The sequence below is a fragment of the Molossus molossus genome, unplaced genomic scaffold (assembly GCF_014108415.1).
Source record: "Molossus molossus isolate mMolMol1 unplaced genomic scaffold, mMolMol1.p scaffold_m16_p_14, whole genome shotgun sequence".
Classification (NCBI taxonomy): Eukaryota; Metazoa; Chordata; class Mammalia; order Chiroptera; family Molossidae; genus Molossus; species Molossus molossus.
The window spans coordinates 51,238,749-51,484,231 of NW_023425349.1; the positions used below are offsets into that span (position 1 = coordinate 51,238,749).

Consider the following 245,483-nt stretch of genomic DNA (forward strand, 5'->3'; position numbering starts at 1 on the left):
TTTTTTTTTTTTGTATGTTTACTTCATGAGTAAAGCAGGCATCTGGCTTTATAGCCTTAAAAATATTCAGACGGCCTCAGCCGAGTGTCTCGGTTGGTTGGAGCATCATCCTATACACCAAAAAGTGACAGGTTCGATTTCCAGTCAGGGCACAAACTGAGGTTGCAGGTTCCATCCCTGGTCTAAAATCAATAATAAAAAAAATAACTAAAAATATTCAAACTAAAAATATGGTAGCCATGAGATACATAACAAAACCTGGGACTGAAGGTCACCTTTTTATCACTGTGTTAAAGAAATCCAAAGGTCATTGTAAAGAAAAATTTGACTCTACCTCCAGGACCTTCCCTTGCTCGTTTATATCAGAGAGAACATTTTATTTAGGGTGCCTGACTTCTGCAGCTCCTTCATCTCTGTAAGAGATTATATGTCCTCATTTGAATGGTCTGTTAAGGCAGATGTGTTTCTGTTTAGCTGGCCACTTATGATAACCACAGTATGGGTACTCATTACAAAATGCAAAACCATTGATGCCCAACTTTAATAAAATCTTGGTTGAGAAACAGAACTGATGAAGAATTTCAGAAGGATGCCAAGATCCATGTTATTTTTTTCAAATAAAACTCTATCCCAGGATCAAGCTAGAAAAGTAGCAGAAAGCCAAGTACTCCCAGAGCAAGTGTAGTGGTCAAGGGCATGAGCTCTAAGTTTGAAATTGGCTTTATCACTTACTACCTGTGTGAACTTGGGCAAGTCCCTTAACTTCTCTCTGGCCTTCAAATCATTTCCTATTTGAAGTCGGCTATTCTATTATACAGGGTGTAGCAAAAGTTGGCTCACAGTTGTTCATATGAAACATAATATAATAATTAATAAAAAATAATACAAGAATAAACTCTGTTTTGCATACTCACAACTGGAAACCTAGTTTTGCCTCACCCTGTATTTTATCTATTCTTATAAGCAGGCTTCAACCCACTGAGATAAAGTGGGGAAATTATTTCTATAGATAAGTAAATAAATAGATAATTTAACTATAAATAAATAGATGATTTAATTGATACTATATGATAATGTAGAAGGGAAGGTTAGTGTATCTTAGAGGCGTATAGATGGTTTACTATTTTTAATTATATTAACATATCACATCAGTAGGCTAAGTAAGCAAAAACCCTAGGTCATTTAAGTTTATACTAAAAAAATAAAGTCTAAATTATCCATGGTTTTTTTAAAAAGCTCTTAATAACCTAGGACTAAAAGGCTATTATCTTATTTTAAAATCTATCTGAAACCAATAGCCATATCATTCTTCATAGAGACATATTCATTAAAATTAGAAACAAAATCAGTATATAACTTTTACCATTATTATTTAACATTGAATTACAGTTCTGGCCAATGCAGACAATACATGGCACAGAAATGAGATCTAAGTTTTGGAAAAGAAGAAACAGTTATCGTTACCTGTGAGTGATACTATGTATGAGAAAAACCACGATAATAAAATGAAATTCCTGAAATTACTTAAAGCTCAGTAAGGTACTAGACATAGAATAAATAAAATAAATATGCAATTGGTTCTCTGCTATTAGACAAGAGTTTTGCTTGTTCTTAATATAACAGCAGTAACTTAATACAGCAGTTACAAAACAATAAAATACAGTGGGAAAAGATTCTATTTGCAATATACTCTAATATCCTAAGAAATATAAAGAACTATATAAAGAAAACCACAAAATTTCAGAAAGATATATTCTTCTATGGAGTGATCAAATTTTGTAAATATGTTAGTCTATCATATTTTATATGTATAACTCAATGCCAATTAAAGTCACAATTTTCTGTACAAAATAATTATAAATTTTGGAAAAATAAATGACTATATTAGTGGGGAAGAGACTTATCTAAAGCTGTAGTAATATAAGACATCTAGTACAGGCAGAGGAGTGGGCAGACATGCCAATGCAGACTTTATGTATATAAACATTTAATGTGATCAATGGGACATTGCAAACCAATGGCAAAAGGAAAGCTTATTCAATAAATTGTTTGGAAAACACTCATTAACTATTTGGGGAAAAATCAATTCAGATGTTTATCTCACACTTTTGGATGGACTAAAAGATAAGAGTAAAATAGGTCAAGCCATTTAAAAATGTCTCGACAAAAATAGAAGTAAATACTGAATTTCTTGAGCAGGGAAAACTATCCACCTTAGAAAGGCTTAAATAATTCAGATAAAAATTCCCAGTAAATTCAAACTTTAAGTCTCAAATTTAAACTAAATCCTAATGAAAAGATAAATTATGAATTGGAGGCAACCTTTGCAGGAATGTCACAGGTTGAAAAAGAAATGAATACTGTTCTTTATACTGTGCTTGCAAATATTCTGTAAGTTTATGATTATTTTAGAATTTAAAAATATTTATACATACTCTTGATATATGAAGAATATGGCAACTTGGTAAGAAAAAGACTAAGACCCAGGCGACGAATGTGTAAAGGACATAACAGAAAGTACGTGCACACACACACGTACAAAAGGACAAAAGGTGGTTAACAGACCTAGCAGAAAAATATTCAGCCTTGGAAATTAAAATGAAACTAAGACTTCCATTATGCCTATCAAAGTAGCAAAGGTTTTTGGTTTTGTTTGTTTTCAATAATAATATCAAACGTTTGCAAGAGCATAACCAAACAGGCACCTTTTCTTATTTCTGGTGGGAGATTAAATAAGAGTAAGCAATTTAGTTGTTTGTATAAAAGGTCTTGACAGGTGACGTCCTTGGCGCGGCTGCAGGGAGGCCGCGGCGGGGAAATAGCAGACGGGCGGGCTGGAGAGGGGAAGGCGGAGAAGCCGCAGCGAGCTGGAGCCGCCGGAGGACCTGAAGAAGAAGCAGAAAAACCTGTGAAAACTGAGACTGTTTCTTCCAGTAATGGAGGGGAAAGTTCCAGTCGCAGCGCTGAGAAGCGATCAGCTGAAGAAGAAGCTGCAGAAGTCCCATCAAAGCCTAAAAGGTCTCAGTTTGGATTTGCCATAGCAGTCAGACGACAAAGGAAGCCTCAGCCAGATCCATCAAACTTGGAGCAAGGAAACCCGAAGGAACTGTTCCCACTCTTGCTCCAAAAGCCCTTTCAGTAGCAGCAGCTTTTAATGAAGATGAAGATAGCGAGCTAGAGGAAATGCCACCAGAAGCAAAGATGAGGATGAAGACTGCTGGAAGGGATACACCAACATCAGCAGGACCAACCTCCTTTAATAAAGGAAAGCATGGGTTTTCTGATAACCAGAAGCTACGGGAGCAAAATATCAAATCTCATCTTGGGAACGTCCATGACCAAGACAATTAAATGATAGGTTTTGAAATTGGGGTCTAGGGTGGGTGTAAAGTTAAAAGGAACAGTTTCCTTTTTAAGAATGATAGAAGACTATCTTTGGAGCCCCCCCCCCCTTTTTAAGATTGAGTGGTACACTAATAAATGACAGTTTGAAATTAGACGTAATTTATGTTTTATATACAGATTTCAAGACATTTGCTAATTTTGTAGTTTCATGTGATTAGTTTCCAAAGGTTACAGGTAATTTAAAGAAAATCAGAAATGGTACCTTTCTAAGAATTGCATATTTTTTTAGACACACTATTAGCACATTAAGAGGGAAGCAAAAAGTTATTGTCTGTTTAAACTGCAAGCAATTACTCTCTAACTTAACTCCCTTATTAACCTAAACTTTCTGGCTCCCAGGAACAGCCTTATAGAGAGGGAGTAGTATTGTATTGGGAGGAAAATGTTACTGGAGTATTGACTAAAAGTAAATTAGATAAAATTAAAATATTGCTTTTTTTCCAAAAAAAAAAAAAAGAAGTCTTGACATCCTTAAATATAGTAATCCACTTCTAGGAGTCACATTAATAGGAAAATCCTGGGGGCAGGGGGGAGGAAGAAAAGACTTTATGCATAAAGATGTTCACTGAGCATTATTTATATTGATGAAAATTTGGAAGCAACTTAAATGTCAAGCTATACAGAAAATTGTTGCATAAATAATGAAATATATAGCCATTGAAAATAGTGCCTACAAAAGAAGTTTTAAAGTAATGTGATAAAATTTACTAAATGAGGAAAGCCCAGGGCAAAATTGTTTATCAAATATGATCGCATATTTATAAAAACAAAGAAGTAGGGGAAAAAATAATTTTTTTTTTTTATCCTCACCTGAGGACATTTTTCCATTTTTTGTTCAGATAGAGCGGGAGGGAGAGAGAGGAAGAGAGAGAGAGAGAAACATCGACGTGAAGGGGGGCCGGGGAAACTGCAACCGAGGTACGTGCCCTTAGCGGGAACCGAACCCGGGTCTCTCAGTACCGCAGGCCGACGCTCCAACTGCTGCGCCAAACCGACCAGGGCGGAAAAAATAATTTTTAAAAGTACAGCCCTGGTCTGTTTGGCTCAATGGTTAGAGCATCAGCCTGCAGTCCCAAGAGACCCGGGTTCAGTTCCCACTACAGGCATCTACCTCGGTTGCAGTTTGTCCCTGGCCCTGGTTGGTTGTGCGGATGGCAGCTACTCGATGTGTTCCTTTCACGTCGATGTTTCTCTCTCTATCTCTGTTCCTCTATCTCCCTCCCACTCTACCTGAACAAAAAATGGAAAAATGTCCTCAGGTGAGGATAAAAAACAAAAAGTACATGCTAACAGTAGTTTCTTTGCGTGGAGGAGCTGGGAATAACTCTGTTCTTTCAACTCTTTTATATTTACCCAACTTTCTATAGTGACAATATATTAGTTTATATTTTTATAATATATGACATGACTCATAAATAATTTCTGCTGTGTTTGGATCAGCAGGGAAATCTGGTATGTGCTCATCATAGATTCTAGATTTCTGACTTTAATTTTACAAATTCTATATGAACTTTTAAGCAGGTGGTGATAGTTTTTCAATGCCATCTGGCACTGGCAGTCATACAGAGGCTGGGTATATGGAAAAAGATTGGCCACAAATTCTCCTGCTGGGCACTTCAATGCTACAAGATATCTAATGATCAATGGGGCCTGAGGAAACAAAAAAATATTTTAGAAAAAAAAAGCGGTTCTCCTAAAATTTCTTAAAGGAACTGTTTTGTTGGCTCTCTCGCTCTCTTTTTTATAACTACTTTTTCTGAGTACAAGGGTAATAAATGCTTGATATAAAAAGTTCAGGTGTGCCTGGCTGGTGTGGCTCAGTGGTTGAGTGCCGACTCATGCACCTAGATGTCGCCAATTCGATTCCTGGTCAGGGCACATGCCCAGGTTGTGGGCCCGATCCCCAATGCGGGACATGCAGGAGGCAACCAATCGATGTTCTCTCTCATCGATGTTTCTATCTCTCTCTCCCTCTCCCTTCCTCTCTCTCTAAAATCAATAAAAATTAAAAAAAAAAAAAGTTCAGGTATGTCCTGGCCAGGTGTGGCTCAGTTGATTGAGCATGTTCCTATACACCAAAAGGCCACCTGTTTGATTCCTGGTTTGGGCACATACCCAGGTTGTGAGAGCAACGATCTATATTTCTTTCTCCTCCCTTCCTTTCTCTGTAAAATCAATAAAAATATATGTATTTCTTTTAAAGTTCAAGTGTTATAGGTATTTATGATGGAGGAGTGACTAGCACGATTAGAGTTTGGTATATATTACTCCAAAATTTTTGGTTGAATATCTAACATTTCAAAAATAAAATTGGGACCATTCTAACCATACTGTTTTGTAACTTGAACGTTCAGTTAATAGTTTCCTATATTGCAGAAAATTTCCCTTGTAAGTCACATGGGACCCCCTCATTTGTTTTAATGATTTGTCATATTCCTTTTTGGTATACTATCATTTATTTAACAGGTTCCCTAGTGATAGTCATCTTGGTTACCAACTCCTTAATATGAACAATGCTACATTAAATATATATGTACGTGTCTTCGTGTATCTGCATGATGTAAGAATGTCTGAAATGTTTGACTATTTCACAATAGACCACCAATTATCCTTGAATATTTCTGTATGATAAGTTCCTAGAAATGGAATTTCTGGGAGAAAGCTTATTGCTAAACAGACCTTTACAAATTTTTTTTATACTCACAACTATAATGAAAATGCTTGTTTTCTTACATCTTCATCAATGTAGTATAATACTTAGTTTTGTGTAGTTTGGGCCAATCTGATAGGTATAAAATATTGTCATTGTTATCTTTTGTATTTCTTTAATTATTAGAGAAGTTGAACATTTTTTCTTCTAGGAATTGGCCATCATTGTCATATTTCTGTTTGCTTATGCTTCTTGTTGATTGTCAAAGCTCTTTCATATCAGGGAATGTAGCCCTTTATTACATGATAGGCATGGTCTTCTCTTGACCTTTTGTTTTCAATTATTTGGTGTAGAATTTCTCTAAATTTAATATAGTTATATTAGTCAGTTTGTGTCATGCTTAGAAAGGCCTTCTTCACTCCAAAATTATAAATAATATCCAGTTATGTTTTCTTCAAGTATGGTTATGATTTTATTATTTTACATTTTTATTTTGGAAGCATCTGGAATTTATTTGGATAAAAGGGGTGAGACAGACATCCAGTTTGTCACAAATGGCTGGTCAAGTTGGCCTGATATCACTTACAAAATAGTCCATCTTTTCCGCACTAATTTTAAATGCCACCTTTATGATGTACAGTCTTGTGTATTTCTAGGACCCATTTACCATAAAGTGGCAATTTATTTTTGAGTGAAGATACTCCTCATAGAAAAACAAAACATCACTGTTCTGCAGCTGAACATCTCTAGGCTATATGAAAAATTCCCTTTTCCTAATTTATCTTTCAAGATGAATCATTAGTCTTTGGTGAAATGGTTAATGTGGCTAATAAAGTCAAATTTGGTGTCATGCCCAAGTCACTGTGAGACTTACCCACAGCTTCTTACCCCTACTTTACTTATTAAGAAAGGATTCACACTGTTCATCTCTCATTATCTCTGGCCAGTGAGTTCACCATTACAAAATAATAAAACCACAAATTGGAGGTCTTATATATAACAAAGGTTGGGGACATCAAGCTAAACTATGGAACTTTTCCTCTCAAAGATACCCTGAGTGTGAATGAGTGTTTAGATTCATATGTAGAAGTGAGTAACTAAGAATCTAATTTTCCAGCTAATTTATCTAATTCTGTATAGATTTATACTGAACATGTAAAAATAGATACAGTATTTTAGTTTAAGGGAACATTTCTGAATGGAATAAAGTTCACAAAGAATCAATGACATGGAGGTTTGCCACAGCCTGTTCTCATGCCATAGTGTGTGTGTGTGTGTGTGTGTGTGTGTGTGTGTGTGTGTGTAAAACTCCCCTTTTGTCTCCTCAGTTACCATAGCGTGGAGGAAAGGAATAACCCTGCTACCACCCATTTCAGTACTGTGACTGAATGCCATGTTGAGTCTCTTGATCCCATTGTGTATGTTTTGTGCAGAGACTCACTCCTCCTATGTAACACCTGTCCCCAGGTCTAACTGACCTATTTTTTTTTTATTGTTAAAAGTATTATAGATGTCTCCCTTTTTTTCCCTCTTGATCCCCTTCTTCCCACTCCCAACCCCCTCCTGCCTTCCCCAGCCTATTTAACTGACCGATTAAACAGTGTAGGTATAATAGCTAGCATCCACAATGCTTTTAGGAGCTCACAAAAATATTATAATTTATTCTTTTAAAATTTTTTTTGCTTTATTGATTTTAGAAAGAGAAGAAGGGAGAAGGAGAGAGAGATAGAAACATCAATGAGAGAGAACATCGACTGGCAGCCTCCTGCATGCCCCCCACTGGGGATCAGGCCCACAACCTGGGCATGTGCCCTGACCAGGAATCGAACCAGCGACCTCTTGGTGCATGGGTCAATGCTCAACCACGGAGCCACACCAACCAAGCATGTTATAATTTTTTTTTAAAGTTAGAAGCAAAAAAATTTTTAGGTCAAATAAAATGTTTTGTTATATAGTATTAATATATTCAGCTTTATACGAGTACAATTATAATACATAATCCTTATTATGTGTTGATGAAGAAAGGGGTCCCTGAAAGTCATAACACAGCCCTGCCTGTCCCTAAAGATGTCTTGCAAAGGGAACACTAAACATTATAGATCTTCCATCTCTCTCCTCCTCCTGGAAATTCACAATTAAAGACTCATAGCCCTGCCTGGTTTGGCTCAGCAGTTAGAGCGTCGGCCTGCAGACCAGAGTCCCGGGTTCGCTTCCCGCTAAGGGCACGTGCCTCGGTTGCACTTTGTCCCCGGCCCTGGTTGGGGTCATGGTGGTGATAACCACTCGATGTGTCTCTCTCACATCAATGTTTCTCTCTCTCTTTTTCTCCCTCTCTCCCTCCTACTTTATCTGAAGATAAATGCAAAAAAAAAAAAAAAATGTCCTTGGGTGGGGATAAAAAAAAAAAATTCAACATTGATCAAGAGAATCTAAGCTGAAATCTCTCAATCACCTTTTCTTTCTTTCTTATTCTCACACGAGGACATTTCTCCATTTTTTTTGTTCAACCAGGGCTGGGGATGAATCACAACCAAGGTGTGTGCCCTTGACTGGAATCGAACCCGTGACCCTTTTTCTTTCTTTTTTAGAAGACTATACAGAAACCTAAAGTATTATTCTTTGTTTTATGCAAATGGAATGAAAATGCATCCTTGGTGCTAGCAACAGAGTCCTACCAATCCACTTGGCGAGAGAGTTTTATTGATGCACGAGATTCAGATTTGTGCTGCACAGCTCACAGCCCCACTCAATTCCGTGTTCCTGATAGGCTTGCAGCAGCGTGAGGATGAAGATAATTCCCCAGTGGTAAGGACGGGTGAAAAGCTGCTTTCCTGAATCCTAGAACATGTTATTCCTTAACCTATCAGACCTTATTAAGAGTGACTTAAAATCTGTCAGCTCTCAAAAGGTTTCTCTAGTAACAGATTTCTTGGTTCCATCTCAGTTCCCGCAGTTCCCATAACCACAGCCTATTCAATCTAGCAGTGCTCAGCTGCATGAATGCTGAAATTAAAATGTGCTTTCAAAAGTCAATCCATAGCAAAACTGACCTAACGCAGAAGCATCTCCAGGGTCATATCTAATAAAAAAGACATGAGTTTGAGGTAGAAGGCTGAAGGAGGATAAATTTCTCTGAGGAATAAAATAAAAGTAGAAAAGAATTTTTTTTTTAAGTTTATGCTTTCTAAAAGTCAGGGTTTTCTGTTTAACAGAAAAATCCAAAGACCCAATGTCCTTTCTTTTCAGCTTTCAGAAGGTTTGTCAATTAAGGGGATGGTCTCTTATTTTTCTGGAAGAAGATACATTTGTCTGTCCATAGTGCTTAAAAATACACATATTTCTCATCTAGGAGAAATTCACAAGCATTTTGGTTAAAAGGAAATCATCGAATCTAGGTGATCATAATTTTTTTTTTTTTTTTACAATCAGGAAACAAAAGTTAAGAAAAATGTCTGCTCATTTGCTTATTTAACTATAGACTTGACTTTAAGAAGGTAAAGAATTGATTTCACTGAGCACATTGAACTTAGCGAAACAATAACAACAAAAACAGCATTTGTACGTCTTTTATCACACTAGTGCACTTTACTGAAAATACTTGTTTATAGGTCTGTCTGCCTTTCTTAAAGGAGAAAAGACCTTGAAGACAGAAACTTGTGATATTTGGCTTGGTCTCTCAAATGCCTACCACAGCGGCTAGCATATATTAGGAGTTGAATGCAGCTTGTGGAATGAAGATCTAAATATTTAGTGGCTTTTTGACAGTATAATCTATCGGGAATTTTCAACATGGCCATGACTTAGTTATACAGTTATTGCTCATCCTGAATAATGATGTTGGGAAAGCATATGGGGAAGTCTTCCATGAAGCACTGCTTACACAAAATTGAATTTTACAGGACCTTGGCTCTGGGTGTGTGTGTGTGTGTGTGTGTGTGTGTGTGTGTGAAAGAGAGAGAGAGAGAGAGAGAGAGAGAGAGAGAGAGAGAGATCCCTTTAGCTGGCAGAGGGGATGAAAGTCTGATAAAAATGCTTACACTAGTTTGATTTACTATAAAAGCCTTACCTGGGATTCTTAATTTTGAGTCAATAAAGATAGCTATAACTTTTCCCCAAGGGTTATTTAATGCTAATAAAACAGTAACAACAAAAAAATTATTTTAAAGGCGAATCTCTTTGATAATCTTCTTGAACAACTCAACTGGAGTAATTGGAAGGATGGTTAACTTATATCTCAACTAGCCAACAAATATGAGTACTTCTAGGTGCTCTGCTCTTTGCTAGGTGTTCGGTGGAGGGAAAACAAATGGAATAGAGTTGACACTGGTCACTAATCTTCAAGGGCTCATAAACTAGTTGGGGAGCTGATACCAACATCCCTGAAACAAAATAACTACCAGAAAAGAGGAATAGAGTTGTGATTTTAAACCATGCTGCCATATGTCAGCACTATTCTAGAAGCAGCAGTGAGGTGTCTCCTGACAGAAATGAACAATGGGAGCCTATTTCCTGGTTTGTGAACTGGTAAAGAAAAATATTGGTTATTAGAATTTTCTCCATTTTAGATTTTTATCCCATACATCTTCCTTAAGCCATTGGTGTTTACTAGCCTTTATCTATTAAATAAGATGGCAAAAATATCGAAATCTGTATCAAGCACATATTGAGGGAAATTTATCTGAAGTTGCTGAGCACTTAATTTCATAATTTCTTATTTTCAAGAACATATACTCCTGGTTGTAATGCTATATTTTCTATAGAAGCAGTGATTGTTTCTTCTGGTAAAATTGTTTCTAGTTCGTAAGGTACATTAAATATATCAGTATTTATGTTGTTCTTACCAGATGACCATAATTTTCATTTCTTTTACTACTGAAATAAATTAGGAAACAACCAAGTATATAAACAGATGTTAAGCAGAATGAGCAAACAACTTTATCAATTCTGTCTATTTATAGCCTGACACCGCTGCTAATGCTACAGACAAATGCTCAGACAGGAAGGTACATCAACGGGCGCAACAGAGTCTGAAATCATTTTCTTGAAGTATATGGTATCTGAAACCAGCCTGGAAGGATAAATCAAATCTGGAAAGAGTACTCTGAAAATGCAGTGGTGGTAACATTAATTTTATACCATATTTTAAATCATCTATTTTTCAAGTTGTTAAGGTCAGATGTACACTGTAAGAATAAACAAACAAACAAGACATAGAAAGAGGAAAATAACCATACTACTTAAGTGGAATACTACTAACATTTTGATGTACTTTTTTTTTCTGGGCACTTTGTAACTGCCTATACATAATTTTGTATCCAGTTTTTTGTTTGTTTGTTTGTTTGTTTGTTTTCAGTTAAGATGAGAATTTCAATTTTTTCATGTTAATAAAATCTGTGGCTCTGATATCTTTAATGGACATATAATATACCACTGTAAAGATATTGCAATCTACGTACCAACTTCCTTATCACTGTACATTTAGGTACACATTTCTCATTTGTCATGCTTGCTTGTGAGCCTGAGACGAACAGGGGAGTTGAACCACTCTTTGTGGTTCCCAGATTCTGATCTATCCTTGATCAGACTTGTGGTTTGGGGAGCCTGACCCAGTGCCAAAAGTGGGGGCCGTGCCACAGTCCATGGAGATTGCTTCAGGGCTGGGCATAGAACCATTTAAAAAGACAGTATGTTCCCATGACAAGCTTCACTCAGAAATTCTATGTTCGGAGGTAGAATTACTATATTTGGCACCAGAATGCCTTCCAGTGTATCAGATAAACACAGCCACGATATAGAATTCTGGCTGGAATAATTAAAGGGCACAAGGAAGACGATTCAACATAAAGAGAGAGAGGGAGCCTGTTTGGAGATTGGAAAGAAAAAGAAGGGAAATTGTGAAGCCAGGACAGAATTTGTGTCCAGAGAAAAAGCTGGTAAAATAAGAATCAGCATAGAAAAGTAAATGTTTTGACGTGTAGGATACATACATTTCATAATTGTTTATTTTGTTGATACATTTAGATCCTGTGACAAAAATGTCTATACTATCGATTAGAAAGGTTGCTGAATTACCAAATGTTAGCAGAACTGAAATTCTTAAGAAAACCTTCATTGCCTGAAGGTTGTTGAGTGTTCAGCCTACATTCAACCTCAGCTCATAAGTTTAAATGCAAGGACCAAGAGAGAAAGAAGGTAATCTCTAAGGAACTTGAAATCAAGGAAAATAATCTACTGCTATCAGAAGAGACAAGTCCAGTTTGGCTGTCCAGAATCATGGAAAAGGCTGGAAGACATACTCTCGTGAAGTCTGAATGAATTTAGTGAATCCTGGAATCTTTGCTTCTTTTTTTTTAAATCCTCACCCAAGGACATTTTTCCATTTTTTGTTCAGACAGAGCAGGAGGGAGAGAGAGGAAGAGAGAGAGAGAAACATCAACGTGAAAGGGACACATCGAGTGGCTGCCACCCACATGACCAACCAGGGCCAGGGACAAACTGCAACTGAGGTACGTGCCCTTAGCAGGAACCAAACCCAGGTCTCTCTGGACCGCAGGCCAATGCTCTAACCACTGAGCCAAACCCGCCAGGCTGAATCTTTGATTCTTTACTGACAAAAATAAACCTAAATGAATAAAAGTTCATGGATCCCTCCTGCCTTATCAAGTGACAAATAGTGCTTGTACCAGTGAGATAAACCTGGAAGGACAGGGCAGGCTGAAGGAATTTGGAACCTCAGAGATCACACTAAAGGAAATTATCTGTGAGTCAGTGGAAGACAAACTCGAGTTTGCCTGTCACGAGGCTCTAAACTGGAATGCAGAGACTTCTGACCCACACACAGTGCTGGACATGGCTTTAATTTAAAGCCAAGTCACTTGGCACAACATCTATAGTATTGTTATCGGCTACAATGTTTGGCAGGTGGCCAGTATTTTATATACTGCTTCTGAAGCACCAAAAAGTAGCTATGACCTTTGTTAAAAGAAGTAGGTAGATACAAATATTTGAAGTGGGCATAAGAATACCTATAATAAAGTAGAAAAATACCAATAGTGCAGGCATAGGATAATTATAGACTAGAAGAACAAAGCCAAAGGAAGAGCTAGGATATAAAAATGAATGACATATGAATCCACCCATTTCCTACAGTGATCTGCAAATTTGGCTTTGAGTTTCCTGCCAGCCAAGGCACTAAGAGCAACATGAGCTCTTACGACAATGATTCACACCGTCCGTGAGGAACAGGCATATCTGGGTGTTGGTGTTTTGTGTGTGTGTGGGGGGGGGGGGGGCAAGGGAAGGAGGAAGGAGGGAGTTTTCCAAATATGAGTATTTAGTAATTAATTAGTTTTGGAGGTCTCCAAGCTGCCATTATAACAATGTTACTTTTCTTTATATAGCACTTAATACTTTGCAGAGTAATTTCACATACTTTCATTAATCAGCACAAAAATCCTGTGCTGCAGGATTGGAGGGGAAGGTATTATTAAAGCAATAATGTAACTTTCCTTCCTGCATCAAGGAACTTTGCCTCACTGGAAACACAATGCAAAAGTATAAAATAAGCAGGATGATTTCTGACATAAATCAAATAACACCAAGTGCATGCACAGAAAAGAGCCTCTCACTAGAACCTATATTCCCTTACGTAATCTGAAATTCTAATAAGGTTAGTTAATGTCCTTCCTAAAACCACAGCAGATTAAAAGTAACAGAATAGGGACTATTACAGAGAAGAACTCTGAAAGCCCCTCAAATTGGTATGTATGAAAGCAGAAGAAAGAACTAAAAAAACAAAAGAGCAGTTAGTGTAGAAACTGAAAACCCTAAATGCTCGCCAAGTAGCACAGGCAGGATGTGTCACAGGCTCAAGTCTCTCTAGTCTAGACCCTACCCTTCCTGAATTGATTTTTACACAGCTATCTCACCGATCTTTCAGGAACTGAAATATGACCAAGACCACCAGTTCCCAACTCTATGGCCTTTCAGTAACCTTCCGAGGCTTATAAGAATAAAAAACCCCTATTTAAAATGGCCCACAAAGCCCTGCGGTCGGAGCTACTGCTGCCTGCCTCTCCAGCCCGCTGCACGCTCCCTCTGACTTCAGCCCCACCTGGTGGGCTTCTGAGCATTTTCCCTCTACCTGGCAGTGTCTCAGTGCTGCCTCTGCTGGGCAACCTGAAAGGTCATTCCCTTGGAAAACCTTACCTTATCCTGGAGTCTAGGTTAGGTTTCCCTGTGAACCCTTAGCACCTTTGCAGCTGAGAATTTATCATAGCTGCACTTAATCATGAGTCTAATTGTTGAATTCCTGTTTCCTCCAGGTTACTGTGGGCTCTGGAAGAACAAAGACTGTATCTGGAATACATGCCAAACAAATATTTGCTGGGGGGAAAAAGAATATGTAATGTCACAGGACAAGCATGATACATCTTCCTAATATATAATAGTTTAACTTTACTAAAAGATCTTTTGGGAGAAGGGGAGCTAGTTTTTCTTTATTAAAGGAAAAAAGATTTATTGTGGAGTAGAATGCACAATTCATACAAATTTTAAAGCTAAAACACAACACTTTGATATGCTTCAGGCCAGGCCCCAGATTTGTCTGGATGGAAACGCGATCTGGTAAAAAAGATCCATTTCCAAAGGGATAGCCCAGGCTTACCTTCATTTTACTAAATGAGAATATGTGCATGAAAAGGGCTTTGCAAAGTATAAGGCTTTGTGTAAATATAAGTTATTATTACAGAGCAACCTGTGTCCCGACGAAGGAATGATTTGGCTCATATTACACTGCCAATTACAGGTGAGGCTGGCGCCAGAACCCAGGTCGCCCGTGGCCTGTCCAGCGCACTGCCTTTCATCAAGGCACCTGCCGCCTGGTCCCTGCTGCAAAGGTCCCCTCCCCCCTTTCAGCGATATCTAGGGCTGATGCCCTAAACCAGATTCAAATACACTTTGAGTTCTGATCAACAAGAACTGAGAAGTGAGCAGAAAAATCAAGACGAGCATTTCCCGGCATCAGAATCCAGAGGCTTTCTGCTTTTCCCGCAACACTCAGTTCCCCTCGAAGGCTGCTAACGCGGCCAGCGTTGCTTCGGCACAAGCCCAAGAGGCTCGCCCCCTAGTGGCGGAAACGTTGGACGGCAGCGCGTTCCAGAGAACGTCAATCCCCAATTTTGAGGGTACTCTCCGGCCGCCAGACCGGGAGGTGCAGGCACTATTTAAGGAGCCTGGAAGCGGGAAAGCTCGGAAGTAACTAAGGGCAGAGAACACACCGCAGGAGCCGACGCGGCTGCCCAGCTTCGTGGTCCTGCAGCGCGTCTGTTCCTGCGCTCAGAGGTTAGCCACAGCTGCTGCTTCAGAAACCGGGGACCCCCTTAGGCTTCCTCCGAGGAGGATGGAGGTCCCATTCAATCCCCTCCGGGATGCAACCGCATCTCCCGCTCCGTGCCCCCGGCCTGGAGCTGGACAGGGGTCCGGGAGCTCAGGCGAGAGCCAGGGTGCGAGGGGCGGCGAGAGGTACCAGCGCACCGCACGCCCACCGGAGCCGGGACTGGGGCGCCGCTGCCGGCTCTCAGCGGAGGACCCCGCCCCGCTGCCTCGGGCTCGCGCCGCGCGCGCACGCGGGTGGGCGTGGGAGGCAGGGGCGCTACTAACACGCGGCGTGTGTGCGCGCGCGCTCCCCCCGCGCGCCTCCCGAGAAGGCGGGCCCGGCTCGGCCCGGCGCGCGTCACGAGGGGCGGGAGGGCGGGGAGAAGGGGGTGGGGCCGCGGGACCGGAGGGGCCCGAGCGGCGGCTGCGGAGCCCTAGCCGGAGCTGGGCGAGGGCGGCTGCAGTCCCGGCGGCGGCGGCGGCGGCGGCGGCGGCGGCGGCGGCGGCGGGAGAAGATGGTGGCGCTGGAGGTAGGAGCGCCTGGAGCGGAGCTTTATTCCCAGGCTTGGCACCGGCGCTGTCATTAGCGCCTCCTGCTCCCGCGGGCCCGCGGACCCAGCTGTCAGGCAAGGTACCACCGCCAGGGAAGGGTGGGTGAATGGGGGTGTCTGGCGGTGATGCCGCCCCCGACGGAGCCGGGGTCCTCGCCGAAGAGCGCCCCCGGGTGCAAGAGGGGCTTCGTGGAACAATAGTGCCGATGAGCGGGGACAGCCGGCGACATGCAGGGGGCAGTTCCATTAGCCATCGAGTCAGCGGGGCGAGGGAAAGGGGAGTTGAAGGTAGGGAGCCGTGGTGTCCGGTGCGCACTGAGATGCGGGGCTTTGGGGGCAGCGGGCAGGCCTGATGACAGATATGGTAGGAGTGTGTGTGTGTGTGTGTGTGTGTGTGTGTGTGTGTGTAAAAGGTACAGCCAACGGGATTGGGGGTGGTGGACCGAATGTGTTGGGGAATGACATTTCAGGAATCCCGGCTAGGATCTCATCTCTCTACTGACTCTGGGAGAAAGAGTGGTGATGGCAGCGGTGAAGTGGGCAGGATGCACTTGGTGTGTGAGTGTGGAGGGAGTCCTAGGGTAGGGGCGGATTTGTAAAATCCCATGTGTGAGTGTGTGTAGTCGTGTGGCCGCATCCACGCTCCTCAAACTGCGCTCCAAACCTAGAGATCAGCTGGTGCCCTGACTCGCTGTCACCGCTGGCTGTGGGACAATGTTTGTTATTTTGACCCTGCAACTCTGAGTACAGTCTCTGTTCTGCTTCTGCGTGTGGATGGCCGGGTGCGGGGATTCTCGCTTCTCCTTTCTCTGGTCTCTTGACGTGGGGATGTGGAAGTGTGCATGAGGCTTTGGGAGCATGGCAGGGAAATAGGATGATGGTTACTCCTTCTGGGCTGGCTGGTGTCCCTGGTTTTGAAAGGAACCTCTATCCTGTGACACTTCTCTCCTCAGCCGGTTCTGTAAGGGTCTTAGCCGCCCTGACTCTGCAGTTTCTATTGTTTATCTCTTGTCTGACCTGGTGGAGAAGGGTCTTTAATGGCCACAGTCCTCTCTCAGACCCCATAACTTGGCATGTCAACTAGACCTTCCCATTCCACATTTAAACACTGGAAACCTAATGGCTGCAGAATGGGTGGTCTTCATGTTGCTTCCTGTAGGATGAACTCTAGAGGTTTGTATAAAGAATTTGGTGGTGGTGGTGGGCTTGTTTAGAAAGAAGAAAAAGATTGTCCTGAGAAATGTCACACAGGTAGGGCATTTTCGTTAGGAAAACGGACACTTTATTTTTGTTGCTAGAGCCATCCAGTCTCCCAGATTTCACAATGGCTAGGTGGTGCCATGTATCATTCCGGAACTGAAATCTCCCAAGACCCAAGGTGATGGGGTCCCAGGTTGGTGAACCTGCTTTCTCAGCCAATGTAGCCGCTAATAGGGAATTTGGCAAATGTCAGGCTGGCAATAAGTCACCCAGTGGGAACCAGGACAGAGAATTGAATCTAGATTTGATAGCTGTTTAATTGTTTCTGCGTAATAAAGATAGGCTTGTGTGGATTTGGTTGAGAAGACAGGAAGGGAACTAGCATAATCATATGAGTGTCCACTGCAGTTTGACTTCCCAGTGGCTGTACTGTGGTATTTGTAGGCATGAATGTACCTTTAACTTAATATATTGATACTTCTTTACTAAAATGTTGTGTAACTAGATTAACCTGCTTAGAACATATACGAACTGTAACACCTTCGAGTCCACTGCATTGCTGTCAGAATCCAAACTGGCTGCCCCAGTCCTCTTTGTAGCAGTCACAGTGCACAAGCAAATATACAACACATTGGTGCCAGAGGTTTCCTTCTTTTTCTTTTTAAAACATTTTGTTTGGTCTTAGCAACGGTTACATGATGTCATTGTTACACTGAAAATAATAAAACTAAGGCTATCCGCATATGTTTTTTTCTTCCTATTTATCTTCTCTTAATAAATGATGATATATAGACCAGGTACTCCTGAAGCTGTGAACACGAAACTTCATGTCCTTCAAGTCAAACCTTCTAAAATTTTAATGTGAGATTGTTGGAGCTCATCCAAGATTTAAGGATAGATTTATAAAAATGAATTTTGAATCTTACTTCTTTACTCTCTTACTAGTTCTGCCAATTTCTTTCTGAGAAAAGTACTTAAGGAATTTAAAAGGCATTATAAGAGGTATTTTTAAAAAGAGTTATTGTCTTTATATTTGCATGTAAAATCCAGAGATGTAAATGTCTTACAAGAAAGTTTAAGAATAATAGGAATTGCCAAAGTAAATACACTGTAGAGAAAAAGAAGAATTCTACAACAGCACAATTGATGACTCAGGAATTAGTGATTTGCTTTCTAATGCAATTGTGATCATTGTAAAACGCAACGCCTGGCTTTTTTAAAGATTGGCCTGGTAAGGTTATTGCAGCAGTTTGAATCCTGTGCTTCAGTCTGGCACACAGTTGTACCTTTTGCTGTAGCCATTTGTTTTAGATGGGGGCATTTTCTTCACTCAAAGTAGCATGGATGCTTTTCTTTTTCATCATTGCATCTCTTAAAGAAGTTTGTTTTTCAGAAGACTTGGAAATAAAAGACATTTGAAACTTGACCTGTGGGGGCGAAAGGAATAAACTTCGGTGGAAATGGGACTTGTAGTCTATGAAGAACAAGTAATTGTTGCTAAACTTGTGATAATTTCAAACCTGAAATCCATCATTAACCCTTTACAAATATTTGTTCATTGCCTACTACATCTCAGGCACTATATACCTTTGGAAAGGGTTTGGGAAATGTTGGCAGAGCTGGAGATTGGAGGAATAAAGAAACTTAGATCCTACCCAGAGGAACTTCATGGACTGGAAGGGGAGACAGGGTATGGTGCATGTAACTAACTATAAAAATGCTGGAAAATGGTTAAATGCTGAAAAAGCCATATTTCTGCAGTGCTGTGGGAGTTCACAACATACACCGATGACTTCACATGGAAGAATCAGGGAAGGTTACATGGAAGGGATAGAAGATGAGCTAGATCCATACAGGTGGCATTTGGGCTGGCAGGGAAGGAAGGACACACTTGGGGAGGGACATGTAGCAAAGGCTTAGTGGTGGAAAGGTGTGTGCCTGTGCAGAGAACAAAGAATAGTGTGCTTTGGCTAGAGCACAGGGAATACCAAGAGATGTAATGAGAGAGGTAATGAGGTGAAAAAGAGATTCTTTCAAGATTATGGAACAACCTGTATGCAGATTTTATTCAGTAAATACCAGGGAGCCATGGAAGGTTTCTGAGGAGGAGGGTTATCAGGATCCATCTGTACTGTAGAGTGATGATCTTATAGCATTGTGTTGGACATAGTGAAATGAAAAAAGACTGGCAGTAGTGAGACCACATAGACTCTAGTCAATTATGGGTAAGAGGATATGAGACAGTAGAAGTAAAGAGGAAGAGACAGACAGACTCAAGAGACAGGGTACAGGAATAATCTGAGCACTTAGCAGGGAAGTCAAAGGTCATTGTCAGGCTCAGCTGAGAGCATGATTGGGTCATTGTCAGAAGGTTCCAAGGAGGATGAGGAAGAGAAGAAAAAAGGTTTCATTTTGGGCATGGCAAGTTAATCCAAATGAAGGAACTATAACACAGGCATTGGTCTTCAGAGAGAGGTTAGAACTACAAAGGGAGATTAGTAAGTCATCATTTAGGAGCAATTTTGACATCTCAGGAATGGCCAATAAAGAAAATGGAGTGAGGCCCTGGCCGGTTTGGCTCAGCGGTTGGAGTGTCGGCTTGTGGACCAGAGAGTCCCGGGTTCGGTTCCTGCTAGAGGCATGTACCAAAAATAAATAAATAAATAAATAAATAAATAAATAAATAAATAAATAAAATAGAGTGAGAAGAAGCAAAGGGTAAAGGTACAGTCCTTGGGTTGGCTAAATATTGGAGGGGAAGAGAGAAAGAAGAAAACTGTATTAAACACGTGGCAGCTAGAGAAAATTGGTGGAAGTAGTATGGTGTCATGGAAGCTAGGAAAGGTGGGGGGAGCTACTGATATCATTGTAATTAGCTAGTTGTTAATAATAGAAAAGGAGGCCGGACATTATAGGGATGTCATTTGGGCAGCTTTACCACAAAGCTGCAACTTTACACTCCCCAGGGAATCACCAGCCCATTCTCTGTAAAACAGTGGGGGAAGGGGTCCAACAAAGGGGAGATAGATGCATGCGCAATGAAGTTGGGGTGACAAGGGAAGGTGCCTATCAGTCAAATATGGGAACAGAGCTCATTGGCTAGAGTAAGTGGAGCCCCTGCAAGTGTGTGAAAATTTGGGAATACATAATCCCCTAAACAAAAGAGTTCTCTTTCTTGTTGCGCTTGACTCTTGGCTCATGGAGCTCTTTTGCTCCTGCTTCCTTGCATTTGCCTGTGTTTCCTCCATTGCCATGTGGTCCCCACATGCAATAGACTGATGGACTGCATCGAGGAATACAAGCTATGCCAGCCTCATGTTGAATTGGACACTGCTCCAATAGGGAGTGGAAACTCTGAACACTGGCTTTTATTCCAGCCCTACTGAAGCCCCAGGTACCCTTCTTTCTTGGCGGGACAAGTGGAAATGGGACCTTGGAAACTCAGGGACATAATTGCACAGAAATAAAGCCTTGCACCTCATCCTCCTGGGGGGGCCTCCAGAAATTCTTATTCCAGCAGTACCGAAGAACCCCACTCCTACCGGTAACACTTCCATCATCCATCACTCATATAGCCCACCCCATGGTGGTATGGTTGCAATAAAGAAAAAACCATTGGCTTTGAGCCGGGCATTCCCTGATTATCTCTGTGGCAGGAGGAATTGGTAGCCAGGCTACGAGGGGTTGGATAGTGGGGGGTGATGCACATGGACAGCAGTGAAGACAGACTTCTGTTTTAAAGAGTCAGATGGTAAAGGAGAAGGAGAGTTTGATGTGTCAAAGCAATGGCATAGTAGAGGGGAAGTAAGGTTTTCAGTATAGGAAGACTTGAGCCTACATTAAAAGTGGAGAAGAATGTATCGAAGGGAAGAGGTTCAGCTGATGAAGTGGAATGTTCAAGAAGATGGAAGCGAACAAACTAGATAAAAGCAAAGGGAAGACTCTGGAAACAGACGCACGGGAATTTTGAGGTGGAACAAAAGGAATTTGGCCACAGTCTTCTAAGCACAAAGTCAAAAGGAAGGTGGGCAGATGAGTAGCATAACAGACTCGGAGTCTGTGGAAATGTAGCAGTGAGTCATTTAAGGGTGAATAAAAGATCATCACCCAGCCATGAGGGTCTCCCGCACTTGGAGAGCATGCATTTGCAGTGGAACCAATTAGCCATTTGTAATTAGTTTGACCACTACTTAGGTAATTTTTGTGATAGTGAGCATTAAATGTTGTTAAATACATTTGTGGTGCCTCCTTCCCTTGAATTTAGTGAAAAGAGAGTGATATTTACCTTTAAAATTAGCTGAATAAAAGTCTCTACTTGTGGAGAATTTCCTGTGACTATTCTCTCTCAGGAGTTGCTGACCTAAATAAAAGTAAAGTATATGATAAAATAATGGAAAAAGCATAAGTGTGTTTAAAAAGATGAGCTTTCCCTATCTATAACAGCAAGATATGGCTTTGCAGTGAAATATAAAGTTGATTTCTCAAAAGAAAACTCAAATATGATACCTACCCAACTCCGTACCCATCACAAGCACTCAATAAATGCTTGTCACATGAATACATGAATAAATTAATTGTTTTAGTATGGTAGATATAGTATCTAAGATCTGAAGTTTCAGAATTTCTTATTTACCCTGTGAACATTGAATTTCATTCCATGGCCCATAAAAGTCTATGATAGGATTAAATGATTTTATGGATTCATACCCACTACGTATGTTGTAGCTTTACCAAAACTCCCCCCCCACCCCCCACCCCCCCCACACAAAATAATTGTGTGAACTTTAGGCCCTTGAGTTAGGGGCTGTCATGATTCCAGACAAGTGTATGAAACTTCAGCTGTGGTGAGTGATGATTTTGAGGTTCTGATGTTGAAATCATTTATTCATTCTCCCAATAAATGTTCCTTGAGGACCTTCTCTAAGCCAGGCACTCTTTTAGGTGCAAGCAAGGTGCAGAGGCCATGCGAGGGAGGAGCGTAAGTCCCTACTATCACGGACCTTTCAGTGGGAGGAGATTTAAAATAAATAATCAAATATAGAATATATCAGGTGGTGGTAGTGCTGAAGAATAAAGCCAGGAAGGCAACAGAATGTGACAATGTAGCAGATGATGCCACTTTACACGGGTGGTCAGGGAAGGCCTTTACAGAGAGAACTTAAAGATATGAAGGAATGAGCTGTGCAGAACCTGGGGAAGGGACTTCCAGACTGAATATCAAGATCCAAGGACCTGAGGTGAGAGTGTGCTTGGCTTGCTTCACCTGGGCATGTTCTGTGGCACCTGGTAGACAGAGCGGTCACTTCGGGAACCTGCAAGGTGATGCTTTGCCTTTTGGTTTTGAATCAGTGGCCCATAAGGCTACACCACCACGTAGCAATTTTGAGCTGACCTGTGTGTGCTGTGTGAGAGTCAGTGCTGCGTTTATGAAAAGAGGCTACCCTCAAATATTTAGATTAGCAAACTTGAAGAGTGACTGTGTGGGTAGTGATGAAATACAGTCAGCTGGACGGAGTCCCTCTCCTGGAAGTGCCACGTCACTCTTCTGCTGCCTGAGTCTGCTCAGTTATAGGGCTTCTTTTCTTCCTCCGTGTTTCATGCCTCATCCTCAAGTGTGAGGTCCTTGAGATGAGAACTGTGATCTGTCCAACTGGTATCCCTTACATCAGAAGCACTTTTTGCATTAGAACAGGTTCATCAAACACTTTTTATTGAAAGGAATGCATGAGACATTTCCAAAGATCTGAGTAATCCAGGTGTAAAGAATGAGGGCAAAGCTCTTTCACCTTGATTTCTGCAGGCAGTTGTGTTCAGAGAGGACACAAAATAGCCACAGGATGCCGAAGTAATTTATGCATGCAGGGCCTGAGACGTAGTTTATTTAGGAACTGATCCCAAGAAGCATAAGTGAGAGGGTGGGATAAATGAGACAGAGAAAGAAAGAAAGCCAATAAGAGGTGGGCTAATGAGCAGATTACCATTGTGGGCAATGGAGGCTCAGTTCTGCTGGTCTCATGTAGAATGAATTTTTGATTGTGCACCAAGCAGTGGGCACACTGGGATGTTTATCCACCATTTAACACTGGGGGCTAAAATTCCCAGCATTTTAGGGCTGCTGTTGGCTGGAGCAAGCTCCAGAGGCATCAGAGAAAGCCCCTGAGTAGATTAGCAGATAGACAGAGTGGGCTGGGGGTGGGGAGCTGTCCTTGGGAGGGGATCTGTCCATGTGAGGGGAAGTGTCCATCACAGCTATAGGTGAACTAAGACATGGGCTGAGGGGACATGAGGCGAGGCAGCAACAGCCTCTGTTTCATTTGTCACAGAAATAATTTTTTTAAGATGAGAATTGGCTTGATAGCAGTTATTGGTATTTTAATTTAGGAATTTTAATGTAGTGCAATAGCTACCTACCATTCAGTTTACTCACAAGCCAACTATTGACAACCCTCAGTCGTCTGGGATACAGATTACCATATATGCTCATGTATAAAGTACCCTCGATAATGAAGTGGTCCCCAATTTCCCACGAGACGGTTTTTAATAAGGTTTTATATCAACTAGAATATGTACATTTTCAGAATATAAAGAGTAAAATGTCTACTTACATTTAACTGATTAACTTACTTGCATATATTTAAAATCACATTATATTAAATTAATTTAGAAATACGACATCTTTCTACTTTCACATTTTATGAAATCATTTATTCAAAAGTTTCACATATTTCTTTGACTTAGGAGTCTTTTCATTGTTAGCCTACTTTTGGCATGTTTGCTTCTATCTAACTTGTTTGAAATCTTCTTCTTGAATTGCTGTATGATGCTGCTACTACAAACTTTATTCCAAGCACTGTGTGCCCATTCACATGACCTGTATAAGAACACACAATACAAGCAATTGGCAAGGAATATGTACTTGGACTGGTGTTGAAACCTTGGCCTTCTTTATTCATTAATTCATCTTTCCTATTTCAATCCGTGACCTCCACCAGCATCCCCATCTAGTATTGCCTGAGTTTGTTTCAGGCTGTCTTCTCCAAATAGTTCTCAAGTAACCTTTGAAACAGAAATCCCCTTTTCATGAAATCTTCAGCCTTATCGGGTCATATGTTTTGGCATGGTTTCTCTCTTTATTTTTATTTATTAATTTTTTTTATCCTCACCCGAGGACACTTTTTCATTTTTTGTTCAGATAGAGCGGGAGGGAGAGAGAGGAAGAGAGAGAGAGAGAGAGAAACATCGATGTGAAGGGACGCATCGAGTGGTTGCCACCCGCACAACTAACCAGGGCCGGGGACAAACTGCAACCGAGGTACATGCCCTTAGCGGGAACCGAACCCGGGTCTCTCTGGACCGCAGGCCAATGCTCCAACCACTGAGCCAAACCGGCCAGGGCTGGTTTCTCTCTTTAAAATTAGTTGCTATCACATCTACATTAATGAATGGCTTGATTTTAATTCCTGTTATCTTGGAGATAATATGCTTTTTTGCTTTCTGGCATTCAGAAAACGGTAATTGAGAGAATGCCTCATAATATGGGAGGTTTTATATAGATACACATATAAGACAACTTATTTATGAGATAACTTTTGGGGGGAATAAAAATCTCTTCTTTCCGTATGAGCAAAGCGACATGGGAGCTTGTTGAAGTTCGGTGGTGGGAAAACCATCCCGGTCTCCTCCGCAGCCTCCCGCTCTGCTCCTCCCTGTGCACTAACTAGCGTGAAAAATGCAGCAGTGGTTCATTGCATGAAGGAAATGATTCGCCATCATTCTGAACACTATATCATTTATGTTTATGGATTTTGATAAATATTTTAACTTGAGATCAATTCTGTATTACAGGTGTACCTCATTATTATTTTTTTTTAGTCCTTACTAGAGGATATTTTTCCATTGATTTTTCAGATAGAGTGGAAAGGAGGGAGGGAGGGAGGAAGGAAGGGAGAGAGGGAGGGAGGAAGGGAGGGGAAGGGAGAGAGAGGAGAGAGAGAGAGAAACATCAATGCTAGAGGGACACCTCAATTGGCTGTCTCCTGCACGACCCCAACCAGGGCTGGGGATCGAACCACAACTGAGGTATGTGCCCTTTACTGGAATTGAACCCACCACTCTGGGCTACACCTTATTTTAAAGAAGTAGTATACTTGACAGAGCACGCATAAATTCTTGTTTTTCCTGTAAATTCTAGCATATATTCAGTGCAGGGGTAAACCTTGTCATCTGTTTTGGAGGCTTTTAAACTTCATGATCTCTAGTGAGAACACAGTTTACACCATACCCTAGTAATATAGGTAAGTGTGTATAAACAAACACACATTCACATACACACACAAAATATCACTGAAACAAAAGTTTCAAAAATACACTCTGTAAGTTATATGTAATACACTCTGATATTTTCTGTTCTACATGGTTGCCAGTCCAACTGACTTCACCACTAATGAATGAGTCCTCACATGTGACTTAAAAACACTGTTCTATTGTATTACATCCATCAGAAGAACACTTATTTCCTTACAGTGTAAAATAATTTCATGTCGAAGGTTTTCTTTTTTCCCTTTTGTTTCAAATCATTAGCATGTTTGGATATTTGGTGGTGTGGGTATACAATGTCACAATAATCCTAAAGGGAAACTTTATTTTTGATTAAATATTTTATTTTCAAAAGAAGAAATTATTAGTGTGGACCATGGAAAGTAGAGTAAAATGAATGGATCAGTTCTTAAATCGGGTGGCTTTGTTATCAGAACTCCAGTGTTCTTCCTTGAGTCTGCCTCTCTGTGCACGTGGCCCAAGGAAATGCAGGAGTTCGTAGCAGAGAAAAAAAAATTAGTTTAATATTGAATTGGCTGATGTGGAGACTGGGAGCTTCACTCTAAACACACTGATTCCCCAGTGGCGGGTAGGTTACAGATTATATAGGGCAAAAACACAAGACACCGTGGTCAGGGGTGCTGGGTGGTGCTGGAAGCTGATTGGTTAGAGGCGAGTTAAGGGTAATAAATCATTTCTTCAGATCTTGAGGACAGCTCTGTTGGGTCTCATGGGAAAGTAGTCAGGGGGTCCTTCTGTGACAGGGCTCAGGAGATGAAACATAATTTAGGTCAAGATGTAATCTTTAGCCTGCCAGAGGTCCAGACTGTGTGACCATTAGTCAGGTCTGGGCTATTGTCTTCTGCTGCCTCAGGGGTTGCTTATCTGGGGGCAAGGCTAGGTTTCTAAGGAATTTATATATATGTATATATGAGAACTAGGATTTAAAACTAAATTTAATTAAAGTCATAAGGACTCTTGGTTTTAATTCTTTCCTTTCTTTTGATCATTCCTCAGTCTCTCTAGGGAGAAGGGGCGACGCCCACTCTAGTTACTTCCTGCTGAGAAGGGACACAGTTTGCGGGTTGGAGTAACGAAACTGTTTTACCTGCCATTGAAAATATTTCTGGGTCCAGGCTGAGGGTCTGAGGTTTGATTGACCATCAGGCTGTTAGTTTTTGCTGCCCTCAGGCAGCCCTTCAAGGCAGCAACACCTGATTAGTATCCCAGTGCCACAAAGAAGCAAAAATAGGGACCTTCCCCCATGGCTGGGAAGAGAAATGAGTGAGTGAATGCATCCCCATAGGAAACATTAGAAACTGGTCCCTGGCTGTAGACGTGGGGTTAACAGATCTGTGATATTGGCCTCAAAAGCAGGGATATATGTACAATAGTCTTTTCAGATTGGGGCACGTGTTCGTTGAATGTGGAGTGGGGAAGAGGAACCCCCAGCTTATCTTTGGTGACTTGCTCCATCTATCATTCCCAGTCTGAGATGGTGAATGTGTGTGTGACCCAGGGTATCCCTTCCGCACCAGGTGGAGGCAGTAGTCCACAGAGCCAGCAGCAGACTGGTTAAGTATTTCTGCATAGCTGGCAGCCCACAACAGGAAGGATTGCCTGTAATAGGTAGCCATTGAAACAAAAAGATTAGAGATTAGAAAACAAGCAACTATCTTGGATCTCGGGTTTTCTTCATTTTGGTGAAGTCTAGTTCTGGTTTTTAGATGTTTTCCTTCTAAAGAGTGTCCTATGTTCCGAGATGAGTTCATAGGAATGCTCAGGTGGTTGAGCGGCAGTTGCTGATGATGTGGTCACTTGGGTGGTAGGTCATAAGTCTGGAGCCGGCTTAATTTGAGAGTGATGGATCCCGGGCTTGACTCCTTCTAGCTTAAAAGAAGAACAAGTGGTTAGTAAAATCTAATGAGGTCCTACCCACTTAGGTTCAAGTTGGTCATTAGAATGTTTATTTTCCCAGGGTTTTAAAGGTACTCAATCTCTGGGGTTGAAATGTTGTTAAAAGGACATCTGTGGGGTATTTCATCTTGTTAGAAGAAAACTTATGAATAGCAGTTAAGTTTAATCCCAAGGATTACCTTATAGCATCTAATTCTTTAATCTTTTGGTCATGAAACATTTCTAAGAATTTCTCTAAGACACAGAAAGAGCATTCTTTTTAATATTTCATAAGGACTCGTTTTAATCCTGCTTCTGGAGGCTACTTTCATCCTAAGCAAGGCAGTAGCCAGTACCTTGCCCATTTTAGGTTAGACTTTTTCAAAGTTTAGCAAAGGTTTTCTTTAAAGGGAAGTTCATCTCTGTTTTTCCAGTAATTGTGGCCTCCAGGAAGCGTGAAGTTTCCTTCGTAGTCCCAAAAGTTGAGAAACTTCCTGGGTCACCTTGGTAATAAAGGCACTTCCATTGTCACCTTGAATAGAGGAGGGTAGTCCAAACCTAGGAATGATTTCTTTTAATAAGGCTTTTTTTTTTTTTACTTCTGAGGTCTTCTCTGATCTGCAGGGGAATGCTTCGACCCATCTGTGAAAGCATCTGTGAAGACTAGCAGATATCGATAATCTCCACTTGTTTTGGGTATCACAGTGAAGTCAGCTTGCCAACCTTCTTTCTCCAGGGCCTAATCTTCAGCTCTGGACCCCCTTGGCTCCTGTGTTAGAGTTATTTCTGACACACGATGAATTTCTAAATTATCTTTTGAACAGTCTTGGCATATCTGGCCCAGTAATATATTTCTGCATCCATTGGAGGGTACCCCGTCCATAATGAGTGTTCTGGAGGACGGAGCTGACTGTTTCCTCCATCAGGTGTTTTGGGATCAGAACGATCCCCTGTTCATTGCGAATCCATCCATCTTTCCGGTGAGTAAAATAGCCCCATTCTTTCGCTCTTCCTAAATCTTCTGAGGAATATTTAGGCTGGGTTAGCTTTAAGTCAGTGTCAGGAATAAGGGCTGCTACCAAAGGTATGGGGAGTTTAGTTTGATCCGCCAGTTTGGTAGCAGCTTGATCTGCTTCATTATTTCCCTGGGAGATGAAGCTGTCTGTCTCCCGACGACCTGGGCAGTGTATGATGGCAACCTCACTAGGTTCCAGAACTGCCTTTAGGAGACCGAATAGCCCTGACTTCTGGTCTCCCGTGTCCATGAAGCTGCTTCCATCCATGCTGATCTCGAGATCAGGATCCTTTAGCCGTTAGTCAGCCAGGGCTGGTCAGCTAGAATAGACTCGTCCAGTTATTTGAATAGAATCATATTTTGGTCCCTTTGGCTCAGAGGGAAGTAGGGTGGCTGGGTTTAGAGTAGAGATAGTCTTGATCATTACATCAGAATTGTCTAAAATGGTATGTTCCCAGCTGACCGGAGGTCAGCCAGTATTTTCCTTTTGTTCTAGAAAAGGGCAACACAGTATGAGAAGGGACTGTGGTGGGTGGTCCCAGGCTGAACTCAGCTTCTTGTGGAAGGTCATAGGTAGCAGCTGTGGCCCTTAGACACACCGGCCAACCCTGAGTCACTGTGTCCAGCTGTTTTGAGAAGTAGGTCATTAGCCTGTTAATTTTTCCTAGATTCTGGATCAAGACCGCCATGTTTCTTGTCCTTCATGTACAAACAAGTCAAATGGCTGTTTTTAAGTCTGGCAGGCCTAGGGCAGGGGCTGTCAATAACTTTTTCTTAATAGTCTGGAAGGCCCTTTGGCATTCCCTGGTCCAAATCAAAGGCTCTTGATCTGTTCCTTAGTGCCTCATAAAATGGTTTTGCAACCAACCTGAAGTTTGGAACCCAGATCTTACCAAAGCCAGCCATTCCTAGGAGCCTTTTTAGCTGTTGGCAGGTGGTGGCATTGCGCTCTAGGGCTTCCCTCCTGCTGGGAGCAAGAGATAATTCAAGTCCAAAATGATCACAGAGGGCTTGGATAGTTGGGTTTTCTTTCGGGAAACTTTATCCCCATTCGGTCAGAGAGTATAAGGTTAGAATGGTATTTTTGTCCGAAGCTTCTTTGCTGAGACTGGCGATGAGGTAATCAACATACTGGAGTAACACATCATTACCCGCTGAAGTTCTCTTGAATCTTTGGCTGGAGCCTCTCCAAAGGGGGTAGGGGAGTTTTTGAGAAGTGTCCAGCAGTACTGTCCTTAACTTAAGAGTCTGCAGAAGTCCTCCCATTCAAATGCATACAGCCCTTGAAACTCATGGCTCAGAGGCATGCGAAAGACGGTATCTTTTAAATCCAGCACAGCAAACCAACAGAATTCCCCAGGCGGTCAGCAAGTGTAGGGGTTAGGGACCACTGGGGAAATGACTTCCACTTTGGTTAATGGCCCACAAGCCCTGAACAAACCGCTATTTGTTGCCTGGTATCTGCAGTAAGGTGGGAGCTAGAATTTAAAACTAAATTGAATTAGTCATAAGGACCCTCAGTTTCAGCTTTTCCGGGGCTGTGTAAATTGTGCCCAGTTGCCGGGCCCTGACCTCATCGCTGTACTGATTAGTCACTGGCTTGGCTAATCTCACCTCACAATTCTTTCCTGTTCTTTTCCCTTCCTGCCTCTTTCCCAAGACACCACACACCCTAAAACCCTGGGAGTTCTAGATGTTCAGTTCAATTACTTAATTCTCCATTGTAACCTAATATACTTCTCCCGAAATGTGAAAATGGTTTTTACACCCAATTAACAATTTCCATTCCAAATAGCTTGAACGTACAAGAATCTTTTTTCCTGCACCAGTACCTAGGGGAATTTTGTGCTAAAGGAGCTAGAATCCGTTCCACACCTGGAATGTGTCCACAGCATCAGTGTGGAAGTCGAAGCTAATCTCATGTTCAGGCCTGAGTGCATCCCTTCCGGCCTGCCAGTTGCCAGTTGTCTAAGGTGAGTATGTACCAATTCCTGTGTTAAAGCCTCGGCAGGTCCCCTACCCAGCGAATGCAAACAAGTTACCATCAAAATGACAAAGCGCCGGGCATTGTGCTAAGTGCCACACAGAGTTAACTCATTTACTTCTCATAATGATCCCATTTCCTCTTCAAAATCCAATCAGGAAGAGACATTGCAGACAGGACTGAGGCTCTCAGAGGTGCTTTCAGTGACCAAAGGACAGCACAAGGGTGACTTGCCTCCGGTCCAGAGATAGGGACAGGCCCCGACTGCTCCTGGTCCTCAAGTCTCCTTTGTCCTGGGGCCCAGCAGCAGCCCCCGCCCCACCTGCCCAGCTGGACTCACTGATCTTTGGTGGCCTCGTTCCATAGGCGATGTCTGTCTGTGTGTGTTACTGTTGCACTGACATCTTTCCAGTCTCGACACCGTGAGGTGCAGGCCGGGACGGTTGTAACAGGGTGCTGCCGTTGCGTAGCTGCCAACATGGAACAAGTCTCTGGATTGGGCCAAGCCTCGGTTTCCCCAGTTGTAAAAGGGGGAATGATGAAACCTGCTCTTTCTATCTCTTCCCACATAGAGCTGCTGGGAGGGTCAACTGAGACATAAAGGGCCATAGAAACGATGTGTCTCTTCTTCATGAGGAGCTTGAGCGGAAGTGACGTCTCCCTCCTCTAAACCAGGGGTGTGCACACGAGCTTCAGCGGGCCATGCCGAGTCTGTATCACAGCCCTGAGCTCTGCTGTACTGCAGAAGCAGCCACTGACATTCGTAAATCAGTGAGCGTGGCTGTCAACAAAACTTTATTTATGGACACTAAAATTTGAATTTCATAGGACTTACCTATGTCACAAATTTTGATTCCTCTCTTGATCTTTTCCCCCAAGCATCTATTTATAAATGTAAAAGCCACTCCCAACTCCCAGGCAGTACAAAGCCGGGTGGTGGGCCAGATTTGTCCCACAGACCTTCGTTTGCTGCCTCCTGGTGTGAACGCTCACAGCGCTTTGTACCACTTGTTAGCAAGCGACACCGGCCACTTGGGGCCACAGCAGTGCTGCTCACTGTGTTCCATCTCTCTTCCAAAGCATACACCCCACCCACAGTTTTCTAATCTCCTTTAGCACGGGGAAGGCCAATAGCATATAGCTGGTATACACACACACACAAATACACACACACACACACAGTCTATTCTGAATACATATTTGTTAAATTAATGGAGACAAGAAAACCTGTTGGAGTTCTATGTATCTTATTTCTCCATCTTTAATAGAAATTCTACTTATCCTCTTGTAAACTTTGGGGGATAATTGAGTTAACATTTTGTCATTAAATGTGAGGGCCTTCAGATTCATGCCTTAAAGTCTCCCCCACCTTGTCAACCCCTACCCCAACCCCAACTGTCCATTAGCCATCAAAGGAAAAGAATTGCATGGAAGAAAGAAGGGAGAACAAAACCCAGCATTTCAGCACAGGAGGGTTATTAGAGTCACTGAAGTGGCCACACATTTAGCTTTGGTCGCCGGGGTTCTCGGTCACTGTAGGAGCTCTGGAGGCGGAGGCCAGCAGCCCTGCTTTTTGCTGTGCGTTCCCAAAAATTGAACTCGGGGGCCAGAACTCTGTGCATTTGGCTATAAACAAAGAGGACCTGGGATACTGTACGTCTTTGCGCCACACCTTTATCTGTGATACATACATTCTCCCAACATGTGCCAAGCCTCGCCTTTGCGCTGAGGAGCAAAACCGCAATCACAGCTCCTGTTTTACTTCTTAATAACTATGAGCCCAGGAATAGAATGATAGGGAGATATATAAATTTCAAACGTTCTTCTCACATTGAGGTGGACAGAAGCCGGATGGCAGTTGCAGCCGTGTGTGTATGTGTGTTATCTTCCCAAATCCTCTGTGATGAAAATGTTTCTGTGTTCTATCATGAGGAGATTAAATATGTGCATGTGTCTTCTTTGTGTGTATTTAAGGGGTGGGAGGAAAGGGATAGGCAGGACAATTAGAACCAGGATCATTAGTAGAATATAATCCTTATTAAAATTTGTTAAGGAAGGGAACAATTAAGTCTGCTTTCAAATAAGCACTTGACTTTTTTTAGCCCGCCAAAATATATTCATTTGCTGTAACATGGAAAAAGATCCACAGCTGGTATAAACTAAATTCATAAAGTGTGCTTTCGACTTGGCATCAATTGTTACCACTCTGGTAGATGCTGCCTAGCCTGGAAGACGGAATGTTAAGCCCGTTTAGAAGTGCATATTACATTGAAGTCCTGTGAGGTATTTGGAGCCTGCTTGGGGAAGGACAAAGGCAGAGGGGCTCCGGATTTTGTGCCTTATTATATCTGCACATCTCCAGTTGGGACAAAACATCCTAACTGGCGATGCAAAGACTGTTTGCAAAATTACCCTTCGTGGATGGAGGCAGAGGGATGGGGGGTGGGGGCTGGTTTACCCAAGAACTGCAAGGTGGTGGGGCAGGTAATTAACCATCTGTCTGCAGTTTCTCATGTGGCGTGAGGCTCCCCTTGAAGTCCAGAGACTGTGCTCAGGAAGGCAGAGGATTAAGGTTTCGTTCATTATGTTATCTGCAGATCGAATCTTACCTTTCCTTCTTCCTGATCTAAGTTTCTCTTCTTACACCTCCTCCTTTTTCTGTCTTCCACGGGGGGCGTGACAGTGGGCTTGTTCCCAGGGCGTGGCTTACGTGGACGGCTCGCTTCCATGCTGGAGGTTTTCAGCAAATGTCTGGTTGTCCATTCACAGGGAGGGCGGCGACGCTGAAGCTGCCCCGGGTCTGTACTAGTTGGCGCAGGTCCTAGAGGTCTTAGGTGGGGCTAGCCAGCGCAGACGCTGAGAACAGGGTTGGTGCGTGGACTCTGGTTGATTGGGAAGGTGCTGCCAAGGCACCTGGGAAGCAGTGACACGTGGTGTGATCTCAGATCCCGAGGGGAGCTCTGCAGTGTAACCCGGCCTCAGGGTTATTCCCGCCTGAGTCCGTGGGGTTTCATGCTCCACACCTGTCGGTTATTGGGTAAGGGTCTGGGGGCGAACAGGGATTGTGGGGGTGGGGTGAGGGGAATAAATGTTCAGGTATCTGGCTCTTCCCATGAAAGGGCAAAACGAGTGCAGCCCTCAGAAAACGAGCCTGAAGCGCTGGCTGTTGGCCGGGGAGGGTCTGGGCAGGGCCCTGACATTGCCCACCAGCTGACCAGTGGCTTCTCTTTGGGGTGGCCAGGCAGAGAGCCATTCATTTGCTTCACTGGGAATCCCCAAATGCCAGTCTTTTCCCTGAGGAGCAGCCACTGGCTCCTAGTAATATGTGTGTGTTGCACAGAGCCGAGGGCTGGGATCCGATTGTCTGGTTACAGTGAATCTCTTGTTTCCAGAGCCCTCGCTACCCCATCTTTTGTTAGAGAGGCATCCCTGCGGTTCTACGGTCCAGTCAGTTCCAAAGGCATGTGCTGAAATCTTTTCTTTCTGGGTCTTCTCTGTGTGGGTTTATACTTTATCTGTACCTTTATTATGCATTTAAGTGGGGTATTTAAAGGAAAAGGATAAACATATATGTGGTCATTTTGCCACCTTTAAACCCAAAACAAAAGCTAAAGTAGAATCTTGGAAGAAATTCACACACACACACGCAAATATATGCTTAAACAATTGTATTCCTGCAACCTCATGGAAATAGGCCAATAGTTGAGAATTAGCTAATCTAACCATTATCTAGGCAAGTGGTATATTAGACAAAAGAAATAGTTACAATCTGTTATAACCATTATCTGGATAACTGAGCCAGTAGCTATTGTGGATAGCTCTGGGCTAAGTAAGGGATTTCTTGTTTCCAAACATTTTTTTTTTTTTAATCCTCACCCGAGGACATTTTTGCATTTATCTTCAGATAGAGCAGGAGGGAGAGAGGGAGGAGAAAAGAGAGAGAGAGAAACATCGATGTGAGAGAGACACATCGACTGGTTGCTACCCACATGACCCCAACCGGGGTCAGGGACAAACTGCAACTGAGGTACGTACCCTTAGCGGGAACCGAACCTGGGTCTCTCTGGACCTCAGACCAACGCTCTAACCACTGAGCCAAATGGCCAGGGCCCAAACATTTTTTAATAGTAATACGAGACACAGGTGAATAAATTGCAGATTGCAGCATGAACCACGGTTCCCATGTTATCACATCAGAGATAATCTTGGCAATTGTTTAGTAAATAGAAACCTAAGTAATAACTTTAGAAAACTCCGAACACACTGTCATGTTCAAGAATCTCAAATCAAAGAAACTGCCCCCTATGGGGCAGTTTTATTGTCGGGTGAGGCTCAGGGTGCACATAGCACCCACCCCTGCTTCTTCTCACGTGGAGTCTTCCTACCCGCTTAACAATCTTGTCTTGTCTTCCCCATTGGAATAAAAAAATTCCTGGGCAGGTCCCTCAGATTTTCTATGTTCTCTTAAATGGTGAAATATTCAACCCAGTCTGTTAATCACATAATACAGTCCAGAGTAATAATAAAAATTCTATATTTCACCTATTTTTATTTTTTATTTTTCAACATTACAATACAACTTGAGCACAGTGAAGAGCAGAAATCTCAAGTGTACAGTTGTTGAATTTTCACACATCTGAAAATCCATATAGCTAGCACTGGGATCAGGATATAGACTATTTCCTGCCCCTCTCTGTCCTCCACCCCACACTTCCTCATGCCCTTCTAGTCACTATAAACCAGCACCCTGAGAGGGGACCACTACTGTGACCTCTTGCACCATTCAGCAGTTTTGCCTGTTTTTTAACTTTCTGTGGATGGAATTATAGAGTATGTACCCTTTGTGTTGGACTTCTTTGTTCAGTACTGTTTTAGAGAATCATCCATGCTATGTTTATCAGTAGCTCATTCCTTTCCACTGCTGCTTAGAATCCATTGTGTTACTCTCCTGAGTTTATTTATCCATCCTTCTGTTGAAGGACATCTGGGTTGTTTCACTGTGAACATTCTTGTGCATTTGTGTTGGTGGCCACGCGCGCCCGTTTCTGTAGGCGTGGAATTGCTGAGTCAGAGCACAGGTGTATGTTTAGGATTAGCAATGTTGCCCAAGAGTTTTTCAAAATGGTTTTACCAGGTTGCACCCCCTATAGCAGGTTACAAGAATTGCGGTGCTTCTACATCCTTGTCAGCCCCGGTATTCAGTGAGCTCAAGCCACTTTGCTACGTGTGCAGTGCTGTTAAACACATCTCATTTTAAACCTCACCTCCTTCCACTCAAGCAGGCTGCTGCTGTGGAGCCCACTTGATGACCACAGGGAACACCCCGCCCTCCACTGCACTGGCAGTAGAAGTGTCTTTTGCTGCAAACACAGCCCCCTCTCTCTTTGCCCTGTTAGCTCTGACTAGCTTTTGGATTTCTCGCAGCAAGAGCCGGACAACAACATCCTGGTCCCATGAACTTCTGAGGACCCGTGTCAAGCTCCTGGAGTTTTTGATGAATATTTCTTTATTTGGTGTCTTAGTTTGCTAGGGCTGCCGTACCGAATACCACCGATCAAGTGGCATGTCCAACAGGAATTCATTTTTTCACAGTTCTGGAGGCCGGAAGGCCAAGATCGCGGTGTCAGCATGTTTGGTTTCTCCTGGGTCCTCTCTTGGCTTGCAGATGGCTACCTCGTTGCTGTGTCCTCCTGCGGTCTTTTCTCGTGGGTGCGTGTTCTTGATGCCTGTTCCTCTTCTTATGAGGACATCGATTGTGTTGGATTAGGGTTCCATCTTTCTGATCTCATTTAGCCTTAATTACTTCATTAAAGGCCCTGTCTCCAAATACAGTCATGTTAGGGGTTAGAGCTTCAATATATGAATTTGCGGGACACACTCTTCAGTCTGTGACACTGGTTTGGTGTGTGGGGGGCGAGCACTCTGCCAACTCTCCAACAACACAGGAAGTGCTCCAAGGCAGTCCGTTTTCTGACATTGAAATACCGTCAGTCATGGTTACAACTACGACTTGGGAAGATTTTTTTTATAACAGTGGTAAAACACATACAATGAAGTGTATAAAGTACACACGTCATTGGTGTACAGTTTGAACATTTTACATATGTATAAACCTGTGAGGCCACCACTCAAATCAGGATATTGAACATCGCCAGCACCCCATAGATATACCTCCTGGTCTAAACTTATACCCCTTCATGGAAGGTACCACTATTGTGACTTGTAGCATCACTTACCAGGTTTGACTGTTCTTTTGTTTGTTTATAATTCTTTATTTTTTAATTACAGTTGACATAAAATATTATATTGGTTTCAGGTGTACAACATAGTGATTAGGCATTTATGTAACTTATAAAATGATCACCCCAATAAGTTTAGTACCCATCTGACACATGTACTTATTACAATATTATTGACTATATTCCCTGTTGTACTTATATCTCTGTGACTGTTTTCATAACGGACAATTTGCACATCTTTATCCCTACCCTGTTTTCACCTCCCCAAACCCCCCTCCCATCTGGCAACTAGCCATCAAAATATTCTCTGTATCTGTGAGTTTATTTCTGTTTTGTTTGTTCATTTACTTTGTATTTTAGCTTCCACATATAAAGGAGATTATATGGTATTTGTCTTTGTCTGACTTATTTCACTTAGCATAATACCTCTAGTTCCATCCTTGTTGTTGCAAATGACAAGATTTCACTCTTTTTATGGCTGAGTAATATTTCATTATATATATGTATGTAGATGTATAGATATAGATGTAGATGTAGAGATATAGATATAGATATATAGATATCACTTCTTTAGCCCTTCATCTATTAATGGACACTTAGGTTGCTTCCATGTCTTGTAAAGAATGCTGCAATTAACATAGGGAACATATATCTTTTTGAACTAGTGTTTTGGGTTTCTTTAGATAAATACTCAGAAGTGAAATCGCTGGGTCCTTCTTCATCTCTTGTTATAACCTTTGTTTTAAAGTCTATTTTGTCTGATATAAGTATTGCTACTCAGCATTTTAAAAAAATTTTCATTTGCATGAAATATCTCTTTCTGTCCCTTTACTTTCAGTCTCTGTGTGTCTTTCGATTTGAAGTGGGTCTCTTGTAGGCAGAGTATGTATGGGTCTTGTATTCTTATCTGTTCAACCACCCTATATCTTTTGATTGGCATACTTAATCCATTTACATTTAAAGTAATTATTGATAGGTATGTAGTTATTGACATTTTAATACTCATATTTTTTATCTTGTATTTCTTCTTTTTCTTCAAGACATCCCTTTAACATTTCTTGTAATATTAAATGGTGGTGATGAACTCCTTTAGCTTTTTCTTGTCCGGGACAGGTTTGATGATTCTTGAACTTAATATCAAGAGGATTACATATGTACTTTTTTCTCGATTCTTTTACTGGGCGTAATGTGTATGAGATATATCCACATTACTGCACGCATCAGTAGTTCTTCTCAATGCTGTGTAGTGTTCAGTTGTGTAAGCACATGATGACTTATTTACCCAGTCTTCTGTTGACGGACATCTGAGTCATTTTTAGTTTTGGCTATATGAACAAAGCTGCTATGAACATATTTGTACGTGTCTTTCTGTCTTTATTCATATTTCTTGGGTATATATTTAGGAGTGGAATTCCTTGGTCATCGGATACTGTGTGTCTAGTTAAAAACATTTTAATTGCTTTTACAAGTACCTTTCTGTTTGATGTAATCTTAACATATACTCTTGACAACTCAAGGATGGATGTAGGTATGTACATGTTCTACTGGAACACAGAGATGTGTTTTGTTTATTTTTTCTGATTAATTTCATTGTCTAGGTCAGTTAATGGAATGTAATTTTGTTACTTTATAAATCAAAGGTAAATGAGGCATATGCTTGTGAAGTCACTGGATACAGGACAGGTTATTCATGCATATTTGAGGACTGTTTTTGTCACACTCTGTTAAGAAGCCAACAACCATCCACTAACAGGCATTTTGTTTTATCTGAATCAACAAGGTTATGCACTCAGAATATTTTCATTAAAAAAAATTGGTTGTACAACAAAGTAAGTCAGTGCACATTTTAACTTCTAAGGTCGTAGTTTTAAACATTAATTTAGCCCCATTTTAACCAAAATATATCAATTAACAGGTTAGCTAGAATACTGTAAAGCAGCTCTATTTTATTTTATTTTATTTTTTAGTTAATTTATTTTTGTTACAGATGTTCCCCCCATGACACCCTCTTCCCGATCCCCCCAGTAAAGCAGCTTTATTTATTTATTTAAAATTTGTTTTAAATTTATTAATTTGTTTTTGTTACAGATGTTTCTCATTTTCCCCCATTGACACCCTCCCCGCCACCCCCTCCCCAGCTTTGTTGTCTATATTCATTAGTCATACATACATGCATGTAAGTTCTGTGGTTTATCTCTTCCCCCCCAAGTCCCCCCTCCTCTGAGGCTTGTCAGTCTGTACCCCACCTCTATGTCTCTGGGTTAATTTTGTTCAGCAGTTTGTTTAGTTCATTATATTCCACAAATAAGTGAGATCATGTGATATTTGTCTTTCTCTGCTTGGCTTGTTTCACTTAGCATAGTACTCTCCAGGTCTGGTCCTTCCATGCCATCTCAAAGGATAAGAGATCTTTCTTTCTTGCAGCTGCACAGGATTCCATTGTGTACATGGACCACAGCTTTTTAATCCACTCATCTACTGATGGATACTTGGGCTGTTTCCAGATCTTAGCTGTTGTAAATAGTGCTGCTATGAACATAGGGGTACATATATTCTTTCTGATCGGTGTTTCAGGCTTCTTAGGGTATATTCCTAGAAGTGGGATCACTGGGTCAAATGGAAGTTCAATTTTTAACTTTTTGAGGTAACACCACAGTGTTTTCCATAGTGGCTGCACCAGTCTGCATTCCCACCAGCAGTGTACTAGAGTCCCCTTTTCTCCACACCCTCGCCAACCCTTGTTGTTTGATGATTTGTTGATGGCAGCCATTCTGACAGGTATGAGGTGATACCTCATTGTTGTTTTAATTTGCATCTCTCTGATGAGGTAAAGCAGCTTTCAAATAAACACCTACTAACAATAAAATGGCATATACTCATGTACTATTCACTATAAGTAACAATATATGGCTCAAAGCACTTTACATACATTAATTCATTTAATCCTCACAACAACACTATAATGTATACTAATATTAGCTTCATTTCACAGATGAGTACAGTTGAGGCGCACAGAGAGGTCAAGTGACTTACCTAAGATCACAAGGTCAGCAGGTAGCCAGGCCCCAGAGTCTGTGCCCATAACCACTATATCACACTGCCCTTTAACTGCCTCTCATCTTTCTGTTTATTCACAGAGGGGAGGAGCCGTAGGAAGGAGCTTTGCTGCTTTCTCAATTCCTAGACATTTTCTCAGTTTTGATTGAAGCTGCAGCAATTAAAATCCTTATTATTAATTTAACAAATCCCATTAATCAGATGCCTAAAGGACGCTAACCTGCTGTGACTGTTTTAAAAAGATCACATTAAAAGAAAACCTCCCTCCCCCCCGTTTAAGCTCTGAGGTCGCACTGGAGAGATCTCTTGGGGATGGGGAGAAACTGTTTGTTCCTCCGCATCTTCTGAGGCCCTGAAAAACCGACCATTGTACGACCAGAGAATGGTCCGGAGTGAGACAGGCCTTAACCACTTGATCTGAGCACCAAGTCCTTTCTCAGTGTTCACCCTCGGTTGTGTTCATTCTATACACACTTGCTCGGCATGGACAGTGTGCCAACCCTGTGCAAGCCCTGGGGGCTGATGGGGTGGAGCCCGAGAGCCCCTTTCCTCCGGGAGCTGTAGAGCACAGGGTACGGGCACACACACCACACTGATGCCATTGCCGTCATCACAGCCGGCGAGTGCTGTGAAGGAAGTGTGAGGGTGCACGCGTGTGACAGGGACACTCAGGAGGGGCTCTCTGTGCGAGGGAGTAGTTGAGGTGGGAGAGGCTGGACCAAGGCCCTGGGAAGGGGAGGGCATGCCTGGAGGGGACAGTGGGGGTCAGCTGGCTGAACACGGAGCCAGAGGCAGGTCAGGCAGAAGCTGCAGGCCACTCTTTATGCTGAGGACAATAGGAAGCCATTTTAGCGTTTCAAATATAGCAAAGACATGATCAGATTTGTGATTTTCTATGGCAGCAGATTGGAAAGAGAGCAAAAGGAAAGCACATTTGTCATCATCTTGCAAATTGGAAGGTGATTCGCCTTCAAGGCCATTCCAGAGCTCCTCGGGGGAGGTGGTGATTGGGAATACAGCCGGCAGAGAGCTGGGGGCGAGGGGTGGACCTGCCGCTGCTCAGCAGGGAAAGCGATCAGGAGTTGGGGTGGACTGCATGTGGGAGGTGGGGAAGTGCCAGGCATCGTGGCTGACTCTCGGGGTTCATTCTGTGCTGCTGGAGGGGTGGGGTTTGCAGCCACTGAAATAAGGGATGGAGAATGGGGGTGACTCAGTGGAAGGGGTGGGCAAGGAGTGGGGGAGACGCTGACGTTAAGGGGTCTGTGAGGCTGTGTGTAAGGTGGGCACTTGGATAGAGGAGTCTAGACCTCTAAGAAGAGCTCTGGACTAGAGATTATGCTAACCAAGCATCACAGCTTTAGAAAGGAGATTCACTAATCTATAGGGATGCCTGGAGCCTTAGTCAATCAAGAGCTTTAAAAAAGGAAGCATGGATGAGGAATAGGGCAGGGGACCAGGAGTTAGACCAGTCGAATTACCTTCCTCAAAGCTTCAGACCTCTCTAAATTGCCTCTGGAGGGCCTCTGCTGGGGCCCTAAAACCACAGGGCTCATACTAGCTGGGTGGTCCATGCTCTTAAATGGGAAACTTCTCTATGGCTTTAAAAAGAGTTTTTAGCCACTGGAAAATGGAAAAATAGGTTGAAAGGGAAATGCCTGAGCAGACATGGCTTACAAATTCCAAAGTACTGGATCTATTTCTGTCTTTAATATTGATGCATAGATTGTGGGGGAAATGTTTATAAAGGTGTTTACATGTAAACTTGGCTAATCGGTAAAGTTTACAGTATCACCTGCTGATTAATTGGAAAAGTTACTTCTAGCTCCCGAGCTTTCGGTGTATCAGGGCCGATTATTTACATGCTTCTTGTTAACTTCATTGTGAAGTGAAAGCCATGTATCCATTCGGAGCTGGTCTCTGGTCTAGTTTTGTCCCTGTCCTTGTTCCCATCTCCCTTTAGATTTGCTCTTGGTGAGACGAGAGACGGTCAGGGACCTAGTGGCCAGACGGGGAGGAACCTGCATACAGAGGACGTGTCACCCTGCTGTTCACCTGCTGGCAGGCGAGAGCTCTTCACCGGCAGATGCCATGAACAAGGACATCTGAGGTGACGCCCAGCTCTGACTCAGTGCGTAGCGCTGTGCCGCGGCACGGGGCCTACACTGCAGCCGCGCTGTGGCCTGGCCCGAGCAGTAGCCAAAACTCACTGGCCACCAGCCCTGCCCTTCAGGCCTTGTCCCCACTCCCGGAGAGGCCAGCCACCAACACCCCACTCAGCAGTCTGCCCGTTTTATTAAAAAGGACTCATCACAAGCTTCATTGGTCAGTTAAGCACCTTTTGTTTGATTTCCTAGAAAACAATGCTGTCAGAAGCATTTAATCTGAGGATTTTTGGACACCCCGTGATACTATTCTATGTTTGTGTATTTGTGTGTACGCAGATCTTTACATTTTGATAATGTACCTTCTGGTGCATTAAGGAAGCAGCTTTTAAGCCTTGCTTAAGTGAGGGTTGCTTTTCTGTTTAATGACATGCACATCTTACACTGTTGCTTTCATGACCTTGAGTTATAACTTAAGCATAGATTGGAGGGAAATCTTGTCAGGAAACCTGAGAAAGAAGCAATTGACTTTGGTTATTGTTTACCCTGAGAGCTGTCAGAATGAGATTGCATGTAATATTTGGAAGTTGGCTGGCCACTTTCCTGGGCATTTTAATGCAGTTGCCATATCCAGCTACTTTGTAAAATGCCGATAAACTTGGGGAGATGGGTGTGTTTTTATGACTTGATTTTAAGAGCAATGACTTATGAAACTTAGATATTTTATCTGAGGGAGGCAAGGAATAATAAAATAGCTGAGGTAGAACTGCAGACTTGTGATTCCATGGTTTGCTTCCTCTCTACATACTTTGGGAAGGAAACAGTTAAGATCAGTAGATAAATTTCCAACAGTGCCCGCTTTCTGAACAAAAGGAGCCATAATCCCATTAAATGTCTGGCTGCTAATGAAACCTCAGGGCCCAGCTTCAGATGTTTCATTTGATGACACGGGTTTTATACTCCTGTTACTAAGGCACCGAATCCTATTGTGGGATTCTGAGTATTAAGTAATGATGCATTTCCGGACAAAGCAGCGGAGAGGGAGGCGGCAGGCTGAACTGGGAACGCATCAGGGGTGGCGTGTGTTCTCCCCAGTTACAGGTGGCTGAGCCAGGCTGGCCACCACCCGGTGTTGCATTGTGTCCCAGGATTTGGGCATGGAGGGCACTGAGAAGCCTAGAGAAATAGTGGTAATCACAGGTCCATGGGTGCCTGGATGTGCCGGGAACCACTAAATCACAACCCTCCGTTCTCCCCCAACTTTGGGACTGGATGAGAAGCAAACGGCAGGAGACAAACGGAGCTCTGTTACTGATAAGACCAGTTGGAAACTGTGCCCTAGGTGTGCAGCTAGGAACCGTCTGGACGTTGTCTCTCTCACGCTCTGCTTTGCCACGGTAGGGGCAGCGGGTGCCTGGTAAGCTCACCTGTGGGCAGAGAGCAGACCGGAATGCACCCTCTGTGGGCAAGCAGAGGGGAAGGGAGGAAGGCTGGAAGCTGGGCACGCTCAGGACTTCCTCCTGACTCCTTACTGCACTGGACACACCCCCTCCCAGGAGGAGGGGTCAGTCTTGAGGAGTGCTGTGGGGCCAGAGAGGCCAGGAGAGCTACCTGTAAATCTGGAATCCTCAAGAGAATGTCAGACCAAGGGAAGGAAGTTGTTTCTAGAACATTTCATTCCAATAGACGTAAAAGGTAGAGGTCAGCATTCCTGTGAAAAGTGATGGGACATGTTTGCATTTGTTTTTAAATATTTTTTCATTATGCACGTGTTACTCATGCATGGTGAAAAACTTATGAACTGTATATAAGCAAAATGAAGGAAATTGACATCGTCTATCCCACTAGCCCAAGGTAATGATGGGTAGTATTTTGGTGTACTCTTCTCCCGTGTGTGCAACAAAGTACAGCATCTACATTATTTTATATTCTGCCTCTTTTCAATTAACAATGTCATAAAGAAGTTTTAATACATCTAGAAAAGGATACCTAGGAGCAGATTAAAATGAAGGTTTTTTTTTTTTCTGTTTTCAGCTTGATTATATGCTAGAGGACTCGCTTTCAACTGGTTGTATGACTGGTGAATGGACAGTAAAGTAAAATAAACTTTTATAGTATTAATGTGTACAATTGATTTTTAGATGCAAGCAACAGAAAATGACTCTGGGTGACCAAGCAGAAATGTTACTGGGTAGATCATAGAATTGTTGGGAGAACTGGGGATGAAGGTTGAGCTTCCTGGAATAGCACCCAACACCACGCTTCAGAACTGGCTTGGCGAGAAAGTGCCACCTTTTCTGGGCTCTGGATGACCCTTGACTTCTAGGCCAGGATCCTTTTTTTTTTTGTTGTTTAATTTTACTTTTTAATTACAGTATAGATTTAATATTATCTTGTATTAGTTTCATAATGGTTAGAAAATTATATATTTTACAAAAGTATTCCCCAATATTTCCAATACCCACATGGCACCATATATAGTTATTATTGTTGGCTGTATTCCCTGGTCTTTACCGCCCCATGACTGGTTTGTGACTACCAATTTGTACTTCTTAATCCTGTCACTTTTTCCATCCAGTTCCCTAAACCCCTGCCCCTCTAGCAAACATCAATCTGTTTCTGTTTTGTTTGTTTATTTTGTTCTTTAGATTCCACATGTAAGTGAAATAATATGGTATTTGTATTTGTCTTTCTCTGTCTGACTTATTTCACTTAGCATAATACCCTCTAGGTCCATCCATGCTGTTACTAATGGTAAGATTTCATTCCTTTTTATGTCTAAGTAATATTCCAGTGTGTGTGTGTGTGTGTGTATCACTGCTATTTTTATCCACTCATCTTTTTTTTTTTTTTTTTTTTTATTGGATGGGCACTTAGGTTACTTCCATATGAACACAGGGGTGCATATAATTTTTAAAATTAGTGTTTTGGGTTTCTTTGGATATATACCCAGAAGTCAGAAGTGGAATCACTGGGTCATAAGGCAGTTCCATTTTTAAGTTTTTGAGGAATCTCTATACTATTTTCCATAGTGGCTGCACCAGTCTACAGTCCCAAGAACAGTGCACAAGGATTCCCTTTTTGGACCAGAATCTTAACTTTAAAGCAACTGCTGGACCTGCCATCACTGAAGCTCTCTCTCTGTGTCATGAGCTCAGCTACCACCTCTCCTGCCACCACTGAAGAGAGAGTGAGCCGTCCTCCCACTTCTGCATGAGGAGTGCCTGAGTCTGCCTCCTGTGCAAGTTTGCTTGTTGGCAAAGCCCAGGTCAGACGCCTTTTCTTGAGATACAAGGGAAACTGGCCAAGCAGGTATCTAGTTTTTTCTCTTGTATTAGGGGAGGCAATCTTGCCTTGTCCAACATGGACTCATAAATGGTGAGCTCATCAAACACAGTGTGAACTTCAGGCAGTGGGTAACCAAATGAAAGAAAAATATTCTGCATGTGTCATGTTACTATGAGACCTTGCCGTAACTGGTGTTTTCAAATAATTAACCAACTTCCCAACCCAATCATGTTAGAGAACTTGCCTTCAATTCTGTCGGCTTATGTAGCTTGGACAAGTTACAGTTTTCTCATCTGCCTATTCCACAGGTCAATAGGGATCAAATATGATGAAAGATGCTTTGAAAATAATAAAAGACATATAAACTATAGTTATTGCACCCCTTAACCAAATCTTTATATTGTCTTTGCAGTCCAGTCGCCATCTGAAACTGTTGTCTTGAGCATTGTCATGCATCTTCTAATGAATAACCTAGTAATAACTCCTATCTTTATTTTTTGGCAGCATCTGACACCTCTCCCACCTCCTTGCCCAGTCCCATCCCCACACATCTAGTCACTTGCCAATCTGCATAGATTCTCCCCGCCCCCCCCCCCCCCCCGTCATGTTATTTTCTAGGGATCCATTTCCAGAGCATTACTTAGGCCCTCTCATCTTCCACCCTCAGCAATCACAGATACTGATTCTACTTATTGCTACCAGGTGTCTTCTTGAAGCACAGATCTCATTACCTACTCCTGCTCCCTACTACTCACAGAATACATTTGACTTCCAAGGGACTCCACCATTAGGACCCTGGCTCACATTCAGCATTATTTCACAGTTCCCCACAGACATCCCTACTTCCTCAACTCAAACCAATTACTTGTGGTCTCCCAAACATGCTCTTTACCAGGCTTTATTCACAGTGTGTTCTACTTCTGGAGTGCCTTCCCCCATCTCCATCTGTCAAAACGTTCTCTAGTCTTTGATTTCTAAACCTCTGTTGTATCCGTAGTACTTTCTCTCTTTTTCATTTTGTTTTATTTGAATCTTTTCTTATTGTCTTGGTCGGTCTTAGCAGATGTCTGTCTTATCAAAACTTTTTAAAGGACCATCATTTGGTTTTGCTCATTTTTTATTTTGTCTTTGTAGTTTTCTAATGTAATGATTTCAACCTTAATTATGTTCTTCTTTTTGTTAATTTAGGTTTGATGTGGGCCTTTTCCCAACTTTTTTGATGTTGTTAATCATCAACCGAGAATATTTTTTTTCCATTGATTTGTAGAGAGAGGGGAAGAGAGGGAGGGAGAGGGAAAGAGAAACATCAAAGTGAGAGAGAAAAATCAATGTGAGAGAGACATCAGTTTGTTGCCTCCTGCACACACCCTGAAGGGCACTCAGGATCAAATCTACAATCCAGGTACATGTCCTTGACTGGAAATGGAACCTGCGATCCTTTGGTGTGCGGGCCAACACTGTAACCAGTGAACCACACTGGCCAGAGCCCACAACGCTTTTATTTGATTGCTTAGTTCATTTATTTTTAAACTTTGTTTTCTGATAGATGTATTTAAACCTATAAAATTTCCTCTAAATACTGGTTTAGCCTCCTCTTCATATTTTTTGCATATAATGTTTACATTCTAATCCAGTTCTAAATATTCCTCTCCATTCTTCAGGCCATTTTACATGCTACCTCCCCCACCACACATCTAGAATCTGTTTTACTCTATTTTCCTTGATTTGGAAGGTATTTTCCCCTCCTAGTACCCTTCACATAATTTGCCTTATTAGTTATCTGTGTGGATGTTTTAATCTCGACAATGAACAGTCTGCCCTTTGGCTGTGTTTAAGGATTGCGTATTGTTAATCTCTTTTGGCTTCAGCACCAGTGCAGTGCAGCAATAGTATGTGCTTATTTTTATTAAATTGTCTGGAACAAACGTTCTTTTTTTTTTAGCTCCTATGTACTGAATGATCATTCAGTAATCTCAATCCACAAGACACTGTGCAAAGTCTATGGTGAGTTTAAACAAGGTTAAACTCTTAAGGTTCCATCTAAGCCATATCTTAGTTGGAAAGAGAAGAACAGGATTTTTAGGCCTCTAGAAATAGAACTCTGTAGTGACAGCAATATGATTAAATCACTAAAGAGGAATTGAGTTGAGTCTCTGATTTGAGAACTAACTGCAGAATTTGGGGCGGGGGAGAATAATTAGTGTCAATGTTGAAAGAGTACAAAATACTGGCACAGGCATGACAGAAAATACCCCCCTACATAGATATTTTCAATGAGGATAAACGAACTGTGATGGTGGTCAGTGGATTAAAACAGGTATGTACAAATTAATTACTACTTTATTCAACAAACATTTATGGAGCATTTACTAAGTGTCCTGGTGACACAGTTGGAAACATAACGGTGGAATGAACCTTCCATTCTGGCGGAGAAAAATAGATTAAAAAAACAAGTACATATACATCATCATCGTCAGGTTGTTTTCAGTGCTCTGAGGGCAAGTCAAGCAGAGCGAAGGCAAAGAGCGTGGCGAGGGGCTGCTCTTTGAGATGGCGGTCAGGGAAGGCCTTTCGAGCAGAGGCACAATGAAGTCAGGGAGCCAGCCATGTGAATATCTGTGGGAAGAGCCTTCTAGGCTAAGGGAACAGCAAATGTAAAGACTGAGGCAGGAGCATGGCTGGAGTCCTTGGGAATAACAAGAAGCTAAAGGACAACAGTATGAAAAATGATAGGATCGGTTCAGGTAGGACCTCTTGGTCAGTTTGTAACCTGCTTCCCAGAGAGTTGTCCTCTTCATACCCCCTCCCAGAGAGTTGTCTCCTAAGCCAGCCCCTGCGCACTGGGGATGTGAGTTGTATATCCACAGCCTGACAGACCTCAAGATGAATCGATCCAGTTCTTCCCCTGAGAAGTTGGATGGGAGACTTTATAAAAGTGTCAGGCAGCCAGGCAAGGCTGGGGTGGCCATGTTAGCTCATGTTTCTGGAGTAAGAGAGAGAAGCACCACGAGGCAGATATGATAGGAAAGGGAAAAAAAATATGAGAGACCACTGGGTCTGGAGGAGGAGAGGAGGTTTGGTAATTCCTGATTCCAAACTTTCCTGAGGCCACCCAAACTTCCTGCTTTCAAATTCCATAATCTCTCCCTGTCCTTGTTAGTTCATTAATGTGTAATTAAGCCAGCTTGAGTGAACTCCTATTTCTTTCAACCCAATGCTTGCTGATTTAGACACCATTTTATGCCGGTGAGAGAGATGGAAAAAGGGGGCTGTTGACGTTGAGGAGGGCAAGGTCCTCGGAACTGGGCAGGTGAAGAAGCACCTCATAGAGAGCTCACGGGCCTCCGAAAATGGCAGCAGCTGTTGGCACCTAGGGAAGTAGTTCCCGTTTTCATAATTCTTACTTAAAAACCATTACCCCCTTTTAAAGAAATTGAGGTGTGACGTACATACATTAAACTTTATTTTTGAAAAGTATACAGTTTGTTGAGTTTTGATGTATGCATTTTTATAACCTCCCACAATCAAGATATAGAACACTGCACTGGCTGGTTTGGCTCAGTGCTTAGAGCATCAGCCCTCAGATCAAAGGGTTGCAGGTTCGACCCCCGGGTTTGTTTGGGAGGCAACCAGTCAATGTTTCTCTCTTACATCAATATTTCTCTCTCTCTCTCCCTCTCTTGCTCTTCCTTCCCTCCCTCCCTCTCTCCCTTCCAAACTATCTAAAAAAATCAATGGAAAAATATCCTTGGGTGAGGACTAAAAATAAAAAAGATACAGAACACTTAAGTCACCCGAAAAAGTTCCCTTGTACCCCTTTGTAGTCAATCCCCTCCCCATATTCTTAGTCCCTAGCAGCCACCAATCTGTGTTCTGTCCCTATAGTTATGAATGTCCTGTAAATGGAATTATATAATTTATAATCTTTTATGTCTTTCTTCTTTCTCTTAGCATAATATTTTGAGATAATTTCATGTTGTTGCATGGATCAACAATTGTTCTTTTTTTGTTGTTGCTTTTTTATTTTTAGTCTATTATATAGACAAACTACATTTATTATATTTTCATATTTTAATTCTTTAAAATTGTTTTATTTTGCAATTACAGTTGACATTCAATATTATATTAGTTTCAGGTGTAGGGCATAGTGGTTAGACATTTATATAACTTAACAAGTGATCTTCCAATAAGTCTAGTGACCACCTGGCACCATACACAGTTATTACAATATTATTGACTATATTCCCTATGCTGTACTTTGTATCCCCATGACTATCATGTAACTGCCAATTTGTACTTCTTAAGTTCTTAACTTTTTTCACCCAACCATCTGCCCCTTTCCCGTCTGGCAACCATCACTTTCTTTATATATTCGCTACTTAAGGTGCATTTTTGGCTTTTCACCATTTTTTACTATTATGAATAAAACTACTAAGAATATTCACATAAAGTTTAGACATTTTTGTGTAGACATTTGTTTTCATTTTTAAGGGGTAAATTCTTAGGAGTGGGGTTGCTGAATCATGTGTGTGTGTGTGTGTGTGTGTGTGTGTGTGTGTGTGTTTTAATAAGAAATTGCTTGTATTAGTCAGAGTTTTCCCAAGAAATAGAAACAACCGGATATGTATATAGAGAGACAGAGGTTTATTTTAAGGATTTAGCTCATAAGATTGTAGAGTCTTGGTAAGTTCAAAATCTGCAGGGTAGGCTAACAGGCTGGAGACTCAGGGAAGACTTTCAGTTTGAGTTGAAAGGTTTAGTCTGCTGGCAGAATTCCTTTTTGCTCGGTGGAGGTAAGATTTTGCTTTGTTAAGACCTTCAACTGGTTGGATGAAGCTCACCCACATTATGGAGGGTAATCTGCCTTACTCCAAATCCACTGATTCAAGTGTTAATCTCATCCAAAAAACACCTTCATAGAAACATCCACAATATTTGACAAAATATCTGGATACCTTGGCCCAGCAGTGTGACACATAAAATTAGCTATCACACTGCCAAAATGTTTTCCAAAGTGGCTGTACCATTTTGATTGTTCCATTAGCAATATATGGGAGTTTCAGTGGCTCTGCATCCTGGCCAACATTTGGAATTTCCAATCTTTTTAATTTGTCATCCTCGTTGAGTTGTAGAGCTAATTCATTGCATTTCCCTAATGCCTGATTAATGAGGTTGAATATCTTTTTATGTGCTTATTGGCCAACTCTATGTCATCTTTAGAAAGTATCTATTCAAATCTTTGGCTTATATTTCTAGTGGATTGCATGTCTTATTATTGAGTTGTAAGAGTTGTTTATAAATTCTAAGTACAGGTCCTCTAGCACATGTGTGTTTTGCAAATATTATCTCCTAGCCCGTGACTTATCTTGTTGTCTCAATAATGTCTTTCAAAAGAGAGAAGTTTCAAATTTTGATGAAGCCCAAATTATCAAATTTTTCTTTTATCCTTTGTGCTTTGTGCATGTCCTATATAAGACATTTTTTTTCTTAGCCCAAGATTACAAATATTTTCTCCTAGGAGTTTATAGCTCTAGCTCTTACATTTAGGTCTTCAACCCATTTCAAGTTAATTTTTGTATATATTGAGAGGTAAGGGTCAAGATTCTTTTATATATATGAATATCCAGTTGTTGCACTACCATTTTCTGAAAAGACTGGTATTCCCCTTTGAATTATGTTATCACTTTTGTCAAAAATCAACTTACAATAAATGATGGGTCTATTTCTGGACTCTGTTTTTTTTTTTTTTTTTTTTCTATTTCTTTATATCTATCCTTATATCAATACCACATTGTCTTGATTACTGTAGCTTTATACTAAATCTTGAAATCAGGTTGTGTGAATCCTTCAACTTTACATTTCCATATATATTTTAGAATCAGGTCCTTAGCATTTACATACAACTTTTAAGATCCACTTGTCAGTTTCTAGAGAAAAGTCTGCTGGAATTTTGATTGAGATTACATTTAAGATATAGATTATTTGGGGGATAATTTTGACATCTCATCTCAATATTCATATATTGACTCTTCCAACCATGAATATCATATATCTCTCCATTTATTTAGTTTTTCCTTAATTTCTCTCAGCAGAGTTTTATAATTTCCAATGGATAGACTTCGTTAAATTTATCCCCGTGTTATGTTTTTGATATTTTATTTTCAATTAATTTCAACTTCCACTTGTTCATTGCTGGCATGTAAAAATGCAATTGATTTTTGTATATTGACCTTGTGTCTTGTGACCTTGCCAAACTCAGTTATTTGTTTTATAATTTGGGTATGTTCCTTGGGATTTTCTATATAGATAATTCTTTCAACTGTGCATAAAGAAATTTTACTTCTTCCATCATTTTTTTTCCTTGCTTTATTGCACTGACTAGGACTATCAATATTGAACAAAAGTGGGGAGAGAAGTAGCGTTCATCATTAACTATAATGTTAGTTGTCCTTTATCAAGTTTCCTTCTATTCCTAGTTTGCTGAGAATTTTAAAAATATAAATGGGAGTTTGATTTTGTGAACAGCTTTTTCTGCATATATTAAGATGAGTATATAGCTTTGATTTGTTAGTCTTTTGGTATGGTAAATTACATTGATTGATTTGTGAATGTTGAAACAACCTTGCATTCTTGGGATAAACTCTACTTGGTCATGAAGTATCCTTCTTTTGTATTGCTAGGTTTGATTTTATAATATTTTGTTAAGGATTTTTTTATATATGTTGATGAGGAATATTGGTTAGTAGTTTTGTAGGTTTTCCTTTTTTTGGTATAATGTCTTTGTCTTGTTAAATATCAGGATAATGCTAGCCACTTACGAGTTCTCTCCTCTTCTATTTTTTGAAGAAGTTTGTATAGAATCAGTATTGCCTCTTCCTTTAAATGTTCAGTAAAATTTACCAGTGAAGCTACTTGGGTCTAGCGTTTTCTTTATAGGAAAGTTTATGACTCTGACTTCAATTTCTTTAATAGAAAGAGGGATGCTCAGGCTATCTATTTCTTCTTGAGTAAGGTTTGACAGATTGTATGTCTTCCAAGTAATTGGCCTATTCTGTTTATTATCATATTTATTGGCATAGAGTTGTTAACAATATTTTCTTATTATCTTTGTAATGTCTAAGATTTGTGGTGATGTCGCATGTCATTTCTGATATTGGTAATTTGTGTTTTCTCTTTCTCTTTTTTGGTCTGTTTAGCTAGAGGTTAGTGAATTCTAGTCATCTTTTTTAAAAAACAACAAATTTTTGTTTAATTCATTTTTCTCTAGTTTCTTCTGTTAGGCTTTAAGGCACTGCTTCCTCATCTCTTAAACTCTTTGCCCTAATATGAACAACATAAAATCTAATTTTTAACAGGAGATTCCCAGAATGCTCCTAAAGGATTTTTTTCACCTCCCCTCCCCAAAAACACTTTACACCAAATCCTGGTTAAATACCATATATACACCTTACATGCATAATCAGAATCCAATATGAGTCGATTCAGCTTTTCTTGAGGCAAAGTGGTGAGGTAGCTAAAAAAATCACAATTTTTAGAATCATGTACTGGATCCACCACTCATTAGCTATATAGCCATAGGCCAGTTACTGCCTCTCGTCTGAGAAATCAGGGTAATGATACTTGTTCCTATGGTTGGTTATTATGTAATATATACAAAGTGTTCATTCAGTGGGGAACCTGGGATTTGTTAAGAAATCAACAAATAGTGGCTCTTTATAATGTTATTTATATGAAGTATTTCCAATTTTCCACATATAAAACTTACATTATTAATATAATTTCCAAGCACCCCAGGGGTGCTTGTGCCTCAGATGAGGATTACCGTCCTAAGTTTTCCAAATTTGCTTCATTTCCCAAGTGTGAGGGTTCACACTAAGTTTTATGGTTACCCAATCAAAAATACTATATTCTACAGTTTCCTAGCAATTTTTAAAGCAACTTTTTGCTTATGCGTGCATATAGTATGTGTGTGTGTGATGGTTTTAGAAGTTGTACAAATATATACTGTGCAAAATAGAGTGGCATCAAATCTAAATATTTTGCTATTATTGCTATCATTAATATTTTCTGTTCTGTCTCTCTTCTCTTTCTTATTTATTTGTTGAAACAACAATCAGGTGGATTTTCCTGTAGGTTGTCCAGAGTCTGGAGTCTGTTAACTGCCTCCTGTGGTATCATTTAATATGCTCTTCAGTCAGAACTAGAGACTTCATTAGGTTCAATTTCGATTATTTTTTGCAAAACTATTTCATAAATAATTTTCCTAAATGTATTTGTCTATTGAGCATTGCAAAATGGTGCCACTCTAATTTTACCATTCTCTCATTTATTAGGTGGATGTTCTCTATAAAGAGAAATTTCCCATCAACTCCATGATTACTTTGGATGTTTATACTGACAACGCAGGATAATTGCTTGATTCTTTTTTTGTTGTTGTTTACCAGTTTTCAAAATAAGGAGTTGGTTTGTTCACACTCTCCAGGGGTAACCAGTGAAGAGAAGTTTTTATTGTTACTGTTGACTTTATTGCAATGAATTTAAACACGTTTGATGTGTTTTAATTCATTACAGTTTGGCCAGTAGGAACCCATTAAAGTTGACTGCTGAATTCTTTTCATATAATCCTAGCTGTCTTTGATAGCTTCCTTGCTTCTGGTTTAATGGGATGTTCCAGGTTCATCTTTCATATTTTCAGCTGCAGACCTGAAATCAATCATTTCTCCTAAGAACCCTGGCTTTGTTGAGTGAGAAATGGTAAAAACCAACATCCACTGGGGCTACTTATTGCTACTGGGTGGCCCAATTTTTTAGGCCAATTTAATGAACTGAATTGGGAACTATGTGTTTTGTAAATGACAGAAGGCATCATAAATTCATGCTGATGTCTCCCATTCAAATTCAACACCACAGGTTTACAACTGCCTTTTAAAAGAGAAACAGTTGCATAGAATCACACAACTTCGGTGAGCTCCAAACCTCATTTAAAAAATAGGCAGATGAAAATACTATTACAAATGCCTTTTAATTGCAAACTGTCTGTGCAAAATAGAGGGTTTTTGCATTTATAAATCATAACTCAGTGCAAGTGGTGGGACAAAAGATTAGATCATCCTAGAAATTAAAACCTCTATAAATTTTCCTATAGCTCTAGGGACTCAGAAAACAGGGTCTTGAGAATGCCTATTCCATGCTTAATGTGGGTAATGTCTCTACGATATTTGCTGTGACTTCATTAAAGGTTCCACCTTTTGTCTTTTTCCCCATTAATCTGAAAGAGCAATGAGGCATCTGAAGTAAAAGATTTTTCATATTTTTGCTTAGACTGATTCCAAGATTATTTTTCTTAGTAAACATTTGATGGGAATTTTAATCTCTTCAGAGTCTTTTGCTGACTTGAAACCTGAGGTTTATTTTAACTATCTAAACACACACACACACACACACACACACACCAACTTTTAACCTCACACACATAAGTGAAGAGTTGGCAAGAAGCAAGGGCTTTACAAAGTATTCACGTGAGTGTTTTATTTGTAAAGTTAGATAGATCTTCTAGCTCATTTGAAATAGGATTCTCTGTGCAAAAATCTGATTTGTATGCAGCTCCTTGAGTACCTAAAACTGCAGTTCATCAGCTGTGCTGTGTTTTGGAAGAAACAGCACTGTCTTCAGAGGCCGCTAATGCTGCTCGGTTGTGGATTTTGCAGAAAAACATTCATGGTAATGTCATGATTCGTGAAATCTGTGCCCCGCTCGAACAGCACAGGAAGCCTGCTTTTCCCGAATGTTCTTCCTTTCTCTGTCTCAGGTGTCCTGTCTCCCTTTCTCCTGTGTGGGATACTTCTTCTCTGCCTCTATTTTTAGAACCACTATTTATTTTTCCTAATAAAGCATAATTTCGGCATTATTTACTATTTATAATTATGATTTTTTAATATCATGACCATATTGACGATCTTAATGTTTTATATGACTTTTGCTCATATGTATTTCGGGTTTGCATTAAATTGACGGTAGGGGTCCCACAAGACAAACACAGAGTCTCCGCATTAGAACTTCTTCGTATTAGAACTGCCTCTCAGCCCGGATCTGCTGCTCCAGGGTATCGAAACATACTTTGTCCATTTTATTTACTTGGGCCAACGGCTTATCACTAAAGCAGCCTATAACATTTATTGAGTAATTTTCTCACATAGTGTATGCCCTTAAGTGGAATTACTGGTCCATTCATATTGTGAAGCAGAAAACTGCTGCTGGGGTCACCTTCTAAGCTTAAGCTTCTGGTTATAATGAAGAGCTGCCGCCCTGGGGTAGTCCGTGTTCCTGCTGGCTGGCTGGTCGACAGAGAGAGCTCCGGGATGTATGTTTTAACTCCTGTTCCACTGGGTCATCATGGAAAAGGTGCGGTAGTGATAGAAAAACTTGTATTTGAGCTTGTTCCCGGCATGGCAGCAGATGCGTCAGTGGATTGCACGTGGGTGAAGAGGAACCTGATCATTTAAGAGATGGAGAACCAGCAAGTCCTCTTATCCTGCAGGTTGCCAGGGGAAATAACATTTGCCTGAACAGAAGTGAGGACAGTAAATGCTAAGAGGGTTGGGGCCCCTCCCTTGGCCCTCCCAGCTCAAATGTCAGAAGAGTTTGAGGTGAGGTGCTTTGGGTGAGAGTCTCCGCCTTCTGTGCTATTTTTTTTCACAGGTATAAAGTGTTCAAGGTGCTACCTTTTCTTCATGCTTTGCATGACCATCTGTCCCAAAGCTTGACTTATGTGTCAGTCTAGATCCCAGTAGGAAACAAGCAGGTAATTTAGGGGAGTTTAATGAAGGACTATTTAAGACCATATGTTCAAGGTTATAGGAAATGAGAGATGGTAATACATCCTGGGGTTTGCAAGTGGGGAGCCTTTACCCCCCCCCCACCCCCCAGGCCTGAAGGGGCTGAGAGAAGGAAGACGATCAAACTCTGGAGAGAGTTGCTGTAGCTTTAAGAGGGCCACCTGGCAGGAGCTGTGGCCTTTGGGAGAAGGCAGCCCTGGTGACCCAGCAGAGAGGGAACTCGAGGAGCAGACACCCAGACCTCACTTTCCTTCATCTCTCCTACCTCCTGCCAATGCCCTTTCCCTGAATCCAGTCAGCAGCCAGAGAGTAGGAAGCCCCACGGAGGCAGAAGCTCAGCCTTACTCAGAACAGAGGAAGAACAGATCCAGAGAGGCAAATGGAAAATATCTAACCACAGAGCTATTTCCGGTCATGTATAAAATGTGGATTGTTTTATATAGGAAAACCGACCGTTGTGGGCACGTAATACAGATACCTGACTTCAAATCACTTTGTGGGTTTACAGTGAGGACTCCAATGATAGTTGGACTAAAAACGGTAGTAGTTATCATCATTGCACTTGTCTTAAAATTATTTGGAGCTTACTTTGTGCCGGGTACTGTTCTAAATACTTCCTCTATATTAACTCATTGAATTTTCAGAGCAATCCCATAACGTACAGACTGCAGTTAGTCCCGTACTGCAGGGGAGGAGCCTGAAGCTCAGGGAGCCCGGGTGTCTGCCCACGGTCTCGGGCCAGGAAGTGGCAGGGGCGGTGCCATCCAGGCTCTCGATGCCCCCTGCCCCATGCTCCTCTCCCTCAGTAGTCCAGGTGCCCAGGATACACTGGGGACGGGGCTTGCAGTGTTCAGTAATGATCAATATTTGCTTCTAGTTGATCCTCGGGAAGAGATTTTATGTGTTAAAAATCTCTTCTCACACTTGAGAATTTTAGTTTTACACGACAAAGTTCATTTGTTTGTGGGTCATTCACAGTGACTCCACCTGGAACAATTTGGTGTTGGCTTTTCTCTCTTCCCCCGCTTAATGTTCTTTTTCTTTCCTCTGTTATTCCCACAGAAGGTACCCTTTTTGAGCCTCAGAAAGACAGTAACAGTAGAATAGCATCTCCGGCACAGGCCAGACAACTTGGTCTTCATAACAGCCCTGGAAGGCAATTGTTAAAATCCCTCTTTTCAGGGGAGAAGGCTGAGTCCTGGAGATAGGGTTTTTGGCCCAAGGTCACACAGTTAGAAAGAGCTGGCCCAGGTCTCGCTTGATCTGGCTCTACCTTCTCCACTATAGCGTTTCTTGGAGACTGAGGGACTGTCCTGGGCCAAGGCCATCAAGGCTGATAAGCGAGCTTAGGGAAGCCTTTTTTCCCCTCACATTTGTGAGTAATCTCCAAGAAGACAAGCCGAGGAGAGGCCAGAGATTTAGGAGAAAATGCGTGTCATGGAGAGCAGAAAGTGTTTCTAGAAAGAGAACATGGTCACCTACGCCACAGGCAGCAGGAAGTCGGATAGTTAAAGACAAGTGTGCCTTAGATTTGGACAAGTAGAGATTATTGGTGACTTTAGCAGGGTCCCTGTTAGGAGAGGGGTCTAATTAGAGGGAACTGAAGAGTCAATGGACGGGTCAGGAGGCAGCGGCAGCACATCTGGACTCCTCCACGGAGAAGGTTGGCTGGGAGAGATGGAGAAATTGAGAGGAGCCAGAAGCATGGTGGTTCTACCGGTGAACAGGAGCCACAGACAGGGAAAGGATAACAGTGTGGCAGAGGCAGGACACAGGTGAGGCTCAAAGTTGACTTTTGCACTTAATTCTGGCCCCTGCCTGTGGGCTCGTGTCTTTGATCGTTATGCCCAGTCACTCTCATCTTCTTTCTGTTCCTCTGTGTTAAACTCAGGCCTGTGTCAGGGCCTTTGCACACGCGGTTCTCACTCCCTGGCATGCTGTCCTCCGAGATCTTTGTATATCTGGCTCCTCATTAATGTGATCTCAGATAAAATGTCACCTCCTCAGGGAGGACTTCCCTGGCCATTTCCTCCACAGCAGTCCGTGACCGTCCCTCCAGTCGCTCCACTGTGCCTGTTACCTCCTTTGTAGCACATTTCCGCCTTCACGTTGGCTCAGAAGCCACTTTCTTGTTGGCGCCTTCCCTGACTGCCCCCTTTAACAGAGCACAGATCACCTTCCTTAACATAGCGCCTGGCACCTTTTCACACAGTATATGAATCACCGCCTACTTTTTATGACTTGAGTTATTCTGTCTCCCCCGGGGTGGGATGTGATCCCTGTGAGAGTGGGAGTCTCTGTTTTGTTCACTGTTGAATCTCTAGTGTCAGAACACTGCCTGGCAAGAGTAGGATCTTACTAATATGTTCACTTGTCACTATCTGAAATTACCTTGATCAATTGTTGGCTTGCTTGTTAATTATTTGTCATCCAAGTAGAATGCAAGCAAGGACTTCATCAGTCTTATTTAATATTGTAAACCCAGCACAGGAACTGTGCCAACACATAGTAGGTGCTCAATAAATATTTGTTGAGTGATCGATGGTTACATTCCCTAACTTGCCTGAACTCCCAGACTTGAGACTTTTGATTTGGCCTTAAGCACAGCTGATCCATGACTCCAACCTGGACTGTCAATTTCCAGATCTTTGTCTGGACTGTCATGCTTTGTCCCTCTGAAAATTTCTGAAACTTCAACAACTGCATTAACACAAAATACAGATTCTGGCTCCTTCTTATGCAGCTTATCATCATCATTATATGGGTGACATTATGCCTGTTTTTACTTCTTAAAACCTAAAAATGATTAATAAATATTACTAAAAAGTAAAATTAATCATGAATTATTAGCACTGGAAGGAACTGTAGAGGCTATCTAAATCTGTAGTATGTATCATGATTAATATCAAGAACAGGCTAATATTAACATCAGCTATCTAATCATAAGTAGAGAAACTTCAGCTAAGAACTAAATATTCCAAATATTAGCTAAATAACCTTATTATTTACCAAACACTTGACATTGACATTAAATAAGTGAAGGAAAGGAATCCTGATGGAAGTATGGACATATACTGGATATATTTAAGAGTGATGGGCACACAATGTAATATAGAGATCATGTGTCACAGCCCTGGCCGGTTTGGCTCAGCGGTTAGAGCGTCGGCCTGTGGTCTGAAGAGACCCGGGTTTGGTTCCCGCTAAGGGCATGTGCCTCGGTTGCAGTTTGTCCTCGGCCCTGGTTGGGTCATGTGGGTGGCAACCACTCGATGTGTCCCTTTCACATCGATGTTTCTCTCTCTCTCTCTCTCCCTCCCACTCTATCTGAACAAAATATCAAAAAATGTCCTCGGGTGAGGATAAAAAAAATAAAAAAAATAAAGATCATGTGTCACATACATGTACACTTGAAACATGTATGATCTTATTAACCAATGTCACCCCAATACATTTAATTAAAATTAAAATTAAATAAATTAAAAGAGTTATATGTAATTGGTTTCCATTCAGACTTTAGCGGTCCTTTAATTTTGTTGTTGTTAATCCTTACCCAAGAATATTTTTCCATTGATTTTTAGATAGAGTGGGAGGGAGGGAGGGAGGGAGAGAGAGAAAGAGAGAGAGAGAGAAACATCAATGTGAGAGAGACACATTGACTGGCTGCCTCCCACACAACCCCCCAAAAAATATGGACGCTTCATGAATTTTGCATTTATGCTCCATATTCTGAAATTATGTTTTGTATGGTTTTATATAAGCAGCCTTATGTGGTTTTTGACATTTTAATCCTATTAAAAAAGCTATGAAGAAACTATTAAATGTCTAAGAAATGTAATAAAGAATTAATATGGGTAGAGATTAACACATGAAGTTTTATAGCCCTGTGAACACAAAGTAGAAGGCCGCATTAGGCACTCTCTTTTCAATTCACTTTCATTCCAGAACTATGATGTGAACTCATAGGTATAGGGATCTAATGGAAACTTATTTGCAAAAACATGAGCTATGGGCAGATGGAGACAAATGGACTGTGTCTCCTGTTCTGCATTTCCAGGAATTTTAAGTAAAGCTACTTAGATGTTCTCTATATAGTATAATAAGATTTTAGAACATGTCACTATGCTCGTTATTTTTTATTGTCTGCTTAAGAAGCTTCTCTGGTTAATAAGCTTTCCGCTGTAGACCTAGAACATCTAAGAAGCTTTAAAAAGCACCCTTCAAAGTGGTTGCTACACTCTCAGCTGGCTCTCTATGGCACTTATCTTTAAAAAACAATGTGTGTGTGTGTGTACTAATTTTTTAGAGAGAGAAACATCAATCAGCTGCCTCCTTCATGCCCCCTACTGGGGATCGAACCCACAACCTGGGCATGTGCCCTGACCGGGAATTGAACCAGGACCTCTCAGTCTATGGGACAACACTCAATCCACTGAGCCACACCCGCTGGGCTCTATGGCACTATCTTAATGTTTCTTCCTGTTATTGTCTGCAGAGGAGGGGGTTGCAAAAAGCTCTGGAGCCAGACTTAGAATGACCCTTATTCCTTTTCAGGGTGGGCAGAAGAGGACTTGTGAGCCTCGTTTCTTAGTGAACTACTGTTCTATTTCTGCCTAACAGATTACCATATACTTAGCAGCTTAAAACAACACACATTTCTTTTTTTTTTTTTTTAATTCTCACCCGAGGACATTTTTTCCATTTTTTGTTCAGATAGAGTGGGAGGGGGAGAGAGAGAGAGAAACATCGATGTGAAAGGGACACATCGAGTGGCTGCCACCTGCACGACCCAACCAGGGCGGGGGACAAACTGAAACTGAGGTACGTGCCCTTAGTGGGAACCAAACCCGGGTCTCTCTGGACCACAGGCCCACACTCTAACCGCTGAGCCAAACCGGCCAGGGCAACACACATTTCTTATCTCATGGTTTCCACAGGTCAGGAGTCCAGGAACAGCTTTGCATGGTCCTCTGTTCATGGCCTGTCAAGAGAGCAGTCAAGGTGTCCACCAAGCAGTGTTCTCACCTGGAGGCCTGGCCGGGGAAGAATCTGTTCCCCTGCCCCTTCAAGTCGTTGATAGAATGTATTTCCTTAGTGCCGTGTGACTGAGGGCCCAGCTGAGCTGCAGACTGGAAATCTCCCCACTGCTCCTTGCCCTGTGGGTTTCTCCACGTGGATGCTTACTTCATCAAGCCAGCAAGGAGAGCCATGTGTCATAGCCATGGAGGGACTGTGCTGTGCTCTGTTGGTTAGGAGCCAGTCACCATCATGTCTGTGCTCAAAGGGAGGGGGATTACACAAAGGCACGAGCAAGAGGAGCTGGGGTCACTGGGTCTTCTTTGGGTCTGTCCACCATGCTCAGGAATCTCATTCCCACAGTGGTACTTCTGCCTTTTAGCCATCATGTCATGCCTTTTGCTAAAGTGGGTGGTGACATAAAATGAAGGAATTTAGGCTTCATTTTCTCCTAGTTGTGAGACTAATTTGTGTTCCTTTCTCAAGCTCCTTTCTGTGTTGTGGGATTTCTCTTGGTTACTCTGGGAGAAGGGGAGAGTCCCTGAGGATAATGGAAGGAAAACAGAGAATTTGCTCCTAAGGAAGGGGAAGGTTGGTTCCAGAGGAGTTTTTTGGTGATCGTCATCTGTGTTTCATGTGGCATTAAGACAATTTCCACTTGGTGTTTCATTGTTACCCCGGAAACATTTGGGGGCTGTAACAGCAAATTCATACCCTGATGGCACATGTACTGTTGAAGGGTTTCTAGTCAGGCTGGGAGCTGGTCCACAGAGACTCCCTGAGCGTGTCCCACCCACAGAGACTCTGTATTTGCTATAAAATTAGAAAATCTGCCCTTCCCATGCAGGCCAGTTAAGGAAGAACATATTCCCCAGAGATCTAGTTAACAGAAAAAATGTTTTTCAAAATCTGACTGAGAGAGAAAGGAACAATTAAAAACCCTAGGGTGAGTCTAACTGCACTGACCTGTAATGAACCTAAAGACGGTGTAATCTGATAACAGCAGCAACACAATGAAACTGGCCTTTCATAAAGAAATTTTGAGACATCTAAAAAAGCCTCTCTCACCTTTAAAGTGCCCGTATTTTTGGTAATTATACTGCAGTGTTTCTGTTTGCAGTTTGACTCAGAACTTGCTTTCGAAGGACTTTCGGAAAGACCCACAGAGTGCGTTGGCTTTGCGCCGCAGGACGAGGTCAGCGGGTGCGGCGCTGTGCGCAGGGTTTGGGGCAGGGACTGGAAGGCCCTTTTAAGTACTGACGGCCAGAGTCACTGAGGCTGAAATCTGCAAAAGCAAAGGCATTATTGAAAAGAATAATTCTGAATTCATCCAAGTTTTTTTCCCTCCCCCTATAAGTGCTGCTTTTCTCCCACGCTGGCCTCAGGATTATAAACTTCAGGGACTTACTGGCTGACATTAGAAGGTAAATAAATAAGAGAAGAGAAGTCATTGGCTTTTATGGATATCGGTATGCCCTGGGGTATGAACAGGAAATCATAATATTTCTTTCTCTTTTTTTAGGCTTTGAGAGCTTATGTTCCTGTTCCATTCTCTCAAAGAGGTTTGGCCAGGTCTTAAGGAGTAAATTCATGTAAATTGCCTGCAGTGCCAGGTGCCTCCGAGAAATCGGGTGACAGATGAGGAGGGCAGCACGCGTCATCTTTCCTGGTCCGTACTGAGGTGCTTGTTTCTGCAGCCGAGCTTACAGCACTTCACCACTCTCTCGTGTATCACAAGCAAATGTGTGGCTCTTAGTCCTTAATGGGGAGGGCGACAACATATTAGAATGGAGAAATATTGATTTGAGTTTTATTTACTGGGTTCCCACTGTTGCCTTTTATATCATGCTTTGAAAGTACTAACAGCTCCTAACGTACATGGGTCAAAAAAAACCCCAGTTTATTCCTATGCAATAGAAAGACCTCTGTGGCCCAAATCTGACCCAAGACGGCTGCTCTTCACTCTGGTAGACAGTATGGCTGGAGCTCAGTCTGTCACCAACACAGCCACACACATCCCCAGTATGCTGTTGCCCTTCACTGACCTTCAGAAGCTTGTGAACTATATTCAGAATCTACCAATTGGTTCTAGGAAAATAGTAACTTTATTGAAAGGCTGGAACAAAAATTTGCCATAACCTGTGCTCAACAAATTGCTTTTTCCTAGACCCAGAATCACATTAAAATGGTAGTTAATGTTTGAGTCTCCCCCGGTATCCAAGTTAATCCCCTTACCTAATAACTCAGATAAAACCTTTTCTGATGATCAGGGTGGCACTGGATATACTTCCCCCAATGATGTTTTTAAGAATTAATCTGCTGAATTTATTTCCAGTGAGTAATTTAGGCTCTGATAAACTCAAAGCTAGTGACATATGTTGTGCTCATATTTTCAAGTTCATGGCTGTACATTGTGTCAAAATCTCCTATAGTTGTTTTGGGATATGTTTCAGACTTTTGAAACATGTCTCAGATAATAATTGTGGTTAATATTAAATCTTACATACAGCAAATGAAAAGTCTGAATTATGTTTTAACTCCAGTAGCTCCAGCAGAGGACAGCAATGCAAATTATTTGGGTCTATGAGTGACACATCTCTAAGCCTCACTGTTTCCCATATTCACTTATCCAAGAAATATTTGTGGGCCTACTCTGTGCCAGGAATAGTTCTACGTGCTGGGGATGCCGCAGTGGTCAACACAGATGAGATCCCTGTTCTTATGGAGCTTCTATTCCATCTGAGGAAGAAGACAATAAGCAAAAATATAAATGTCCCAGAGAAACATCAGCTGGAGAAAAGCTCTATGCAGAGAATGAAATAATGCATTGTGATAAAGAGTGATTAGACAGCTACCTTATATTTGGGTGTTCATGGCAGGCCCCACTGAAAAATACAGACTTTAAAAAGTGATCTCAGTGTCATCAAGGAGCAGTCCTGGGACAGTCAAGGGAAGAAGGCATTGAGGCAGAAGGAACCGCTGGTGCCAGCCTGGTGTGCTTCAGGCTGGGCATGGGCCTTTGTGGCAATAGTACAACGTGGTCCAGTGCCTGAGGACCAGATTGTACCGAGCCTGGTAAGGCAGAGAAAGGAATTGGAATTTATTTTAAGCACAGACAGAACCCACAGGTCCCTGGAATGTGGCCTCCATGAAGGTTATACGATGGCAAGAGACCCGCGAGGAGACCAGCACTGTGGTTTGGTTGTTAGCAATTGCTTATCTGTAACAAAAGCTGGCCACGACCTATTTTGTTTTAATGAAAAATGGGGAAACAATCTGGAAAAATAGGCCCCAGTTTGACAATCAAGAATTTGAAGCATTTAAAATATATTGTTGATGTCTATTCAAAAGCAACTTCATATCTGTATTTCTCTACATTTCTGAAAACTTAAACTGCGTCAATTATATTTTGTTTTAAAACCCTTGCCCAAGTTCTTTGGTTCATCTCTTCCCATTCATGTAAGTATATGCGTAACCGATGGACACAGACAGTAGTGTAGTGAAGGGGGGGTGAGGTAGGAGCAGGAAGGAGGGTCAGTGGGGGAAAAAAGGAAGGATATCTATATGATACTTTCAACAATAAAGATACATTTAAAAAAATACAAAAGTGTAAAGTAAACCTTAAGGAGGAAAAAAGTAAAATAAAACTCTTGCTCAAGAACCAAGTTTTGGTCACACCCTTTTAATATTTTTGGTAAGACTGATCTAATTTCTTGGAAATCTGTCTTCAGGCGGTTGCTCTCTAGACTTCAGGACACATTTATCCTTCCACTGAGGCAGGTCTAATTCAAGTTCGAAGTGAGACCAAGCCTTTCGACCTGCTGGGACCTGCCCTGGGTTTTGAGGGGTGGGGTGGTCCAGAGAGAACAGCAGCAGGACCGAAGAGGGACTACCAGACCTCAGAGAAAAATGCTGTTTTGTGGGTATTTTCCTTAATAATTAATAAGAGGAGAGAATTAAAGAAATTATTGGAACTATAAAAATTGTTTCAAGATTGAATGTGTTTTTTATTTGGGATCTTGACTTGGTCTGGGAAAATTGTTTGGCTCAGTAGGAATAAGATTATTTGCTCAGTCAGTGTATGGGATGTCCCTCCCCATTCATCCTGATGCAGAGTGGATGCCATTTAAAATTCACTGTGTGGTAAATCCATGTTGCTCTTTATTACATTTAGAGACCATTTGATTTTCACTGAAAACTGGCTCAGATTACACAGTATCCTAATTTGGGCCTCCAGGAACTGTCTGTTTCATATCCGGAATCCCTTCAAAGCAGTCTGCCAGTGTGTTCTAAAATGGGTTATAAATGAGTGAGAATGAAAGAAATGGATTCTGATGATTTATGGTCTACATTTTATGTTGCTTTACATTTCTAAAAATACCTTTATACCTACCTATGTCATTCTCAAGACATCACACGGGAGAGTATTATAACACGTGAATGGAGAACCAGAAATATAAAGGCGACCTATTCAAGGTCACAAAGCTGGGACAACAGCACTGGCCACCAGTTTTGCTTCTCACATTGTGAAGGGGGTCAGGCTGTGTTCCCCAGTGTTGGGGCCAACCACATGCATCTGAACAGCCAAGGAGCCTTTCAGTATGCAGGTTCCGGGTCCCCACCCCAAATCTGAATCAGACTCTCTCGGTTTGGAGTCTAGGAATGTGCATTTTTAAAGCACCCCACCCCAGTTTAATTTTACATGCAGTCAAATTGAGAACAATGAGCAGATCTAGCCAGGCTCAGCCCTTGGCAAAATTATAAGTTTGGGGAAGATTGTCTTTGACCCATCTACCACCTGCTCTAAATCTTGGTCTTCCCATCAATACTTCAGACTTACTCCCTGTTTTCTTTGATCACATCCCCTCTGAGAGGAAGATGTGCTAGAGCTAAAAGTACCACTCCTTCAAAGGATTTCTGCCTTTCAGCCGATACCAAGTCTTAAGAGAAAGAAAAAAGAAGAAGAAAGAAAGAAAAAAATAAACAAAATCTACTGAAGAAGTGGAGGAAGCATGTGGGAATAAAGCAAAGTCAGGCCCTCCTTGAGCCCATAGAATCACCCCTCGGTCATCTCCCTCATTGCCGCCTCAGGATACTTCTGGGCACAGCACACACCTACAAGATGCACGTCTCAAAACAACCAGAGATTGATGCCCGGCTGGTGTGGCTCAGTGGTTGAGCATCAACCCTTGCACTAAGAGGACACCAGTTCGATTCCTGGTCAGGGCACATGCCCGGGTTGTGGGCCTGATTCCTAGTGAGGGGCATGTGGGAGGCAGCCAACCGATGTTCTCTCTCATCGGTGTTTCTATCTCTCTCTCCCTCTCCCTCCCTCTCTGATATCAATAAAGAAAAAAAATTTAAAAAAAACAATTGGAGATTCAAAATGTAGGTTATTGGGTGGGGTGCCTATGAGCCTCTCTTGAACTTGCTGTTTTCTAGACTTCTCAAGTACAACTTGGCTCTTTGAGTCAAAGATCATGTCAGACATTGACCCTTTAGAGATAAAGCTGGGGCCTTCTCTTTCTTCTGGGAACCCCCCTTCCACCCCCTAGAGAGACCCCTGGCTCTGCCAAGGGTGTAGACACTTGCATCATGAGGTCATTGTTGCAGATTCTGTTGCTACGCATTGCAATTGCCAAAATCACAGCTGACCATGAGCTACTTTCCAAACCTTAGAGGGGGCTGTCATGAGCAGTTAGGAAATCATATCTTTAACCCTACTGAAACTTACAGGGAGAAGTCTTTAGCTTGGCAGGCATTTAGTTCCTAGGCTCTGGATAGTTTGTTCCCAGACATACAGAAGAACATGCCTCAAGAAGATTCTGAAAGGCTGCTTGGTCTAAAAAGATCTGAAAACAGGCTTTGGTTTCATTTGTACTAGCCTTAGATGCTACTGTTACTGAATAACTTCACACTGTCACTTGCATTGCTCTCTGCAAATGGAAGAACTCGTGAAACCTAGCCATACCCACCTATCCTTATAATGGGCTAGACACAGACAAGCTTGATCACGTTTGGAGAGTAAGCCCTCGGCATAGGATTCATCTTGTTTCACTCTCTAGAGATGGTTTGCAGGAGGAGACATCTGTGACATCTGTAAGCCTCGCGGTGCCTCTTATTCTGAGAGGTGGGAGAAGTGGGCTAATTCTGCCAGGTCTTATTTTCACTCTTGACAAGAAGGGAATTGACTGAATCCGTGGATCCCAAAGTGGATGGCATCCCCAGATCCCTGCGGCAGTCTCAGACTTAATGAAGCAGAGTCTCAGTCTGGGCCATGGGAATGTGTGTTTTCTGAAAAACTCCCCAGGTGGTTCAGTGCTCCTCGGGATGGGAGGTCACTGTACTAGTTGATATTTAAGAATCTTCTGGCTCTGATGGAGTAGTAGGCAACATCTGTCCTATTTATGAGGTTGCCATCTGGGACAGTAGAATACAGTGTGTTGCTAATCATAGCCAACATTGGTTCCAATTAATTGCTTTGCTCCTGCCAAACACCATAGTTTATTCACTAGTAGAAAGCAGATTAAAGATCACAAATCACTTGCCTGTTGAGCCTACCTCACTCACATTTTCCTATTCTATTCAGGAAGACGAGCTGTTAATGAGGGCCAATACTCAGTGCTGTGTGCCAGGGACGCTTCTAAGGACTTGAGATACATAAACTCATTTGCTCCTCACAACCACTCGACATCGTGGAACTATTTTTATACCTCTCTGTAGATGTGGAAACTGATGCAGAGAGAATAAATGACTTCCCATGGTCCTACAGCTGATAAGTAGAGGGGCCAGGACGTGAGCCTGAACAGTCTGACTCAAGAGGGAGACACTGGGCCACGTGCTCGACAGCCTCTCCACGGAGGAGTGACTGCCGCCGGCTCATCCGCTTTCACTCGGGGTCTCTAGGCTGGTTGACTGGAAGGGGGGCAGGGCGTTACTCCAGGTAGGGCAGTGGGGGGCACTGGTTGCTGGAGAAAGATCCATTTGGCAAATTGAGTTAGAGGAATATCATGGACGTTGGGAAACTGGGGTCTCATGCTCAGAAGAGGAGACATGGCCCAAAGGGCCGAGTGGGGAAGAAGAGGCATGGATGCCCTAGGCAAGGAGCACAGCGTAGAGTTCCAGGTGGACAAGGAGACAGCTAAGGGCAGAGAAGCGATCAGAGTAGTAACAGGAGAACCAGGAGGCTGCGGTTCCAGAAACCCAAGAGAACAGATTTTTCTCAAATTAAAGAAAGATCAAGTGTCAAGGAATGTTGTGTCAAATAAATGGAAAACTAGAGGGAGAGAGAGTAGATTGGGCAACTAGGACCTCATTGGTAACCTTTCAGGAAAAAAAATATAGTGGTGTTGAAGACCAGACAAGGTCAGGCTACAGGAAGCAGTGCTAATATGCTATATTTAATTGAATGAATTTGTGTAATCCTACATGAAGCTTTCAATATCTGTAATTAAGTTCACCTTGCTTGTGATGATGGTAACTACCTTTTGGTGAATGCTTACTCTGTGCCAAACACTGATCATTACCAAAAGTCCTACCATCCCCGTTCACAGATCAGCAGACTGAAGCGTGAGGGGTCATATAACTTGCTCCACACCTCACAGTTAGTGCTGGGCAGAGCTCAGATCCGCGGTCAACCCCGGCCGCACTGCCTCGTTCTGCCGCCTGCGCCCCGCTGCTAGCTCAGCCTGCCCCTTCCTCTCTGGAACCTCACTGTGGCTGGCCTGTGCCGCTCCTGGGTGTGGCCAGACTGTGGCCTGCACGCTTTAGCCCCTCCCCGGGCCTCCCATGTGAAGATGGGGTGGGTACAAAGAACCAGGACAGGGCCCTGCAGCCACTTTCTGACCTGCGGGGTGTCTCCTGGCCAGCCAGAGAAGGAAGAGGTGGTACGCTGTCTTGATCACAGTCTCTAGGGACAGTCTCTCCATCTCACCCATTTTCTCTGCTTAGCATGTGCCTTACAACCTCTCATTTTCTTCCCAAGGTCTGGTAATACCAATTTACAGGGAGAAAGGGAACTAGAATGTATGCCAGGCTTTTCCCTGGCTTACAGAATAATTTTTTTAAAACCCAGAAGACAGACAGGGCTTTGAGACCAAGATGTCAAAGGAAGACTGTTTTCAGTTCAGTTTTTAATTGCTTGTTTTTGAGTGTTTGGAATCTTTTTATTTTTCCCAATATTCTAGACATTTCATATAACTACAGAAATCCAAAATAAGGATTTTTATTTTTGTCAGAGAATTCTGTGGGCTGTACAAACAAGGAGTAGAAAAATTGCTCTTTATGTCATTAAGCAGAACAGTTTGTGTGTGTGTGTGTGTGTGTGTGTGTGTGTGACACATTTCAGGGGCAGCCCCAGTACTGCTGTCAGTGTGAATAATCAGGTCAGAACATATCCATAAAAACCCAGAATTTAAGAGAGGAGTGTGTGTCGGGCTCAAACTTTTTCTTAAAGCAGGTTTTATTTGTAAGCAGGTAATATTTTATCTTGGCGTTTCTGTTTGTCCTAATCTAAGCGGCTAAACACAGGGAGATGGGAGGGGCCTGTCTTACCAGCTAAGAGATTTAGTTGCGCTCTCTGAGATGATGGTGATGAACACACCGTGCCTCCCTCCATGCGGCTCTTGATGGTCGGCAGGGCTTGCCCACGTGCATTACTTTGGTTGCGTCTCATGACACTCAAGTGAGATAGGTAAGAGAGAAATTAATCTGCCCTTCATGGTTGAGTGCATAGAGATTCAGAGAGGTTAAGCGATTTGTGTAAGGTCACACAGCTAGTAAAGAGTAGAGCTGAAGTAGCAAATGTGTTTGTCGTATTTATGAGCCTCAGATTTTCTTCCGTCATTGATGAAGCACTCTCGGGTACCTTCGCTGGTCCTCCCAGCCTTCATGAACAACTACTGTGCAATCACTCAGAGGGTGTGTTTCTAAAGTAATGTTCATGCTATGGGTTCCTTTTCATGAACGTGATTTCTTTCCTTATGGCTCTTTAAGATAGACATTTCCTTTCTTCACCGCTAGAGTGGGAACTTCCAAGACTTAAATTTCTGTTGAATTGCCTCAAAGCAACAAATCCCAGAGTTGTGTCAATAAATGTTGACTGATACAGTTTTGTAGTCCAGAATGCTACTCAGAACCCCTTTAAATAAAGGGGAACCAATGTATCAAATACCTGCCATATTCTGAATACTTTGCTAGCTGCTCTACAAATTGCATCACAGTTAACTTCCACACAGCCCACCAACACAGACATTATTATCCCTACTTTGTAGATATGATGTTCCGAGAAGTCGAGAGACTTACCTAAGGTCCCCTAGCAAATGGGTGGAGGGTTAGGATTTGAACCCAGAGCTCTCTGGCTCCAATGTGTTTGTATCTTTTCCTCTATATAATATATCCTTTCAAACAAAGGCTGAAAATGTTTGCTAGAAACTCCTTATGACAAATCTTGAGCCTTAGCCTCTCTGCATCAGTGGCTCTGCCCTCAGTTCAGGTCCTTTTCTGCCCTGAGCCACAGACCTGAATCTGTCTTGTCTCTCACTCTGCCTGATTCTACCTGCCCCAACCCTGTGACCTTTTTTAATCCAGATCAGCCTCAATCAGGTATAACTGGTGATCTTGACTTCCTTCATACCTCCATTTTTGTTTGTCTCTTTCCATGGAATGGATCATATCCTTCTTCTCCTAATAGTTATTCAAGTCCCTGCCTTAACCTCCTTCTACATTGTAAACCTTTAGGGGTTTGGAACTCATCCCACGTGTCCCTCATTATTACAGCATCTGGAACAGTGTCTTGTGCACGCAGCGAGAACCCACTCTATCTTGAGTGGATTAAATGGAATCAAGAGAAACTCAGTGGTTCCTAGAAAAGTAGCTGGTTCCAGGCCAGCTGCTTATGTCAGCAGCTATTGAAGAGTCTGGGAAGTGCTGGGGATGCTACACAGAGCTTTATCTAGGGCTGTGTGCTTGTCAGAGAGCCAGAGCTCTGTGCCATTCTTCTGAACCTGGACTAAAATGACCAGTCCAGGGAGGATCAATATGTAGCACGCAGGCTGCCGTTCCCACCGTCCACGCATTCCAGCAGATGCACCGAGCAGTTAAAGGTAGCATTTCAGAAAATATTTTTGCTGCTCCTGTGTTGCTCTGTCTAGCGGGGTGTGTGTGTGTGTGTGTGTGTGTGTGTGTGTGTGTGTGTGTGTGTTTAAGCCTGAGAGAAAAACATCTGGATGTTAGAGCTGAAGCATCGCCTGTTTTGAGCATCTCAGTACACACCCAGATACAATCTTCTCATTGGCAAGAAAGCAGGATTTTAAAGGAAGGAGAGTTGCACAATTGTGTAAATGTACTTAGTATCACTGACTCACCCCAAAAATGGTTGCAGTGGTAAATTTTATATTATATATACCATACAATGGTTAAAAGAGTATAAGTCTCACATACGTGGTGTGGACAGTTGCGTGGCTGAGTGATAGGTGTGGGGAGAGTTGTGGGGAGAGTGGAGGAATAATCCCATTTCTTCTCCATTATGCTCTCATAGTCTCAACAATTCCCCAAGCCTGCAGCAAATATGTAGCAGGATCTGGGTTGTGTTCATTATGAAACCATATTGCTGGCTCTTAGAGTGGGGCTGAGTGTATAGGGAATAGTCAATAAGTATTTGTTGATAATAAATATTTGAATTCAGGAGTGATATACACATACTCACTAGATTAGATTCCATTATTGGTTCCCCAGTATAAATATAGTTCTCAGACCGTTTCCACACCGTGGCATCTTGTGGTGTGTAAGTCTCCTCCTCCATGAGCTTTAGGTTTTCTACAGTCAGGATATGAGTCAGCCACAACAATCAGAACCCTATGAGGCATGAATTGTCATTACATTTATTCAGTATCATTTCTTTTCCCGCTCCCCAGTGCAGTGCCCAGCAAGAAATAAGTGTAAACATTGTTTTTTCAAATTGTTGAATGAAGAAATGGAATTGGCATCTGAGTCGTTTTTGTCTTCATTGCAGTGCCCAGCCTAGTCGGTCACACATACAGTACATGTTTATAGGTTCAACTGATACTTAGATTAAAAAGCAGATTGCATACCAGAGTCGGTATCACCTATTTGCCCATTAAAAGAGCTACGTAAACATTAGTTATTAGATTATGTTGAGAACATATTAACACTAACAGAGTGGCGCACGGTGCAAACAAGTCACATCCGGGGCGGAGGGACAGAGAAGATGGAACCACAGATGGCTGGGGCTCTAGGTGAGAAACGTATACTCAATGGGAACGTGACTAAAACCCGTGTTCTCAGTATGAGTGCTCTTTCATTCAGTTTGCTTTAGGTAACTGCAGGCAATCATCCTCTAGGTCTGTATTACTACTTCTAAGAAGACCCAAAGGGGGCTTCTCGAAGGTAATGGTGTTTAAATGTTCCTCTGTGCCCTTTTTGCCTGTATATGCTGAAGTAGCATGTTGGAAATACTGTCTTAACAGAACCCATTGCCTTAAATAAGACTTGTCCAAGCAGTAGTCCCTTCTCAATCTGTCATCATTCTTCATCTCTGAATTGTTCCCTTAGCCCCTCTTTTTTTCCCTTTGGTATGTGCCCCCAGCGGGAATAGTCTCTCTGGTCCGCAAGCCGACGCTCCAACTGCTGAGCCAAACCGTGTGGGGCATCTTTGCCCTTTTGATATTTTGAAGTTAGCTGTGATTATTGGTTATAGTTCTTCTCTCTGATCTACCCCCCCCCTTTCTTTTTGAGTAACTTGATGATGGTGTGGATTCAAAATCTCTTTCCATTAAAAAATAAAAGAGAGAAACAGATGGAGGAAGATGTACCTGATCTTGTGTGGGTGTATTAATTCATCACTGTAGCCGTCTCTACCTAATAAACATTTTTTTTTTTTAACTACTGAGTTTGTAGCCAACCGTGCAATTATTGTAACTGAAAAGAGTTTGTATTTTCTTTTCCAAATATTGTACTAAGTGTTCTTGGGGAAACACCAATGAATTGTAGGGTAGTTTGTGGCATGACATACTTCTGAATAAGTGATAATCTACTGTGGTTAGAGTAATAGAAAAATGGTAGATGTGGCCCCCACCAGGTGGCTCAGTTGGTTGGAATGTCTTTCTGTGCACAAAATAAAGGTTGCAGGTTCAGGCCCCAGTCAGGGAACATAGGGGAGGGAACCAATCCATGTTCCTCTCTCACATCAATGTTTCTCTCTCTCTCTCTCTCTCTCTCTCTCTCTCTCTCTCTCTCTCTCTCTCCCCCTCCCTCTCTCCCTCCCTTCCTCCCTCCCTCCTTTCTTCTCTAAAATCAATAAACATATCCTCTGGTGAGAATTAAAAATATATAAAAATAACTGCAAAAGTAGATGTGGCTTATTTCTACCCTATACTACCTTGTTAGCACTAATGTTTTCTAGGCCTAATCTCATAATAACTAATATTAATTGCTCTTATTATGTGACAAGTACAGGGCTACATGATGTATGCGCATGACTTCACAATGGCCCTTAGAGGAAGCCACTGGTAATATTCCCATTTTACAGATAAAAAAAATTGAGGCTTATCAATTCATGACATTTATCCAAGGTCAAACAGTCAATAAGAGATAATCCTGGGATTCTAACCCAAGCAGTCTGACTCTGGAGGCCCAGCTCTAACCACTAGTAAGCACTGCCTCTCATGAGCCATTGGTTGGCACAAGGACACCAAGTTTTGTCCCATTAATGCTTTCTTTCCTTTAGTACATCAAAAATTAACACAAACTACTTGGGGGGAAATATAAGAAAGTATGTGGTTTGACTTAGGGACAAGTGCTAGAGTGTATTATTCAAAGTCCATAGGGTAAAGCTTAGCTTTGGAAGGTGGAGGAAGCATGGATTAAAAACTACAAGTGTGCCCATTCACTGGCTGCTGCATCTGTCTTTCCAGTCCAACGAGATAATCACAGAATAAACCGAAGGCTGAACTCAGTTTTGAAGCAAATAACATTCTGGAGGGATTATCAGGGCTTCTCTTAAAGAGCTTCTACTGTGTTTCTTAGAAATAAATGGGAGAATGTCATTTTATGTTTTAATTTGTCCATTTGCCTCGAGGACAGAAAATACTCTCTTCATCTGCCTTTTTACCACTTGCTTTTTTGCCCCTCATCACCAGGTGTCACTTCTCTTGGAGGCAGCATGGCCCAAGAACAGAATAAGGACTTGAACTGGACAGACTTTGATTCAAAAACTAACGCCCCACTCCCTCGCTGTGTGAATGTTGTTTAACATCCCTGAGCACCAGTGTCTTTATGTGTAAAAATGTGCTACAATAAAGCCTATCTCATAGAGTTCTTGAGCTTAAACTAGGTAATAGATGTCAAGTTCCTACCACCGTGTCTACTGGCCTGCAGTCAGTGCTAATGTAATATGTTCTAGGTCTCTTCTGCCCCCCCCTTCCTCTGTCCTGCGTCATTGCACCGCCATGGGCTGTGTTGGATTTTGTAATCCAAAGCAATTATTTGCCAGTTGACAGTGCGGGGAGGACTCTTTCCTGCACTGATATCCTTGGGGAAGACCAGTCCATTTGCCTGCATGCCGATGTTTTTCTTCAGAGTGTTGGATATAAACTCTAGTGAGGATGTGTGGATTCTTCTTGTGTATATTTGCGGTTGGTAAGCCAACTGGCAGGACTCTGACTATTCTTCCTTCAGGTTCCAGGGGACTGAGGAACACAGGTATATTCCTTATGGTTACACGAGTTCCCTTTGAAAATGTTCCACTCATTCACTCCTTGAGTAGCTATAGAATGAGTGCTTACCACGTACTCTGCTAAGTGCTGGAACGCCACAGTCATCAAAGCAGCCCAAGTCCCTGACCACACGGAGCTTACAGTTCTAGTGAAATCCATTCTGGTGATAACTTGAAAACAAGTGTATTGTAAGCATGTTCTGCACTCTGTGGGTGACCGCCTTGAAACTAAATGTTGCTGTGCCCACAAAGGCATGTGTGGCATTAGTGCCCTGGCATCAAGGGGTTTTTCTTTCAAAGCAGCTCACAGGATAGAGGTGAATAGAGCGGCAAACGGTGCCCCGCAGGCCCGGCATGACCACAGGACAGTGTGGGGCAGTGTCCGTGACAGTGAGCGCTGCCTGGGGAGGAGAAGGTGGCTGGGGCATTGTCATCACACAACAGACAATAAAATGGGAAGAGCCAGACCACAGTGTAGAAATCCAATTTCAATAACATGCGTCAGGTTAATTAATGTGATTCATTTGGATTTTATGAGCTTTGTGCGTTTGTTTGTATTATCAGTTATAAATTTGTTCTGATTTTATAGCTATGTAAAAGCTTAAAACATAAGGAATTTATAGCCTTATTATATTATATATATATATATATATATATATATATATATATATATATTTTTTTTTTTTAACTTAGCCTGAGGAAGGCCTGAGATAATGCTTTTATTATAAAGGAGGTCAGTACCATTATTCAAGTGCAGAAACATTGTTACAGAGAAAGCTTCTCCACAGGTAAAAAGCTTCAGGAATATGAACAGTTTAGAAAAACTAGTTATGTCCTTGATTTATCAGAAGAGATAAGAAAAGGGCTGTGAGGAAAGACTGTAGTTATTGTTTTCAGCCAGAAACCCTTCTGTGTCCTGTTTTGCAGTTGTGAGCAATTGTTTTTATGTTAGTCATGACTGAGTTGTCATGCTTTTGAGGATTTCTCTTTAATTATTTTAAAAGAAAAAAATTCCACCAATTTTTTTCTTCCTGGCTGTGCTCCTCCAGTTACCTGTGAGCCCCCAAACCCACTCGCGTGCGCACACACACACACACATGCACACGCACATGCACACACACGCACATGCACACACAGGTGTTGACCTATAATGCCTTCTGACTAACTTATATTCATCCTTGTTTATTTCAGACCTGTTCTCATTATAAACTCCTTTGTATGGTGTTGCAAGATTTGTTTTAAAAGTTTTTAGTATTCAAGGTAACTTGAGCCTGTCTAAGGAGCATTACAGAACAATCCTAAGAGATTATCGCTTTATAGTCATTAGCATTTTCTGACAAGTAATATAGAGTATGTGATCTTCCCTTCCAGATCCTAGGCTTGGGGACAGGGCTGGGGAGGTGATTCTCCATTAGGACCTGGCACGATGCCCATGCATAGAGTGACCGCGTGTCTGTCCCCATTTGCCTGGTACTGCCTGCTGTCTCAGCTTGTTAAGTTTACTCCTCTCACTCTCAAAAGTATTTCATTTGGATGATAGATTATAAAGTCACTCCAATTACGCAAAAACACTTTGGCCTTGTGGCCTTATAGGATCCAAACAAAAAGCTGTTCCACAGACTCAGTTTAATCGCTGGTTCTCTTTCTCCACTCTCTCTTAGCTGTGTTTGAGTTTGCACAGTTGGGAAATGTTTCTGTTCAAAGATAAGGCAATATGTGTGTGCCTGTGGGTAATGTCTCTTTTAGGAATCACAGCAAGTTGATCATAGAAATGGCAGCTTCAAAACAACTTTTGAAATGCGAGCTGGTCAGGACATTTCATACACAGGAGTTTGAATCCTGAAAATCCTGTCACAATGCCCTTCTAGTACCTAACCCCCTCTGCCTTCAAAAATTAAAAGTGAGCCCTGGCCGGTGTGGCTTAGTAGATTGAGTGATGTCTCATGTACCAAAAGGTTACTAGTTCGATTCCCTGTCAGGGCACATACCCGGATGGTGGGCTCCATCCCCATAGGGGGGTGCAGGAGGCAGCAAATTGATGTTTCTCGCTTTCTTCCTTTCTCTCTAAAATCAACAAAAACATGTCTTTAAAAATTAAAAGTGGAATTGCTTCATTGTGTCCTGACCAGCTCGCACAGAGGTCTCATAGTCTAGGTGGGTTTAGAAGTTTTGGCGGGAAACTGCTCTGGACGACGATTTGCCTTTGTCAGAAGCTTACCGTGCTGGGGTTAAAGCCGTGACTGGGCTCAGCTGGCGGTTTGCGGCACAAGGCATGTGAACACGAGCCGAGGAAAACCTCCAGTTGTCCTGAAGCTCACTGTCCAGCTTGACCAGGGCCCAGCGGTGCTTCACGTCCTGCGGCAGCTCTTTGGGTTGATTCTTGCAACCCTCCCAGAGAACCAGGAGGAGCAAAGAAGGGGACATTCTCACACATCAGTTTTCTAGACAAAATAATTTGATAAGAAACGTGGTCGAGTCTGTTTTGCTTATTCCAAGGTGTGTGTGTGTGTGTTTGGGTTTCTTATTTGTCAGACTGAGCATATTGTATTTCCTTCTTACTAAATATATGAGGTGGGCCAGATGTAGGTTTACAGATGTGAGTATGCAAAACAGTGTATTTTTGTTTATTAATTATTGTATTAATTTCTATATGAAGAACTGTAGAACCTACTTTTGCCACACCCTGTATATTATTTTTTTAATTCAGTGCAATGCCCAAAAATGCCACAGAGACGGAAAGTAGGTTAGTTTGTGCCAGGGCGGGGGAGAGAATGGGAGTGACTGCTAACAAGTACGTGGTTTCTCTGGGGGCAATGAACATGTACTGACATTAGATCCTGGGGTAGTTGTACAACTTTGTGAGGATACTAAAAACCACAGCCCTGGCTGGTGTGGCTCAGTTGGTGGGGCATTGTCCCATGCACCCGAAAGGTTCGATTCCTGGTCAGGGCATCCTGGTCAGGGCACATGCCCTGGTTGCAGGCCCAATCCCTGGTAGGAGGTGTGCAGGAGGCAACCGATCAATGTTTCACTCTCACATGATCTCTCTCTCTCTCTGTCTTAAAAAATAAATTTCAAAAAGCGCACAGAATTGTTCATGTAAAAAAAGATTAAATTTGCCCCACTGGTGTGGCTCAGTGGTTGAGCATTGACCTATGCACCAAGAGATTGCCGGTTTGATTCCCAGTCACGGCACATGCCCAGGTTGTGGGCCAGATCCCCAGTGGGGGACATGCAGGAGGTGGGGTGGCCAATCGATGTTCTCTCTCATTGATGTTTCCATCTCTCTCTCCCTCTCCCTTCCTCTCTCCCTAAAATCAATAAAGAAAACAAAATTTAAAAATAAAAGATTAATTTTATGGAATATTAACCCTGTTTCATTTTGTCATTGCAGAAGAAAAAAAAAGAATGAATAAACTATGCGCCTTAAACATAGTCATAGTTGGTGCTTAATAAATATACCTTTTGGATGAATAAAATAATTGTTTTTAATACCAAAACAGTCTAAGTGTTTCTCTCCCAGCGTGGTGTGTGTCACTTGTCTCCTGGCTTGGTGGTTGCCAGCGAGAAGCATTTGAGTTCAGGAAGCTGGAGCTCGCAGTGGCACCGGAGTGTCATTAGGGACTAGAGGGGACTGGAACCAAGTTTGGAAAATGCAGTGGAGTCTCTCTGGACACGGGGTTTGGTTCGTGCGTCAGCGATGAGAGTGACTGCCTTCCTGTCGAGGTTGTTTTGCCCGAGCACTGCCGAGGAAGACCGCCGAGGGATGATGTCTAAATGTTTTGTAACATTGAAGGAGGGAGACCTCTGTCAGAGGCACTTTCAGTTCAGATCTTTCCAACTCTTTCATTCTTTGCTCTTGTTACGTCTGTTTAAAGTCCTGTGAACCCGTTACTCTTCAGAAAGCGAAATCAGTCAAAACAGATTAATGCCCTCACCCCACATGTGTGGCTGTAGGGTGACAACTAATCTGGAAGGATTTACCAGAATTCGTGCAGTTTTGCCCCTTACTGGTGGCTGGCGGAAGGTTATCTAGTCACTGAAGCAGCAAATGCAGGTCGTGGAGGTGGGTGGTTGCAGACCCTCCTTCGCACCAGGTCATGTAGAATCCACAGAACACACCGCCCTGCATCTCAGGAGGTTTTCTTGCTTTATCTTTTCTCTGAAGTAATAGAAATAAAGTTAGTCTAAAGAGTGTTAAGTTATATGAATATTAAATAATATCTGAAGAACTGTGTTCAGAGACTCTGACCTGGTCAAAAAAGAGTTTAAATGCTTTGGGTTTGGGAATATGTTAGCATTTTTGTGCTTGACACTTTTTCTGAAAGGCGGATACTCTCTCCTGTTCACGTGAAACCAATGAGCTCAGTCGTCTGCGTCCTTTTGTTGTTAGAATATGTGACTTTGCTGCACATAGTTATCAATGTCTCTTCCCTTTTTCTTTGTGTGCTCTAAAACTATGCTAAGGGTACCTGATGTAGCTATTGGCTTTACTATTTTTTAAAAATATTTTTTCTTGCCCTGGCCGGTTTGGCTCAGCGGTTAGAGAGTCAGCCTGCGGTCCAGAGGGACCCGGGTTCGGTTCCCGCTAAGGGCATATGCCTCGGTTGCAGTTTGTCCCCGGCCCTGGTTGGTCGAGCGGGTGGCAGCCACTCGATGTGTCCCTTTCACGTCGATGTTTCTATCTCTCTCTCTCTCTTCCTCTCTCTCCCTCCCACTCTATCTGAACAAAAAAAAGGAAAAATGTCCTCGAGTGAGGATAAAAAATAAATAAATAAATAAAAATATTTTTCTTTATTGATTTTTAGAGAGAGAGGAAGAGAGAGAAAGAGAGAGAGAAACATCAGTGAGAGAGAACATCGATTGGCCGCCTCCTGCATACCCCCCACTGGGGATGGGGCCCACAACCTGAGCATGTGTCCTGACCGGGAATCGAACTGGCGACCTCTTGGTGCAGGGGTCGATGCTCAACCACTGCGCCACACCGGCCGGGATCTTTACTATTATTACCCCTAGCGAACATTAATGATTTAAAAAATCATTTTTAGGAACTGTGCCATGCCCTTCATTTATGTTATCTCATTTAATCCTTCCAACAACCCTCTGAGATGGGAGAGGGGTTGACATCCCTATTTTCCGGTCACATGTAGCTGAGGAGTGGGAGAGCTGGGTTTGGGCTGTTTTCTCAGCAAGGCTTTCACTTCCCTCTTCTTGGACTCCAGCTGGAGCCCTGCTGTCCTCGTGCCACAAAGGGAGCTAAGGCTCTGGCTCACACAGCTGCAAGAGGCAGACCCAACCCGAGGCCTCCCACCCCTGACACCTGGTGCTGGCTCTGCAGAATCACCTCAACCACGGTCAGCGGCAATCGTAGGTGGCCGCGGCGGCAGGCTGCCTGGCCTGTTTGAGCTTCCAAAAAGAAGGCGGAGAAAGCAGTTGATGGCCGTTCTGATTTTCCCTTTCTCTGGTCAGGGGTGAAATATTCCCTTTCTCTGGTCCTTACCAGGAGTCAGCTCCCCTGAGACAAACCTGCCGGTCAGTGTGGAGCTATGGTCCTGTTTTCTGGGGGACACGGAGGCTGTAATCAGATGAGATGCTTGCAGAAACATTACAGGCAGAGCAAACCTTTTACTGTGAAGCCCAGTAAAGTGCACACTGGCCCTCTGACTGCTCACCTTTCTGGAGAACATACTGGTGCTCAGTGTTTCGGAGGTCACAGGCCCCTTTGAGGAGAGGTTCTCCGATGTCAGAATCCCCTGGACGACTTGAGAATACACAGACCACTGGGCCTCATGCCCAGCGTCTGGTTCAAGAGATCCGGGCAGGGCCTGAGAATTTGCGTTTATACCACAGTCGCAGGGGATGCTCTTGCCGCTGCTCCGGGACCTCACTCAGAGAACGGGGTGAAAGTTCTGCACCCTCTCCTCGGGTGGGTCCCAAGGTCACAGGGGGAGTGTACGTGTTATCAAACTCTGGCAAGCTGGTTTAAGAGCGCTGATGCGCGGTTTAGTATTCGGAGGAAATACATGAGGACGTACGTTACTGAATGACTGAAGCTGATTTGGTGAGTCGTTTAGAAAGTGCACTGACGACATTGTGGGAGGAGTTTGGGGACCTGGAGGGGACACTGCCTGTTGTGGGTGAGTTGCAAGAAATGCCGAAAAACATTTATAGTATTTGCAAAGTTGCTGTAGGCTATGGTTAAAACACTTTAAAAAATATTGGCGGTTGGCCGGGCTGGTGTGGCTCAGTGGTTGAGCATTGACCCATGCACCCAGAGGTCCCTGTTCGATTCCCGGTGGTCAGGGCACGTGCCCGGGTTTCAGCTCGGTCCCCAGAAGGAGGTGTGCAGGAGGTAGATTCATGTTAATGTTCCTCCCTCTCCCTTCCTCTCTCTCTAAAATCCATAAAAAACATTTAAAAATATCGACAGTTGGAATGAAGTGTAGCTCTCTAATACATGTGACTAAATTTAGACTAATTTTTTTTTTCCATTTTTTTATTAAGACAGAGCGGGAGGAAGAGAGAGAAACATCGATGTGAAAAGGACACATCGAGTGGCTGCCACCCACACAACCCAACCAGGGCCGGGGACAGACTGCAACCGAGGTACGTGCCCTTAGCGGGAACCGAACCCGGGTCTCTCCGGACCGCAGGCGGACGCTCTAACCGCTGAGCCAAACTGGCCAGGGCTAGACTAATTTTTTAATTGTAAAATATATGTAACATAAAATGTACCATTTTAACCATTTGAAGTGCACAGCTCAGTGGCATTGAGTACATTCACTGTCCTGCAACTGTCACCAGCATCCATCTCAGAACTTCTTCCTCGACTGAAACTGTCCCCATCGAACAGCTTCCCTTCTCCTCCCACCCGGCGCTGGGCAGCCTCCCTCCTTTCTGCCTCTCGGAACCTGATTGTTCCAGGTCCCTCAGATGAGTGGAATCGTATAACACATGTCCTTTTGTGACTGGTTTAGACTAATTTTTGAAGAAATTTTGAAACAGCTACAAAATGCAGTAACAACCCTAACAACGCATGGAATATAAACTAAAACAACACTTGGTGGAAGAAATCGTGGTAGAAACCTCGAGCTTTGCACTTCTAAGAGTCCTCCTTAGCTGTCCGCGCTGACTTGAAACCGATTTTCCAGTGCACGAGGGGCCCAGAGCTCCTTCTTTCTTCCTGCTGCCAGGCGAATCCTGCTCTTTGTTCTTCCAAAAACCTGTCAGCTTTGAAGGCCCCGTGGCAGGACTGAGGCTAAGGCCACCAGGCTGGTCCATTCATTCACCCAGCGCACACTAGGTACCAGGCCCTCTTCAAGGTGCAGGGGCCTAGAGCAGACCCAGAGTCCCTGTGTTTCCCTGTGCCTGCCCCGCACCCCAAAGCTTCCATCGGAGGCCTGGAGTACTCAGAGACTGGGATATGCCACAGAAGGTAGAGTTCCCAGGTGACCAAGCTCATGACTTTAAATGTCATTTAAAACTTCTAACCATGTTAAAGACAGGAATCTTTCCAGAGTGTGTCAGTCCTTCCAAGCCTTAAGCAGAATATGCCAAACATAATTTAACCTTCTCGCATAACCGAGGCCTGTGTTAGACTGTAAATATTGATTTGCTCCCCCAGTAAATGGCTCTGAGCTGCTGCATGTAATTCAGCAGCCACTGCTGTTTCAGCGGTCACTTTTCAAGCTGTCTTTAGATGCCTTTCTAATCCACTAGCTCTAGGAGGATCTACAGAGAAAATCCGATATTCCAAGCTTTGAAGCCGGGCTAACTCGGCTGAAGGTGGAATGTGACAGAAAAGAAGTTTTTGTCCTTCAATCTCTCTCTACTTATAGATGTTTAGAATTCCCAGCATCTAGTCGGGCACGTGGCCACCAGAAAGGGGAAGCCCCCATTCCGCAGCCTCACTTGCAGTTATGAGTAGTCAGCGTGACTAGGTATTAGCCAACGAGATATAATCTGAACACGGCTTCTGGGGAGGGTGTTCTTGAGGGATGGTGTGCGCCCTTCTGTCCAACATGCTTGGGCATGGATGGCATGGCTGTAGCTCCAGCTTGAACCCTGAGGGAAAGGAAACACATGTGGGAAGGTGGAGCAGAAAGCTTGAAGCTGTCTAGTCTCACGTAACAGGTGCAATTATGGGAGCCATAATCTGGATTTTCTCTGAAAGGGAAATAAACTTGTATCTTGTTCATTCGCTCTTACTTTGTGTCTCTGTTTCTGGTTGCTAAACCCCATTGTAACTAATAAACAGATACATTTAGTGAAAGGATTTAGATGCCTGGAAAATGAAAAAAGTTTTACATTAATGGTTTTAAAAAATTGTCAGCAGAACCCCAACATATAAATAGATCAAAAGGAAGTGGTTCTGCTTGGGTGGAGGTATCCAGAGTCTCACTGGCTTAGCTTTGCTTCCTCTCTACCAGGGCTCTGAGGCAATTCTGATCATGAGCTGCTGCAGAGCATAGTTTGAAAACTGGTGTGCATGACCTTAAAGTCTCTTCTCAAGCTTAGATTCCAGGAGGTAAACAGAGCCATTCCCAGACCGTTGTGGTTGTTGAGCTCAACTTGGGATGTCCCCTTAGGTGTCCTATTATCATCCTTCACCATCAGCCCCGTGGATCCTGAGGAGCTCAACTCGGTGTAGCGATGGCTAGATTTAGCCGTAGGCTGGTGAACCTTCAGCAATTTCAACCATCTGGAAGTAATCTGTGAACCTATGAATAAACAAAACGTACCCTTGAACATGAAGGAAAACAGTTACCATCCAGCCTTACCCTCTATTGCGAAAGAGACATGGCACTACCCCCAGACTGCTGGCAGTGGACACAAAGTGGCGTTTGAATTCGAGAGCCACTAAAATATTTACTGAAAGAGTGACATAGCCCCAAGCCCTGGAGAACAGGTTGGACTAGACGACCTCAGAGGTCTTTGCCATTTTAACAAACTATGATTCTGTTAATAAGCAGGAAGGCACAAGTCAGGGACGAGGTGCACTTCCTTCGGTGTGCTTTGAAGTTCCCATGAGGACAGATCCCCATGGAAACGAAGCCAGAAGGGAAAAGAAAGGGGATTTCCAATATTTAATTATGAAAATATTCATGGGAAATATTTATTTAAATATGCACTGAACATATTAAATATTCAATAAGTATTTCTCTGACTCACTGCCTGCTTGGTGTGGAACCTCGGGCCGAAGGTGACATCACAGACCTTCCTGGGCACTCAGTACACAGATTAGCTGAGCTTTGATTTTGCATCTCATTGCCCAGATTATCATCTCAAGAGTGAGCCGTAACAATACATGCGCATAGAACCTATATTTCATTACTGATGATGTTTATAATAGTGGTCATGGATTTTGTTTACTTTATGCCATCCTTTGTAGTCAGTACTTCTCACCACATTTCTCATTTAATTCATACAATTAAATGATAGTTGTTATTATCCTACTTGACAGGTGAGGACATTTCTGCAGAGAGGTTAGGTGACTTGCCTGACTAGTAACAGCAATATGTGATTCGGACCTTCTGTCAGACTCCATGGCAGGGCTCTTACCCACGGTTGCCCTGCCAGGAGTTATCACATGGTTGGCTGGGGTAGCACCTGGTCATCAGAAAAGAGCTGCACGTGTCAGGCGGAAAGCATTTCAGAACTCTGGGCTGTCAGTTTGATGAGCCTGTCCCGTTAATGTTTTGCTCACCAAGAATCCCCAGTCAGGTTATTTTCTAAAATTTTTACACATTGATTGATTTGAGAGAGAGAATTGTTATTCCACTTATTTGTGCATTAATTGGTTGATTCTTGTATGTGCCCTGACAGGGTATTGAAACCTCAACCTTGGCATATCAGGACAACACTCTAACCAACTGAGCTACGGGACCAGAGCCTATTTTTATATATTATTATAATCCCTGTTCATATCATAATCATGTATTATTATGCCCAATCACATTATATTTATTTACTACAACCACCCTGCCTTCATAATCTCATCCAAATAACTTTGTTGTTTTTCTTCCCTTTCCTCACTCCTTAATTCCTCTGACATTCCCTGGTATGTCTTTCATCTGATTACCTCTTTCATGGGAAATAATAATCCAGGTACATAAGGAGGACTGTCCATCCAAGGTCTGGTTTGACATTGGTCCACCAGAGCAGTGGGGGACTTGAGAACTTGACTGGGCACCCAGGTTCCTGTGACTCCAAGTGTGGTTTGTGGACCAGCAGCACCTAGGAGCTTAATAGAAATGCAAACTTGCCCTGACCGGTTTGGCTCAGCAATTAGAGCGTCGGCCTGCAGACCAATGAGTCACAGGTTTGATTCTGGCCGAAGGCACGTGCCTCAGTTGCAATTCGTCCCCGGCCCTGGTTGGGGCCCTGCGGGAGGCAGCCACTCAATGTGTCCCTTTCATGTTGATGTCTCTCTTTCTCTCTCTCTCTCTCTCTCTCTCTCTCTTTCTCTCTCTCTCTCTTTCCCTCCCACTCTATCTGAACAAAAAAAAAAAAAAAAGGAAAAATGTCCTCGGGTAAATATAGAAATAAATAAATAAATGCAAACTCTTGGGCCCCACTCAAACCTACTGCATCAGAATGGGCATTTTAATAACTACCCTCCACCCAGATCATTTTAGGCATGTTAAAGTGTGAGAAGCATTACCTTTGTTCATTGCTGCAGCCATGATAGGACATAGGTAATCCCAGATTCTGTTTACGAGGACAAAGGATGGGCAGAACCAATAGGAAAAAGACCCAGAGCCCATGTCCCAGCTCAGGGCTGTGATATGCCAAGGAGGGGAGGGAGCCAAGGCTTCCTCAGCATGAAAAAGGAGCATCCAAGGATTGTCATACCAGAAGAGCCAGCACCTATATTTTGCACAAATGCACTAAAAACACAATTCAGCCAAACTTGGACACTACTTAGAATTAAATAAGAGTTAGACATTCAAGGTCATGGAAGTCATTTGAGAGAGCTTCACTGAACAAAATTTCTTTTCATGAGTAATGAGTCCTTCAGGGATAAAAAGAGCTGATGAAACAAAAGATTTCCATTTTGGAAAGTAAGCGTGTGCTTTGTTTATTTGCTTCATATTGGTGTTTTCTTTTTTAATCTTTGCCCTCTTATCTACTTTGGCTTTTGTTAGAGCCAAAAGGAGTGTGAAAGAATTGACCTCATTTGAAATTTCCTTTCAGCAAATGGTCAAAGCTTTGTTTTCTAGTCTGCTGTTTTCTAACCTGGTGCATAAAAATAATGCGTGTGCTTCAAGCATGAGCTTGTAACCTCAACCTCCCGTAATTTCCCGAAACATATTCCATCCACTCTCCACTTACACATGAACCTCGGCTCATCGCTGTTTCAGAGTCTCCTCCATGTGGGACTTGTTTATTTGTCTATTGTTGTTGTTTGCTCCCTTGTTGATGATTGTTTAATAGTTATTATGTTTATAATTATGGCAATAATTGGATGAGATCTAAGCAAGTGACCTATCACACACTCCATTTTTTTTTTCTGTCAAAGCAACTGTATACCATATATGCTTGATAGTGTGGTTGCTGGTTTGAAAACCAATTCTAAAAGAAAAAAAAGTCATGTTCCCCACAGATTAAAAATGACTGGACAAAGATACGCACGGGTATATTCATATCAGCCTCCAAACATTGTGAGAAGGACTTTCAGTGGGTAAATTTTTAAATGTAATACAAATGCAGACTCTTGGCTTTGCATTTTCAATACTTTATTTTCAGAAAAGACGATGATAGTATGAAGGATGACATTGCAGTGCCAGAGTTCAGGGTCTTCTAACAGTGACAGTTACTCTGCAATGTTTGAAACCAGTAAGTTTGATACATGGTATTTTATAGCACTTCTTGGCTGCCCGTAAAATAATGTAACATTCCTACGTATACAGAAACCTTCACACCCTACTAATGGACCACAGTCATATTTACAGTTTGGTTTTCAGATTCAGGACAATTTTAGTCTTAACAGTAAAAAGAAAAGCTTATTTAAGAAACCACTTTTTTTTGGCCCAGAAACAGTACACTTTGTGGATTCATATGAATAAACTACCCTAAATGACTGTGACTGTAGGGTATGGGGGAACTTTAGTTTCCTGTTCAGCATTCTAAAAGGGGTCATTTAAGTAAATGGCTTCCTAATTATTGAAAATGTTAAATGTATAAAAATCACTCTTACAAACAAGAACATGTAATCCAGTTAGAATGTATTAATTCTGCGAAATTAATTTCAGCATTGATCAAATAAAGTGAGGACTGGTCACTTACTGAGAACACCTATCCCACCAAAGCCAGTCAGGAAGCATGAGCGCACATTGCACACCAGGCTTCTGGGTGCTGGGCCCGAATCGTTGATGGCAAACACGGCCCTCAGCTCTGAGGAGTGCCCTTAACTGAAGACACTGGACATCTTATATGTTAAGACTTTTAAGAATATTTGCGAGCCATCTATATTTGAAGGTATAAAATGTTATTCCACTGGAATATTTTTGTATTAATTGCGGGTTCAGGAATGCACAGGAGAAGTCTGAAGACAGTACCGAAGAGAAAGAAAAAAGAAACGCACATGGAGAGAGGGGACATGAAGGTAACCACGAGACACCAGGACTTGACATCGGAAGCTCTGTACGTAAAGCATTTAGAAAAATGAAGCCCAGTCTGCTGAGCATTCTGTCCTCTTGGAGGCCTGCCTTGGCCTCGGGACAGAGCATCACATGGAAGTTTTAACCTCCTCTCACAATTTGGGACAGAGGTACAGAGGCCCTCTTAGAGTCATGGCAATGGTGGGGACATATTTTCTGCAAGGGTCTGTTCAGATTGGCTCTTGGCAACACGCTTTTTGCCGAAAGCCCCCAGCATTCTTTGCAACTTTGGCTTTAATGTTGAGTTTGCACCAGACTTGAAGATTACAATGTGCAAAACATTCTCTGTGCTGTTTAGCTGTCTGCAGTGCATGCCAGGGAGCAGGACCCCACTTTCACCAGGTACCCAGGCATGCCCCCTGCCCACCTGCATCTTGAAGAAGTAGGGGGATGGGGGCTGAAGCCAGGGGAATCATGTGTATACACTTGGCTGGGAAAACACTGACAATTAATAGACATCAGAACACAGTTGTCTGTCTGGAGATTGAGGGTGATTATTTCTCCTTCATTGTGTGCAGCATCCTTTTGAGAGCGTTTGGGGAGGGATTTTGTCAAACTGGAGAATTGTGATTAATGGTGACGGCCTTGCCGAGCCAGCTGTGTGAATGCTTTGTCCTCAGTTGCTTTCCCATCTGTGCACACGTCGCTCAGTTCCAGAGCTGCGAGGCCTTCAGAGCTGAGCGGGTTCAGCCCCATTGTTTCAGCCGATGAACAAAGACCCTGAGAGGATACAGAGCTTACTCAGCAGCTCACAGGGAGTCAGCCCAGAGCCAGGACGAGCACCAAGGTTGCCTGTGTCCACAGGTTTCTGTTCCCCTGTCAACACAATGCCAGTCTGTCCACCATTCAGGGCAACAGCTCTCTCTTGAACCTCACTGTATTGAACTGGGCTAATCCCTGGGGTTTCTAAGATGCGTAAAAATTGTTCCTTTCCACGAGGAACTCATCGTCTGTGAGAGAGAGAAAAATATTGGTGGCGTATCTCATCGTTTTTAAAAAGTTACAACAGGAGTGAGCACAGGCACAGAAACACAGGAGGAGCATGTGAGCCATCCATCTGAGCCGAGGCTTTGAAGGGACTGGCAAGGCTAAGTCCGGGGAGGAAAGCAGAGAATCCGCCCAAGGAGCGAGCAGCATGAGCCGGGCTTTCCCGCCAGGCGGCTTCCGCGTGGTCCTCCACCGAGAAGCCCTGTGATCTTCGTCTTGGATTCAGGAACTCCATCTCTCTTAAAATTGCAGGTGGAGAGTACAGGGAGTGTTTTGAATTACTCTTTCCTATTTTGTAAAGTGGAAGATTGACCGAAAGTGTTTGGCAGGAGAGAAACAGAAAAGCCAATCCTCGTTTGAATTGCTCGAATCTGATGCGATCGGGATCTCAGACCTTTCTGCTCACGATTTTCGCTCTTTTTGGCAGCTCTTTGAGCTTGGCGGGGGGTAGGCACAGGACGAACTTGAGTTTTAATGTATTAAAAACGGTCCCAAATAACCTGAAGGCCTGGTTGTAAACGATGGGCTAACTGAGCTATGAAATGAAAGCCGTGTGCTAAGACCACCCCCACCTCCTTCTTCTGATGACTTTGGGCCCCAAATCTTGTCATGACGTCCTATATGCACCCCTCTGCAGAGTGTTCTAAATGCTTGTGCAAGAGGAGGGAGAATCATCGGGACAGAATCCCCCTGTTACACTGAGCCCAGGAACAGGGAGGTGAAGGGCAGGGAAGAGAACCAGAGAGGACGCCTTCTGTGTCTGGGCCGACTGAGCATCGTCGAAGTTCAAAGCTTTGGGCTATGTGCTCTGAGAATGTAAGAACTGAAAAGAGCCCTGGCCGGTTTGGCTCAGCGGTTAGAGCGTCGGCCTGCAGTACAGAGAGACCCAGGTTTGGTTCCCGCTAAGGGCATGTACCTCGGTTGCAATTTGTCCCCGGCCCTGGTTGGTTGTGCGGGTGGCAACCACTCGATGTGTCCCTTTCACGTCGATGTTTCTCTCTCTCTCTCTCTTCCTCTCTCTCCCTCTCACTCTATCTGAACAAAAAATGGAAAAATGTCCTCAGGCGAGGATAAAAAGAAACCAAAAAAACCTGAAAAGATACTGCCCTTCCCTCAGCCATCTTATATTCTAGTTCAGGAGATATGACCCACTGTGTGACAGCGTCTCATGCTATGTACAGTAGAACTCTACTACTTATTTATTTAGTAGTCATGTTACTGTTGACAGGTTGCCTTACCAAATCTGAGCTTCAGCGTCCTCATCCATAAAGATGGATAAAGATGGGAGTGCTAGTTCAGAGGGATGTGGTGAGATTACAGGGGATGATCTCTGTAAAGCACCTCACATAACGCCTGGCATGTAACGCACGCTCAGTGAACAGTAACTTCCACCATCATCATCATCATCTTTGTGGTTCGGAGGAACTAAGCTCTGATGTCTATATGACTTCTCCACATAGATCTTTAACAGACAAATCAAACTTAACAGGTAAAAAACAAAACAAAACAAAATTCCCACAAAAACCTGGTTCTTTTCTCATTTCACCATCTGATTAAATGAATGGCGCCACCATCAAAAACTTAGGAGACATCATTGATTTTCTCCTTTTTGTCTTCCTTCATTTCCAGCCCACAGACAAGTTTTGTTTGTGATGCTTCCAAACATATCATGAATTTGCCCCCTTTTTCTCATCTCCATTGCCACCACTTTGGTCCAAGGCATCATTGTCTCTTGCCTCAACTACTGGCCCCTCCTAGACGACGGGCCCCTTTCATTGTCCGGCTGTCAACAAGCTCCGATGATACCAGCCGCCTTTCCATTCCTCCAGTACACCAAGCCCTGTCTTGCCCCCAGAGCCTTTGCACTAGCTATTTTATCTATGGGAATGTCCTTTCTTCTTCTCCTCTCCACAAGAGCCTCATTGCTTGCTTACTTTTGTAAATCGGGTCTCTGTCCCAATGTCATTCCCACGGAGGTCTTTCCTGACACAGCCCCTAGCTTCACCACCCCCATCCCCGGTGCTTATATCACAGTGCTCTGCTTGTACCATCCGGAACATCCCCAAGGGTGCTAAAGAAGGGGGGAAAGTATTGGATGATCTCTAGGATGTTTTTAGGAAAGGACTTGAAAGTGGCTTATTTCGTGTCTGTGCGTATTTCTTTAGCCTGAGTTTAGTCTCATAGATCCAACCCACCCACGGGGAGGTTGAGAAGTGTCGTTCTCTTGCACGCTCAGGAAGAGGCACAGTGTGGGGACGTATGTCATCGGCTGCCACAGCTGACAGAGCTGAGAGTCCAAGTGTGCAGTTTCGTTTAGCTACTCCACGGCTCCGGGACCCTGTTGTCCTCGCCCGTCTCTGGATTCTCCTTCAGTTCACCCACGCTCTCCAGGAGGCTCTTGCTCACTGAAGTGAGATGGACGCGGAGATGCCGCATGTCGCCCCCGACAGGGCTAAGCAATGGGAGTCTTTCTTGGGAGCCCAGCAGAAGTTCCACTAACTCTGACGGGGTCACCTTCCCATCACACAAGCAATTACTGTGAAGAAGGGAATGTGACCTTAGACCAATGTTGTGATCTCCTTGTCTGGATTTGGGGGATTAGGGAGGCAGTTGAGCCCCAGTGAGTCCAGATTAGAGGAGAGGTGGATATTGAAAGGACTTATGGGACATAGGATGAATAGATACCATTGGCAAACAAACAAACAAATAAACAAATAATAAATAAATAATAGCAAGCAAGCATCCACTACAACAGCTCATGAGATTTATTAACCAACACTTACAATTCTAAATACTCCCCAAATTTGTTAACCTCGGGATCAATGGACCACAGTGTTGGAAAGATTTTTCTTCTTAAATTACCTCTGGCAGCTATGGCTTCTACCAGAAGCATATTATACAGCCACAATTTCTTGTGAAAGGACATGGAAACTCTTGGTTGTTTTTTTTTCCTCACCTGAGGACATTTTTCCATTTTGTTGTTCAGGTAGAGTGGGGGGGTGGGGAGAGGAACAGAGAGAGAGAGAAACATCGACGTGAAGGGACACATTGAGTGGCTGCCACCCACACAACCGACCAGGGTCGGGGACAAACTGCAACCGAGGTACGTGCCCTTAGAGGGAACCGAACCCCAGTCTCTCCAGACCACAGGCCGACGCTCTAACCGCTGAGCCAAACCGGCCAGGGCGGAAACTATTGGTTTTTTTGGTTTCTCTTACTTAACCCTGAATTCTTTGTTGACTAAGGATAAACCTAAGTGGCTTCATTCCAACTAAATAAGCATTTTGAGTTGTTAGGTGTAGTGGGCAGCTGGGACTCCCCTTGGGTCAATCACCCACCTCCGCTGAGTTCCCGGAGAATGCAGCTATAGCTCATGATCAGGTTGAAGGTAATGCAGAGTGGATGAAGTGAGGCGGGAACAAGATCATCAGAGGACAGGAACTGGAGGTCGTGGTGTTAGTAAGATTAGCTACATTTGTACTGAAACCATCCAGGATTATGATGGCAGGAGGGACCCAGAACCCAAGGAATGAAGCTAAGAGACTCAGAGCTGAAACAGTGACTGAAACGGTGAGGTGTGGTGGGTAATATATAGTGTGGTAGGTGAGTGTCAAAGCTGACGGGGGTTTAGGGAGCAAGGAGAGAGTGATTTGGAAGCAGCTTGGAGACGTGAGGATGAGCCCGACTGCTCCTCTTCATCCAGGGAAACAAGGCTGTGGGAAAGAAAGCTAGCTGCACTGGAGGGCCTCACAGGGAAACAGTGCCCTCATCAGCCCCCCAGCTTGTGGCTAGAAAAAGAAAATAAAAAGGAATGTTCGGCAAGAGGTTGGCATTGAGACCCTCCGCCCTGTAGCATGATTTCAGCTCGTGCACGGGCTGAATCAAGGCTGACCCTTGTGTCAGTCAACCTGAGACCACCTTCTGTTGATGATCCAACTCTCCATTAGTTTCAGCAGATACACTGTGAGCAAAGCAGACACATCCCTGCCCTCGTGGAGTTCACAGTCACGTAGAGGAGATAGACACCAGTCAAATAATCATATAACTATCAAAACATACACTTTGGTCATAGAGAGGTGCAAATGTTTGGAGCATGACACCAGGAGATCTGATTCTCAGCTGATTCTATGCGGTAGGGGGCAAGAAGACTCTAGTTGTCAATCTGGATACAGTTACTTAGTGCTTGGTGTTAACTATTGCAATAAAGCCCTCGAAGTAGACTGAACTGTGTTTTGAATGGCTGTAACATGTAGGTGGGGTGTTGAGGGATGGCCCTCACTGCTTGTCCCAGCAGAAATCCTGTTGAGCAGCCACAGTGAGATTCAGGAGCTCCATGGCAACACAGCGCATCACGGGCCGGGCGATCAGTTACTGTGGCAGGGTCCCGTCATGAAGGCAGATATGCACTTCAGTGGACAGTCCAGAAACTGACCCAACTGGAAAAGGCTGGGGAAGATTGTCTGTAGCTAGCACAGCCCAGCCCAGGGCTCCGTGAGAGACTGTATGAGATGAGCAGGAGGAAGGCACATAGTCCCAGTCCAGAGAGTACAGGAATGCTCAGCAGGTGACCAGAATGTGCTTCAATGCAGAGATAAACCAGGAATCTTGTCACTAGAAGTGAGTCCTTGGTTGGGAACCAAGTGTCATGAACAAGGAGGAAGCCTGGTTTTCAGAGCATGAGTACAGGTCAGAAATGGTCAAGGCCCTGAGTATCAGATCAGAGCTCTAGAAATCCTACCCCCAGCAGGTCAGGACTGAGTTGTGGGGATCAGGCTGGGCTGAGCCTGCAGCTGGAGTTCAGATGGCATCATGAGGGCCTGGGAGACCAGTGCTTGTTCAGTCTCCAAAGCACCCCCTCCAGGCTGCTTTGGCTTTGGCCAGCCTCCCGCCCTGGCAGGGATGGAGAAAGTTGGCACCCACTCCTCCACTGTGCCCAAGGCTCTTCTCTTCTTCTGCTTTCATTCAGAGGATCCTGGCAGAGGATTACGGTCAAGTAGCTGAGTGAGCTGACCTAACGGGTTATTATGGTTCTGCAACTGTTTTAGTCTTTAAATATTTCCCCTCTACTTTCAGTATTTTAAGGAGCAGGTAATTTTGCAAATGCAAATTTGCTAATTAGGTACCTGACATGTTATGCGCTTCTGTGTTTGCTGCCTCCCTCACCTACAACAAGGCACACTCCCAAGGCTAGGGGCTTCGGGCTCTGTTTGTTCACCAGTGGGTGCCGAGATCAATGTCTGTCATGGAGCAGATGCTCAACATGTTTGTGGAGTGAACAGATGTGAATAAATTCCCTTCTAATGGGCTTGGCTAGCTCAGTTCTGTCCCTAGACACGTTCTACCCAAGTGAGATCATTCCCAAGTTTGCGCTAGTTATCAAAGCGTTCCCCTGGATATCATAGGAGAACGATGGGTAATTCATTGAGGACAACAAGGGACCATTCCTTTGTTTTCCTGGCTACTCCAAGTAATTCAGGTTTCCATGTCAATTCAAACTTCGACCCTTTTTCTTTCTCACTTTCCTACAGGAAAGTGAGCTTTGCTTGGTTGTATTTATAACCAGTGAGAAGGATTTTTTACTTCATAGAAGGGGTATTATATTATTTTTTAAAATGGACTCATGGTAAAGTTTGCTAAAGTTTACTGAATGCATGCTATGTGCTTGGCACTATTCTAGCTACTTAAATGTATCAGTTAATCTTTATAATAGTTGCATGTGTTGTTGTTGTTATTCCCATTTGTATATGGAGAAGTGAAGTCACTGGCCTAAAGTCACACTCCTACTAAATAAAGGAGCCAAGAGTATTCTTACTAGAATACTAGACTGTACAACCTGTAATAGTACATCAGTAACCATCATATTAGTCTTTATTCACTGAATGAATAGAGGTTAAATAATAACACATATTGACTGGCTTATAGGCTTCTTGTGAAGATAAAATGAGTTAGTACATGCAAAGCACTTAGAACAGTGTCTGCCACATGGTAAGCACTCAACAGATTTTATTCATTTCATCCATCAGAACCCTCCAGAGCAGCGGTTCTCAACCTTCCTAATACCGCGACCCTTTAATTCAGTTCCTCATGTTGTGGTGACCCCCAACCATAAAATTATTTTTGTTGCTACTTCATACCTATAATTTTGCTACTGTTATGAATCGCCATCAGAAATATGTGTTTTCCGATGGTCTTAGGCGACCCCTGTGAAAGGGTTGTTCGACCCCCAAAGGGATCGCGACCCAAAGGTTGAGAACTTCTGCTCTAGAGTCTCACACTATTGTAGAGGTCACAAGCATGGATATGTATGCCAGATAGATAGATAGATAGATAGATAGATAGATAGATAGATAGATATTGTTTTATATATATGAGATATACAGAGGTTGGCAAAAGTCAGTTTACATAATACAAATAAATAATACAGTAATTAATAAATAATAATAAAAGAATAAAGTCTGTTTCACATACAACTGTAACCCTATTTTTGCATATATATATCAGCAGATTTTTGTTTGGGGTTGGTCAATATTTTCTTTCTCTGGCAGAAGCTGGGGGAGGAGAGGCAGTGACATTCAATGAAGTTTATTTAGCAAACACACAAAAAGGGAATGTGACTCGCTGCTGGAGAGGTGACAAATCTTAGCCACTCTTCAACTGACCTGATAGAGAGGCATTGTGCAAGGGAAAGAACGTGGCTAATGTTTATTCCATGCTCGTTGTGTGCTGGACACTGCAAAGTGCTTTACATGGATCATGCCTTTAAGTCCTCACCGCATCCCTTTGAATTAGCTTCTCTCATCCACGCTTGGGAGATGAAGAGAGGGAATCCTGCAGAGGCTAAGTTCTCACCTCGCCCCCCAGCTGACGAGCACAGACTTCAGATCCAGCGCTTTTAATGATTCTGCAGCACCACGCTTTATAACATTGGAGGAGAGGAGGTCAGCTGCTCGGGAAAACTGCTGCTATCTAAGGCTTTTTATGAAACTCAGGGTGTAGTTGGGATGGAAACCCTGGTAATTTTTTTAACCTATGTAATTAGAAATTTCTTTTAAGATAATATTTTTTCTTTGAAATCCCATTCATTTGCTGCATAATTTTCTTGAGCTAGCTCTAATAACACCATTTTAGTATAATTACTTGAGATACAGGCGCTTAAGATAGAATTCTTCAGAACAGTGTCTGATTGATGAAGGGTAATTTTGTAGTGCAGTAATAGGTTTAAAATAAATCCCAGTTGTCAAAACCATTAACACCCAGGATTTCTATACAGGCTGGTTGTGTGTGTCTTCTTTCGTTTGCTTCATTCATTTATTCATTCATCCAGCCAATATATATTGTGAGCCTACATAGGATCTGTTCTAAGTGCACATGACACATTCCATCTTGCATGGATCTTAACTCACTTTTATTGCTAAGAGCCAGGGAAGCAAGCAAAGGAAGGAAACTTGGGAATTGGGGGGGCTAAGCCCCCAGTTAGAAGAAGGAGCCCCCAGAAATGGGGCTAGTAAAGTGAGGTCAAAATGGGAAGCCTGAATTGGGGGTCGGGGGGGAGCCAGTAGGGCAGAAGTAGGGAGGGTTTCAAAGGAGAAAGCAGGATGCATCAGTAGTATTTGCCCATTTTCCCAGCAGGGGACTCTGGGTAGAGGAGTCTGGGGAGGTGGGATGTGAAAGCAACATGATCCAGAGGAAAATAACAGGTGGCTTCCTTGAAATCTGCACACACACAAAAATCCTCAGTTTACATATTTGTCTCAAAATCTGTGGTTTAGTTGATGGGCTGATGCATCACCAACTCATTGTCTGACTATCTGTCGCGGTGGAGAGCCACCAGTCCTGAGAGTGGGGGGCTGTTCAGTTGCACTAGAGGCAGGTTGGAAAGTACAAGGTTTCACTTCTGTATTGTAGATCTCATGTGAAATGTTTTTACCACAATTAACAACGAGAGCATACGATTTGACTTCTTTGTTTGGACCCCAGTGGTACTAAAAGCAGAGCCTCGTCATCAAAGAGCCTCCCCCTGTCGGTTTATCGTACTTTGTATCTGATACATTCAATCAGAAGACAAGGGTGTCTCTCCTGGATCTGTTGGGTGCTAGGCGAGCTGCCCAGGGGCACTTGGGAAGATGCACATATCTGTTGGCTAAAAATGTAGTGTCTCCTTTCCCTCTTGTATAAATAATTTGATAATGGCTAAAGGAAGGGCCTCAACTTTTATGAATCACACAAAGGGACAGGACATTTTATCCACAGTGAAGAGCTCTTGCAGTCTCATAAGGACACCTGACATTGGCCCTCGAGCCAGGACTCCTTTTATCAACCAACTAGACCCTACCTGGTGGATCCCAATTTCACAGATCACCTCCAGCATTTCTGAGAGAGAAGCCAAGCCCTTGTCCTTATGCTCAAATTACCCTCAAGGAAACTAAGTCTCAGTGAATGAGGTGATTTGACCCCAGCTGGGCAGTAGGTGGTGGGGTTTGCATTTAGATCTGCTGCTCCTCAGAGCAACTGTCCTCTCCCTCTACCCCGCTTACCTCCTAGGACATTGTCAGTACGGGATATTCTTGCTGCAGAGGCTAACCTGCATTCATCCAATAGGTACTGAGTGCCTACTGCGCGCTGGGAGCTGTTCTAAGCTGCTCATGCCTCTGCCTTCTTGTGCAGAAACCAGACGTCGAAAGGCAAACTATGAGAGTCTTGAAGCATGGAGCCAGCCCCCGACCCCCACCAAGCACACACTTGAAGGCAGTGTTTTCCTAACAAAATTATTTGTCCCCGTGCCTCATGTGACATCTTTGAAGGAGTCAGGGCGCTTTCACCTTTTTTTTTTCCCTGCCCTCACAGAAGGGTGGCAAGCTAAGCTTTCTGGATACATTAAGGTAAATATCAGGGATGTTTTCTCAGTGAACCTGACTGGCTGATCTTATTTTTACTTGCAACAGAAATAATAGCTGTGGCCAAGCTGACATATAATCCCAAGATGAGGAAATTGCAGGGCAGGGTGAGGGGAAAATGCATTTTGACACTCTTCCTGTGACTGATACCATTTATGTGGCCTATTGTGAGCCTGAATTTGATTTAGGTCAGATGTACCAGGAAATTACAATGCCAGGAACGGGGGCCTGGCGATGACGCCATTCGCAGGGTGGTTTAGTGGTGTCCGTGATTGGGGCCATCTTTGATCTCTGTCACCTGCTGCTCAGGAAATGAGTGGCTATCAATTATGTAAGCTATCGGAGGCTCACAGAGGCACGTCAAAGAAGGATCCAGGTCAGAATACCCATCAGAAGTCTGAAAAAGCAATTCAGCTCTCTAGTGTAGGGGCAACTATTCAGCTCCAAATCCATCTCCATTCTGATTTAACCGTTGGAGAATAAGTCCCGGATGCTGCCAGGGTGGCCCAGGGAGAGGTATGTGGAGTGTGTTTGGTGGGGAGCCGGAGGTGCTCTATCTAGCCCACAGGATTCTGTAGGCTCAATCAGCATGTGCCAGGTGGAACACACTGGGTACAGTGAAAAGCATTTCACGCTCTGGGTTTTCAAAGGAGGCCTGTCAGCAAGTTTCCTGGGGCAAAAAATAACTGCCAGAGTCAAACTTCATTAAGAGTCCTGCCCAATCAGGTAATGTCATGCCACGATCAGGAGGAATTTAGGGCTTTGCTAGAATAATAGGATGCTGATTGCTGCCAGTAGGACTTGTTGACGCAGGGTTGGTCATGACCACTGGCATACTGATTTTTACCCACCCGGCCAGGTCCATCTTCGTTTCTCGGTGCCTGTGGTCTGTCCCCGGGTCATGACGTATTCGGACAGTGCTGGGGAAGGGAAAGGTTGAGCTCTGGTGCTCTGGTCACCGTGAGGGTTGCTCTCAGTGTCGGCACTGTGCTAGAAGCTTTCCCACCATGTGCCCTTGGCTGACATTGCTAACTGACAACACTCACCCATTCAGCCTGGATTCGGGCACAGGATCCACAGCAAAGGGCTCCTGGCAGCCACAGGCAGTCCGTCAGCCATCTGGGCACTAAAATTATTTGCTCAAGGACAGAGACCCCGGCGTCTCATCTCTGTGCTTGTGCTTGGCTCTGTTTGCTGCCCAGTAAAATTCTGTGAAGCAAACACTTGCATGTTGAGGATCGTCCCCACAGGCGGATGTGGGTATGTTTTTTTGTTTTGTTTTGTTTTGGTTTTGGTTTTCTTTTATGGAAGTGGAAAAAAACTCCATTTACGGCTCCAGATAGCCCAGCTCTGGGTCAGAGGCTGGCTGACACGCCGGGTGTGCACAGCCCTGAAAACCACTCTGCGGCCTATTGGTTTTTGAGAAATGGGTTAGAACGAGCAAGAATCAAATTAGATCTGCTCCCAAACTGGCTTTTTTCTGGGTTTTGTTTTTTGTTTTTTCTTTTCTTTCCTTTTTTCCCACCACTCGCTTACCTCTTTCTTTCCATCTTATTTTAGTTACGATGTATTCACAGTATTCAGGTAGCACGCACTGACAGAGACCTACAACTTTGCTGTGAGCACCACAGCAGGTTTGGGGAGCTGCCTAAGAGCATTGGCTCAAAAGTCATGTCTGGGTTCGATTCTCCACCTTCTCCTCTCACTAGCTGCATGACCTCGGCCTAATTCACTTCTCAAGCCTCAAAATCCTCAGTAGTAACACAGGGTTAATACCAGCATCATGTTATTGTGGGGACAAAAGATGATTTTACTGTTATATAGATGAATATAAACTATAGCCCCTGCTTAGGCTCTGTTGAGGAGTTGGACTGGTAAAGAATAACTGCACAGCCCTGGCCAGTCTGGCTCAGCGATTAGAGCATCGGCTTGTGGACCAGAGAGACCCGGGTTCGGTTCCCACTAAGGGCACTTACCTCAGTTGCAGTTTGTCCCTGGCCCCAGTTGGGGTTGTGTGGGTGGCAGCCACTCAGTGTGTCTCTCTCACATCGACGTTTCTTTCTCTCTCTTCCTCTCTCTCTCCCGCTCTATCTGAAGATAGATGCAAAAATGTCCTCGGGTGAGGATAAAAAATAATAAAGATAAATAAAAGAATAACTGCACAGAAATATATAAGTGTTCCTCCTACAGTGGAGTCTCCATAGAGCAACTCAATGCACGAGAGCCCATAATCCGGGGAACGTGGTACCCAGCACATGGTCTCTGTGAGTGATGGCCCAGTCTTCCTCAGAATCAGCACCATTCCTAGAGAAACATGCTGCTCCCGGTGCGCCCAGTGCTGCTTTTCGTGTGCTTCGTCCATCATCACCACAGCGTGCTGGGCTGACCTTGGTCCCCGCACGCTGGGTGGGGGAGGGGGAGACCCTTAATATTGAGCTTCATGTTAACAAAACACTGGATTTTCTTACTAATTACTGAGATTTCTTTTAGCTGGACCCTTTTAGCTACAAAAAGCTCACTGAAATTTTTATTTTTATTTTTATTTATTTTTTTTTTATTTTTTTTTTTATCCTCACCAGAGGACATTTTTCCATTTTTTGTTCAGGTAGAGTGGGAGGGAGAGAGAGGAACAGAGAGAGAGAGAGAGAAACATCGATGTGAAAGGGACACATCGAGTGGCTGCCACCCGCCCAACCGACCAGGGCCGGGGACAAACTGCAACCGAGGTACGCGCCCTTAGCGGGAACCGAACCCGGGTCTCTCAGGACCGCAGGCCGACGCTCTAACCGCTGAGCCAAACCGGCCAGGGCTCACTGAAATTTTTGTAGGAAATAGAACTCAGTTATTGCTGAAACTTGGTTCTCTGATCCTCTTTAACCCATTGAAAGAATGGCTTTTTATAAAGTAGTTGGACGGCCAAAGTTTTTTCTTTCATTCATTCATTCATTCATTCATTCATTCATTGACTCATCCATCCACCCATCTATTCATCCAACAAGTGTTTGGTGCCTACGATGTGCTAACATGTTTCCAGGTGCTGGGTATAGTGCTGTACACAGACAGAGCCCCTGTCCTCATGGAGCTGTTTGCTTTTCCTCAAGTTCTGATAAAACTGCATTTGTTGACATGCAGATATCCCATGGTAGCAGGCATGTTTAAAGCCTGGAAGGAGAAGATCAGAGAAGGTGCCAGTGGCGGCCAGCGGAAGGGGCCCACCAAATCCACTACATCTTCTACACAATAACATGAACAATTGTCAGAGACAGTTGTAGACAACCGATTTCTCAATCTTTGTAAAGTATGAATAAAAGCACTTTTAGAAACTGCATTTAAAAAAATTTATTTGGAGCACATAAACTAAAAAAATAAATAAAAATCAGTGTGCTTACTTTCACCCAGATTGCCACTTCAAAGCCCCTTCTTATCCAGAAATTCAGGGTAAAATTTAGATAATGGAGAAATCAGGAAAGGTGAGAAGACACAGAAAAACTTAGGCAGGGGGTGATCTGTGAACTGAGCCTTCAAAGATGACTAAAATCTTGACCCTAGACACCCTAGGCTTCCCATACTTAATCAGCACATGCTCCCAGAGAAAACCACTGTGTGGCCAGGTGTGCTCTGGCTTGGAGCTGGGCGGGAAGGGGGGGTCTGAGATCCCAGGGAAGTCTTCGTGGTTGGATTCTGGGTTCCCGTGTACAGGGCTGGCTGTCTGCTTCCCGGGCCCTGTTGGGCCTGGCTACAGGCTCCCTTGACACTGCAGCTGGGATATTCTCATTTTGCTTGGTTGATTTCATTTCTCACTCTAGAGAAAGAAAGAGCACTCGGTGTTTTCTAATTTGCCTCTAGACTCCTTTAACAGTTACCTTCAGCACAGCAAAACGGAGGCGTCTTATTTTACATCAGCTAAGAGACACAAAGAGAGTGTTCGCAGAGTCACCTGGGACAAAAGGATTTCTCCGGCTGGGCCAGTTTTGCTGATTGCCTGGGTTGCTGCCACACCAGGCGTCCTAGTGAACCAGTCCAGAGGTGGGGTTCCACTGTGTGACTGTGGGCAAGTCACTTGACCTCTCTACACCCTATTTTTATCATCTAAAGTACAAACAGCTTAAATTCAAGTTTCCTTAACTGTGATCACTTAAGTGGCGAAAGGATGAGCATTGTTTACTACTCAGATATTCACGGTTAACTATTCATGGTCGATCCTATTTATGTTGAGTGGTACTAAGTTTTCATAATAAGGATAATCATGTCTTTAAAATAATTTTATTTGAGTAACGTTTTCCTCGTATTGGTCAAAGGAAAAATTTCCAGTTGTGAGATGAGAAAGTTCTGGGGACCTGGCATGGTAACTCTAGTCAAGTATATTATTTTATAACCTTCAGAAGTGCTGTGAGTAATACTCTAATGTCTCACCCCATGACAAAAGTATAATTATGGGAGGCGTTGGCGTGTTAACTCACCTTATTGTGGTAAACATTTGGTAACATATGTATGTATCAGATCGTCACTTGTACAGCTTAAACTTATTCAATGTTATATGTCAATTATATCTCGGTAAAGCTGGAGGAGAAAACGAACATCCCTGGGAGCTTTTCAAATACTGATCCTTGTGCCCACTCATCAGGTAGGCATGGGCCAGGTGATCCTTCAGCAGGTCCAGGGAATGAATGACATTTTGAAGTTCTCCACTTGAATATAAAAGCTTGCCATTTTAAAAATATTTGGTGAGGGGAGAATTTTGTTTTATCAATAGGACATTTATATCTGTATATATGTATACACACGTATACAGATATTGCTATTTTTGTCAGAAAAACAGTTTAAATCTCACCACTTTTGTATTACCAAATAAAACAAAGTTTGCGAGAAGGTGTCATAATCAGGGCCAGGGGAGAAGAACCATCCCTGAACATGAGCGCAGTGACAGCAAAGTGTTTCTGAGCCTTTGAGCCGAGCTGTAAAAACTCCGGGTTCACAGTTACCTGTCTGGCCACTGTGGGTGGAAAACTGGAGAAGATGGCTTCTCCCTTCCCATCCCTCAGGCCTGGTGGCAGAGGTGGCCTCCAGGTGCCGTGTGTGTGTGTGTGTGTGTGTGTGTGTGTGTGATCAAGGCCAAGCCTGGCGCATTGGAAATGTTGAAAATGCAGAGGGTCTTCAGCAAGAAAGTCATTTTACAGGGCAGGAAGTTGTTATGAGCGATTGAGTGGATCCATTCGGAGGACTGCATGGTGACTTGCAGGACTGATACTGGAAGCCCTAAAGGTGGGAAGCCCTCCACTTTGTTAATGATAATCCAAGTTTTAAGATGTTCAAAGCCAACAATTCTACATCTTAAATTTTATGCTTTTAAAAAATAAGATCTATATACCAGGGTGTTCCCTGTGAATTATATACAGCCCCAGACCAAAGGGGAACCATAATAGAAAGAAGATAGTTAAATAGATTATAGAACCTATAACACAATAAAATATTATGTAACCACGAATGTTACCATGGGTGACATGGGAAAAGGCCATTCAGCCAACCATCACCTTGAGAACATACCGGGTGTCGAACCTCATGCTAAATGCTTGGGGTGGATGTCACGGCTCTGACCTGGAGGCGCTTTCGGTCTAGTGGGAGACAGAGAAAGAAATAGGCAAACACAATGTGCAAGTGTCCAGGTGGCAGCACTGAGTAGGGCCTCCGGGATACCCTCCCTGAAGAGGGGCCGCTCACCCAGACAGGGACGCTGGGACTGGGTGGGCACGAGCGGCCCTGTAGAGGTGAAATGCAGGGGCTTTCTACAATGAGAGCAGCGCCCACAGCCGGGTGGAAGCGGGGGGATTGGCCACTGGAAACAGTTCATTCTAGCTGGAGCTTCGGTGCCCAGGGACGGGGTGAGAGGGGGGCAAGGTAACACAGCATCCTCTTCTGAGTGCCCTCAGTGTGCCAGGAGCTCTAGATCCATCCTTGCGGAGTGTTTTATTCCATGATCATGCTATGAAGGAGGGGCAAGGCAGGAGTCTGCCAGGACACCCAGCTCCAATGCCTGAGCTCTAAGCTCTGCCCTGAGGCTGGAGCGGTCGGCAGGGGTCAGATGGTTGAAGCCTCATTTTCCACGGACAGCAGCTTGGATGTAGAGCCAGGGAGAAATTCAGAACATGAGCGATTACAGCCCAAAATGGGAAATGACCTCCATTTTCCTACAAGAAAGGAATTACGTAAAAAGCTATGTCCAGTCAATGGAATATTGTGCAGGCATTAGAATGATAGTTATCAACACTAGAAACATGGGAAAATTCTAATGTAATATTTATAACTTTTTCCAGGGTAAAATTGATAAATGTTCATCGTAGAAACTAAATAATTCAGAACAGTGATAATAAAAAAAAGTAATCCTAGCCCTGGCCGGTTTGGCTCAGCGGTTAGAGCGTCAGCCTGTGGTCCAGGGAGACCCGGGTTCAGTTCCCACTAAGGGCATGTACCTTGATTGCAGTTTGTCCCACTAAGGGCATGTACCTCGGTTGCAATTTGTCCCCGGCCCTGGTTGGTTGTGTGGGTGGCAGCCACTCAGTGTGTCCCTTTCACGTTGATCTCTCTCTCTCTCTCTCTCTCTCTCTTCCTCTTCCTCTCTCTCCCTCCCACTCTATCTGAACAAAAAATAAAAAAATGTCCTCGGGTGAGGACAAAAAAAAAAGTAATCCTACCATCTAAAAATAACCACTGTTAATATTTTGCTATACATCTGTCCGTGTGTGTGTGTGTGTGTGTATACACACATGAAAATTAGGGTTGTAAGTTGTACAATTTTGTATTTGTATTTATTATTTAACATTATTTTTAAAACATTTTCTCATGCATACCATTAAGTATTCTCAGAAAACATAGATTTTAATGCCTGTGTAATTCATTTTATAAATAAGTAATTATTTAAATGCATAAAAGACAAGAATACAAAATTGTATGGACTTTGTGGTTATAGCTACGTAAAATCAGCATAAGAAACAGATTATTTTTCTTTTATTTTCTCTAACGTGCTTATTTTTATGACTTAGTTTAACATTGTTTTCAACCCTTGGCATTAATTTATTCAATAATGAAATTTTTCAAATCATTTTATAGTTGACAAAATTACCAGTTAATTAAAAAAAAAAAAATCGTGTGTCTGTTTGACATTCAGTCCTGGGTGTGGGTTTGGTAAAAGCAGGAGGGGTGGAGACGGAGAAACCCTCAACAGTGGCCTTTCAGTGTGGCTGCCTTTGAAAGCACAGTGTGGCGGACAGCGTGGCCGCACAACCCGGGAACCGTGTCCTCAGTGTGGTGCTTGAGGCTGCCTTCCGGCGGCGCCCAGGGTCGCCCAGGGTCGCGCTCCCGCCTGGGAGTCAGAGAACTGCTTTCTCACACAAAAATAATAAAAACCCAGAGGACGCTTGTTTTATTAGGCTGATATTGCTCATGTTGATTTATTGTCTCGTGGGCTTTTCCCTTCAGAACAAAGCCACAAACAAACCAAGAAGGAAAGCTGAAATTCTAATCAGAGGCCCTGGCGATCCATGGCTCTGAGAATGAAATGTTATTTGATTTATCACCTGCTCATGGTGGTGTATGGCATCCACCGGATTATGTAGGGAGAGAAACACAGACCCCAGCCTGAAACAGCAGGACATCATTTGGTCACTGGGTGGGAGGGGAAGGAAAAGGTCAAAGGGAGCTGCTTTCTCAAAGCATCTCCAAAACTTCCTTGAGGGAGCTACAAACTGATTAGAGGTAGATTTTTTCCTATAACAAAAGAATTTACTTAGTGCCTTTTTAGAAAACCGTTCTCTCATATATTATATCTGTTTATAAATCTCTAAATGTTGGAAAAACAGATGTTTAAATGGGACCAAAATATCTTTGGGAAGTCACTTTAATTTAAGGATAGATTATAAGATTTTAAACTGTCTCAAAAATCATCCAGAATGACAATGAGAAAACTTTATACCACCAAAATTATATAAATTTTTTAGGTCCCAGCCCATATATAAGCAACATCCCCCAGAGTATCATCTCCCCTCAGACAAATACACTCTTTCAGCTTCAGAACACACACAGCCATTTGATACCTCAGTGCCTTTGCACAACCACTGCCCCATGCTCCCCTCCCCCCATCAAATACATCTGGGAAAATGTTCTTTATCCTTCATAACCTAAGGAAGATATTTACTTTTCCAGAATGCCTTCCTTTAACTATCCCAGATAATAATCTCTTGCATTTTCTCTGAGATTCTTTGAACCTTGAACTCTTGCCCTTGCATGACACTTTTGTTCTTTTGTTGTGTCTCTCCCCATCAGGAGCCACTAGAGGTCAGGGCTTGGGTCTCACTCTCATTTGTGTCCTCACTCCCTGGCGCATAGTAGGCACTCAGTACATTTCACCTTAAATGCTTTCATTTCATAAAGCAAGTGACTCTTACTAAAATGTGCTAAGGAGCCTTTAGGCTCTAAAACCTGGGCAGGTTCCCACTGGTCTGAATGCCTGCCCCACCCCCATCTTGCTAGAAGGAGAGGCAATGAGTTCAGTGCCTTCTCAAGCTTCTCAGAACCCTGATTAATATTCTCTGATCCTCTATCTTATAATACACTTAAACCTCCCCCAGTTCTGACCTACCTGGCAGGGGAACAAGAATGTACGGCGTCGCTCACCACAATGAAGACTGCATGCCTGGCAATCGGATTTCATTCTTTCTGGAGCTTGACTCAGGCTGTTCTTATCTGCCCAGGAAGAAGAAAAGACTGTAGTAAGTTTCTTGGCCACTTTTGAATCAGTGTTATCCCAGAAGAAAGCAGGATAATTTTTTTTCCATTTTAAGCCTGGCATTCACCTTCATTTCACAAGAAGAATGTTAAGTCTTGCGGACAAAGCTTTCTGTTTTTCCATGTTAGCAGACATTTCTAGTGTTGCCTCAATAACCCTCAATAATGATAGAAAGAAATGTAAATATAGGATGTCCCAAAAAATGTGTACGTACTTAACAGCTGATAGCTCAATGGATGTTTCTTTCTTTTCAGATTTAACCCATCAGTATTTATAATTACTCAAAGTGTGTATACTTTTTGGGTGACATCCTGTATTTTTTCAGGGTTTCTTCATCTCAGCACTATTGGGATTCAGGGATGGATAATTCTTTGTATAGAGTCTGTCCTGTGCATTGTAGGATGTTTTATAGCATCTCTGGTCTCTACCCCCTAGATGCCAGTAGCACCCCAACGTATACACTTGTGACGATCAAAAATGCCTCCGTATATTGACAAATGTCACAGGGAGAGGTGGAGGACAAAATTATCCCTAGCTGAGAACCATGGACACACACAGAAATATGCACATATACCACACTTTCTCACACTCTCATATAGCCTTTTCACTTGGCAAATACTGCTTATCTTTCTCATATGAAAATCACTTTTTTTAGAAATACTTCTCTGGTTTGGAGTGTGATGTGGTGTGGTGGTCAGGGCGGTGGTGTGTGAAGCCACACCTGAGTGAAAAACGTTGTCTCCATGGAAAAGTGACCCGGTGAGTTGAGTTCCCTTTTCAGGGGGAAGCACCATGGGAGGTAAACAGAAACGCTACAGGGCGTCCGTTCCATAGCTAAGCAACAGAGGAGGGAACAGGGCAATATTTGCTCTTTCCTGTCTGTTGTCTTTTGTCTGGGAGCATCCTTTTCCATAGCGAGATCTGAGGGACAGGTCAGGTGGTGGAGACTGAGGCTGCCTAGAAGGTGAGTTCTTCTGCACTGGCTCATGAGCACCCCTAAAGTACCTGGCTGGAAGTCATGGAGCTACTGTTATCACCTTGCTGCTGCAGGCCAGGCTGTCTCCTAAACCCTCTACCCATGTCATGTGTCCTTGCAATAATTCTATAATGTAGGTGCAATTACTATCACAGTTTGACCCGTGAGGACACTGGCATAGAACACTGAACAGTCACCGCTGCTAAATGGTCGAGCACACTCGTGACCACTACACTGTGCTACTTCTAAAGGATTCGTGGCTTTGCTTGTCAAGAACCTCCACTGACTACGTCATAACGGATTTAGATAAAGGCCTTTTAGATGTTTTATGTGACCTCTTCTGTTTCTGGTTGAAAACAATAGGGGTGGAGGAAGCGAGATTACTTAAAACTTAGCAGAAGAGACCAGAAACGAGGCTGGGGAGGCTGGTTCTCAGGTGACACGATGCATACATCTGGCTGTATGTGTGTGTTGACTAAGTGGGAGATGTCATTGGTTTCCTTCAGTTTCGAATGACATATGAAAGCCCTAAAATTCAGAACACCCAGCAAGATTGTTTCTCCCCAAATTTAAATGTTCAAAGGAGGGAGTGATTCAGCGGAAGGCTGAGAGAAGTCTCTGGATCTGCCATGAGGTGTCTTCCCCGCTTTGCTGAAGTGTTGTCACAGGCTCACTCTGATTAGGAGCTCTGAGAAGTGAGCACTTCCTCTGGGGGAATGTGCGACCTCCTCGGGGAATCCCAGCGACTTCTGTGGCTCCTCTGTGAGCGGAAACCCTTCCCTGCCATCTCCCACGCAGACAGCTGGGTGCCCGTCCCGCCCTGGAGTGTAGAGCAACCCTGCATGTCTCCTACTGAGTGTGGTAGTTAAGGGCTTTTGGGAAAAGGCATAAAGCTACTATTTGGAGGGGGAGGGGGTTTTCTGAAGGAGACAAGGTCTGGAAAGGAGAGGAAGGCCCAGCCAGGGCAGGCCAGCCCTCCTTGGATTCTCAGCCCAAGGTCTCCATGAAGTCTCCTGCCTCCTCTTGGCCGAGGGATGCAGGCTCCCCCGCACAGGCTCCTGGGGCAGAGAGGCAGGCGGAGAGGTGGACGGCGGTGCTCATTCTGACAAGCCCACCTGTTTGGAATCGCTGCATCAGTCACAGACACCAGCGGGTGGAGTCTAAACCCCAGACTCCAAGTTAATGAGGAATGTTGAAAACTCAAAGATTAATGGTTTGAGTTAAGTGAATGCTCCATGGTGGGGGGTGGGGGGGTGGCGGCAATTTCCTTAGCGTTGGAAGAGGGTTGGCCTCCCCCCTTGGGGTGTGATTTCCTCTGTGGGGAACACCCTTCTCCGTCTGCTCATCCCCCCAGAGCCCACTCCGGCGTTGTCTCTTCTGTGTGGAAATGGTCGATCCCTCCTCTGGGGCCGACTGCCATATGAGAAACCCATAAATACTTGTGGAATCAGTGGGTAATTCCATACAGGAGTTTACACCTTTTTAATATTATAGTAAATGGTCATTGCAAAATAATTCAGAAAGTACTGACGTACATAAGCCATTCACTATGGATCATTTGTCCGTTCGTCACTCATTCAACACATATTTCTTGTGCTCTGACCGAGTGCCAGGCACGGAGCACGCAGCTGGCAGAACCACGGCGGGCCGGCTCAGCCCTCCAACCTGGCACTCCAGTACAGCGAGGCGACGGAGAACAAAGAGCAGGTGTCTGCTGTCAGATGGTACTGTGCCATGAAGACAGAGTGAGGAGGGCAGGAGAGTTGTGATGATGGGCGAGGTGGGCCTGGCGCGTTTGAGCCAGGCTGAGCAGAGGCCTGACTGCAGCAGGGAGCCAGCCGTAGGGTTGGGGGTGGGGGTGGGGGTGGGGAGATGGGTCCAGGTGGAGGGAACGGCAGGTGCAAATGCCCTGATGTGAGGATGAGAGTGCTGTGTTTGAGAAACAGAAAGGACCGTTTTAGGAGATGAGGTCAGATAGGTAGTCAGGGCCAAAACCAGGCAAAGCTTGATTGGCTGTGAAAAGGAATGAGATTTCTTCTAAGTAAGATGTAAAGCTACTGGGCGGAAAGTGACATGACCAGGTTTCTATTTCTAAGAATCACTTTCAGAGCATTTTCATCATCCTTCATTCCTGCAGCATTTATCAGTCACGGATGTGTGCTAGGCACGGCCCTAGATACTGGGGAGTGGCAGATGAAGACACGGCGCATGCCCTGGAGAAGCAGGCCGTCCAGTGAGGACACCACTAGGCAAACAGGCCATGGGGGCACACTGCGTTAACATCGTGATGGCCGACATGACAATGGCTGCATACCCAGGACCGTGAGGCCCCGACCAAGGGCACAGGCAATTTTCCAGATGAGGACATTGTCCATGATGTTCCTAATCTGTGTTACAGAAGCGGAGGTGTGTGTTGTTATGAGGATAGATAACCGGAGGCCTACTTCAGTCTGGGGAAATTAAGGGAAGACTCAGGAAAGGATTTTAGGCTGAGTTCTGAAGGATGAGCAGCAGCAGGTCAGGCCAAGAGGTAGGACAGAGTTCAGAAAGGGGAGCTGGAATGGAGGGGGCGTGATGAGAGATGAAGCTGGGCTGTTGGTGGGGTCAGAGCATGCGACCTTGAGGCCATGGTCAGGGCTTGGTCTTTACTCAGACAGCACTGGGGAAAGAAAAGCACTTTAAAGGAAGGAGGAACATGATTCTAGTTGCATTTTAGAAAGATCAAGCTGGCTGCATGGTGGAGAATGTTTAGAACAAGAGCAAGGACGGGAGCAGGGCTGAGCCACGGCCTGGACGAGAATGGGCGTGGGACTGGATGCTATCACCCAGGGAGAGCGTGCAGAGAGGAATAAGGAGGAGCATCCATACTGAAGACCGCCTGGGAACCCACCAGATGAGCATTTAACTCTCAGTCCCATCACATCTCTTGTGGTAGCACTGGCTGTGGGTGCAGCGGGGGCTCCCTGCTAACAGGAGGGTCCTCCTGCAGGTGGCCTCCCAGGCAACGCAGGAGCTCAGGCCTCTGCCTACAGAGTGTTTCCAGCCACCTTACATTTTGGTTGTTTGGAGGCCTCGGGGAGCAAAGAATCAGTCTTGTATTCTGTTTCTTTCTTCAGGATTAGAAAGTGTTTTAGAATGTTTTCTCCTCTTGGCTTTATGCCCACACTGCATGAGCAACAAAGGATGATGTGCTTTTTTTTTCCCGTGCACTTGAGCTGCAGTCTTCACTAAATTCACATGAGCAATATTATGGGGGTGGGAAGGGTTAGTGGGGACAGAATGGGTGAAAGAGGTCAAAGGGTACAAACTTCGAGTTCTAAGGGGATGTAACATAAAGCATGGTGACCATCGTTAATGACATTGGATGTTTGAAAGTTGCTGGGAGTAAATCTTAAAGGTTCTTACCACACACACACACACACACACACACACACACACACACACATTGTAACTAACCTTTTTGTAGCAATTATGTCTGCAATATATATATATATATATATATATATATATATATACACATGTATCAAATCAGTACATTGTATACCTTAAATTTATACAACATTACATGTCAATTATTTCTCAGTAAAGCTGGAAAAAAGATTTCGTACAGCTAGGAGGAAAGCAGCCATCTAGTGAATCAAATCAGGCCAGAGCTGAATTGATCATTCTGCGTAAGACCTGAGTATGATAATATTATTTATCCTAATTGCTGAGAATGAGCATTGACTTCACTTCGCCTCCCACCCCTGCTGAAGTCTGTGTGCACTCACACTATCCTGGGCAACGCCAGGCACGTTGCTATATAGTAAGTCCTCACGAAATCTTATCCACCGCTGGTTTGTGTCCTGTTATTATTACTGTCCTGCACTTGCATGCCCAGCCGCCACCTCAGACAGGGCTACGGAACCTGATCTTTATATATCCTCGGGACTAGCAGAGTCCTTGGCACGGGGTAGAAATAAAGTGTTTTATATTGTAGTCTAATGTTTGATTATATGAATACTCTTTTCCCAATTTGAGTGTAAGCTCCTTGAAGAGAAGAATAATGTCTCCTGCTTCTTTCTCCCCAGATGCTAGCCCTGTTCTGAGCACATGGTAGTTATTTACTTGTGTTTATTGAAAAACTGACAGGGAAATCATGAGTGTGTCAGTTGAAGAAAACTGTAGAGATTACACAAACACTCTGTGACCTCCCGCCAGCAGCACAAGCAAAGTCAAGCCCACCTTATTGAAAGGCGCATCCATAACCTTTAAAACTGATGAGAACACGGGACTTTTACAATTCAGACATGTTGCTGTCAAAAGTGAAGGCATACCCTTTGTTTTTAAATATTAATCTTTGATCAGGGTATTAATATTCATAAACTTTTTGAAAGGAGGTTGCCATTAGGTGCTAACACCAGTACAGGTGTTACTGGGTTTCAAAGCATTGCAAGGGGGATGACCTTGCTTCCTCCACTCTTCCAAGTAACCACATTCGGACGTGAGTTCCATCGCTCGTTTGCAGGCCGGTGCTCCTGAAACTGAGAGGTAGTTATTAGAAGTACAGAAGTCAGGAGAGAATGCTTGGAAGGGGCCTTCTGGAATTCAGAGCTCGGGGAGTTGCATTTTATGTGCACTTGATGCGGAGAATGTCACGGGGAATAGAACACCTCCACCAGAAAGCGCTCGCTTGCTGACAGATGAATGCCACCACACACACTTGATTGAGAATTGACTTTGAGGTGAGGCTGCACCTTTTGTTTCCAAAGTGGGTAGCTTGTGTTTCTTGACATTTTATCCCAGTGACTTTTACATTAACAAAAGTCAATGGGCGTTGTGGAAATACAGTCCCTGGCAAAGCCAGAGACCTCCAGTTCTCTCAGACCTCTTGGAGGAGGCTGTCCACCTGTAACCACAGGACGCAATGCAGTTCACCTAGAGGGGTTTGGGGGTTTTGGGTTTTTATAGAGCAATCCGAAACTTGATAGATTAATAGATAGGCAAGTCTCCCTAGCAACTTTTTAAAAAATTAAAACCAAGTAATTGCCCAGTCGGTGTGGCTCAGTGGTTGAGTGTCAACCCATGCACCAAGAGGTCACCGGTTCAATTCCTGATCAGAACACATGCCCAGGTTGTGGGCCAGATCCCCATCGGGGGGCATGCAGGAGGCGGCCAATCGATGTTCTCTCTCATCGATGTTTCTATCTCTCTCTCCCTTTCACTTCCTCTCTCTCTAAAATTAATAAAGGGAAAAAATAAATAAAACCAAGTAATCAATGAACTCAAAATGATATGAGCCAAATCCAGCACCCATTTATAATAAAATGATATGAGCTAATATATTTCTACCAATACTCGTCAGGTGAAGTAGAAAAAGTTAATATATGGGTTGTTGGGTGCCTTGTTTGGTAGCCTTGCAACTCAAATATTGACCGAGATATTAACCTTTTCTACTTTTGAATTTAAGAATGCTGTTTGTTTTTTAAAAAGAGAAAGAGGACCTTTAGTTGATCTTGATGGAAACTGCTAAATATGGGGACAGCTTTTCACTTGGAATCATTTTAGAAGAGGACCTTTGATGATATCTTCCTTGCTGGTGAGAATGAAGGAGAAATTTAATAGCAAAATATTTTTAATTTTAAAGTTCATTTTGAGGAGATAGGGAAAACAAGCCATTTTTATTTGAAAAATTACAAGCTAAATAGAGATATACTTTTTCTTAAATGCATTAAGAGTGGTTTGTAACCAAAAGTGCAACAGTATATAATTCGGATTTTAAGAATCTTGTCAAATTTAGGTGACTTCATGTGTACAGGATGAGGCAGACTTGAAATTTGTGTGTAAAGGGCTCAGTTGACAAATAGGCTGGCCCAGACCATGAGCCCTACTGAAGCCCAGAGCAAGGATTAACTAATGGCTTTTAAGTATAGTGAGGTGATTTTACCTTTTTTAACATTTTCATTGATTTTTTAGAGAGAGATAGAAACATCCATGTGAGAGAGGAACATCCATCAGCTGTCTCCTGCATGCCCCCTACTGGGGATGGAGCCTACAACTCCTGGGCATGTGCCCTGACTGGAAATCGAACTGGGAATCGAACCGGGATTCCTCAGTTCATGGGACAATGCTCAATCCACTAGCCACACCAGCTGGGCTACCCACATACTTGTAAAGTAACCTTAAGTTCTGTTCAAGATCTAGAAAACAATCACTTCTGAAGTAGCAAGGTAAACTTTGCAAACCACACCTTTTGGAATTGATAGTGAATTTTAAAATAATCATTTCCTACAGTGTTCAAGTCTACCAAGACTGTTTAATCAGATTAAGTACTTTTAACCTTATCATCTTTAGTTTACCATTTTAAAAGATCACTATATTTTTAAGCCCCAAATTAAAATGTATTATTTGAGCAGATCTAATGTATTCTCTTTGCAATAGGCCAGACATACAAGATGGTTATTTTTTTTCAGTTCTTAAATTAATCTTTAAACATTTTGGCTAAAGCAGAAATTCAAATAGAATCAACAAGACCTAGCCTGTTGAGTGCCAGTAATATTTACAGTATAAGTTTTCATGTTCTTGCTGTACCATCACAAGACGTAAGAAATTGCTTCTGAATTAAATTTAATATTCGATTTGACCTTACAGTAGCAAGCCAATTTCTTTTGAAAATACTATTAGATCTACTTTGGAAGCAAGAAATCAGTCCAATACTGCTTTTGGGGGTGGGGAGGGATAATTTAAAAAAAACTAATTGAGAAAAATTATCACCTCCTGCCCCAAAAAACTGTTAGAGGCCAAATAGCAGAAATGAAAACTGTAGTAATCATGCTCACCTTAACAGATCCCCTAGACCACAAATGATAAATTAGCAAATCCATCTAGATTCCCCAAATCAGCTACTGTGTATAAATAAAGAATCCTACTTCACGGAAATTCATTTATCGCAGTAGAGTCTGCAACTGATTAACTGCAATAAACGAGGGACGACTGTATAGTCAAGACTCCATTGTATCTCTGGACAACACAGCAGATAGTGGTCGGTTCATTACAAGCCAGTAATAACCTCTCTTTCATTAGGTAGCATACTAGTTTTGTTCTCTACCTGAGCTGATTGTTTCATGTAGGCCCCCAGCATCCTTTCCTGAGGAAAGGGCACTTTCCTTCTTATATAACAATAACACTGCTTTTATGATAGTACCAAAGCCATGCTATTCAAAGTGCGATCCAGTCAGTGGGCTGTTTATTGCTGGTCTGCAGTGAGTTCAAGGAACTCAAACCATCCCCACTATGTAAACCAACCCCATCACTAGGCACACTGCTCATCTGTTTATCACCGCAACGTCCCCGCTGGAGGGAGCAAGTGCGGTGATGTGCCTTCTGGGACGAGCACAGTGGCTGTGGTCTCTCTCTCTCTCTCTCTCTCTCTCTCTCTCTCTCTCTCTGTGTGTGTTCTCCCTCTGTCTTTCAAAAATGTTTCTCTGAACTTTGGAAACTTCATCTCAGAATGTAGAAAACATGAGAACATGGCATTTTTGCTGGGCAGTATTTTTAAAAAGCAACGTTATCTATCCCACCTATACAGAGTCCATATTATCATATTTAGTTATTCAGTTTACTTCCTTCTCATGAAAAATCCTTTCCTGCTTCTAGGCAGCATCAACTTGTACATAAATTTGATTCCTGGGAAGGCAAATTAATAAGTTTCATAATATAATTATGCAGCATTTTAAAATATTAATGGTTATTGATGAGTGCCCAGTGCTTTACTTGCATTAGCATACTTTATCCTCCCCATAACCTTTAGCAGAAAGAATTTTTATCCTCTTTTGGAGATGGGGAAACAGAGGCTCAGAGAGGTTAGATAACCTACCCAGCATCAAACAGCAAGACAGTAGTTAAAGCAGTGATTCAAAATCAGGTCCATCCCCGCCAGGCCCCTTCCTCTTAGCCACTCAAAAGCCCAAAATGGCCAACTGGACAAACGATAAATAAGTGAATCAGATTCCGATTCTGACAACACAGTGGACAAAATTCACACAGAGTCACCTTCAACCACAAACAAATAGGAAAGTTGGTTAAAATACAGTTTTTGAAAATATCATAGAAATTGAAATCAAAAGAAAGGGAATCACCAGGTGTGGGAAGGAAGTGGAAGCTCAGAGGGGCCGGATAAGAAAGCTGCGATCGGGGTCCAGGGAGCTGTTGGATTTGGAAACAGACTCCTGAGCTAATCCCCATGCACACAGGAACAGTAGAAATGATCAGACCTGTGCAAGCAGGGAGCTAACACTGAAACCTCCTAGAAAGCTGAGCTCCTCAAGGGTCACCCTTTATTCCAAAAAAGGAATTTGAAAAATTTTATCCATCCAACCCATGTCACGTCATGTTGTAGGGTCCAGATCTACCCCAGTGATGCAGAAGTCTGAGCGATTACCTAGACCCGAAGGGTCATGAGCCCTCAGACACATGAGGCATGTTGACTTCCATCCATTTTCTTAGCATTGCCAAAAGCAAATCCTCATCTCAATAAATCATATGGAAATTTCGGAACACCAAAGAAGAAAAGAGCATTTTAAATATAACCAGAAGAGGAAAAGTAAATAACAGAGAAAAGGTCAAAGTGCCACCAGAGAAAATACTGGCAGCAAACTTTTTTTCTGGCAACAATAAAGATGAAAAGACATTGAAATAACATCTTCAAAGGCTGAGAAAGAATTACCATCAACTTGGAACGCTGTACCATGTAAACCATCATTTAAGGGTGATAATGACGTGGAATACACAATGAGAGGGAAAACCACTGATCAAAACAGTGATCTCACGAACATTCTGTTGAGTGAAGAAAGCTGGACACAAGAGAGGACCTGCTGTATGATTCAACTTATATGACATTTTTAAAAAACGAGCTAATTATCAGGAGTGAAAATGCCTGAATAGTGGGAATGAGTACCAACAGAAGGGGCATGAGAGAACCCTTGGGTGTGATGGAAATATTACAAATCTTGATCTAGCTGATGTTTGCTTGGGTGTATGCAAAAATCCATCAAGCTAAACTCTTTGCATGTATGTACATCGTGTACCTCACTGTCTGTATTTTGATTCCCCAGAAAAGAATATATTTTTTAATGGGAGCAGACCCTTAAAGTTTGCTTTTTAAAAAATTTATCTTTATTGTTGAAGGTATTACAGATGTCCCTCCCCCCCATTGACACCCTCCTTTTGTCCCCCTGCCCCCCCAACTAAAGATTGCTTTTTTTTTTATCCTCACCTGAGGACATTTTTTTCCATTTTTTGTTCAGGTAGAGTGGGAGGGAGAGAGAGGAACAGAGAGAGAGAGAAACATCGATGTGAAGGGACACATCGAGTGGCTGCCACCCGCACAACCAACCAGGGCCGGGGACAAACTGCAACCGAGGTACGTGCCCTTAGCGGGAACCGAACCCGGGTCTCTCTGGACCGCAGGCCGACGCTCTAACCGCTGAACCAAACCAGCCAGGGCCTAAAGATTGCTTTTAATAAATGCTCACTAAAGAATTGAATTAGAACCCAGGATCAGAGTGGGTTGTGATAATGAACAGTGTGAAAAGAAAATGGTAAGAGGTTTCATTTAAACAAACACTGATTAACAATAATAATAATGTTTTTGAGGTGTGGGGGTTAAAAGCAAGATGGAATTAAAACACTAGATAACAACCAGTGAGTGTGGTAGGTGGTAACTGGAGTTAAAACATTCTAAGATCCTTGCTTTTTTCTGCAGGAAGGTAGAAATGTTGATTAAGTTTGAGTGAATGTTAAAAATTTAAGGTTGTCACAAAAATTATAGAAACAGAACATCTAACTTTTATATTAGCTAATTGTAAAATAAGAATAAGTTCAATCTAATAGTAAGCAAGAAAGGAGAAAATCAAGTAAAGACAAGATAAATAGAAAAAATAATGGAAGAAACAGGTCCAATTAAATTAGTAATTATAATATAAATGTAATTTGTTAACAACATACTTTTAACATGTTAGAAGATAAAGATTCTACCATATTGTTTATAAGAGATTCCCAAACAAAACTGCATAAAGTCAAAAGGATATAGAATGATAAATCAGGAAGATATTTTAAAAATGAGAGCTAATATAACTACACTAATATCATGCAAAATAGACTTCAAGGCAAAACTAAATTTTTAGGAATAATTCATCAAGAAGATATAAAAATTCTGAGCCTGAAGGTAAATAAGGCAAAATTTGATTGAGTGGCAAGGAGAAATAGACAAATTACAATGGGAGATTTTAGCACATATCCCTCAGAAAATGATACCTTAAGCAAACAAAAAAGACCAAAAATGTGGAAGAGTTGAACAATACTATTAATGAATTTGATATTTTGAATATATAAAGACCTCTGCTCAATAGTTAGGCAATATATATTCTAAGCACCACACACATCATTGACAAAATTGTAATGTATTAGGCCACAAAAATGGTCAATAAAGGGTAAACCAGACAATGTATAAGGCAACTGGGAGTGTTGAGGGAGAATGTGCCTTCTTAATAATAAAATAGAAGTACTCTGCAGCTTATAGGCTCTGGTTTGAAACTTCTGAGTGACAGCACTGTTCTGAGATGGTTCAAGCACAAACATCTGCAGCCTTTCCATCTGGCTGCCCACTCTCTGATCTGACAGCTCATAGACGTTGTACTCACAGTAGGAAAAGTGTTATCAGTGAATAGCCGTACCCCCATCAGTCATTTTTAGAGTTGTAAACACTTCTGATATGGGATGACAGGGCATGGTGGCCCAGGGGAAAGGGTGGGGGAGGCTATTGTTTTAAAGATTCCATGACAAATGTTGGGTGATCCATTGGCCCTGATCCTCAGAAGTTCACCTCAGAGGCTGAATGAAGTCTTCCTCTGAAAACATTAAACAATGGATCAAATCATTTTCTTCCTGGAAACAGTTAAGACTTGACTTCTCTTTTGAACACATTTAATGTGTCCACGCTTGGTCATGGCTGGAGAACTGTGGGAGCCTGGGAAGACTTGGGCATAGATTATCCTAGTGAGTTAGGTGAGCGCAAAACTTTTCTGGAACACTGAAGACTTCATTTACACAGCTAATTGTCTCACCCCCTTTTTCCATGGTTTCCAAATAGCATTGTTCAACATCATGGTTATAAAATCCTAGATTTGATATGAAAATGTTTCAATAGTGGGAATGAGTACCCACAGAAGGGGTATGTTTTCTCCTAATTTGCTAGCGTTCTTAACACTTCATAATTCCGTAGCATTCTTGACCCTTCATAAATGATTCATGATAGCCTCTCATTTTGTTAGATTTTAGTATCTCCTCTGCATCATTTGCTGACCTAGAAATTCTACAGGCAGCTCCATTTTTAGGCAGTGATCCCTGGAGCGATCTGTGCAGTCTCCCACAGGTAACCTCCTTCAAGCTTGAAATGATTCCCTTTATTACCGTGAATCCCTGCCCTTGAGAACATTGTAGCTGAATGTTTGCTAATTTCCCTCTCTGCTCTGCCTTTGCACACTAGATATCAGTCTAGATATCCAAAAATCTTCTTAACTTTTTAAAGTTAAGGCTTTGATCACCAAATTATATATCCCCTGGGTGTTTTCGGTTGACACAAGAGGACTAAAATAACTTGTCACAGTTGATTTTACAGTATCATTGGAGAACTACAGCAACTATTGAGAGTGAGCATCATCCCTAGCGCTAAGGAATAAATAATGCTCAGGATTGTATTTTTCTAAAAATGCTCAGTGTCAGTCCCTTTGCACAGAGTAATAAACTACAACTGTGCTCGGTCACTGGTACATCAGAACCCTTCCCACAGTGGAAGTTGTTGGTGACTGTGTTTACGTGAAATCTGACAGCCTGTCCATCACTGTCATGCCCACAAACTTTCAGTCTTCGTGTCTGCGTCCAGCATCTCCCTGGTTTCCCATGTTTATTCCTAAGATTTCAGTCTTCAGCATGTGGACTGAACAAAGATGTAAATGCTTTGGCTTGTTCTTGCCGACCAAAGGAAACCTGGTTTGTTTCTGATCTAGACATATTTAAACCAAGGTGATATTTTCCACTTGATACAAAGTCGGAGGAGACATCAGTGTGATAGCAACAGATTTCTGTGAATTGTGTGTGTTCGTGGCTGTGCTTTGAGGGTTCCCATAAAAGACTTCATTCACCTTATTCTCCCTAGTTGGAGAATTATCTAAATGCTTTTCTAATTTAGGTTCAAGTAGCAATTTATGTTGAGCTATAAATATGAGAGTGGTTTGGATTTTCTTTTTTCTCTCTTTTTTCCCCCACTTGACTGCTTCCTTGTTTGGGGTTCCTCCTTTAGGTTTAGATTTAGATTAAAACAGGCACCTGAGTCATGAAGTTTAGGTAGTACCCTCATTATGTAAATAACTTATATCATTTTTTAAAAAAATAACACTAAGGCCACAGTAGATGAGTGAGCAGAGGGCATGAGCAATTCCCTAAAGAGAAAATCCAGATGGCCCATATGCATTTTTAAAACTGTTCAACTCATTAGTAATTCCAGAAACGTCAATCAAAACAACCATGAAGTATCTTTTCTCATCTATGAAATCCTACTTTGGTGGGTTACTTGAGTTATTTCTCAAAATTTTAATTATAAAAAGGCTTTGGAGACTTGGACATTATCTTGTTAAATTTTGATATATATTGCAAAACATTTGCTAAATTGTGGTACTAATTATATTCCCAAGTATGCCAGTGTAGAAGAGATGCCCATCTCTCCGCACTCTTGGTTACACAGACATGATCCCTTTTTCAAATGTTGCCAGCAATTGATCAGATCACTGTACAACTATATGATGTAACACTCTCAGGCACTAAATGTATATTTATGAAGATCTTACATAACACAGAAGAGATGCTTATGAAAAGGACAAATGGCATGGTGAGTCGCCCGCAGCCCCACACTTCACACAGTCCACTGGGGTCTCAGGGAGGATAAGGGTGCGTGGTATCCGGCACCCACTGAGAACCAGGGTGGTCATCCATTCCTTTTATTCCCACGTCATACAGCCTAAGGAATCTTTAAAATTTGGGTGAAACAGTAAGATAGCTTGTTTTCTCCCATACACTGGAACATGGCTGTGCAAATATTAAAACTTGCATCTGGTTAAATCATCCACTACTGTTTGGAAGAAGCCTGGGTTGTCTTCAAGCAAAATGAGTTGCTGATGTTGAAATGTTCCTGTCTTCAGAATATGTACATAAATTATGGGGATGTTGTCTTCTCGGGACACGTGCAAGACGTTGGAATCATCAGTCGTCCTTCAGATCGTCTAGCTATCCTCTATCCGGTCATCTCTTCGTGCCTGCGGCGAATTCTTAAGCAACCGCTTGGTAAAGAGAGATGATTTTTCTGCAGGTGTCCTTACTACTGAATCAAAATGAACAGAGAAAGTGCTCACAGAAAGACTTATCTTTGGAATCTGAGATATTATTGTGTGTGTGTGTGTTTTAACCTAAAAATACCTGCTGTTCTCTGCTATTTTTAAAGGTGTGCCTTATTTGAATGGCAGTAGCAAAATCTCACAGTTTTATTTTTAAGGTAGAAGAAAATGAGAAATAATGAAATGTTTTGACTGCCGTGGCACAGAAGCACCAATGAAAGCTGTTCTTACGAGCACAGCAGATGAGCGTCTGTGTATAATATTTAAGCTCCTGCAAGTGCTGGGTGACGATGGGAGCTTTGGGTCGGTTCCTGCGCCAATAATTTTGCAGCGAGATATTAGAGGTTTAGATTCCTCATCTTCAAGAGCCATGGATGGGTCACAAGTGAGCCAGTTGCATCTATATCTAACTTCTTGAAGTTTGGAATGTAAAGGTGATCGAGTGTAAAGAGAATGAATGGATGGGCTTTCGATGTGACACCCTGGCTCTGCCCGCTCCTGACCACATGAGTGTGTTCCTTCGCCTGAAATGTGGGAATAACAGCACTCACCCGGCAGGGCTGTGGGGATTAAAGGTGACACAGGGGTGGGCAAAAGTAGGTTTGCAGTTGTGGGTACGTGAAACACAGTTTATTCTCAAATTATTTATTAACTGTTGTATTGTTTATGTGTATTACAACTGTAAACCTACTTTTGCCCGTCTCTGTATATGTATCATATAAGAAATCAACATGTGTCAAATACCATGAATGCTCCCAGCATTTTATGAATGTAGGATAGTGGATATTTGAATAAGTTGCTTTTAAAATTTCTTTATAATTCACCTAAATCGACCGTGATGCACCTTGGGTTGCATTTCCAGGTCGGATGAGTTTTCCCAGGGGTGCACACAAGCCCTTTCCACTACCTTGGGCTCCATGCCATGCCCTGGTGAGCAGCCCGGGGGTCCCCGTTGTCCCCTGAGACCTGGGAATGGAGCGCTTTGCACCAGAAAAGCCAACGAGCTCACGTAGTATTCAAACCACACTTTTGTTTCGTTAGCACCATGCCAAACCAAGTGTTTTTAATTGGGTGCTTAATAATTCTGATTCAGACACTTTATGGAGTATGAGAACGAGAGATGCTCTGTTTCTGACAGGAATTGTAACGTAAAATATCCAGAACAATCTTTAAAAACAAAAGTCTGTCTTTATAACTTAGAATTCTCATTTCAAGTCGTATGCCATTCTAGTCCAGTCTCAGGAAGATCTGTCAAAAACAGTGTCCACGCTGAAAACAACCAAAATACTCATCGATTAGAGAACCGATGACCAAATGGTAATATATTCATACAAGGGCGTACTACTGGACAATAAAAAATTCTGAGTCATTGATAGATACAACAATATGGGTGAATTATGTTGAACCAAGGAAGCCAGACACAAAAGAATATATACTGCAGAGTATATTCTCCATGAGAGAAGCAGGAGGGTCGGTTAGGCAGAGTTGAATGTGAGTGTGTGTTTGAACTTAATGTAAATTAATTTTCGTGCAAGACCTTCTTGTGCATAAAGAATGAGACGTGTTGATACTCCGGTTTGCGTACTTAGAAGAGAAAAATGTAGGGAGCCAGGCGGGGGGGGAGGGGAGATATCTAGATGTGGCCTAAATGTAATAAACACCCAACTTATGAAAATCGCTCGGAAGGCAGCCACCGACTCTATCCTTCACTTTTCTCCTTAAAAACCTTCATGACGGTTGAAAAGTTTATTAACCATGTCCTCTGGTGTAGTATTCACGGCCTTTAATGATATTTTTTTTCTTAATCTTTTTAGACATTTTCTCCCACTTTTCTGCAGGAATCCACACGCCGAGCTTTCTGTCTACAATGAGCTCTGTGATGTTTCTTTTTTACATTTTAAAACATGTTTTAAATTGCAGTTTACACTCAGTATTATTTTGTATCAGTTTCAGCTGTGGGTAGTGGCAGTACCAGGGGAAATACTTTAAGCAGCATATGATTGCCCTGGCCGGTTTGGCTCAGAGGTTAGAGCGTCGGCCCACAGGCCAGAGATTCGCAGGTTCACTTCCCTCTAAGGGCATGTACCTCAGTTGCAGTTTGTCCCCGACCCCGGTTGGGGTTGTGTGGGTGGCGACCACTCAATGTGTCTCTCTCACATTAATGTTTCTCTCTCTCTCTTCCTCCCTTTCTCGCGCTCCATCTGAAGATAAATGCAAAATAAAAATATAGGATTGTCTGAACTATGTGATATTTCTTAAACACTCTCTGAACAATTCCATTTTGGCTCTCAGCACAGACTACCTCTCCATCCACCCTCTGCTCCCCCGTCTCCCCACCACGACGCCATGCCCAACACAGAGTAGACATCCGAAGTTGACAGAATTAATGCAAGGAAAGAAAGAGAAAGCCAACATCTGTCTAAACAGCAAAGATTAAAAGCAAAACTGAAATGTTTCGAATTTACCATTTCATGGTACACAGATTTTGCACTAATAAAGATTTCATGGGCTCTTTCAAAAGCCTGGTCTCTCCCTGCCTTCAAAGTTTCATAATAGCAAGTCATTATGATTTTTGTTCCAGAAACAAAAAGGTCACTCAGACTTATTTCTGTAACAAAATAGTTTAACAGTTAAAAACAAACAAACAGGTTGGTTCTGATACTCTACAAACTAAAATTAAAAAGTAAACAGGTTGGCCCTGGCCTGTTTGGCTCAGTGGTTGGAGCGTCGGCCTGCGGTACAGAGAGACCCGGATTCGGTTCCCGCTAAGGGCACGTACCTTGGTTGCAGTTTGTCCCCGGCCCTGGTTGGTCGTGCGGGTGGCAGCCACTCGATGTGTCCCTTCACATCGATGTTTCTCTCTCTCTCTCTTCCTCTCTCTCCCTCCCACTCTATCTGAACAAAAAATGGAAAAATGTCCTCGGGTGAGGATAAAAAAAAAAAAAAAGTAAGCAGGTTGCATTATATTATATGTTAATGTTAAGTCTGAGAGCCTCATAATCTGCTGGGAACCACTGTGTGTGGCAACATTACGAGCAGCTGTGACCTTACCCCCTGAAGTCTGTCACCAAGATCTAATAGCTGATTAGAGATCCAAAAAAGAGTTATTTTCCCAAACATCTTTCTTTTCACAAAGCTGTATGTTTAATGAACATTATCTGAAGGCAGAATATGTCAACACTATTTTTCTCATAGCTGAGGATTTAACAATATTTCTGATAAGGTTTCAAGATAGTCATGCATGTAGCCCTGGCCAGTTTTGCTCAGTAGTTAGCGCATCAGCTCATGGACCAAATGGTCACAGGTTTGCTTCCGGTCAAGGGCATGTATCTGGGTTGCAGGTTCAATCCCTGAGTGCGGGAGGCAACCAATCGATGTGTCTCTCACATCGATGTCTCTCTCTCTCTCTCTCTTCCTCCCTCCCTTCCACTTTCTCTAAAAAAAAAAACAAACAAAAAACAATGGAAAAATATCCTCAGGTGAGGATTAACAACAACAAAAAGATAGTCATATATGTAAGTATTTACATTTATACATATATGCATATATAATATCTATAGAATATATATATGTTCATATATTCATATATTCACATCAATAGGATATACCTACACATGTGTGAGATGTCCAATAAATTATCCCCACCTGGTAGGGGCAGTATAATGTTTCTCCTTCCTCCTACCTCAGAACCTTTGAATTTGCTGTTTACTCTGTCTGGAATGCTTTTTCCCCAGGTAATTTTGTGCTTACTTGCCTATCTCCTGTATCTTCACACTTGTTCCCTTACAGCCCTTCTCAGTATATATTTCATTGCTTGTTTTGTAAACTCCTCAATATAAGATCCACAAGGAAGGGTCGTATCTGTTTTATTCATGTTATTTCCCTAGTGCTTAGCACAATGCCACACATATAAAAGGAGCTCCTTAAATATTTGCAAAATGGATGGATGGATGAAAAATGGATGGATGGATGGATGGATGGATGGATGGATGGATGGATGGATGACTGGCTGAAAGGTCATTTTATCCAACCCTCTACCATACACATGAATTCCCTTTGTATCATTTCCAATAAGAACCTCCATTCAGAGCCCTGGCCAGTTTGGCTCAGTGGTTAGAGCGTCCACCTGCGGTCCAGAGAGACCCGGGTTCTGTTTCTGCTAAGGGCGCGTACCTCGGTTGCAGTTTGTCCCCAGCCCTGGTTGGGTCATGCAGGTGGCAGCCACTCAATGTGTCCCTTTCACGTTGATGTTTCTCTCTCTCTCTCTCTCTCTCTTTTCCTCTCTCTCCCTCCTACTCTATCTGAACAAAAAAAATGGAAAAAAATGTCCTCGGGTGAGGATTAAAAATAATAATAATAAAGAAATAAAAATAAAAAAAAGAACCTTCATTCATGAATTAACTGAAGAGCATTTATAGCACAGTGTAGGGACAAAGTGAGTACAGAAGAGGTAAAAAAAAAAAAATAAGATAAATGAGTGATTCAAGGTGCATGGAGAAAGAGGAGGAGGAAATGTCAGAGAGCATTTAAAAGGAAGGGAAGAAGAAGAACTCAGTCTGACCCGTTTTATGTTGTGGGAAGATGGTGTGTGGTAGACACTGCATTATTTGTCACAGAGCTTTTTATTTTTATTCCTTAATTTCTGAGAAATTAATATCTGTGTAGCACTTCTGGTCACAAGCACAGTGTATGACATTTTGAAATAACTAAATAAATGATTAAATTAATCAAAGTAGGCCATGTGAGGACTCATGAGGAGACTGGACCATGACCCAAAGATCATGTGGTCCAGTATAATAAAAAATAGTTTGTACCTCATAACAACCATGTGAGCGGGACAGGTATAATTATTATGTTCCCATTTTTCAGATGTAGAGACTGAGTCTCAGAGACTTTATTTTTTAATCCTCACTGGAGGACCTTTTTGCATTTATCTTCAGATAGAGCGGGAGAGAGAGAGGGAGAGGAGAGAGAAACATTGATATGAGAGAGACACACCAAGTGGTTGCCACCCACACGACCCCAACCAGAGCCGGGGACAAACTGCAACCGAGGTACGTGCCCTTAGCGAGAACCGAACCCGGGACTCTCTGGTCTGCGGGCTAATGCTCTAACTGCTGAGCCAAACCGGCCAGGGCCGAGTCTCAGAGACTTTAAATAGCATGCCTCAAGTTTATACATCTTATGCATAGCAGATTCCAGATTTGGTGCCAGAGCTTTAGAACCCAAAGCCTATAATACATGATGGAAAAACTCGGTTCCAATTTTTGCAGCAATCCTGGGAAGCAAGCTACACAAAAGAAATGAGAAAATATATCTCCTCTGTCCTAATGTAAGCCCCCTTTCCATGTTGATATCCTCATCAAGGTGTTTCTTTCTTTTTAAAATTACACACTTATTTTTAAAGTCCTCTTGGTTTCTCTTCTTCCCACAGATACTGTGTGTATTGATTGAATTGATGTAAATCTAATCAGATTTAAGGTATTTGGCTCTGCAGTTACCCCCTTTTACCACGAGAGGTCACTTACAGGCCAGCGAGGCCAAGACCACTGAGAGAGTTGAGAAGTTGCAAAGGAATTCGGGAATTAAAATGTATAGACCATGTCATGATGCCTGACACGGTGTGGGGTTGATGACTCACTGGATCAAAGTGGCAGGGAGTGAAATGGTTGTGGGTTTTAGACACCCTTGAACAAGAGAGTGGCAGAATACAAGAAAGAGGACAAAAAGTGCAGAATCCTCAGCTGGCAAGGATGACTTTCAACAGGATAATCTATTTAAGCAAACACTGTGCTGCACACCTGCTGTGTCCCGGGTTCTGCGCTGGGTGTTTGGACAGTCACAGAGAGAGCATAGCCCCTTCTTCCCCCAAGCCTGTCGCCGCCCAGCAGGGTGACTGACAGCCGCCTGCACTAACATTCCCGGTGCTCTGCCTTGAAGACGACATTGCAGGGTCGGCCTACATGCTGCTCTGTAACTGATGTGACTTGCTCTTCGTACTCCTACCTGGGTAACTGTAGACATTGGAGTCCTGTCCCTGTGATTTCCCGTCTGCTCGTTCACCTTGCCCGGTCCACTTCCGCCCCTGCTGAGGTCTGGCTGCCAGCGCCCTGAGCACCGCAGCCTTGCTGCCTCAGCAGCCCCCGTCACTCAGCTGCTCTGCCCCACCTGAGCCCTGACGTCACCTTGTTTGCCTCAGAGAAAAGAAGCAGCGGGCTTTCAGGAAGTTGGGGCCCCGATGAGCAGGATGTTATAACTGGAGCATCTCAGACTTGGGTGGCCCCAGGGGCACTGATGGCCAAATGGTGGTGGTACCCGGCAGCCTCATCAGCACACAACCCTGTCCTTTCTCTTCCAGGACATCATTTCTCCCCCATCCTTTGTCTTTCTTACTTCTTATTTCATCCACTTTCTCCCTCTCCCCATCTTCCCATGTTACCTTCTCACTGCTTTCTGTGCCCTCTGGGGGGGCCTAACAGAAACTGGGGGTGCCGTGGGGACAAAGTCTGGCCCTGAGGTGGATGTGGTTTGGCCGGTACGTGTCTTAACTCAAATTGCATTTGAAGGCCTTTGGACAGGGCGTGCACTGTCCCGTTCACGCCACGACCCCACCTCCAAACAGTGGCTCCTCCAGTGCGTTCCTTTACCTTGCCTGCCTGGCCCCAAGTCTGAGCTACCTTATTATTAAAACGTAGCTCTGCCAATCCCCGGGGGCTCGGGCATCCTGGCCTCCTTTCACTCTCTTTTTTAAAGATAATATCTTTTTTTTTTTTTTTTATTGATTTTTAGAGAGCAAGGGAGAGAGAGAGAGGTAGAAACATTGATGAGAGAGAACATGGATTGGCTGCCCCCTGCATGTCCCCTACCGGAGATTTGGCCCACAACCTGGGCATATGCCCAACCAGGAATCGAACTGGCAACCTCTTGGTGTATGGGTCGATGCTCAACCACTGAGCCGCACCGGTTGGGCCACCTTTCACTCTTTAATGGCTTCTAGCTGTTCACATGTCGAAAGCTGTGCCGCTAAGGAGACATTTCACTGACAAGCTTGCTTAAAACGTGGGAAACAGTACAGAAGAGCTCACAGCCTCTGTCAACCTCCTCACGGTAATTTCCTGTTGCTGCTATAACATCACCACAAATGTAGCAACTTAAAACAAGAGAAATGTATCATCTTATGGTTCGATACATCAGAAGCTGACCAAGGACTCGTGCTGACTTGACAGTGTGGGCAGGGCTCTGTTCATCCCAAGGCCCTGAGGGGAGGGTGGTCTCTCCAGTACCGTAGTTGCTAGACTGAGGTCCCCATGTCCGTGCTGGCTGTCAGTTGAGGGTTGTCCCAGGTTCTGGAGGCCACTTGTATTCCTTGGTTCACTCCACACACACACACCACCACCACCACCACCACCACCACCACCACCTCCACCATCTTCAAAGTCAGCAATGTGAGGTCAAGTCCCTGTCATGCTTCCAATCCCTTGTCCACCTTCAGGCTTATGTCTCTGACACAGCTGGCCAACATTCTCCTCTTTGATGGACTCATGGGGTTCGGTTGGACCACCCAGATAATCCAGGGTAACCTTCAAGTGGCAAGGCCATCCCTTAAGCACATGCAGAGGCCCTTCATCCGTCGTGTCCGGTAAGGCCTGCACAGGCCCCGGGGGTAGGGCACCGACATCTCTGGGAGCCAGTGTTCTGCCGACCGCACCACTGATCCCAGCCCTTGGACGATTGTACCTGAAACCAGACATGGGGTGGCCCACTGAGTAAAGCAACTGACTAAGGACAGAGAGAGCTTGGCCCTCATTTCAGTCCTGTGGCCATGACCCTAGCCAAGGCTTTGGACCTTTGCTTTTTGTTTGTTAGTTTGTTTTGTTTTGGTTTTGTTTTTTTATATTGCCAAGATGTCCAGCTTTAACCTATCTTAGAAATTGAAAATAACAAAAATTAATTAATATTCTAGTAATCAAAATTATATTACCGGGGTAACAGACCCACTCAGTATTTATTCTTCCCTTCTTAATTACAAAGAGAACCCAGGTTTTATTTGGGGTAGCAAGGTGTCTAGCCAAAACCAAAATAGATAACAAACCAAAAAATCTATGGTTCTGAGCTCCCCTGGCAGCTAGGGGTGGTCAGCGTGACACGTTTCTGGTTGAGGAGATATAAATGGAAATCCCTGGTTAGGGATTCTAGGGAAGCTCTTTCAAAGAAGCTGACTTGGCTGATAAACGCCCTTTCCTGCTCTCTGCCCTGCTTGCTTGGAATACAGATGTGGTGGCAGGTGCCCAGGCTGCCATTTGAAAGTGTGAGGAGGACTAAGAATGGCTGAGTGGAAAGCTGGAAAGAGCCAATATTGTGGAACCCCCATACCAGCCCTGGACTACCCACTTCTGGATTTCTTATATATGAGAGAAAAATAATCAGTGATGGGCTTGGAGAGGGGAGGAAGCAGGGGATACTCCGTTGCTAAGCATCTGAGTTTAATTCCCCGCTGGTCTCTAACAACTAATTCCTACGCTAAAGACTATCACAAGATTCAGAAGCGTCTTCCGGGAAATCAGCTGTGAAAAATAACTTTTTCTTGCTAATGAATTGAACTCTATCAAGTAATTTCAAAAAAGGTAGTTACGTTCGTAAAACACTTTTAAATTACAATCGCACTTCCACACACTTTATCTCATTTTGTCATCGGAATACGCCTGCGACGCAAGTGGTCCGACATCGCACGGCTTTCGGTATAGCTCCGGGATCGGAGCACAGAGCACCTTCGCAGCCTCCTCACGGGCCCCAAGCCCTTCTTCAGATCCTTTGATTCTAAGCCATTTGCTTTCTCCTGCTCCTCACTTTAAGGTTTATTCCTTAATGTTATATTGAAAAAGAACCAATGGTTGACGATACTTACTTGTTTGCTTTTGCCTATGATATATATTTAATATGGAAAAACGATACAATTATTCTTCTCAAGGCTTCCCTCCCGCTCAAGCTAGTCCTTGTGAAGGAGGCGCTGGCCACGTCCACAGCGGGGCCTCTCACCAGTGACCTGCGAGCCTTCCTGACATCGCCCTCCGTCTCTCCCTCCCTCCAGCTCTCTGGGTCTCCTTCCCTAATGAACCGTGGCAGCCGGCCTATCCCCCCAGCAGAGTCCCTGGGTGGGAACAGTTCCTAGACAAACTGCATTGTGGACAGAAAAGGCAGCCTGCCTGCTGTCTCTGGCAGCTCCTTCGCACGGCTAAAGTAGATTGACCCCTGGATACGAGTAGCTCGCTCGCCCTGGCCGGTTTGGCTCAGTGGTTGGAGCGTTGGCCCGCGGACCGGAGAGACCCGGGTTCGGTTCCCGCTAAGGGCACGTACCTCGGTTGCAGTTTGTCCTCGGCCCTGGTTGGGGTCGTGTGGGTGGCAAACACTCGATGTGTCTCTTACATCGATGTTTCTCTCTCTCTCTTCCTCCCTCTTTCCCTCCCACTCTCCATCCCACTCTGTCTGAAGATAAATGCAAAAATGTCCTCAGGTGAGGATAAAAAAAAAAAAAAAAAAAAAGAATAGCTCGCTCTACCGCAGTAGTGAGCTAGCTGGTCAGAAAGATTTCAGAGTTTCTAAGTCTTGTGAGTTAACCGGAGAGGCGAAATGCCAATCTGTATGATGATGACATGGAATCCAAGCCAAAAAATACAAAGGACAGCTCAAAATAAACGACACCCTTGTATTCAGATTGCTTTGTCTATCTGAAGGACTGAAGACTTGTCAGTCCAAATTCCTCGGGCCAAATCTTATTGTTTCAAAAGTTCACAATTATTTTGTACAATTGCAAAGATCATAATACTTTGGAAGATGTATAAACTGCTGAGGCACAGGGAAAACTATGTCCCCACCAGCCAGAGCGGGAGAGCTCTTAAATGCCCTCCTTGTCTTTGAAGAGGTGACAACTTTGACCTGACTCTTCTAAAAAAGCCCTGATGTTGAAGGTCATCTGTTGGTAAATTAATTGACTTAAACATCCTCTTTTCAAATTCTGTCTCTTTTCACATTGAAAATAAGTTTACATCTGAGTCCGAATGGTAAGATCTGGGACACTGAAAAATCATCATCATGAATGCAGAGTTGCAGGGGGCTTCCTACTTCATCCAAGGCACCCTGGGGGTTACGAACTAGAGTGGAGGCTTAATCTATAGATTAAGAATCTATAGGAAGGGACAGACTAAACACCTAGTAAATCATAAGAACAAAAAGACTCGGTGCTTTATGACTATTTGCAAGCATCTTATTTGAGTTAGCAGATGTCTCCTGCCCGAAACGATCCTGTGTTCTTGTTTGTATTGGTTATAATGATCGGTTGCAAGTAATAGAAACCAACTCAAGCTTGGTTAAGGAGGGCAGAAAGTCGAGACAAGAAGTGTTCAAAGAATATGTGTCGCCCTGACTGGTTTGGCTCAACAATTAGGGCATGTACCTCGGTTGCAGTTTGTCCCCAGCCCCGGTTAGGGTCGTGTGGGTGGCAGCCGCTTGATGTGTCTCTCTCGCATCAATGTTTCTCTCTCTCTCTTCCTCCTTCTCTCCCTCACGCTCTGTCTGAAGATAAATGCAAAAAGTGTCCTCGGGTGAGGATAAAAAAAAAAAAGAAAATGTGTCTTATGGATCCCAAGAACATGCATCCAGTCAAAGAAGGGACTAGAAAGCTAGCAAGCCCCCAGGCCAGTGTTTCAGTTGTTTTTGCCACACTCTCTGTCATCTGCCCTTTGTTTCTCCGTTTCAGTCTCTGTGCCAGGCAGCACATCTGCCAAGCCTGTTTTGTGCGAGCTGGCTAGGATGATTCTGTTTCTCCACTCAGGAAGCCAGCCCAGGTTAGAATTGAAATCTCTCAGTCCCATTTCTAAATTTCTGCAAAAAGAACTATGCTTTATCATGGTCAGGTGTCCAGCCTTAGAAAAGCCATTCCAGGGAAAGTACATCTGTGATAAGCTGCACAGAAACCCCCAAACGTGTCTTCCAGTCTGAGAGAAGAACAAACCATTGCTTTCGCACCTGTGGCCCAAGGCCCTCGGTGGGGAATGGCAGGAGGGAGAGCAGAGACTCACATTTATTGAGGGGTCTCTCCTTGAAACCATCCACACAGATCACAAGCGTTCTCCACAGACTGGACAAACAGTATATCCTGAGCATATGACCGTACATGTTTTCTAGTGGTATGTAACTGCTCATATTTTAAATTGTGTAACTAATACAATTTAAAATGTTTTAATGGGTTATGAATTAATTCTATCTTTAGTCGTCATCTATCTTTTTCAATCACTGGGCACAGATAGTAAAGCTATCCTGTGTGAGAGTCCCCCTCGTGCAGGTAACAGGCCCCCTGTGAGTGAGGTCAGGTGCGCACTGGGAGCCCCGGTGAGTGGCGTGAGTGTTGGCTGGGATGTTCAGCGGGAAGCTCTATGCATGAATTTTATTTTGTTAGCACCCTCTTATTTTCTTGTACTATCATCAGTTTTTCTATAGCTGCCTTACTGCAGGGAAGTATGCTATATGTATAAATATAATAAATTGGTAAGAAGCCAATTTATTGTATTATATTTGTGTTACTTTCAGCTTCATTCAGCGATAGGAACTGGGCCAACAAAGGGCTGGGAAGACAGGTCCAGTGCAGTGCGCCATAAGGAACTTTAATGCATGACTTGTAATTTGCATGGAGATTGTTGACTCGTGAACAAATGCTTTTAAAGTGTTTTAAAATATCCCTTAAAGGTACCTTAAGTATCAAAGTACTCTTTGCACAATTTACAAATTCTCTTCATGGATCTTGCAAAGGGGAATCCATTTCAGCCTTAAAATAACAGTAACAATAAAATAATAGTAGAAGACATTAGTATTATTATGGCAGTTTCTTATACAAAGAGTCCACACTTTATAATATCTTTTATTCTTGCAACAAATGTCGATATATCTACCCTATTACAGAGAAAGAAATTGAATTTGAGAGGCCTACAATTTTATGTCAAATTATTTAGATCCAAATTAATGTGCTTAAACTGTTTGTAAAATACTCCCTTAACTGGAAGAAATGATGACAGAGAGATCCCATTAACCCATTTGCTTAAATGGAGAAAATTCAGAGATTGGCTGGCTCATTGAAGAGGCCCATAGCTTTGTCATTCAGATCAGATCCTGGAAAAAACAGACCGGAAGTTCAAACCTCAGCCCCTCCGCTTACCTGCTTTGTGACCCTGGGAAAGGCACTCAACTTGTCTGTTCCCTGGTTTCCTTCAGCTTAAGGTAAAGACAACTACTTCAGTAGCATTGATACAGGAAATGCCATCTGAGTGCTTTTGATTGGCCTGTGGCTGTCCACTTGGTGTGTTAGCACGGCCAAGGGGTGTTGCCAGTGCTCACAGAATTCGGTGGAACCTTCTTGGGGCTGCATGGAAAGGCAGCAGGGTACAACATCAAGTACTTCCTCAGCGCTGTTGTCCACTTTCTAATGGTTTCCAGACCTCTGTGCTCTGCTCATGAGTGAGAAACCAGTGCAGCCGTCAGGCCCCCAGGCCTGGCGCAGGCTTCGGAGGGTAGGCCAGACGGGCAACCCCTGCACAGCCCGGGCTCAGACAGCTCTCCGAGGCAGCCCTCCGGTTAGCAGCCGCCACCTCTCCCAGGACTGACACACTTCCATTTTAAGTCCATCAAGTGCCATTCTTAGAAACTAAAGAACCTTAACTAATTGGACAATAAAAGAAGATTTTGGTCCAGGGACAGTGGCACATTTAATGGAATTTGCAGAGATCTGATTGCACTCCTGCTGAGCAGCTGGCTGGCTGGGGCTGCAGAAGCCTCTTAACCTCGTTGTGCTGATTTCCCTGCAAGGACGAGAGCGGTTCACTTACGCTCCCTCCTCCCCAGCCGTCCTCGCAGATTCATTGCTATTCGTGGTTCATTTCTATTTGATGCAAAGAAATGCGACGACAGAATTACAAGGGTGAGACACTGTTTTTCTGTAATTTGGGAGAGATGATCTGTCTTAAGTAGAGTGACCATTCAATTTATCTCCCAAGCTTGGACACTTTTGAGAACATAAGGAGACACTGAGCATATTAAAATTATATAAATTTTCTTGGAAGATAGTCTAGCAGTTTCTTAACAAAGCTAAACTTACTTTTTCCGTACATATGATCCAGCAATTATGTTCTTTGACATTTACCCAAAGGAGTTTAAAACTTGTGTCTACACAAAAACACGAATATGGATGTTTATAGCAGCTTCATTCATAATTGCCCAAACTTGGAAGTAATGGATAACGCAATGGTGGCACATCCGGACATGGGAATGTTATTCGTCACTAACAAGAAATGCGCTACCAGCCATGAAAAGACATGGGGGAACTTAAATGCACATGACTAAGCGAAAAAAGCCGATCCGAAAAGGCTGCGTACTGTATGATTTCGACTATATAACATTCTGAGAAAGGCAGAACTGTGGGACAGTAAAATGATCAGTGGTTGCTAAAGGGAGAGGAAGAAAGGATGAACAGGTAGAACACAAGGGAATTTTAGGACAGTGAAACCATTCTGTGTGATTCATTTTTTTTTTTTTTAATTCCTCATCTGAGGATATTTTTCTATTTATCATTAGATAGAGTGGGAGGAAGGGAGAGAGAGAGAAACATTGATGTAATAGAGCCTCATCTACTGGTTGCCTCCTGCACGACCCAACCAGGGCTGGGGACAAACTGCAACCGAGGTACGTGCCCTTGACTGGAATCGAACCCGTGATCCACTGGTTCATGGGCTGATGCTCTAACTGCTGAGCCAAACCGGCAGGGCTATTCTGTATGATTCTGTAAGGGGAGATACAAGTCAATACACACATCAAAATGAACAACCCTAATGTAAACTATGGCCTTTGGGGATAATGATGTCTCAATGCAGATTCATCTGCTGTAACAAATGGACCACACTGGCAGGAGATGAGACAGTGGGCGGGAAGAGGGGAATACATGGGAACTCTATATGCTCCCTGCTCAGTTTTGCTGTGAACCTAAAACTGCTCTAAAAAATAAAGTCTTCTTTTAAAAATTATATTTTTGGAAACATTTATTTGTTAACCAGTTTTATTCTAAGCATGTATATTTTACACTATTTTCAAAATAAAATTGTATTTTATAAAAGTAAAAAAAAAAAAATTTTTTTTAAGTAGAGACTGGGATTGTCCCAGGGATCAGGTATCACATTGGTCTCAAGCAACATACTCTGATTTGAAACTAAAAAGCAAAAGTTAGCGTGCTTATGAAGAAATCGCTTTTCTATAGTGTATTTAATTCTTTGGGGGACATAAGCTGTCAAAGTTTTCCCCCTTTTTTCTAGGTTTTTATTTCTAAATTATTGAGGCACTTACCCCGTACCCATACTCTATTAAGTGCTTTACACACATCAACTTAGTCCTTACTAGACAGAGGCTTGATCATTCGAACACACAAAACTACGTGTAAGGCACCTCATTGTCACACACTGTTCCAGACCCCGGGAACGAAGCAGTGGTGGGGGAGGAAGGCAGTAAATAAATGTGTAACATGTCAGGTGACAAGTGCTATGAAGAAATAAGTAAAAAGTGAGAAATCTATAAAGATTAAATAAAACGGAGAAAAAGAAGGAAGGAAGGTGAGCGGGTAGTGACTGCTAGCTTAGACTGCAGGGAGAACTGCTCTGAAAGGTGACACTTGTGGAGGAACACGAGGAAACAACAGGACTGTGCCATTGGCTGTCTGGGGGAAGGTCATTCTAGACAGAGGAACAGAGAGTGCAAAGGCGTCTTCGCAATAGCAAGGAAGCTGGTGTGGCTGAGCGAAGGTTTGCCGAGGGGCACCTGGGAGTTGAGCTCAGGGTGGCAGTGGGGACCAGACTGGGTGAGGCCCATAGGTCCTTGTAAGCGTTTGGGGTTTTGCTTAGTGGAGGACAGGAAATCACCAGACAGGAAATAACCTACATTTTGGCAAGATTGTGGGAGCCTGGAGTCCAGTCAGGACACTGTTGAATGGCGCAGGTAGTAGGGAAAGGGTAAGAAGGGCTTGGTTGGTTCTTGATCTCTTTTGAAAGCAGAAAGGATGAGAGTTGCTGACAGATCTGATATAGGATATGAGAAAAGGGATTTGAGGATGAAGCTAAGGTTTTGCCTGAGCAACTGCAGGAAGGGCAGTGAGGAAGACTGTGGAAGGAACAGGTGTAGCAGGGAAAATCAGTTCATTCTTGGATGTGCGGTGAGGTGGAGACCCAGGGGGAGGTGCCCAGGAAGCGTATGTGGGGAGCAGATCAGGGGAGTGCTCTGAACTGGAAATGCAAATGTGAGAACCGTCCTTGTATAGATCGTGTATGAGCCAGGAGCCTGCCTGAGATCACCTGAGGGGACAGTGGAGACGGCGAGGAGAAGGGTCTGAGGACTGAGCTCTCCGATGTGAAGAGGCCTGGGACAAAACAAGGAGCACCCAGGGAAGGGACCCAGAGAAGGTGTTGTCCTGGAAGCCAGGAGAGATGAGGACTTAGAGAAAGAGGGTGTGATCAGTCCACACTCAAGTCCAACAACTGCCACACTTCACAGTATGGAACCTCTTGGTGACCTGGACAAGCTGATGCAGTGGAGGGTAGGGATGAGAGCCCCACTGGAATGGGCTTAAGACAGAGCAGAAGAGAAAGCAGAAACCAAAAGACAGGCTTAGCTGGGTGAAGAACTTGCTTCGGGGAGTCCATCTTGTCTATGGCACAGCCAGGATGCTAACCCGGGTTTTTCTAACTCCAGAGTCTGGTCAGTTTAGGGGAGAGGAGGGAGTCCTGGACCAGGAGTCGGTGTGTCTTTGACACTTACTAGCCATGTCACCTTGGGGAACTCATCATCCAGCAGTCTCTCTGAGGTGCTCCTGTGTGCCAGGCACGGTGCTGGGGGTGAGGGCCCCAGAGATGGGTCACACAGACCTCCGACCCAGACCAGGGGTGACAAAAGGAGCTAGGGATGGCTCCCAGGGAGAGCTGAAACGTGTCAGTTCTCCTCATAAACAAACAGGAGGCTGGATCAGGAAAGCGCTAAGTGCTTTCTTATCCTTGAATCCCACGGGTTAGCCATTTAAACAGATCCTTTAACCTGCAGAGTAGGAAGGGAGAATCAGCATGGATTTTCCCACCTTTCACAGTGTATTGCCAAGGCATTTTATTTTTATTAATATGTTTTTATTGATGTTTTTAGAGAGAGAGAGAGAAACATTGGTGTGAGAAACATTGATCGGCTGCCTCCTGCATGCCCTCTACTGGGGATTGAACCCAAAACCTGGGCATGTGCCCTGACTGCGAATCGAAGTAGTACCTCAGTCCATGGGACAACTCACTGAGCCACACCGGCCAGTTTGCCGAGGTAGTTTAAAGATGTTAGCTGCTAATTAGAATTTTTAATTGAGAGAAATATGTGCAGGCACTTCGTGTCCAATCAGAGCAGCACATTAAAATGATTAGCAGTGACCTCATTCACTTCCCAAACTGTTTCAATGGATCGTATAGTTCTCTGCCCATGTACGTGGCCAGAGCACACATTGGTAGGCCGGAGAAGTATTTGTACATTTCAATGAGATTACCCTCACCAACCAAGGAAAAGAGGTAACAAGAGGTTATAGCATGTCTTTTTACTGCATTAAGAATAGTAATAATGATGGTAATAATAATGATAATAATAATAATAATAATAATAATAATGGCTTTATCCTTTTTCAATGAGCTTATACGGTATTTCCAATAAACCTGGAATGTTCAAGACCTTTGTATTTCCTCACAACAAAGCAGTCTTCATCTTTGCCAAGGGGCAATACTAAATAAAACTTCCACATTTCTCTATGGAAAGAGAAACTACATCTAGTAAAAAGACAAGTGATACACTAGAGAAAGTATTTGCAACAGTGTGACAGTTAAAAGTTAATGTTATCCCTAATATTTAAAAAAACAAACAAAAATTTCTGACACAGTAAGAAAGACTTGACAGGAAAGCAGGCAGTTCATAGAACAGGAAATGTACTGACAAATAAGCTCATGAGAAATAGGCCACCTCATTCATTGTCTGGGAAACTCAAGTTAAAACATCACCTGTAGACCTGGCCGGTTTGGCTCAGCGGTTAGAGCATCAGCCTGCGGTCCAGAGAGACCCGGGTTCGGTTCCCGCTGAGGGCACGTACCTTGGTTGCAGTTTGTCCCCGGCCCTGGTTGGGTCATGTTGGGTGGCAGCCACTCGATGTGTCCCTTTCATGTTGATGTTCCGCGCTCTCGCTCTCTCCCTCCCACTCTATCTGAACAAAAAATGGAAAAAATGTCCTTGGGTGAAGATTTAAAAAAAAAAAATTCCCCCGTCAGATTGGCAAACACGAAACACGTTGACATCTTTGGGGGAAGTCCGTTTCCCTGCCTCACGGTTCGCTGTGGAATTCCCCGTGTGGCTCCTCTCCCGCCCTCAGTCCCCATCTCCAGAAGAGGAGTGTTGTGGGAATTCGGGGAAGGAAGCCAAGTGTGTTGGGTTGTTGTCATCCGGGTAGCCTTTTCCAGCTGTGCCTGCCTCCAGTGTGGGGTAGGCTTCCCCGGGTAGGTTCCTTACCTGTGAGGGACACCTGTGGTTGACCAATGTCCTGTTACTAGGTGTGGTCCATCTGCCTCAGGCAGAGGTCAAGCATTAGTAAAATAGTTTGGCTACAATATGTAAGAGCAAATCATTCACTCCAGATTTTCAGATGGTCATTTAAAATTTCCATTTGTGTGGCTCCTATATCTAGCTCTTTGTTGGTTTGGAACTTGGGAAGGGAAGAGTGGAACATTTATTGTTTCCTGCCCCCAACCCAGGAAAAAAGAAAGAAAAATATATTCATGGCTACATGTAGAGAAATAGAAATTCCTTGGAGCTGAAGGGAATTACTAAGATTTGGAAGGAGGCACCTAGAACATGTATTAGTTTGAATGATGTGACTTGGGTCCGACCTCGGCTTCACCATAATCTAAGAGGAGGGCCCAAGGGGGTGGGGTACGGAGGCTTGGGACTGGCCTCTCTTATGTTCACAAGGTTGGCATCCTCTCTGTCAAAATTAGAGAATAATTACACTATCTCTCTAGTTTTCCATATGTTTGAAATTTTCCATAATAAAAAGTTGTTTTATAATATGTATTTCATTCAACCAGCAATCTCACTTTTAGGAATTTATTCCATAAAAATAATTGTATCAGCCAACATGGGTATATATATCTGTGAGGATGCTTATTGCAACACTGTATTTAAAGAGATGGACATAAGCTAATAATTACTAATATGAAAATGATTATGTAAACCATGTGTATATTGACATCATTAACAGAGGAAATTAGGAGAAACAACCTTATACAACATCAAGGAAAACTACGTCTGTCTAATCCTTTATTCTTTTTTTTTTTTTAAATCCTCACCCAAGTGTATTTTATCATTTATCTTCAGATAGAGTGGGAGGGAGGGAGAGAGAGAAACATGATGTGAGAGAGACACATTGACTGGTTGCCTCCTGCACTACCTGGACCAGGGCCAGGGACTGAACTGCACCTGAGGTGTGTGCCCCTGACTAGAATCGAACCCGTGACTCGTTGGTTCGTGGGCAGTGCTTCAACCGCTGAGCCAAACCGGCCAGGGCCTAATCTTTTATTCTTAAGTATGAACAGGAATCACCAAATATGTAGAGAAGACCTGCAGCATGAAACAGAAAGGCCAAGATAAACAGGAAAACTCACCCCAGAGGAAACAGACAACCCAGGGAACGTCAGACAAGCAAATAGCAGCTCTCAGTAGTATGTTCAGGGAGACCCAAGAACTTACAAGGTCCACTTTTCAATGACATGAAATCAGATAATGTTTTTAAATGAGCTCTTAGAGATTAAAGATAGACTATCCAAAGATTCAACAGAAGGACTTGGGGGAAATAAGATGAGGATATTTAATAGAACGTAGAGCGAGAAGAGAAAGAGGTGGAGACAGGAAAGATAAGAGAGGTAGAGGACCAGTCCCAAAGCTCTAATGCAGCCGCTATGGAAAACATAGGGAGGTTCCTCAAAAAATCCAAGAAAGAACTACCGTATGATGCAGCAATTCCATTTTGGATATATATTCAAACACCGTGAAAACAGGAGCTCGAGGAGATAGCTGCACTCCCATGTCTAATGCAGCATTATTCATAGTAACCATGGAAACAACCTAGTGTCCATCAGTGGATTAATGGATCCTGCCACTTGTGACAATGTGGATGGACCTTGAGGACATTATGCTAAGTGAGATAAGTCAGACAGAAAAGACAAATTCCGTAGGATATCACTTACATGTAGAATCAAAAAAATCTGAACTCATAGAAACAGAGTAGAATGGTGGATACCAAGGGCTGGAGAGTATGAGAAATGAAGAGATGTTGGTCAAAGAAAACCAACTTCCAGTCAAAAGATGAATGAACTCTGGGATCTAATGTATAGCATGGTAATTATAGTTAACAATACTGTATTATGTACTTGAAAGTTGTCAAGAGAGTAGATCTTACATATTCTCACCACAAAAACCAAACGGTAATAATATATGATGGAGGTGTTAGTTAACACTATGGTGGTATCATTTTGCAATATATAACTGTATCAAATCAACAGGTTGTACACCTTAAGCTTATACAATCTTATATGTCAATTATATCTCAGTAAAGCTGGGAAAAGAAAAGACTCCAACATCAGACCAACGGGTGTCTCAGGAAGTAAAGCCAGAGAAAATGGAAGGGGAAAAGGAAGGAAATTATCAAGGAAACAATAGAACATTCCCCCAAACTGAAAAAAGACACAAATCTCCAGATTGAAATGGCCTACCATGTTCAGAAGACGATGATTAACAAAAGAGTTAAAGCCTCATTCTCCTGAACTTTGCAAACATGAAGAATAGGAACAATGTGTTGAAAGGTACCAGAGAGAAGAAAATTCCAGGAGGATGTGAATTAGGCTAATAGCAGACTTCTCTGCAGCAGCATTGAATGCTGGGAACACGACTCAAGCATGGTCCTCAGACCAGCAGCAGGACCATCATCTGCGAGCTTATTAGAAATGCAGCATCTCAGGCCCCACCCCTGCCTCACCTGTAAGAATCTGCATTCTAGTAAGATCTTCAGGTGATTCGTGTGCACATCGGCTGTAACACAAAGGATGATGACTTTGTGATATGAAAAAATTATTATGAGCATAGAATTCTACGCCCAATGATCAATTGAGGGTAAATGCAGAATCAGAGCACTTTAAATCAACATACAAAATACAAAAATTTGCCCTGGCCGATTTGGCTCAGTGGTTAGAGCGTCAGCCTGCGGACCAGAGAGACCTGGGTTCAGTTCTGCTAAGTAAGGGTTGCAGTTTGCCCCCAGCCCCTGTTGGGGTCCTGCGGGTGGCAATCACTCAATGTGTCTCTCTCACATTGATGTTTTTTTCTCTCTCTTCCTCCCTTTCTCCCTCCCACTCTATCTGAAGATAAATGCAAAAATGTCCTCGGGTGAGGATAAAAAAAAAAATACAAAAATTTTACTCTTCTGTTGAGCAATGTTGATAATGGGGAAGGCTATGCATGTATGGGGGCAGGGTGTATATGAAAAATCTCTGTACCTCCCTCTCAGTTTGGATGTAAAGCTAAAAACACTCTAAAAATTGTTTTTAAAAAGAGCTAATATTTAAAATTACAAATGTAACCAATAAAAACCAATTATTAAACATCAGGTTACAGAAGAAAAGGAGAGATTAAGTGAGCTAAATTCTCATCTTTCATCATCTTTCATAGCAGGAAGTCAATAGATATTGCCTAAATTAAGTAAGTAAATTGTGATATATTACGTCGAGTTATGGAGCTAAAAGTAGAAACAGAATGTTCCTTCTCCCGTTCTTCAGTGATTCCTTTCTAAAGCTGAGAGGTACCGGCTTGTATTGAGGCCCCGCGGAAAGGTTCCCGGGCACTGACTGATCAGAATGACGTGAAGGAGCTCCACATTCTTATTGTAGCAACACATTCAAAGTTCAGTACTAACAGTAGCAGTCCAGTGCAGGTTACTTCTGATCCGTGGGCAGGGTCCCTCCCTGGGGTGGACTCAGGGACTCAGGCCATCTCCTTCTTGTGGTTCTTATCTCCTGCTGGCCTCAGACGCATTTAGCCCGGGGAGGGGGCAGGAGAGTGTGGAGAAGGCAAGCTCACTTCTTTTTTTTTTTTTTTTTTTTTTATCCTCACCCGAGGACAGTTTTCCATTTTTTTGTTCAGGTAGAGTGGGAGGGAGAGAGAGGAACAGAGAGAGAGAGAGAGAGAAACATCGATGTGAAGGGACACATCGAGTGGCTGCCACCCGCACAACCAACCAGGGCCGGAGACTAACTGCAACCGAGGTATGCGCCCTTAGCGGGAACCGAACCCGGGTCTCTCAGGACCGCAGGCCGACGCTCTAACCGCTGAGCCAAACTGGCCAGGGCCAAGCTCACTTCTTAAAGGACCAGAAAGGACATTCTCACTTCCACTTTCCTTCGTGGAGGGAACTGGTCTTGGCCCCATCTGGATGTTCGGAGGGCTTGGAAATGTACTTCTTGGTGACAGTCTTACGTTATGGAGGGTGAGCTCAAATTTGTGGTGACAGCAAATCATTTCTGTCACATTCTACATCCAAATAGCTGTGGATAAATGGCAGACACCCCTTGCCCTCTCCTCAGAAAGGACATATGGATTCTGGACCCTGGAAGGTCAGGTGTCCCGTGGGTAGAAAGGATGGTATGTGGATCAGATTTGCTTTGTGTTCTTTGAATATTTTTCATTCCTTCCCCTTGCTCTGATATCATCTAACCACGAATCTTTTTGTAATTATTTTCTCCCGTTTACTAGATCTGTCTTTTGTAACATAACTAGATCGCATATCCTCTCTGTCGCTTAGTAAACGGGCGTTATGGCGGAACAGTGGAAGGAGGTTTGGAAGGAGAACAGGCAGCGTGCCGCTCCTGGTGCTGGCTCCATTAACACCCGTGTGACTTTGAACATGCCGCGTAACCTCTCCACTCGTGGTGTGCTCACCTCTAAAGTAAGGACTGGTTGGACTCTGCCAACCCTCCCAGTTCTAAATGTTTGTTACTTTGTAATTCCATCCGTCAGTGAACTGATCACAGTGGAGTTTCTGGAGTGCCAACGAGGAACCACAGCCTGACTAGGAGTTCCTACGTGAGCACAGCGACTCTCCAAGTCCTTTTTACCTCCCCTGCCCTCTGTCCACAGAGACAGCACTCTCGAATCGCGAGGCTCAAAGACAACAGAGGCTGAGTCACAGCAAGAAAGCTGACACGTGGTAGGAAATGTCCATCAGTGACAGAAGAAAAAGGGTTTCCAGGGATTCAGCTCATCAGCCGCACCACAAAGCCCTCCTCAGCGAGAAAGGTGATACGTTTCCCAGGCACTTGACAGTTCATAAAGCAGCCACCATCCCCGCGAGGGAGGCAGAATAGATTATTATTTTCATTACATATTTAGTTTTTTAAATAGGTTCATGGTTCAAACATCAAAAAGTACAAAAAGGCAAAGGGTGAAAAGCTTTCATCCCACCCTAGTCTCCCGTCTATAGTTCTCCTTCCTCACCCCCCCAAAAAGGAATAATTACTGGTATTAGTTTTTTGTCATTTCAGAGACCTTTACACATTTGCATTCTTTTCCCTCCTCTTCCACATTTGTGATGATACTAATTACACACTATTCTGACCTTGTTTTAATTTACTACATCGGGAAGTTCTTTCTATTATCTGTACATAAAGATCACCCTTTTATGTTTTATAGAATTCTATGTATAACACTTTATCAATTTCCTAACATGGATATTTTAGTTGTTTCAAGTCTTCTGTGAACACAAGCTATGCTTTAGTAATTTAAAGTTGTACGAAAGTCATTTCGCAAATGTATGAATATATACGTAAATTCCTCAGAGTGGTAATTTTGTTAGATCCTTTCAAATTACCCTTCATTGACCCATTTTCTAGATGAGGACAGGTGCTAAGATTTTGTGATTGCAAATCAAGGGAGGTAAACGGCCTGCCCGTGCACAGGTGTGATTTCCCTGAGTCGAGGCTGGGTGGGTGTGGGTAACACAAGGTCAGAGAGGTTGGCATCGGAAGCTGAGTGGGCACCTGTGCAGTGGGCAAGCAGAACAGCTCACCAGAGCGTGAGCTGAAAGAAAGAGGCTTGGTTGCAGCCCGCTGGGAAGTCACAGTAGCAGATGTGAGCCGAGCGCTACAATGTCTGAGCAGGCACTTTGTGAGCCAGAAGCCCAGGGCGTGGACACCAGCTTGGTCAGAGGCTCCAGAAATAGCAGTTACACACACTTCACAAAATAGCCTTTGAGCCAGGCTCCCTGCGCCCGTCAGATTCCTGCCACCCACACCTGGATTCACAGGGGCTTAGAACCGGCACAAGTGTGGCCAATCCACATGTCATTTAAGGGGACTGGGTAGTTTGTAAAGTGGAACAACCTTGCTTGCATATTTTTAATAAGAAAATATAGATATATATTTATATATTCAAATGTGATATGTAATTTACATTTATGTTATATAGAACATATTTAAATATATTGTATTCATATTATTTATATGTATAATATTCATATAATATAGATCTATATTTTAACATGATATACAGTGGTGGGCAAAAGTAGGTTTCCAATTATAATACAAATAAATAATACAATAGTTAATAAATAATAATGCAAGAATAAACTCTGGGATAGAGTAATCACAACTGTAAACCTACTTTTGCCCACTTCTGTATATTATATATAACATGCATAATATAAAGTGTATTTTAATACGTATATAGATATATATTTAAATAAGGAAATATATATTTTTTTCATATGCTTTATTTTTTTAGAGCAGTTTTAGGTTCACAGCCAAATTGAGCTGAAGCTACAGAAAGTTCCCATAAACCCCGTCTCACACATGCAGTCCCCCACTATCGACATCCTGCACCAGAGTGGTGCGTGTGTAACAACTGATGAACTACATTGACATGTCCTTATAACTCAAGTCCATAGCTCACATTAGTGTTTACTCCTGGTGTTGTACATTCTAAGGGTTGACAAGTATATATATATATATATATATATATACTCTCACACACACACACACATATGTATATATATATACACACACATATATATATATTTTTTATCCTCGCCCGAGGACATTTTTTTGCATTTATCTTCAGATAGAGTGGGAGGGAGAGAGGGAAGAAGAGAGAGAAACATCGATGTGAGAGAGACACATCAACTGGCGGCCACCCACACGACCCCAACCAGGACCGGGGACAAGCTGCAACCGAGGTGCGTGCCCTTAGCGGGAACTGAACCAGGGTCTCTCTGGACCACGGGCCGACGCTCTTAACTGCCGAGTCAAACTGGCTAGGGCAACAAGTGTATGTTTTTATTCCTGTTCTTAGTGTTATATTATCTCATTTAACTCTTCAATAACCCTATGAAGTAGATGCTATTATTACCCCCATTTAGAGAAGAGGAAACTGAGGCACAGTAAAGTTAAGTGACTTGTCCAAGGGCCCATAGTAGTGAGCATTGGAACTGAATTTGAAAGCAGGCAGTCTGAGTCAGTGTGTGTTTTAACCACCATACTGCACTGCCTCTGACTCGATTCCCTAGTCTCTTACATTCTCCTTCCCACCCCTCCCCCAGGTGGCAGTAAAGGCTTCTGGCTGTTCTCACTTTGCCTGGCTCCCCCATAGCCTCATTGCCTGTTTGAGGCATCTCTGAGCAGCTTCTGCTCTTCTGTGCAGCAGGTCTTGGTGCTGAAGGGCAGGAACTGTGGGTTAGCTGCAGCCATGAGCATGAGGTTACTGGTGCGGGGGACAGCCCTGAAAGGGAGGGCGAGGCGGGGAGAACAGAGAGGGGAAAGGGGCGGGGACAGTGATCCTGGACTCCAGGTCCGAAGACATCTAGGATTAAAGGACAATGGAGAAGATTGCGGGAGGGAGAGGATGGGACGAATCCCCTTGGGAGACAGCTGACCAGACAGTATAGGACTTGGTTCTGGGTCACAACCACAACCAGCCTTTTCACACTGTCATTTCTTTGTTATTCATAATCTCCTGTTATTTGGAGAGGAAATTCTGTTAACGAGAGAGAGAGAGAGAGAGAGAGAGAGAGAGAGAGAGAGAGAGAAGCCTTGTGCTGATGACTGAAAAGGAAGATGTGGAAAAATGAAACCCATGAGGTTTTTTGGGAGGGTAATGGTGTGATGTCATCTCTCAGCTCAGTCTTCACGATGAAATCTTTAGTAAAGTCTACACTATTTTTTAATAAATAATTAAAAATAATTTTCTTTGGAGAAGCTCACATCTTCCCTCAAGGTGACTGAAATGTTCTGGGTCCTAGAAAACTGGGTTTGAATTTCACTGGTCTGCACGTGAGATTAGTTAACTAGAAGAAGAGTCTAGAGAGCAGACACCCTATCTCTTTACATTCTAGTCAGCATGTCCAGTGAACTCGTAAGAGTTCCAGACTACCCATGAATGATTTTAAGAGAAAGTAGTTTTCTTCTTTTCCCACATGATGTTTCTTTTTCCCTGATAACTTTTTGCTAATGTGACTAAATTGAGAGAGTTGATTATTGTGGGAGGCTTTGAATCAACATGGGGTTTCTGGCTCATCAAATTTAAATTTAAATCATCACCAACATTGTACCTAATAGATGCTTATGAAGCCAAATTGTCAGGAGCGAACCTTGTGGGAGACAGCTGTTTTTAATCATCTAGTGTATCAGATTTGGGACAGAACTGGAAAAGTGTTGGAAGACTATGCCAGCATACTTCGGCTTTCTTGATCTGTGAATTAAAAGAAGAAGCTTGGAAACAAGAATTTCATTTGAAGCTTCATCATGGGGATCGTGGCTGACTTTCTGGTGTGAATTTTAAAAGAAAATGCTAGAGAGAGCTACAGCGGACTTGAGGGAATAGAAAGAAGCAAGTTAACCGACTTTCTAATGAGCCAAATAATTTGTAAACGTAACAGTAGCAGTAAATGTGAGGTGGTGTGGTCTCAAAGGGAAGCGTCCATTTTAATGAATTACTGTGCAGTTCATCCTTGGCCGGATAGTCCTGTTTCCATCTCCTTTTGCAGTGTGAAGTAATGAGCCCCTGACAGCGAACAGCTGAACTGATGTTAGGGCTGTACTAGCTTTACCTCTAGAGTATTGGGTGTATACGGCTTTCTGTATAATAACAGAAATATCAGGAAAATGGCAGAAATTGATCGTAACTAGTGACTTAATAGCCCTGAACTGAGGGTTATGTCGCAACAAGGATGATAAACGTGGGCGAGAAAGGAAAGTTGTACAGGGGCATAAAGAAAGGGGTTTAACAGGGGGAAAATGCCAAAAAGAAAGAGAAAAAAAAATGCCAAGTTTTTGTAACCCTTGATAAATATGGGTCATGCAGATATGCTTGATTTTCTACCAGGGGCGTTTCACAAGATTTTTCACTGGTTTTGATTTCCAGAGACTACCCCTTGAGTTTTTCCGAAATTCGCAAGATTTCCCCTCTGAGTTTCCATGATTGCCGTAAGCGTATTTCGTGTAATTTATTGGAACCAGAATGATAAATGAACGATGTGATTGTTAAAGCGCCAGACGAAGAGCCCAACAATAAGGAAGCGTGCATAAATTCAGGATTTTCTCTTTAATCAAAGGTTGGGTGGTGATCAGACCTTCAGGGTTGGCATGTCTGAGTTAATACAAGTGGCGGAATTGATGTTCCTGCCTGGTTAAGTGTTAGCCACAATTATACAGATTTCAAGGTGGATGAAAGTAATGAGACTGCTTTTGTATTAATCACACATGAATGTATTCATCCAAATGGCCTCCTGCCCCTCTGTTTACTCTGCAAGGATAAAAGCTTATGTTAAAGATGTGGCCATTGGCCAAAACCATTTTTAAAGCCCTCTTTTGGAACTGACTTCAGCGCGTGAAGCAGAGTCTTTTTAATAGTCTTGGCCGATGTACATCTTCATCCCTCAGGGATGGGGTTAATATTTGGGGAACGTCAAACAGCATTCGCAGCCAGATCTTGTAAACAAGGTGGGTAATAAAACCTTTGAGGTTAAAAATCACATATGACTATAGAATATTGAAAAGTATTAACTGGTAGCTTCAAAACCCTTAAATTAACTTTGAAACCCTTTGAAGTATAGGAGTGGCCAAGGTGTTTTGAGCAAAGGCAGTGCCCTTGGAACGTAGTAGTATAGAGTCTGCCAAGGTGACTAGTCTGAAAGGGATTACACCAATTTAGAAGTTTGTTTTTAAAAAAATCCGTTGACTCACTTTATGAGCTTAGTGAAATGTAATAGGAAGAACATGGACAATGAGAGCCGGAGGGGTCTACCTCCACCCCTTTCGGCTCTGAGTGACCTCGGACAATTGATTTAGGTTGTCAGAGCTTCTTCAACATTAGCAAGTGGCGATAATAATTCCCACTGGGGCTGTTGTGAGGGTTGGAAACATAGTATGTAAAGCACCATATATATTGGCCTACTCATAGTACAGGGTCTGTGAATATTACGTGATAGATGTACTTATACCCAGCCTTATTTCAAACTGGATTAAAAGAAGTTTAAATGCTTGTTTTCTGTCCCTGCATAACCTTATTTGGGAAAGGGTAGTATTAATACAGGTACCATGTGCTCAAGTCATTTATATTAATATCATTTTAATATTTTTCTTTTTAAATACTTTTAACTATATCTGTTAAATACTAATTATGGTGTGTGCGGGTGTGGATTTTGTGGGATCCCACCACCTCAACTACGCGTAAAGCTGAAGGGAAGGGGGGGAACCATGAGGTGGAACCATGTGGAGAGGACCACCTGGGAGGGGCTATGCCTTCCAGACAAGGGACATTGCCAGCCTGAGGCAATCTTGTGGGGAGGGATCTGGGAGAATAAATATCCCAACCTCGGTCTCCTCCCTCTGATGTCCACCAGAGCTCCCTGTTGGCCAAACCCAGACAGAAGCCAAAAGAACAGGGAGCTATTTATGCAGCTGGAAGAGGCCAACCTTGCGGCAGGGTGGAGCAGGGCAGAGTGGATCTGGAGGGGGACTGAAGATGGCTGGCTCACACCGCTCATCGAAGTGGGATAGGGTCAAAGACAGCCCCGAGGTCCAACCAGACCTCGCTCAGGCTGATGTCTAACCATGCAGCAACATTTTTTGGGTTCAGGTACTCAACTCACTCTGAAACCATTACCAATACTATCTGTTGAGCCACACTTTACAATTTCAGGCACAGAGGACATTAGGGGAAATGAAATACTATTTTGCTGGGGCGAGATGTTCTGTGTGAGGAGGGTTTTTCTGACTGTGTGAGCCTATTCAAACTGAATATAATTTTACGAAGGAGTAATGTGTGCTTTGTATCCACCCTGGCTCCCATCCAGTATCACTAAATTTAACTTCCAAATGAATCAAAGGAGATTAAGCTTTAATGAACTATGTTATTCTTTCTTGTTAATAGATGCACTTTGTTTAGAAGAGCTGATGATTTGAGCGGGGTTCCTGGTGTCCTCTGGATTCCTTAAAGATGTTTCACAATTGATCTACCTCGTGGAAAAAAAACCATATTTATAGAGTAGGGAAGATAGATAAGACTACCTGGGTATTTTTATTCTGTCATCCTTTTATTTTAAATGAGAACCAGTAATCTCCCAGGCTATGCAGGTTGTGTGTGTGTGTGTGTGTGTGTGTGTGTGTGTGCAGGTTGTGTGTGTGTATGTATGCAGGTTGTGTGTGTGTATGTATGCAGGTTGTGTGTGTGTGTATACACTACATCCAGGGTATAATCTCATCCAGCAACCCCAACTTGTTTGTTGCTATGGAAATTAATATATCACCACAATCTCAGGGTCATTGGCCACCCCTCCAATGGCTTGGTGGCAGATGTCATGTTGACTGGAACAGTATGTGTGCAGGTAGAATGTAACAGGCTGCAGTCTCAAAAGGAGGACTTTCTTTCCAGCTCCAGTGGGCAGACATGAAGACCATTCCTTAAGTCCACGGGAAGTAATTGTACTTCTTAAATATGTGCAAAAGTATAAAAACTTATGTAAATGGAATCACGCTGTTCATTCTAGCTTTTCCAGGAGAGAGGATGCCTAATCTATTTTCTTTTCCCATTTCTCCACCCTCTACCTTTATGTCTCCATGTGCTTTCCCTTCACCTGCATCACTGCCATCCTGCAACTACCCTCCACCCCCAAAACACAATACCCTCATGTTAGCAACCTGGTAGAATTCCTCTGGTTCTTTCTTGCACCGCATTTTGTCTTCAGTAAGACCCTTCTTCTAAAAGTACTTCTAATGTGTTAAAAGAGAGAGTCTACTGGAAATGTGTGTCGCTGACTACTGAAGGACAGATAACCAAAGTAACGTGAACCTCAGCTAACATTATGAGCCACCGGCTTTAGCTGCCGAATTGTGAAAGGTTTTACTTCTAAATGGTGCACACTGCAGTGGAGGTCGCTCCCTTTGCGCACCTTTTCCAGCCTGGCTGGGGAACATTTCAGAACGAGGGGTCAGAAAGCTCCCTGTGCTTCCCTAATGGCAGCCTGGATCCCTTCACCTCTGCAGCCAAGATGCCACAGCACCCCTCTCCGTGTTGTGTAGGGGTTCCTCCTCAGGGGACTGTCTTGCCCGTGTGTTCCAGGTTATCCAGCCTTTTGTAGGGGCAGAGAATTTTCTTTAACCTGCTGCTCCTTCTCCCTCAGCCTCCAGAGGAACAGGGTCAGAGCTAAGGACATTGATTGGATTATGGCCCTCGTCTCTTAGGCTTGTTCCTAGGATGCTTCTGAGCTCGTGAAATGCAGAACCTGCAAGGACAGCAGCACTTACATGATTCACAAAGGTGATGCAGTTGCTGTTGTTGCTTTAACTCCAGGCTCCTTGTGTAGCTTGAACCTATTTCTATTCTGCACTGATCACCAGGTACTATAAATATTGAAGTGGTCTGCCCTTGAGGTCTGGGACCACGGTTTAGAAACTTTGTATCCCCTTTGCCTTGCACAGTGTATGGAACATGTCCAATAAATGCCAACTAGATCACACATCCGTAGGAAAATGTTCAATCACTAGAGTGCTTTGGCCACTTAAAGCATCCGAAGAGAGACGAGGTTGCATGGGTGGATGAGGCAGCAAAGATTCGAGATGGAAAGACAAAATGAGTTCTTCTCCAAAGGCTGAGCGTGCCAATGTCTAGGAGACCCCAGATACTGGGGGGAAATCATTCTTTTCTTTTTCATCACTAAAAATGTACTAATTGCCTACTGTGTACCCTCTGTGCTTGGCACTGGGGCATCAAAGTTAAATGACAGGTCCTCTTTTCCCAAGGACTTCATATTTATAAAGAATTGTTAGTTAGAATGACAGGTACTATAATAATAATATATATATAATGATACACAAGTACAGTGGGGAGGAGGGAGAGGGGTCAATCAGGCCTTATCACTCCCTGCTAAACCCCCAGTAGCATGCCACTGCACTTGAAGTAAAATCCAAATTCTCTACCTTGATGTACGAGGCCCTTCCCACCCCGCCCCTTCCCCTCTCTGACCTCATCAACCACCACCGCATCCCTTACTCACTTCCCAAACATGATTTCTGTCCTTGAACACAGCGAGTCCTTTCTCACCGCAAGGCCTTGCCCTCAGATCTTTCTCCTTGGCTGCCTCTTCCTTTATCATTCAGGCTTCTGCTCAAATACGCCCTCCCGTGGCCACTGTCTACATAACCCCTTTCCTCCGTCCCTCTGTGCCTCGGCCCTGTTACTATTTTTTTCATACACCATTTCACTATCTGACCTTATCCTGTTTGTTTATTCACATAATCATGGTTTCCCTCTCCTTTCCATTCTCCCGTGCACGGGAAGGGGGGTTCCTGAGAGCAGAGAAGGCTGCCTGGCTTGCTCCCTGCTCTGCCCTGTGCCCGGAACGAGGCCTGGAGGCCGGCACGGAGCAGAACCTCAGCAAGTATGACCTTGCCCTGGGGAAGAGAAGGAGATTCACCAAAGAAAAGCTATAGGTAAAAACAGGTGAGAGCGGGGCAGGCAGGTAGGGCCAGGGTCGGGACTGTGGGTATCAGAATACAGTGCAGGTCAAGTGTGGAGTGGAGGCCTGAGCAACGTGGCCCAGGCCTGTGTTTGCTGGGAGTAGGACTCAAGCTCCCAGGGCCTAGAGCCAGAGAGCGGGCTCGGACACAGAATTTACCAGCTGTCACTCGCCAGCTGCGTGGCCCAGGCAGTCACCTACCCCACAGTGCCTCCATGGCCTCATTTTAAAAAGAGCTGGTAATATTTTTCTATAAGGAGAATGTAAGAGTACTCTCTTCATAGGATTGTGTGAAGATTAAACGACTTGCTATGTAGAAAATGCCTAGTCGTGCTGATATATGGTTGGCGAAGCATTTGTACTATGACTAGAGAAGAATCGCTGAGGAGTGTGAGAAACAGGGTTATGGGGTTGACATTTGTATTTTAGAAAGATCATCGGGCTGGCAGTGGGGAGGTTCGAGTGCAGGGGGCTGAGAAATTGGTCAAGGAAACAAGACAGACCAAGGCCAGGCAGGGGCAGTGAGGGTGATGGCAGAGTTATTAAGACAACGGAATCAGCCGTCAGTTTGGGGAAGGAGGGGAGGCAAAGACACAGTAGGTAATGATTCCTGGATGTGGCGCTAGGGTAATTGGGTGGCTGGTGGTGCCATTCACCATACAGAAAATACGGGAGGTGGGTTAGGTTTGAGAGCCAGGGTAGGGAGAGAGGGTGAGAAGGCAGGACTTGTTCAGCTGTGACAGGTTGACTTTGAGTGCTGTGGGAACTCCAGGGGGAGCTACTCAGCAAGAAAACCCACCTCTTCCTAGATCTCAATACTGTATGGCACTCACATGCTAAGCACTGTATTTATTGGTACTTAATAAATGTTAGCACTTAATGTTTAGTGTTTATAATTTTTGCTTTTAAGGCAAATACTGTGAGAGCATATTTGTCCACATCTGAGGGTTGCGTTTTTTGTTTGTTTGCTTTGTTTTTGAGAGTTCCATAAGTAGACTTACTGGAGCAAAGGTATGTTACCTTTTAGAGATTTTAACTCATCTTGCCAAATTGTTTTTCAAAAAGGTTGTACCAATATATATTCCCAAAATAATCTGGGGTTATTTAAAAACAACCTTAATATTTTTTTATAAATACCACCCCCAAAATTGCCAGGGTATGGGGAACAGTTCTCTCGTGTGCTACCTACGGATGTGACCGCCAATGTCAGCTCCATCTTTAAAAGTTGCTAGTTGCCTTTGTCCTAGGGAAATTCCTCAAATAAATGCCTGTTATGAATTAACATATTGTCAATACTGCAACCCGAACTATATTCCTGAAACCATGGCAATAAGGGAAATACAAACACTCCATGCATAAAGACTCCCGTGAGGCTTGGGAGAAGGGTGTAAGGAAAACCGTGAATATAAAGCTCCACTTTACCAAACAACATTATTGTAACAGTATTTTCCCCCAAAGAACAGGCTTCTTGCAACTTTCCTTACCATGATTTAGCATATGCACAAAGGAAATCCCATTTCCCTTGAATCCATACAGGCACTGTGAGAGGGCAGGCACCGTTCACTGGTCAAGTACAATTTTAACCCAGAATAAACTAAAATTTCTTTCCAATGTATGTAAAATAGAAAAATCTATCTTCACTGAAGACAGTGATTTGGTCCATTCTACAAGGGGTTATCATGAATTATTGGCCGTCCGGGTGCTTCTGATGGTTGTTAATGTATTTCTTTTTTTTTTTATCCTCACCCAAGGACATTTTTCCATTTTTTGTTCAGGTAGAGTGGGAGGGAGAGAGAGGAAGAGAAAGAGAGAAACATCGATGTGAAAGGGACACATCGAGTGGCTGCCACCCACACGACCCAACCAGGACAAACTGCAACCGAGGTCTGAACCCGCGTCTCTCTGGACCGCAGGCCAATGCTCTAACCGCTGAGCCAAACCGGCCAGGGCATTATTATATTTCTAACACACCACACACAGCTGAGACACACCACAGAGCACCAGTACCCAAAGAAGTGTTTGGTATCCCTTTCTGTAAATACTTGCTTTATCAGACTTGGATTTGTACATTATCTACTTTTCAATCTGTTGTCTTTTTCAGAGTCCTTATAAAGGAAACATGGGTAGACTGCTCTTGCTCATGTGTTGTGTTGAACCGAATGTTTATTTTGTATTTTTCACCATCCACTCACTGGAGGCCACTTAACCAGGGGGCCTCAGCACCAGTACTTGCCTCTTCTGTTCAGAGCATTAACCATCCATCAAAGTCTGAATGGAGACTCACACTTGCTTTTGGAAAGCTTTTTTACACCTAGTCCACAGTCACTGTTCTCAGGGTGGAAATGGGTAAAGAGAATGGTCATATTATCCAGTTTTGGCTATAATGGTAATTCATAAAATTTTAGATTCCGGGTGTATGGGGGAAGTGAGCTAGTTGATGTTTCTTTAGGTGTATTTGTCAGAACTCTGGCCTCTAGGAGGAAAAAAAATGTTTCCTAGCCAAACAAGTTTGGGACACTGAATCCTGTATTGTCATCCTCTTGAATATTCACAACGAAACGGCAACTCTGTCAGCATTTCCCAAATTTATTTGACCCCGGAGTCTCTTTTCCCTGTTTAATAGCCTTACCATCCTGCTGTAGAAAATGATTCCAGTCTCCTAGTGAAGGGCCAGCAAATGCAGCCACTTGTGGAGTAACAGCCTGTAACGACAGGACCAGAACCCACAATGGCTGCTTATTTGTATTGGTAACAATGGCTTCCAAACATTTTGAGATTTTTTCCCCTTGAAATTTATTTAGAGAATCGTTTTTAAGGGATTTAGGGTCCTAGTTTATAAAGATTTATCCCTTAGCAGATGGAAAATGTGTCATTTGCCCATTCCATTTAGCAGTACTCTGTATTCCTGTGCAGCAGAAATGGAACCTGAATAGTAAGCACGGTGGAGAGCGAGGCTCACAGGGCTCTCGATCCGTCAGAGGAGTGGGATTGGGGGAAACTCGGTAAGCAATTAAACAAGTAGATAGGTAATTAGATATTTCTATACGGGATCCCAGGAAAATGAACTATGTGCCGTCAGATTGAGCTTAAATTGGCAATCACTTTCCTTTTTAATTGACCCAGATTCAGAAGGGATCAATCAACAGCAGCTGTTTTTATGGCCATCGTGGTACTTTGCTCATGACTACAGCCTGAACCACTTAACGCCCCCACCTTCCCCTCTTGTTTTCCCAGGCGGGCGAAGCAAAATGAGAGTGCAGTGAGCCGGCCCAGCCTCTCTCCCAGCCGTCCCCAACGCCCACCATGAACCAGTCGGAGGGGGCCGCGGAGGTGGAGGTGAGCGACGAGGCGGCAGGCGGGGAGGTGAACGAGTCGGTGGAGGCCGACCTGGAGCGCCCCGAGGTGGAGGAGGAGCAGCCGCAGCCGCAGCCGCAGTACGCGGGCCGGCCGCCTCGCGGGCCCGCCGTCGCCGAGGACCTCAGCGCCCAGCCCGGGCCGCAGGAGGAGGAGGAGCGCGGGGAGTGTCTGGCGCGCTCGGCCAGCACCGAGAGCGGCTTCCACAACCACACGGACACGGCCGAGGGCGACGTGATCGCCGCGGCTCGCGATGGCTATGACCCGGAGCGCGCCCAGGACCCCGAGGACGAGAGCGCCTACGCCGTGCAGTACCGGCCCGAGGCCGAGGAGTACACGGAACAGGCGGAGGCCGAGCACGCCGAGGCCACGCACCGCCGCGCGCTGCCCAACCACCTGCACTTCCACTCGCTGGAGCACGAGGAGGCCATGAACGCGGCCTACTCGGGCTACGTCTACACGCACCGGCTCTTCCACCGCGGCGAGGACGAGCCCTACGCCGAGCCCTACGCCGACTACGGGGGCCTCCAGGAGCACGTGTACGAGGAGATCGGGGACGCACCCGAGCTAGACGCGCGCAACGGGCTGCGGCTGTACGAGCAGGAGCGCGACGAGGCGGCCGCGTACCGCCAGGAGGCCCTGGGCGCGCGGCTGCACCACTATGACGAGCGCTCGGACGGCGAGTCCGACAGCCCCGAAAAGGAGGCCGAGTTCGCGCCCTACCCGCGAATGGACAGCTACGAGCAGGAGGAGGACATCGACCAGATCGTGGCGGAGGTCAAGCAGAGCATGAGCTCGCAGAGCCTCGACAAGGCGGCCGAGGACATGCCGGAGGCTGAACAGGACCTGGAGCGCGCCTCCACCCCCGGAGGGGGCCGCCCCGACAGCCCCGGGCCACAAGCCCCGGCTGGGCAGCAGCGGGCCGTGGGCACTGCGGGCGGCGAGGCGGTGCAGCGGTACAGCAAGGAGAAGAGGGATGCTATCTCGCTGGCCATCAAGGACATCAAGGAGGCCATCGAGGAGGTGAAAACCAGGACCATCCGTTCGCCTTACACCCCCGACGAACCCAAAGAGCCTATCTGGGTCATGCGCCAGGACATTAGCCCCACGAGAGATTGTGATGACCAGAGGCCGGGGGATGGAGATGTAAGTATGCGCGGATTCAGGCATGCTCAGCTCTACCTGCGGCCTTGCTCGTCATTGGGAAAGGACTTTAGGAGATAAATGGTCTGTGGGAATGCTAAAACTGTGTTTACCGTAAGCCTCAGAGATAGCTTGCACGTAAGCACAAGTGAAAGAGAGGCGGCTGGGAGTTCAAGTGTAGAATGCGCTTACCAGACCTTAGAGGGATTAGTGTGAGCCAGTGGTTCGCACACTGCTCCTAGAGAACTTATTCAGAACCGGGTTTCTAGGCGCATCCTCCCCCGCCCCCACCCAACTTTCCAGGCCCTCCTTTCTCATTTAGAAGGTTTGGGGTGGGACCTGAGAATTTGTATTCCTAATGTCAAACAAACAAACCAAGTCCTGGTTGAATAAGGAGAGACATGGTTGGAAAGGAGTATTGCAAACGGGAGAAAGGTATCATTGTGGTGGGGGACAGGGGAGGGAAGAGTAGCAATACTGGACAATTTCTGACTCTAAGATCTGCAAGAGTCTCTAGCTTAGGCAAAAAGGGGGTTCTTTCATAGGGAGGAGTAAACAAGGCTAGAAAGGACAGGTATGGGGAAGCACAACTTGAATGCATTGCAGATGAGAAAGTGTTTTCACCTGAGAACAGCCTGTTGTCAGGAGGGGCTGTTGAGGAGGGGTTGTAGACTAGTCAATGTTCAAGGACCTGGAGAAAGGAAAAGCTTAACCAAAGTCTGGTTAGCAAGCATTTTAGAGATTACTCCAGAGTTCAGCAACCGTTTGTCGGGTAAAGAATGGGAATTTAGAGGGTCTGTGTCTGGCTTTGTCATAGGTAATCAAGGAGGCGCCTATGAGTGCGTCTTATCTAAGTCACATGGAGGGGGGGCGGTTCTTTGTAGCACTAAAGGGTAGGGGGCACTTAACTTTTGCTGTTTTCTGGGAGCACAGGGCTCAGGTGAAATTCAACATTGTCACTAAGAAGTTCTCAGGTGAGGCTGACACTGCTGGTCCCAGGACCACAATTGGGAAACCACTGATTTAAAGCAACCCCTAACAGGTTTGGGACAGATAGTGTGGCCTGCTCAGGTGAAATATTTTGGAGCCCTTTCCTGCCAGGAGTTTCTGCAGTTTTTCATCCACCTGTGCTTCACTGTGGCTTTCAGTACGTGCTTAATTCAAGGTTCCAGGGTGTCCTTTTCACATCACAAAAGACATGGGTTTGGGTTTAAACTGAACTGTCCTTTTTTGCTTTTTTGAGGAGAGCTACAGAAAGCTATTGCTGTCCCTGCGCACATTTTATTTTTCATTTTCAAAATACCTAAGAAATTTGATAGCATGGCAAGCTTGGTTATCACAATCTATTCAAAATAAGTCAAGAAGACTAACCTTTGCCCCACTACTTAACTATAAAGATTCTCTAGCTGCCCTGGCTGGTTTGGCTCAGCAATTAGAGCATTATCCGGCAGGTGGACCTAAGGGTCTCGAGTTCAGTTCTCAGTCAAGGGCAGTACCTGGGTTTGATCCCCTGCCCCTATTCCAGGGTGTGCAGGAGGCAACCAGTCGATGTGTCTCTCTTACATTGATGTTTCTCTCTCTTTCTCTCCTTCTCTCCCTTCCACTCTATCTAAAAAAAAGAAAGAAAGAAAAAAATCAATGGAAAAAAATCTCCAGTGAGGATTTTTTTTAAAAAAAGAAAATATATTCTTTCTGTTCTGATGCTCACTTTCCATTCTCTTGAAAAAATTATAAGCAATTTTATTTAAAGTGGGAGCTTGGAGTAAAAGAAGGGTCAAGAGGTTAAATTCAATTTCATTTAATTCTTCATTTTATTATTGCACCAGGAGCTATTTCTCATTATATATTTCGGAGTAAAAAACAATTATAGGAAGTTGTTCATTTTACTTATACCGAGAGGGCTATGCAGGTCAGAGAGATGTCACTCCCCTCCTCTCTTAGTAATGGTCAACATTTGCTGTTCACTGATTAAATCTCTGGCAACTTTAAGGAAAGGCTAGAAACCTGGGGAAAGGATCTGCGTGCTCCCCAGCAAGGGGGCAGCATTGGGTCAGTTATTTCCAGGATGTCCTGTATCTCTTGTTTTCCAGACTTCTCATCCAAAAGGTTCAGAACAGGTGTAGCCTTCCTCTTGACTTCCAGCCATTTCCAGGTTGCTCCCAGCTAGGATGGAGGGATTGCAGCAAGCATTTTGCAAATCAAGTGGAAATAGCGCAGGTTTGCACAAGTAGGACGCTGGCAAGAAGCCGGGTTCTGCATTCTTTTAGAAACTTGGAAAAAGCTGCAGGAGCATTAAGTCCAGATGCTGGTCTCTTCCTTCAGCTTTCTCCCATGTGCCAGCTCCTTGAAACGACCAGCTCAACCCTATTGTCCCTGCAGCCTCACAGTGAGCCCAGAGCACAGCTGCACTAGGGTGGAGGGCTTGCTTTTATTCATTTAAACTAAAACAACAACTTCACCCTCAGTGTTTCCTCCCAAAGGTAGTATTAATTTTAGAAGATTGGATGATGCTTTAGAAACCCGTACTGGCAGAAATTCGGCTTGATGCTAAGAAATTGGTGAGTAGGGCTCACTGAGTTATGAATAGTTAATACCAAGCAAAACCCCAAACCTGTGCTTTAAAATATTCCACCAGTCAGTTTTGAGCAATTTGAACTAGTGGTTGTAGTTTATCTTCATGCTGTATTTATAGAAAGACCTTCATTTGCTACCTTTTAAATGGTATTATGGGGAGGGATATAAATATGTACATTCTGTTGATTTCTACATCAGCATCAAAAATATTTACTGAATGCTCATTTCATGTAGAAAATGGAAAGCACAATTAAAAGCAGTGTGGTCTGAAGTCTGTCTGGGAGGTACTTGATGAAAATACAAATTACTGTCTTTCCTTTCCAAACCGGAGTACCTAAGTGGGACCCAGGGACCTGGGGTTTGGGATTTTTTTGTTTATTTTCTGGCTTTGTTTTATAAATTCTCCCTGTGATTCTTAAGCATATTAAAGATTAAGAACCGTTGATTTAAAGGAAAAACTGTATTCTCTGTGCAGTTCCCCCATATAATATCTGTGGATTTTGAGACCTAACTAACTTTTATTAGCACAGGTACAGTTTTAACAAAAGGGGCTGTCCTGCTGTGGTTATGGTCAGCAGACCTAGAGAAGTGGCCTCGCAATTCTCATTCCAAAAGCAGTGTGTTCTCAAATCGGTGTGATCAGAAGCAGCACACACAAAACAGAAATAACTGCCCTGGCCGGTTTGACTTAGTGGTTAGAGAGTCGGCCTGCGGACCAGAGAATCCCGGGTTTGGTTCCCACTAAGGGCATGTACCTAGGTTGCAGTTTGTCCCCACCCTGGTTGGGTTCATGTCGGTGGTGGCCACTCGATGTGTCTCTCTCACATCAATGTTTCTCCCCCACCCCCCACTCTATCTGAAGATAAATGCAAAAAATGTCCTCAGGTGAGGATTAAAAAAAAAACAACCACCAAAAAAACAAACAAAAAAACACAGAGATAACTGCTGATAGCTCAGTCTGTTTTTAACACTACTTTTAATTCTCTCGAAACTTGAGCATTTTTCTCTTCACTTGGAGAAAACTGACATTTGCTTGCCAATGCCTCGTACAGTACGCGAAGATAGGATTTCTCATTAGCAAGAACATATTGAACTCATACTACCTGCTCAGCACTGAGGGAAAAATAATTGTTTTCTGAAAATTTATTAAATACGTATTAGTGCTTTGCTTCTAGTAGATACTTTCTCTTTTCCAAATATGTGTTTGAAAACGACCTCCCACCCCCCTTCTTGAAAAATATTGCTAACGAATGACCAGTTCTGAAAAGTCCCACAGCCTACCGATCTCTTTTTAAGCAACTAAGTCATTCTGAGTAGAAAGCAGGGTCCTGGCAGGATCAGAGAGATGACGGTAGCAGCACGCAGTGGTAATTGGAGAGTGTCGGCTACTTTGATGTGTTCTGCAGCTTGAAATGGTGTTTATCTCTGCTCCCTCTTAAAGCTACAGTAAAATGATAAAAATTTGTAAAACCACAAGCACCAGGAGACAGGAAACAGCAGCAGCTGAGAACAACACAATTTGGGGACATCCAAGTGGTGACTGGCTGTGGTGGATATTAGCGCTCCCCAGTATTCCCAGTTGTCCTCTTCTCCCAAGCACAGGGAGGCCCGCGCCACACTTCCTCATCTTCTAGAACGTAGGCCTGGCCCATGGACAGGAGCAGTGAAGTGGGTGCTACTTCCACGCAGGAGCAGTTCTCCCCCTGGAACCTCATGTCACACAAGACGCAGAGCGTCTGTCAGCATGGGTGCCGAGTGACGGCTAAGAGCGGGGCCCCCGCTGACCCGTGGGCAGGCAGTGTGGGAGAGGAATGGACCTTGGCAGTTTGGTGGTTTGTTAGCATAGCATAGCCTGACCCGTCCTGACAAATACACCCATAGCTTTCTGTTTCCTCTCTCTGCTGAGGGGCTGCAGGGATTTGTGCTGTGAATCCCCAAGAAAGGCTTGGGGATCCGACACCCAGATACTTCAGATGGCTGGACCGTGGCTGGGAAAGAGGGATTGTTTGAAAGTTGGTCACAGGAGAGGTTAGATGCCAGATCCCTTATCCAGCCCCTGTGGCCCGGTCACCTCCCCTCCCACGGCCCACAGAAGATGGGAGGTCCCCTCTAGGGCAGCAGTCCTCAACCTGGGGGTCACGACCACTTTGGGGGTCGAACGACCCTTCCACAGGGGCTGCCTAAGACATAACAGTAGCAAAATGAAGTGGCAAGAAAAATAATCTTATGGTTGGGGGTCGCCACAACATGAGGAACTGTATTACAGGGCCGCGGCATCAGGAAGGTTGAGAACCGCTGCTCTACGGAAAGGGTGACCCAGGGAAGTGGTGGGCCTGGGGACACTCGAGACAGCTGAAAGTGGGGGTGAAGAGCCTTACGGAACTTTCCCCAGGTCTGCTCAGCAGTGACACTCAGAGTGTCTCATGTTCTTAGCTGTCAAGCTTAGAACCCACCCAGCCCCAGACCCCAGACCGAGATCAGAGCGTTCGTCTCTGAGGAAACAGGCTCAAGAGAAGATGCCTACAGATACTCATGTCTGGGGGTTTCCAAGCATAGCACCTGAGCCCCTACCAGCTCACCACACAGTAAAGGTCACTGCCACGCATGGGCATTTTGTGACACACTGCTAAATACACATGGACATCCGCCCTGGCTGGTTTGGCTCAGTGGTTAGAGTGTCGGCCTGTGGTCCTGAGAGACCCAGGTTCGATTCCCGCTAAGGGCACGTACCTCGGTTGCAGTTTGTCCCCGGCCCTGGTCGGTTGTGCGGGTGGCAGCCACTCGATGTGTTCCTTTCACATCGATGTTTCTCTCTCTCTCTCTGTTCCTCTCTCTCCCTCCCACTCTACCTGAACAAAAAATGGAAAAATGTCCTCGGGTGAGGATAAAATTAAATAAATAAATAAATAAATAAATAAATAAATAATAAATACACATGGACATCCAAGGATCACCAGATGTTTGAGGAACATCTCTAACATGAACAACAAAGACACACACACACAAAAAAAAAACAAATGAAGAAAGGAGCTTGGAGAACTAACGGCAGTGCACAGAGCAGAAGAAAATTATAAAACACTTATCAGTATCCTCAGAAAGAGAAAGAGAAAATAAGGGAGCCATTAAATTGGAATAGGATGCCATTTTTTTTAACTTAAAAAATTTTTTTAACTAAAAAATATGACAGCAGACATTTTAAATTAACATTTAAAATTCCATCAGTAAGAAGGTTAGAAGGCAACGTAGAGGAAATCTTGGAGAAAGTAGAAGAATAGAGCAAAAGGATGGAAATTAGTAGGAATATAGATAAATAAGATGGAGAGATTATGAAACATTGTTTCTTACAACCAAAAGACAAGAATTCCCTGATTAAAAGATTTCACTAGGCACCTAGAACGATGAAATAAAAAAGGGCCCACAGCCATTTCTGAACACAAGGGAGAAAGAGAAGACCTGGGCTTTCAGAAAGGTAAACACAGGTTATAAATGATCAGGAACCACAGTGGAGTTGGACTTCTCAAAAAAACTGGGAGGTCTACACGCAGTCTAATTTCCAATTAAGTGTGAAGGTGGAATAAAGATTTTTTTCGGATATGCAGGGTCCCAGAAAATGTACCACCCGTATGCATTTTCTCAGGAGGCTACCAAACAATCTCTCCCCCCAAGATCAAGAAAGAAGTCCCAAAATCTGGGGAACGGGGTCCAACATGGGAAAGAGACAAAGAGACTCCGAGTCCGGGGCGACGGGGATGGAGATCCCAGAGGACAGCTGTAAAGCACCAAGGCAGCATCCAACCCAGTGTGGCCCGGAGCTCAGAGGGCTCCAAGAAGGTTTCCAGACGAACAGAAAAGAGACATTTCCTACTGTGGTTGCATGGAGGGGAAGCTTAGCTTGTTTTAGGCGAGTTTGGCATGAATTATTGATTAGTACGCAGAAAACTAAACAAATGGAAAAACAATCCAGTTATTTTTCTCACTAAAAACAATTGTTATGCAGGCAAGAAATGCAGTAATATAATGCGTGTGCCTCAGCGGGAAAGAACATCTGCATAGTCTTCAGAGTACAAACACTGAATATTGATTAACCAAAACTTGTGATATTGAGAGGGTTAGGGAAGGCACAGTGCAAACGCGGTAAATCCTAGTCTTTCATTCATAGTAGAAGCCATGTCTAAAGTTGAAAAATCGGGGTGAGCCCGTGTAAACATGCTATTTATGAATATCATAGTAAGTACCAGAAGAAATACTAAAAGACTTAGAATGGAGAGAAGTCAGGAAAAGGACCTCAGTGTTTGCTGTAAACTAGACAGTGTTGTTTGACTTTTAAAACAATTTTCATGTGCCCTGGCTGTTTTGCTCAGCAGTTAGAGTGTCGACCTGCGGTCCAGAGAGACCCGGGTTCGGTTCCCGCTAAGGGCACGTACCTCGGTTGCAGTTTGTCTCTGGCCCTGGTTGGGTTGTGTGGGTGGGCAACCACTCAATGTATCCCTTTCACATCGATGTTTCTCTCTCTCTCTCTCTTTCTCCCACTCTATCTGAACAAAAAAACAAAAAAATGTCCTCAGGTGAGGATAAAAAAAAAACAATTTTCATGTAATTTTTTTGCCTTAAGTTGAAAAGAGTTGGGACCATTATTCAGAGATCACGCACTCTACAGAGGGGGATCCTTTCATTGTTACTGTCTGTTTTATTGAGAACATAGAAAAAGGCAACACTTCTGTATATTCTGTGCACAATTCTTAGAAGAGGACTGTTTTATGAACTGGTATATGGTAAGGTACATGTTAATGTTCCATTTTAATTTCATGCTGTGTCGGTGTGCATGTTAAGTGTGCACACTTCCATCTGGCTTACATTACACACAGCAGAGTAAAGAAGTAAAAAGTAGGTCGAGGCCGGGGCTGTTCCACTTAAGGTGAAGAACCCTAATTAGTAAGTGGGTTTGCACTTTGACAATGCAAAGCCTGGCACGTCCCGGAGCCATGGGCTGGAGCTGCGAAACCACAGGTGGGAAGGGAGGCAGGAAGAGGACCCGTAACTGCAGAGGTCATCGGTGGATGTGTTCGCCTCTCCGCTGGTTTGTATACTTACTTAGGTGAATGGCTTTTACTTTTAAAATGAGGTGTTTTCAGGATGCTTTCCTTTGCCAGGGTACATTGCATGGCCCGTTCTGCAACTTAGGATCAGCAATAAATTGCTGTATCTCTGCCGATGGAGAATACTCCACGAAAGTGAATTTCGTTGTCAATGACAAAAAGCAAAATGAGCCATTTTTCTATGAACTGTGAGGACCTGATGTGACCAGGGTAACTTTTCAAAGATGTAATGCTCTTCCTGGTACAACTTCAAAAGGAAGAGGCTTGACCTTGAAGTCTCTATTAGAGAAATAATTCATTTCAATCATAGAAACAAGAGGAAGTAGGAGAAGGTACACTTTTGCTCCATCCTCCTGGACTTAAAGTATTATCTCCGACTATTTTAACTCACCTTTAGGGTTTCCCCTGTCAGCTGGGCTCCAGGCAGGCCCTGTTCACAGGGCTGGGCAGGTGCCCCCCGCCCCCAGACATGTGGCCATGTCGGAATGACCAGAGCAAACCTGTCCGGGGATCTGCACAGCGGAAGGCGGGGCTCCAGTTACTCTATGCTCCGTGAAATGAAAGCAAGTGATGAGAAAAACTGGTGGGGTTTTTTTTACCCCCAGGCTCCAATTTTTTCGCTTCATCTGACTCCACTCCCAAGAGGGATCTTTCTCAACTTTTTAATGGATTGTCTCGCTAGGCAGTGTCTGTGTGAAATTGTGCCGGGAAGTGACAAGGCAGGCACCAGGGAACAGAATGGACGATTTAGCCAGAGAGAATTTATCACTTGCCAGATAGAAATGCAGCACACAGGGCCGCAGTTTGGGGGTCTGACAGGCTCTCTTAATAAGATGGGTCTCAAGAAACTTCCCAGGAGTTTTTAGAAGAATTATGTCAGCCCCCCCCCCACACACACACACACAACTGTGCACCCTGGACATTTCCTGTGCTAAATGGACTGGGGCTACTAGGGGAGGAAGGGAAGGTGCAGGGAGAGGAACAGATATATCAGATGTAATTGAATTCCACATGTAACCCAATTAAATGATGGGCCCATGTAGTCCTGGGGAATTCAGAAATGGGATTTGTCTGTAAGCATGGTTATCTTCAAAAGGGGAAGAAATATGCCCACTGCTAGTGCATCTGGCAACATGTTCTTTAAACAAAGATGTAGCTTCTCTGTCTGCTTTCTATGAAACACAGTTTTCACTGACCACTTTCCTGAGAGCAGCCACAGAGAGGGTGTTTTATTTTCGACAAAGACCTCCCCACTCCCCTAAAGGGCCCCACTGGCAGTTTCTCTCTCCTGCTTGCTCCTGTGTTGGGGAACAGGCTGGGGACTGCCCGCGTGGCATGCCTGGTTGACCTCTGGGGTTGGTCAGGCCCTGTCAGTGGACACCAAAAGCAAATTAAGTCAGGCTGGGAATGAATCAAGAGGTTTGGGGCCAACCTGGGCATTCTGACCTCAGTTTTCCAGATGGAATGGCTAAAAAGAGCTGGGTCATGTGACCCAGTAGCCTTGGCCTGCCAGTCACTATCTTTGACACATTTCACAGAGCTCTAGAGGGCAAAGCATCCTGGATGTCTAATGCCCTTTGTGATGGGCAAAGATAAGGAGATTCCCCCAGGAAGTAATTTCCTAGGGTAAATTCCAGGTATGACTAGGCAGATCCCACTGGACTGAGACCAGATGGCTCTGTTGACATATAAAGAACACACACACACACACGTACACACACAACATACATACACACACGCACACATACATGACTTAATACCCTTGTACTTACAAATTCAAAAATCTACACCACTTGTCCACACTTGCCTCTATACACACTTCTTACAACACTGGCTCTCACCCCCATCCAGATCCCGTCCCCCATTCAATATGGTCAGTGCCCTGCTTTAAGTAGGTACATCCCAGGAGTCCAGACTTCCTGATCAGCATTTCTGGAGGTTGGATCTTGGCATCAGTGTTTCTGAGGCCCAGTCAACATCGGTAACCACCAACAAACTGTGGACTACGATTGAACACTGGGTTCTTTGCCATCTTATTATCAACCCCTCTTACATGCATTAGCCTGTTGCCTCTATAATTCACGTCAGGCGATTGAAAGCATAGTGTCTTATCCTCTTGTATTCGAGCAAGTCAAACAGCTGATGCTCAGTAAGTAGTCATTACATGTAAAGATTTGCCCTACAGTTGACGTGCTGCAGTGACCTTGAGTTGGTCACCTGCTTTATCCCTCAGCCTCAGTGTCCTCATCAGTAAAATGAGTTACTGGATGTATCTTTCAGGATGACTGTGGGAGAAAATGGCTTTGCAGATACTGAGTTCTCTATGGAGATCTGAAATAAGAATCACAAGTGTGGTGTATTGGTTGCCTCGGCAGGTCAAAGCCCAGGTAACATTTAGGGTTGGTCCATGGTAAACTGGATCGGGGGTGGGGGTTGGCTGTTAGCGTTCCTTCTTCACCCCCTCCAGGCTGGGGCTTTGCTTCTGCTTTCCCCGTAGCTCAGATTCCTCCGAGCTTCCCTGCCCACCAGTCCTGGCTGCGCCCGAGTGACCCAGCTCTCCCGTCCATCTGAAGCTGTAATCCATGGTCAGCCTTCTCTTCCAGAGCCGGTCTGATGAAGTCAAACAAAACTGCCAATTAGTGATAATGGCAACATGCACGACCCCCTTCAGATAACATTTATCTTTTATTGGCATCTTCAGTTGCAAAGACCAGTTGGAGAAAGTATTTTGAGGCAGGAAACCAGTGCAGCACTAACACGTCTTAGTCAGAAACCAGCCGCTCTCTTGCTGAGAGGGAGATACTGTCCAACCCCTGCGAAGTGAGGGCCTGATGTTAACACTTGCCTCACCGATCATGTGCACCTGTGTGCCCACCTTCCTTTTTCTTTTTTAAGTTCTGAGAAAGATGACATACCAAAGAGGGTGGGAGAACATCCTGGCTCATCTGGACCTTGATGTCCTTGACGTCACCTCTTCCCTTCCCCCTGCCCTGAATTCAGCAGCAGCATACATGGATTTTTTTTTTTTTTTTTTTTTTACTGTCACTAGGAAACTGTTGACCAAGGTCAAGTACACGTGCTACTTCATTAAGGCTTGTTAGCAGCATCTTATCCTGTTGACCTTGCGGTTGTGTTGTCTGGCTTACAAGGGCGAGTGAAAAGAACTGCTTTGTGTCGGAGCATTCCGTGTTCGTGAAGGATTCCTGTTAAGGTATTCCGAATGGAGAGATGTCTTCGTGCTCATCCACACCCCCCAGGGAGTGCCAGCCAGCCAAAGTTCTTCCAGGATCTGCATAGCAAGGGGTGGAGTTCAAATGGGATCTGAGGTCAAGTAGATAGACCTTAGGATGAATTTATGTTGTGTTGGGGTCTGATTTCCCCAAGTATATCAATTCCTAGCTGGAATGCGATGTATTCTTGGCGTGTAGTGGCTGGGGGTGGGGAGAACTCCAGGATAGTTAGCTCCATCTGGGTCCACTTGAGGCCTGAAGAGGACTGGACTCCATACATCCTTACGTCAGTCTGCTCTCCTGGCCTCCTGTGGAAGAGTAGGCATCCCAGTGTTGGCTCTAAAATCACCTTTGTTTTCTTATATGGCTCAGACTTTTTAGAGAAAAGTTGGCTGCCTTGGCCAGTGTGGCTCAGTTGGTTGGACATCGTCCCATGCACTGAAAGGTTGCCAGTTTGATTCCAGGTCAGGACACATGCCCAGGTTGTGGGCTCAATCCCTGGTAGGGGGCATGCAGGAGGCAGGCAATTGATGTTACACTCTCACATCACTCTTTCTCTCTCTCTCTAAAAATCAATAAAAGTATTATTTTTTTTTTTAACTTGGCTGGCAGACCCTCCAGGTTAGCAACCCAGAAGCTCATCCAGAAGCATAACCTTAGAACCAAAGATCTGCTCTCAGGACAGCAGAAATGGGCCCCAGTGTATTTTACCAAGCAGACCTCAGAAACCGATAGGACACCTCTCCTTAGACAAGTGAGAGATCGCAAAGGAATGACATGCTGTTCTCAACCACCCACCATGCAAAGTGCCATAAAGTGATTGGGTTGAGTTGTTACAATTGTTATAGTTGTTTCCTGCCGACACTTTTGGAAACCTGGCACTGGGTACATATAGGACATTGTCTGTGAAGAAGAAATAGGGCCTGGCCATAAAGCTCTGCTGTTTATCATTTTGTCAGTGAACCAGAGGGAATTGTGACTACTGTCCCTAGTCACAAACTGAGAGTCTGTCTCTCACTTTATCATCCACTCATTCAACAAATATTTTGGAGTTCCTCCTGTGCATCAGGCACTGTGCAGGGCACCAGGGACACAGCAGCGACAGAGATTCAGACTCTGGCTAATGTAGACACAGGCCCTGCCCACGCAGAGTCTGTGATCTGCCAGTAGAACCCTCAGCCAGACCTCCAAGCTTCCTCTGTCCTGGAGACTTTCATCTGAAGCCTCCTTGGTGTCTTAGCTATAGCTGTCTACTGCCACGTAACAAATTGCCCAGAATTTAGAGGCATAAAACAAGCCACGTTGATTTTGTTACAGTTTCTGTGGTCCAGACTGTGGCATGGCTTAGCTGGCTCTCTCTGCTCCAGGTTCTCCCAGAGTCTGACATCAAGGTGTGGGTGTCAGTGGCCTTGGTCATCTTAAGGCTCTTCTGGGGGAAGACCTGCTCCCAAACTCATGTGCTTGTTCAGATCCTCATGGGCTGTTGGACTAAAGGTCTCAGTTCCCAACTGACTACTGGCCAGACGCATCCTCAGTTCTTTGCCACATGGGCAATCTCTCCTACATGGCAGTTCACTTTAGAAAGTATGCAGGACAAGAAGACCCTAGTGTCTGATGGCATGATGGAAGGCACAGTCTTTTGCACAAGGGCATAAGTACCGGGAGGTGGGGAGCGCTGGGGCCCATCTGAGAAGCCTGCCTGACATGTTGGATATCTGTCATTACCTTTCGCCAGCAAAGAGCTGCTGGGCTTGAAACCTGCGGACACAGCAGCTGTGGGCCTTGTCCGCCCCTCCCAGCTCCAGGGCTGGATTTATTTGTCTGGCCGAGAACAGGCAGATCTGCAGATTCTGAAATGACAGACCGAACGAAGCCAAAGTGGTGAAAAGGGCACCGGTTGTGAGCCAGCACGGAGATGAGGCAGGTGGCGATGTCAGAGAAAGCTGGGGCTCCGGAGGGCCTGTGAACATGGGGAAGAGGAGGGATTGTCCCGGAGGAACAAGCATGTTCGTGTGGATTCTTCAGAAGAAGGAGGATTTTAACTTCTTTGTTAAGGGATCACCAGTGGCAAAGACTTTGCTGTAAAGACTCATTTGTAAGTTAAGGCAAAGCTGCTCAACCAGTGTGCTGATGACCCCTCTGCATCTGGGGGGTGGGGATGAACTGGGCTCCTGCCTTCACCCCGGCAGCTTCGTCTGGGGATCCTGAGCTGCTTCTGTTGACATGTGCCGTGATGCAAAAAGGTCGCAAGCACAGAGTTAAAGGGTCTTGGTGGTGGAGAGAGATCAGGCCTTGAGGCTGGCTGTCACCTCGGTGCCTTGGTTTCTGCCTCGGGTGTGCTGCGTGGATCCTGTTCTCTATGCCCCCATCTCAACCACCTCCTTGCAGCGGGTGAAGTTTTCCATCCCGGGTGTCATCCATTATTGATGAGGCATGGAGAAGGCAGTGGTGAATAATTAAGCAGGTTTCAGGTGCAGATTGAACACTAAAGGGAAGGAAAGAATGAGGAGAGCGCCAGGGAAATAATTCAGAATGCTGGCACACCGACAGGCCCTGTGTGCGGACGCCTTCCGTAACTTTCCAGCAGGCCCAGCGGGGTTTCGCAGCCGTGTGTGTGATGGTAGCTCTCTGGTTAATACCTGGAAAAACTGCAAGCTTTCCACAGCAGCAGTGAAGATTATGGTGGCTTCAACCTGTCCTGGGCGGTCATGAATCCAAACCGAATTCTAAGCGATAGCTTCACCCACGAGCTGGGGAGAAATAAATGATAGGGGATGTGCAATCTGGATATTGGAGAATGAACACACGGAGATTTTTCTATCTTTTAAATAGTAAATGGAAAGATGAAAGTGTTTGGAGAGCTGCCTCATGCTATAAATTTGGAAGGCATACTGCCTACACTGCTCACTTTTCAAAGAGACTTTCTTGAGTGGGGGTATCAGACTGACCTGGACTATAGTAGGTGCAATCCAGCTACTAGCAAGAATGGTCAGAAGCAGCAGACTAGGCGAGAAGGGAGAGAGAAGGGCCCGGGAACAACTTCCCCATGATTCTGTTTCCCACTCTGGCCTGCAGAGTCGTCCACAGCACAGGAAACTGTGCACCAGCATGAGTGGACTTTCCAGCTGTCCATTGTGTCCTTCTCTTTTTCCCTCCCTTTTTTTTTTTTTTATCCTCACCCAAGGATATTTTTCCATTTTTTGTACAGATAGAGTAGGAGGAAGAGAGAGGAAGGGAGAGAGAGAGAGAAACCTCGACGTGAAGGGACACATCGAGTAGCTGCCACCCGCACGACCAACCAGGGCCGGGGACAAACTGCAACCGAAGTACGTGCCCTTAGCGGGAACCAAACCCAGGACTCTCCCGATTGCAGGCCGACGCTCTAACTGCTGAGCCAAACTGGCCAGGGCCCTCCCTTTTTTTTTTTTTTTATAATCCTCACCCAAGGACATTTTTGCATTTTTTGTTCAGATAGAGTGGGAGGGAGAGAGAGAAAGAGAGAAACATCGACGTGAAGGGACACATCGAGTGGCTGCCTCCCACACGACCCAACCAGGGCCGGGGCCAAACTGCAACCGAGGTACGTGCCCTTAGCGGGAACCGAACCCGGGTCTCTCTGGACCGCAGGCCGGTGCTCTAACCGCTGAGCCAAACCAGCCAGGGCTTTCCCTCCCTTTTGACTCTATCATAACGAATTAACTGAACAGGTGGGCTCAGAGAGACCTCTCCATGTGCCTGATGGAGTTTGGTGAGAAAGATGGCGGAAGCCTTGGATTAAGACAGGCTCTTGGGTGTTCTGTGCCTTTCCTCTCCCAGGCATCCACACACCTCTCCACTGCCCTGGACCTTTAAGGGGTGGCCTGGCTCCCGGGGATCTGTCTGTCCACCTCCTGTCTTCCACCTTCAGAACCACCCTGCCCACCTCAGTTGCCATGAGTTCTGCCCAGCCCAGCTTCACCCATATTTCTTGACCTTCCTCTAGTCTGCTGAGGGCCAGCAGATATGGTCCAATTTGGCCTGACTCATTGGTTTGGGGCAAGCCACGCTCTCCTTGGAAGCAGCTTTCTGTTCTGTGTTTGTGTGCAGATTTGCTATACCCCCTTATTCAGACTGCAGTGCAGGGATGTTAGAGGCACTAGCACACCTGAAGAGACAATGAGGTGTCTTCCAGCACCCCACTTCCAGCACCCCATGTCCCAGAAGCCCAGGCCCTGTCTGGCCACAGTGCTCACTCAGAATGCCCAGGTGCACGCTAACGCAGGTCCCGAGGGCCTCTTTCCCGGCCCCTCCCCTTCCTCCCTTCCACGGGAGCTGGGTGCTTTTTCACAAGTTCTATAAACATAGCAGAGTTCAGAGTGTGTGAAAGTTTCTGGTAGCACATTGGAACCGAGTTTATTTTCCCCAGAAATAGTAGGTGTCGCTGCCAGAAGGGGTAGGCCAGCCCCTCCTGAGAAACATCAGGTGATGATGCTCCACCAGGAATGCATGCCTGCTGTGCCAATCGGGCGGGGCGGGGTTGCTGCGGATGGGTCAGACACCCTGCGAGGTGGTCACGGCTCCTGTTACAAGTTGCATTATTGACTGGGGCATCTAACACGCTGGAAACACTCCACCGGACGGGCACTGAGGTCCGGAGTGAGCCTCAGCTCCCAGGGGGACGCACCAGAGCTGGCCCCACTGCCCAGGACGCACCAGTGAAGATGGAGAATTTTTGGATGTACCAATTTGAGTGTCACGAGGATGAGGTAGGTGGATCCTCAAGCTTCAGAATGATGTTACCGCTTTGCTTTTGCTTTGCTTCTCCTAGTCCTGTCAGATTGTAAGTTGTTTTCTGCGTTTCCCTCAATAGTAGCAGTTAAGTGAACAGAGCAGGAATAGATCAGGAGAGTGGGTGGTATCCAGGATGGGAGGAATGTAATCAGGTTTGCCTGTTGCCTGGAAGTCCCAGATGACCTGGAGGGAGAGATGGCTGTTCGATCGCTTAGAAAGATGCCATGCCCTTCGCTTTCTATCCATCAGCATGGGGCGCTTACTCTCTGTGTTCTGATAAATGACTTACTTTGGGCACCGTGGCTGCCAGTTTCTTGCCCTGTGTTGTGTCTTTTGCTTCCACGATGCTAATGAAAATGCATGAAGATTAATGCCTTACACATTAGGAACTGCTTTGCTAGTAAATGGGGTAATTGGCAAAATGAACCCCGTACAGTGCCTGGCACATAGAAAGCCCTCCTTAATTGTTCTTAGTTAGCTGGTAATGAGTTATTACAGCAAACACTTTGCATCTCCTAATACAAACTAAGTGACTTTGGTCTTTCCTCTCACTGGTCTCCGGTCAGGTGGCCTGGGAATGCAGTGCAGGAAGACCATCAAGAATTGAATGACATGGAGGGACCTGGAGAGTATTATGCTAAGCGAAATAAGCCAGTCAGAGAAAGACAAGTATCACATGATCTCACTTATTTGTGGAATATAATGAACAAAATAAGGTGATGAACAAAATAGACCCAGAGACATAGAAGTAGGGTTCAGACTGACAAACCTCAGAGGAGTGGAGGGGGGGTGAGGAAAAACCAAATAACTTATGCATATGAACATAACCAATGGACATAGACAACAATGCTGGAGGTGGGGGCGGGAACGGGAGGAGGGTGTCAATGGGGGGGGAGAGAAACATCTGTAACAAAAATAAATTAAATTTTAAAAAATTACTTTAAAAAAAAAAAGACTTGTATGAACCTAGAGAGGGAAATGAATAGCAGACTCTCTCATTTGTTCATCATAAGTTGTAATGCATTTTAAATAAATACTGTGAGGCTGTTTCAAAAGGGCAAAGATAACCTCTGTTCGTAGATCAGCTTTATCAAGTGATAAGTTATCTCACTTTACAATGATGATTCTGGTTTCTAGTTAACTGGTCGAATTTTTTTTATTATTATTTTTTGCCTTTGAAAACATGGCTTCAGAAGCCTGGAGCCCTTTTGATGGTGATAAATGAATTATTTGTGGGGCACCCCAACAGTGACAGCACCCTCTGTGTGATGAGACTGCTGCCAGGCAAGGCTCCCCCTGAGGTTCAGGGTGGTCCAGGTCTTCGCGCTAAAGCCCTTCCATGGGTTTAAGGGACATGGGACTGGAAACGGGACCTCTCTCCCTGGGGGAAAAGAGAGAATAGAAACAGCTAGAAAGAATATTTTAACTGACAGCCATCTCAAAATGTTCTGTTGGTATTAATTGAATTCATTATAAATGTGTATATAAAACACTTCATTAGGCCCAGGCTATTATCATTTTAATGACATAATTATGCCCCTAGAATGCCTCTGCTCACTCTCCTGCTTCACCACATTAAGGAAATACAAAAGCGCATTGATAATGTAGTTTGAATTGAGAATGAATAATTAGGATTTCTTAACCAGTTTCAATTTTCAGGAGCATAAACATATCTTGGAGGAAGGAAAAACTAATCATATATTTTTAATAATTCTAAAATGGAATAAAGTTAATTTAAAACAACTTAGATAATCAGTAAGGAAAATAATGTATATTTAATTGAGAAAAGGGATAAAGCTGGATGCACCCATTTGTGTAGTGAAAAAGCTGAGGACACGGGAACGGAGAAGCCCACACAATCCCTGAAACAGTTTATCAGAACTAAAGCGTGTGCCGTGGCCTGCCACAGCTAATAACCACACCTTGAGATACCACAGAGAAGGGGATGGACCCAGAATGTTCAGGCTGGAAAGGAACTGAATGACCAAGTGTTTGATTACAGTCCGTATGAAGTGCCACCATTGAGCTCACCTGCTCCTGCTGCCTTGTCCGCAGTACTTGGCTAATCCTACCAGATGTGCGATTAGCAAGCAGTGTCCGCCGAAGACGAGAGAGAGACCATGATCAAGAATCAGTGAAGAAAACCCTACCGTTTGCAACAGCATGAATGGACCGAGAGGGATTTATGCTCAGTGAAATAAAGCAGAGAAAGAAAAATACCTTATGATTTCACTTATATGTGGAATCTAAAGAACAAAATAAACAAAGTTGAAACACTCATAGACACAGAGAACTACTGGTTGCCAGAGGGGGGAAGGGTTGGGGAACTGAGGTGAAGAGACCAACAAGCACAAATTGGGTCCTGACCGGTGTGGCTCAGTTGGTTGGGGATCGTCCCATGCACCAAAAGGTTGCTGGGTCAATCCCTAGTCAGGGCACATGCCCGGGTCAGCCCCTGGTAAGGGGCATGCAGGAGGCTGCCGATCAATGTTGCACTCTCACATCGATGTTTCTCTCTCCCTCCCTCCCTTCCCCTCTCTCTCAAAATAAATACAAACTCTTAAAAAAAACACACACACACACACAAATGGACAAATTGGTAGTTACAAAATAGTCACAGGAGTGTAAAGTACAGCAGAAGGAATATAGCCAATAATATTGCGATAACTATGTGTGGTGCCAGTCGGGGTACTGGAAATATTGGAGCAGGGGAGGAACACTATGTAAAGTATATGACTGTCTAATCAGGATGCTGTATACCTGAAACCAATACAAATAAAACTGGAAAAAATTGGCCGGCGTGGCTCAGTGGTTGAACAACGACCCATGCAACAAGAGTTCGCTGGTTCGATTCCCGATCAGGGCACATGCCCAGGTTGTGGGCCAAATCCCCAGTGGGGGGCATGCAGGAGGCGGCCATTCAATGTCCTCTCTCATCAATGTTTCTCTCTCTCTAAAATCAATAAAGGAAAAAAAAAAAAATTACATGAATACCTAAAAAAATAAAATAATGCTGTTATTGAACATTCACATTAAAAACAAAAAAAGGACCAGCAAAGAAAAGCCCGCGCTACATGCGGGTACAAATACCCAGGTGAGCACATGAGTGCAATGCTGCACCTGCTCAGAGCCTCCTCTGTACGTAGACCTTCTTGGTTTCCTTTTCCTTTGATACGAAAGCATCGGTGCCAGGCATCCTCCTGTATGTTCAACACATTTATTGAACTCCTGCTGTGTATTTTATGTGAAATCCTATTTTAAGCACTTGGCGAGGAAGGCATGTAAATTAATCATAAATCCTGCCTTTCATGGTGCTTATTAAAACACTTGAATTAGAATATATTATAAATATTGTATAGCATTATGATATTTTTATAAAATACAAAGGAGAAAGTGATACATCATTAGAATAGCACAGATAAAGTACAAGCAATTCTCAGAGGAGATGGATTCCTTTCACCTAGGAATTGGAAAGATTTCATGAAAGAAGTAACATTTGAAATGGGCTTTGGGAGGCTTACAGACATGTGGAGTTCAAAGCGGAAACTCACAGTTTGCGTACAAGGAACAAAGAGCAGTTCCGTTTGGCTTGATGATAGAGAGTAAGAACTAGAAGGGGAAAATGGTCAAGAAACGAAGGCCACACCCTGGAGTGCCGTTAGTGCCAAGGAGTCTGGGACTTACTCTGTAAGCAAAATGGAACCACTGATACTATTAAATAGAGGAAAGTTAAAACTCAGAGTGTGTTAAAACTGTGTTTAAAAATAAGAATTAATAGGAACCTAATGCGAAGTCTCTGGTTGTCAGTGTGGGTTACTGTAATAAGATACTATAGGCTGGGTGGCTTACACAACAGAAATATATTGCTCACAATTGTGGTGCCTGGGAAGTCTGAGATCAGGGTCCAGAGGGCTAGATTCTGGTGAGGACCCTTTCCTGGTTTGCAGATGGCCAATTTCTTGCTGTGGCTTCACATGGTAGAGAGAGAGAGAGAGGAGGCAAGCTCTCTTGTGTCTCTTCTTTTTCTTTCTAATTTTTTTCTTCTTTTTTCTTTTTTGTGGTACGTGCCCCTGGCGGGAACTGAACCCAGGACTCTCTGGTCCACAGGCCAACGCTCAACCGCTGAGCCAAACTGGCCAGGGCCTAATTTTTTTTCTTATTTAGAGCGAGAGAGGAAGGGAGAGAGAGAGAAACATTGATCGGCTGCCTCCTGCAAGCCCCCCACAAGGGATTGAGCCTGCAACTGAGGCATGTGCCCCAACCAGAAATCTAACCAGCAACCTTTCGGTGTCCAGGATGACACCCAACCAACAGAGCCACACCAGCCAGGGCTCTGGTCTCTTCTTCTAAGGGCACTAATCCCATCACTAGGGCTCCACCCTCTTAACCCAATTACCTCCCAAAGACCCTTCCCCCGAATACCATCCTACTGAAGTGTTAGGGTTTCAACATATGAATTTGAGGGGGTTACAAACATACCGTCGATGACACTGGTGCAGAAGGTTCATGAGCTCTTAGTGCTCAGGTCTTATGTATGTTGGGGCTTGTTTGGTAAATTTTAAAAAACCAAACACATTATTCAGGTTCTGTGAAATTACTAATAAATAATGCAGTCCCAGATAGACTTGGTAAAATTGTGTAATTTTGGGGAATCATTTTCTCTTACCGTTTATGATAGTGAAAGTTTTGTCACTGAGTTTCCCTGGAGGAAAGGGACCAACATGTACAGGAACTCATCGAGGTTGGCTAGAGCCAGCTGGGGTCTCTAACCAGGTGTCCTAAACTCAGAGGATCTCAGTGTGTCATGGTCATGCACGTCCATGTTATAAGTTAACACTAGAGCAATGCATATGTGTGGCTTCTCTGGGGCACATCGATCACCATGACAACATCACTCTCACCACTCATATTCCAGAAGGTTGTCTTGAGTGGCAGACAGTGGGCCTGCCAGCGATCGCATACAAATACTGCATTCGCTGCCCAGTCTTGGCTAGTAATGAGCTGTTCTTACTAGTGTACCAGTAAGAGTCTTGGGGCTTATAAATTAATTTAGAGTCTTTGTGGTATGGTTTTACAGAGCCCTCTGTGTGCTTTTTAATTTTATCCATGGATAAAATTTTAATAAGGAAACAAGATGAGATAAAGAAAACATCCCCATGGGTGTGAGTCTTCGTTGTGAGCATTCTCTCAAAGGGGTGAAATGATTTTCCTAACTGTTGGAATCTTAAAAGACTTACCAAATATTGGTTGAGGACATTGTACATACCCAGGCACTGCGCTGATTCCACGTGTGGTTTGTCACCAGTCAACCTCCTGTCCACCCGAGGAGATGGATAATAACTGTTTTCTCCAGTTCCCAGGATCAGAAACATGATCCAGCCAGAATTCAGACTCTGGTCGGCCTGACGCTGGGCAGTTAACCACTTCATTATCCTGAAATCTAAGTTACAATTTTACTTGTTTTGTCCCAATATACAATTAAAATACAAAGTCCTTTACGAGGGAGAAATGTAACTTGTGTTTCCTATCATCACAGTAGCTTTAGAAAATGGACCCTTATATTGGAAAGCCAGATCATGGTGGCTTTGAAGACTAGATCCAGTGTCTTAGGAATTGATTGATTTTTTTCTTTTTACTTCCACCAACCAATAGGCTTTGTTCCAGGGCCTTCTGAGTCCTGGGACTTGTGGCAGGAAAGGCTTCTGTGTGTCCTCCCCTGAAAGTCTTCCTGCCCCAGCCAAGGCAGGTGCAGTCTCTCTCCGCCCTGCTCTCTGTTCATGCCTATTGTGGCAACTGTCATGTCACATTTTAACCACATGGGGCAGGCATGTTTCAAAGAATCACTGCAGAAGTATACTTTCAGAAGGCTACTTTAAAATTAATTCACTTAAAATGTCAAAGTAAGTATGGAGAAGAGGGGATTTGACTGAAATTTTACCTTGAAAACCAATAGTAAACATTATAAACATAAACTGCTTAGTTTTATCTTGTGCCTAGCAACATGTAGGTTATAATTCAAACTATATGTGCATTCTTATGGAAGAAGCATTGACTTGGGGCGTTGTAATTTTTGTTTTTCAAAAAAAGTCAATCACAATAGAATAGCCATCTTCAGGTCGCATGTAACTTTTGCGGCACGATAAGAAAAGATCCTTTTGATCATAAAGAGGACCAATTCAGCAAAAATATTTCAGAGCTGACTCAGTTTTCCCAAGGGCCTCTCTTAATTATTTGCTCTTCTAAAGCCCTTCTAACATTATCCTTTCCATTTTTCTGTTCTTAACTGTTAACTGATGTAACTCCACCAACTCTTTGATTGGCTGTAGCTGGTTTGAGCAGTTATCCAACTTTGCCTTCTTCAGCTTCATCGAATTCTGCCCTATATTTATTTTTGCAATATTTGCACTTCTCTGCAGTGTGTTTGCTGTTTGGGGAGTATTTTTGTTTTTGCCTTGTAATGCCAGATGGTCCCAAATGTCTGCAGAGACCAGCTGACAAAGACATGCACCAGGTGGATGCTAGTGTTTGGGGAGGAGGACTGTTCAGGTGGACCTGACATTGTGAGCAGCTGACTCTGTGGTGGCGGCTGTTTTTGTGGTATTGTGACTTTTGCTTTCCTCGGGGACTCAAGACAGTGACTGCTGCTTACCGAGGACACGCTGTGTGTGCTCCAGATCTGTCTCTGCTGGACCAGGAGTGTCTTGCGTGCAGGTAGGGATCTGGGCTTGCTCAGACACTGTCAGCACTTCTGTGTTAAATAAGTGAATGAATGGACCAGGTAGAACTCATGTTTTTGTATCTTTTGACAAGAATTACCAAAAAGGCTTTCAAGATCTCTGTAAACCTTCCCACATCACAGCTTTGATCTCAGACCTGCCTCAGTCCTTAGGTCTTTCTGACAAGAACACTATTCATTTGGGGAGAGCCAGGGGCCCTTTACCTCTCCTTTTGAGGTATTCTCCTCATCATCCCATCAGCTTTTCCAGATTTTAACCTTCTCTTCAGCAGACTCCAAGAGTGAAGCCTCTCTCAGGGGAAGGAAAGCGTGAAAGTGACAACTCGGTCCCTAAGTCCTTGGTGTCTTCCAGTTCAATTCAGAAATAGTTCGGAAGAACCTAGATCGTGCTTCTTCAATGAGGACCACAGACCAGTGACTCACAAAGAAGACGCCCTCTGGGCAGAGTGGGCACTACTTGTCGTCAAGCAGGGCCTCCGTCACTGGTCCCTGCCGTGCCCTTCAGCTCATTTCTCACTTCCTGCAGAGCTGCGCTCCCACCTTGCTATTTCTGTTCCCAGTACCTTCCCCTTCTTCCTTATCCCGTCCCATCCTGCTTCTTGACTACTGCAGTTTTCAGTATTCAGCTAAAGCCACCCCCTTTCGCATGAAGCATTGCGTGACATACACCCCTCCCCTCCAAAGAATTGCTCCTCCCAGTTCTTCATCCCTACTGACAGATTAATGTCCCAGCCACCTGCCGCAGCCCTGCCTTCAGGTGTCTGCCTCCTCCCATTGTCTAGAAAGGGGTGTAGGACCGCACATCTCCTTCCTCTTTGTTTCTGGCCCAGAGTTAGGAGCACAGATAGGCGCTGGAATTCTGTCGAAGGGATGAATGAATACTAGTGACTCGTGTGCTGCTCTCCTCCTTTAGAAGTATAGCCTGAAAGTTCCTTCAGCTACTCGTCTCATCCTGCCACCAGGAATACAACGTTTGGCCCCAGGAGGTGTTCAGTCCAAAATTCAATGAATGCTCGCCTTTTCCTTTGGACACACTCCCATCCTTAGGCCCCCTCTGATCTAAGAACTATCCATTTCTCGTCCTGGTGTTGAAGAACCCACGTCTCAAGACAGAGAGCTCTGCCTGGGGAGACCCCAGAGCTGTCCCGGTAAATTTAGACCTTTGTTGTAGAGAATCTGCCAGAACACCGTCTTCAGAAAATAAGTTGTTGAGCTTAAGGAGACCTCCTGCGATTGCTCAGAACGGAACTGTTGAGTCAGCTTCGGATCCTGCCCCTCATAGTGGTCCCAGGTGACCCTTACCTTTGTGAATTGCTGAGCCCACATTTGCTTCCCACCACTGGTCCCATTTGCCTAAAACTGAATGTCAATCTAGTAACCCGGAAGGCATGAGACTCCAGACAGAAATATGTAGTAACCATGTTTACTTTTTTATCGTATTTCAGTGGTTAGAATGTGTCTCTAATGCATTCTTTGGAAGTAAAAAAGGGTTCTCCAATCTCTGGTTTTCTGGCCACTTTGGAAAGTAGCAGGGCAGAAGCTGGAAGTAAGGGGCAGAGGGATTTTCAAGCAGATATTTGAGCTGTGTTGATACCAACACCTTTGTCTAGGCTCTGTGGAGGCTGTCCCTCCTTCCAAAGCATTTCTCAGCCTTGACTTTGTCAGGAGTGGCGTGGTGAGCGACCAGTAGGCTTCCACCGCTGGGATCCTCTCCCCTTCGGGGATTGCCTTCTGTGCCAGGAGAGCTTTGCTGGCAGTAAGGTCAGGATCTTCACAGTCAAAGACCATTTCTCTAATTCAAAATGCAGATTTAACTTTCTACACATAGCAGCGTAGGGGTGTTACACCGGAAAAGGGCTTCGCATTGACCACTAAAAAATATGGAAAGTGTAGTGGCTGATCTGCTTTCTGTGCAAGTTGGAAACATGGCAAAGCTACAAACTACACTGAAGTCATTTATTCAGTAAATGTTTACTGGGTGCCTGCTGTTTATGAGACCCGAGGCTAGGCACTTGGATTACAAAGATGAATAAGACAAGGTCCCTGTCAAAGAGCTCTTGGGGGAGGGCAGACGTACCCAGAATCAGACCACTACAAAACCTGGCACATGCCATCAGGAGAGAACCTACCATGAATAGAGTGAGCAAGTTTTAGCAGAAGTGCTTTCGAATTGCACGTGGGACATAGGAGAGGATGAGGGGGAACTCTCTGGGTGGAGATGATTAATCGCCATGCAGGTGGAAGGAAACATGAGGGAGCTCATTTGTGTGCAGAAGGCTGGAGCACTGAGTGTCTGATAAAGGTTGGCAGGGATCCCATGAGAACTCAGCGAAGGCAGTGCCCACCATGGTTGCATCTGTGCCTCTTCCTCAGTGTTCTGTGACGGGCACCCTGTGCTGGCCCCTCAGCCTTACTGTGGGGTCTGACCTGCCTCTCCTACACCCCAGCATACTGTTTGGATAAGCTGTCTTCTCAAACCTCCCTGAGATGACCTGGTGCCGGCGACTTTGCGAAGAATCCATCTTTAGAAGAGTTGAGACAGAAAAGAGTTAAAGAAATAGAAAGTCTTTGGGAGGGTTGCAGTGTTTTTAATGAAGGTGTCACACTGCCTTTCAAACCAAGGAATTAAAAGCCAGCTGCACTAACTTTCCCAGGGACTAGACCCTTAAAATCTTTGTGACAGAGAAAAGTGCTTGAGGGGGAAACAGAGAAACAAATATCTAAGGAAGCTCTTCAAATTTGAAAAATTGGGAAATTTTAAAGGCATTAAATTCTCATGAAGACTTTGCTACATTAATTTTGAGTAGGCTAAACATAGAGCTAACTCAGCAAGTACCCACTAGCTCTCTTGGATGCCAAATGAAAAATTTTCTTTCTTGTTCAAAGCACGCAGGCTATTTTCTTGCACCCAGTGCCTGTAGGGCCTGGGGTACTTTTGCCTGCTGTCCCCCTGTGGGTGAATGTCTTAGAGACTCAGCGGTCCTCACCTCTCTGCTCAGAACCAGAAATGTGGGCTTGTGGCAAATAAATCCAGGCCTCACAGCAATAGGCTGGGGTATACAATGTCTCAGAGTGAAGATTTCTGCATTTCCCCGCTTCCTTTTTCAATCTATTTAGTGCCTGTGTGTTTCTTATAATTCAGACGTTTTGGAATTTTTTTTTTTTTAATCCTCACCTGAAGACATTTTTGCATTTATCGTCAGCTAGGGAGGGAGAGAGGGAGGAAGAGAGAGAGAAACATCGATGTGAGAGACATATCAACTGGTTGGCACCCACACGACCCCAACCGGGGCCAGGGACAAACTGCAACCAAGGTACGTGCCCCTAGTGGAACCAAACCCAGGTCTCTCCAGTCCGCGGGCCAGTGCTCTAACTGCTGAGCCAAACTGGTCAGGGCTGGAAAAGATTTTTTTTTTTTTATGATTTTCTATACTGCTCACTGAGGTCTCCGTTATACACAACACACCCCCTCCCTTCCTCAGCAGCACTGTTTTGTGGAACATTCTCCCTTTTCATACAGAGGTATTTTACTGATGTCTGTGCCTCAGCTTCCCCACGGGGGCCAGTCACGCGATTAGATGAGATACAAGCAACCATTGCTTCCTTTTCCCAGGACCTGCCTCCCCTTGTTCACATCCCCACAGTCCCTCAGAGGACAGATCCTTGTGTGGATTCTGTTTAATGTCCTCTATCGAACATCACCCACAGACTGAAGCAGTACATTCTTACTCTCAGAGGACCATCGCTGCAGAATTTGTAAGCCCCCTTGTGGCTCACTGGAAGATTCCCTTCATCTCCCAAGATTTCAGGAGCATACGGAATTGTTCGGGTATCAGCGAGGGAGGGTCTTCAGAGCCTGGGGTAGTCCCACCCCCGTGCGGGCTTGCGTTGGTCATTTGTTCAGCAGGTATGTATGGAGCACGTGCCGCGGGTCAGGCACTGGCCTGGAGCTGAATGCTCCCAGGAGGGCGGCCAGGGCCAGGAGCCCCTGCCTGTCACCTGAGCCAGCCACACACCCGACGGGGCATCCTCCCCAGTCCTATTTTTCTAAGCCTTATTTTGTTCATTAAAGATTTTTTTAAATTTAAAATCATTGTTGACATAGCATATTATCTTAATGTCAGGTGTATAAGGTAGTGATTCAACAGTTATATACCTTACAAAGTGATCACCACAGTAAGTCTAGTAACCATCTGTCACCGTACATAGTTATTACAATATTACTGACTATTCGCTGTGCTGTATGTATATCCCAGTGACTGTTTTATACATGAAAGTTTGTATTTCTTAATCCCCCTTCTCTCCTCCCCTCTGACAACCATCGGTTTGTTCTCTGGATCTATGAATTTGTTTCTGTTTCATTTTGCTTGTTTCTTGTTTTGTTCTTTAGATTCTGTACATGAGTGAAATAATACAGTATTTGTCTTTTTCTGTCTGACTTATTTTACTTAGCATAATACCCTCTACGCCCATTCATTTTTGTCACAGATGTCAATATTTCATTCTTTTTATGGCTGAATATTATTTTCGTGTGTGTGTGTGTGTGTGTGTGTGTAAGAGAGAGAGACATCTTCTTGATCCATTTGTCTATTGATGGACACTGTGGGTTGCTTCTATATCTTGGCTATTGTAAACAACGCTGCAATGAACATGGGGTGCATATATATCTTTTTGAATTCATGTTTTTCTTCCCTTTGGATAAATACTCAAAAATGGAATTACTTTAAATATATCACTTAACATAATGTTTGAACTTCTCTAAAGACAATCAAGGTAATGTTGTTTGGATGCCAAAATTTCTCTGAATGTTCAATGAATGGCCTGTGTTTCAAATCAGAAAAGATATTTGAAATCTGAACTGACTAGGAAAATACAGGTGGTGCAGTTTTCCATCATCAAAATCCATCTCTTTAAAAAGCTGCCTCTTTAAAAATACATGGTGTAACTTTTCCTTTTACACTCAGATCTTCTTGGGCAGGTGATCTTAAATGACATTTCATACCCAAAATCTTTGTATCCTTTAATAAGAAAAATATTGTTAAAGCACACACATTTGTTAATCACCAGTTAGCATTTTCATCTGGCAGGGGTGGGGAACATCTGGCCCGCTGGCCATATAAGGCCCTCGAAATGAATACCAGCTAAAACCACACACCTCACCAAGTTGGCCTGACCAAATAGAGCAGGCTAATTTTTAACTTAGACATTTTGCATGGCCCGCGAATGAGGTTATACATATCCAAATGGCCCGTGGCAGAAAAAAGGTTCCCCGCTCCTGATTATTCCAGAACTTGGAGTTTGACATTCAACTTTTCCTGTATTTAAGCACTTGGTCTTAAGCGGGGTAGAAGAGCTGAGCTCCACGGGCCCCTTTGAAAACGTGGCAGGAATTTAAAAGAAAGCTTAACAAACCCAGGCCTTTTATATGCCTTTGGCAAGTCCTTTCCAAGGGAGTTTCTCCCACCGGAATGTTCGGTCTGCAAGCTGCATGGTGCGCAGCCTCTCCTGGGTCCCTACCCGCAGGCGCAGGCGGTGCTGCCCGTCCTTCGGGTTCTCACTGTGTTGTTCCCTTGCTGTGTTCCAGTCTCCCTCGCCAGGCAGTTCCTCACCCCTGGGCGCAGAGTCTTCAAGTTCACTCCTTCATCCCAGTGACCCCGCGGAGGCCTCCGCGAACAAAGAGGTAGGGTGCCTTTCCTCTCCAAAGCCGTCGGCCGTTTCGCTCCATTCTGATTCTGGTTTGAGCCCTCTGCAGCCTCCCACAGCAGCGCTCATGCCCCAGAGTACCCTGGTGGAATTCGGCGATTAAGGCTGTGACATCCGATTTGGTAGCCACCAGCCACAGATATCTATTGTAATTGGTCGGTGCAATGAAAACCTCACTGCTTCAGCACACTAGCCATGTTTCAGGTGCTCAGTTGCCACATGTGACTAGTGGCCACGGTACTGGGCAGGGGAGAGGGCAGAACATTTGCACCAATGCAGAAAGGTCCCTGGACAGTGCTGGCCTTTGGACATCAGACAGTCTCCGGAGCCACCCTCCCTCATGGTGCTGCAGGCCCTGGGGACCGTGGGCTTACAGTGGGTATGTGGTTCGGGAAGTGAATTGATTTTTTTTAAATATCCACTTATTTCCGGACCAAGTGAAGTATCTTTCACGACGACAGAGTGACCGCTGGTCCTGGTTTAGCAGCGGTGGTTCCAGTTCACACCTGCTGTCCAGCAGCCCCCCTGCGGAGCCCCCTTCCCCACTGCTGCTCAGAGAACCAGCTGCTTCCCTGAAAATGCTCTGCTTCCGTCCTGTCCTCTGCGGGAGTCACCAGCCATGTGTGACTGGCAAGCCCTCAACACATGGCTAGTGGGACTGAGGACCTGCATTTTCATTTCACGCCATTTCATGTGACTGAAACAGCCCCGTGCGACGAGGGCCCCTGGGCAGGGCAGCCCTGTAGTGGCCCCGGGTCAACAAATCGTGCGGTCGCCCTACTGGGGAGGCCAGTCTGAGCTCTGGCCAAGGAAATGGAAGCAGGAAGATGCTGCTTGCTCCCACTGAGGTTTCTAGGGCTAAAGAGGACTGGTGTTCTTCCCTGAGGGAGCCACTGCCTTCTCCAGCACCGTCATCCCTGGACAGGCAGCTCACTGCCACCCCCTCTCCGGAAGCTCGCGGCAGGTGCACAGTGGCCTGCGTCACAGTGAGCGTGTGGGCCCAGCTTGCTCTCAATATAGAGGCTGCCTCCTCAACACAGAGGACACGCGTTAGGGAGATGAACCACGTAATGAGTGACTGTCTCGTGTCTCTCCTCTTGCTCATAATTTTACGTGAAATAGCAGTGGAAGAAAGCAATCTCCATTTTAACCTGAGTGGCAGATCACTTCCAAAGGGAGCCTTAGGTGAACTTTGCCTTTAAAGTATCATCGGATACACATACATTTGCCATGAAATATTCATGTGGGGGAGAAGGATATTTGTTTAATTAATCTGCTCATATGAAACCAAACAAAGATTAGAATTTAGACCCGCAGTTTCCTTTGTCCTCCTCTGGTCTTGCTCCTCAGACCACAGGCCTGAGGGGGACATGAGCGGGACTAACGGGGCTGCATTTCTGCCACCCCTGCAGCCCACAGCTTTGCCGTATATTTTATTCATGGCACACGGAGAGGTGAGAACGAATGGCAAGAAGAAAAGAGTGACATCCGTGTCAATGGGGGGAAAAGGAGAAACATCTGTAACAAAAACAAATAAAAAAAAGAAAAGAGTGACATCCACAATGATAATAACAACAGCAACGAGAGTTACCATTTTTTGAGCATTTACAGTGTTCAGGCACCAGGCCAAGCAATTCACAGATACTATCCCATTGAATTCTCCAACTAATTCTGCGAAGCAGGAATTATTGTCCTTACTTGTTAGTTGAAGAAGCCGAGAGGCTGAATAACTTGCCTGGGGTCCCAAGGCTCACAACTGGTGGGACCAGGATTTGAACCTAGAATGCCTGTGGGCAGGCAGGCTCCTAACAACAGGATGTGCTGTCCTTGGGGGAAAAGTCCTCTCAGGTCACAGGCTGCATGGACAAGGTAGCTCGTTTGTCGTCATTCCAGTGTCAGGCCTCCAGGCTTTGCATGTGGTTCATGTGGCCTCCCGGAAAATCCCAACTATTTGGACCTTGACCTTCTTTTTTTTTTTTTAATTTTTTTTAATGACTTTAGAGAAAGAGGAAAGGAGAGGGAGAGAGAGATAGAAACATCGATGAGAGAGAACATAGATTGGCCGCCTCCTGCATGCCCCCCACTGGGGATCGGGCCCGCAACCTGGGCATGTGTCCTGACCAGGAATTGAATCGGCGACCTCTTGGTGCAGGGTCCACGCTCAACCACTGAGCCACACCGGCCGGGCTATCTTCTTGAATGCGGTTTTATTAATTTTTAAATGTTAAGGACTAATGTTCATCTCTGCCCACATGTGAGATCATAAAGGGCTAATCAGATATCTGAATACTCAACATTTGGTTATTCATCAGCTATATTAAGCAAAGCAAATGTGTTCACTTCTCAGTTCCTGCAGGACTTGGCACACATTTCTACATTTAGAAATAATGATGGAAATCCTCTTTGTGTGCAATAATTAGTGATTCTTTCAGTTCACAAAACTCTTTTTAAAAAAAAGAAAACTTACTACCCCGGTGACTAAAAAAAGACAGTTATGAGCCCATGAATAGAGAACAAGCAAACGTGCCGAATGCCCTCCACTGTAGCTCTAAATAAAACAGCAGTTTTTAGAGTTTGAGACTGAACTCGTTCTTCTGTAGTTGCTCCTAAAATCTGGATGCTGTCCTTGAAATTAGCATTCAGAAAAGTGCTCTAGTAGCCCAGGAAAATCTGAATTAGCTTCTTGGAGCTACCTGGAGGCTTAACCATTTTGATTAAACAAAGTAAACCCTTATTATCCCAGACCTTTAGCAGCTGAGGACAAGGACAGGGATATGGTTCGGGAATAATAATTTGGAAATCTTTGACCTTAGGAAGAAGCTAGCTTCCATCTGCGTGCCCTGAAGTTAAGGATTATTTTTCTTTAAACCACCCAGAATGAGACAGACTTGGCTGTTGGCATTCACCTGGGCCTGTCCCCTCACATGGATAAATAGAACGTAAAATTAGTATAAAGCACTATTGAAATTGGATTTCTCTTTCCTCCTATCCCACACCTTGGCTCTTACTTGGTGTGCATTTTCCCACATATCATTAGCAGCCAATAACCTTAGATTCCTGGTGGACTTGTGTCTTTAGTCTCTTTAAAGGTCGTCCTTTCTGAAACCAGAAACCTACCCCCGCCCCCCTTGACGTGAGGAAGCATTTCATCCCAGGGAGGGCGTCCGCAGCAGGATTGCTGACAAGTTGCCCTGCACAGTGTACTGCGTGATGACTGTTGAATTGTTGTCACTGTCCTGAATTGAGTTAGATTCCTAAAATTAAGTGTCTTCAGCTGCCTCCAATCTTCCACATAACACTTAAAACTACTCTTCTTTAGAATTTTGTGCAATTAATTAATCACCCTCTGCCATCCCCATCTTCCGAGAGAAGAGCACCGTGTACAGCGCCACAGTGTGGAATTGTTTCCATGGCAGCCCAGCCCCCATGCAGGGCCCTTTGCCCTTCCAGCCCATCAGGCACCCCAGAGTACCCTCAACTCCAGCCCACCTGTTGAGCAGCCATGCTCTGCCAGGTACCCTTTTCCTAAAAGATACACATTTAAATGATCACCTAACAGCTGGGAGATTCTAAGCGATGAACATCTTCAAGCTTCCTGAGGATAACTTTTAGGCACGGACACCCTGCTTTTTGCCCATGTTGGGGACTCTTGCTGATGACACTAGCTCTCCACTCTCGCAATGCTCACAGACAGGTCAGCTACAAAGCACGTTCCTGGTTGAATCAGGAATGAATTTCCTACTCCTGTTCCACACAGAGTTCTCTCTAGGACATTCGCCTGTGAAGGGAACCAAATGGTAAGGACCACTCCTCTGAGAGCACACATTTCAGCTGCTGTCCCGTCAGGTCGTAGAAGGGTCCTGGTTGATCACAGCCCCTTCCAGCAGTGCTGTTAGAAGCCTGGCCTTTGCTCCAGGTTTTTACTTAATGGACAGATTCCAGGGTTTTTAATTCATTCCTTTGTTGTGTTCTTATTTTTAAGATAACACATAATAATTACATAGCGAAATTTCTAAACTGAAATAAATCAGTAAGAGATGAAGAGAAGAGAAAAACACTCTAGCAAACAGTTTTAGCACAGTGAGAGATCACTGCAGCAAAGACCTAATGTGAAATAAAATTCTCCAAGGAAATTCTTAATGTCAGCGTAGTTACATTGTTGATGCTTTCATTAATCAGTAGTTTTTACTTGGAAACCCAGGTTCTTAAGAATACACATTGAGCCCTTTTTATTGCTATTGCGGATGATGAATTTTGGTTTGTGGGGTATTTTTTAAGCTGACCGACATCTCTCTGATTGTGGAATGTAGGATTTTCAGATGATCTAAAATATGAATGAATGGTTCTGGGCTCTGGGTAACCTTTAATAAGAAATGCATGTGTTTATTTGCACTTTTCGGTCCATAACCAAAAATGGTTGACAACTGGTTAATATCTGTCACTGGTGATGTATTTATTTTTCATGCTGCATGGATGGTTGTGATAATGCAATTTTCATCATGCGTTGCCCTTTTTGAAACCTCTTTGTCTTAATTACAGTCAAGAAAAAGCTTGGCTTCATTCCCAACCTACGTTGAAGGTAAGAAATATTGAGCACTGAGTCATTCGTGAATGTTTTAGCATTTGGGATATTGGAAGCGTTGGGCTGGAAGACTAGTGGAAAAGAAAGGCCGTCGAGCCAGTTAATTCACAGCCTTAATGGTCTTAGCATCTTAGACTAGAAGAACAATAGCTGTGAGCCTCTCGGGGACCCTCCCCCTGCCTTGCTGATTCTGCCCATGGGAACCTGGGCCTGGGTGGGGGGCTTTGCCTAGCTCAGCAATGACTGTGTTGGGTCTGTCTCCCACCTCTGCTCCAGGACATCCATCAGGGGCTATTTAAGTGGGAATAAGCTTTAACTAAGAGGGAGAAAGTTTGGTCCTCTGCACTAAAAATAAAAAATAAAAAGACCTTCCCAATAATCCCCGCTCCTTGCTTGGCTGAGCCAGTAATAGAAACATTGTCAGGCTCTTCCTTTTGCCAGGCACTGTTCTCAGCACTTCCATGCAGTGACTGTTGAAGCCTCACATTGATCTCGTGAAGTGGGTCTTATCGTGATCCTCATGTTATGTGGGAGAGGACGGAGGCATCGAAGGGGGGCGACTTTCCCAAGATCACGCAGTCAGCAAGCAGAGAGCCCCGCTGGGAGCCGGCGGTCTGACCGCCGCGCTCCGCCCCTACTCTGCACAGGGCTGTGCGGGTCATCCCAGCACAGGATGCCTGAGAGGCCCAAGAGGGCCAGACTCTGCCCGACCTGGGCACCCCAGGTTAAGGTCGGGCCACCCACTAGCTAGAGGTGACACCGATCCTCGCCAGGAGGGTGGCAGAGGCTTTCTCGGCAGAGTGGGTTGTCATTTCCCTGGAGGAGGATTTTCTGGGGCCAGGGAATGCCCACTCATCACTTCGAGGTCCTGTCCGGTCTTCGGCTCCGGTGAGGGAACAATCTGTGTGTTCTGCCGCCTGGGAAATGGGACCTTGTTGAACATTCGGGTCTGAGGCCCAGAACATGCGCATAGCTTAAGTTCAGTTACTCAGGTTTCATTCTGTAAATCAGCTGTGCCATTTTGTGAAGCTCCAAAATCCATGAGAGCACCTCGGGGAGTTCCTGGCAGTTTGGAAACTCCATTCTTCAGAGCTGGTCCTCAGGCTTAGCATCCACACGAGGGTGAAGACATATGCAGAAGGTATGTGTTTGCTCCCCCGCAGAGCAACGCAAAGACATCGCCAGAAAGAAAAACACGTTCCCAAAGGCCAAGATGAACCCTGTGGTTTGGGGCTTAGAAACGATAATTTTCATTTTTAAAAACTTGTTAATAACACACTAAGCAATGAACTTAAGAAATTGGGGTGCTTTTTTTCTGGGTACGATACAGGGACAGTGACATTTGATTATAATCAGTTTCCCTGGAGGGGGCATAAGATTATATCTCGAATGTGTAATTTGTTTAGATCCAATATTTCTGTCTCTTGGGTGCTTGACATTTACACAGTCATTTAAATATTATTTGGATTGCTTTCAAACATACTTGCATATCCACACCTGCAAGGGATCAAGAGGGAGTTTTTTCAGTGCACAGAGCTAAATCAAAGATGAATATATATGACAGTGGAAGTCCCATAAAGAGGTGGTTAATTTTTACTTTTCTTTGACATTTGTTATTTTCACAAATAAATGGAACATTTTAAAAAGTTACTGTCCCAGATGAGAGCTTTTTTCCTCAATACCTGGTTGCTGAAAGTGATTAAGTGTCATTGGACATCCAGCACAGGAATTTGGAATGAAAGACTGGCCATCTTTGACACTTTACAAAGCACAGTGTGGGCCCAAACTTGTCCATGTGTTATTTGAGTTGGGCTCCGGCTTCCCTGCTACACAGCTAACCTGCGCATTGTAAGTCACCTGAACCTGTCCCACATCTCTAAAGGTTCGGGGCGAGGAGCACATGGCTTTGGGAAGGAAGTAAATCACCAGGACGGAGTGGCGGCCTGCATGGCTGTGTACCGGCAGGGTTTGTCTAGAAGTCTTTCCCAGAAAGATCAGGAATAAGACAAATAACAGGTTTCCCTATTTAATTACTACACAGATGCCTTGAGAAGGCATTTTCTAAAACATTGTTAATTCCTTTGTTTCAACCACCACCTTGTTTTAGAAAAAAATACATAGATTATTTGAAGTCTGGACCCTGATAAGTAGCTTATCATAAAAAGTAGCTGTTTAAGCTCAAGATGGACTTCATGTTTAAGGATAAAAATTAAAACCATTTCAGATGAGCTCTCCAAGGTGAAGAAGCAAATTGTTTCCATTACTAGGTACCTAATTAAAGACGCTGAGGTTTTCACTGTGGGTTAAGACATATAGTTTAGTCTCCCCAAATAAAGCATTCAAGCCAAAGAAAATACATGTTTTCATTGCAGAATTAGAAATGCCTTTCTTGGTGCATCTGTTATAAAGTTAGTTATATATTAGTCCCAGGCATGCTATAATTTCTGATAGCGTTCACAGGCGATTATGGTTAGAGTCACATACCTCCATTTAAAATAATTGTATGCCTGTATGCATAACCAGTGGACGCAGACAGAGGTGTGGTGATGGCAGGGGGGTGGAGAGAAGGGGTCAATGGGGGGGGGAGTAAAGGGGGACAACTAATACTTTCAACAATAAAGATAAACTAAAAAATAAATAAAAGTCTGATATGATTTAAAAGGCTGATCGATGAAACAGAAATTCCCGTTTCCTTGGAATTAATCTGCATGCAGATGCCAGCTGGGAACTTATAGTCCATAAGTCAGCAAGGTCGGCAGCATGAGACCACAGTTTCGAGGACTGTTAGCTGTCCCCCAGAGTGGGGGTCAGAGGCTGTTATGGGAACCAGATATTTTGAAACAGTGTCATTGTTCTTACGGACAATGAAGAGGGGGAGACATGAATGAATGGCAAGTCAGGAACTTAACCATTTTTCAGACACGCATTTATGTGATGCCCTCTGGGTGTCAGATGTTGACAAGACACAAGAGAGCCAAAGTTGACTGTGACATAGCCCTTTCCCCAAAAAGCTCACAGTGTAACGGGAGAAACAGTATCCTTCATCAAAACATTTCATGTTTTGTGTTTACATAAATATTCGCATCCTTTCTCGCAGTACATGGCCTGGGAGAAGTAAGGTACTCTAAGAAAAAACTGTACTTATTATTTGAAGACAGGGAGTGTGTGAAGGCAGACAGATACCTTAGACCAGCAGGTTGATGCCCCTCTTCCGGGGTCTCAGGAATGGTCCCTGTGCCACAGGTGGGCAGTAGGGGGACAGGTGCTACACTGGGAATTTGGCTTCACTCACCACGGTGGTTCTGTGTGTTTCAGTTCCCGGACCTTGTGACCCCGAAGACTTAATTGATGGAATCATTTTTGCTGCCAATTACCTTGGCTCCACCCAGCTGCTATCAGACAAAACTCCCTCCAAAAACGTGCGCATGATGCAGGCCCAGGAAGCAGTGAGCAGGATCAAGGTGAGGGGGACCACGCTCTGCGGGGGCTGTGGGCGGAGGCGGGCACCTGGGCTGTCCCCGGTGGTCACCCCACGCCTCACTTTCTAGTCCCGAGTGTAGACGAGAGCGGGTTGGGATGACGCTGCAGGTACTGTTTATCCGTGTTCCCGCTAACAGTTCTGAACAGGAAGAAGAGTTCCAAAGTCTACTGGGGTCCTTATGTGTGAACACAGTATATTTGGGTTGTTCTTAATGGCCCGTCTTGAGAAAATATGTATGTGTTCATGAACTTTGAAAAGTTGATTCAACGAGGAAGGATATCGTTTTGACTATCGTTTCTAACATGAGAGGTCTGTCACTATTTCCACGGACTGCGTGGTTCGGGCACGGCCCATTGCTTTCGAACAGGCTGATCCAGCTAAAGTGAGCTGGCTACCTTCCAGGAGAAGGATCAGCCCTCCGATCAGCTCTAGCCTGGCTAGATAACACGCCTGAGCAAGCTACCCCGGTTTAAACCAGTTCGAGTCAGCCATAACCTGTTCGGATCTGTCCCACCACAGTGTAAGGAGTGAGCCTGTTAGATCCAGGAAGCCCCCTCCATCCAGTTTCAATCACCCACAGCCACTTTGAACCAGCCAGAACGGGTGTGACCCGTGGAAATGCACAGCCCCAGAATCTCCACCACGAGCCAATACCACCTAGACTCATGGGCAAACCCCAGGACTCCAGAGACACGTCACGTGTCAGCATGTCACTCAAGGGTCTAAGTGCCACCAGCACCCAGAACCACTGGGCGGCCGCACTGCCACCACAGGGGAGCGTCACTGCTGAAACCCAGAGCCAGCTACCTCCAGCAAGTTGGAGTAGGAGAGGAGTCTCCAGAATTGGTTTTATCCACTTTCAACTGGTCAAAATCAATTCCCTCCTCACGAAACCACTCACTTTTTTATATCTTCTCGCTCACACACTCGCAAGTTTCATCCTGGGGTGTGTGTGGTGGTGGGATGAGGAAGCACAGGTAGAAGGTAGGTGCTGAGAGTCCTTGATCTCTCAGTTAAGGGAAAAGTACTTCTTGAGCACTGCTGTGTTCAAGGCTGCGCATGGTCTCGGGAGGGAGGGCAACGGGGATTTATAAAGTGAAAGGCTGCCCCTCAGACTGCGCTCAGTGAGAAGTGAATTAGCCAGCGATGGGCAGGGTGTGCCTGGCCCTGCCTTCAACTATCCATCATGGTAGAGTAAACCCATGCTGCAATTTTGACAAGACTGAAGTTTTGGGAAATTCACAACTGCGTCACAAAGGGTAGCTCAATGTCAAGATCACTGACAGAGACCTACCCATTTCATCCATGTGTCAGGGACCCGCTTCACCACTTCCTGTGGGCAGCCCAAACCGCGCCTGTGCCTCAGAGACCTCTGTGCCTTCTCCCACAAGTAGCCTCTCCCAGGATGATGGACAGTGGGAAGGTCCACTTCCTTCAAAGGAAGTCCCACCCCCTACCCACAGAGATGCATCTTGCCCCGTGGCTCCCAGCAGGACGGCTCCATGAAAACATATCAGCCTGACCTTCCAACTTCCTTGGTCTTTCCGACTCAGTGATTCTATCGGTAGAACATCAGGTTCCTGTTGAGCTTCCCATCCAAGCTCGGCCTAATTTCTTTTCACTGTCACCCCTTATCACAAAGGGTGGCACTGTTCTCAGTTAGGCTCTCCCAGGCTCAGCCTTCAAAGCAAGAACGCACAGAGCTCTCGGAACGAGCTGCTCACCTCACCCAGAGCAGTGAGCTGAGAAACAGGCTCCTCGCGGGCACGGTCACCACGCGCGGCGTGCTAGGGTTTTGTTCAATTCGTGTTTGTTAAGTAGAGCCCTAGGGTGCCAGATGGTGCGCAAAAGGCCACAAGAGAAATGAAGGTAAAGAAGGTCTTGCTCACAGGTCCTGGAGGGGAGCCACAGAGGGAGGTCACAGCAGGGTGAGGCGGAGAGAGGGGCAGGACCTGGGCGCACGCCTTCACGAGGACCCAGGGCTGGGGTGCTTTGGGGTTCCCAAGCTAAGGCGAGATCGGTCAGTTCAGGCTGAAAAGAGTCAGGATTCGGTCAGCTCCATGGGGGTCTCACCTAAGGGAGAGAGAGGGGAAGGCCCTGGAGATGGAGGAGACCTGATCACAAGGGCTGTCGGGGGTGTCCTACTAGGAGCTTCCATTTGCTTGTGACTCTGTGGGCTGTCACTTAGGGAATGTGCCTGCGTGGGGGGAGTAGGGTCCAGTGAAGGTCACTGCAGGCTGCCCGGCCAACCAAAACGGATGCTGAGGCAGCAGTACCATGGAGTAGCTTTGCTAAGCTCTCAACACAGCACTTGGTTCCCAGCCCAGCAGTGCTGTTAGCCTCCCCAGGGCCAATGGGGGTGCAGAGGCCCGGTGTCCTCACCCAGGGGCGCTCGGACAGACCGGGACCACCTCCCAAAGCGGTGTTTGGAACTAGGTGGGAGCAGCTGGGTTGCCACCGTGTCGGGGGCATTTCTCCTGGCTTTAGTGGGTCAGAAGCAGAGATGCTTGAGCCCAGCAGTGTCCTTTGTAGGGGCCACCTGACAGACGTTCATCTCCAAAATGCCGGAGTGCCCTCCCCCAGTGCTCCCTGCAGGGAACAGTCCCAGAGCCCATCAGGCGAATCTTCCTGAACAGGCAGCAGTCCATCCCCGAAAGCGTACTGGAGACCCCCAAGACCGAAAGCTGCATGTTGCTTTAAGATTAGTTTTTTCCTAGGTTCTGTCAAGGTTTAAAACATATGAAGGTCCGGGTTTCATTCTGGACACCTAGTTAGTTTACTGGCTTTGTAAATGGGTGTCCCTTGACTCCTACAGATGGAGTTTCTGTGTCCACTGTGACACTTATGTGGTACTGCATGACCCGGAGGGGGGAGCAGGCCCATGATCATCACTTGAATGCACAGTGGTGCCCGGGGCAGACTGCAGCACCGAACAGATCCCACCCAGCACCAGGCGCAGCGTGAGCCGCAGGCACGCCTCTTATTGCACTTCGTTTCAAGGGCCACTGTCCATGTGAACAAAAAATCAGGTGGCTTGGTCCATCGGAACAAGCAGCATAGAGGCTGTCTGGTCAGGAGTCCCATTTTAGACCTGCTTAGAGTAGCACAGGCATCTGGAAAACATATGTTTATTTCTACAGCAAGTGACTCGAGCGCGAGGAATTCATTACTGAGTGGTGAGATGAAATGGTGACATTTCATTTATAGGTATCATTTCACAATGTGCTTCTGTGCATCTGAAGGAACTGTTGCCTGTCATTTATACTTTCTGTCTTGTGTTTCTTTTGCATCCATTTAAATGCCTGTCGGATTGCTTGCCTTTACTCCAACCCTGACTCTTTCAAATTGTAAGTGGAGCCTGTTGTGTTCAGACCCATGATTTATTTCTGCACCCTCTAGAAAGTTACCGTTTGGGGAGCATGCAGAGACTTTATCCCCTGCAGCCGGAACCAGGGTCAGGCGGGGGGCGGGGGCGGGGGGCGAGAGCATTTCTCCAACTCAGCCGGGATGTTCTCAAGGCCGCACGCACTGTGGTGCCCGCACGTGCCGAGGAGACACCTTCTCCAAGGGCGGTGGTGCCATGCTTCCTCCTAAAGAAAGGCTGGCCTTTCAGGGATGAGTTTGTCTAGGCCGCCTCTAGAGAAACAGAGAGCGGAATAAGGCTACAGATTTTATAGTGTCCGTCCAGGAAGGCAGGGAGAAAGGGGAGCTCTGTGCGGTTATTTGGAAATCGATTTAGCAATATCCTCACCACAAACTGACAAGTAATTGCTGCCCTGGTGCTCTCGCCTCAACAAGGGCAGAGATTCCTTCTGCCTCCCTTCCTCCCTGCGGGGATCCCGTTTCGCCCCTCTCTTTCCTGTGCCCACGTTCTCCGGGTGACCCGATGGGCACCTCGAGACGACCTCAGCGTGAGTCCAGCCCAGGTGTTCGTGGTGCTTTGCTGAGCAAACACTAGACCCGAAGCTTAGGTCCCCATTTTGAAACAGTTTTAATTCCTGTCTGCTCATCCATCGCAGTGTCTGTCACTCACATAGCACCAAGTGTGTACCGGAATTGAATATTGATACTGGATTTACACCTGGAGTCACAAGAATTATGATTTTCTTAACAAAAAATGTACAGATGCATTTGCCAAATGGGGAGAGAACTTAGAGTTGTGGCATTCTTAATGTGATAAGAAAACAACGGAGTCTGGCTCAGAGAGCGGACTGTTCCTACCCAGACCCCTGTGATAGACATCGGAGGAGATAAACGTTAACCAAGACCCTGTCCTTGACCTTGAGACATGTGCAGTCTAAGAAGGGAGTAACGGAGAGTGCTGAAGTAGCACTAACACCGGGCAGGCGGAGGAATCTGAAACGAGAAGGCTTTTCCATCTCCCAAAATGTAGGAGATGAGGTGCTTCTGAATGCAGGAGCAGAATTAGAAGGCATCTGCCATTTTTTTTTAACATTTATTTTTATCATCTTTGGACCCTCCCTAATGTATCCTTTCTGTCTTTGCTGTTCATCATTTTTGAGAAGAAATAATATCCGGCCAAGAAGCCCCCATGTAATTTAGGAATGCAGTAGAGCCCTGGTTCTCAAAGTGGGATCCCTGGAGCAGCAGTAGCAGCGGTACCTGGAAACTTGTTACAAAGGTGGATTCTCAGGCCCCGCCTCAGGCAGACACTCATGGGGTAGGGTCCAGAAGTCGGTGTTTTCCTGAGCCCTTCAGGAGATCCTGCTGTCCACTACAGTTCGGGAATTACTGCCTTAGTGAAAGGCAGGCCGTCCAGGGCTCTGCACCATCTGTCTCGAGCCGAGCACCCTGGCGTTGTGGTCAAGCCGAGTGCTTCACATTGAAAGGGTTCCGTTGGCAAATGAGCTCAAGAAACCCTGCAAAGTAGAGATTGTTAGATATTTGTCACATCTGTTTTCCTTTTGAAGGCTCTGAGAAGTCCTGTACCAAGGAGATTTAATTCACTTTGTTTAACCAGAAGCTCCCTTACTTATTTGAACAGATACATTGTTGCCTGTTAAAGTCTTATTGCTGCAACATGTTTTGGGAGAAACTTCTGGAGAGAGCTTTGGTCTTTATGCTGTCAGTATCTAAAGTGCATTAGGTAGAGACCCTACACACAAGCATGCATGCCCGCACGCACGCACGGAATCATGCCTGAACCGTCTAGCGAAGCATACTTGGAGCCAGTGGGCCAGCTCTGTCTTCCTCTCTGTCCGCTCCATATTCATGCTTCATTCCACCCTCATTCCCAGTTCATTCTCTGCTCTCAGCCGGAAGATGGGCGACCTGCTGAACCCTGCTGAGCCTTAGTAACCGCTTCATGTCTGTGAAGCTGGGGTGATTAGCTCACAAATGGCATTTTGACATTTTTTGGTCCATGTATTTTTGTAAGGATCATTCATTATCAACTCTTTTTATACCTGTAAAGACTAGCCTGTCCCAAAAGGTCTGATTTTTCCATTCTTTAATAGAAGGATTTTCTTTAAATGTCCAAAATTGTGATTTAATTATAGAGCTAAAATTTCTATCAGTCTAGCTTTGTCTCAGCCATGTAATTTCCCATCTAACTTGAAGAGGTCTGTGATGGATAAAAACGATGTTGATACTTATAGCGGCTCTTCACATACATTATCTCATGTATTCCCCACAATGGAGGAGGTGGTAACTGCTGTGAGGTAGGTATTATTAACCCCACTTTTTCAGACAGAGGAGTTTATAGATGAAAAACTTGCCCAGATCACACAAGTAGCAATGTGGAGTGCAGAGGGAGACTTCCAGGTTTGAATCTCTGTTCTGCCACGTACCAGCTGTGTGACCTTGGGCAAGTTGATTAGCCTCTCTGTGCCTCTGTTTCCTCTTCTGGAAGATGAGGAGGATGCCATGCCTACCTCACAGGGCTGGTGTGAGCTTTTACATTGATGTTCATGCACTTAGAAGGATACTGTCAGCGGGGAAAGAAAAGCTCGAATAGTTGGGAGGATCCCTGGTGTGAACAAGCCGGAGGGCTTCACAACAGTTAGCACTCAGTACACACTGCGGATCGAGTGATTGGATGGGCAGAGCCACGGTGTATGTCCTTGCACACAGCCTGCGGGGCAGAGAGCCATAGTCAGTCCCAGGAAACGGATTTAAATGGGTGTTGTCATTCCTCGCTCTGAGACGCATGCTGGCCGTAGGGTTCCCTTAGACCTCTCTCTGCTACGCCAGACTCTCATTCTCCAGCATTTCCAATGATATGTCTAAAGTTTAAATTATTATTTGTTGCAGGGCACTTGAATATCGTAAGTGACTTAAAGATGGTATTCCTCTAGGTGCATAAAATATTTTAACCTTCAGAAGCGTTATTTCAGAGTGCCTTTCATAAAGCTCAGTCTGCCATTTGGATCCTCTTTCCCACCAGTTCTAGCAAAGAAACAGAGTTTGGACATTCTGCTGGTGGCAGACTTGTTTTCCTCTGAGAGGGCCCTTTCAGACCACCGTTCCCGAGAGTGAGGCATTTTGACTAATAGCTGTTAGGTTTTGGTATCAAAAATAATAGAAATTCTTATATTAGTACTATATCACTTCATACCATATTCTTTCAGGGGAAGTTGTAGAAAACCGACACACAGTAGGATCTCACAGCAGTCATTTGTCATTGCATTATCACTCGTGCAGGTCAGAACTTCCCCTGGCAGACCTCCCCGGTTCCACAGAGGAGGCTGTGGTGCAGCACAGCATCGTGCAGACCACTCCTCAGATGCGGAAGTATCTCCATGGTCATGTGCATCAGTTAGGGTCACATGTGCAGTTGCTGCCCTTGGACTTTTCCAGAGCATGCTCTTCATCATGACCACCAATAAGAGCTATGCGGTGGCCATGCAGGAGGGCGCTGCCCTGGATTCCTGGGTGTAGCAGAGGGGAGCTATTTGGTGCTTGGATGGCTGACTCATCCAGTTCTTCCACAATGAGGTAGCGTAGACAAGACACCTTAGTCATCAACGAAATAAAGCAATGCTGCTGAGAGCTTTGCTACCAGGTGAGTACTAAGGAATGTGAGAGAGCCGACCTTCTTCCTACGCTCCCCCCAATGACAACAACAGCGTCTGATTGGGCCATTGACTTACCATTATTCATACAAGATATTTGTGTGTATAACAAGCCTTATTAAAAGCCAAGAAGTTGCATCCTGACATAGGTAAATTATAATCATGTAAAAGCAAACACAACTATAGTACTTATAATGCACCAGACCCTGTTCTGAGAGCTTTGCACATGTTTATTTTATGTTCAGAACGGCCTTATAAGGTAGATACTATTTTTATCCTCATTTGACGGATGAATAAACTGAGGCACAGAGATGTTAACTTGCTTACTCTAAGTCACACAGCTAGTTAGGTAGCAGGGCCAAGGTTCAGTTTCAAACAATTCACCCTCAGAGTCTCTGCTTTTATCAACGGTGCTTTTACTTATGAGAAAAGAGGGGGGCATTACATTCATTTCTAGTTAAGTGTAGGCTATATTAATATTACATAAATTTAAAGTAAGAAGCATTACTAAAGGGAAAACAACAAAAGATCAACAGGAAATATGTGTGCATCTTATAGCTATAAAATGGATAAAGCAAAGACTGACAGAAGTAGACATAGACAAATCCATAGTACCAGCTGGAGATCTTAATACACCTCTCTCAGTAAATAGAATAAGCAGACAAAAAAATCAGCAAGTTCATAGAAGATATGAACAGTATTCTTAGCCAATGTATTTGACCTAATTGACATTCCCCATCAGCTGCAAAATGCATCTTTTGAAATATACATGAAAAATTCACCAAAATCAGTCATGTTCTGGGCCATACAGCTAAGACTCAACCAATTTCAAATGATTGAAATGAAAATATATTATCTGACCCAGTAGAATTAATTCAGAAATGAATAACAAAAAGATAACTAGAAAAATTCCCAGATGTATTCAAATTAATAACACAATCCTAAGTAACCCAAAGTTCAAAAGAGAAATCATAGCTGAAATCAGAAAATGTTTTAAATGAAATGATAGTTGAATTACAACAAATTAAAAATGTGTGGGATAAAGCTAAAGCAGTGCTTGGAGGGAGAGTCATAGCTTTAAAGAAATATAGCAGAAAAGAGAAAAATTTGAAAGTCTATCATTTAAGTTTTCATCTCAATCTAGGGGGGAAAAATAAGCAAATTCAGCTCAGAGAAAGTAGAAAATAAAAATAGAGGCTGAAATCAATGAAATAGAAAACAGGCATATAATAAAGAAAACTAACAGAAACAAAAATTGGTTCTTTGAAACATTGATTACAGTTAAGTATAAGAAGCAACTCAATACATTTCCTTCCTCCTACTCCCCCTGCCATCTGCTAAATTCTCAGTCAGGAGATCCATTGTCTGTTGAGTGGGGCTTTTTTTAAGTCAGTCCTCCTCCCATAGCAGTGCTTTACACATATAAAGTCAGTATTATATTTGTCAGTATTAGTTTGTCAATTCCCTTTTCGACTTTGAGTCTCTGCAAATTCTTCTCTAACTGTTCTCCTGTCTCTGTTTGTTCCATGCTAAGCAGATGGCCCAGAAATTAGCCAAAAGCAGGAAGAAGGTGCAGTACAAACAACTTCATCAGCTTGGTGTTATGCCTGTTCTTTCCATCTCTTTATGTTTTCCCTTTTTATGATTTCGTGCTTTTGTTTTCTGCATCCAGCAAGTTTTCGTTCAGATTTCTTTTTGAACCGCTCCATAAGCCAACGTTTCTCAAAACTCAGTCGCCCAAAATGGCTGTTTTCTGTTGCTCATGAGTCATTTCACTGGAGAGGAATGGCAGGGAGCAGATTGGAGACGCTAAATGAATCCTGTGCTAGTGTGAAAGTTCCCACCATTCAGGAGCATTAATGTGGCAGGGACTTGGGTCTGTCCAATTCTAGTCATGTTTGATCTGTGGATTTGTCAGATTGCTGGATGCAAAAAAGAAAACTTGCTAATAACCACACATGTGCAGAGTTAAGCCTTAAAAATGAACCAGACTGATGTGCTTTTTTGGATGTGGAGCTTCTAGATGCTTATGAGCTACACGTGGGACATTGACGCATTGAGCTCTTTCTTAATGGGGTGGATTCAGGGTACCGCTTCTTTGTTGTCAGTATGTGAACATGAAGACCCTCTGACCAGAACTGCATTCAGATGACTTTCTTTGCACATGCTGTAAACACTGTCCCCATCGCTTGAGCAGGGCAGACCGATTTTGCCAAGGTCCTGTGGTGTCAAGTCAGCTGCCCTTATTCCTTCAATATGCGGGGCTCCAAAAGCTTGCAGAGAGGGCCTCTGGCAATCCTTGTTCATAGAGCCCAGTCTGCTGCAGTGCGTTACTGCTTCTAGAGCGGAAGAAGCAAAGGGAATTTTGCATTTTTTCTTGTAACCTGCAAATGCTAACTCTCGCCCATGTGTCCATCCTCTGTGTGGTAGCTTCAGCTTTGGCACCCTAATTCTGGAGTCTGCATTGCTGTTCTGGTGACTGTGTCTCGATGCCTCTGTGTGTCAGCTCACCTTGCTCCCGTCATCTGGGTCAGAAGAATGTACTAAGCTTTCCCGTGGTGCCTTTTTCTTCTCAGGCTCCTGAAGGCGAATCTCAGCCAATGACTGAAGTGGATCTCTTCATTTCTACACAGAGAATCAAAGTACTGAATGCTGACACGCAGGTATTACCTGGCTCCCACCTTTCCTGGGGATGAAGCTTAGCAGCATGCAACCCAGAGGCTGTGCCTGTCCGTGTCTGCAGAGGGGCCATCCCCAGGTTCTGCTTCTGAACAAGCCAGAAGGTGGGGGCGGGGGTGTAGGGAGCCTTGGGACTGTTTTCTTTAAAATCAAAGGAAAAAATAAACTGTGGATGTTGTTTGGTAACAATTCTCATAAGTTTTTATCAGAAGACTCATGAACTTGAATAAATTACACTTCTAAGAAATTTTATTTAAAATCGCACACACACCACACAAAACAAAATGCAACCATCACATGCCAATTTTTTATCTTTTTTTTTTTTTTTTTTTTAACCTTCCCTGGGTTATTATTGGCCAAGGGAATCGCCCCAGGCCTGGTTGGGTGCACATATGTCTGCTAGCAGGGTCTTTGCAGTGAGCGGGAGCCCCTCGCATACAGAGCACATTTGGCCGGGTGGTGGGGAGGCAGACTCTTCTGGGGGCACTGGCTGGGGCACTGGATTTACCGCCCTCCCTTTGGCCCTCCAGGAGACAATGATGGACCACCCTCTGAGGACCATTTCCTACATCGCAGACATCGGGAATATTGTCGTGCTGATGGCCCGCAGGCGGATGCCACGCTCCAACTCCCAGGAGAACGTGGAAGCCTCGCACCCGTCCCAGGATGGGAAAAGGCAGTACAAGATGATCTGCCATGTCTTCGAGTCTGAGGACGTAAGGGTGGCTCCCCCCGTCTCCCTTCAGTGACCTGAGCTGCTCCTGGTTCTCTCTCTCTCTCTCAGGTCCTGAATCACACAAATATTGAGCACCTACTGTGTGTTACTCAGCCTTGTATCTCTATAACAGAGATACAAGGCTGAGTAAAATAGATGAGATACTCATGAGGGTTGTAGAGAGACAAGATAAATGGATAAATATACTTAATATAAAATTAAGTAATGGGCCTGTGTGGCTCAGTGGATTGAGTGTATCCCATGGACAGAGGTCTGGGCTTAATCCCCAGTGGGGGGCATGCAGGAGGCGGCCAATTGATGTGTCTCTCTCACATCGATGTTTCTGTCTTTCTCTACCTTCCTATCGCTCTCAAAAAGCAATAAAAGCATTTTTTAAATTAGGTAAAGGGAAGTTGATAAAGAAAAATTAAAAGTAGGTCAGGATAAAGGGCCAGAGATTGTTTCAGGTAGAATGATCAACTAAGTTGTCTCTGATGAGGCAAGACTTGAGCAGAGATCTGAATAAAGTGAGAGAGGAGAGCAAGTGCAAAGGCCCTGAGGCAGGGGCCTGCTGATGCAGCTTGAAGAAACACAAGGAGGCCAGACTGCCGGAGAGCTTAAAATGAGAGAAGAGAGGGAAGCATTCGATCAGACCTGTGAGGACCCAAGCAGGTCTCAACTGGGCAGTAGGGCATTTCGGAATAAAGTCCTTGGCTATTTATGTGGCCCTAGAGGCTGTAGCAACATCTGGATTCCTGCTCACACACCTACCCACCTTCAGTCCTTATGAAAACCAGCTGCTCCTCCTGTCAGAAAGCCAGTGGTTCCTAACCCTCATCTCTCCAGATGATGAAGTAAACAGAGAAAATTTACAACAGAGATGGGACCCATTCTTCCATTCAGTCTCCTTCCCCAGTTGTGACTGGAAATGCTGGCGAGGCCACCAGCGTCGAGCTGCATCAGCATTCGAGTGTCTCCCAAAGCTGGGCAGGCCTCGGACACTCCCTTCCAGGCCGGACCACAGCCCGTGGTGCTGCTGCACTGCAGAGACCACCAAGCGGCCCTTTCAGTGACTGACTGTGATCTCTTCCCCCTGCCACAATGAAATAAGCGCTGTCCCTCACACTGAGCAGAGAGCCCTTACTATTCAAAGAATATTGCCTGTGGTGACCCTGGTTCCTTTAAGAGGCCATTTCTCCTCTATGCAAGTGTTCCTCCAGCTGTAGCGAGGGGCCTTCCTCCAACGAGCCAGGAGCCAGAAGCAAGCTGCTTTGCGGGGGCCCAGAGCTGTCCCGCTGCAGCACGGAGCGGAGGGCCGCCCATGTTCTGCGCCACCCTTTACTGGCCTGGTTCTCTAGAAAGGAACCAAGGGGACAAGGTCGCCCAGAAGGCAGCTTGCAGTGCCTGTCCCTGCCTGCTCCCTGCTGTTCCTCTAAAACAGAGGCCAGACCTCCACACTGGGAGAAAATGAGTCTCAGAAAGTTCTGCTAGACTCCAATTAAGAACCTGAAGCCTCACGGGTCCGCAGGCCGTGAAAAGGTGGGGTTAGCTTTGCTCGCTGGGCCTCAGGCTCCCCGTACGCACACATGTACGTCTGAGGGTCCCTCTGCCACCTGCATCTGACCTGGAGTCCCAAGCGGGCCTTCTTTTCCTCCGGCTCTCTGTCAGGGCAGACGAGGAAAGGAAAGAATGGACCTGGGAATCCTACCCGTGGCCTTTTAAGCAGAGGACAAAAGAAGAGCATTGGCTCCAGTCCTGGGAGAGCTCCCTGAGAGTCCCGTCACCATGCGCCAGCTGTGCAGCCGCTGAGCTTCTGCAGGAGACGGGTCCCCTCGTCGGGCTGCTGTGTGACTGATGCGTGCTACAGAAATAGCAGCAGCATGTGTTCACTGTGTGCATTCGTGCGTGGAGGTCAGCCGTCGGCTGGCCATGTTCCCAGGCGTATAGTGCTCAGCCCATCTGTCCACGCATGCCTCTGATGCCCGAAGAGATGCCCCACCACCTTCTACTTCTCCAGCAGGATGCAGGGTGCTGGCTCTTGAGGGGACCTGTGGCCCGTGAAGTCACCAGATTCTCGGAATGAGAGAAGTTAAGCGTTTCTTTCCCCATGGCCAGCCACACAGAAAGACTATCATCACTGTGAATTAGCTGCTTTTAGCAAAAACTAGTGACGGTAGGGAAAGCAGAAAAGTTAGAAGTGTGTCTGTGTGTAAAACATCACTCTAGAGACTTTATTTTGTTTTTCTACCCATTCGAATTTCACTGAGAGTCAGTCCTGCATGGTGGGCAGGAGGATGGACTCGGACATCCGCCTGCCAGGATTTAGCCCTCCACCACAGCCCCTTCCCAGGCAGTGGACAACTTAACCTCTCGACCCCTGTCTCCCAGTCTGTCTGAGGGGACAGGAAAACAGAGCCACAGTCCCAAAGTCTAAAGAGCTCCGACAAACGGGTTTTGGTAGTCGATGTGCTGGGAACCTGCCGGAACTGCCGTGAGAGCATTGCCAGGATTTGCCCCGCTTCCCGTGGATCCCGCGCATTTTGCTCCAGGAACGTTCCTGTGTTCATTGAGAGGGCACTTCCCCGGGCCCTGGAAGGGTTATTGCACACTGAATGGTATTATCTGAATTCTGAAACAGCCTCAGCACTCAGGGGGAGGGCTGGGGACCAGGCATACTTCCGTCAGCCCCAGCCTCACGGGAGGGCTTATGTAACGTCCTCACAAAGCAGAGCGCACCGCAGGCCCGGAAGAAGTGCCTGGTTGCTGCTGGCTACCCTGAGTCAGACTGTGGATGCATTAACGTCGGAAAAGGCATCAAAGCCCAGTGCGGGGGAGAGAACAGTGGAAGCAGAGTTCCCGTCCTGTGGGTTGTGTGACCTTGAGCAGGTTCCTTTGTGTCTCTGAGCCTCAATCTCCTCACTTGGAAAATGCAGGGTTGGACTAGGTGTGTTGTGGTGCCCAGATAGCATCCTGAAATGAAATTCATAGATAATATGACCTCTCCTTTTGGAAACATCTTTACAGAATAAAGTGTTGCACCCTGGCCAGTTTGGCTCAGCGGTTAGAGCGTCGGCCCGTGGACCAGAGCCCCAGGTTCGGTTCCCGCTAAGGGCACGTACCTCGGTTGCAGTTTGTCCCCGGCCCCAATGGGGCTGTGTGGGTGGCAACCAGTCGATGTGTCTCTCTGACATCGACATTTCTCTCTCTTCCCCTCTCTTTCCCTCCCGCTCTATCTGAAGATAAATGCAAAATTGTCCTTGGGTGAGGATAACAAAAAATAAAAATAAAAAAGTGTTGCCATCAATGTAACACAAAGGAGAAGCGAAGGGAGCCAGGCTAAAATAGCATTGTACTCAGGACAGCATGTAAATGTGTGGGTCCAACCGTCCCAGCCGGGACAGTGGAGTCATCGGGTGCTTGCACCTACTTGATCAGTAAGTTTGGGCGTGAGAACACAGGATCCAGCTGAATGTCGTGAACACTTTCTCTTTGACACTTTGAGTTCAGGGCTAAGAAAATGGGCCAGGAGGTAGACACACCCACGCAGACAGTTGCCGCCCCGGACGGCATGTGTGCAGGCCAATAGCAATGTGACCCATTGGCACCCGGACACCAGGAACAGCATTTATGTTGATTTTCCAAAGTCGTGAAGCTTGTAAAGTGATGGCCTGAGCAAAATGCCTGCTCTCCGTTTACACAGCAGTTGTGATCTTGGAACATTCCGTGTGTGTAATTAAAGTCTTTGTGTTTTTATATAAACTCAAATGGAGTCCTGAACTCAGATCATTAGACACAGGGGTTACATGTACATCATGTACATGAATGGACATCCAGTGGGATATTTGAAAATTATGTAGGAGATCAGTGATCTTCAAAGTGTAGGACTGCCCTGGCCGGTTTGGCTCAGCAGTTAGAGCGTCGGCCTGCGGTCCTGAGAGACCCGAGTTCGGTTCCCGCTAAGGGCACGTACCTTGGTTGCAGTTTGTCCCCGGCCCTGGTTGGTCATGTGGGTGGCAGCCACTCAATGTGTCCCTTTCACATCGATGTTTCTCTCTCTCTCTCTCTGTTCCTCTCTCCCCCTCCCACTCTATCTGAACAAAAAAATGTCCTCGGGTGAGGATAAAAAAAAAAACAAAGTGTAGGACTGTCCTTTGCATGATTGTAGGTCCAGCATCTCTAACTCCCGTTCCCCGATTGCCAGTAGCTCCCTTGTGATTATTGTCATAACAGAAAACATCCCCATGAATTTTGAAAGTGACCTCCAGCAAGCACTAGTGCCCCATGTAGACCCACTGGCCTAGCTGACGCCTTGGGCTCCATAGTCCTGCCGGGGCCCCGGCTGTCCACCAACAGAGCTGCCCTATTGACCTTCGTCTCCCCTCTCTGGCTGCTGTCTAGGCCCAGCTGATTGCGCAGTCCATCGGGCAAGCGTTTAGCGTGGCATACCAGGAATTCCTCAGGGCCAACGGGATTAACCCTGAAGATCTCAGCCAGAAGGAGTATAGTGACCTGCTCAACACCCAGGACATGTACAATGATGACCTGATCCACTTCTCCAAGTCGGAAAACTGCAAAGATGTAGGTACTTTCCTGAAGCTGTTCCAGGTTGGGCCAGTCGGGTAGGAGCTCCAGGGAGCCCGGGGGGGTAGGGGACAAAGAGTGTAGGGTCAACAGGACGTTGCTAAGGGCTCAGGCCCATCTCTGGCTCCCCGTGCATGAAGCTCTGTGACTGGAGACGGCTGCGGAGGGCCGTCACTAAGGAGGAGCATCCTGTGCCCCCAGCAAGCGTGAGCTAAATCCGGGGTGGGTTCCAGGGGCAGCAGGACCTGCAGTCTGCCCTCACCCAGCCCACAGGCTAGGAAAGGGCATGGAAACATGAAATGATGGTGCTGGAACAAGCGTTAGTCAAAGACAACTGCTTGGCAGGATGGAGCAGGGCCGGGGTTTCAGACCAGAAGTGCTCTACTCCTGCAGGGTGGCCCCGCTGCTTGCACCCCAGCTCCGCAGGGCTGGCCGGAGGGAAACGGGGCCGCCTGAGCTGGCGCGGAGGTCGGGGTGTTCTTTGGGAAGTTTTGGGATTGTGCAGAGGGCAGGGCCAACGTCACAGAAGCATGAAGGTCAGAAGAGCTCAGGAATGGTCTGGGGAGCCCTAAGTGAGGCCGTGTGGCTGGAGCAGGGGGCGCGTGTAGGAAAGACAGGAGGCGGCCAGCATGGGGTCTAGGTCTGAGCTGGGAGCCTCACAAGTCCCGCTGAGCAGCTTGGACTTGATCCAGTAGGTAAAATATTTCTCTGTGAGGAAAGGATCTCTTGATCCATTAGTGTATGCAGGTGTCCTGGGTTCCCTAGAAGCAGAGCCTGAGATGGGGATTCTTGTTCACAGGATTTGGGGGTAGAATGCACTCAGGAAAGAGTGTGGGCAGCAGGGTGTTGGGGATGCAGGGGAGGGATGGGGCCTTACTGGGGGTGAGCTTTAGTCTGATCCACAGAGATGCTCTGGGTGACAAGTCACAGGCCGGATGTGCCCACCTAGGGCCAAGAGGACTGGCAGGCCTCTGTACCCTGACACCAGGGTTGGATGGGGCCGTACCAGTGTGCAGTACAAGATACTGCAGACTGGATGGTTTTAACCAGGGAAATGTAGTATCTCCCAGCTCTGAGGCTGGAAGTCTGAGATCTGGAATGTATCAGGTTGGTTCCTTCTGAATGCTCAGAGGAAGGATCTGTTCCAAGCCTCTCTCCTTGGCTTATAGATGGGTGTCTTCTCCCCAGGTCTTCATGCTGAATTCCTCTACACCTGTCCCTGTGCCCAAATGTCCCCTTCTTATAAGGACATTGGTCATCCTGGATTAGAGGCCACCTTAATGACCTCATTTTAACTTGATTACCTCTGTAAAGACTCTGTATGCAAGTAAGGTCCTATTCTGAGTGTCTCCCATTTGACTAAGGGCAGTTCTCCATGGAAGGGGCCAACCATGAGCTCCAGCAGTGGGGGGTAGGGGACATCAACCTGTGAAGGAGGCTCTGTCAGGCCCCAGCAGCCACCAGAATAGTGTATGTTTGAGCATATGTGTGTCTATGAATAGGGATGGATAAATGCACACACAGAGTTGTTGGAAACAACTCTGGTAGATGTTTCCAAGAAGTATCCCAGCCCTTTGTGTGTCTCTGCAAACCTCATCAGACAACAGATATCCCAAATGAACTCCTGTCTTCTCCACCCTGCCCAGGAAGGCTACAAACAGGCATGCCTGTCTAGAACATGGTCTTCCTGTCTGCACTTCCAACCTTTTGGTGGTGATAACTTGAGCTTTTTTTTTCCTTCTTTCCCTGCAGCTTTCTCCTTACAGAGCAGTGTTTCTGTGATCTATTTACTTTTAATTCAAGAATCTTAAATGTTGGAGAGAATTTGTGAAGCACTGTAGGGGAGCCAGTGCATCAATCCAAAAGCTATTTCTGGAAGCCATAACTCACCACCAAAGCTCCCCCTTACATAGCCCCCCACACCCACCCACATACACACCCTCACTAGGGACTATAGGAAAAAAAACAATACTGTGCCCTTCATAGTTGTTTTGCCAAGTCAAGACTGCTTACATGGAACAAGAGTACCAAAATCGGGTATGGGCCTGTGTTAAACCGTTTCACACAGCCGTGGAACACAGAGAAGACAGGACTCGTGTGGGTTGGAGTCCTCAGGAAATGTCTCTCGTCTTTAGTGAAGGCAGGAGGAGGGCAAATGCCTTGATTTCTGCCGCCGCCCTGCGTGCTGCTGATTCAGGCTGCGCGTTTCTCTCCGTTCAGGTCTTCATAGAGAAGCAGAAAGGAGAGATCCTAGGTGTGGTGATCGTGGAGTCCGGCTGGGGCTCCATCCTGCCCACCGTGATCATAGCCAACATGATGCACGGAGGGCCGGCAGAGAAGTCGGGGAAGCTGAACATCGGGGACCAGATCATGTCCATCAACGGCACCAGCCTGGTGGGCCTGCCTCTGTCCACCTGCCAGAGCATTATTAAGGTACCCGGCGATGGGGGGAAGTCAACTTCTGTGGCAGACCGGAGTGCGACTGTGATTCAGTCACTGATATTTCTGAGCATATTCCCAGTGTCAGGCACCGAGAGACAGAAAGGCAGGGGCTTGCACACAGTCGTTTACCGTTGACTGGCGTTCATAGACTCCTCCCGAAACGGTTTGCACATCAGACGGGGTAGTTGGCTCAGATAGCACCGGCGTCTGAGACTGCCCACCAGCAGGTGTCCCACGTCAGCCACAGCACTCTCTCCAGTAAGTCTCAACAGGATTGTCCCGGCTCAGTAATCCAGACCATCACCTGGGGCAGTTGTTCCCAACCGGGGGGTCTTGAACCCAGTCCGCAGGGACATTTGGCAATGTCTGGAGACAGTTTGGGTGGTCACAACTAGGGAGGTGGGATGCTGCTGGCCCTCAGGGGTGGAGGCAGGGACGCTGCCAACATCCTTCAGTGCGCACGACAGCCCCCAGCAAAGGCTCACCCCGCCCAAATGTCAACAGTGCCGAGGCTGGGAAGGCCCGACTTAGGCACATGCGGGTTCGGATGTGGGGGGGAGAAGTCGGGAGAGGGAGGTCAGTGAGGGAGGGTTTGTGGGGACTTGATCTGGGTCTGGAAGGGTTTGGGGAGGAGGAGCAGGAAGTGTAGATAATGTGAGCCAGGGTGGAGCTGGGGCCTGGGTGGGAATAAGCAGGACCTGCTGAGGACTGGCACAGCTGCATGCCAGCGCCCTGCCGCACCTGCCAGACAGTGCCCAGCCCTTCAGAGAGTCACCTCCCTCCCTCTTCATGACAGACAGCCCGTTAGGGAGGGGATAGCAAACACCCAGTTTACAGATGGCCCATCAGAGACTCTGAAGGTGACTTGCCCTGGACCCCCCGGCTGACACACAAGTCCAGATCCCCCTCCCCGCCCTCCCTTCCTCTGCGGGAAGGAGCAGATGACATGAGGCAGGCTGAGACCCAGCGGGCAGCTCGGACTTCCCCCGGCAGCACGCGGGACTCGTCGTCTGTGCGTGGACCACACATCTAGGTGGAAACCAAGCTCACTGAGGACAGTCAGCACTGCCTGCGCAGTTTCCTACGGAGAAAAGATGAGTTTGCATGAATAGCTGACCTTCGATGTCTATAAATGGAGTGTCTGAAATCAGACAATTAAAAGGCGGTGCGGTGATGAACGAGGTGTAACTGTGAAGATGGACAGCATGAAAACCAGTGCCCTGTGCCCACCGTCAGCAGAGAAGTACTCAGTGGCAGCCCACTAGGAACCGGCTGCCCTTCCCCAGCGCCCGAGGCACCCCTTTGTGGAAGGGAAAGTGGCTTAACCATGGTGCCCCCCACCCCCACCCCCCACCCCCGGCTGGGAAGATGTTACCGCTGATTTCAGCTGGATCGCCAGTACCGAATGAAAATGTTTAGTGGATTGTAACGTTGTTTTAAAATTCTGTAGAGCCCTGGCTGGTTTGGCTCAGTGGTTACAGCATTGGCCCGAGAACCAAAAGGTCACGGGTTCGATTCCGGTCAAGGGTATGTACCTCGGTTGCAGTTTGATGGTCAGGGTCGTGTGGGAGGCAACCAATCAATGTGTCTCTCTCACATCAATATCTCTCTCTCTCTCTCCCACCCTCCCTCCCTCCCTCCCTCCCTCTCTCTCTCTCCCTCCCTCCCTCTGTCCCACCCTCCCTCCCTCCCTCTCTCCCACTCTATCTGAAAGTCAATGGAAAAATATCCTTGGGTGAGGATTAAAAAATATAATAAATAAATGAAATTCTGTAGAGAACACACCCTTTTTGCCCCACCACCTTGGGGCACTGCAGGGCTGTTCTGGGCCCCTTCATGGCTTCCTCTTAGCATTATTTCAGTAGTCAGCGCCCCTGCAATGAATTGAACCAGCAGCTGTCATCCTGCTAAATCAGTGCTTCGAAAACTTTGACTTGAATCACCCGGGGATCTCATTATAATGCAGGTTCTGGTTCAGCAGATGTGGGTGGGATTCTGCATCCCCACAAGCTGCGGGTGCTGACATCACCCGTCTCAGGCAGCACTTTGGGGAATGAGCCATGCGTTCCATGTCTTGCCACCTTAATGCAGGTTGACCTTTTCCCCCTAGTTAATAGGAAATAGAATACACTTCTAGAATAGAGTTATAGGTATTGAATTATTTTAATTGTTTCTTCCCTATCTCTTATTTTTCCTGACATTATTGCCAAAGCATAATAATTGATAGGCCAAGCGTGTTTGCAGTCTGCCTGCTCATTGCCTCCACGGTCCTGCCCCCTGATTTTTTTTTCCTCTTTCTTAAACTAGAGCACACCGCTTCCCCTTCCTTCCACTGGATCACCCTGGTTCTGCTTGCCTGTTGCCATAGAGACCACTCTGGCTTCTCTCCTCTCCCCTCCCCACTTCCCGACCCTTCCCTTCCCACCCGATTTCTTAATTTGCTGTACCATTCCACTGTTGTCATGGGGACGAAATGACCGTGCATTTAATTGGCACCTCTAATAAAATGGCAGCTCAGAAATGCAAGCAAGTGGGACCCGATGTGAAGCACTGATTGGGAGCGGCTGAGCAAACGGAGGGCCGGGTGGTTTCAAAGGAGGCCAAGCCTCCCCACGCAGCCCACGGCCCCATCCAGAAGGCGTGCACTGGGGGACGGACCAGGCGTCTTAAATGAATTCCCACAGAAGGAACCCACCAGAGCACTATGAACTTCTCAGATGACATTGGGAAAACAGTCCTCCTGCTGCTTGTCCGTATGCTCTGTGAGGCCCGTGGGGCTGTCTTGTGCCTGACAGACACCTAAGTAACCCCAGTGGGTCATAGGTGTAAACGTGTAAAGCAGGCGGCTTTGAAGGAAGGACTGTGGTTCTGACTGGCTGCTCTGCCTTCAGCATTCTTTGCTCTTGCTTCCCACATCCGGGTCTCGTGGGGCGTGACTGTGGAGAGAGGGAAAGTGGAGGGGCCCAGGCCCTCTAGCTGCTCGGCCCGGGGCCCCGAAGCCCTCCCCCGTGCTCCGGGAGGCCCTGCTCTACCCGCGCCGTTCTTGGCACATAGCAAGTGGTCCCAAATCGCTCGTTGATTCGGTGAAGGAGAAAGAGGAAGCACTCAGAGGGAAAAGAAATACATGCACGAATGATGTCTGCGCTGACCCTCCTCCCTGCCTATGTTTAATTTTAGAAATAGGTATTTCTAAGCATAATGTGGTGTTGGCGAACACATTTAGGAAAGGGGAAAAAGCATGAAAAGGAATGAAATCATAGAACTGGAAGAGAGCTTAGTGGGGGGCGCCATATGTTTGCGATGAGACTGGGGGAGGGGCAGTGTCTAAGGCTCCGCGGCCTGTGGTGGCACACACACCTGGAGCCCAGGGCCCCTGGCACAGCAGTGTCCCCTTCAGCAAGCCCTGCCATTATCAGCAGAGAGCTGGAGCATCGGCGTGGACGGCGGACCCGCTGCCCTGCAGAAGGCCAGGGGGAGTCCTTCTCAGCTCACCTTCGCTTCGCTTTGAAATGATCATTTCTTGAACCAGAGAGGTTTCCCCGAGATGTTCCAGAAGCTGCAGGGAGACGCTGATCACTGCTCCCTGCGTATGTACATCAAGTAACCGTAAGCCAAATTACAGCCAACAGGAGACTCAAATCCCACAGCAAACAGAGCAGTTCAGAACAGGCCGAGACACTGGAGGTGGGAACGTAAATGGATCCCCTCAAAATGCACACGCTGAGAGGAAAAACTGGAATTGAACAAACCGGGGAAGCCAGCAGCAGGAGCCTTGACCTCTCACAAGGCAGGAAAGGCAGCAGAAAACATGGCCCCCTGCAGGGCCGGAGTAAAAGACCCGGGGCACAGGGTCGACCTTCCCTCGCTCTCCCTGGCTTCATGGCTGAGCAAGCCTGACTCGTGATGACACAGTCCCTCCCATTGTCTATCTGGAGGCTCAGGCTGGGCGAGAACATGCTGTGGGTTTGAATCCAGACCTGTGGGTGAACTTGAGTGAGTTGCTTAGTATCTCTGAGCCCCCGTTTCCTCTTTTGTAAAATGGGCATAATTACAACTGCCAGTTTGTCAAGGAGATGAAAGGGCAGCTCCTGGGACCCTCCAGCTGAGCCTGGTAAGCGCCGGTGCTCAGGGGCAGGTGGTTTGGCTGGTTCCACTTCAGAATGGGTTGAGGGACAGTGCTCTCGGGCACTCGCACCTGGTACAGATGGCTGACTGAGCATCAGACCAGCCAACTCTCCCACAAGCCCTCACCCCCACAGATGGTGCTAGCCCCTGCTCTCCCAGAGCACACTGGCCAGGGCTCAGTGGTAAGTGGACATCATTGGCTCTAAGTCACCTGGGGGCAGGTGAGTTCATTGTTTTGCAGTGGTCTCAAAACTGAGTGTCACCGGGAGGATGTTAACAGAGAGTGTTGCGTCCCACCCTTGTAGTTTCTGACTCAGTAGGTCTGGGTGGCCAGGTCTTGCTGCCTCCGGCGTGGGGTCCCCTCTTTGAGGACCACTAGCATATACCTATCAGCCAAGCATAATAAAGCCAGACAACCAGAGGCAGAAAATCCCTACCCATCCATCTAAAAGCATATCTGCATTGCTGAGAAACAAAGGAGTGTGGGTCACTGATGCCACTCAGAGAGGCAAAGCCACACTCTTGCCACAGATGTTGTTGGTGTGGAAGTCATGGGACACCAGCTCCACCTCTCTGCTAGGCAAGGTGCGTGTGAGGAAGGCAGGGGCCGGAGCAGGGGAGCCGTCATCCCAATTCTGACCCCACAGGGCCTTGGCCAAGGCAAGTCAGGTTTCGTGTCCACTCTGTCCTCACCTGTAAAATGGGAAAGAGAAGTCCTGACCCCCACACACTGGGCAAGGAGTGGCTGTCGGCAGCAATAGCTGTGGAATTTGCAGAGTTATATTTACAGAGTCAGAGGTGATCCTTTTTCAGGCTGAAATGGGTTTGTCATTGTCGTCCCAGATCTCTCTCTCCACTTTGCCCATGGAGGGCACACACTGGACCCATTTTTTAACTGATCAGGAGCTGTCTCCAGGGGGTACTGCAGACTTGGCGGGAATAGAGCCCACCTTTTCCTGAACACCTGCCCCTCCTCTGGTGGCTGCCGTAGGAGAGGCGGCCCACCCACCCACGGTCCCGTCATTTAGTAACAGCGTCTCCCCTTCCCCTCTGACCCTTTGGAGGGTTGGGACTGGGGCTGACCGGGAGCTTTCCCCAGTCAGCAGGGGCCAGGCTGCAGGGCCCCGGCCACAAGCCCCGCGGTCTGTTTACCCCAGGGTGCAAGTACATCGTCTTTTCCTCTGTGGACCATGACTTGAAACGGGTTGGAAAACACCTGCTACGAGCCATTTGGTCTGGCCCCTCCGGCACACGGGCTTTAGCTGAGCAGAGCAGGTGGTCTCCAGAGACTTGGGAGGTGGACGTTTATTCCAGGGCTGCATTACTTTGGTACGCAGCCTCCTTTTAGGGTGAAGCTCACAAGTCAGTGGTAGGACCTGTAGGAGCAAAACCATCCCCTCCCTGAGGGAAAGCAAAGCTCTGAGATGACTTTCTAGGGGGGCTCCTGAGCACACCAGGGCTGGTGGCTGCCCTGTGTTCAGACACAACAAGGTGGGCCTGAGAGTGGGCGGAGGATGCTCTCTAAACAGGCTCTGAAACCAGGCCAAGTCCCCTCTTCATCTGTAACGAGCACCTTCCCCTACACTGCATCCTGACTTGGAGGGCGGGACACATTAATAAGGATCATGAAGCCACGACAATCTCCAGTCCTACCTCCTGTGTCCTTCCTTCCCCAGCAGCACCCTTTTATTCTCCCAAGGAGGTCTCCACAGAGGGTCCTGTCTGCTCCCTGCTTCTCCCCGGGGGCTTGTGGGAATGTTGACAAAATCTCTAACAGGAGAGAGGACGGGGAAGCAGGAGCATTCCAGACGGAGAGAAGATGAGCCCTGGTGCACTGGGCCAGTCGCCGGGCATGAGATGCTCTCTGTTCGAAGAGGAGGGATTGCAGGGTTTGCCATACGGAGGAAGTCTGTTTCCCATGTGTGTGTCTCCCAACCAGGGAGAGACTGTACATCCTTCATCGTCCAAACCAAAAGAAACCTGAAGCAGTTTTCCTCTTTGTTGTACCGATGACCACTTTATTCAGGTCCCTTGAACACAGCCCCCTTTCCAAATGAAGACAGTGCCCACAGGCACGGTCTCCGCAGTGGACCACAGGGCTCCGCAAAGCAGGTGGTTCCGAGCGGATGCGCCTGGCAGCACAGTGCGGGGCTGCAGGTCCGCGGAGGGACGAGGCCTCTGGGGGGCTCCTTTCGCCTCTGGTGCTGTCTGCTCTGTCTGCCTGGGGCATCGCCATATCCACCAGGCTTCCTTCACTTCTCAGGGCTTGAAGAACCAGGCCCGGGTGAAGCTGAATATCGTGAGGTGTCCTCCGGTGACCACCGTGCTGATCCGGAGACCAGACCTGCGCTACCAGCTGGGCTTCAGCGTCCAGAACGGAATTGTAAGTACGACCCACGCCCTTCTCCGAAAGTCTGACACACCTGGCTCACTGTTTGGTATTTTATTTTATTAATTTATTTTTGTTACAGATGTTTCTCCTTTTTCCCCCACTGACTCCCCCCTCCCCCTCCCTCCCTGCCCTGTCCCCAGCTTAGTTGTCCATGTCCATTGGTCATGCATACATGCATATAAGTTCTGTGGTTTATCTCTCCCCACCACCCCCTCTTCTGGGGATTGTCAGTCTGTACTCCACTCCCACGTCTCTGGGACTACATAACAGTCTAAGGAATGGTATTTTATTTTTAATTTTCAAAGCCGGTCAGTTTCCTGTAAGAATTCGGCAGGGAAGGGGATGACCAGGTGAAGGCAGGCGCAGCTTCCTCTCTGGACAGAGAATTCTGTGCCTCCCAGCGTGAGGCGAGAGAGGCCCTTCTCCGAGCCCTGGCCTCGGAGCCCGAGTCCTTGTGACCATGCAGGGCAGCCCGGCCAGCTGCTAATTCCAGGTAGTTTGGGATGTACCAGCTTCCTTCCCCCTGGCCTTGAAGGACTGCCACCTTATCACCACCCTTGGCAGTACACTCCAGCTCCTGCTGAGCTGCTGCTCCCGAGCCAGGGTGTGTGTGTGGGGGGGGGGGGGTGCGCGAAGCTCCCGTGATGCCAGCTCACAGCCCAGGCTGAGAACCCGGCCCCCCTGGCTGTTGTGCATGACTAATCCGTGCTTTGCCTTGTTAACCTCAATTGGCACTTTGGGGATAGTGAGCATTTGTATTACTTGGATGCTGGCCTTAAAATTATACTTCCTTTTTGTATCCTGGTAAACTGGCCATTTAAATTACTTTGCAGTGTAGAATTCCGTAGCATTAAGTACATTCTCAAAGTGGTATGGCCATAATCACTCCCTTTCCAGGACGTTTTCTTCATCCCAACTCCACACTCAATACCCTTTCCTTTTGCCAGGCGGGCCTTTCTGTGCTCAGCCATTCTGTCAGACCACGTCATTCTGGGTTTGGGTGGCAGGTCTGCCCTCTGGAGCCCTTGGATTTGACGGATTTGGGGTGTGCTTTTTGCATTCATCCTTCCAGAGGAAAAAACTCTATTCTTTTTACCTCAAATTTCAGATAAGAGTTGTAGGTAATCAGAATGTTATTCCAAGTATGATTTAAGGTTTGGAAATACCCATTTGAAGTCCCCAGTTGGAGTTGACTCTTTGTGCCCATGTAGCATCCTCTGCTTTTGGAGAGGAGCTCAGATTACTCCTTATGGTTTTAGTCTGACATCATGTTTCTATCCATTTATACTTCCCTGCTTGTTAACATTGGATAATATTAAAAGTTCACATAGGATCAGAGGATTGCTGTTTAATAGATGTGGGTCTGTGGAGGCCTCGTTCTGATTTGAAGTGTGGTCAGCACCGAAGGAACCTTCTGACGGAGAGCACCTGATGCGCGGAAGGTTTCCACGTGGCACGATCTGGCAGCCCCGTCTGCACAGGCTTTTAAACAGAGGCGCACAGTTTGGAGTGAAAAGTCAACTTTGTAATTTCAAAACATGTTCTTTGGGGAGAACTCCAGCTGTTTTGTGTGCGAGGCGGGGGTGGCCATCCCCTGCAGTGGTGAGCTCGGAGCCCTCCAAATGAGGCCATGCGGGCTGGCTTCCCCCAGCCTGTAGCCTCTGCCCACCCACCGGGCAGCACCCAGCCGCACTGTCACTTCTGTGAGAAGTGACAGATCAAGAGCCACTGCGTTGGGAAAGGCAAAAGGAGCAGCTCCCCTCCAGCTGGCCACACTCTGGAACACAGAGTGGGGTTCCAACCCCAGTTTGGCCCATGCAACCGTGACCCTAAAAAGTGGCTGCTAGCATTGTACGTTTTGATGTTTGGGTCCCACTGGTGATCGTGGGAAATAAAGCTCACCTGAATTCTATAGGCTGACGGTGTGAAAACATTGGCAGCAGTGACAGGCCCAAAGTGTGCGTGAAATCCAGGGACACGCTACACCCCCTGTGCAAAGTGCATGAAGGAGCTGGCCGTTGAGCGTCCAGGACCCTATTTCTTGTGGAAAGAAACAAAGAGATTTCAATGCCCGAAGCCTAACCATGGCAGCTGCTCAGAGATGAGCCTGCAGGGAGCAGGGGGTCCAGAAAAGACCACCTTCTGTCCCCACCCAGTCCCCTGCCCGAGAAGGTAACTTGGCATTTGACCCTGACAGATCTGCAGCCTCATGCGAGGGGGAATCGCCGAGAGAGGAGGAGTCCGCGTGGGCCATCGGATCATCGAAATCAACGGGCAGAGCGTGGTGGCCACCCCCCACGAGAAGATCGTCCACATCCTCTCCAACGCGGTCGGGGAGGTAGGGATGGGGCCGGACAGGGTGTCCCCGGTACCCCAGCCACGCCTCCAGGAAGTGTCCCTCCCAAACCTAAACACTCCTCCATGGCAGGACAGTCTGTCTCAGACCAGACTTCAGCGTCATTAATGAAAGGTTGTCTGAGAGCATCTCCATGAGGCAAGACCAGGTCACCTGTAGAATGATTTGTTCACGTTCCTTTTTCTTTTTTAAATATGTAAGTTTCAGATGGACAGTATCATTTTGGATATCTGCAGGCACTACAAAATGATCACCTGAAAAATCTAGTTCCCATTCATCACCGCGCAGCTGGCCCCCTTCAGCCTTTTTGCCCAACCCTCTTCCCCTCTGGTCCACCTCCCTGTCCGCGGAATCTGAGTTGTTGTTTTTTTAACCTGGAGGATATAGTGGTAAATGAAATAAGTCAAAAGGAGAAAGACAAATACTGTTTGATCTCACTTCTAAATCTAAAAGAAAGAAAAGCAAAAAAAAAAAAAAACTATTAACTCTCCGATTGTCCAGCTTCTGTCTGGTTCCTTTTACCCCAGCTAACGTTGCCACATGAGCCTGGAAGCTTTGTCTTAGGTTCAAGTCTAATCAGCAGAACAGCCCCCAGGGGGCGTCCCTGACACAGACGTGGCCCAGGTCGTCAAGGCTGTTCAGGCTCATTTCCTGAGCTCCCCCAGCTGCTAGCGAGGAGGGGGGCAGGAGCAGTGAGAACCCCACAGCTGTTCCCTTCCAGTTCAGGAATTCTTCTCTCCTTTTTTTTTTTAAATAAAAAGGTCTGAGGAGAACAAAAGCATTTAGGAAAACAAACCTTACCTGGTTTTCCTTGTTACTCTATCACCCCTAACTTTTTAGAAAGCCTGTGGGCCCTGCTCTGCCCGGAGGCCCCCTGGATCCCTGGCTAGCAGTGGGGCTTGGGGTCTCTTCACACCCACCCATGGTGGGAGGCCCCTCCGCCCTCAAGCCCCAGCCCCGCTGACGTGTGCTCCTGCCCGCAGATCCACATGAAGACGATGCCGGCTGCCATGTACAGACTGCTGACCGCCCAGGAGCAGCCCGTGTACATCTGAGCCGCGCCCACCGCCTGGCCATGCATGGAGGACTCGCCTCGCTTGTGGTTGTGTTTTTCGTGCTGCATCTGTGTGCCCACTGAGACATTTCCCTCTCATGCCCAGCATTCGGTCTCACACAGGAAGGAAAGAATCCGTAAAGACCTCTTGGCTCTCTGTCTCTCTGGTTTGCTTTTTGTTTTAATACCAGGGAAGTTTTGTTTGCATTCCCTTGAGGATGGAGAGCAGCCAGTATCCAGCTGGTATCTGCCCAGGACTGGACTGTCCTGAAGGGCCATGGGGTGGACAAGGAGGGCTGTCACGGCCCAAGGGGAAACCCTCCCTTCCCAAGGGAGCTCGGGGAAGGGGGAGGGGCAGTGAAGAAGCTGACTCAGCAGTGCCTATAATTCAGTCTCTGATCTCTGCTTTCCTCCAGTCAGTTTGTGGGAATACGGTAGTAATGGGACCAGCCCAGGTCTTTAAGGATATGCCCTGCCCACCATGCACATGGGTTGGGGCCCCATACATTATTTCTGCCCAGAATTTCTGAGCCAACCTTCGGCCTCTTTTATAGCTCATTTTAATTTCAACCTCATTGTTTTCTAACAGGGGCCTCCTCCCCCAAGGGTAGAAGGGGAACTGCCTTGGACAAGAATAGCATCAAGTTGTTGGCAATTCCAGGGACATCCATAGATTCGCTAGGTTGTCCTGAGGTTACACACCATTAGATGAACACGGGCGGGTGCTGTCTGCTTCCACCCACTCCACACACCCGCATGTACACAGTCTCGTTGGCTATATCTCACCTTTCCCTCCTCCCCTCCGCTCAGGAGGCACACGGAGCCCCTGGACAACCCCAGTACCTCTGTGAGGCCCCTCCCCCTGGCTGGTCAGCTCTGTCCCCAGAGGGGCCCCTTTGGTGGGTGAGGCCTGGCCCTGCCAGCAGCACCTTGGCTCACAGTGTTCTAGAGGGCTCCTCGTGCCCCCCCCCACACACACACACACACACTCGTATACGGGGAGTCTGAGAAGGTAGGACTGCTCACCTGGAAGACGAGGAAGCAAGTGCATTTGTGTTACATTTTCTTCTCCGCTCAGGGCCACTAGGTAGGGTGTGACATGTAAAAGGCAAGAAGAGTACATAAACCACAAACTAAGGGGACAGCAGTGACCTCTAGCTATGCCTAAGAATCCCCAATGTGTTCCAGAAACATCATCTTGCTGCCTCGTGGGTCCGAGAGTTTAATCGATGTGGAGTGTTACGTGTTTTTTATCAGGTGCCTCATATTTATGGGTTCTGTCTCAGTTTCAGTGCAAATATTTTAGTAATCTTATTCTGAGCCAGTTTTTACTTATTCTTTGGTCCAAAGAGCCTTTTGTTTTCATGTGGATGGGGTGTGGCTTGGTTTGGTTTTTGTTTTGTTTCGTTCATGACCTCAGCGGAGACGGGGAAAGAGAAACTAATATATTTTATAATATTAATAGAGTCCCTGTTCTCTGCACTGGGGATGTTTATGTTGTTTGTGGCAACAGGAATTTGGTGAGCACGTGTTGGGTAGTACGTATTTACAGATGGAATGGGTGGGGGGGTGAGGATATAAAGAGGAACAGGACATTTACACCAGAGCTGTGTGTGGTCATTTCCCTGGGATCTCGTACCTTTGGAGTTTCTGCTTGTAGAGGAAAGCGAACGTTTCAAAGCCATCCGTGGCCGACCTGTCGGTGTGCGGGACAAGCCCTGGGGGGAGGGGCTGCACTGCCGAGCGTCCTCTCGGGGGAGGAGCCAACTCTTCTCCAGGGGAGCCGGCTGCGCGGTCAGGAACCATGGCTCCAGGTGCTCCATCTACCAAACGAGAGTGTCTGAAAATATAATTAAATACTCAAGAGGCATACGTTCAGCTTCCCTCTGCCAAAAAGAGAGTGGCTAAAACATGGGTGCAGCATTATTGATGGTATTTCAGGCATCGGGAGCCTCAGGAAACAATCGGAGAGCTGATGCCTGTTTGCCCCAGGGTGACCACTCGGGCCACTTGCCCAAGCACCTGTTCAGAGGCCTGCCCGAGATGGGCCAGGGACAGGAACTCCACTAGCACATCCCTGTGCAGCCTCCCCAGTAAGTCCATGACATGTCTTCCTCCAAAGGAGAGAGGAGAGAGAATATACTTTCTATGCTACTGCACAGAGATCTTAAAACGTTTGACAGGGGCTGGGAAAGCCAATTTCATAAGTTCTCCCAGAGGAATAACCTACTTAAGCCTAAAAGTGCGACTGTTGATCCACCGATCCCTTCTTGTCAATGTGTCTCCGCACGCCCGGCTAGCACATGCTTATGGCGCGCGGGCAGGGTCACTGGCTGACGTGTATTCTTTGCCCTCTGCTCCCCGTGGATGGAGGGAGTTCTCTACCTTTGGTTAACCAAGGAGGCGGGATCTTAACTCCGATTTTGAAATTCCCGTGGGAAGGGTGGTCACTATCCCCTGATATCCCAGTATGTGTAAGCTGTATCTGTAAATGTCTGCCTCCCCATGCACTGGGGAAGACAGCGTGCACAGCGTTCCAGACAGGATCCCAGGCAAAAAGCCACTCTTGCTGCTTGGTGAGGACAGATTCCCAGATCTGTCCACCCTCCGGGTCCAGCAGGTGTGGGAGAGCCCATCCTGCCTCTGCCTTCTCAGGAGCCACCATCAGCCTCGGGTTCCCAAGTGGAAGAAACACCCCGAGACGGATGCCTGGAGCCCCGTCCCCTCACCAGAGTGGGCTCCTCGGGGCCTGGGGTCCCTCATGGGGCTGGACTCCGAGGCCCTACAGACAGCTCTGCTCTGTGAACATTGCCCATCCACACTGGCCTCAGCGAGTCCCAGAGTAACCTACTACCTCCCCCATCGCTCCTGTCACCCCCACGCCCGTCTGCACGCTGACGAAACCATCCATGAGCCATTCTTGGGTCCCTCAACCCAGGGGTGTGGCTGTTACCAATGTTTACAACCATGGGCCACCTCCCCAAAGATGTGTTTACTCCCCCTTCCTAGGCCACTTGTTGTTTTGAGTTTGTCTGTCTGCTCCTTCCCTGGTTTGGCCGACTTGAACACTCACACTCACACACACACACACACACGACCCTGCCCCTGCCCCCCTCAAGGCAGCACGGAAGGACTGTGGGAAGGAAGCTGCTTGTACATACCCAGCACAGCCCCTAGAGTATGAAGCTGTACTGTTGTTCTGTAAAGAGGATGAAATAGAGCTTATTGTAAAGCGTCAGGAGAAGTATAGTATTGTATTTGTAACAATATTGTTCTTTGTATACACAGAACTCAATGATCTCTATATATAAATATAAATAAATATATAAATAAAGTATATATACACGTGAGCCTGGAATGTGGACGCCGCACACCCACTGAATGTACTTCCTCCGCCAGTCTGGTCGCCGGGCCCGGCCCGCCCTCCCCTCCCCCTTAGCGTTTTGAGGGTTGTGATGTATTTAATGTGTTATCTTCCTTTATTTAACTGAACGCTGACGTCTGTAAGAGTTGCTGCAACAATAAACGAGAACTTCACCTCTTGGCCTGGGCTGAGTGTCTTAGTGTTTCGGGGGTGGGGTGGGACGGGACCCAGGCAGCGGGCAGCCTCCTCCCACCCATCCTGTCGAGTCTGCATGATGCCCAGAGCCCGAGTGTTTTTGAAATGGGCGCATGCTGTGAAACCAACTCGCTTTTAAACACGTGTGTCTATGTCGCCTGTAACAGCTGATATCCCAGCCTCCCGGCCTTCTCAGAGTGCACAGCATGGGGGAGAGGACCCCTCCGGATTCCCAGTGAGGGAAGGGAAGCAGGAGGTAGTTCCCCCCCAAGAACTCTCCAATGAGGGGAGGTGGCCTTGGTTAAGTGGACAGTTGAAGGTTAAGTGGACAGTTGAAGGGTAACTGCCCCGAGGGTCCTACCTGAAGGTTGCCGAGGACTTTCTGGAAGGTTCTTCCGATGGTCCTTGCACGGCCAGGTTTTGAAGACTGCTGCTGTGACCTCTCTGCTGTCAGGGGTGTGCTGGGGACACTGGACCCCGACACAGGGTATCCAGCCCTGTTCCGAAAGCAAAAGGTCCTTAATGCTTGTTCTCTGCAAACACACTGCCCGTCTACCCTGTGAGGCCCACCAGTGCCTGCGGGCCTGGCACTTGGGGCTGCTGCAGTGGGAATCCCCCCGGGGCTGGGGCACTAAGACAGCATCTGGCAACTGCAGACGTGCACCAAGAGCTCATGAGGAAACTTACAGAAGCAGAGTTTGGGGAGCAGCAATGCGATGGGTTTCTGCACAGAAAAGGGACAGAGGCCCGAGATACGTGGCCGCGTGGCCCAGGCTGGTTAAGAGCTGTAGAAGCCAAGGCAGTAAACAGTGGGCCCCCCAACTATGCAAGGATATTCCTTTCGCCCTGGCCGGTTTGGCTCAGCGGTTAGAGCGTCGGCCTGCAGTCCGGAGAGACCCGGGTTCGGTTCCCGCTAAGGGCACATACCTCGGTTGCAGTTTGTCCCCGGCCCTGGTTGGTCATGCGGGTGGCAACCACTCGATGTGTCCCTTTCACGTCAATGTTTCTCTCTCTCTTTCTCTCTCTCCCTCCCACTCCATCTGAACAAAAATGGAAAAATGTTCTTGGGTGAGGATTAAAAAAAAAATTAAAAAAAAAAAGATTATTTCTTTCAAGTGATATGTCCCCGCCCCCCAGCATGAACTGGTGGTCAGCTTGCCTCATAAGAGTGCGGCGGTCACATTACGTATCGGGAATCATTTCACCTAACTCCACCCCTCCTTACTGGCTCTCACAATCACAAGTGACCCCTCTTCCATGACAGTCCCTGAGCCTCTGGTAAGGGTGGGGAACCTTTTTTCTGCCCAGGGCCATTTGGATATTTATAACATTACTCGTAGGCCATATAAAATTATCAACTTAAAAATTAGCCTGCTAGCCCTGATCGGTTTGGTTCAGCGGTTGGAGCATCAGCCTGCAGACCAATGAGTCTCAGGTTCGATTCGGGTCAAGGGTGTGTAACTCAGGTTCGTCCCCCGCCCTGGTCATGGTCTTGCAGGAGGCAACCAACCGATGTGTCCCTCTCACGTCAATGTCTCCCTCTGCCCCCTCCCTCTCCCTCTATCTGAAGAACAATGGAAAAATATCCTTGGATGAGGATTTTTTTAAAAAAATTAGCCTCCTATATTTGGCCAGTCTGACTTGGTGAGGTGTGTGATGTCCCTGGTACTGATTGTGTGGACCTTACATGGCCCACAGGCAGGACGCTCCCCACCCTCAAGGGGATGGAGAAACAGAGACGCCGCATGTTATGATATCAGCTGTCTGTGCTAAAGGCAAAGGCTGCAATGGTAACATAGCACATGCAAGGGGGAAAGCAATAACAATGATAACAAGAAGAACAAGGGAGGTCACTTCCACCAGCATTCCCAGAAGCCAAACCAATGGAGAACGGGTCTCCGGGAGAACTACAGGAGGTACTCAGCACACACCCAGCAGGAAGGAACTGGATATTAGAGCCCATGACAGGAACAGGTTGGCATTGAGTGTGTCACCTGAAGGCAACAGCATAAAAATCAAGAAGCTGGGCAAATAAAAAGATGTTTAGTTGGAACCTGTAAGAGAGGTCTTCTCCTTTTAAAACAATGCTGGTAGCCTGATCTTTGGTGGTCGGCTGCTGCGGCTGGCTTCTGAAAAAGCAGTGCACACCAGACACGTTGACCTAAGGGACTGGGCACACAAGTCGCTTGAAGGGTCATGATGGGGGGAGTATGCCTGCTTAGGATTCATACTGGGTACCTCCAGGTATTTCTCTGGCCACCTGTAATGCATAGCGTGTCTTTAGAAGTCCAGCTTCCAGGAGAACAGAAAACCAACTTAGGACTAAGGGTGCTTCACTCCGTGGCAAAAAAATACCCAATCCATATTAAACCCCAATCAGTTACACCTTGTCCAGGCCTCAGTGACAATGGGGACTGAAATTAAAGGGCTCATAGTCCTGCCAGTACCTCGGGGGTGACTGCATGAGGGCCTCCTTCAGTACCTGTAGCCAGGGCTTCCCAATCTGTCATCGGCACAGCAGGCCCTGGGGGTTAGCATGAAGATGAATTAAAGTTGGCTCAAGTACCTCCATCCTCACAGCCAAGGAGCCTTTTTCTAACAACAGACCTACCTGTTGTTTCAAAAGTCATTCTTCCTTTCTATTAGCCCTGCAGCTTGAGGGTTATATAGCAAATGGAACTTCCATTCAATATCATTATCTTGCACCCGTTGTTGGACATCATGTCCCCTGAAATGAGATCCTGGATCTGTGTGACCTGGGTGTCCATTCGTGTGCTTAATTTTAATCACTTTTGTAGTTGCCTTTTGATTTGCCCCGTCTCCAAGGAAAAGCCTGTAACAGACAGTAGCTATAGCTACACAGGTGAGAGCATATTTTGAGCCTCTGCTAGTAGGCAAGGGGCCCGTGTAATCTGTTCACCAATCTCTTCCTGGATTGTTTGCTTTTTTGCATATGCCCAGGTGGATGAGGCAGGTTTCCTGGTTGTAAACGGGAGTGAAGCTGACAATCTGGCACAGCTGCTAAAATGTCCCTGTACCTTCCAGGCACATGTGCTCCCTTCGCATGACCCATCCTATTTCTGCCCCGCGGGCCACTGTTCTGACGGGCCAGGGCGTGAAATCTGCAGCTTGTGTGGGCACCAAGGTTTTAATGTGGGCCAAAGCATCTGCTTCCAGATCATAGGGGGAGGTGGGGGGGGGTGGTGGATATCAGAACAGACAGGGACAGAAACCAGTGAGAGCCGCTCGGGGGCCTGCGGTCTGTCCCAGAGCTCTTTCCGTAGTTGCTGGAACCACAAGGGTTTTCCCAGTAAAGACCATTCTTTTCTTGTTTGGGGAATAGGAGCTGCTGATGTTTTATCCACCGCTACCCCAGCATCAGGCGCGTCTTAACCAAATACCAGCGAGAAATTCTACAGTGTCCTGGGCCTTGTACCATTTGTGGATACATCACCCATCTCGGTCTCGGAGGTGATGGCAGGTGAAGGAATCCAGTGTCCTGTGAAAGGGCTACATCATCACCTGTGAACAAGTGATCATCAACATAATGAGCTTGTTTGACAGAGCTCAGGAAGGGAAAGTGACAGGCCCCCAGCCACCGCCCCATGGCACCTAGTGGGGCTAAGGAAACAGCTCGGAGATCATGTGGAAAGTTCTCCCTCCTCTCTCCCAGGGGTTCCAGGTTCTTTGCATCCCATCCCGGCTTCAAGACCACTGCCCTTACCTTGAGCCGCTGTAACTTACTTCCGCCCAATTTCACAAAGCAGGAGCTATGGCTTTTATTTTGGTATCTTGTGCCTCGACTTTCTCAGCTAAGTTAGTCCCCAAGAGGAAGATGAATACATGCACATCCTTTTCCAGTTGGAGTTCCCCTTCTGGTTCCCTAACACCCACCTCGACCTTTCAAAGGGTGTCTGGTACCAGCCCAACTGCTCGTTAAATGCCGAGACATTCAAGGTCCTTCCTTAGCACACGGGCCAGGGACACAGCCCAGCGGCGTTTCCCGGGCGTCCTGTACTTACCGGTGGGAAGCGAGCACCCAGCACGCAGGCCACCAACCCCTCACAGAGGTCATCGGCCGGCTCCACACCACCCTCTCAGAAGCTTCTTTCCCTCTCCCATTTCTCCAGTCTCCTGGCTGGCTCTCCAACTGTGAAAATTTTCCGGGGCCGGCTGGACACCCAAAAAAGAGGCTGGCATCAAGAGTGCATGAAGGGACCTTACAGACAGAAACCGAATCTGAGGCGCCAAGAAGCTGGTGGGTTTCCGCGGGAAAGGGAAGGCGCGGTATCCGCAGCCACGTGCCTGTTAAACTCCGTAGGATCCAAAGTGGTAAGTAAACAACTTAATCGGCCCACTTACCTCCGCAGACCGTGCCTCTCAGGTGATGCGGGCCCACCCTCCTCGGTGAACGGGCGGTCAGCTTGCTTCAGATATGGCAATGGTCACATTGAAGACAGGGAATCATTCCGCCTGTCAGCTGCTAAAAGCTCTAAGAGGCAGAGCTTGTACCTTCAGCCCCAGGGGACCCCTTCCTTCCTTTGCCCCCTCTCCCAAGAAGCAGATCTCACCCCATAGAGATGCCTGCTGTTGAGTAAAATGGAAAGAAAAGACGTTTCACTGGTGTAGGGAGTTGTCCCAACGTGGGGATTAAAGCGGTCTGTGTAGCACCTACGGGTGCCGGCGCTGTTACCAGACTAACGGAGTTAACCCCAGAGCAGCTCTAAGAGTAGATGCCACTATCACACCCATTTTATAGATGAGTAATTGAGGCACAGCGAGTTCAAAGACTTAAGGTTTATTTTTCTGTGCCCTGTTCCATCAAGGATGAGCTCAGCATTCTCCTGTCCTCTTGTGGCTCTTCGGAGGCCTTCTTTCCAGTTCTTATCTTTCGCAAACCACAATCCCCTATTCATTCAAAGCTGCCCCGCCCCCAGGCTAGGCTGGAGGGGGCTTTGCCCCTCCCCTGCACACCCCCTCGAAGGCTGTGGTGGGATGGACGAGACTTCCCACTTTAGGTGTTACCCTTGGAAAGGTCCCAGGCCTGGATTTGTCTGGGTCCTTCTGCCAATCCAGTTCATTGACTAGGGTTCATATAGACAATGGTGTGTGACTCCAGGCATTAGGGGTTCCTCAAGCCCTCGGCCCATCCTCCCCACAGTCCCTCAGGACACAGCTCTCTAAAGTGTATCCTCTTCAACCCGAGGGGTCCCCAGCAAGTCTGCAGCTCACAGGCTCACCAGCCAGCGAGCTCACGCGATAAGCACCTTCTCAACCCCAGAGGGAAAGGTGGGTGCTGTGAGCCATGGATCTCCACCAACAATAGTGCTCGCTTTCCACGGGGCCAGCCCCTCAGCCACCCCCCTTACGTTTACATAAGATGGTCACCAGAGTGTGTGTGTGTGTGGAAGGGGGGGTGCTCAGGCTCCCAAACTTCACAAGTGATGCTCTTGGGGTTCCCTCCTTGGCTTATGGTAAGAGAACTACTTCTCCTTAGTTACCCCATGGGGAGGAGAGGAGAGTGATGGCTCCTGAATTCTACGCTCCCCCAAATGACAGCACCTCCCTAGGGTCCTCTTCTGTCACCAGGCTGAGGTGGGAGAGGCAGCTGGTCCTACAGCCTGCTCATTGGCTCCTCTCAGCAAGCGCCCTGTCGGTGTGCTGTTCCCTGTGGGAGATGACTGTCCCTGTGGGTGGTGTCTGCCCCCTTGGGTGAAGCTGCCCTCACCACGGATAGGACAGGGGAGGAGGCGAAGTGATAGAGGTAGGTTGTAGCAAGAATTCTGATGCTGTGCACACGCGTGCACACAGTTCATCACGCTCAGCTCACACTCATCACCTCTGAGCTCCCTTTCCAATGAGGAACCGATTTGTCAGGGGCTAGGATTTGGCACCCTCTGGTGGAACAACAGGAGAAATGGCAAATCCAGATAACGGCCTAGAATCCCAGATGGTGAGTGAGTGAATGAGAACTCTTAGCCACCAACCTCAGGTCCTTTGTTTTCCAGATAAGGAAAATAAAAATTTAAACAATGGTAGGACTTGCCGAAGCCACATAACAATCAGCTGGAACCTCGCTCCCTTTCTCCAGGCTAATGCTCCTTGATGCAAATCCCAGCCGCTGGCAGACATCTTCCTATTGGCCAGGACCCGGGGCAGCCAGACCAGCTGAGCACACTGCTGTGACCTCAGCCTTGGGCCACCTTCAGAGTCTGTGAGAGCTAAGCAAAAGAGCACAGATAACTGCTGGTTCCCCATCCCGTCTGCTAGTCTGGGAGAAGCCATTCCTGGGGGTTCCCACTGAGAGAGGTGAGGGGGGGAAGCACAGCCTTGGACCCCTTCCCGAGAGCACTCCGTGTTCTGCTCCTGTGGGCCATCTCGCCAGCTGCCTATGTGAAAGCTCTTTCCCCTCCACGAAACAGTATTTACTGGCAGGGACCCGGTTTTCTCAACTTTCTAGTCACAGGGGATTATAATTGGAAGAAGTCACTCACAAGGGTTCGAGTTATAGCTCTGCTATTATGTTCATTATATTCCCACTGTGTGTCCCGGACAAGTTACTCAACCACTCTGAGCAACTATTTCTTCATCTGTAAAATAGGCACAGCTTGGCTCAACTCTTCAGATGAAGACCCTGCCCTTGAAGCATTTAGCGTGTGCAGTACGTAAATCAGTCAAGATATACAAGGGACAGAACCAGTTCTGAAAGGGACGTGTCAGGGAACTCTTCTCCGAGGAAGTCATGTCCCCGCAGGGTTTTGAAGGTGCTATAAGAGTTTGCAGGTGGCATGGCGGGGAGAACATTCCATGTAGAAGCAGAGAAGCCTGGGAAATGTGGTGAGGGGATCCTAGCACTGGGTCCTATGCAGGCAGAAAGGGCATGGTGGCTCTCCACTGTGTCAACTTAGCTAAGCTGGGACTTGGCTTTCCAGAATTCCCTCTCCTGTGTGACTTCAAGTTGGGGTTGGCCACAAGTGAAGTTTGAGTGAGATTTGGAGCAGACACGAAGCATCCACCAAAATGCACGGAAGGTCAGCAGAGAGCCAGGTGCTATTGCCGCTCAGACAGAGTGTCTCTGGGCTCCTGGCTCCCACCACCTAGCAGCTCCTCAGATCTGATCAGCTTCTCTGTGTCCTGGGCCAGGGGTGTGTGCAGCCAGTTCGTCCTGTAGGCCGCCGTGTCGTTGCGGTGGCAGATGATGAGTGACCAGCCCAGTGCCACTCTGCTCACAGCGTCCAGTTTTTCTCCTCACTTGAGCCCCCCAGGTCACACCCACTTTTCTTGTTGAAGATGGCCAGGCCTGCAGACCCAAGGGCACAGCTCCCTGTAGACTTCCTCACCAGCTCTCACAACTGTGCGGTCTAATCCCTACAAGAAATTCCTTATTGCAGCCCAGCCAGTGTGGCTCAGTGGTTGAGCATCGACCCATGTAGTAAGAGGTCACCGGCTCGATTCCCAGTCAGGGCACATGCCCAGGTTGTGGGCCAAGTCCCCAGTGGGGGGCATGCAGGAGGCGGCCAATTGATGTTCTCTCTCATTGATGGTTCTATCTCTCTCTCCCTTCCTCTCTCTCTCTCTAAAATCAAGTAAAAAACTTTTTTAAAGAATTACAGAAACATTAAAAAAAAGAAAAGAAAGAAAGAAATTCCTACTGCCTATCACTCAGTGACTGAAGCCGAAAGGATAGAAAAGGAAATGGAGTGAAGAGGAGAGAGCTCAGTCCGGGCCTGAGGACAAAATGCTTTGGGAAGCCTGCCCAGTAGCTTCACCTTGGTTTTCCTCCAACTCCTTCTACTGAGAATTCAGTTCCCAGGGTGCTGCCCGCACCCTTGAATTTTGTCGGGTGGAAGTCATTTCTTTTTTTATGACGTCTGTAAATGTGAGAATGTTTCCAGTTCCACATTGAAATTTGCTCTCATGAAGAGCTGTGGTTCTAGAAAAAGAAGTCCAGCCCCGGAGAAGATGAACCCCTGGGGTCTGTGGAGGGCATGACCATGACTCCACCCCTCTTCGTCCCTGGGCACACCTGGGTCCTCACCGCAATTCGCCGCATCACCCCCATTTTGCTGATAAGGAAACTGAGGCTCAAATACTCAGAAGGACACTTGGCCCCAGGATGCACAGCTGCTAAATAAAGGGGCCCAGGCTTGAACTCGGTGTCCCCCGTCTGGGGGTTAGGGACCACACCGCCAGTGCCTAAGGACAAGCCGCTTCACAAGAGAAAACCAGAAGGAAAGTAACGATCCCCTTGGGTGGGGCAACAGAACGACTTTCTCCCCTGGATCCCCAAACCCACTTCATGTCTTGTCTCCTGAATGGCCCTGGGCTCCTCGCCTGTCGGAGGAAACGCTGAGCACACCGTGGGGGATGAGGAACTTTGGGTACTCACACTCCACAGGCCTCCGCGACTCCTGAGGGCCACAGATCTCAAGAGGATGACCGCACACCTTGCTCCTACCCCGCTGCCTGCACGGCCCCCGGCATCCGGGGACGCGGGCCTGTCCGGCCGTAGGATGCCTCCCGCCAGCTGCGTGCTGGGGCCAGGGACTCGCCCTCCAGAACCCACCGTTAGTTTCAGGAACTGTGTTGTTAAACACAAGCCACTGATTTAAAAACAAAGGTAATAATTTAAACTCAATTGCTACCGAATTGTTTATTACATTTTACTGTTAATCCGTGCTCTTCCGGTACTTACACCTACTGTGTCTGTTCGAAGGCCACACTGTCTAATGCGGCGCTGCTCTGGTGTTGTGCCATCGTGCTGACAGCTCGAAACGGCCCGTGGTGGCACTTTGCTGGGGTCCGTGGCTGCAGTACACCTGCTTTCTACGCTTATTCCATGAAGCAAAGCCCTAGATGGATTAAAAAGCACTTCCGGAGAGATTTTTAATACCTCAATTACATGCTAAATGATCAACCTAGTGGATGGACAGTTTTTTGTTTGTTTTTTTAATGCTTCTTGTGTGCTTCAAAACACTGTGTTTTTGGTGTTGAGGGGGCTCGGGGTTCAGTACATGTCTGAATGCTCAATCTTCTCGACTATTTTGCAATTTCTTATAGATAAAATGTTGGACTCTTTTTCTTTTGCTGAGCAAGTTTATAATAAATAATCCACTCTAAAAGTGGATTATCTCTCTCTCTCTCTCTCTCTCTCTCTCTCTCTCACACACACACACACACACACACACACACAGAAAATTGTCCATGGTGGGAGTATTTACACCACAAATATTGGCAAACATTTCACATCATGGCTTGATTTCTTGTTTTCTTGATTGTCTAGACTTAAGAAAGTGATGGCGAAAATGTTAATAATACAGATTAAATTTAGACGTTTCATGTCTGTGACCATTACATGGTGGCTAGCACAAAAACTTGAGAAATATTTTTTCTGTATCCAAAAGCCATTACCCAACATAGCGAAGAAATCACATCATCGATGAACAAGTGACGTTCCGACACGTCTTGGTTTTCTCACTTTTGTCTTACTTGTTGACATGAACAAAAACATCAGCTAACAGTCCTGTCAGAGCTGCACTTATCTGTCAGGGATGTGAGTGACATTTTCGCTGATTCAGATAGTTATGGAGCATTTATACGTAGTCTGGTCTTGTGATACTATTCTTGGTGTGAGAATTCTGAAAACTGACGATTGACTTTGCAAGAAATATCAAGTCGCAATGAAGCTATAAGTATATGGCATTTACATGGAAGAATATTGGATTTATTTATAATTATTTTATTATTTGTAAATTTTGTGCTACACATCCTTTATACCAGTTAAATTTCCCCCCAGAGAGCTGGTTGTTAAACACCTACCAGCACACCTGCTCCAGCCCAGCATCTTCAGTTTGCTTGGGCCATTTCTAAGCTTTCTTGTGGAGACGAGGCACACAAATATTTATTAACAAAATAAACAGTAATCTTGTTATGGCCCATTTGGGAGCAAACATGTCAAAGTGTCCCCAAGTCTTGTTGGGTGTTTGTCACAGCACTCGGGGCAAGCTCCGTGGAGTCGCCGGGACCCGCCTTGGCCAAGTGAGAAGGGAGATGCATTCTGGGTGACACCTGAGGGTGTCCTCGGTGCACTACCCTGACGGAGCTCGGGGCAGGCTTCCGCCCAGCTCCCAGCTCCCTGAAGGCTCCAACTACAGCACAGACACAATGCGATGTTAACACAAAGCAATCTTTATATTCAACTCCCTCACATGTTGGAAATCCTCCAATATTCCATTTCTCTTAGTAACTTAAAAACAAACAAAACACTTCCGGGATTTGATAAGTTCCAACCAGGATCACCGACAGTCATGATGAAAACGAGCATTTTCTGAGCACCTCCAAGATGCCAAGCAGATGAGCTCCGTATGTTGCATCATTTCATTGCACAGAACATCACCAAGCAGGAACTGCCCGTTTTATTGATGCAGAGACTGAACTCAGACGTGGTAGGAAACTTGCCCAAAGTACCAGAGTGATGATTTCAACCCAGTCTTGTCTTTCGATTTGCTGGTTATGCGGGGCCTTCCCGTCTTCCTGCAGCAGCTCGTGGCCAGGGTGTGGCCTGCGTACACCCAGATGCCTGGAGTACCAAGCAGGACGCTCATCACGAAATGTCACCTCCAGAGAGCTTGAGGGGAGGATGGGCGGAAGGGTGGGGAGAGAGGTGTGCCGCCGCCCTGGAATAGGGGACAAGCAGAAGGATGTTTGGGGTCACGGGAGCACAATCAACCCCCAGTTTGTCAGGAAAGGTTGGCTAGAGTTAGATTTGGGGACCCATGATGTCCAAACAGGAGCCAGAACATTTGCAATTTTGTCTTATTTCGTGTACTTCGCTTTTCACTAAGGAAGAGCTCTGGGGTTTGCAGGAGGAAGTTCTACCTGTGCTGTTAATGCCAGCTGGCATCCCCGCCCTGGAGACGGCCTTGTCCATTCCTTCCGCTTCCCAGCGTGGCTGGGTGCCAGGCTCAGAGCTGGAGCAGAGGGTGCAGGGCTGAGCCTAGCGAGAGACACCGCTGTGCCGGGGCGCGCAGCCAGGCCTGGCCCCGCTGGGTGCGGGTGAGCCGTCAGCTCCCTGCTGCCTGGGCCACCACTCTCACTGCAGCACTGCGACGTCACTTAACCTCCTCGCTGCGCTCCGGTTCCCTCGTCTGGAAAGGGGGCAAGGACAGTGCTTACCTCCGAGGCTGCTCCGAGGACGTGGGACAAAGCAGATGTGGGACTCCGAACAGTGCCTGGCCGTGTAAGCACCGTGGAGTTAGCCATGATTGTGCGAGGAGGGTCTCAGTGGCTGACATCCCAGCCTGGTGTCCCCACAGGAACACATACGCAGAATGGCCCTGCTTGGAGGTGGCAAGACATCTGTGTGGTGTGCAGGGTTTTCTCCGGCCCCATGGCTGGGCCAAGCTGTGACATTCCGCAGTCACCTACTGGGCCATTTGGGAAGAAAGCCACCCATTCCATAAGCCCCTTGTCTGATCCTGGAGGGAAATGAGGCTGAGGGCCGCCATGGTCCAGATTCACCGCCCGGGGGCTGCCCAGGGCCCACGCTATCCTCATCCCTCGCTAGTGAAAGAGAAAACGGTCCATTGGCATTCCCTCAGTTTATCCACAGTGGGTGAGGGTGGAGTGTGTGATGAAACCCTCCCATTCTACTGCTTTGCTCAAGTTACTTTCATAAGAGAATAGATTAGGTTGAGAGAACACATCAGCCCGGAGCCAGGAGGGAGAGCTGGGTCTCCTCTGACCCCAGCCCGAGTTCCTGAACCTTCCACCAGTGCAGTGGCTCTCACTGGATTCTGGTCGGGGGAGGGAGGTTCCTCGCCAATCCAGCCAGGAAGTGGCCTGTTCCTGGGATCTACACCTTTGGACACCAGAAGCAAGGGGGTGCATGGAGAGCCCCCGCACAGCTCACCCTGGTGATATGGGGACATCGGCCTGGAGTTGCCTTCTCAGTAGATGTTGGATATTGAGGCTCAGAAAACCCCAAAGCAGAAATGGCCAACACAGCCCTTGGACGGGCGCTTGCCCAGCCAGAACCAGACCCGCACGTCTACAAGGGCGCCTTGGGCACCTCGCAGGAGCCAGCACCAGGGACGGCTCTTCCGCACCCCCCGGAGGGACCACTCAGTGACCCCAGCCTCTCTTCTCCTGGAGGCCCAGCCTCAGTGACCCACCGCCACCCCCAACCTCTAAGCCACAAATAGAGCTATGTTGTTCCTGAAAACAAAGAAACCAACAAACAAATCATGTGGAAACAGAAGTCTAACCATCTAATGCCTTTTACTACCCAATGGTAAATCTGATGGTTTTTGGTGATAAGCGAAACATTTGGGTTCTTTATTTAGATTATGGTCATTTGGACAGTCAACAAGCATTTATTTATGGAGACTTTTTTCTGTGCCAGGAGCTGGGGAGATCACAGTGAACAAAGATAAAATCCTTGCCTTCCTGCAATTTACATTCTAACAGAAGAGACAAAAACAAGTCAGTAAAATGTATGTTTATATTAAGTCATGACGTGTGCCAGGGAGGAAAATTAAGCAGAGAAAGGATGGGGTGCCAGAGGGTTGCAATCTTGGAGCGGATAGCCAGCAAAGTTCCCACTGAGAAGGGGACATTCGAGTCAAGACTTGGAGCTGAGAGGACAAGACAAAGACATACCTGAAGGCATTCAAGCAGGGAACCAGCACATACAAAGGCCTTGAGGCGGGAACACCTCAGAGTGTTCAGATGAGTGAGGAAGCCAGAGTAGAGAGAGGAAGGAGGGAAAGGGGTCATTGATAACAAGGTGGGGTGGAAACTCTTACGTGCGCCTTTCTAAGCGACTCTGAGCATTCTGGCTTTTATTCTGAGCTAGGCAGGAGCCACTAGAGGGTTTTGAGCAGAGGAGGAAATTGGTCCAACATGTTTTAACAGAACTGCTCTGGATGCTGCCTAGAGAAGGCACCACAGAGGTGATGCTTAAAGTACCTTGACTCTTGCCTCTCTCTCCATCCCTTTAGCAGCAAGTGAGTTGTGCCAATTCTGCATCTAATGTAAAGTATTTAGTCCTTTAAATCAGTTTCTTATGGCCACTCTTCTCAATCATGTGAGGTAAGTCCTTATTTAAAATCATTTTTTATCTTTATGTAGAACTAATTTTTCTGATTACAAAAACAAATACATACTCATGTGAAACTTTTCACAAATGTAGAAAATAGAAGGACATGACCATCACGTGTGTTCTCAGTACCAAGGGCATCACTGTGCACCTTCAGTTTCCTTTTGGCCTCCGCTTCTTTCCTTTCCCATTACACCGGAAGTTCCTCCCACGTCATAATTGGTTAAAGCATTTTAATGGCAGTATATTATTCCATCACATGCCATTTTTAAAAATTTTAAAGCAAAATAATTTAACAAGTTATAGTAGACATTAGGCCAATCTCAATTTTTTTCTTGCTATTTTATAACATGCTGCAATTATTATCTTTATTCGTAAATCCGAAGTTATTTCCTGATGGTATTAGCAACAACATCTCAACAAGGGTCCATATTTCCAGATTTTTTCACTCCAACTCATGCTCCATGCCCAGCTGGGCTCTGGCAGGGGCTCCCATGTGCCTCCAGGGTCAAGTGCACTCTCCTTAGCTTGGCATTTCTTTACAGCCGTGTTCTGATTCTTGTCCTGCCTCATCATCTGCAGGTCCACTGCCTCTACTGACTGTCCTCCCAATACAGCTTTGCCATTCTCCACAGCTTCATACCCTGCCTGGAGTGCCTGCCACCCGTCTGCCTGTGGAAGTCCTCCTCTGTGTCCCCTCCCACAATGACCTGCTCCCTGAAGTAGAATGTCTGGGGAGCTTTTCACAGCATGTAGCACATTGTATTGTAATGTATCTTTTATCTGCCTCTTTCCTCTGCTATTCTGTGAGGGGGTGCCATGTGGGTGGGGACTGTCTTACTTCCTTACTCATTATGCCTAGCATAGTGCCCAGCACATGGTCTATAATACAGGTGTTGGTTCAAAGAACAGTCACCAATTGGCTAGAAACTTACAAAAGTGGCAGAAACTTAGTTGCTGTAAATTAGCAGCGCCACCTCCTGGACATAAGCTGTTATGGCAGAAGCCACACCTGAATCTGACAATGTCGGTGATCTCCACTATGCCTTCCTTAGAACAAGCTCCCTTACCTGGATTATTGCAGGAGACTCCTGTCTTCTGTTTTCTCTCTTCACCCTCTTCCCCTTTCAACAAGCAGCCAGAGTGAACTGTAAACATGGCAAAATCACATCAATCCCCCTGCTCAAATCCTTCCAAATGGTTCCCATCCCACAGACTAAAACCAAGGACCTCACAATAGCCCTGTACAGCTGGCCCCCAGCTGCCTGTCCTCATTTCCTGTCCATCGTTCCCTTGCTCACTCCACTCCAACCACAATTCCTTGCACACACACACCAAGGACACTCCTGCACCTTTGCTGTACCGTCTCCCAGTGTCCATGTGGGTCACCCTCATTTCATTCAGATTTCTTCTGAAATGTCACCTCATCAGACAGGGTTTCTCTGAGCACCTCCCACCTGGTCACTGCAGATGCAGGAGCACCTGTCACCGGCCCTCCCTTTATCCTGCTTTACTTCTCTTCAAGCCCTATTATCACTGCTAGTATTTAAATTATCTTTTTATTTTCCATCTGGCTCCTCAGTGCCAGCGTGAGCTCTGTGAGGGCCAGGACTTCATGGTTAAGTTCCCTGCTGTATCCTCAGTTCCTGAAGCTGTGCCCAGCACCCAGTTGTCACCGGATAAATATTTGCTGAGTGGATGAATGAATGAATGAATGAATGAATGAGACTTCTTCTCTACACACCAGAGGACAGGGAGGCTTCCATTTCTAGGGAGAGCAAGGAGTGGGTTCTGGAGGATGACGTCGGTCCAGGCAAAAATCCCCTTTTTACAAATGGATCCCTTTGGAAAGGGATATGTTCTGAGGAGCCTTCATAGAGTGTCGCTGTGGTGGTTTTAAAAACATGTCCACACATTTTTGGGAACGTCTCTTTTCAACAGGTGCAGCTTATTTCCCCTCCCCGAGTGTGCGCTGGACTTAGCAACTTGCTTCTGGTAAACAGAAATGATGGGGCGTCACCTCCGAGAAGCTGTAAGAAGATTGCGGCTTCTGTCTTGGGTGAGCTCGGGTCCCTCTCTTTCTCAGGTCACTCTCTCTGGGGGAAGCAGCCATGTGGTGAGCTGCTCCACACGTTAAGGAACCAGTCTCCAGCCAGCAGCCAGTGACAGACCGAAGCCTGTCGACACCCGGAGGTGTGAGCCTATCCTCCAGCCCCAGCTGAGTCTCCAGACGACGCAGCTCTAGCCAACGGCTTGACAGCAGCTCATGAGCCACCCTGAGCTAGAACCTCCAGCCAAGCTGCTCCTGATGCCGGACCTGTGACACAGTTTTGTTGTTTGGGGATAATCCGTCACACAGCAGTCGGCCAATGGAGTCCTCGTGTTCTAATTCCCCACAATGAGCAATCCTGCACCGCTCATGTTTGTCTTTCCAGGCGGCTTTCTGTAACGCGAGTCCCTCGCCTCGCTGCCTGCAGGAGGAGGTGGGAGGAGCCTGGGGCCAGTCCTTTCTGGGCACCAACAGGTGCCGTGTGCGGGGAAAAGAACAGAGCCTCCTGAGTTGGACTGGGATGGCTTTAATCTCCCTTACTAACAGTGAGATCTGAATCAAGTTATTTAACATTTCAGAAAGTCCTTTTAATCATTTATGAAATGGTGATAGCAAAACACACAGGCATGTGATAGATTATTGAGGTGAATTCTGCCAACTACTTAGCATAAGGTATGCGTACCACTACAGTTAACCCTCTTTACACTCCTTTTCCCTTGTGATTCAGGGTGTCAGGGTCTCCCCTGACTACTGCCCATCTCAGACATGTCCCCCACTTACACAGAACTCGGGTGTACACTCCCAAGCCTTACTCTTGGACAGATGTGGATTTACAGTGAAGCTAGTCAAATTCAAGCATCACAGCCCTTTACCTACACGGTCCCCTTTCAAGTCCCTTGCCTAAATTTATATTTATAATTGTATATAATTTTTCCTTAAGAAGGGTTCCTAATCACAAAGAAAACATACAGACCCTATGGGATGCAATTAAAGCAGTGATAAGAAAATTCATTGCACTAAACACATTTTTATCAGTAAAAATAAAAGAATAAAATGAAATGAATTGAAACACTTTAAAAAGAACAAAGTAAACCAAAAGAAAGCACAAAAAATAAAATAATAAATGTAAAAAGCAGAGATTAATGAGAAAGTACAGAGGAACAGTGAATGTAATTAAATAAAATCTGGTTTAAAAAATTTAACAAACTAATAAATCATTAGCTAACTTGATTAATAAAAATAAAAGAAAACACAAAAATACAAAATGTCAGGGGGGAATAATCATTGGAATGGAAGAAAATTTTAGAATTATAAGAGACTACTGACTTCATGCACGTAAATTTGAAAAATGAGGTGAAATGGATGATTTCCCAGAAAAATAAAAAATATCAAAATTGACCCCCACTAGAGTTAGAAAGTTTAAAGAGATCAATTCCACAGACACTTTCACAAACGTTTTTACCTTCCCCTCAAAGGCCTAATAATCAATGCTCTATAAAATATTCCAGGGCAGCAAAAAAAAAGAAAAACTTCCACTTGTGTTTTATGACACAAATACAGGATGAGATAAAATAGGTTTACAGTGGTGAGCACATGAAACACAGAGTTTACTCCTGTATTATTATTTATTGTATTATTTTCCATATAAACAACTGTAAACCTACTTTTGCCCCACTCTGTATAACACTGATACCTAATCAGATAACAGCATTAAAAAATATACAGGCCCATATCATTGATAAATATCATTGCAAATTTTCTAAATAAAATATCAGCAAACAATAAATATAGCATTGCATAAGAAAATAATACACCACGAATAAATAAGATTTATTCAATAATGCAAGGCTGGTTCACTATTAGAAATCCATTAATATAATAGTTGACTTTAAAAATCTAAGGGGAAAACCCATTATTATCTCTATTGGTGCTGAGAAAAATTCAACATCCCTTCACCAAAAATAAAAAAAAAAACACTCAAGAAATTAGGAACTCAGGTATACTTTCTTAACATGGTGGAATATATATCCTTTCATCCTAAGGGAGATGCATCAGAGGCAGTTCTTCTACATTCAAGAATAAAGCAAGGACATCCACTAACTCTATTACTCTTTAACATTGTACTAGAGATATCAGCCAATGCAATTAGATAAGAGAAATCAAGTCAAGTCATAAGAACTGGTGAATTGTGAAGGTTATTGTGAAGATATCCTGAACTAAGTTAATAAGACAGCTCTGGAAGGACTCACAGTACATTTTAGTCATTATTACTCTTTGTAAGTGATACATTGGTGTCAATGTTCAATTCTTTAAGAGTCCCTGCAGTGGGTTTCCATTGCCTTCCCATAGTCCCATACTATCACAATCCAGGGAAGAGTAAACAGTCTTTTATGACAGAAGGCAGGAGACACAGGTAAAGTTCTAGCACTGTGACATTTGCAGACTGTGTGATCTTAAGCTAATTAGTCTACCTCTCTGGACACGGAACTCCTCATCTATAAAACAAGGAGGCAGACCCCTATGCTTTATGACTATTGTTGAAAACCTCCACCAAGCAGATATAGGGCAGTGGGAGAAACAGCTCCTACCAGAGCAAGCTAATTCCAGCAACTCTCCTTGTTCTCTCCTTTCCTGCCTGACATGTCTTTCCACCCCCATCATGAAATGCTCCTTTGGGATCAGAATTTATGCACAGTCTAAAGATGCTGGAAAAGCCTCCATACACCTGGGACCTACAGCCTCTTTGCAAGAGACGAACAATGATTCATTCTGAATTTTTGCCCTAACTCCTTTGCTCAGATTCTGACAGACTTTCCCTTTGACCAAACTTGAGACTGGCTCCTCTGAGTCCTCTTTCAGACCAGACCCTGTCCTTGGCCTGCTCAGTCTGATTTTAGCAAGATTCCTACTAGGTCAGTTTAGTGAAAATCTCCCACCCTTGGTATCTGGTCATCCTTATTAAGGAGTAAAATCCAGCTGGATAATTTGAAGATTGAATTGGCTTTATTAAGTGACTCATGAATCAGGCAGCATCCCATCTAGCAATAGAAGCATGCTCTGAGGGGTGGTACAATATGGAAGGTTTTGATAGGCAGAAAGAGGGTAGAACAAGAAATTTAAGAGTGGCAAGATCACCTTACCTTAGGGGAAGGTGGGGGTCTTACCAAGCAGATTACCTTATTAGAGCTGATCAGAGCTGATTGATTTAAAATTCCACTCCCAGCCCTGGCCGTTTTGGCCCACTGGTTAAAGTGTCAGCCTGCGGACCAAAGGGTCACGGGTTCGATTCTTGTCAAGAGCATGTACCTGTGTTGCAGGTTCAATCCCCAGCCCCTGTTGGGGTCATGTGGAAGGCAACCAATCCATGTCTCTCTCTCACATCGATGTTCTCTCTCTCTCTTCCTCCCTCCCTCCCTTCTACTCTATTTCAAATCAATGGGCAAAACAAATAAGTAATGTCGAGGTTGTGGAGGAAAGGGGACTCTAGTACACTGATGGTGAGAATGCAGACTGGTTCAGCCACTATGGAAAATACTATGGTGCTTCCTCAAAAAATTGAAAATTGAACTGTCATTTGACCTAGTGATTCCACTTCTAGGAATATATCCTAAGAAGCCTGAAACACCAATAGAAAGAATATATGCACCCCTATGTTCATAGCAGCACTATTTACAATTGCTAAGGTCTGGAAATAGCCCAAGTGTCCATCAATAGATGAGTGGATAAAAAAGCTGTGGTACATATACACAATGGAATACTATGCAGCTATAAGAAAGAAAGATCTCTTATCCTTTGAGATGACATGGAGGGACCTAGAGAGTATTATGCTAAGCAAAATAAGCCAGTCAGAGAAAGACAAGTATCACATGATCTCACTTATTTGTGGAATATAATGAACAAATACGGTGATGAACAAAATAGACCCAGAGACACAGAAGTAGGGTTCAGAGTCATCTAAGACGGGGTCTGGCTCCTCCTCCCCCTTGGGGCCTGGGAGCAGTTCAGCAGCAAGCAAGAGAAAGTAACTTCACATCTATTGTTCGTACTGTTTTTGTCTGCTCTCTTCTCCCTGCTCAGAGTTCTCTCCTCAGCACCTGGCCTGAGCCTATGAGTCAAGCTCAGTAAACACCTGCTGACTGAGAGGATGAAGGTTCCTGCAGAGAGACCCAGAAGGAAGAATTGCAGTGCCTTTGGCCCCTGACTTGGCTTCCCTTGCAGAGGCCCCAGGGAGGAGAACCTGTAAACAAAGATGCCCTTGTCCAGTCTGGCCGGTGTGGCTCAGTGGTTGAGCATCGACCCATGCACCAATAGGTCACCGGTTTGATTCCCGGTCAGGGCACATACCCAGGTTGTGGGCCAAATCCCCAGTGGGGGGCATGCAGGAGGCGGCCAATTGATGCTCTCTGTTGTTGATGTTTCTATCTCTCTCTCCCTCTCCATTCTTTTCTCTATCTAAAATCAATAAAGAAAAAAAATTAAACAAAAATAAAAGGGGTTTGAATGAACGATCAAATCATGAAAAGACATGGAGGAGACTTAAATGCATGTGAATTACTAAGGGAAACAAGCCAGCCTGAAACCCTTTAAAATGTGCAACAGCAAGAGTGAACCCTAATGTACACTATGGACTTCGGGTGACTAGGGTGTGACAGTATAGCTTATCAAGTGTAACACATGTACCACTCTCGTGGGGGGTATTGATAGTGGGGGAGACTGTATGTGGAGGGGGAGGTATATAGGAAATCTCTCTACTTTCTGCTCAGTTTTGTTGTGAACTTAAAACCTTCTAAGCCTTGGCTGGGTGGCTCAGTCAGTTGGAGCATCACCCCATACACCGAAAGGTCGTGGGTTCAATTCCCGATCAGGGCACACACCTACGTGGCAGGTTTCTCTCTCTCTCTCCCCTCCCCTTTCCTCTCCCTAAAAATCCATAGAAACATATCCTCAGGTGAGAATTTTTTTAAAAGCTCTAAAAATAAAATGTCTTTAATAAAAGGGGGTTGCATTTTACATGTCTTTTTTTATTACTAATATTTCATCTTCCTGGTAAATCAGTGCTATGGACTGAATGTTTATGTCCCCTTAATATCCACATGTTCAAACCCTCATCCCCAATGTGATGGTACTTGCATTTAGGTAACTGGGTTTCGTTGAGGTCATGAGGGTGGAGCTGGCATGATGGGATCAGTCCTGAGGCTCTACCGTGTGAGGACACAGCGGAAGGTGGCTGTCTGCAAGCCAGGACGAGAGTCCTCCCAGACACCAGGCACCGAATCTGCCAGCACTTGATCTTGGACTCCCAGCCTCCAGAACTGTGAGAAATGAATGTTCTGCTGTTTAAGTCATCAGTCTACGGTGTGCTGCTACAGCAGCCCCAGCTAAGACAGTTTTCAGTTCATTTATTATCACTTACAAAAGCTTTTGCTCCATGACAGATTCGAAGGGGAAAAATTTGTCCTTCATCCCAAATAGTTTTGACCTACACCCACAACCCTGGTCCAGGAGCCAAAAGGACTCATCTCTTGCTACTGCTCTGCTCGTGACTCTAAGCCTCAGTTTCCCCCTCTGCAAGCAGAGGGCCTGGAGCGGTTGGACCTAGCCAATGTGGCCAGTCTGCAAATGTCTGGGTCTTTGGGAAAATATGGCAACCTCAGGCAGTTAAGGGCCATGGACCCCCTCCTCCAAACCTCACCGTCAGTCAGGCGGGACGTTTCAAAGAAACGTCTTGGGGCCATTGTGCCAGCCAGACACAAACATGCACTGGCAGATGTGCACCAAACAGAGGTAAGCGTGGGAAAGCTCCGCTCCCTGTCCTCACACGTACCCGCGTAGAGCTCGGGGAGGCGGAGGCAGCGGCCGCATCACCCCAAAGCAGCAGCTGCGTCCGGGTCCAAGACAACCTCATGATGTGGGGACCAGGTCCTTACACCTCACAGGTGCAGAGGCGATGCTTCCAGCCGGACACAGAACTTGGGCACTGCCTACTTCACCAGCAAAACTTATTTCAAATGTCCCTCCTGCTGGCGAAGCAGCCCTTCGGTTGATTTTGAGAACTGCCCTTGAAACGCTGCGGCAGCACCTCTGGACAGTGGATCCTGGGGCACTCCGCATGCAGACGAGCTGGCTCCCCGCGCACGTGCAGCTGTGTGTGCACGTGTGTACGCATTGCTAATGCTCACGTGTTCTACGCTATATTACATACCACCTGCCCGGGACATGAACCGCATGACCTCTGCATTCCCTCCCCAGGCATACACATATAAAATACTGTATTAGATAGTAATACACACACACAAAGTCTGAGAAGCAAGACAAAAGTCAGTGTCTGACTTCACCAATACCTTCAGAGGCTGGAACTGTGTGGCCCGCTCCCCAGGTCGCAAAGTCCGATGTTCAAAGCTGGGACGGGATCCCCTCCTCCTGCTGTGGCTCAAGTGATGCCCTCGGTCTTCATGTTCTTTCCTTGTCCGGTTGTTATCACCTCGTCTGGTGATATCCCTTTCCTCAGGGTGGCCGAGCCCATCTCTGTCACTGATCGCGAGGTACCCACCTGTCTTCCCCGAGCCTTCGCGGTCCGTGGTCTGTGGGGGCAGCTGGAGGTGAGCCATAAGGAGTTCAGAGGGTGGGTGGGAAGGGATGCAGCTGGGGAAAAAATGTCCTTCTGGAGTAAGAAAAACCACAACAGGAGCCTAGAAGGGAGAGACAGATCTGGCGGGGGGGGGGGGGGGGGAGGAAGGCCTGTCCTTGTCTCCCCAGCCACGAGGGAGGAACACACGGGTGAGCTGAACGTTCCCGGCTCAACCCCAGACACTGGGTTGGGAGCAAATGAGCAGCCATAACAGAGGAAAGCCACTAGCCTGGGCTCTGCGGGTGGTCTCTGGGTGTCAGAGACCCTGGGTGAGACAGAGGGCTTGTAACACAATGGAGGTCCTCAAAGAGGGTGGGGGGCTTGCCTCGGGGAGGTCCCCCCCACACACACACAGTGAGGAGCCATGGTGCTGGCAGTGAGCACTGCGAAAGACATGGAAAGACTGTCCGCGTACTCGGAGAATTCAGTATCTGGGGACGAGAGGATGAGAACAGAGAAAATGTCATTCTGGGAAACCCCCGTAAACCCTCTCCACGAACACAGCTCCGCCAGGGCGTGGGCCAGCCCCGGGCTGTTTACAGGCCCGTGCTCCCTCATCTCCAGATCCGCTTCCAC

At 45.3% G+C, this 245,483-nt stretch overlaps 1 protein-coding gene and 1 pseudogene across 1 annotated transcript; both read left to right on the forward strand.

The window, feature by feature from the left end:
* Window positions 1–2,618: 2,618 nt before the first annotated feature.
* Window positions 2,619–3,351, forward strand: LOC118629307 (annotated as a pseudogene).
* A 12,597-nt stretch (window positions 3,352–15,948) lies between these two features.
* Window positions 15,949–221,116, forward strand: APBA1 (amyloid beta precursor protein binding family A member 1). Its single transcript, XM_036261907.1, has 13 exons — window positions 15,949–16,061; window positions 154,759–156,024; window positions 184,012–184,107; window positions 188,670–188,709; window positions 192,028–192,173; window positions 200,765–200,797; window positions 201,804–201,890; window positions 202,437–202,622; window positions 207,020–207,199; window positions 209,423–209,635; window positions 216,033–216,152; window positions 218,359–218,499; window positions 219,501–221,116. Exons 2-13 carry the CDS (start codon window positions 154,828–154,830, stop codon window positions 219,570–219,572), a joined length of 2,511 nt encoding a protein of 836 aa, XP_036117800.1. The 5' UTR covers window positions 15,949–16,061; window positions 154,759–154,827; the 3' UTR covers window positions 219,573–221,116.
* The last annotated feature ends 24,367 nt before the right edge of the window (window positions 221,117–245,483 follow it).

Coding starts and splice junctions, on each gene's coding strand:
- APBA1 (XM_036261907.1), top strand. CDS start 154,828: ATGAACCAGTCGGAGGGGGCCGCGGAGGTGGAGGTGAGCGACGAGGCG. Junction 188,710..192,027: donor ATTCCCAACCTACGTTGAAG/GTAAGAAATATT, acceptor TGTGTGTTTCAG/TTCCCGGACCTTGTGACCCC. Junction 218,500..219,500: donor TCTCCAACGCGGTCGGGGAG/GTAGGGATGGGG, acceptor TCCTGCCCGCAG/ATCCACATGAAGACGATGCC.